The following is a 288,358-nucleotide window of genomic DNA, read 5'->3' on the forward strand; positions in this document are numbered from 1 at the left end:
ATAATATATATATATATATATCTATCTATCTATATATATATATATATTTGTGATGTTTCAAATAATGAAACTTGGGCTATAATAATAAGAAATCTCTAGGAACTTCTAGTTCCATTTTCAAAATTTGGTTCGTTATATTATAGAAGTTATACCCTATGGAAGTTAGGGTTTGTGAACAATCCTAGAATAAATTTTAAACAGATCATCTTTCATAGGTCCCTATAATACTAGTGTAGCCCCTTATTGTTATTGATGTGCCCATGTAGCCCCCATATTTTTATTTTTGTGCCCTATATAAGCCCAATATTGTTTTTGTGTGCCCTTACATTATTATTTTTATGTAGGCTTTGATTATATTCTGACCCATTAGACTCCTATATATATCAAGGAGGTTTTTCCATTTGTATAACCAAAGAATTGTTCATTTATATGATTTAAAGGAGGTTCCCCCTCAAAGAGGCTAATTTTCAAGTCATTGATCTATCATTTCTTCTGTTTTGTGATCTGGTTGCAGAACATTTGGTATCAGAGCTTTGGAATATAAGGTTTCGATGCTTCAAAGAGGCCATTGTGGCATTTTCGGTGTAAATTTTTTTCTATGAGCCTTTAGAAGCTGAAATTTTGAATACGTGGAGCCAAAATATTGCTTAACTTCTTGTAAGAATTTTAGGTCTTGGTTCACTATATTTTTTGAAATATGGTTCAAATAAGTTAGGGTTTCTATGCTCTAGAGTTTAGTCTCAAACAGGTGACTTAGGGAAAATCATCATAATTTTCTCTTGAAGCATTAGATTTGAATTTCAAAAAAAGTGACCAAAATCATACAAAATGCAGTTTCTCGTGTATCAATTTCACGGTTGAATGATGAAACAATGACACGTGGCATCCCATATAAGTTCGCTCTACTAAACCCGTCCATAATCAGGTCATCGTGGGAGTTGGAATAACTTTATCTTGAAGAATGTGATCTTGGTCTGACTTGTGGAACTAGAAAGAAGACTTAGAGGGCTACCACAGGGTGAAATTTTAGACCTTGGGAGATTGAAAAACAAAGATACAACAATGTCAAAATTGAGCTCATAAAAGAAAAAAAAGCTGTGTGTACTTTTTTAAAAATTTGCATAACTTTTGTTTCAAAAATTTGTTTGAAGTGTTTCAAAGGGCATAATGAAGCATATATATCATTGTTTGATTCCAAAATGCCTTGAAACAAAAAACTGGATACACCTAGTAAGCAACCATAAAACTGTACTATGATGCTTGAGTAAGAGGAAGAAATGCAACATGATATATCAAAATTACGAGACCAAATGCAACAAATTTCACTCTCGCAAAGAGTAACAAAAAATGAACTAGAAGCTAACATGGATGGTTTAGAAGAAAAAATAAAAGGCAACATGGAAGGTTTGAAATATTGTTTAAAAGCAGACATGGAACTTTTTAAAGTAGAGATGGGCGCAATGAATATCAAGTTGGAAGGGTTGACAAAATTGCTCCAAGAAAGGCTTCCTAGTGGGGACAAGGTAATCCATGAAAATCATGACGAGGACAAAAGGAATATGGATTATGATTTCAGAGACTTCAAAGTCAGGTTTATGACCCACTGCATTCCAAATATAGATATTAGGAAGTTTGATGGCAAGGATCTGGTAACATGCATACTACAAATGGATCAATTCTTTGATATACATTATGTGTCGCACACATAAAAGGTACGCATTGCATATTTATTTTTAGAAGAAAATCAGTTTGTGTGGTATCAATGGATTTTTCTCGTAAATCTATTGTCACTTTGACAATTTTTGTGGAAGAATTGGTAGCACAATATGAGCATACAAAGAGCAATATCTTCTTTAGCCAATTGATAAATCTCAAACAAAAGGGTCCAATGAAGGAGCACATCGAGGACTTCCAAAGATTGAATATCAAGGTAAATGATATTCTAGAGGAGCATAGGATTGATGTCTTCATAGAGACTTTAAAGGATAACATCCAACATGAGGTTCGCCTTTGGGGACCCAATTCATTGGAGAAGGCATTAAAGATGGCAAGAAAAGTTGAAAGCAAAATTATGGCAATAAGGAAGTCTACCACTCACAACTATAAAGATGGAAATGTTGTTGCTCCTAGCCTCCCACAACCTACAAGGTTGACACCACAACAACTGGAGGAAAAAAGAGCAAAAGGGCTTTGTTACAATTGTGATAGCAAATACACTAAGGGTCATAAATGTGTTGAGAAGAAAATATTTTACATAGATTGTGAAGAAGAGGCAGTAAAGGAACAAGAAACATAAAAAAAAGAGGATATACACCAAGAACCAACCGCATAGAAAAAAGAAATGAATTCGACCATGTCTTGTAATGCATTGGATGGAATCACCACTCCTAAAACTCTCAAGATAAAAGCATATATCAAGAAAAAAAGGTAATAGTGTTGATCGATTCTTGTAGTACCCATAATTTTGTTCATTGTAAGATAGCCAAGGAATTGAATTGGTTTTTATATCCAGCGCCAGAGTGTTAAGTGATGGTTGCAAATGGAGGAACTATGAATTGCTTAAGAAAGTGTCATAATATCAATCTAACCATGGGGGAAATATGTATTGAATAGTCCAATGTTTTCCATTTCAATGGGTGGTGCTGATTTTGTATTAGGATTAATGGTTACAATCTCTGAGGACAATAGATTTTAATTTTAAAAGACTTTTCTTGAAATCGTTATGGGAAGGAAAGGAAATTGAATTAAGGGGCATCACATGGAAAACAAGAAAGATAATCAACAAAGAAAGAACTTTGGCTAGGTTGAATTATCCCTGCCTCTAACATTTATGCAACCATACGTTCAATTTCACTCTTTTGGGCATAGGGATATTTGTAAGGTCTGATGTTTGGAGGAATGCTTCTTGAAATTAAGTGAATAACATGATCATGACCAAAAATAGGTGGAAGGCCTTTGCGAGTCTCAAATACGTTAGAATGATTGTCCAATATTTTTTGGAGATCTAGAGAAACAAATGATTTCGATGTTTGAACATCTAGTCAGCATAATTGTGCAATTATGCCTCGTTGTTCTTTCTTAAAAAGTTTTTTCATGCCATTAGATCTGAAAGAATGAATAGGATAATCTTAAATATGGTACATTCAATGATGTTCTTCAAAAATGTAAAGATGGTTCTTTGGGTTGATGTAGTTCTATGTGTTGTGTATATTAAGAATAGGTGCCCATATCATGCTCTAAAAACCAAGACTTCCTATGAAATGTGTTAGTATTTTTTTATGATATATTAATCTACAATAAGTCTTGGAAGGATCATGTTCAACATGTTGACAAGGTGCTCAAACTATTGGAGGATAAATAATTGTATGCAAAAACCTCCAAATGTTTCTTTGGGGTATAGGATGTGGAATATTTTGGTCATATTATATCTCATGAGGGTGTTAAGGCAGATCCTAACAAAATTAAAGCCACCAAGGAATGGAAAATCCCAACCACCCTAAAGCATCTTTGAGAATTTCTCAAGTTGACAAGGTATTATCGCAAGTTTGTTAAAAATTATGGCAAAATAGTAGCACCTCTAACAACATTACTGAAGAAAGATGCATTTTTTGGACTCTAGAAGCAACTAAGTCCTTTGGACATCTTAAAGAGGCAACATGTCAAGCTCTAGTTTTATCTACTCTAGACATCACAAAAACCTTTATGGTGGAACGTGATGCCTCAGGAAATGGATTTGGTGTTGTTTTAATGCGAGAAGGAAGACCCGTTGCTTTTGAAAGTTGTCCAATCAAGGGAAAATATTTACACAACCTATTTATGAGAGGGAAATGTTGGAAATACTACATGCTCGAAAGCAATGACGCCCTTACCAAATGGGAAGACACTTCAAGGTAAAAACATATCATGATAGTCGTAAATAATTTTTGGAACAAAGATTATCTTCAGAAAAGCAGCAAAAATGGGCCACTGAGATGGTGGGTTATGACTTTGAAATCATCTACAAAAAAAGGAGGCAAAATGTTGTTGCAGATGCACTCTCGAGAAGGGATGAGGATGTGGAAGCATTGCTCTATTGCATTTCTATTATCAAACCTAATTGGATAACTGAAGCAAGGGAAGAATGGAAAAATGATAAAGAGGTGTGGACACTCATTCAAAAGTTGCAACAAGATTCCATTACATTTAATGCATTTATCTGGAAAATGCCTCATTATGGTACAAAGATTGCTTATATCTATATAAGAATTCCCAACTCAAATAAAATATTCTTTTGGAATTACACACCTCTCCTTTAGGAGGGCACTTAGATTTTTTTAAAACATACCACAGGGTTAAGAAGGATTTTTTTTGGGATGGCTTTAAATCTCATATTCAGAAGTTTGTGGCAGAATGTTTGGTTTGGAAACAAAATAAATTTGAGACAATTAAGACCCCATGCCTGTTAGAAACTTTAGCCATTCTAAGTTAGCATTGGGAGGAGGTTTCAATAAATTTTATCACAAGTTTACCCAATTATGAAGGAAAGAGTGTCATCATGGTGGTAGTTGATAAACTTACCAAGTGTGCACACTTTTGTGCATTATCTTATCCCTTTAAAGCTAGTATAGTTGCTACTGCATTTATGTAAACAATTCAAAAGTTAAATGGAAACCCAAAGATTATTGTAAATGACAAAGATCCCATTTTCATTGGAAATTTTTGGACGAAATTATTTTCTTATCTTGGTACTCAGTTAGCTCATATCTCATCTTATCATTCTAAATTTAACGGGCAAACTAAGATAGTGAAGAAATGTTTGGAACGATATCTTCGCTACTTTTTATTTGATAAACAAACATAATGGGTCAAGTGGTTACCTCTGACTGGATGGTGGTATAACACTTCCTTCCATATTGCAGTAAAAATGACCCCATTTATGGCACTTTATGGATATCATCCACGTCCATCACATCATCTTTAAGTGAAAATTCTAAGGTTCAAGCAGTGGAAGATCACATCGAGCATCAACAACAAGTTCTCCAACTCTTAAAGGATAGCCTCACTTTGGCGCAAAATCAAATGAAATAACAAGCATATCAACATTGTAGTGAAAGAAGTTTTGACGTAGGAGTTTGGGTATTGTTACGGCTACAACCATACAAACAAATGTTCCTCAAGCAAGCTAAGAAGGATAATAAATTATCACCCAAGCACTATGGTCCTTACAAGGTGTTGCAAAAGATTGGTACTATGGAATGCAAACTGAAGTTACCTGAATCTTACTGAGTACACCCAATTTTCCATGTTTCATGCTTAAAGAAGGTTATTGGTGACAAGCTCCCAGTTGTTGGAACTTGACAAGGAAGGACAACTCATAGACAAGAAACTCGTGGTCCTTTTGATAATTATGTCTTAAGATCATGCCCCATATGCCATTTCCAAATAAACTCCTCCATAATGACTTCTGTAGTAACCCCCAACCAAATCTCCTCAGATTCAATATCCCCTAGCCATCCAGTCGTTTAGGAAGGGAGATATGGTCTAGCTTGACTAGGTGGAGTTTGTTACTATTAGTCGTACCAAACTAGATGTATTTGGCCATAATCTGATTCAGAATCTTAATAATGGTGTGAGGGAGATGATATATATGTGCCCAATATACTCCCAACTATGAGATCACCCATTGAGTCAATGTTATACGACCCCTAACGATAAACATCTGAATTCTCACCCAGTAATTTTTTTAATAAAAACGGTCCACAAGCCACATCCAATCATTTACCTTATAACTACAAGGCTTAATTTGATAGCCAAGATATTTCATGCCCCCCGACAACAAATCTAAAGCCACCCCAAAAATTCTATGTATATATGCAATAACCTCCATATCGCACGTGCCATGTAGAATGATAGATTTATGTAGATTCATGTATAGTCCTGTAACATTCCAAAATTTTGCAAAATTATGAAAAAATGTTAGCCATGCAAACCTATTGAGCATCCCCATGATGAGCATGTCATCAACAAAAAAAACTATGTGAAATTCTGATATCTCTTCCCAAGTTCAGTGCATGAAACTGTCCCTCTGCCACTGCTTTTTTGATATGTAAACTCAACCCATCCATTGCCAATATGAATAATAAAGGAGAGAGTGAACATCCTTGTCTGAGTCCCCTCCCGACCCTGAAGAAATATGTGGGATAACCATTAATAACAACATCATAACTAACATTTGAGACACAGGCCATGTTCCACTCGGTACATCTGGCCTGGACACCAATTCTATGAAGTACCAACCTCAGGTATCCCAAATCTAGGCAGTCATATGCCTTCTATAAGTCGACCTTCATAATAGAAACATTTATTTTTTTAGAATGGATCGAATGTATGAATTACTGGGCAATCGCCACAATATCGTGAATTTGTCTATTCTGCAAGAAACTAAACTGCTAAGGGGATATGTACTTTGATAGAGTATGCTTAATCATGTTAGCAATAGTTTTTGAGATAATCTTATATATAATATTACAAAGTCAAATGGGTCTATAATTCGAGAAAGAATCAGAGGGAGTCCTTTTTGGAATGAGAGCAATATATATATATATAGAATTTATATGCGGGTGTATATATCCCTTGGTCAGTGATTCGTCCACCATATCAAGAAGATCCTATTAAAAATGTCAAAGAAATGTGCAAAAATTTCAACCGTCCACCCATCAAGTCCCAGACTCTTGCCCCCTTTAAAAGATTTGAGCACCCCCAGGATTTCCTCCCCCGAGACATCTTTGTATAGATTTGAGTTTGCATCCTCATCGAACATGGAGGGATATAATTCCACCCCCAAAATTTGGTCATCAACACTGTCCAAGTCCCTATGACAGTAGGCCTTTTGAAAATGTAGTACAACAAATCTGCAAATGTCCTTCTGCGTCTGAGACCGATTACCAGCTACATCAGTGGTCTCCCGTATGGAGTTGATCTTTCTTCTATGATTAGAAAATCTATGAAAGAATTTATTATTCCTATCCCCTTCCTGAATCCATATGGACCTACTCTTTAGGCGCCAAGTAGACTCTTTAATAAGTAGTATATGTTTCTTTTTAAGTTCTAGAGCTTGAATACGATTCCTGATAGCAACCGGTAGATTATGCACAAGAATTTGCAGGCATATGACATCCAACTCCCCCAAAATATCATTTAACTCTATTTATTTGACTTCGTTTTCTCCTCTCCCATGCTTTTACCTCCCCCTTCAGAGCCCGAAGCTTATCTAGGATATGCTTCATGGGAGAGATGTCCCGTTCGTTGACTCAGTTCCAAACTTCCCGCACAAGATTGTTAAAATCCAGGTCTTCCAACCACACATGATTAAACTTAAATGGAATCCCACATCTGAGGTCCCCCCTCCTCCAGTGTAGGATAATGGGCTGATGGTCCAAGATATAATTATTCATAATATTTGATTGGACGGTCCCAAGTCTCTCAACTAACTATTCATGTAAGAGAAAGCGATCCAACCTCTTCGCCACATACCTATCCCCTGAACTTCCATTGTCCCAAGTTGGAACAATCGTAGATGGGCTTATATCTACAAAGGTGAAATCGATAATAATATCTTTGAACTATTCAGCCTTAGCATCAACCTTTTTGGACCTCCCCCATAACTCATCCAGACCAATGGTACAGTTCAGATCCCCTGCATTGACAAGAGACACAAGTCCCAAAATCTCCGATGCTATCAGGTTATTCCAAAAGTCTGCCCGATTTCTGTATGGGGCATATACATTTAAAATATGAATTCAAACCTTTAAACCTTTGATATGACCAACAAGAAGGATGCCAACAAAACATGAAAATTCCTTTACATTAACCCATCGAGGGTCCCATAAAGCCACCAGACCCCCCGAGAGACCTACAACATAAGTGGCTGCCATATTCCAATCAGGAAGCATCTTCCTAAAATATTTTATCACCTGTAGAGCCAAATTCATAGTTTCTTGTAGAAGGATGATATAGGGGCAAAGAGAAAGAAAAAGTTCCCTGAGGGCCAAATATTTTGGAGCAGGCCCTAGACACCGGATATTCAATGAAAGGATGAAAGTCATGTTAACTCAGGTGTGGGCATCTGTGCTCTAAGGGCCCAAGGAGAGGTAGTAGAAGTGATAGGAACATCAATGAGGGCATGTGGGTTGAATGGACTAAAAGGAAGAGGTCGAGCACATCCCCTGAAATGTCTGCTATCTCGATTTTTCTTTCGACGGACGATGATATTGCCCACCGAGGAAGGACTGATGTAGGGGGACGATGAGCCAAGTGGCTTGTGGACAGTGAGGGTTCGAAGATCCAAAGTCTTCTTCTTCTGGAGGAAGTGAAGGTCACTATCTATAGAGTTGGTAGGTGAATATAGGGGAAAAATATGCGACGTAGGACGGGTCCTAGACCCCGAGGATGGATGTGAGACATGTGAAAGGGACGACACGGGGATATACGTAATATGCGAGGAGGATGGCGCATCATATGTCGTCGTAGGGGGAGGTACAATATTTGGTTGTGGTGGTTCAATACTGGTGGGGGGGGGAATCCTATCCAGCGGGGACGGTGAGGTGTGATCAACCGAAGGAGCACTAGACCCTTTTGAAGTCTAGGGGGATGAAGGAACAATGAGAGGAGCAGAATCATTATGTTTTGCAGACTGAAAAACATTGGTATGTAAAGGATAGGAAAAAGGCAGAGTACTTGATGAATGCTATGCATCACACTAATGATTTGTCACCCCAGTTCTGTTACTAGGTATAACATATTTAGCAACAACCTTCTCCAATGAACCGAAATAATGCTGCCTATGTGCCATACGCCTGCCTCCTAGTCTACGAGGACACCATGCCAAAGGATGTCCAATATGGTGATAGTTAAGACACCGGAAAGGTACCCCAAAGAAATCCAGGTGCTGCACTAGGTGGTTGCCCTTCCATTGTAATTCAATGTGGTCCAGAAATCCAACTCTATACTCCTTTTCGATCAGAATCCATGTAATTCTCTTATCTTGTGCACCCAAACACCGCGGGTCGACATAAACAAACTTCCCAATAACATTTCCAATGTCCATAAAAACTTGCCGAGTCCAGAATTCAATGGGAAATCCAAGCAATTTTACCCAAATCAATTTTTTTTGTGGCGTCTCCTTCAAAGGATTAAAACCCACATACCAAGAATGCAAAGCTAGGAAACTCCTCCCTTTAATCCATGGAATAGCCTTAATTTTCATTAAGTCATCCTGGCTGAGGAAATGGAAACTGTACCAGCCGCTTAACAACCTCACCACCGTAGGCATGTAGCCTAGCAGAGACTTCCATTTAGTGTCAACCCAATTCCTCATATCAGCTTCACTCAATTCGGTGAAATGCCATTTACCAACAAGCGCCCGCTTCTGCAGGCTGGTAACACGGTCAATCAAAACATCATGGCTAAAACACAGTGCAGGCGCCGGAGAGGTATTTTTAATGGAAAGTTGTTGAAGCCGGGATCACCGTCTATTTTCCGCGTGATATACCCCATGCAATCTGGGAACCGCATGCTCACCATCTCGCATGTGCATCGAGGCTTACATCATGCGCCAAGTGTCCAGGTCATTTGGGGCCCCCATCCGCTCTGACTCGAAATATAAACGGCAATTCAATTCAACATCTAGCGTGGCACGTATGTAGGCCTCATGTGCTGATGTTTCCGACTCCAACAGATCCATAGTATCATAGAGCAGAAAGAAGAAAGGAGATACGGAGAATAAGAGAATGTATTGAAAACAGGCTAATAACTCGTCAGGGTGGTAGATCATAATTAAGAGTAGCCATAAGAAAATCTCTGCCAAAAATGTCTAGGGATATATAAAACACTAGCTACGAAGTCAGGACCTGCAGAGAATAATGCCCACATACCGCCAAAAGAGAGGTAACACCGTCGGTTCTCAATCCAAAAGGGGAAAGTACCGAGAGAATGGGAATAAAAAATGGAGTGCCCGATCTGGAGCATCAGCACGATGATCCCAATATATAGAATGTCAGAAGATGTATGTCAGAAAAAACAATGTGATGCAGACCCAAGTCATCTCAATGAGAAAAATCCAGACAACCACCAACTGAAAATTCAAATACGTCAGAAAACAGTTTCTTGACACTGAATAATCGAACCACCCCAGTGTCCAGATCCTTAGCAGAGTAATCCAAGAGATACAACATCCAACCAGAGCCAATGTAAATGAGAAGGATCTATGCGCCTTCACAACAACAACAACAACAACACCCCAAACAAGTCCACCACCTATTACAAAACTGGAAACCAAAAGCCTTGTAAGGCCTAGAAATGATGAAGGACTTAACCCACTGTTTCCAGAGAGGGAGAAAACTATTGGGACACAGACAAGATCCCTCCCCTTGGTTATAATGTGGACATATAAGATTGAGAATCTCAATCCAAATAGGAATTTGGATGTTGAAAGGGGGAAGGAATGTGGGTCTAAAGTATACAAATAAGAATGTATATCGCTATATAGAAAATCATCAGAATATGGAGGATTCTGATTGAAAAAGGAAGAGAAAGTCATCCAGGTACAAAATGGGCATTCTATATGCGATCCGTTAAAGGAAATCAACACGAATATACCCAAGGGTAAACCCCAACCTCCAAGGATGGTAATTAGTGCAGAGTGAGCGAAAAATAGTCAAGAGTAGATACCATGCGAATCAGACCCAACATTAGGAATAATACAAAAGAGGATGATCCAGTAACAAATAGTACCGCCACCCCAAGAGAGGAAAAAACACCCAAAAATAACCACCCCAGTTAGTGGCTATACAACTAAGTAGACCTGGAAAACTCAAAATAAATCAAATGGAGACATAAAACTATGACATATTAGTTCTAAAAACATGACGCGATGGATCAGAATGAACGCGGACTAGAAAAAATGAACCTGAAACCACAATGCCTAATTACAATAAGCCACTGCCAGTGACTACGTCCATTTGGAACCTTGAAATCCTTAGTGGAAACCCTCTTACTCTTAGTCCAGAAGAGATGGCTTCTAAGATCATACTATGCTTCTCTCACTCTCTGATCCCTTTTGTCTATTAGCCTCGTTCCATCTCCTACTCAAAGTAACTACGCTATGCTACACAATCCTATCGACGAAGGCTCATTGTGGTTTCCACCATATTTCCTCATGCGCAAAATATAATTGGATTAGTTGCGATAGTCAACTTGTTTCCCATCACCATTTGATAAAATTTAACTGAAGTTTAAAATTCTTTCCCATTACCCCTCGATAAAATTTAACTGAAGTTTAAAAGGCCAGACTGTTTTATGGGAATTTTTATTATTATATTATTTAAATTAATTTGGTTAATAAATACGTTTATTTTAGAATTTTAATTTAATTATTAATAATTATTAAACAGATAGTAAAGATTTAATTTATCTATAATATTTTAAGATATTTTTAATAATAGTTATAAACCAAAGGTTAAAATTTATTTCAAAAATAGTGATGTCTTTTTTATATCTTTAATTAGAGAGATCAATTTAAAAAAAATGTCATATGAACATGTCTCATGTCAACATGAATTATGGTTTTTTTGAATATGTAATATTAATAAGCCATGCTATAGTTTTTTATGGTTTTGTTTAATCTTGGCAATGTAATATGCATAGATGGTTAAGAATTTTGTAAATATCTTTAAAAATGTATATATGTTTACTCATACATCAATTTTTTTTATTAGAAATAATAATAAATTAAAATAAAATTATAGTTTAATTAATTTTTATAAAATTTTAGAGCTTGAAAGTGTAATTAAGCGGATATGTGTGTTTATTTTAGAATAGGGTTTTTAGAATTTTAATTTAATTATAAAAAATATTAAGTGGAGAGTTTTTTGGGCATGTGGTATTGATAAGCCATAATATTGTAGCAAAGCCAATTTACAAATTATAAATCTCCATAGTAAAGTGTGGATAAATATTTATTGTTAAAATTATTGTTCCATGTTTTTAAGATGTATATATGTTTAACTTATATGTTAATTCTTTTCATTATTTAATAATAATATAATAATTTAAAATAAAGTTATAATTTAGTGATTTTTTATGACTTTTTATAATAATTATTAGGTATATGGTAAATAGTTTCTAGAATATTGAACAAGTGTCATATGAAGTGAGTTATGACATTTCGGGTATGTGGTATTGATAAGCAATGGTATTGGTCCATAATATTTTAACAATGTCTACTTATAGATTAAGAATCTCCATAGTAAAATAAGATAAATGTTCATGATCAAAAATATATATACTCTATTATTTAATAATAATAATAATAATAGAAAATAAAAATATATTTAATTAATTTTTATTATTTTTACAATTTTATTAATAAAATGCATTATATAATCATGTAAAAAGTGTTGAGAGATATATTTAAATATTTACTAACTATTTAATTTATATAACTAAACTGTTATATCATTAACTAAATATTTTTGTATACTTAACTCATTATTTAATTTATGTAACTATAATTCAAAACTTTATACAACACTCATCTTCTTTTTTTTTAACTCTTTGATATTTCCAAGCACATTCTTGCTTAATTTATTTAATTATATAACTATAATTCAAAACTTTATACAACACTCGTCTATTTTGTTATTTTTTTTTCTTCTAAACTCTTTGATATTTCCAAGCACATTCTTGCTTAATTTATAAACACAGCTATTCCAATTGATAAGTGAATGTGGTTTCCAAAAATTTGGATACTGTTCAACAGCTGGCTTAGATTTCTATGCCAAATCTTCATTATTGCCATCGTTAAATGAGTTATATGCCTCTGCAGAAGTATATACAATCACAAAATTATTTTGTTTTAGTAACCATGATCGGCGCAGAAATGTGTCCATGCCGGACACCCGATAAACTAAATAAAGAACTAATTAGCATTTTCACTGGATATATGTCGTTGGCCTATATCCATAGCCTGAGTTTGAATAGATTACAAATTCCCGGAATATTTCAGGATCCAAGAGACCTGGGAAGGTTAATTATTTAACTTCGCTCATGTTTGTTGCTTGAATATTTCAAGAATCCGCAATCCACATACCGATGGCAATGCCCACACACGGCCACCACGCCTCTTATCGTGTGTTTGACTTGCAAAAACATGAAAAGAAATAAAACCGAGTCCTCTGTTTGCAGCTTCCCTTAAATTGCTACAGTGCCACGCAATCACCACCATAGAAATAAAGAAATAATAAAGTTTGTTTAGAAATTTTTTTTTTTTTTGGCGAAATCACATAATTGATCATTTGTCGACGCGTTTCGAACCAACTAGTGTGGTTCATCGTCAGGACAAGTTGAAGATACAGATCCAGTATAGCGAGTTAAATAGTCCAAGCAGAGACTCCAACGGCTAAAAAGACTAACGGCTATTTTTCAACTTAAGGACCCAGTCAAACTCCCTTTAACTAAATTAATATTAATATTCTTTATAATTATTATTATACTTCTAGAGCTAAGTAAACTGGGTAAAAATTAACCAGAGGTTATTAATCTATTTATATATTTAATATATAATTATATATAATAATATTTTTCAATACCTAATATAATACTATATTTAATATTTAGTTTTTAAATTATTTATATAATTTTTACTAAAAATTGAATTAGATCAATGGTTAGTTATCAAAACTAAACCATTTATTTATTTAAAATATTAATTATATATATATATATATATATATATATATATAAATTAATATATTACCATATCTAACATTCTAATAATATTATATTTAATGTTTAAATATATATATATATATATATATGTTTTTAATTATATATATATATATATAAATATATCAATTTAAAATTCTTTAATAACTAATCATTCTAATAAATTTTTATTTAAAGTTTAGATATTAAAATATTATATCAATTTATATCAATTATCAGCGAAACCTATATAATTATAAAACTTATTTAATTTTTTTTTTTTTTTTTTTTTTTTTTTTTTTTTTTTTTATCTTACACTATCTCTTAAGGTTAGTTCAATTAACTTAGAACTAACAAAAAATCAAAATTAATCAAATGAATAAATGAAAAGTAATATTGATTAGTTAAGAAAATGCATATTTTAATTATACACGTATTTATAGCATAAGGATGTTAAAAATATACGGCTAATAAAAAGTTAAATAATTACCTTACAATCTAAGGATAGTTCAATTATTCTTAATCATATATTATGCTAAATATTCCCAGGTTGCCAAATTTAATAATCTTCGAATATAAAGGGAAAAAGAGGGGACTAAATCAAGACCATAAGGGCGATAATTAAAAGAAGAACAAATCAAATCAAGAGAAAAGCAAGCAAATAAACCACAAACACAGAGGAAACAATTCTTAAAGAAAGGAAACAAGAAACACTGAGACCATACCAAGAAGGGACCGCGGAGGCTAGGAAGATAGGGCTGGGACCCAGCAGCTGCTGATCTTCCAGCCATCATCCCTATTAAGATTATTCGGCCTTTTTTCAATCTCCAGGGCCTCCCTAAACTTGCGATGGTGAAACTGAGCAACTCTAGCAATGACTTGAGCCTCTTCGATACATACATGATGCATCGTCTTCTCGGCATGCTCTGCCAAGGCTGAGGATTTGGTCCTACCATGCCTCAGGTCGGCTGAATGCTCGCTAATCCTTTGATTGATAGAGCGTCCTGTCTCACTAATATATGGAATCCCACAAGAACAAGGGATGACATAGACGCCCTTCATGTCTTTAGGGTCAATAGGATCTTTTACAGACCTGAGGGAGCTACGGATAGTATTAAGAGGTCTAAAAGTTGCGGGCACATCAAATTTTTTCAGAATCCTCGCAATCCTATCCGTGGTCCCTTGGATATAAGGAAGGTTAACTCCCATGACACGATCAATAGGATCCCTACGGATTGACGGCTCCTTTTTAGCCTTGAGGAAGGCCTTTTGACCCAGGTGCCTATCATAACCATTTTTCAAAAAGACATCTAAGAGATGAGCCTTCTCCTTTTCCAAGCTCTCTTCATCCGAGATTCTAATAGCACGGGTGGCAAGAGTGCTTAGAACACCTAACTTTTGAGCTGGGAAATGATGGGAAGAAGCATGCAAGTATTGCTTAGTATGCGTCTTCTTCCTAAACACTTGATGAGAAAAGGAACCATCCGCTTTCTTAGAGATGAGAACATCCAAGAACGGAAGACAACCATTGTCTTCTTTTTCCATCGTGAATTTTATGGCGGCGGACTGATTATTAAGATGATTGAAGAAATGATCAAGCTCATCAGGACCATGAGACCAGACAACACCAGTGTCATCAACGAACCTTTTCCAAAGCTTCGGAAGGAGACGAGACGAGGCCAAAGCCTTAGACTCAAAATCCTCCATAAAGAGATTGGCGACTACCGGGGACAAGGGGGAGCCCATGGCAACCCCACAAGTCTGCTCATAGAATTCTCCTTCGAAGCTGAAAAAGGTGGAGGTAAGGCAAAGCTCAACCAATTTCGCCGTATCATGGTCGGTGAGCTTATAAATCACCTTCATGGCCTCATTGATAGGAATACAGGTGTAAAGAGAGACCACGTCGAAACTTACCAGAATGTCCTCGGGCTCAAGCTTAATCCTTTTAAGATCATCAATAAAGGAAGCTGAGTCTTTGACGAAGGACTCAGTCTGACCAACCAAGGGCCTCAATTTAGCGGCAAGGAACTTGGCTAGGAGGTAAGTCGGACCACCTATGGTGTTGACAATGGGTCTCAAGGGGACCCCCTCCTTATGGACCTTTGGAAAGCCATAAATCCTAGGAGCAATGGGGTTTCCCTCAATAAGCTTCTGGGATAGAGGAATAGTGGAATTGCACGATTTGATCGCAAGAGTGACTGCTCTGGATACCTTCTTAAGGGGATTCTTCGACAACTTCTTGTAACTTCCACTATTACAGAGATGATCGAGCATCTTATTTCTGTAATCACTTCTATCCATAATGACGGCAGCCCCACCTTTATCAGCTTTCAAGACCACGATTTCACGATTCTTGTTCAAGGCCTTCAAAGCCTCAAACTCAGTCTTGCTGATATTGCTACGGGGAGGCTGAGCTCTCCTTAGGGCCACGGCACAATCTTGCCTGATCGTGTCTTTAATCTTATCCGGAAGGTTCTTAATGCCAAATTCTACATCACAAATGATGTCATCCACCGGGATTTTCCTGGGTGCTAAGGCAAAGTTAAGACCCCTTCCTAAGAGACTAAAGACCGCAGGCGGAAAAGAAAAACTAGACAGATTTAATACCTTATTACCCTGACTCGAAACACTTTCAGAACTACCCTTGTTTCCAATACTATCAATACGGCTACTATTCCCATTTGGCAACCTGGGAATATTTAGCATAATATATGATTAAGAATAATTGAACTATCCTTAGATTGTAAGGTAATTATTTAACTTTTTATTAGCCGTATATTTTTAACATCCTTATGCTATAAATACGTGTATAATTAAAATATGCATTTTCTTAACTAATCAATATTACTTTTCATTTATTCATTTGATTAATTTTGATTTTTTGTTGGTTCTAAGTTAATTGAACTAACCTTAAGAGATAGTGTAAGATAAAAAAAAAAAAATAAATAAATAAATAAAAATTTAAATAAGTTTTATAATTATATAGGTTTCGCTGATAATTGATATAATATTTTAATATCTAAACTTTAAATAAAAATTTATTAGAATGATTAGTTATTAAAGAATTTTAAATTGATATATTTATATATATATAATTAAAAACATATATATATATATATATATATATATATTTAAACATTAAATATAATATTATTAGAATGTTAGGTATGGTTATATATATATATATATATATATATATATAATATTTTAAATAAATAAATGGTTTAGTTTTGATAACTAACCATTGATCTAATTCAATTTTTAGTAAAAATTATATAAATAATTTAAAAACTAAATATTAAATACAGTATTATATTAGGTATTGAAAAATATAATTATATATAATTATATATTAAATATATAAATAGATTAATAACCTCTGATCTGGTTAATTTTTACCCAGTTTACTTAGCTCTAGAAGTATAATAATAATTATAAAGAATATTAATATTAATTTAGTTAAAGGGGGTTTGACTGGGTCCTTAAGTTGAAAAATAGCCGTTAGTCTTTTTAGCCGTTGGAGTCTCTGGTTGGACTATTTAACTCGCTATACTGGATCTGTATCTTCAACGCGTTGGTTCGAAACGCGTCGACAAATGATCAATTATGTGATTTCGCCAAAAAAAAAAAAAACAAAAAAATTCTAAACAAACGTTATGGATCACATAAGTCTAAATTCCTTAATAATAAAGTTGTTTGCAGTGAGTATTTACGAAGAGACAAAAGTACGTGAACCAGCGACAGACAACGGTATAGCGGTTCACAACTTCACGCCAGCAACGTAAAGCAATTTCAATCTTCTCTGTGCGACTTTGAGCCAGATAAAGCATTTCTCTCTCCTATATGCGAATTTAAGTGATGGCAGTTTTTCCAATACTGACTTGACTTCATTATTTGAATATATTTCCCAGTAGCGGCTTGAATTATACATATGCATCTTAAGCATACAAGACCAGTCACTCGATAATATAAATAAACATCTTCCTCATCATTATGTGCGATGATCATCCATATGGGGCCCGAGCAAATAGCGACGCAGCTCATTCCTAGAAATAATTTCAAGTTAAGCCATAATCGGAGACCCATCTCAACCTAATTTATTAAGTGTTTGCCAGCTCTAGAACGCAAATCTCCCTCAAAAAGTTTGGCAAGCTTCAGTAACGCACGCATTTGAAAATAACGAACAGATACTCCTGCGGAATAATTTCGAGTTAATCCCACATTTCACGCTAATCGGAAATAATTTCAAGTTAGTCCAAGATTTCACGCTAATTAGAAATCATTTAAAATTAATCCAATATTTCAAGATAATATGAAATAATTTCAAATTAATCCAATATTTCACCCAAATAATAATCAGAAGCCTCTTACAAACAGATCACTAAAAAATTTAGCAGGTTTAAGTCTTGCACGCATCTCAAAAGGATTAACACTGATTCTCTTGAACCAATAGAAAACTTACATCTGGGACAGCCTTCAAATTCGATCACATGGCTTATTAATGGTATTATAATGCACAGCAGGCGTCCAATCAAATCTGTTAACAGCCACTATCAGACAAAAGAAAAAAGCATAGTATAAATTTGATGGACTATCAAACTCATAGCTTCATAATTATTGAGTTGGAGTTCATTGAAAGTTTTTGTAAGTTCGGTGCCAGCCGGAGGTTCAGTGAATACTTTGATCAGTTTATTAGGAATGCCATCCGGTCCCAATGTGAACAAGATCTTTTGATTTTTTTCACAAATTTACGGTTAATTAACTTATTAAAAACGCCATACCACGCATATGCAGACACATCCTTCGGATTTACTTACATATTTATAATTAATTCAATGAGGGCTTTCGTAGTTTGAAGGGTAATTTTTTTTTAAATCATGGCGAATTTGTGATTTTTAAAGGTTTAATATTAAATATCAAATTTAGTGGTCACAGCTCTAATATCAAATTTAGAAATTTAGTAACTACAATTATATTAAGGGATATTTAATTGTGGTAATTTAAAGATATAAGAATTTATAACTTAACAAAAACAATATTTTTGATATCTAATCGGAATAATTTAAATATTTAAAAATTTATAACTTATCCAGAAACGAAACGCCGTATATAAATAGTTGCAAACACCGTCATAAATAGTTGCATTACCGGACACCGTACATAAATAGTTGCATTCCCGGCTTGTCAAGGTTCTTCCTATTTTACCTACGGTGCTGAGGTAATACTCGCCCAATCACGAAAACTTACAAAGCTTTTGCGTATCATTTGAACAATCATAGAATTAACGGAATCCAGCATGGAGTACTCATTTAGATAACTACGCGACAGCCATCTGCTCTATGATGTCATTCATTTTTATTATTTTTCTCTCCTATTGATTATGAGAGCTGTTACGGGACTCCAAGTTAGATTTCTGCATCATATATTTAGAGGGTAGGGGATTCACTCGTGTCAGCTTGTTTTTGAGATGTGCAGTACTTCGACAATCCAGCCTTTTAATATAGTTATCAGCAATGAAGCGCTGCGCAAAGTTTTTAGGATTTGGAATCAATTGGCGAGAAATAGTATACATAAGTTCAGTGCTGATTCTGATTCTGATTCTGATTCTATCCTCCGTAGAATCCTCCAGCTTCGGCGACAATTTCGATATTTCATGGGGAACCGTTCAATTGTTGAATAATGGCCGAACGGCGCAGCTCACTATGGATAAAGCCTCAGGTACAATATTTCCTTTTTATGGACATAAATGTATTGAATGCTGAGAATTGTAATAATAATTCTAGTTGTTCACCAGGTTCTGGTTTTCAGTCCAAAGCCGAATACCTCTTTGGCAGCTTGAGCATGAATATTAAGCTGGTGTCTGGAAACTCGGCGGGAACAGTCACTTCGTATTATGTAAGTAGCTATTTTGACACAAGAATGAAGATTCATTATCAATTTACAGTACTTGAACCCAATTTCCGACATAGATAATTAAAACTTCAATATATTAATGTTGGTATTTTTCATTCAGATGTCGTCCGACGCGGCTTCGCACGATGAACTTGACTACGAATTTCTGGGGAATCTGCCGGGAAATCCGTACACTCTACAAACCAACGTCTTTGCGAATGGCGTTGGGAATAGAGAACAAAGATTGAATCTGTGGTTTGATCCCACGGCGGACTTCCATAACTATTCGATTCTTTGGAACCACAATCAAATCGTGTATGTGCTTATTCCTTATAACTAAGAGATCATGAATTTATTTATAGTCTTTGTTTGTATTGTAATATATGTATATTTTGCATATTGTGAGCAGATTTTGGGTTGATTCTATCCCCATCAGGGTGTTCAAGAACAATGAAGAAACTGCGGGTATCCCATATCCGAATAGTCGACCCATGAGGATCCTCTCCACCCTTTGGAACGGGGAAAACTGGGCCACTGATGGAGGAAGAGTTAAAATAGATTGGAGTAAAGCTCCTTTTGTGGCCTCTTACCAATCATTTGAAGTGAATGCATGCAGCGCGCCATCTAATTCATCTCTTCCATGTGCCAACAATTGGTGGGAACAACCGGAATTTCAAAGCCTAGATGAATCTCAAGTGGGGAATCTTGATTGGGTTCGCAAAAATTACATGACCTACGATTACTGTCAAGACACATCGGGAAGGTTTTCTACAACTCCAGCTGAATGTGCATTTAATGCTTAAGCAATCAAACACGATTGATACTAATAAATGTTACACTCTGGTCCGCGCCTGAATGAATATACTAGGCGTACCAAACAACAAGTTTTTCTGTCGTCTCATGGTAGAAAAACGCTGTATCAATCTGAATACAATCTGTATTTACAATGTTGTATTTTGCGTAAATATTTTCTTTTTTAAATTTGATAAACCTTCTCTGCTCCAGTAAAAGAATCTGTTTCAATATTTATATATATGTTTTGCATCTGTTTATATATATAATATTATATATATGTGTGTAAAGAAGGCAGCTGTAACTGCATGTGGAGAAATGACCAAAGGAGAAGTTACGAAATTGGTATTTCTGAATTGGTTTCGCTCTGGATCTTGAATTTAGTTATTTTTTCGCTTAAAACAGGAATTGAAAACCGTTAAATTTTTTGCCGTCCTAACGGAAATAATAATTCATCCCCTAGTTCCCATAATGACACGTTACCTTCTCCAACGGATTTCAAATGTATTAAATAATCAAATAGTTAGTTCCCATAATGACACGTTACGTTCTCCAACAAATTTCAAATGTATTAAATAATCAAATAGTTGGTTCATAATGACACGTTACCTGGTTCCATAATGACACGTTACCTTCTCCAATAGTTGGTTCCCATAATGACACGTTATCTTCTCCAACGAATTTCAAATGTATTAAATAATCAAATAGTTAGTTCCCATAATGTAACGAGCAAGTCTTATGATATGGTATTCCATGAGTTACAACATTAGCTCCAATAGTCGTTCTTTGAGACAATTCATTCCTTCTTTAATTTTTCTTATTAATCTCCTACCCAACTGAAATACTTTGCATCAAGAAATTAGAATTATCGTGCCCCTTCCTTTTTCCAATTTGTGGAAAAGTATTAACAACGAACGAACTTTGGGGTTGTCGATGTTTTTGATAGAAATGGTAAGTATTTTTGTACGAGGAATTGGTTAAAATTAGAGACTCACTTAACTAAGCATTGAGTCGAGTGATGGATGAAGTTTAGAGTGTGAATTAACTGAGTTAAGGGTGTATGTATGTTAAAATATTTTAGGGAATTGTTAGTCGAAAATGTTTAGATACCTTTCACCGGGTTCATTGTAAGAATCAAGTTTTGTGTGATCAATAGAAGAGCCATAGCTCGTGTGTTTTGTTTTGTGAATTTATGTTGTCTCCTCTACTTTTCCAACAAATTGGTATAAGAACAAAGTTACAAAGAGGAAATTGAGTGATGGATGAAATGTTAAGTGCAGTCCATATTTAAAGCATGAGTTAACTAAGTTAAGTGTGTATGCATGTTAAGATATTTTAGGGGAATCGTTAGTCGAAAAGGTTTAAATACACCGGGTTCATTGTAAGAATCAAGTTTTGTGTGATCATTAGAAGAGCCATAGCTCGTGTGTTTTGTGTGTGAATTTATGTTTTGTCTCCTCTGCTTTTCCAACAAATTGATATAAGAATAAAGTTACAAAGAGAAAGTTGAGTGATGGATGAAGTGTTAAGTAGTCTATATTTAGAGTGTGAGTTAAATGAGTTAAGTGTGTATGCATGTTAAAATATTGTAAGGGAATCGTTAATCGAAACGGTTTAAGGGTTCATTGTAAGAATCAAGTTTTGTGTGATCAATAGAAGAGCCATAACTCGTGTGTTTTGTATGTGAATTTATGTTTTGTCTCCTCTGCTTTTTCAACAAATTAATATTAGAACAAAGTTACAATGAAGAAAAATTGATTAACAACCATCCGTGTGTGAGAAGAGAAAAATATATATTTTTTATAACACACCTCGTATATTGTATACGAAGCATTATAACGCAGACTAGTATCTGTAATCACCGCGTTACAAGATACACCATTCCGGCAGCACGCGGTTTCCTTTGAGGTGGGCAGCGTTATCTCACTAACGTAACCCTCTCATCACAATAGTCGCGGATAGAAAGCGTGGCCGCTGCATAGCATAAGTCACCAAAGAGTTGAATGTACAACCGTCGTGAACAACCCTTGCATGGTTGTGAGAACTCGCGTGAAAAGGTAAATGTCAAAGCTTAGTTTCAAGATGATTCAAAAGTGTTATGATGAAAGAATATTAAAGAGTATTTTTTAAAAGGTTCTGAAAATATTTATTATAAAAGGAAAAGCAAGTGTGAAAAAAGGCCTATGAAAATTTTAGAAGGCCTCGTTCTAAGTTTTTTGGGAAGGGTTTATTTCTAAAAGGATTTATTTAAAGTGGAAAGTTGGATGATAATTTTTTTATATTAAAAGGTGTATGGTGCATGGTATAAAGGTTTATAAAATAAATTTTTTTTCGAGAGATTTATTTTAGAGTCATTTAAAAGAATAAAAAAATATTTTAAAGTGATTATTTGATTTTTTTGTTAAAGAAAATTAAAAGGAGGGTTTTATTGGAATTGATTTTGTTTTATTTTCTCAAGAGAATAGAAAAAGGACAACGATTTTTATTGGCAAAGAATTTATGGTTCTGTAAAAGTCCCTTCATCTGCAATTTTTTTTGTTTTTTGTCAAGCATGACAGTGTTTTGGGTGAACATTGTGTTTTATGGGGGCATATATGGAAAATTATATTTTATTTATATGGAAAATAGCCTCATGCAATCAGGAAATACGGTAGTAATGGGTCACAAAGCGCAAGTGAAGCATATTAAGAAAAGAAATCGAAAAGAAGAGGCAAAGATCATTGCCATGGTTAGAGAGGTTCAGGCCGTAGCTGAGGAACTAAGAAGTCTAGCAGAAGACAAAGAAGAAATCAAGGGTGATTGGTGTAGCTTTAATCTACTACCACCTCCTATGTTTACAAGTGAATATTTTGATCATTGGGTTATCAGATGTTGACTTTTCTTAGAGCTAAAATGTTAATTGAGTATGGGTCTAATAACCCATATGATGAAGTATGTGATGCTTTAGCATTGAGTTTTATAAAACACGCATTGGATGAGAAGTGTTTGTGCAAGGTAGAAAAAGCTACAACTTCCAAGGAAGCATGGAAGTTCCTAGAAGAAGAGTTTGTTGCAAGGGGGAGCAACATGTAACATCGGGTTATGTCACAAGCAAAGAAATCAACCGTAGATCTGAGAGTATATGAGAAAGACTCTGAGAAGAAAACAGAGCTTGGAGAACCCCACTCAAAAGTGGATGATGGTTGTCAAGGCCATAAAATTGAAACCCATTATGCAAGCATGCATATGGATAAAGAAGATGCAGCAAAGATTGCAGAGAGAGAAGTTGAAGCTTTTGTGTGTGAAATAGAGCAAGAGAAAATAAATGCTCAAGGACTCCACTATAATGTGGATGATACAAATGATAATGAATCCCACTACGATGAGACACATGTGGATGATGACTGCAAAGTTATATGTGAATTGGTGCAAACAACCGCAATTGATGGATTTGGTGAAGTTGAAATTGTCAATGAGCACATGCATGCTCAAATATCCCACCATAGTGTGGATGAAAATTATGTTGATGATATGTGTGCTTTCTTTTTTGAAACAAGCATTGATTGTGGCAATATGGTAAGTGCAATGTTTGATGAAACATTGAAGGTTGAAGCTGCCACTATAGCAACAAGATATGAAGTAGTTGGAACTGCTCATGAAGCATTATTTCATCTAGCAACAGTTAATGATCAAGAATAGGATAAAGTGATTGAAGAGTTTTTTATGAGAATATCCACTAAAAACATAACAATGGAAGACAACCTCCATGCAATTGAAAAGAAGGCATATGTAGAGCAGGAAGCTCTCACTAAAGAGAGTCATATTAAAAATGTTTTTAACATTGTTTTTGAATATGTAGGTGTTCAAAATAGCATGGGAGAAGGAGTTGAAAGCAAGGTTGTCAATAAATTTAATGCAAATTTGAAGCTCATTGAAGAATGGATTCAAAAACCAATAAAACAAATTGATGCAAGTCTTAAAGTAGTAGCTGGAATAAAAGAATTGAATGAAATGGTGAATAATGATCTTGAGTGTGTAGATTACAAGAAAAAAAACAGTACGTGATGATGAAAGTGAAAAGAATGATATGGACATTTCTGAAGACAAAGATGAATGCATTGAAACCATTTTTTGGCAATGGAGTCAAGAAAAGATAAGATTCTGCTATCCAAAAATATGGCAGAAAGAAAGTAAGGAATATGAAACACAAGAAGCAAATCAAAGAAGACAATTTGAAGATGTACTGTTTTGGCAGCAGTCCATAGTTGAACGAATATTTGAAGAGGAAGTTGTAGAAGACATGATCCAATTTTTTTCAGAACAAGTTCAAGACAAGTCAAAGAAAAATTGCAACAACAACAAGTGAATAAAGCCTACAACAAGAAAGTTCAATAGAGAATGAAGCAATTTCGAGGATATATATCTTGGAAGAAGAGAAAAAGAAAATGAAAAATAGTAAAAGTTTTGAGTCATTGTAAACTAGCTGAGACATAGACCAGCACGCATGTTTCAATGATAATTGAGTCAATTTAAGTCATGTTTGAGTTATGTTGAGTCATACGATCGTAATTAAGGGGGAGTGTTGGAAATTGTAATTGCTCCCGCATGAGGAGTTGGCTAAAATTAGAGAGTCAGTTAACTAAGCATTGAGTCAAGTACAATGATGGATGAAGTGTTAGGTGAAGTCCATATTTAGAGTGTGAGTTAACTGATTTAAGTGTGTGTGCATGTTAATATATTTTAGGTGAGTTGCTAGTCGAAAAGGTTTAAATACCCTTCACTGGGTTCATTGTAAGAATCAAATTTTGTGTGATCAATAGAAGGGCCACAACTCATGTGTTTTGTGTGTGAATTTATGTTTTGTCTCCTCTGCCTTTCATCTAGGCTTTATTCACTTGTTGCTGCTGTAATTTTCCTTTGACTTGTCTTGAACTTGTTCTGAAAGACAATTGGATCATGTCTTCTACAACTTCCTCTTCAAATATTCGTTCAACTATGGATTGCTGCCAAAACATTGCATCTTCAAACTGTCTTCTTTGCTTTTCTTCTTGTGTTTCATATTTCTGCCATATTTCTGGATATCATAATCTTATTTCTTCTTGACTCCATTGCTGAAAAATGGTTTCAATGCATTCATATTTGTCTTTAGAAATATCCCTTGACACACTTGTGCTGTAGGTGTAAGATTTAGCAACAACAAAACCTATCACAAAGGTAGTGTCACCCCTCATTGTGCAGACCCATGGAATACACACATTGTCAACATCACTAGGTTCGACAAGGGTGACCACCGATTCATTTTCTTGTTCGTCAACCAACACCACTATATCCCAATCCCATACTCACGACCTCCAAAAATTATTAACAACTGTAGGTCATTTTTTTCACTCATATGAAGATATTATGGAGGCCACGATGGAACTAGATTGCCCTTGGGATGTTAAGCATCACCACTCTTTCTTCTTACCATAGAAAGAATTCTCACCTACTAAGGCACTAAGTCACAACATTTGCACAATAGAAACTAAAGACTTCCTAGATTAGTTCAAGAATTTCGTTCCTGCACTGGATGCATTTGAGGAAGGGAATATATCCAATATATCACCCACTGTCAAGGTAAATATTTCTATTAAACCAGACATATTCGAGGAAATCTTGTTGGGGTTATCATGCTCCCCAGACGAAGTGGCCTCATACGAGGCCCTCTTCCAAAAATATAGGGACATCTTTGCTTGGTCTTACTCAGAAATGCCCATTATCCCTGGTGCACAGGCTTTCCGCTACGGAAAAAAACAACTCTCGGACCTAACTTTGCACTCTAAGTTAGCATGTACAAATGAGGTGGCATATGGCTCATTTTTTACTATATATTGCCATATTTTTCATCTTCCAAAGCCCTGTTCAGGAGCTCACAACCTCCATTTTCAAAAATGTTAGTGACATAAGGATCAAGACGAAATCATCTTCATCATCGGGCCCTCCGTTCCATTTCAGCATTAGACTCATTTTTGGGCCCATTTTAGAGTACCCCTCCGGGTGTTCTTTTCCATGTTCTTTGATTCATATTATTCAACACATTTTTTCTTATAAATGATTTCATCAAGATTTTTTCACTTTGGGAGTTGGTTCTTGAAGTTGTAGGTCTCCCAGTAGTTTCTTAGCAGAATTAGTCCCCTGGTGACCGTCGAAAGTTAAGGTATCATTCTCCACTCAACATGATAGGCTTCCCACAAAGCTTTGCATACCCTGACATCATTTCTCTGAAATTTACCATAGGGTCCACCATCTTGAACACATTTACCACCATGTTCCCCTTGCACCTAGTAAACATCCATGTCGGTCGATAGCAACTACCCATGCATGGATAAGCTCATTCATAGAACATCCTTCACCATCAGGATCCATGACCATTCAATTTGGCCTGGGATCCATCTCATTTACATGTCTTGAAGATTAGCCTCATTCTCCTCTTCTTCACTTATTGCTTACCAACTCTACTCCCTCGCTGCCTCAATTTATTTATTTATTTATTTTTTCCAGATAAAGTTGAATACACTCCCGCATTCTACATTTGGCCTATCATCCCCCCATATGGAGTATCCCATTTGTATCACTTCATCTACCTCACCAACCGTGTTCCAAGACCAACCAATGGGGTCCTCGCCCTCAACAAAGAACCCTACCTGCATCATTACGTAGACGACCATTCTCTTGGGGCACTCGTCTCCGTGTTTGTACATCCTAAACCATTTTATCATTCTTTTGGCAAGTGTACATTTTTTTTTTATAAGGAAAATGACTCTCACCCATATTTTCATGTTAGTTACCCAACAACAGTCCCTAGTTTCTCGTGGTTTGAGATCGATTTCATCACCACACCATGATCCACTTTCATTCATCATTCATCACGCCAGTGAGAACATGCTTATACCCACCCTAGATGTCCTACCAACTTTGGGGGCATTTCCTCAGAATTTTTTTTTTTTACAAACATCACTCACATTACAACTCCAACCTTGGGAAGTTTACCCTATCCACCCATACTTTCAATCCTCATTATCATGACCCACCATACTACAATCATCTTTGTTCCTTCACCATGATTCCCTGAATCATCATTTCGGGTAATCAGGGATTCTTTCCTGTCGACTTCAACACTAACCTTTTGGGATTGAAGTTGTAACTTAGTTTCTCCCCCCCTTAAGGGACATCCTTGGGTGACATAGTTGGAATCACTATCACCGGCTGATGTCATCGGTCTCCCTGACATTCGACACCAACAAAGTTTATCATGTCAAGTTAGTACTGTACATTGTGACTATTGTAGTTCTCTCATGTAGCAGAAGACCCATACATCCTTTTGCACCTCATTAAATATTGCTTACATTTTGATGCATGAGAGGTATCTAGAGTCAAAGACCCATGCATCCTTTAGCACCTCATTCAACGTTGCTTTACTTTTGATGCGTGGGGGAACCAAGATTAGTCTATTCGTCAGAACCGCCCCTTAGGGCATAAAAAATTATCATCATCAACAATCAACACACCAGCCACATCAAAGATGACTTGGCAAGAACATTTCTTGTATGATCATTAGTTATCATAACGAGCATGGGACATGCCCATGTCATACAAACATTTTTTATTTCACTTTCTCTAGAGCATGGTTATCTTTAATTCTCAATCAATGATTTTCTCTATCCATATCCATAGTAAGTTACTTTATCTCTCAAGAAGTTGATCAGACTCTCAGACATAATAGGAAACTGTTAACATAGAAAAATCATACACACATTTGTACAATCCAGATGGCATCCATAATCATTCAACTGATCATGATAGTGAAGGTTTTCTAGTTGAAAGCATCATTAAATACAAAAATAAAAGTTTTCCAAAGGTTTTTAGTTATAAAGTCTACCCACGTGGTTCATCAAAAGGCCAAAATTAGCGATTGTTTCCTCGATAGCCGCAGATTGAGCAAAATTCCGAGTCAGCAGCTTAGGACCACTTCACACACTCTGAATTGGGATTCCCTGACATGTACCATTCAAGGAAATCCGATTTCGAGGTCGACTTAGAGATATGCAGCCCCCAAGGGATCCTCTTTTCATACTCATAAGTCATTTTCTAATTGATGGACCAAGAGAAGGAAGAAGAATTCAAAATTCTATATAAACAGGCCATTGGAAGACAAAAAACAAGAAGAAATAAAGCATTGTTATGTTGGAAAAATTGCTCCACAACAATCCAACATTTCATAGAGAAGAGGATTTCACCATTGAAAGAGTCTTCATACTTCTTTGAGAGAGAGAGGAAACTTGCAAGGATATTGAAGAAAAAAATACTTGTTGAGGAATTTCTTAGCACCATTGCTCAAACAATTCTCTCCAAGTGTTTGGAATTCATCTATTGTATCTCTTCTACTTTTAGCAGTCAATAAAGGGAGCCATTTTCCTAAATATTGTTGACTTGTTTACTTCATTAAGATTTGTTCTTTGTGTTATCTAGCATAGTTTTTCTTAGTTTATTTTTATGTATGCATTGCTTCCATTGTTTCAATGCTTTGTTATTTAAGTTGTCCACTAACAACAACCAACTGCTTCTTGACTCCTTGTAGGTAACAACCAATTCTAAGGGAATTTGTTTTGGTACTCCATACCAACAGAAACACAACAACAAAAATGTTATATGAATGAGTGTCATATGAAGTGAGTTATGGCTTTTTGGGTATGTAGTATTGATAAGAAATGGTGTTGGTCCATAGTATTGTAAGAATGCCTATTTATAGATTAAGAATCTCCTTGGTGAAATGATCTATCAAGCCCCGAGAGGGATCCAATCTCTCGAGGTGCAAACCTATTTTTTGAGTACGGAACTTGAGGAAAGGATTGCACCTTGAGAGATTTGATCCCTCTTGACGCTTGATAGATCCAGGGTTGAGATGGATCTAGGCTGGTTATATAATACTATATAATATCTATATTTGTATCTATGTGTCTCTTTCTTATTCCCTCTCTCTATCTCAACCCCTAAACATACAAATTCTCTCGTTATATCTATCTATCTCTCCCTCTCTCTCTTCCCCTTTTTTCTATCTCTCTCTTACCCTTTTCTTCCTTTCCCTCTTCCCTCCTAGTCTCCTCTCTCACTCTATCTCCATTGATCCCTTGTCACTCCCTCTCTCTCTCCACCTTTCTGCCTCTATGTATTTCTTCTTCCCTCCCTCTCTCTCCCCCTCCAACTCCAACTCCAACTCCCTCTCCTTCCCTTTCTTGAGTACTCTCTCCCTTTCTCTCCCACCTCGCTCCGTCTCCCCTCCCATCTCTCTCTCTCTCTCTCTCTCTTCCCTTCAACTCTGTCACTATCTCCCTCCCTCCCTCCTTCTCTCTCTCGCCTCCATATTTGTGTGTGTGTGTGTATCTCTCTCCAACTTTGTCACTATCTCTGTCACTCTCTCCATATTTCTCTCCCTTCCATCTTTGTGCCTACCTCTCCTGCTTCCCCTTCTCTCCCTATCTCTCTCCTCTCCTCTTATTTGTCTTCACCCCTTCCCCCTCTTCCTCATTCTCTCTCCATTTCTCCCTTGTCACTCTCTCTCTCTCTCTCCATCTTTATGTATCTATGTATTTTTTCTTTCCTCCTCTCTCTCTCAACCCTCGCTTCCCCTGCCGCTCTTAAATTTGATCCCATTGTCTTGTGTTTAGGAAAGTATCTAAACTAAAAAAAAAAAACTTAATTGATTGTAAAATATTGAACCTATATTTTGGATCAATCATGTCAACTAAAATACAATAATGAAATAATTTTAAAAAACATACATTCTCTTTCCTCTACTATCGTTAGTCACTTTTCTTTCTCTCGTTGCTTACTCATTTTTAGCTTTATTAAAATCTTAATTTAATTTCTATGAGAACATTTTTAGTCGGCATGAGGACATATCTCAAAAGTAATTATAACTTTTTCCTTTTAGATTCAATTAAAAAAATGTTATAAAATAAAATTTAAATACAATATTTTTATTGTGAAATAAGTTATGTTTGTTGGTCATATGGTATTGATAAACCATGGTATTGGCCCATGGTATTGTAACAAAACCTATTTACAAGTTAATAATATACATGGGTTGAGAATCTTGTCATATTGTTATAAAATATTTTGATTGTGAAATAAGTTTTGAGCTTTGGGCATATGGTATTGATAACCCATGGTATTGTAACAAAGCCTATTCACAAGTACCAATGGAAAAAATGGGGTTCAATATCTATGGATAAGAATCTTGTCATATTGTTCATACTGATATAAAATATTTTGATTGTGAAATAAGTTATGTGTTTTGAGCATGTGGTATTGGCCCATGGTATTGGAACAAATCCTATGTTAATAATATCCGCAGTAAAGTGGGGATGAATATCTATGGCTAAGAATCTGGGATTGTTATAAAATATTTTTGTTGTGAAATAGATTATGGTTTTTGGGCATGTGGTATTGATAAGCCATGGTATTGTAACAAAGATTATTGAAAAGTTAATAACAAAATCAAAATATAAAAAATTGAATTTTATTATTTTTATTACTTTATCTTTTTATTATTAATTGAGCCAACATTTACATGTTTATATTCATTCTGGATACTAGATTTATATTACTTTTAACTTTTAGTTCATTACCTTTAATTTCTTGTTTATTACTTTTAACTTTTTAATATTATTTGAGTCAACATTTAAATGTTTACACTCATCCCGATATCACTTTTAATTTTTAATTTTTATTTTTTAATTGAGTCGACATTTAAAATGGTTTACGTACCTACATTACATCTACACATCTAACCTATACTGAGTTGTAAAGAAGCAATAATAAAAAATAAAAATATATATAATTAATTATTATTATTATTTTTTAACTTTTACTAATTTGAAATACATTAAATAAAAAATGTTTATACTAAATGTCTATAAATATTTACAAACAGTTTAATTTAATTTATATAATTAAACTACTATGAATTATTAACTACTCATAACTCACCATTTAATTTATATAACTATAATTCAAAAATTTATAACCACCCTCATCTATTTGGTTTATTTTCCTCTAAACTCTTTGATGTTTCCAAGCAAATTCTTGCTTAATTTATAAACACTATTCCAATTGATAGGTGAATGTGGTTCCCAAAAATTTGGATGTTGTTCACAAGCTGGCTTAGATTTCTATGCCAAATCTGCATTATTGCCATTGTTAAATGAGTTATCTGCCTCTTGCAGAAGTATATACAATCATAAAAATATTTTTTTTTCACAACCGTGGTCGGGGCAGAAATGTGTCCATGCTGTACACCTGATAAACTAACTAAGGAGCTTGGCCGTTTGTATTTTTACAAGATATATGTTGGTTGGTGGCCAAAGTTTAAGTGGATTGTAAATTTTTGAAATATTTCACGATATAATTGCAGATTTTCGGAATATTTCAGAATTCTAAAGACATAAGGAGGTCAATTATTTAAGCTTGCAGATTTCTAAAATAGTGTAGGATATAGTTGCAGATTCTTGGAATATTTCAGGATCTTAGGGACACGAGAAAATCAATTATTTAAGATAACCCATGTCCATTGAAAATATTCCAAAAATCCACCATAGACACTTACAAGTGGCCACCACCTCTCTTTATCTTATGTTTGACTTGTTGAGTCTAAGAGACTTATTCTACAACTCAATATGATGTGTAAAAGTCTCTGTACATCATTAATTGAACTTCAAAAATTTATTTTACAACTCAATATGATGTGTAAATCTATCCTAATATAAAATAAAAAACCTAAACCAATTTTGATTTATTCTGTCGTCACGCAAATTAATTTTATTCTGTCGTCACGCAAATTAATTATATGGGGAGAGTCGCCTAAATAGCTACAGTGCCACGCAATCACCGTCATAGAAATAAAGAAATAACAAAGTTGTTTGCCGCGGGTATTTAGGAAGAGACAGCAGTACGTGAACCAGCCAGAGAAAACGGTACGGCGGTTCACAACTTCACACCACCAACGTAAAGCAATTTCAATCTTCTCTGTGCGACTTTGAGGCATGCGAATTAAGTGATGCAGTTTTTCCAATATTGACTTGACTTCATTATTTGTATATATTTTCCCACTAGCGGCTTGAGTTATGCATATGCATCTTATACATACAAGACCAGTCACTCGATAATATAAACACTTCATTATTTGTCTATATTTTCCAGTAGCGGCTTGAATTATTCACATGCATCTTACACGAGGTATGTAGTGAGGGGGAGGTTTATTCATCAGAATATCGAACTATTAATATGGGGCAATATATTTTCACCGTTGGATCATGTATTTGTTTCGATTTAACGATGGGCATATATTGCCCTGTGTATATATGGCTCAATAGTTTTAAATATATTGGTTGCCAGTAGTGAGTGTGTTAATATAAAAGATGATAAGATAGACATGTTTCTTAGGGGATCCAACGAGAAATCAAGGAGCTCCTCCTCATCCTCCATGATGCATTATGCAAATCCAAACCCTCCCTTCCAAGTGTATCCCCATACATATACATAAATTATTAAATCTTTTGTTTCTCAGCTTTTTAGTATTTTGAGTAACTTAGATAGGAAGTGTGTGCACTAATTTATGAGATAGATTAACTTACACAATTATTTATATATAGAATTAGTTTATATATATAAATTATTTTATATTAATTATTATAATAAAATTAATTTTTGTGGGTAGTTTAATTGGCAATGATCTTGAAAATGAAGTGTTATGTATTAGGAGGTTCAAAGTTTAAATTTTCTAGTGTCATGCGAGTAATAAACCGACTCACTTGCAAATTCTTCTATTAAAAAATTTGTTAAAATATGTTAACTCAAATAGTTTGATGAACAATTTGTTTTATGAGTTGAGCAGGTCCAACTCTATAGAAACATGTTTTTGTTTGTGGAATTTATGAAATAATTGTATTCAATGTAATAATGATAGCCGATCTTTGAAAATTCTAATTCTCTAGAAATTTTTATTCTAATTAAAAATAATTATACTTGTGTAATAAGGACAATCAATCTTTTAAATTTTTTTATTTTAACTAAAAAAATATTATAATAAAATTAAAAAACAAAAAACAAATCATTTTATTAACATTTTTATTATATTTTTATAAATTTCCATGATAATTATCAATATCACTTATGAATACAAATTATTATATCACAATGGTTAATTAATCCTTTACCATATTAATTTTCAATTTCACAATTAATAACAAAAATCCAAAACTCCAAAAACACCATGATATTTTTCAATTTCACAATTAATAACAAAATCCAAAACTCCAAAAACACCATGATATTTCATGGTATATCTTCTTCCCTAGCCTCAATTTCACAATTAATGACAAATCCAAAACTCCAAAAATGCCATGATATTTTATGGTGGATCTTCTGCCCTAGCCTCATCAATAGATGTGATCATTGTAGTTTAACTTCATATATAAATTAAATGTGGTTGTAAAACACTAAATTTATGTAATGTCATGGACATAGAAGATTTTGATTTTTTTGTTATCAAATCACATATTTGATATCGTGTGTTGTTTGTTTATTTATCTATGATTATTATGTTACGATTTTTTATAGGTAAAATTTGTGAAAGTATATATAAACTTTAGATGGAAGCAGGGTTGTTAATTTTTTTAAATTGAGGATCTAGATTGATTCTAAAGGAATATGCTCAATATATGATTCTTCTTAATGTTTATCAACGATTATGCATTACAAAATTTGTTAGGTTGCATTGACTTTTAATAAATTTAAAAATTAGATTTATGCCATGTGGGCCCCCACCCACTAATTTCCTAGGGATTTGAGATTATTCCAATTCTAATAAGCTCTTCCATGTTGAGATTATTCCAATTTTAATAATTTCCTCATTATTATTTATAACATTCATTTATATATAAACAAATTTTATTTAGAAAAATGGTCTATTGCTTTTAATAAATTTAAAAAATTAGTTTTGTGCTAACCACCAATTTCCTAGGGATTTGAGATAATTCCAATTCTAATAAGTTCCTCCATGTTGAGTTTATTCAAATTCTAATAAGTTCCTCATTATTATTTATAAAATTCATTTATATATAAGAAAATTTTATTTAGAAAAATGATCCATTACTTTTAATAAATTTAAAAAATTAGGTTCGTGCCACTTGGCTCCCACCCACCAATTTCCCAGGGATTTGACATTATTCCAATTCTAATAAGTTCCTCATCATTATTTATAGCATTCATTTATATATAACGAAAATTTATTTATCAAAATGGTTCATTACTTTTAATAAATTTAAAAATTATATTTGTGCCACGTGGCTCCCCACCCACCAATTTCCTAGGGATTTGAAATTATTCCAATTCTAATAAGTTCCTCATTATTATTTATAAAATTCATTTATATATAAGAAAATTTTATTTCGAAAAATGGTCCATTACTTTTAATAAATTAAAAAAATTAGATTCATGCCACTTGGCTCCCACCCACCAATTTCCTAGGGATTTAAGATTATTCCAATTCTAATAAGTTCCTCATTATTATTTATAATATTCATTTATATATAAGAAAATTTTCTTTATCAAAATGGTTCATTACTTTTAATAAATTTAAAAATTATATTTGTGCCACGTGGCTCCCCACCCACCAATTTCCCAGGGATTTGAGATTATTGCAATTCTAATAAGTTCCTCAATAGTATTTATAACATTCATTTATATATAAGAAAATTTTATTTAGCAAAATGGTCCATTAATTTTAATAAATTTAAAAAATTAGATTCGTGCTACGTGACTCCCCACCCACTAATTCCGAAGGGATTTGAGATTATCCCAATTCTAATAAGTTCCTCCATGTTGAGATTATTCCAATTCTAATAAGTTCTTGATTATTATTTATAACATTCATTTATATATAAGAAAATTTTATTGAGTGAAATGGTCCATTACTTTTAGAAAAATAAAAAAAATAGATTTGTGCCATGTGGCTCCCCACCCACCAATTTCCTAGGGATTTGAGATTATTCCAATTCTAATAAATTCATTCATGATAAGTTCCTCATTATTATTTGTAACATTCATTTATTTATAAGCAAATATATAACAAGGTATTTTCCTAAGTGTTCACTATGGTGCAAATAAATTCCATGCAGTCTGGTGTTAAGATGTCCCTCAACATGTTTGAAGATCATATTGTCCACTCCAATCTTCTGCTCACGCTAGAAGAATGTGGGTTACAAGTTGTGAATGCTACATCTTCTTCGGTTAATAACAAAGTTTTCCATACCTTATATAACACGTAATTTTCCTATAATCGTGGCAACAACTTACTTCCCTGTCTACTTTCATATATATATATATGTGGGTTACAAGTTGTGAATGCTACATCTTCTTCGGTTAATAACAAAGTTTCCATACCTTATATAACACGTAATTTTCCTATAATCGTGGCAACAACTTACTTCCTTGTCTACTTTACCAGTATATGAACATATATATATTTGTACGCACATGTGTGTGATAGTGGCAAATTTAACGTGGAAAACTTCTATGAGAAGTTTGGGCATTTGATATTAGATCACGAGGCCGACTTGTGGGACCTTGAATCTCGAGAGGAATATGTGTCTTCGCACAAATGAGGAGTATAAGGTTTGACTAGCTTATGCCACGAATCTCCACGAGATCAATTATGTGTTTGCTATAAATTTAGTAACTGAGTGTGGTTTAGATGTTAATGATTTGAAGGAGTGTTCTATGGAAGATTTCTTTAATTTTCAACTACAAATGTATAAAAGTAGCTCAACTATGAATTTTCAGTGTAGGATTAGTGAAGAATTAGGTAAATTAGCATGAATGAATTTGTGCTCTAAAATTAATTAGCAATTATTCAATAACAAATTTTCAAGTTGCAAGTTGATCTTATTAGTTTTTATTTAAAGATCAATATTGATCTATTTTAATCACAAATATAAGAAGTGTTTAGAGTGATATAATTTCTTCTTGTGTAATTTTTTTTTAAATGCAAAATTTGAAAAAAAATGTTTGCATCTCAAAGATAAAATTGACAAAAAAATATAGCCCAAATATAAAATAATAACATTACTTGAAATGCTTAAAACTGTTTTAACCATAATTTCTTTTTCATTGTAAATATTAGTTGACATTGAACTATTTTACTTAATATGGTATTGGAATATTTTACTCATGAAGTAAATTATTTATATTAATAAGTTCCATGATAAGTTGCTCCATGATTAATAAATTATGAAATTTAGAAATTATGGTTTATGTTTTGAAATGTATTTTTATTTTTAAAATTTGAAATGAATTAATTGTAAATTGATTATAAGTAAAATATAAACCAATTGTGTAAATTATAAATCAAACTTAATTTTTTTCTAAAAGCATTAAGAAATAGTTTAAATAGTTATGCAAACCAATAATAATGTGTTTGGAAAGATAAACTATGTGCCCTACTAAGTAATATATTTATAACATATGAAATATATTGCAAACTTGTTTAACTACCAAATGTAGTGTGGAACAATTTGTTTACCATATTGAACTTTGAATTTCTTTTATTTTGTATTTTACATTTTGTTGTACTTTACACTTTTATGATACTCATAAGATTCAATATCAGTCTAATTGTTTCCTCTTGCATTTACATTAGAATTCAGCTAACAAAATCTTCATAACTATCACATATTAACTTTTTTTAATAAAAATGATTAAAATCAAATTAATTATACATATGTATTCCATAAATTATAAAAATAAATCAATTATTACCTCTGGTATATTTTGAAATATGAATTCTAGAATTTAAATTTAATTATCAATAAGTAATAGATGTATTGTAGGTCTTTAATGTTATTTAATATATATAGAATATCCATATAAAATTTATGTAGATAAACATGTTTATTTTAAACTAGGGTTTCCAAAATTTTATTAGTAGGGATTTAACCTATATTATTTTTAATAGTATACACAATTCAAAGGTTGAGATTTATTTTCAAAGTGGTTAAGAATATCCATTGTAAAAATGAAAGTTAATCTTCATTGTAAAAAATCTTGTTTCTTGTATGTTTTCTTTTTAATGTATTAATTTATATATTAAATTAATACATTAATTTTTTTAATAATAATAATTTAAAATAAATTTATAATTTAGTTAATTTTTTTTGGCAATGTGAAATGGATCATAAGATAAATGTTTTGATGCCTATTCATATTTACTGACCATTTCGATAAATTTGAAAATATGTTGTAATAAGTTTATCATTTACTTTTTTAAATAAATAACAAATTAAATTACAAGTAAAATAAATAAAAAAAATCAAACTGTATAAAAATATATTATTTATATATATATATATATATATAAATTAAACCAATATTTAATAATAATAAATTTATATGAGTTATTATAATTTATAATATTTAAAAAAAATTAAAAATTTAAAATTAATTATCTAAATAAAATATTTCTCAACATATTATTTAATTGAGACTTTCTAACCAGTTAAATCTAAGTATTAAAAATATATGGAAAAGAGAAATTGTAAAAATGTAAATTTACCGAAGATGTTTCCACTTTAACCCACCAAAATCATCTTCCACTTTAACCCTTATAAATAATATCTCAAATAAAATAAATTTTTTTGATTGGTTATTTACATAGTTAATGTCTCATGATTAGAACTGACCTAGCTTTCCAACGACAATTGATTTATCTCCACTTTAACCCTTATAACTAATATCTCAAATAAAATAAATATTAATTTTTTTTGATTGGTTATTTACATAGTTAATGTCTCAAGATTAGAACTGACCTAACTTTCCAATGACAATTGATTTTACCTTGAGCCATGTTTCATTTCCATTATAGTTTTATGCCCTTATGAGTTCTCCATGCTCTTGCTCGATCCTTCCCCTTTTTCAATTAGAGGAAAGCTACCTAGCTACCTCTCGATCCTTTCCCCTTTTTCAATTAGAGGAAAGCTATCTAGCTACCTTTTTTGTATTTATTTCTAGATGCTCAAAATAAAGCCTGGGAAGTGAATGCTAAGTAAAGGACGCATAATCATTTATATTGGTTGTTGTTAAGTTTATGCAATGGTGAGTGATGTAATTTTGTAGTGTGTTTTATTGTTTTTTCATTATAATTTTTATTTAATTTTTGCCTTCTGATATTTAAGACATAGGAGTAGAATGGTAATCTCTTTGCATGGTTTAAGAATGAGGAGGTTGATTTAAGAATGAGGAGGTTGATGAGAATGTAAGGGCTTAATTTTAATACATAGATATAATTAATTGAGTGGAATGGGAATCTCTTTGCATGGTTTAAGAATGAGGAGGTTGATGAGAAGGTAAAGGTTTAATTTTAATACATAGATATAATTAATTTATTATTAAAGTTAATATTTAATTTTAAAAAGATAAAAATCAGTAATAAAATTTTTTCATGTAATTATTAAAATATTTAAAAAAAATAAATTTTGAAATATATATAATTTGAGTGGCTTAATGGTTAATATATATATTTTGAAATATATATATAATTTGTAAATTTAGTAGTCAAATCATTACCCTTGTCCCATAAATAAAAAAAATTAAATTAACTAAATGAAGTCTCACCAAACCGGAAGTCTTGGGTTCAAATCTTGGGCTACCCTTCCCCCGTAGAGGGGTACATAATGTACATGTAAATCGGAGAGTCCCACCCCAGCTTACAAAAAAAAAAAAAAAAACATTAAAAAAAACACCTTTAAAACATAATTTTTAATATATATATATTATAGCTTCGAAATATCTCTTCCCTCGTGTATACCATCTTTAAAATTAAAAACGGTTGTATATTTTTCTGCTTCGAAATATAAATTCCCAGTTCAGTTCGTGCGTAACATCTTTAAATTTCATAAATGCTGAAATTGATTTGGCTAAATATTTAACGATATAAAACACTCATTTATATATAATTATCGCTGAAATTACACTATTACTACAAGATGAGTCAGCCTTAAAATCTTCTCGCTTTCGTATCACCTTCACAATGGCAAGTCGGCAACTCTGCTGAAACTATTTGAGACGGCGGTGTTTACAGCGAAGAGTGTTCGGTTATCGAATCAATTCGACCAATAGAAAATAAAAAAGGAATACGACACCAGCGGAGCAAATGGGCGCCGAGTCAGAGGCAGATTGTGGGGCCCGCTGTTTCCTCCTGACACCAGACCTCAACCCTAGCAGCGCGCAGACAATAAAGTGCGAGCAAGTGGCATATGCCCATACGCTTCGGACAGACGACGAAACTCCTCTGAGCAACTCCCCCTTAAAATACACCGAAACTTCGGTGTAATAAACATCTTCTTCATCATTATGTGCACGCCTCTGTCCCAGTGAGATGATAATCCATATGGGTTCCCAGGAAATAGCGAGGTAGCTCATTCCTACAAATAATTTCAAGTTAAGCCAAGACTTCAAGAAAATCATAATGGGAGACCCAAGTGTTTGGCATGCTTCAGTCATGCACGCATTTGAAAATAACGAACAGATACTCGTCCGGAATAATTTCGAGTTAATCCCAGATTTCACGCTAATCGGAAATAATTTCAAGTTAGTCCAAATTTTCGCGCTATCAGAAATCATTTAAACTTAATACAATATTTCAAGATAATATGAAATAATTTCAAATTAATCCAATATTTCACCCAAATAATAATCAGAAGCCGCTTACAAACAAAATTATTATGTGTTTGTTTGCCAGCTCTGGAAGACAGATCACTCTAAAAAATTTAGCATGTTTAAGTCTTGCACGCATCTGAAAAGGATTAACATCGATTCTCTACGACCAATAGAAAATTTACATGTGGGACAGCCTTCAAATTCGATCAAATGGCTTATTAATGGTATTATAATGCACGGTAGGCGTCCAATCAAATCTGTTGATAGCCACATTTGATGGACTATCAAACTCATAGCTTCATAATTATTGAGTTGGAGTTCATTAAAAGTTTTTGTAAGTTCGGTGCCAGCCGAAGGTTCAATGCAAATTTCTATTTCGAGAATACTTTGATCAGTTTATTAGGAATGTCATCCGCTCTCAATGTGAACAAGATCTTTTGATTTTTTCACAAAGTTACGGTTAACTAACAAAGCTTACAAAGCTTTTGCGTATCATTTGAACAACCATAGAATTAACGGAATCCAACACGGAGTACTCATTTAGATAACAACGTGAAAGCCATCTGCTCTATGATGTCATTCATTTTGATTATTCTTCTCTCGTATTGATAATGAGGGCTGTTCAAGGACTCCAAGTTACATTTATGCATCATATATTTAGAGGGCACGGGATTCACTCGTGTCAGGTTGTTTGTCAGATGTGCAGTACCCTATTGCGAAAAAAGCAAGTAACTTCGACAATCCAGCCTTTTAATATCATCATCAGCAATGAAGCCTTTGAAACGGCGGTGTTTTGAGTCAATTCAACCAATAGAAAATAAAAAAGAGGAATACGACACCGGCGGGGCAAATGGGCGCCGAGTCAGAGGCAACCAACGTCTTTGCGAATGGCGTTGGGAATAGAGAACAAAGATTGAATCTGTGGTTTGATCCCACGGCCAGTTTCCATAACTATTCAATTCTTTGGAACCACAATCAAATCGTGTATGTGCTTATTCCTTATAACTGAAACAGATCATGAATTTATTTCTAGTCTTTGTTTGTATTGTAATATATGTATATTTTGCATATTGTGAGCAGATTTTGGGTTGATTCTATCCCCATCAGGGTGTTCAAGAACAATGAAGAAACTGCGGGTATCCCATATCCGAATAGTCGACCCATGAGGATTCTCGCCACCCTTTGGAACGGAGAAAACTGGGCCACTGATGGAGGAAAAGTTAAAATAGATTGGAGTAAAGCTCCGTTCGTCGCCTCTTACCAATCATTTGAAGTGAATGGATGCAGCGCGCCATCTAATTCATCTCTTCCATGTGCCAACAATTGGTGGGAACAGCCGGAATTTCAAAGCCTAGATGAATCTCAGGTGGGGAAACTTGATAGGGTTCGCAAAAATTACATGACTTACGATTACTGTCACGATTACGGCCGGAAGGTTTTCTACGACTCCAGCTGAATGTGCATTTAATGCTTAATCAATCAAACACGTTTCATAATAATAAATATTACACTATGGTCCGCGCCTGAATGAAGCCGTACCAAAGAACTAGTTTTTCTGTCGTCTCAGGGTGGAAAAACGCTGTATCAATCAGAGAACACAAATGGACTTCCAAATGGCAAAATTTTGTTTGTTTTTACTTATCATGTTGTCTTGGAAATGCCGCCCTCCAGGGGAGCCAATAAAAGGACCTCGCCTTTTGCAGTCATTATTTTCTTTTTTAAATCAGATAAAGCTTCCCTCCTCCTGTAAAATCAACTGTTTTCAAGATATATATATATATATATAAAGAAGGCCGTTGTAACTGCATGTGCAGAAAGGACGAAAGGAGAATTTACGAAATTGGTATTTCTGAATTGGTTTCGCTCTGAATTTTGATTTTGGTTCTTTTTTCGCTTTAAACAGAAATTGAAAACCGTTATATTTTTTTGCCCTCTTAACGCAAATAACATAGGTATTATTTCATCCGGTGGTTCCCATAATGAGAAGTTATCTTCTCCGAACCGTTTTAAAGGTATTAAATCATCAAATGGTTTTCATAATAATTAATTTCGGAAAAGTTTTTAAAAAGTTTTACTAAAGATAATTCGTTTTTTACTTTGTATTATGCCACAAGCTGTCCTGAGAGCATGACTATTCGCGAGTACATTCAAAGTAGAAATATGTTTAACGGGTAAAATTAAGATTAGTCTCATGAATTTAATAAAACTAGAAATATGTTTAACGGGTAAAATTAAGATTAGTCTCATGAATTTAATAAAACTAGAAATATGTTTAACGGGTAAAATTAAGATTAGCATCATGAATTTAATAAAACTTTTGCATTAGCATGATTATTCATATTCATGACATTTAAGGTAGCAATATGTTTAAGTGGTAAAAATATGATTAGTTTCATAAATTTAACAAGGGTTACATAGTAGCTAGTACTTGCCGTTTAGCTTAAATATAGCTTAACTAGCATTTGCACCAAATGTTGCAAAGATAATGCCATAAGGCAATAGAAAAGGAACTAGTAGCTTGAAGTGTCTTGTAAAATCGATGCAATCTCTACACATCATTATAATGTTTCAAAATCATATATTTACAATGTCCAAAATCATTCAATCAACATTTATTACCACGGCAAAGAGCAATATAAAGACCTGGAAAATAGGTCTTTAAAGGTCTTATTCATCTCTAATACATAACCAAAATCCACACACTAGAGTTAGAAATAAGAACATGGTCACAATTCCCCCTTAACCACAACATTGATCTGTTTCCCAATTCCTTCCTCTCCAATGCCCAAATGAGGATGGGGATGCAGTGTCAAACTTGGGTATGAGGTGCAGATCATCATATGATTTTCTCTTTTGTGGATGAGACAGAGTATCATAAGCCTGATTTATCTCAGAAAAAAGGTCAGTGGTTGTCTCAAGCTGGTGCAGAGGCATGACATCAGGGTGGTATTTCAGTGCCAGTCTTCTGTATGCAACCCTGATATCATTGCAGGAGGCGTGACAAGAGACACCCAAAAGAGCATAGTGATCCTTTTTCCTCCTGAAAGCAATATCCCTCTTTTCTTCTATTGCAAAACTGGCACTGATGGTTCTGCCATTGAAGCTATGAAGTATTTTCACAGCCCTTTTCCAGCAAAATATGCATTCTCAAATCTATAGTAATAAATTGTCTTAGTGATCCATCCATTGTTCCCCTGTTTTGAATAAATCAACCTTTCTCATTAATTCCCTTCACAAGAACATAATTGTGACAAAAATCCACCAATTGTATTATGCAGTTCACTGAAGCTTTGTGAGGATATTTGAAATCGAGGTTCCACGGATCTGCTAAGATGAAATAATGCTGAAGGAGAAATACCTTTAGAAATGTAAACTCCAGCATCACTTTTGTACCATGTTGATTTTGATTTTGACTACACCTTTAACCAATCTGCACACAGTCCAAGGTTGTTGCTGGGTATGCTTCTCCGTTTAGGGGATATTGCAGTGTATTGTTGTGTTGCTGAAGGATGAACACGTTTAGAGTAACAAAGGTAAAATTCTAACACTCACTCTTTGTAAGGAAAGTGTTATCCAAGGTATTATCTATTAAGTACCTCAATATATTTGAATATAAAATCACACACAAGATACAAAGAATCAGATAGGAAACCTTTACCTTTATTTGATTATAACAAAATACCCTTAAAGGGGGGGCATCACCTTACAATTGATCTTTTTTATGGAAGGAATATTTGAAATCGAGTCTAGGTAGTTCCATTTAGGCATTACTTATAGGTAGCATTCCATGTATTCAATGATGGGTGATTGGCTTTGCTCCATATCAATCAAAGAACCTTATCATCTCAAGCGTAGTAAAAGTGTCCCACAAGTCACAATAAATAGCAAGTACAATCCACAGGGTTTTCACATATTTCTGACAACAAAAACTTAGGTACAAAATTTTAATTTATAAAAACAATAACCACTCGTGATATACCAAAAGAATATAGTGTACAAAGAAAGACATGGTTAAATCGATGATATAGATACAAGGCTTCATCACAAATAATCAACTTGTAAACCTGGCAACCATGGAAAAAAACAAGTTGTCAGAGGAAAAACAAAAAATACTCATCAAATATCATGCATATCAAGCGACTATATGGAGTTGCTATCTTTTTAAACTAGTTCTAGAAAAATCCTCAAGTTGAATTCATCATACCTAGGAAGTCTGAAATTGAAATGAACATTGCAGATAAGAGCCTCCCTCCACTGGAAAAAGAATGAATGAATTGGATATGAACTACCCGCAAAAAAGAATAGGTTAATTTAGCAACAAAAATATGCGCCTTCAAAAATGAAGATGCTCAAATCATTGACAATTCCGTCCTTAAATGTGCTCTTCTCTTCCTCGAGTTCTGTAAATCTTCTTGACCCACTCCTTTTTATCATTAAATCCTGCTAAATGAATCATGAAGTCCCCTTTAGCATAAACACCAGACCAGAAACTCTAAGAATGTCAAAAACAAATACAAACAGCCCAGATAAAGAAATAGAAATTTTATAATACACATGAATCAGAGAGACATGGAACATAATAATGTGGACTCCTCTCAGGGACAACTGATTAAAAAAATGTTAACCTACAGGTAAAATAATTCCACCTAATAGTCTAGTTTTATTAACAATCCAGAGCATACATCTCCTGTGAAACAAAGCACTTTCTTAAGCTATATATACTATAATACACATGCATCAGAGAGACATAAAGGGAAAGTAAATATTTCCACTCACAGTCACCAGAGTCACCTGTGGGAGGTGGTGCTCATGCTCTCTGTTCAGGTCAGATTCAATAGTCAGGGATCCACACTCAAATATCTGAATTTTAGAGATTCCAATATCAGAACCGTTTCCTGTCAAATGATCGGGGATTTGCACCAGATTGTTTCCATCAAAGGTGGAATCATTTCCATTTGCCGGAAAAGGAATCCTGTCCCAACCAAAAAAACAAAACAAAACAACTCCTATTCTGGTGTATATTTAAAGTTTAATAAAACCTCTAGGTAAATGGTTCCACCCACAGTTACTAGAATCACCTATAGGAGGTGGAACTTATGCTCCACCTTCATGTTAGATTCAGGAAACAAGGATCCTCACCCAAATATTTGAATTTTGGTGATTCCAAAATCAGATCCATTTCCTGTCAAGGGATTGGGTTGGATTCTAGAATCAGGGGTCGGCACTCAACCCTTTCATGTGAAGGGATTGTGTTTGATTCCAGAAAAGGGGATTTGCACCTGACCATTTCCTTCCATGGGACCAGGTTACAACATATAGGTGGAACCATTTTCCTCTGCTGCAAAAATGATTCATGTCCAAACAAACAAACAAAGAGCACAACTCCTATTCTGGAATGGGTTTCCTCGAGTGCAGGATAGGTTTGGAGGGAAGAGAGGAAGGGCAAATGAGTTGCCCAAAAACCTTAGAAAATCACTAAAATCCTTTCCAGCATCAGCCTTCAATTGCTTTTGCACATTTGAGATTACAGTTAACCAGACACTATAAGGAGATGACTAAGCAGCAGGCACTGCTGTTAATGCTTGAGTGCATTAGAATTTCATGTTAATGTGAACTAAAAGTAATTTCAAAGTTGTTAGACTCATATCCTACCAATCATACAATAGTCCGTAAGAAACCGTAGCTTTGTAAGTTATTGTCTTTTAGTCTTGTTCCCAAGTATCTTCTTCCTTCATTAGTAGGATATGAGCATAAACCCATATAAACTAACTCTCCATTGTTTCAGCATGTTACTAATTAGTCCTTGAATGTAAAATCCATAATTCAACATTTTCCTACACCTAAAAGTTTTTCAAACTCAAGCTCATGCACATGCATGTTTTGATGCATATAGGAATTTTGTATTCATGCAGCTATAATTCAATTTCATACTAGAAGAACTGATACAAAAAAACTCATGGATATACTTGTTTGTAACCCATATAAACTAACTCTCCTTTGTTTCAGCATGTTACTAATTAGTCCTTGTATCTAAAATCCATAATTCAACATTTTCCTACACCTAAAAGTTTTTCCAACTCAAGCTCATGCACATGCATGTTTTGATGCATATGGGCATTTTTGCATTCATACAACTATAATTCAATTTCATACTAGAAGAACTGATACAAAAAAGCTCATGGATATACTTGTTTGTATGCATACGACCATTGTTTGCATTCATACAACTATAGTTCATTCCCAAACTTGAAGAAGTGATAAAAAAAACTTGCAACTACAAGTATAGAAACTTAGAATCGGTGTTGCGAACATCTCGATAATGTGACTCCCTATTTTATCTCGAAATCATGATTTCTTGGCCTAGTCGATGTAATGTCCCTATATTATCTCGAAATCATGATTTTTTGGCCTACGATTTTTTGGCCTACTCAATGTAATGTCCCTATTTTATATCGAAATCATGATTTTTTGGCTTATGATTTTTTTGCCTAGCCAATGTTTGCCGATATTTTTCCCGATATTTTTTGGTGGTATCTTGATTTTGCTGATGTCCGATTTTCCTGATTTTTTGGTTTTTCGGACCCTTGCTGATTTTATCCCAATGCCAATGTTCACAACATTGCTAGGAATACAACCTAGATTTCCCTTCACACAATCTGTGTTGTGGAAAATGCTACATGCTCTCGTAGATTGAACACGGTAAGAGATTTTATGTCACGAGAATGAATAAGATATATTTTCTTATAACATATCACATAACTGAAACTATGAATTAAGTCTATGAGAAAATTCTCAAGGTCTTGTGAATAAGGTAAGAAATTGTAATTGACAGAAATGAAAAAGAAATATTTATGGCTAAGCAAGTAAAAGAAGTGAAGCTATGCTTTTTTAGTCTACCTGGAGAGTTGATTTGACATGTTACCATCAGTGCAGAGATTGCTAGCACGTTCTTGATAACTCTTTAAGGTCTCTTGGCTTGAAGTAGATTGAGGTTTGCTAAATAGCTCATTCAATCATATAATAGAAGTGTATATGATTTAGTCCAAGTTATCTAGCAATCCTTGATCTATTCTTCAAGCAAAGGGACCTCAAAAAAACACCAAGAATGTCCTAGCAATCTTTGCACTGCTAGTAACTCGACAAAGGAAAAAGTACAAAGGCAACTCTCTGGATATACCAAAGATGCATAACTTCAATTCTTTTAAATGCTTGTGCAAGAATGTATTTCTCATGGAGTAGATCAATTCACTATCTAGCTTACCAATCAACATCTTGACCTATCTATGTCTAATTTACAAAACTTCCATTTATCTTAAAAATTGCAAGAATGAAGAGTAGGGTTGTCTAGCAATATCCACACTGCAGTATCACATCCAAGAAAGAAGAACAAGGGAATTTTCTATACTAAAAAAGCATGTATTCAATTCTTTTGCATGCATGTCGAAGAAAATATTGCTTATGGTGTAAATTAATTCACTTTATCTAGCAAATCAAGATCTCAATCTTAACCTCTCAATTATGGCCAAGCAAGTAAAAGAAGTGAAGCTATGCTTTTTTGGTCTACCTGGAGAGTTGCTTTTGACATGTTACTATCAGTGCAGAGATTACTAGCACATTCTTGATAACTCTTTAAGGTCTCTTGGATTGAAGTAGATCGAGGTTTGCTAAATAGCTCATTCAATCATATAATAGAAGTGTATATGATTTAGTCCAAGTTATCTAGCAATCCTCGATCTATTCTTCAAGCAAAGAGACCTAAAAAAAACACCAAGAATGTCCTAGCAATCTTTGCACTGCTAGTAACTCGACAAAGGAAAAAGTACAAAGGCAACTCTTTGGATAGACCAAAGATGCATAGCTTGAATTCTTTTAAATGCTTGTGCAAGAATGTATTTCTCACGGAGTAGATCAATTCACTATCTAGCTTACCAATCGACATCTCGACCTATCTGTGTCTAATTTACAAAACTTCCGTTTATCTTAAAAATTGCAAGAATGAAGAGCAGGGTTGTCTAGCAATATTTGCACTGCAGTATCACATCCAAGAAAGAAGAACAATGGAACTTTCTATACTAAAAAAGCATGTATTCAATTCTTTTGCATGCATGTCGAAGAAAATACTGCTTATGGTGTAAATTAATTTACTTTATCTAGCAAATCAAGATCTCAATCTTAACCTCTCTTTGTCAAATTCAGAAAATTTGTGCAGCTATACATTTTATTGCTTGTCATTTGTTAAACTCCTCTTCTAAAACACTTATTATTTCAGGGATTTTTTTCCTCCAAGTGAACACACAAAAATGTGTTGAATTATTAGACAAAATGAGGCATCGTGCAAATTTAATTTCATCTCGAGGGCATAGATAAGAAACAATATTGAAAAGCCTTGAAATATGGAAGCTTTTTTTCCTCGCCAAACAGTTTTACTTAAAGTCATTAAGCGGTGGCTGCTTTTCCACGATGGAGACCACATGTTTGAATTGAATACACATTGCATGGATGGAATGTGAACATGTTTCTTCTTCTCATCTTTAGGCATGGACTTAACTAAACCCTTCAACGCATCATTGTCGCCACTTTTACAATGGCTAAATGGAAGAATAAAACTGGTTTGATTCCACCACAAATCCAAAAATCGCATGCTCCACTCAGAATTACGGAAAAAGAACATCCCCATGTCCATATTCAAGAAGAAAGTTACTAAGCATTTAGCAAAACAAAATATCATTTCAATAGAAAAAAAAAATTGTAATAGCCAAGAAGATATTAGATGTTGACGCTTATGTCTATATGTTCAAAAATATCTCCTTTTACATGCAAGAAAGAAATAACTCATAAATCTGGCATTGATTTAGATAATGTTGATTTTCTCAACTATAAATTAGATATCATGGAACTCTTAAGATTTCTTAGAAAGAAAGCAAGCAGACAATAACAAAACACCTACCTACATTGACACCTGTAACATCCTCCGTCACAATGAAATCAGGCATGTCCTCGTAGTCCATGTTAGCAGTAATTGAATATAAAACATCTTCCTAAAGATAAAAGAATCCATGGTGAGATTCTGCTTGATTTCAGAAAGTGTTGGGAAAGGACTGACTAAACATTAACTTGAGATGCATCTGGACTTATAAATCCTTATTTAACCAAAATACAAATGCATAAGCAATATAAGAATATAAATGGAAGTTTGAAAACTTACTAAGGCAATGTTTGGATTCGTCACCAGTGAATCCTGCATCCAAACATGTATATTATTATTACCACTTCTGAAAGGACCTCATAAAAGCAAGAGATGCACAAAATTAGATGAGTGTCAAGGCAATTTATCATATTATAATATAAATGGTTTACCCGTTCCCAGCGGATTTGCACAAGGAGGGGTTCTAGATGATTTCGGAAAAATGGTGCTCCTCATCTTCAACAATAAATTGAACAACCTAAATGCCAAAACATTTATGCTATGTGTTTCTATTTTGGCAATATTATGTGTAATGCTTGGGCCCAAGAACAGGGTTCCAATGGCACATCTGAATGTTTGCAGAAGGAGGGGTTCTAGATGATTTTGGAAAAATGTTACTCTTCATCTTCAAAAATAAATTGAACAACCTAAATGCCAAAACATTTATGCTCTATGTTTCTATTTTGGAAATATTATGCATAATTCTTGGGCCCAAGTACATGGTTCTAATGGCACATCTGAATCTCCGAACAACGATCGTCCCTCTTACCACAATCCTTATTGCGAAAAAACTCAGTGTTGTGAGTCTGCTAAGCCAGTCAACTCCAGTGATTGGGGTGCAAATTCATTTTTGACCCCTAAACTTAAGGCATCTAAGGAAGTAAAGACAATATTTAACATGAATCAAGCTGCAGAACCTGAAGATGTGCATGGAGATTCTATTTATATTCCGGATGAGGAATGGGCAATGGCTGAAATGGGCATGGGGAATGGTTCATCTTTGGATAGACCAAATATGCATAGCTTCAAGTCTTTTAAATGCTTGTGCAAGAATGTATTGCTCATGGAGTAGATCAATTCACTATCTAAATTACCGATCGACATCTTGACCTCTCTATGTCTAATTTACAAAACTTCCGTTTATCTTAAAAATTGCAAGAATGAAGAGGAGAGTTGTCTAGCAATATCTGCATTGCAGTATCACATCCAAGAAGGAAGAACAAGGGAACTCTCTATACTAAAGAAGCATGGATTCAAGTATTTTGCATGCATGTGGAAGAAAAGATTTCTTATGGTGTAGATTAATTCACTTTATCTAGCAAATCAAGATCTCAATCTTAACCTCTCTTTGTCAAGTTCAACAAAGCTGTGCATCTATACATTTTATTGATTGTCATCTATTAAACTCCTCTTCTAAAACACATATTATTTCAGTGATTATTTTCCTCCAACAGTCAGCACGCAAAAATGTGTTGATTTATTAGACAAAATGAGGCATCCTGCAAATTTAATTTCATCTCCAGGGCATAAGATAATAAACAATATTGAAAAGCCTTGAGATATGGAAGCTTTTTTACCTCGCCAAACATTTTTACTTAAAGTCATTAAAAGGTGGCTTCTTTTCCATGATGGAGATCACATGTTTGAATTGAATACACATTGCATGCGTGGAATGCAAACATGCTGCTTCTTCTCATCTTTAGACATGGACTTAACTAAACCCTTCAACGCATCATTGTCCCCACTTTTACAATGGCCAAATGGAAGAATAAAACTGGTCTGTTTCCACAACAAATCCAAAAATCACATGCTCCACCCAGAATTACACTTTTACAATGGCCAAATGGAAGAATAAAACTGGTCTGTTTCCACAACAAATCCAAAAATCACATGCTCCACCCAGAATTACAGAAAAAGAACATCCCTGTGTCTATATTCAAGAAGAAATATACTAAGCATTTAGCAAAAAAAAATCATTTCACTAGAAAAAAAAGTAAATTGGAAATATTATGCGTAATGCTTGGGCCCAAGAACAAGGTTCTAATGGCGAATATGAATGTCCCAACAACAATCGGCCCTCTTACCACAATCCTTATTGCGAAATAACTCAGTGTTGTGAGTATGCTAAGCTAGTCAACTCCAGTGATTGGGGTGTAAATTCAAGTTTGACCTCTAAACTGAAGGCATCTAAGGAAGCAAAGACAAGATTTAACATGAATCAAGCTATAGAACCTGAAGATGCGCATGGAGATAAGGTTTCTGTTTTGGATGAGGAACGGACAATGAGTGAAATGGGCATGGGGAATGGTTCATATGCTGAGTTAGAATCACAAAGGGATCCAACAAATTCAAGTGATAATAATCAGACAATGGGTCTGCCTAAAATTTATCATGAAAATCATTCTAAAGCTACATTGCTAGAGGAAGCAACCAATAATAATGAATTTGGCATGCCCACTCGAAATGAGATGGAAGTTGTAACTTTTGATTGTTCACATCATGTAGTTATTGTCAGCATGTGAAAAGGGGATGATACATGGGTTTGAAATTTGAGAAACTTTCATGCAAATCCTAATGTTAACTCTGAAAATTGAGCTGTGAAACCAATCAAGGAAGTCCCAGTTGGTGAACCACAAATTGGCGGGTCAAGGAAGAGAGTATTAACCAGACATGGTGTACATGATTGTGAATGATTGTGACAGGAATGTGCCTGATGGCGTTCAGTTGTCCTCACCGGATTTAAGTGGTTCTTTGGTTCGCTTCACAAGGCCAGTGATTTTTGATTTTTGGAGTGCGATTGTTAAAGGTAAGATTGGTGCCCTCTTGCTATAGATATGTAGATACGTTTTGAGAACCACTAGACAACCTCTTCTTCTGACAGCTCTCGAGGACAAATTAATGAAGTATACATCAAAATAAAATGAGAAACCTCAACAATTTCCTATTTTCTGTCACGAAACTCTTGGAAATTTCCAGTTTTCTGTCACAGAACTCCTGGCAGTAAAAACCCAAAATCATTAACAAAAAATTATTAAAACTAAAAACGGTCGTTTCAAGACTACCCATTTCATTGTGAAAATTACCTGCACAGTGCCCAACAGATTCCATCCAAGATCTTGCATAAACTGAGAAACCTTAGCAATTTCTAGTTTTTTGTCATGGAACTCCTGGCAATTTCCAGTTTTCTGTCACAAAACTCTTCACAGTAAAAACCCAAAATCACTCCTAGCAGTAAAAACCCAAAAGCATTAAAAAAATATCATTAAAAATTAAAAACAATCATTTCGAGATTATCCACTCCATTTTGAAATTTACCTGCACAGTGTCCAACAAATTTCATTCAAGATCCTGCATAAAATGAGAAACCTCAGCGATTTCTAGTTTTCTGTCAAGGAACTCCCAGCAATTTCCAGTTTTCTGTCACAGAACTCCTCGCAGTAAAAACCCAAAATCATTAAAAACAAATCATTAAAAACTAAAAACAATGGTTTCCTCCGTGGGAGAGCCATCAGTTACTTGTAGTAGGATTCCATTGAGTTAGGGATTCAACAGCATGAGGACTCGTAATTCTCATTTGCAGTGTGACCTAACTCAAACGACTTGGCTTTGGTCCCCTCCCTTTGGCGTCTCCTCTACAGAGAGCAACTCGCATATAGAATTATTATTTATAGTCTATGGTCGCTCTATGTCTTTATGGTGATTACTTCCTAGAATGAGCTTAAGGGATCAAGCCTGGAAGGATGTCTGGTTCAGTGTAGAACAATGTTTCAGAAAATCTACGAAGTAGTTATTTATATGGTTTCAAGGAGGTACTATAGGTATAGTTTCAGTTATAACGAGAACTTTAATCTAATGGTCATAAACATTTTAATCTTTAATCTAATGGTCATAAACATTTTAATCGTCTAACATCAAATCAGACGGATCATAGTAATAAAGGTAAGGTAAGAGGGGAGTTGATTTCAAAGGAGAACGCCTAAAAAACAATAGACATAAAAATTTCATAACAAAAATAAAACAACTAATTATACACTATATCATTAAATGCCATCTCCAAAAATTAAAAAATGCTATTAACTAATATTGTTTATATTAACTTATAATACTTTTATATATATGTGTATCATATATATATATTTATGTATTTTATTTTATATTAATATATATAATTTTTTATAATTAAATATTATTGAAATATGTTTTTAATATAATAATAAATCATCTTAAATTCAAATATGGAGAAAAAAAAATAGAAGTCATGAAAATGGAATAATAGAAAATAGAAGAAAGTCAAAATAAAAAAGAAACTAAAAACAAAAAATTAGTAACTAATTCCTAGACAACCCATAATAACATCTCAATTAATTACATTACAAAAAAAAAAATTTAAATAATAATGAAAAAAATAAAAATATTTCAATATTAAACTATAGATAAGTGGCATAATTTTTTTATAAAAACAAATTAATACACCGTCAAAACAAAACTAAATACTTAACACTATACCTCACCAAATATAATAAAAAATTAAAACTACACTAGGAATTTGTAAAGCTAATAGCCATGTATTAGAATGGTTGTTGAAAAGCCATTTCAGGAACAATCTAATTTCCAAAGCAAGGGTAGACGATGTAACATTGTTGGTTTTAAGGAATCTGTGTTATTTATACATAAAAACAGGTGCAATCATTGGCTGTTGACGAGCCATTTCAGGAACAATCTAATTTCCAAGACAATCGAACACTATGTAACTTATTGTTGGTTTTAGGGAATCTGTGTTATTTATACTAAAAAAACAGGCGCAATAATTTTTAGAAAGATATTGCCTTGTAGAGCTGGCAAGCAGTTAATACTTTAGGTTGCGTTAGAATTCCGATTGTTGTTTGCGTGAAATCTTGGATTAACTTGTATTTATTTCCGAGGAAGGAATGAGCTAGATCACTTAGAAGTTTTGGTTGAGTGAGGTTTCTCATTATTGTTTGTAACGTTTTTATAGAATTTCTTATTTTTGTAAGTAGGTGAGTTAGAGCAATAGTAAATTATAGGTTCGATAGATTAATTTGGTTTTAGTGGACGTTAATCACCATCATCATCATTAAAATCTCAAATAAATCTTAGTTTTTTAAGATATTATTTGTTGATTTAATTAATAAAATTTAATATGGTGAATTTGTGATTCTAAAAGGTTTTATATCAAATTTAGTGGTTACAATTATATTAAGAAATATCTCATTGTCGAACTTATAATTTAGCATAATTTAGCAAGAGTAAAAAAAAAAAATTATATCAGAATTTATATTTTAACCAAAGCCATGCCAATGAAATGTGTATTACCACTAAAAAATGTTTGAAATTAAGGGTTGCATTGCCGGCTTGTCAAGCTTCTTCCTATTTTAGCTACCGTGCGGAGGTAATACCCGCCCAATCACCAAAACTTACAAAGCTTTTGCGTCTCATTTGAACAATCACAGGATTAAGGAATCCAGCATGGAGTACTCATTTAGATAACTGCGCGACAGCCGGCTGTTCTATGATGTCATTTATTTTGATACAGGGCTCCAAGTTAGATTTCTGCATCATATATTTAGAGGGCAGGGGATTCACTCGTGTCAGCTTGTTTGTCAGATGTTCAGTACACTGTTGCGAAAAAGCAAGTAACTTCGACAATCCATCGTCATCATCAGCAATGAAGCGCCGCGCAAAGCTTTTAGGATTTGGAATCAATTGGCGAAAAATAGTGTACATAAGTTCAGTCGTGAATCTGATTCTGTCCTCCGTAGAATCCTCCAGCTTCAACGACAATTTCGATATTTCATGGGGAACCGTTCAATTGTTGAATAATGGCCAAACAGCGCAGCTCACTATGGATAAAGCCTCAGGTACAATATTTCTTTTTTTATGGACATAAATGTATTGAATGCTGAGAATTGTAATAATAATTCTAGTTGTTCACCAGGTTCTGGTTTTCAGTCCAAAGACGAATACCTCTTCGGCAGCTTGAGCATGAGTATTAAGCTGGTGTCTGGAAACTCGGCAGGAACAGTCACTTCCTATTATGTAAGTAGCTATTTTGACACAAGAATGAAGATTCATTATCAATTTACACTACTTGAACCCAATTTCCGACATAGATAATTAAAACTTGAATATATTAATGTCGGTATTTTTCATTCAGATGTCGTCCGACGCGGCTTCGCACGATGAACTTGACTACGAATTTCTGGGGAATCTGCCGGGAAATCCGTACACTCTACAAACCAACGTCTTTGCGAATGGCGTTGGGAATCGAGAACAAAGATTGAATCTGTGGTTTGATCCCAAGGCCGGCTTCCATAACTATTCAATTCTTTGGAACCACAATCAAATCGTGTATGTGCTTATTCCTTATAACTGAAACAGATCATGAATTTATTTCTAGTCTTTGTTTGTATTGTAATATATGTATATTTTGCATATTGTGAGCAGATTTTGGGTTGATTCTATCCCCATCAGGGTGTTCAAGAACAATGAAGAAACTGCGGGTATCCCATATCCGAATAGTCGACCCATGAGGATTCTCGCCACCCTTTGGAACGGAGAAAACTGGGCCACTGATGGAGGAAGAGTTAAAATAGATTGGAGTAAAGCTCCTTTTGTGGCGTCTTACCAATCATTTGAAGTGAATGGATGCAGCGCGCCATCTAATTCATCTCTTCCATGTGCCAACAATTGGTGGGAACAGCCGGAATTTCAAAGCCTAGATGAATCTCAGCTGAGGAAACTTGATTGGGTTCGCAAAAATTACATGACTTACGATTACTGTCACGATACGTCCGGAAGGTTTTCTACCACTCCAGCTGAATGTGCATTTAATGCTTAATCAATCAAACACAATTGATACTAATAAATGTTACTTTATGGTCCGCGCCTGAATGAATATACTAGGCGTACCAAACAAGAAGTTTTTCTGTCGTCCCACGTAGAAAAACGTTGTATCAAAATATAATCTGTATTTACAATGTTGTATTAGAAAGGCCGTCCCCAACGGGAGCCAATAAAAACACCTGGCCTTTTGCGTAAATATTTTCTTTTTTAAATTTGATAAACCTTCCCTGCTCCAGTAAAAGAATCTGTTTCAATATTTATATAATATTATATATATGTGTGTAAAGAAGGCAGTTGTAACTGCATGTGGAGAAATGACCAAAGGAGAAGTTACGAAATTGGTATTTCTGAATTGGTTTCGCTCTGGATTTTGATTTTAATTATTTTTTCGCTTTAAACCGGAATTGAAAACCGTTAAATTTTTTGCCCTCGTAACGGAAATAATAATTCATCCCGTAGTTCCTATAATGACATGTTACCTTCTTCAACGAATTTCAAATGTATTAAATAATCAAATAGTTAGTTCCCATAATGACATGTTACCTTCTCCAACGAATTCCAAATGTATTAAATAATCAAATAGCTAGTTCCCATAATGAGACGTTATAGTTAGTTCCCATAATGTAACGAGCAAGTCTTATTATATGGTATTCCATGAGTTACAACACTAGCTCCAATAGTCGTTCCTTGAGACAATTCATTCATTCCTTAAATTTTCTTATTAATCTCCTACCCAACTGAAATACTTTGCATCAAGAAATTAGAATTCTTGTGCCCCTTCCCTCTCCCAATTTGTGGACGAGTATCAACAACAGAACTTTGTGCTATGGATATTGTTGATAAAAATTGTAAGTATTCTTATACGAGGAGTTGGTTAAAATTAGAGAGTGAGTGAACTAAGTGTTGAATTAAATTGAGTGATGGATGAAGTGTTAACAACAGTGCATATTTAGAGTGTGAGTTCACTGAGTTAAGTGTGTGTGCATGTTAAGATATTTTAGGCAAGTCGCTAGTCGAAAAGGTTTAAATACCCTTCACCGGGTTCATTGTAAGAATCAAGTTTTGTGTAATCAAAAGAAGAGCCAGGTCATGTGTTTTGTGTGTGAATTTATGTTTTCCCTGCTGTGCTTTTCCAACGAATTAGTATCAGAACAAGGTTACAAAGAGCCACAGAAAACGGATTAGCAGCAATCCATGTGAGAGGAGAAAAATATATTTTTCCACGTAATAATACTATAACGCACCTTGTAAATTGTATACCAAGCGTTATAACGCATGCTGTAATCACTGCGTTACAAAAAGAGTGCACTTACACCATTCCGACAGCACGCGGTTTCCTTTGAGGTGGGCAGCGTTATGTCACTAACGTGAGCAACCTTCAGGGCATTAACATGCAACCCTCCCACCACAAGAGTCGCAGATAGAAAGCGTGGTGGCCGCCGCAGAGCATAAGTCACCAAAGAGTTGAATGTACAACTGTCATGAACAACCCTTGCATGGTTGTGAGCACTGACGCGTGAAAAGGTAAATGTCAAAGCTTCATTTCAAAATGATTCAAAAGTGTTATGATGAAAGGTTTTACTCCACATGGTCTGGACATAAAGGTTTTTAGGATGGTTTCTAAACTGGATTATTGGTATCCTCCCCCTCAGGGTTTTCTGAAATTCAACATTGATGGGGCTTCCAAAGATAACTCGGGTATTGTTGGCTGTGGCAGGTACTTAGGGATGATAATGGCAGTATCCTTTGTATTTTTCATGGCCATTTGGGTAGAGCCACTAACAATATGGCAGAACTTATGGCTCTTGAGCAATGTTTAGAACTTCTGAAACAGGATAATCTACAGAACGTCATAGTCGAGGCGGACTCTGAGTTAATCATAAACTCAGTCAAAAGAATAAGCTATGGCATGGAGCCAGAAAAAGTCTCTAAACATTGGAGACTGCTCCAGGTCTTTCAGAGAATCCAACTTCATCTCCAGGGAGTCCCCACGGTGAGTTTCAACCATGTGAGAAGAACAGCTAACAAATTGGCAGATATTTTGGCTAATCAAGGAGTCCTCAGTACTAAAAGTAGGGTGGTGCTGAAATGGCCTGAGATGCCTCTGTCTAGATTGAAGACACAATGTCATGATCAGGCGGACAAGGATATAATGGTGTTTCGATACAATGACACGGGAGCGGTGTCTTGTTGATTCGGTTTATGTATGCAGTTTTGTAGCCAAAACAGGTTCATTATGGAGATGAAGGTTTTCGTCGGCCTCCCCGGCCTTCGACAGATTAGTCTTAGAAGAGTCAGATGGAGGCAGATGTGTAGATATAGTTCCACGGACGATGTGCCAAATAGCGAAGTTCCCCGATTCTTTCGTCAGCGGAGGAGGGTTGCTGAAAGGGACCGGATATCCTGCTTTCCTGGCAGCCTGTATTCCCCTGTTTTCCTTTCGGCGGTCTCAATTTAGCCCGGGAGGTGGTTTGACGTCCATCGCACACCCTTAGTGCAGGAAGCGGTTTTGTGGAGTTGGGAGCGATTCCACTCACTGCGCTACACGTGGCATGGTACGAGGTTGCAATACTGCCCTCATCACACATTATTCTTTAGAAGGTTAGGCCTGTGCGATATCGTCCTAGACCGTTGGATCTGGCAGGACAGATCCACGGTTAGAAATAAGCAGGCTCGTTTGTGGGTCCAGGGTGGCCACAGTATGTGTATCATGCGGGCTACTTGGCAAAACGATATTATCCTCCGCTATAGGATCTGGTAGGGAGGATCAACGGTCAAGGTTAGTTGCGCAGATCAGGACAAAATGTCTTCCGGGTAGGTTTTGTGTTTGGATGGAAATAGGTGGCATTTGTGTGCTCCTGATACTCGAGAGACTTCTCCTCTTTCCGGACCCAAAATCCGTTTTGGGGTTTCCCTATTTTCCTCTTCGGGTCTGTCTCCTAATTTCACGGGTTAATTTGTTTATTTTTTTGGGGAATTAGCAGTTTTGTGGACTGTACACTTTGGTTTAACCTTTAGCTCGGGGCCATCGGCTAGTAGAGGTTGGTTGTTCCATGGCCCACAGTTCCTTTTGGAAAGGTGTATACTATGTAAGATATTTCAAGTTTTAAAGAAATAGAAGGATCGACTCTTGCTTTAGCAAAAAAAAAAAAAAAGCTTATTAAAGAGTATTTTTCAAAAGGTTTTGAAAATATTTATTAAAAAAAGAAAAACACGTGTGAAAAAGGGTTTATGAAAATTTTTGAAGTTCTTTTCGAAAGGGCTTATTTCGAAAAATATTTCTTTAGAGTGAAAAGTTGGATGATAAAATCTTTTTATTAAAAAGTGTATGGTGCATGGTATAAAGGTTAATAAAAGATTTTGTTGGGGAGATTTTTTTAAAGTGATTTAAAAGAATAAACACAGAGTTTTTAAAGTGATTTTTTGATTTTTTTTTATTAAAAAATATTAAGAGGGTTTTATTGGAATTGATTTTGTTTTATTTTCTCAAGAGAATAAAAAAAGGAAAACGATTTTTATTGGTAAGAGAATTTAGGGTTCTGAAAAAGTTCGTCCATCTGCGATTTTTTTTTTGTCAAGCATGATAGTGTTTTGGGTGAACATTGTGCCTTATGGGGACATAAATGGAAAATTATATTTTCTTTCGAGGGCAATATGGAAGATAGCCTCATGCAATCAGGAAATACCGCAGTAATGGGTCACAAAGCACAATTGAATCATATTAAGAAAAGAAATCGAAAAGAAGAGGCAAAGATCATTGCCATGGTTAGAGAGGTTCAGGCTGTAGCCAAGGAACTAAGAAGTCTAGCAAAAGACAAAGAAGAAATCAAGGGTGATTGGTGTAGCTTTAATCTGCTATCACCTCCTATGTTTACAAGTGAATATTTTGATCATTGGGTTATCAAGATGTTGAATTTTCTTAGAGCTCAAGTGTTAATTGAGTATGGGTCTAATAACCCATATGATGGAGTATGTGATGCTTTAGCATTGAGTTTTATAAAACAAGTATTGGATGAGAAGTGTTTGTGCAAGGTAGCAAAAGCCGCAACTTCCAAGGAAGCATGGAAGTTCCTAGAAGAAGAGTTTGGTGCAAGGGGGAGTGACATGCAACATCAGGTTATGTCACAAGCAAAGAATTCAATCGTAGATACGAGAGTATATGAGAAAGACTCTGAGAGGAAAACAGAGCTTGGAGAACCCCACTCAAAAGTGGATGATGGATGTCAAGGCCATAAAATTGAAACCCATTATGCAAGCATGCATATGGATGAAGAAGATGCAACAAAGATTACAGAGAGAGAAGTTGAAGCTTCTCTGTGTGAAACAGAGCAAGAGAAAATAAATGCTCAAGGACTCCACTGTAATGTGGATGATACAAAGGACAATGAATCCCACTGCGATGAGACACATGTGGATGATGACTGCAAAGTTATATGTGAATTGGTGCAACCAACCGCAATTGATGGATTTGGTGAAGTTGAAATTGTCAATGAGCACATGCATGCTTAGATATCCCACCATAGTGTGGATGAAAATTATGTTGATGATATGTGTGCTTTCTTTTTTGAAACAAAGATTGATTGTGGCAATATGGTAAGTGCAATGTTTGATAAAACATTGAAGGTTGAAGCTGCCACTATAGCAGCAAGATATGAAGTAGTTAGAACTGCTCATGAAGAAGTATGTCATCTAGCAATAGTTAATGATCAAGAATAGGATAAAGTGATTGAAGAGTTTTTTATGAAAATATCCGCTAAAAACATAACAATGGAAGACAACCTCCATGCAGTTGAAAAGAAGGCATATGTAGAGAAGGAAGCTCTCACTAAAGAGAATCATATTAAAAATGGTTTTAACATTGTTTTTGAATATGTAGGTGTTCAAAATAGCATGGGAGAAGGAGTTGAAAGCAAGTTTGTCAATAAATTTAATGCAAATTTGAAGCTCATTGAAGAATGGATTCAGAAACCAATAAAACAAATTGATGCAAGTCTTAACGCAGTAGATGGAATAAAAGAATTGAATGAAAGGGTGAATAATGATCTTGAGTGTGCAGGTTACATGAAAAAAACAACAGTACCTAATGGTGAAAGTGAAAAGAATGATATGGACGTTTCTGAAGACAAAGATGAATGCATTGAAACTATTTTTCAGCAATGGAGTCAAGAAGAGATAAGATTCTGCTATCCAAAAATATGGAAAAAAGAAAGTAAGGAATATGAAACACAAGAAGCAAATCAAAGAAGACAATTTGAAGATGTAATGTTTTGGTAGTAGTCCATAGTTGAATGAAAATTTGAAGAGGAAGTTGTAGAAGACATGATCCAATTATTTTTCAGAACAAGTTCAAGACAAGTCAAAGAAAAATTGGAACAACAACAAGAGAATAAAGCCTACATCAAGAAAGTTCAACAGAGGATGAAGCAATTTCGAGGATATATATCTTGGAAGAAGAGAAAAAGAAAATGAAAAATAGTAAAAGTATTGAGTCATTGTAAGCCTAGCCGAGACATAGACCAGCACACATGCTTCAATGATAATTGAGTCAAGTTAAGTCATGTTTGAGTTATGTTGAGTCATACGGTCGTAATTAAGGGGAAGTGTTGGAAATTGTAATTACTCCCGCATGAGGAGTTGGCTAAAATTAGAGAGTCAATTAACTAAGTGTTGAGTCAAGTCAAGTGATGGATGAAGTGTTAGGTGAAGTCCATATTTAGAGTGTGAGTTAATTGAGTTAAGTGTGTGTGCATGTTAATATATTTTAGGCGAGTCGCTAGTCGACAAGGTTTAAATACCCTTCACCGGGTTCATTGTAAGAATCAAATTTTGTGTGTTCAATAGAAGAGCCACAACTCGTGTGTTTTGTGTGTGAATTTATGTTTTGTCTCCTTTGCCTTTCATCTAAGCTTGATTCACTTGTTGCTTCTGCAATTTTCCTCTGACTTGTATTGAACTTGTTCTCAAAGAAAATTGGATCATGTTTTCTACAACTTCCTCTTCAAATATTCGTTCAACTATGGACTGCTACCAAAACATTGCATCTTCAAACTGTCTTCTTTGATTTGCTTCTTGTGTTTCATATTCCTGACTTTATTTCTACCATATTTATGGATATCATAATCTTATTTCTTCTTGACTCCATTGCTGAAAAATGGTTTCAATGCATTCATCTTTGTCTTCAGAAACATCCCTTTCACTTTCATCATCAGGTACTGCTGCTTTTTTCCTGTATTCTGCACACTCAAGATCAATATTCACAATTTCATTCAATTCTTTTATTCCATCCACTTCTTTAAGACTTGCATCAATTTGTTTTATTGGTTTCTGAATCCATTCTTCAATGAGTTTCAAATCTGCATCAAATTTATTAACAACCTTGTTTTCAACTTTTTCGCCCATGCTATTTTGAACACCTGCATATTAAAAAAATGTTAAAAATATATTTATTATGCTCTGTAGTGAGAGATTCATGCTCTACCTCTTCCTTCTTTGTCTTCTTTTCAACTTCACTGAAACTATCTTCCACTATTATGTGGTTAGTGGATATTCTGATAAAAAACTCTTCAATCACTTTATCATGTTCTTGATCATGAACTGCTACTAGATCACATACTGCTTCATGGGCAGTTCCAATTGCTTCATATCTTGCTGATATAGTGGCAGCTTCAATGTTTAATTCTTCATCAAACATGACGCTTATCATATTGCCACAATCAATCCCTGTTTCAAAAAAGAAAGCACACATATCATCAACATAATGTTCATCCACACTATGGTGGGATATCCAAGCATGCATGTGCTCATTGTCAATTTCATTGACAATTTCAACTTCACCAAATCCATCAACTGTTGTTAGTTGCACCAATTCACATCTCACTTTGCTATCATCATCCATATTACAATGGATTCCTTGAGCATTTATATGCTCTTTCTCTGCTTCACATACAAAGGTTCCTGCTTCTCTCTCTTCAATCTTTGTTGCATCTTCTTCATCCATATGCATGCTTGCATAATGGGTTTCAATTTTATGGTCTTGACAACCATCATCCACTTTTGAGTGGGATTCTCCAAGCTTTGTTTTACTTTGAGATGCTTGCTCATCTACTCTCATATTTGTGGTTGACTTCTTTGCTTGTGACATAACCTTCTGCTGCATGTCACTCCCCCTTGCACCAAATTCTTCTTCATCTTTTGCTAGACTTCTCAGTTCCTCGGTTGCAGCCTGAACCTTTCTAAACATGACAACAATCTCTGCCTCTTCTTTTCGATTCCTTTTCTTAGTCTTATTTAGTCGCACTTTGCGACCCATGGCTATTGTCATTCCTTTTTTTATAGCTACTTTGCTGATTGCATGAGGTTGTCTTCCATATCACCCTCGAAAAAAAGCATGGATTGATGCCCCTGTAAGGCACAATCTTCACCCGAAATACTATCATGCTTGACAAAAACCAAATAATTTTGTAAACGGACAAACTTTTACAGAGCCCTAAATTCTCTTGCCAATAAAAACCCTTTTTTTTTTATTCTCTTGATGAAATAAAAAAATCAATTCCAATAAAACCTTCCTTTTAATTTTTTTAATAAAGAAATCAAAAAATCACTTTAAAAAATCTTCTATTTTTTAATCGCTTTAAAAAAATCTCCCAAAAAATCTTTTATAGACCTTTATACCAAGCACCATAGACCTTTTGATAAAAGTATTTTATCACCCAACTTTCCACTCTAAATAAATCTTTTTAGAAATAAACCCTTTGGAAAAGAACTTCAAACGAGGCCTTCTAAAATTTTCATAATCACTTTTTTCACACGAACTTTTCCTTTTCTAATAAATATTTTCAAACCCTTTTAAAAAAGATTCTTTAACCTGCCTTCATCATAACACTTTCAAACCCACTTTCCTTGTACTTATGATCAGGTATTCCATGAGTTATTACAACATTAGCTCCAATAGTCGTTCCTTGAGACAATTCATTCATTCCTTAAATTTTCTTACTAATCTCCTACCCAACTGAAATCCTTTGCATCAAGAAATTTGTGGACAAGTATCAACAGCAGAATTTTGGGCTCGTCGGTATTTTAAGAGAGTCCAATCAATATATAATCAAACTCTATTGAAGTTTTACTGATCTTATCATACCTTTTCTTTTTGGTTGCGGGTTTTAATCCCTTCCATGGAAACCTTCCTCTTAAGATGTACAACAACACATAGTATGAAGTTTCTAGATCATTTCTCCTGTTTTGCTCTATCCCCAGGTAGGTATTGATACTAGCATAGCAAGCAGTACTAGTGAGATTTTTGTTTTCCATATAGGAATCATGCATATGATTAGTAGCATTTCGATATTATTTTACAAGCCCAGAATCCATGATGTAGACCTGATTTTCTCTTCACCCAAGACCTGTGAGAAAACTCTCAGGCTTTACATATAATGAAGTTATTTAACATACATCCCCCATCCTGTAAATTAGTTGATCAACAAGCATTAACATGGGTTTGCAAGAGAATTTTTGATCACAAGAATGGAGTATTATAATTTCTTAGAATTTCTTTCCATTCCAATTATAATTTCTTTCCATTCCAGACCATCTTACATTTGTAATTCCAATTTTTCCTTGAACCTTGGCTTCATATAAGAAAATGCGGGTAATGAGTCTTTGCATTTTCCACGCAAGAATTTTTTTGTTGAATCGAGTAGCCTTTCGAATTCTGTTGGATCCATAATGGTACGAGGTAGAAGCCACAAAGTCTCCTGTGATGCATTTGTTGGACGGGTTGCAGATGGGAGGTTTGAAAAGTTTTGTTGTTGCACACTCCCATCAGATGAAGCCATCTCCAAACACGCCTTTCCACACATATTTTGTTTACTATGAAAAATACATCCTTCTCCGTGGAGCTTAATCATGATCTCTGGATTACCATGGGGCAACAACTTTCTCAAGAATGCAGCTTGACTAGACATAAACTTTGTTACAATGCATAGTTCAGGTGGTCTGATACAAGTCTCAATGAATTACTCTAAATGTTTATGATGGAATTTACTCAAAGCCAAAGCAGTGACTATTCCAGAACCCATAAAAGCATCTTTTAACTATGACAACTTTTCTAACTGGATCATGAATCAATATAGGTTCTTTGTCTATATAGGGTTTTTTTTATCTTCTTTTGTAGTTTCTTCGGTTAATAATTATTCTTTCATCTATTATGTTTTATCCTCTTGATTATCTTGAGCTCTTTTAATTATTTTTATTTTCTTTATGCATTTTTTCAGTTAGACTTTGTTTATTTATTCATTTTTCTCTGCTCCTTGATTTATTTGTAGTGCCTTAACCACTTAATTTATAGTTGACTTGTCTTTCTTATTTTGATTTTATTTTCTGAGTTTTTCATTATTAGAGTCTGGACTTGATTTATTTGTAGTGCCTTAACCACTTAATTTATAGTTGACTTGTCTTTCTTATTTTGATTTATTTTCTGAGTTTTTCATTATTAGAGTCTGGACTCTAGTTTTTAGGGTCTTGACTCCTTTGGTTATATTTTTTTGGCAGCTCCTTGGTTCTAATTGTTTCTTCTTAGTTCATATTTAATTTTCTCCTTAATCCATCTCTTGATTTAATTTAATATTATTGGGTACTATTAATTAATGCTATAAATTAAATAATTTTATTTTTAAACTAGTCGTTTTTTGGCTTTTTATATATTTTTGACTTGGCTCGTTGTTTGACTTTGACTATTTGTTATTTATTTCAAACTTTTACCTATTTCTTGATTCTATTTAATATAATTGATGCTATAAATTAAATAATATTCTTTTTTATAAACTAGTGGTTTATTATAGTTGTTATTTGAATGAAGGGTCTCTACATTGATCTCTATTTAAACGTGTGCCAAGATCCACTTCTTCATCTTGTCCTAACGATGAACCACACTGGATGGTTCGAAATGCGTCGGCAAAAATTCTTTGATGTGATTTCTACCGAAAAAATTGTTTTCTTAATTCAATATGGATCACAAAAGCCTTAATTCCAAGACCCTTAAGAGATGAGCATCAAGAAAAATAACATGTATGAGTCCTTTTGCTTCAGAAGTTATGGTAAAATCTTGGTATGCCTCCAACCTAATTCCTTAATAAATTTCTAGTGCTACAAGAAGGTCTTATTGAGCTACAACATCATCTACAAGTCCAACTTTAAGTGTCTCTTTGGAATCCAGTGCCTTTGAAGTTAGTAACATGTCAGTGACACATTGAAGTCCAAACAACTGAGGCAATTTTTGTGTTCGTGTACTGAAACCATCAATAAAAAATGTTCATTTGATACCAAACACTTCATTGCTGCTCCTAGACCCTTACACTCTTCATATTTTTGTTTTCAAGGCTTCTTGATCTTTAGCTACCTCCAAGTCTTCCTCATCAGTTTTTCTTGTTTTCTCAACTTTTGCTTCAAGATCTTGAGTTTTAAGCTTGTAATTTCTCCTTTCTTTATTTGATAATAGCCATTATTCATCTTGTTCTAAAATGTTTGTGAAGTCTTTGTCATAATCTTCAAATTTATGATTTGGAAGCATCTTAACTTCAGCTTTCAATTATAGTCCTTGAATTCCTCTCCACAATATCACCCACAACTAGCTAGATTAATGCTCTGATACCACTGTAATGAACCAGCCAAATCTTCTAGCAAATTTAAAAATTCTTCAAGCATATGTTTCCAAAAATACTTTAATTTTCTTTTACAACTTTCCACAAACATTTAAATAGAAAAATATGGAAGATACATTTAAGAAACCATACACCAATTTTGCCAACAATTTAGCACACTAATGGAAAGAGGCAAGTTTTGATCTTTATTTGAGCAATTTCTAGAGAATATAATTTGGAGAAGAACACCTAGGAGAACCCTCAACTTTGAAGATGAATACATGCTACCAATCAAATAATTCAGACCCTTTCAATTAATCAACTATTGAAGATGTGATTTTCAACCCAATGGTGTTGTTAGTGATGGAGCACAACAAGAGTTGGCACACGAAAATGATTGAACAACCTCTTCTGGAATTGAGACAGTGAGCTACAACCAACAAAATATTCAACCTCCATAAAGTTGAAGTACTGGAACCGATTATGAAGAAAATGCACCAGTGGTTCGAGCCTCCCCTATAGACAAAGATGAGAATGGGTGACTCAATCCCTTATCTGAAATAAGTAGTCTGCTCTAACAAATTTTGCAGCTCAATTTGGAAATCTATCTTCAAGTATTCAACCATCCTAAACTTGCAACAATTCGGCCTCAATAATCACTGCCAGCACACAAGAATTTTGGCCTCATGAATTACTAAGAAGGTACAAGTAATTTGGCTCAATACACCCACAACCAATGCATTAACAAACCGACCTTTCTACACAGTGGTAGCTCGATATTCTAGTTGATGGGAGTATGAAGAATTCGTGCCATGTAGCTTTAGAACCCTCACTCTTCCAGATGAAAAACCACAACTCCACGTGTTCACAAATAATCTCTATAGAAGCTCCCCGATCTGACTTGATGGATGAAAGAAGAGTGATTCCTGACCTCTTTATATTTACATTTCTCCCAATAGAATTCTCAACCTCTTTTTTTTTCTTGCAAATCGATACCCTTGTTCGCAATGTTCTTATCCTTGGAATTTCAATGCTATAATTTTGAAATCACTTCTTCAAGGGACAACTCCAAATGTTGGCACTTTCTCCTCCTGAAACAAGAATAGCCCTCAACCTTGAGAATGGGAAGACATACTTGCAATGCAAACTATGAATAAAATAATATTTTGCAAACTTATGATCAAATCTCTTAAATGAACAAGAATTAAATCCACTAGGGTGGTAGTGATGCCCACCCAAGATGGAAGCTGTGTAACTAGGGTGCCAAGGAAACCACCGAAGCTAAAGTGAGGGCTTGACTTGAAATCCTCAAAAGTGAACTCACCTGAGCTCTTCACCAATAGAAAATGATATGACTGAATAGAATGCTCAATCCTTGAGCTCCCTCCTTTTATAATGTTTCATTGAGACTTCTCCAAGCTTCTAGATATTCCTTTAATATTATTTTATTGAAGAAGTCACTTTCCTCCTCCTAAGTGATTTTTTCCCCTTTTTAAAATAAAATAATTTTTCCTCTATTTTATTATTATTTATTTAACCTTTTACTTAATAATAAAAAAAATTGGGTAAATTTCCCATGGATCTCCTACATAATTTTTCCTTATCGCTGGCCTAGGGATATAATTAGGTGAGTGTTAATGATATTTCCATGTTCACAAACATTAGGGCCATTACACACTCTCTCTACTTGTCACTCTTTTTCTTTGTATCTCTTTTTTTCCCTCACTATCCCTAACTATTTTCTCCATCTCTCTTCTTCCCCTCTCTCTTGCCTCCATCTATATCTCTATCTCACTCCCTCACTATATCTTTCCCTCTCTCCCCCATCACTCACTCTCTCTCTTCACCTCCACTATCTCTCTTTACATCTCTCCTCCTCCCTCTCTCTCCCCCCTCTAGCACTATCTATGTCCCTCCCTATCTTCTTATCTGTCTCTTTTTCTCCCCACTCCCCTCTCTCTCTCTCTCTCTCTCTCCATATTTACATGTCCCTCTCTCCATATTTACATGTTACTCTCTCCATATCTACCTCTATCTCTCTCCATCCCTCTTTTTCTCACTCTATGACTCTCTCTCCCCCTCTTTCCCCATAACCCCGTTCCCTCCCTCCCTTAGCCCCCTTTCTCTCTCTCTCTTTGTACCTATATATTCCCCTATAGCTCTTTTTATATCTCCATCCTCATCTCCTTCTCTCTCTCCCCACCACTCTCTCAACCCCTCTCTAACTCCATATCTATCTATATATCTCTTGCTCTATCTTCATCTCACTCTCCATCCTCTCTCTCTCTCTCTCTCTCCCTTCCTCTATTTCTCTCTCCCTCTCTCGTTGCTTGCAAACCATCATCATTGCTTGGAACACACCTAAGAGACCCGCTACTAATAGAGGCCCCCATTTGGCCCTAGTGTGCATGATGAGCTCGTCAAACACACCCCAACCCCAAGAATCATTTCCCGACATCCCTAGTGATGTGGTTACTAACTTAATGTTCCTACCCTACACTATCACTTAGGCACCCTTCTTATACCCTCCTCTTGGTTTTGTCTTGCACCAAGTCATGGCAACACTTACGTTGTTGGATATGGCTCTTGTGATACCTATCTAGTATCTAGCCCCACAGACCATGTCTGCACACTCAGGCATCACTTTGACAGGCATCATTCCTATAGCTCCCCCTCAAGAAAACACCCCAAATCGAGTTACACAGTAGGGGCTAGCAAGAGGGATAAAAACAAAGCAAGAAGGTTGAAGCCACAAAGTCTCCCTCACCTAGTGTACCACCACCCTATGATTTATGTGAAGTTGTAGGACACCCTACTAACTTATGCCCAAAGCTAGAAGAGTTAAAAGCCTTTCTTCATGCCCCAACATCGTCAATTTCCCCACCTTCGCCCTCAGGAGAAAAGGGCACCCCAATGCGAAATAAAGCATTACGCACTCACCATGCATGTACTATCTATGTGTAATACAAAAATTTTACTCACTATTGTCCTGAAATTCCTTGTTACTGAGATGCATTAGGAGCCCTCATTTTTACACAATATTTTGTCACAATCCCAACTCTATATTATATGTAAACATGCGTGGATGTCATTTGGAGCATCAATCTTCGACCTTCAAACAAGAAGTAAGGCGCAGTTCAAGAAGATACGAGGTGTAGGTTTAGTGTGTAGCCAGATGCGCCCAAGTCTTGGGCAAGGTTGCACGGGTTAAACGCACAGAGGTATCAGGTGAACGGTGTTGGGCGAGGAGCACCCGCAGGTCGAAGAGAAGGCGTGCATGGGTAAGCCATGGGTGCCCAGTTGTGCAAGGCATGAACAGGTGAAGGTGTGGATGACCCGGTTGTGCGGTTATGCAGTTGGGTGGTTGTGCACGAGTTCTTGGGCAGCTCGGGTGAGCGCCCACTCGTCGTGCAGAGGCAAACACGGAAGGTGTGCATGGTGGAATGAAGTGAAGTCGGTTGTGTGAAGGGGGTTTCTTGGTGACTTGGTGGAGCCACTCGCCCATCGTGCACGAAGACAAGGTTCGGTTGTGAAGTGCGAACGACAGCTCGTGTGAGGGCGCACTCGCCCGCCTTGGGCAAGGAAATCTTGGCTGTAAATTTGGCTAAGTATGAAATATGGAGTTTCCAAGTATACTTGTAAAGCATTGTAAACTTGTAAAGTTACATAATATATTATTTGGGTAGACTCATTGTTCAGGGAGTTGCCCCTCCCTTTATACTATGCAATTGTGTTCTTCGTTTATAATTGCTGATGATAATGAATGTGTATGAGTGTTCATTGGTATAAAGGAAACATTAATAATACTTGGTTGTGAAACACAAACTAAGTAGGATAAGTGGTTAGGCGTAGTCCACGAACATAAGTATTGGTGAAAAGAAAGTGTTCGGTGGTGCCGCACCTCGCCAAGTGCAGTTGAAAGACTACCGAGGCTCCAATGTCATGACAAAGTCCCTCCTATTACCTTTTACATGAAAATTGGAGTGCCGCAAACCCCTCACATATAACCTTACAAGCACTCCTCTATTTAAGATGTCCTAGGCACTGGTTTACAATCAACCAATAGGTTGTCTCTAGGGAGATTTCCTTGCCTCCTACTGCACTTGTGCTGCAGGTGCAAGATTTAGCGACAACATCTTTCTGCTTTGTTGCCAGGGAACAAATTAGAATATTTTCCCCTGGGTGAAACAAAACATTTCATTTCCTCTGTTAGGTGAGCACAAGAAGTGCGGGTTGAAGAGCTCTCCCCTTGGCAACTCCACTATTAATTTTATGGTAAACATCCTGGCGACTCCATTGTCCATATCTCTATTTTGATTATCTTGGATTTTAAGTAGCCCTATACTCACTTTGACGCTACATCAGCCAAAAAATTTCACTACCTTTGAACCTACAATCACTCATATAGGGAGGTTTTCGAGATGGCCATTCCTGCATTCCCGGCCAAAAAATTTGCCCCACTAGATTTCTCTTCTGTTTCTAGTTATCCCAATCATGACCGTTCATTTCATGAATGGAATACTTATTTTCCTAGATTTGGTGGAAGCACAACTAGAAGGGCTGATCAACACCTCAAAGAATTTCATGAATGCATGGAACAACAAGGCATTTCCCTTGAATATGTTCAAAGTGTTCATGTATTCTTTAGAGGAGGCTGCTAGAGTCTAGTACAAAACAATACCTCATGGTAGTATATCTTCCCTGAGATGTTTTCATATAGCATTCAATCACTATTTTAAAGAATTATATCCACTGAATGCTCTATTTGAAGATTGCTGCACACATTTTAATGATGAAGACATTCCTGAGGTCGAAGACCCGACTGAATATGTTTGTGGAGCTCCACTCCAAGAAAACATCCTCTCGCATCAAGAAGCAACACTCGCTGAGCTAGAAAGTGAAGAAAGAAATATCACCGAGTTGCCTACAAACCCTCAAGGGTCTGATTCAGATGAATGAGATGTTTCCCCTTCTTCTGATGAATACGACTCTCGTGAAGACTCAAGTGATGTGGTGCCACAACACTTCTAGTAAGGGGAAGGTATGTAAGAAGAGGAAGCCCATCAGGAAGTCAACGAAGAGCCTCCAGTTTGCAATGCTCATCCTTCGCCTAGAGAACAAGAAAAATACTCCCCTCCAATTTGTGATTCATATTATCTAGAGGAGGGAGAGATGGTCGTTGAGGTCCAGAAGGAGCTGTTTACTAGCAAGTGGGGAGAAGGCTCCCAACAACAACAAGTTTTTCCAGAAAAATCTAAAGTTGTGGAGCTAAGAAGTGTTTGTGGCTGCCCTGGCCAAGAGGATATTGGTCAGTAGATTTTTCATGAAAAAGAGGTAGCTGCAAACATTCCTTGTCTATTCCATGACCCTGTGGCTACGTACATGAGCCTATTCTTAAGTCAACAACATAGGTTATTTCTAGAGCATGTATCAGGATCCTTGTTTGAATATTTTTTATGGTGCATGCATGTTTTAATTTATCTTTTTCAGCACTATGAAGGCATGTCGTCCAATACTCTTATGTTGGCCTGGCTCTATTGGAGAGTTGAACATACTTATCTGAATTAACTACTGTGCATAAGTAGGATTGTACATAAATAAGCTCACCAGCTGAGCATTTACTTTTCAGTTGTTATAATTTTTATTTTCTGCATTTTAGATTCCGGAGGAAAGTCCCTTGGATATTTTGTTGATTACAAAGTTCATATATTACTGACTCCATGCCCAATGGTGAAGGATATTGGTCTACATGTTCTCAGCACCTTGCCAGCAAGGCACTATCCCCAGTAGGAGCCAATGTTGTCACTCACTGCTTTTTCAGTCACCAGTGGCTTCAGAAGCCAAATAGCAGTGATGTTTGATGCCAAATTTTGAGCCACATAAGCTATTTGAATGATATGGGATCCTCTCCATTGCGTAGTGCTTGGAAAGATATTTACGAGGGTATATAGAAGTCCAAAAAAGGGTTCCTAGATCAAAAGTTAGGGCATGTTGAAGAATCCCTCTAGAAAGCTCAGAAAACCCAAAAAATGGCTAAGTATGAGGGAAAGATCGCATATTGGTGTTGGTGGTTCTGGGTGCATCGTATATTGGAATCAGTGGGACCAGGACACAAAGAACATCGATGATTGTAGAAACTGCGATCTGCCAATAACCGATATCATATATCAGTGTCGGCAGGTCAGGGCACCACGTTTATCAGTATTGATAGGATTTAAGTCCTGAAGACTTCACCAGGAGGTCGATTGCGATATGATGTAATATCACCAGGGGGTCGATAAATTCATTAACAAAGAAAATGGTTAAAAAAATATGAGCAGGCCGCCCCCCTTCCCTCTCCTCCACGTGGCACACTCCCGCATCTTACATCACAACAGTCCTATAATCTAAAACTTCAAAAACCTTGTGGGGACCAATTGCGATACAATGTTGTATCGTCGGGAGGGGATGATTTTGAGTTACAAAGGAAATGGCTGCACCAAACAAGGGTCAGGCCTCTGTTGGGGCCTTCTTTTGGAACGGGGGAACCTCAAGGTCGAGAAGGTGCAACATAAATGGATGCTACTCTGCAAGCCATGATCGAGGCAAAAGAAGCACCCACACCGCAAGAAATGATCGAGGTAGAAGAAGTACTAGTATAGAAGACAATAGAACCAAGGCAGATAATAACGCAACCACCACCCGCAGAGCACATGGAAGTATGAGCACGATCGACATAGGTCGAAATGACTTGACTCGGGGATGAGTCAAGGAATTGTGGTCGGGGCCTGTTGGGGCCTTCATTTAATTTTGAAAAGGTTTTGACCAATTTTGGCTGACTGAAGGACGAGAAGGAAAAGGGTGGCAGCAACAGTTGGTTGGCAGAACAAGTAGTTGTGGAAGAGTTGTGGCAAGGTGGCAGTGGAAGGCAGAAGCAGCCGAGGGGAAGAATAACCGAGTAGTAATTGGCAGTTCAGTTAACAGAGAAGGATATAAAAGGAAAAGACCAGAAAAGAAGAGGGGTTGGATTAGCTAAGTTGAGGAGAGGAACAACAAATCCAGCCCCTCCTCAACTTTGCTAATCCAACCCCTCTTCTTTTCTGGTCTTTTCCTTTTATATCCTTCTCTGTTACCTGGATTGCCAGTTCCTGCTCGGCTATTCTTCCCCTCGGTTGCTTCTACCTTCCACTTCCACCTTGCCGCAACTCTTCCACAACTTCCTATTCCGCCAACTAACCATTGCTGCCACCCATTTCCTTCACATCCTTTGGTCAGCCAAAATTGGTTAAAACATTTTTAAAATTAAACGAAGGCCCCAACAGCCTCCCATTCTCTCTCCTCCATGTGGCATCGACGATCAATGGATCAGCGGGGTCACAAGTCTGAAACTGTAAGAAATCGTCAATATTGCGATATGGACGGAAATTAGCGGGGATGGACAATTTTCAAATACAAAGGAAAGAATGGAAAAATAGGGCTTGATGGGCCTCTTTATCTCTCCTCCAGGGGGCCATCTGGTGGCCTCTGATTGGTCAACCGAGCTGACATGGAAACTGACGTCATCAGTGATGTGGCATTACAGAGGGTGATGTGGCCATACGAGGGACACGTGTCACCAATTTTTAGCATTTTCAGGGTTGAGATGGGGCCATTTCTGAGTTCCACATGTCACTACTCACAGGGTGACACATGGCATTGGTGACGTCACCCCATAGATCGACGATCACAGTAGTTAAGGAGAAAAGCTAAAGAAGATGGAGTCAGCGATTGCGATATGCGAGACTCCTCCCTGCTTGCAATTGTGATAAGGAAGAAGCCCTCAAACATGATAAATTATTACGACAAGGTCTATAATATGTATGGACTGTCGGCTTGCTCCAAAAGAAAAAGGTAAAGAGTCCCCCTGATAGGAGCCTAAAGGCCTTAGCACCTGAGGGCTAAGCCCCTGATCGTAGCTCCCAGTCATATGATAAGAAAAGTAAAAAAGGGTCTGTGATAAGGGGGCTAAAGGGGAAATTAAAAGTGCTAGCCTATTCATTTGTTTTAAGCATTAAGGACCCGTGACTGTGGTGCTCTAATAATGTTCTGTAGCAGTTTCAAAGGACGTATGGGTCAGTAGCTCTGGTATTGAATGAAGCAGGGGGACAGTGCATAAATGATAATATGGGATGCCTTCATGGAGACTTAATGCCTAGGGATGGAGTCTCACTCCTTTTCACAATGCAACATTGCCCAGGAACACTCCATCACTTCTCCACAGAACAACTCACTCACACAATTAAGGCAAAATTGACAGAAGCTGACTAATATAGCAGTAAACCAACTCAATAGTAGAGAGAAGCATGAAAACAATAGGGACATGGCTCCATCCAAGACCTCCACTGAAGCAGCAAGGGGACATGTCCTCCTTACTCTCTCATCTTTCTTTCTCTGAGCATTTATTTCTGTATTCTTCCAAGAAAGGGATTCGATCCTTGTTGTAATCTTAGGTAGGTGGTAGCAGAGCCTGACAGAGGTGAGACAACTATTCTAGCATGAAAGCTAGGGCTCAGGCTCAAATATTTTTATTGTAATCCAAATCTCCCCCCCTCTTCTTATAAATAGGGGGATAAAACATAATACAAATGTTTCAGATTCTCCGAGGTTCTGGATTCTTAGACCCGTGAGGGCTAAACTATGTGTTGCCATTTCGGTTCAATATATTTTTATGGGACTTCACTGATATCATGACTGAGTGTATGGATTGGTTATTGGGCCCTTTGGGATAAATGGTGTTTCCTTGTTGATTCTAAGCATGATTAATGCGCAACAAGTTTCTCTTGGTAATCTCATTTCACCCATGTTTTTCTTTCTTTGAAATAGTGTAATGAACGCAGTTGGTTCCTCTTCAATCTATGGATTTATCTTAACTGCTTTGGCAGAGAACGATACCCATGTTATGTTTGATCCGAAACCTTCTTTTTCTCCTTTATCTATATCATCTCATTGGAAAACCATGGTTTAGATTCTGTCTTGCTTACAACCCTATCCATTGAATTCCCCTTTCTGCTGGAACATGCTTGCCTAGGATTCTGTTCGTTATAGCCCTATGCATCTTTTTGTCTCCCTCCTTTCCTCCTCTCCACCATCAATACAACTCTAGTTTAAGCTGTCTCATTTTCATGTGTCGGCCACCAGAAGGAGAATTCATTTCTCTTTGAGATTTCCCAAATACCCCCCAACATTTGGATCAATGAGTTGGCTTGAATCTTCCTCTTTGAAATATTATTGAACCAAGCCCCTCCTATTACCTTTTACATAAGAATTGGAGTGCCGCAAACCCCTCACATATAACCTTACAAGCACTCCTCTATTTAAGATGTCCTAGGCACTCATCTACAATCAACCCATAGGCTATCTCTAGGGAGCTTTCCTTGCCTCCTACCACACTTGTGCTGCAGGTGTAAGATTTAGCGACAACAACACCTATCACAAAGGTAGTGTCATCCCTCACTGTGCAGAACCATGGAATATACACATTGTCAACATCACTAGGTTCTACAAGGGCGATCATCGAATCATTTTCTTGTTCGTCAACCAACACGACTATATCCCAATCCCATACTCACAACCTCCAACGATTATTAACACTTGTAGGCCATTTTTTCACTCAGATGAAGATATTATGGAGGCCATGATGGAACTATATTTCCCTTGGGATGTTATGCAACACCACTCTTTCTTCTTACCGTAGAAAGCATTCTCACTTACTGACGCACCAAGTCACAACATTTGCACAGTAGAAACTAAAGACTTCCTACCCCTAGAACAAGTAGATTGGTTCAAGAATCTCATTTCTTCATTGGATGCATTTGAGGAAGGGAATATATCAAATATATCACCCACTGTCAAGGTAAATATTTCTGTTAAACCAGACATAGTCGAGGAAATCTTGTTTAGGGTATCATGCTCCCCAAATGAAGTGGCCTCATACGAGGCCCTCTTCCAAAAATATATGGACATATTTTCTTGGTCTTACTCATAAATGCCCATTATCCCTGGTGCATAGGCTGTCTGCTACGGCAAAAAAAAACTCTTGGACCTAGCTTTGCACTTCAAGTTAACATGTACAAATGAGGTGGAATATGGCCCAATTTTCCCTATATATGGCCATATTTTTCATCTTCTAAATCCTTGTTCAGGAGCTCACAACCTCTGTTTTCAAAAATCTCAGTGACACAAGGATCAAGACAAAATCATCTTCATCATCGGGCCCTCCATTCCATTTTGACATCAGACTCATTTTTGGGCCCATTTCAGAGTACCCCTTCGGGTTTGCTTTTCCATGTTCTTTGATTCATATTGTTCAACACATTTTTTCTTATATATGATTTCATCAAGATGTTTTCACTTTGGGTGTTGGTTCTCAAAGTTGCAAGTCTCCCAACAATTTCTCAGCAGAATTAGTCCCCCGGTGACCATCGAAAGTTAATGTATCATTCTCCACTCAACATGATAGGCTTCCCACAAAGCTTTGCATACCCTAACATCATTTCTTTGAAATTTACCATAGGGTCCACCATCTTGACCACGTTTACCATCACGTTCCCCTTGCACCTGGTAAACATCCATGTCGGTCGATAGCACCTACCCATGCATGGATAACCTCATTCATAGAGCATCCTTCACCATCAGGATCCATGACCATTCAATTTGGCCCGGGAGCCATCTCATTCACATGTCTTGAAGATTAGCCTCATTATCCTCTTCTTCACTTATTTCTTACCAACTCTACTCCCTGGTTGCCTTATATATATATATATATATATATATTTTTTTTTTTTTTTTAATTTTTTTTTATTATTTAATTTTTTTTTTTTTTTTTTAATTTTTATTTAATTTTATTTTTATTTTTATATATATATATATATATATATATATATATGTATATATGTATATGTATATATGTATATGTATATATGTATATATATATATGTATATATATATATATGTATATATATATATATATGTATATATATGTATATGTATATATATGTATATATATGTATATATATGTATATATATATATATATATATATATATATATATATATATATATATATATATATATATATATATATATATATATATATCGATAAAGTTGAATACACTCCCGCATTCTACATTTGGCCTATCACCCCCCCATAATGAGTATCCCATTTGTGTCACTTCATCTGCCTCACCAACCTTGTACCAAGACCAACCAATGGGGCCCCTGCCCTCAGCAAAGAACACTACCTACATCATTACGCATCCCACCATTCTCTTGGGGCACTTGTATTTGTGTTTGGACATCCCAAACCATTTTATCGTTCTTTTGGCAAGTGTACAATTTTTTTTTTATAAGGAAAATGAGTCTCACCCATATTTTCATGTTAGTTACCCAACTGTAGTCCCTAGTTTTAACACTAACCTTTCAGGACTGAATTTGTACCTTGGTTTCTCCCCCCTTTAAGGGACATCCTCGGGTGACACAGTTGGAATCACTATCACCCGCTGATGTCATCGGTATCCCTGACATTCGACACCAACAAAGTTTATCATGTTAGGTTAGTACTATACATTGTGACTGTTGCAGTTCTCTCATGTAGCAGAAGACCCATACATCCTTTTGCATCTCATTCAATAGTGATTACATTTTGATGCATGAGAGGTATCCAGAGTCGAAGACCCATGCATCCTTTAGCACCTCATTCAACAATGCTTTACTTTTGATGAATGGGGGAACCAAGTTTAATCTATTTGTCATAACCACCCCTGAGGGCATAAACAACTATCATCATCAACAATCAACACACCAACCACATCAAATATGACTTGGCAAGAACATTTCTTGTATGATCATTAGTTATCATAATGAGCATCGGACATGCCCACGTCATACAAACATTTTTTATTTCACTTCCTCTAGAGCATGGTTATCTTTAATTCTCAATCAAGGATTTTCTCTATCCATCTCCATAGTAAGTTACTTTATCTCTCAAGAAGTTGATTAGACTCTTAGACATAACATGCAACTTTTAACACAAAAAAATCATACATACATTTTTACAATCCAGATGGCATCCATAATCGTTTAACAAATAGTGAAAGTGAAGGTTTTCTAGTTGAAAACATCATTAAATACAAAAATCAAAGTTTTCTAAAGGTTTTGAGTTATAAAGTCTACCCGCGTGGCTCATCAAAAGCCCAAAATTAGCGACCATTTCCTCGATAGCCGCACAATTGTTATGAAACCAGCTCACAAAAAGATAGAAAAGATAGATCAACGCCTTAGAATTCAGCCTCTTCGAGGGGGCAACCTCCTTTACATTACATAAATGAACAATTCTGGGATGATTCAAATGACAAAACCTCCTTTCTACATATAGGAGTCTAAGGGGTCACAATATAACCAAGACGACCTAACAATAATAATATAAGGGCACAAAAATAACAATAGAGGGATTCTATGGGGCACAGTAATAACAATATGGGGATAATAGGGGCACAACAATATTAACAAGGGATACAACTACAATATTAAAGGGGGCATCACTAGTATTATAGGGACCTAACATGCCCCTCTCCTTCAAAAAAGTGTTGTCCTCAACGCTTGAGTAGTTCTGGATGCTTCTGTATAAAATTCTCATCCTCCCATGTGGAATCTTCAGCAGATAAGTTCTTCCACTTGATGAGATACTCTGAAATGGATTGATTTCGTAGTTGTCGAGTTCTTCTTTCTATGACTGCTTCCGGTTCCAATATAATTTTTCCTTCCTTGTCAAGTTCTGGCAATATTGTTTGAACTGGGAGCTTGTTGCCTATAACCTTATTTAAACATGAAACATGGAAAACTGGGTGCACTCGAGAAGCTGTAGGAAGCTCCAATTTGTATGCCATAGTACCAATCTTTTGCAACACCTTGTACGGACCATAATACTTTGGTGACAATTTGTTATCCTTCTTAGCTTACTTGAGGGACATTTGTTTATATAGTTGTAGCCGTAGGAATACCCAATCACCTACATCAAAACTTCTTTCACTGCGATGTTGATCTGCTTGTTGTTTCATTCTATTCTGCGCCAACACGAGGTTATCCTTTAAGAGTTGGAAAACTTGTTGTTGATGCTCGATGTGATGTTCCATTGCTTGAACCTTAGAATTTTCTCTTAAATATGATGTGATGGATGGTGGCTGATATCCATAAAGTGCCATAAATGGGTTCATTTTTGTTGCAGTATGGAAGGAAGTGTTATAACACCATTCAGCCAGAGGCAACCATTTGACCCATTGTGTCTGTTTATCAGATACAAAGCAATGAAGATATCCTTCCAAACATTTGTTTACTATCTCCGTTTGCCCATCAAATTGAGGATGATAAGATGAGCTATGAGCTAACTGAGTACCAAGACAAGAAAATAATTCTATCCAAAAATTTCCTGTAAAAATGGGATCTTTGTCACTTACAATAATTTTTGGGTTTCCATGTAGCTTTTGAATTGTTTCCATAAATGCCATAGAAACTGTACTGGCTTTAAATGGATGTGATAATGCACAAAAATGTGCATACTTGGTAAGTCTGTCAACTACCACCATGATGACACTCTTTCCGTCAGACTTGGGTAAACTTGTGATAAAATCCATTGAAACCTCCTCCCAACGTTGGCTTGGAATGGATAAAGGTTGTAATAGACCTGGTGTCTTAATTGTTTCAGCTTTATTTTGTTGGCATACCAAACATTCTGCCACAAACTTTTGAATATCCGATTTAAGGCCATCCCAAAAAAATTCCTTCTTAACCATGTGGTAAGTTTTTAAAAATCCTAAGTGCCCTCCTAAGGGAGAAACGTGCAATTCCAGAAGAATCTTTTGTTTGAGTTGGGAATTCTTACAAAGGCATAAGCGATCTTTGTACCATAATGAATCATTTTTCCAGCTAAATGTATCAGATGTTTTGGAATCTTGTTGTAAATTTCGAATAAGTTCCCAAACTTCTTCATCATTCTTCCATTCCTCCCTTGCTTCGTTTATCCAATCTGGTTGGATAATAGAAATGGCGCACAACAATTCTTCGACATCCTCATCCTTTCTTAAGAGTGCATCTGCCACAACATTTTGCTTCCCTTTTTTGTATATGATTTCAAAATCATAACCCAACATCTTTGTGATCCATTTTTGTTGTTCTTCAGAGGATAATCTTTGCTCTAAAAAGTATTTAAGGCTATCATGATTCATTTTTACCTTGAAGTGTCTTCCCATTAGGTAGGGTCGCAATTTCTTAAGTGCATGTAGTATTGCCAACATTTCCTTCTCATAAATAACTTTGTGTAAATACTTTCCCTTGATTGGACAACTTTCGAAAGCAATGGGTCTTTCATCTTGCATTAAAACAACACCAATTCCATTTCCAGAAGCATCACATTCCACAATAAAGGTTTTTGTGAAGTCTGGTGTAGCTAAGACCGGTGCTTGGCACATTGCCTCTTTAAGATCTTCGAAGGCCTTTGTTGCTTCTGGAGTCCATGAAAATGCATCTTTCTTCAACAATGTTGTTAGAGGTGCTGCTATTTTCCCATAATTCTTAACAAACTTGCGATAATACCCTGTCAACCCGAGAAATCCTCGCAAATGCTTTATGGATGTGGGGATTTCCCATTCCTTAATGGCTTTAATTTTGCTAGGGTCTACCTTAACTCCTTCATGAGATACAATATGACCCAGATATTCCACCTATTTTACTCCAAAGAAACATTTGGACCTTTTTGCATATAATTGTTTCTCCTCCAATAGTTGTAGCACCTTGTCAATGTGTTCAACATGATCCTTCCAAGACTTGCTGTAGATTAGTATATCATCAAAAAATACTAACACAAATTTTCTAAGAGTTTGAAAATGGAATTCATCAAACCTTGAAGTGTAGAAGGTGCATTGGTAAGACCAAAAGGCATGACCAAAAACTCATAGTGACCCTCATGAGTTCTAAATGCTGTTTTCGGAATGTCTTGAGTCTTCATTCTGATTTGATGATATCCTGAACAAAGATCTAACTTGGTGAAGTAAATTGATCCATGCAATTCATCCAATAATTCATCAATGATAGGAATGGGAAACTTATCTTTAATAGTGAGCTTGTTGAGCTCCCTACAATCCGAACACATGCGCCATGATCCATCCTTCTTGTGCACCAATACTACTGGAGCAGAGAAAGAACTTTGGCTAGGTTGAATTATACCAGCCTCAAGCATTTTTGCAACCATACGTTCAATTTCACTCTTTTGGGCATAGGGATATCTGTACGGCCTGATGTTTGGAGGAACACTTCCTGGAATCAAATGAATAGCATGATCATGATCACGAATAGGTGGGAGACCTTTAGGAGTCTCAAATACGTTGGAATGATTGTCCAAGACTTTTTGGAGATCTGGAGCAATAGATGAATTCAATGTGGAAACATCTAGCGAACATAATTGTGCAATTACACCTCGTTGTTACTTTTTTAGAAGCTTTGTCATATCGTTAGAGCTTATTAGATTTCTTGGTTTCCTTGCAATATCCCTTAATTCAACCTCCTTTCCTTCCACATAAAATTTCATGAAAGTTAAAAGCTATTGTACCAAAGGATTGTAGCCATTGGACTGCTAGTACAACATCAACACCTCCCATTGGAATGGAAAGCATTGGGATTTTCAATACATATTCTCCCATGGATAGCTTGATATTATGGCACTTTCTAGAGCAATTTATTGTTCCTCCATTTGCAACCATCACTTGACACTATCGTGCTGGATATAGGAAGCAATTCAATTCTTTTGCTATCTTACAATGAATAAAATTGTGGGTACTTCCTGAATCAATCAACACTATTACCTTTTTCTTCTTGATTTGTCCTTCTATCTTGATGGTTTGAGGAGTGGTAATTCTAGCCAATGCATTACAAGATATGGTCAGATTCATTTCTTCTTTATCTAAGCTTTGTTCCTAGAGTATATCCTCTCCTTTTGACCTTTCTTGCTCCTTTTCTTCTTCCTCTTCACAATCTATGTAAAATAATTTCTTCTCAGCACACTTATGACCTTTAGTGTATTTGCTATCACAACTGTAACAAAGCCCTTTTGCTCTTTTTTCTTCCAATTGTTGTGGTGTCAAACTTACAGGTCGTGGAAGGCTAGGGGCAACAACACTTCCATTTTTATAGTTGTGAGTGGTATGCTTCCTAGTTGCCATAATTTTGGTTTCCATTTTCCTTGCTAACCTGAATGCCTTCTCTAATGAATCAGGTTTCCAAAGGCGAACATCATGTTGGATATTATCCTTTAAAGTCCCTATGAACACATCAATCCTATGCTCCTCTGGAATATTTTTTACCCTTATGTTCAATTTTTGGAACTCCTCAATGTGCTCCATTATTGAACCCTTTTGTTTGAGACTTATCAATTGGCTAAAAGAAGTGTTGCTTTTTGTATCCTCATAATGTGCTGTCAATTCTTCCGTAAAAATTGCCCAAGTGATAATTTGTTTATGAGAGCAAAGCCATTGATACCATACAAACTGATTTGGTTCCAAATATAAAGTTGCAATATGTACCTTTTGTGTGTTTTGCACATTATTGTGTTGAAAATGCAACAAGATGATGGAGCTTAGTGAAAAGAAGTCCCCTTCACTAAGTGGGCCCGCAAGCTATTTTTGGCGCAAAGTCTATTTTTAGATATATGGTTCATGGTCTATGAGTTGTAGGATGCTATTTATGGATGATTGGTAATGTTGGTAAAAATAGATGGACTTCTTTTTTTAGACATATGGGCGGAGTCTATTTTTAGATTGCCAGTCTAAAAATAGAACAGTTGAATATTATTAGCTCTTAATAATATTTGGACTATAAACATTATCTTATCCTCTTGTAGCACTTCAATTCGAGCTACGGATGTGGCACATGCAACTGCCAGAAGGAAATACGCTTTTCCTATGGGTTAGTTGAACTATTACATGATGGACTTCAGTTAGAACTCAAGTGATTGAGTTTGGTGGAGTTGATTGAGGAGTTGATGGAGTTGTGTTCAGTTTGGCTTAGTTGAACTAGTTGTATTTAATCTAATTTCCAAATACACTAGTGATGAGTGATGTGAATTAATTATTAATTAATTCACTAATTATTAACTCATAAATCAACTAAAGAATACATCAGTTAACTCAGTGCATGGACAGTTCAGTGGAGACAAGTGTTAGAGGTGGGTGAAAGGGTGAGACTACTATCAGTTGTGACTATAGCTGTGCATGAGATTTGCACAATCATTGATTGAGATTTCCAATGAGGATTGCGCAGTACAAGCCAAGGGAATTCAAACTTGGATCTGATCTATTCTCAACTTGGATTGCACAGTAGAGGTAGGCAAACAGTGGAGGAGATTTGAACCTATGACTTGTTCGGATTTGAGCTAGTTTGTGTGTAGCAGGTGGAGATAGTACTGGGTACTTGTGAGGAGTATTGTACTATGTATTGTTACATGTTCTCTATCATTATAATATACAGATAGTTGGGGGTTTTCAGCTGTATGCTTTCCCCATTACATACTGTGTTGATATGTGTGATTGATGTTTCAATGTGCGCATGCGATTGTTTTTAATTCCGCAAATTGATGATAAATGGTAGAGGAGGTTATGTATTATGCATGCATTCCAAAAATAGTGTATAATCAAGATAATCTCTGTGAATAAGTGTTATATTATTCAAAATTTCTACATGGTATCAGAGCGAAGTTGATCATCAGATCTATTATTCAGAAAGTGATTACATTTTATTTCTTCAGGCAGAGTCTGTAATCGGGCCAGGTAGCCTCTGGATTCATCCTTCTTTTGGAAGGTGAGATATCCGGTAAATGCCCATACAGTCAATCTCTGTACGAGAAATACTTTGTTCTCACGAATTTTAGATCAGAAGCGGTTGAGTTTTGAGCTGGTGGAATTCGAATTTGCAGCAGTGTTTTCTTGGTGTCGAAGTTGAAATGTCTTTCAACGGATTGCGATTGGAGTATGCCCTTGAAGGTAGCTCGAATTATATTGCATGGAAAGACAAGATGGAGGTAGTGTTAGATGACAATGGGTTGAAGGAGTTCATAAAAGCTGAGGTCCCAAAGCCTACTGATGCTGCTCAAGTTGAGGCTTGGCAAAAGAAGACAGCAAAGTGTCGAAGGATTCTGTTGGAGGGTGTGAAGGATCACATTGTATCCAGCTTGCATGGAAAGGCTTCTCCATACTTGATGTGGAATGCATTGATAGATTTATTCCAAAGCAAGAGCGACCAGAGGAAGTTGGCGCTCAAGGATAAACTTAGAAACATTAAGTGTGAGAAAGGAGACAATATGCCCAAGTATCTCACGAAGTTCACCCAATGCCGGGATGAGATGGGAAGTGTGGGGCTGACTGTCGATGATGACGACTTGGTGAGCTTGGATCTCCTTGGTCTTCCGAAGAGTTGGCATTCCTATCAGGCTCTGTCAATGGTCGGGAGAAATTTCCAGGATGGGAGAGACTTTGGTCTGATCTTGTGCAAGAGGAGATCGAGCGGAATACCAGGGACGGATCTTCATCAAAGGCATCTGATGAAGAAAATTGCGCTTTGGCTGCCAAAGCAAAGAAGAGGAAGAATAAGAAAGCTTCTCATTCTGGTGCGAAAGGCAAGAAGCAGGACATGTCCAAGGTGAAGTGCTTTCACTTTCACCAGCATGGACATTATGCCACAAATTGTCCGTAGAAGAAGAAAAATAAGCAAGTTGCTGGATCTGCAGCGGGAGAGGCCTTAGCCTCGCAGTTTGAGCTGGATTTTTCGCTAATCGCATGCTTGGTATCAAGTGTGATGGGATCGGTATGGTTCTTGGATAGTGGTGCATCTTTTCACATGACAAGAGATCGAGATTTGTTTTTTGATCTGGATGAGAAAGATCTTGGAGTGCACATCGAGATAGGCGATGATGGTAGATACAGTGCGACCAGTATCGGTACCATTTCCTTTGAGAGGGAGTCTGGTAAACCCTTCGTATTGAAGGAAGTGATGCATGTTCCAGGATTGAAGAAGAATCTTATCTTTGTGGCGATGTTAGAAGACAAGGGATATGATGTTGTCTTTAGCGAGGGAAAGGCTTTCCTGCGCAGTAAGACAACTGGAGAAACCCGGAAGATAGGGGTTCGAGTCAAGAACCTTTATCAATTGCATGTAGATGGCTACGTAGCAATGACATGCAAGGTAGAAGGATTGGTGAGCTGGGATGATGGCGAGCTGTGGCACCGGAGATTGGGCAACCTTCACCATGTAGCCTTGAAGATACTGCAGCAGATTTCTACTGGGCTTCCTAAAGGCACTCTTGCGCAGTTAGATCAGTGCAAGGCGTGAACTTTGGGAAAGTTTGTGAAAGACACCTTTCACGAGAAGGATAGTCGCGCCACGACGATCCTTAAGATAATTCACACAGACGTGTGTAGACCTTTCTCAGTAGCTTCGACATCAAAGCACAAGTACTATGTGATCTTTGTTGATGATTTCTCTCGAATGTGCTGGATCTTCTTCATGTAGAAGAAGAGCGAGACATACTCAAAGTTCTATGAGTTCAAAGCACTGGTCGAGTAGGAATCGGGGAAGAAGGTGAAGGCTCTTAGGAGCGACAATGGTGGTGAATTCATCTTTGGCGAGTTCAAGGACTTCTGCAGCACAGAAGGGATTCGAAGAGAGCTCATAGCTCCCCATAACCCACAACAAAACGGGGTTGCTGAGCGGAAGAACATAACAATTGTGGGTGCTACACAGGCGATTTTGCATGATCAGGGCCTACCCCTTCACTTGTGGGCGGAGGCATGCAATACTACAGTATATGTGCAGAACCGTTGTCCTCACAAGATACTTGGCATGAGTACACTCGAGGAGGCTTATTCTAGTAAGAGGCCTGATATTTCCCATTTGAGGATTTTTGGTTCTCCTGTTTACATGCATGTGACGAAGGATGCCAAGAAGAAGTTGGAGCCGACCGCAGAGGTTGGGATATTTGTGGGGTACACTGATACGCCCCACAACTATTATGTGTATTTTCTAGACAGTCGCAAGAATGTTGTGTGATGGGATATCAAATTTCAGGAGGAGAAAGCCATGAAGTGTTCGCTTGAGAGGGAGCTACACTTGCATGCAGATGAGGAGCTATTAGTTCCTAAGGATGAGCTTCAGGATGTAGATCAACCACAAGAAGAAGTTCATGGAGTGGAAGAGACCACTCATGCAGTGCCAACAATCAGAGGGATAAAGCACACTACAGAAGCTGAGTGACTGGCTCAAGATGTAGAGAAGGTTGTAGGACCACCTATAGCACAGCGCAGACAGAGACAGTTACCTGATTGGTACATTGGATACGTGGCTCTTGTGAGCAAATGTGTCGTGACTGAGCCATCCTCTTTCGAGGAAGCTATGGAGGATCCCGCATGGGTAGATGCCATGGTGGAAGAGTATGATTCGATTGTCAGAAACAGTGCATGGGAGATTGTCCCAAGACCGGAGGGGAAATTAGTGGTGGGTTCGAGATGGATCTACAAAGTGAAGCAGGCAACTAACAGGAGTGTGGAGAAGTACAAGGCAATATTTTTTGCCCGAGGCTTCTCACAGATAGAGGGGATCGATTATGAGGAGACCTTTGCACCTGTCGCAAGGTATTCTTCCATACGGACGATTCTTGCTCTCTCAGCGTAGATGGGGTGGCACATCCATCAGATGGATGTGAAGAATGCGTTCCTCAACAGAGTCATTGAGGAGGAGGTGTACATAGATCAGCCTGAAGGTTTTGAGATCTTCAGCAGCGAGTCGCATGTGTGCAGGCTCAAGAGAGTGCTGTATGGGTTGAAACAAGCACCTCATGCTTGGTACACACGGATAGACAATTATTTCACCGGACTTGGATTCTCCAAGTGTGAGGTGGATCCTAACCTATACCAGATTGTGGTTGAGGGTAAGTTGCTGATCATTGTACTTTATGTAGATGATTTGATTTTGACGGGAGATGAGCTGTTGATACTTTCATGCAAGGAGGATCTTGCTAGAGAGTTTGAGATGAAGGACTTGGGCCTCCTTCATTATTTCCTGGGATTGGAAATTTGGCAGCACAGTGATGGACTATTTGTTTCTCAGGGTAAGTATGCCCGGGAGATACTGGAGAAGTCCAACATGCATGACTGCAAGCCTATTGATACTCCTCTTCTTGGAGGTTGGAGGAAGGAGGATGCTACTTTAGCGGAGGTAGTGGATGCCACTGTTTATCGAAAGTTGGTGGGGTCACTTATGTATCTGGTCAATACACGACCCGATATATGCTATGCTGTTAACCAACTTTCAAAAGCTATGGTTAAGCCAACCAAGCTCTTTTGGAAGGCAGGCAAGCATGTATTGCGTTATCTCAGAGGCACATTGGGATATGGATTGTGGTACAGACAGGAAGATGAGGTGAAGCTATGTGGCTTCACGGATGCAGATTGGGCAGGGAGCCCAACGGACAGAAAGAGCACATCTGGAGGGATCTTCAGTATCAGGTCGACAACAGTTTCTTGGTACAGCAGGAAGCAGAGATCCGTGGCACTCAGTTCAGCAGAGGCCGAGTATATGGCAGCAAGTTTGGCTACATGTGAGGCTATATGGATGAGGAAGATCCTGGTCAGGTTGTTCGGGTCACACTTGGAGCCTACTGTGATTTATTGTGATAACTAGAGTTGCATTAAACTCTCGGCTAATCCAGTATTTCATGATAGATCCAAGCACATCGACATCAGGTACCATCATATCAGAGATTGTGTGCAGCGGAGAATCATGTTACTTTCATACATTCCCACGGAGGATCAGGATGCTGATATCTTGACGAAGGTGCTCACCAGGAGAAAATTCGAATACCACAGAGGCAGGATAGGGGTTACAGATAATCCATATCTTGTTGAGAGGGAGTGTTGAAAATGCAACAAGATGATGGAGCTTAGTGAAAAGAAGTCGCCTTCACTAAGTGGGCCCACAGGCTATTTTTGGCGCAAAGTCTATTTTTAGACATATGGTTCATGGTCTATGAGTTGCAGGATGCTATTTATGGATGATTGGTCATGTTGGTAAAAATAGATAGACTTCTATTTTTAGACATATGGGCAGAGTCCATATTTAGACTGCCAGTCTAAAAATAGAACAGTCGAATATTATTAGCTCTTAATAATATTTGGACTATAAACATTATCTTATCCTCTTGCAACACTTCAGTTCGAGCTACGGATGTGGCACATGCAACTGCCAGAAGGAAATACGCTTTTCCTATGGGTTAGTTGAACTATTACATGATGGAATTCAGTTAGAACTCAAGTTATTGAGTTTGGTGGAGTTGATTGAGGAGTTGATGCTGTTGTGTTCAGTTTGACTTAGTTGAACTAGTTGTATTTAATCTAACTGCCAAATACACTAGTGATGAGTGATGTGAATTAATTATTAATTAATTCACTAATTATTAACTCATAAATCAACTAAAGAATACATCAGTTAACTCGGTGCATGGATAGTTCAGTGGAGACAAGTGTTAGAGGTGGGTGAAAGGGTGAGACTACTATCAGTTGTGACTATAGCTATGCATGAGATTTGCACAATCATTGATTGAGATTTCCAATGAGGATTGCACAGTACAAGCCAAGGGAATTCGAACTTGGATCTGATCTATTCTCAACTTGGATTGCACATTAGAGGTAGGAAAATAGTGGAGGAGATTTGAACCTGTGACTTGTTCGGATCTAAGCTAGTTTGTTTGTAGCAGGTGGAGATAGTACTGGGTACTTGTGATGAGTATTGTACTATGTATTGTTACATGTTCTCTATCATTATAATATACAGATAGTTGGGGGTTTTCAGCTGTATGTTTTCCCCATTACATACTGTGTTGATATGTGTGATTGATGTTTCAATGTGTGCATGCGATTGTTTTTAATTCCGCAAATTGATGATCAATGGTAGAGGAGGTTATGTATTATGCATGCATTCCACAAATAGTGTATAATCAGGATAATCTCTGTGAATAAGTGCTATATTATTCAAAATTTCTACATATTGAGATCGAAAAATTGATCCATTTGTAATATCCATGATGCGGGATCCTTGCCATCAAACTTCCTCATATCGATTTTTGGAATATGGTGGGTCTTCGATCCAACATTAGAGTCTATGGAATCATAATTAACATTTCTTTTGTTTTCATCACGAGTTTCCTTTACTACCCTTTCACCATTAGTGACCATTTCTTGTAGCAACTTATTCATATTTATCTTCAATTCTTCAATCTTATCATCCATGCCATCTATTTTAGCGTCCATGCTATTCATCTTAGCTTCCATGCCATCCATCTTAGCTTCTACGCCTTTCTTTAAACAATTCATCTTAGCTTCTACACCTTTCTTTAAACCATCCATCTTAGCTTCTACATCTTTCTTTAAACCATCCATCTTAGATTTTGTTACTTTTTGTGCAAGTGACACTTGTTGCACTTGGTCTCGTAATTTTGATATATCATGTTGCATTTCTTCATCTTCTTCATGAGTCATGCTAGAGCTTTTAGGTTGCTTACTAGGTGTTTGCATTTTCTTTCCTCGGAGCATCAATTACCAATAATAATGCTTTACTATGCCCTTTGAATTCCTTCAAACTAATTTTTCAAACCAAGCTTATGCAAAAATTTTAAAAAAACTACACACCTTTTTTCACTTTGTAGGAGCTTGATATTGAATTTGATGTATCTCTGTAATTTCGGATCATCCAGTTCTGAAATTGTGACCTGTAGTAGCCCTCTGCATTTTCTTTCCAATGCCACCAGTCTGATCCAAATCGGATTCTCCAAGGAAGAGTTATGGACAATCTCCCAATATGACCTGATTATAGACCTTTCCAGAAGAGCAAACTTGTATGAAGTTCCACGTGTCACTGTTTCAACCTTTGGCTCTAAAAAATATACACAAGAAACTACAGTTCGTCCTCTTTCTATACCTTACAAAATTTCAATTCGATGCTTAGAGAGAAAGTTATGACGATTTTCCCCAGGTCACCTGTTTGGAATGTAATTCAGGAATCTGCAAAAAGACCAACTTCCTCAGATCATATCTCCGCAAATATGGTGCGAAAAGCTCTGAAATTCGGACCCGAGGTTCAGTGCGATTTCATCTCAAATGGTTTTTTTTTTCGCTTTTGAAACGTTGCAGAAAAAAAGTTATAGCGAAAATGCCAAAATGACCTCTTTGGAGCAGCGAAACCCTAGAATCCAAAGCTCTGATACCAAATGTTATGAAACTAGCTCACAGAAAGATAGAAAATATAGATCAACACCTTAGAATTCAGCCTCTTTGAGGGGGCAACCTCCTTTACATTACATAAATGAACAATTCTTGGATGATTCAAATGAAAAAACCTCCTTTCTATATATAGGAGTCTAAGGGGTCACAATATAACCAAGCCAACCTAACAATAATAATATAAGGGCATAAAAATAACAATAAAGGGATTCTATGGGGCACAGTAATAACAATATGGGGACAATAGGGGCACAACAATATTAATAAGGGATACAACTACAATATTAATGGGGGCATCACTAGTATTATAGGGACCTAACAACAGTCGAACAAAATTCCGAGTGAGCAGCTCGGGACCAGTTCACACACTTTGAATTGGGATTCCTTGACATGTACAATTCAAGGACATCCGATTTCGAGGTTGACTTAGAGATATGCAACCCCCAAGGGATCCTCTTGTCCTACTCATAAGTCATTTTCTAATTAATGGAACAAGAGAGGGAAGAATAATTCAAAATTCTATATAAACATGCCATTGTAAGACCAAAAACAAGAAGAAATAAAGCATTGTTATGCTGAAAAAAATGCTCCACAATAATCCAACATTTCATAGAGAAGAGGATTTCACCATTGAAAGAGTCTTCATACTTCTTTGAGAGAGAGAGGAAACTTGCAAGGAGATTGAAGAAAAAAATCCTTGTTGAGGATTTTTTAGCACCATTGCTCAAACAATTCTTTCCAAGTGTTTGGAATTCATCTATTGTATCTCTTCTACTTTCAACAGTCAATAAAGGGAGCCCTTTTCCTAAATATTGTTGACTTGTTTGCTTCATTAAGCTTTGTTATTTGTGTTATCTAGCATAGTTTTTCTCGGTTTATTTTTATGTATGCATTGCTTCCATTGTTTCAATGCTTTGTTATTTAAGTTTTCCACTAACAACAACCATTTGCTTATTGAATCCTTGTAGGTAACAACCAATTCCAGGGGGAAGTTGTTTTGGTACTCCATAGCAACAGAAACACAACAACAAAAATGTTATATGAACTTGTTTCATATGAAGTGAGTTATGGATTTTTGGGTCTGTAGTATTGATAAGCAATGGTGTTGGTCCATAGTCTTGTAAGAATGTCTATTTATAGATTAAGAATCTCCTTGGTGAAATGGGATAAATCTCCATGATCAAGAATAGTATACCAAAATTCTTTAAATGTGTATATATACTTAACTTATATATATATATATATATATATATATATATATTAATTATTTTTATTATTTAATAATAACCAGCCTAGATCCATCTTAACCTCGGATCTATCAAGCACTGAGAAGGGATCTAATCTCTCGAGGTGCAAACCTATTTTTTGAGTACAAAACTTGAGGAAAGGATTGCACCTTGAGAGATTTGATCACTCTTGACGCTTGATAGATCCAGGGTTGAGATGGATCTAGGCTGGTTATATAATACTATATAATATCTAGATTTGTATTTATGTCTCTTTCTTATTCCCTCTCTCTATCTAAACCCCTAAACATACACATTCTCTCATTATATCTATCTATCTCTCCCTCTCTCTCTCTTACCCTTTTCTTCCTCTCTCTCTTCACTCCTACTCTCCTCTCTCACTCTCTCTCCATTGCTCCCTTGTCACTCCCTCTCTCTCCACCTTTCTCCCTCTATGTATTTCTTCTCTCCCCATCCAACTCCAACTCCCTCTCCTTCCCTCTCTTGAGTACTCTCTCCCTTTCTCTCCCACCTCTCTTTGTCTCCCTTCCCATCTCTCTCTCTCTCTCTCTTCCTTTCAACTCTGTCACTATCTCCCTCCCTCTCTCCTTCTCTCTCTTGCCTCCATCTTTGTGTCTCCCTCTCTCTCTCTGTCTCCAACTTTGTCACTGTCTCCGCCCCTCTCTCCACCTATCTCTCCCCTCCATCTTTGTGCCTCCCTCTCTTGCTTCCCCTTCTCTCCCTATCTCTCTCCTCTCCTCTTATTTGTCTTCCTCCCTCTCCCCTCTCCCTCATTCTCTCTCCATCTCTCCCTTGTCACTCTCTCTCTCTCTCTCTCACAAGCTCTATGCATCTATGTATTTGTTCTTTCCTCCTCTCTCTCTCACATCTCCCCTCTTCCCGATCCCACCCTCTTAAACTTGATCCCATTGTATTGTGTTTAGGAAAGTATCTAAATTAAAAAAAAAAAAACCTTAATTGGTTGTAAAATATTGAACCTATATTTTGGACAATCATGTCACCTAAAATACAATAATTAAATAATTAAAAAAATCAACATTCTCTTTCCTTTATTAATGTTAATCACTTTTCTTGCTCTCATTGCTTAGATCCTTAAATAGGATGGATCTATACTATTTTTTAATAATATTATTTATATTATATAAATTTCATGTCTTTATATATAAAAGCATTCTCATTGTTAACTTTCTTAAAATCTTAATTTAATTTCTATGGGAGCATTTTTAGTAGTCCTGAGGATATATCTCAAAAGTATTTATAACTTTTTCCTTTTAGATTCAATAAAAAAAAATGCTATAAAATAAAATTTAAATAAAATATTTTTATAAGTTATGTTTGTTGGGCATGTGGTATTGATAAACCATGGTATTGGCCCATGGTATTGTAACAAAACCTATTTACAAGTTAATAATATACATGGTTAAGAATCTTGTCATATTGTTATAAAATATTTTGATTGTGAAATAAGTTTTGATCTTTGGGCATATGGTATTGATAACCCATGGTATTGGCCCATGGTATTGTAACAAAGCCTATTCACAAGTATCAATGGAAAAAGTGGGGGTCAATATCTATGGATAAGAATCTTGTCATATTGTTATAAAATATTTTGATTGTAAAATAAGTTATATTTTTTGGGCATTTGATATTAATAAGCCATGGTATTGTAACAAATCCTATTTACAAGTTAATAATATTCATGGTAAGGTGGGGGTAAATATCCATGGTTAAGAATATTTTCATATTGTTATAAAATATTTTGATTGTGAAATAAGTTATTTTTTTAGGGCATGTGGTATTGATAACCGATGATATTAGCCCATGTTATTGTAACAAAGCATATTTGTAAGTTAATAATATCCATGGTAAAGTGGAAGTGAATATCCACCATTAAAAATATTTTCACACTCATATAAAATATTTTGATTGTGAAATAAGTTATGTGTTTTGAGCATGTGGTATTAATAAGCCATGATACTGGCCCATGGTATTGTAACAAATCCTATGTTAATAATATGCACGATAAAGTGAGGATGAATATCTATGGTTAAGAATTTGGTATTGTTATAAAATATTTTGGTTGTGAATTAGGTTATGGTTTTTGGGCATGTGGTATTGATAAGCCATGGTATTATGACACAACTTATTGAAAAGTCAATAACAAAATCAAAATATAAAAAAATGAATTTTATTATTTTATCTTTTTACTATTAATTGAGCCAACATTTACATGTTTACATTTATCCTCAATACTAGATTTATATTACTTTTAACTTTTTATTTATTACTTTTAATTTCTTGTTTATTACTTTTTAACATTTTTATTATTGTTTGAGTCAACATTCAAATGTTTACACTCATCGCGGATATCACTTTTAATTTTTAATTGAGCCTACATTTAAAATGGTTTACATACTTACATTACATCTACACATCTAACCTATACTAAATTGTAGAAACACAATAATAAAAAATAAAAAAATATATAATTAATTTTTATTAATTTTTAAATTTTTACTATGTTTAATACTAAATACCTTTAAATATTTAGAAAACCACTTAATTTAATTTATATAACTAAACTAATATAAATTATTAACGACTATTATAAATTATTAAATACTCCTCACTCACCATTTAATTTATATAACTACAACCCTCATCTATTTTCTTCTATTTGGTTTATTTTCCGTAAACTCTTTGATATCTCCAAGCAAATTCTTGCTTAATTTATAAACACAACTATTCCAATTGATCGGTGAATGTGGTTTCCAAAATTTTGGATGCTGTTCACAAGCTGGCTTAGATTTCTATGCCAAATATGCATTATTGCCATAGTTAAATGAGTTATATGCCTCCTGCAGAAGTATATACAATCATAAAATTATTTTGTTTTCACAACCGTGATGGGGAGAAATGTGTCCATACTGTACACCTGATAAAGTAACTAAGGAGCTTGGCATTTTTATTAAATATATGTTGGTGTCCATGGCCAAAGCTCAAGTAGATTGTAGATTTTTAAGAATATTTCACGACAGATTTTCTGAATATTTCAGAATTCTAAAGACATGAGGAGGTCAATTATTTAATCTTGCAGATTTCTAAAATATTTGAGGATATAATTGCAGATTCTCTGAGTATTTCAGGATCATAGGGACACGTGGAAATCAATTATTTAAGATAGCCCATGTTTATTGAAAATATTTCAAAAATCCACCATAGGTATTTATAAATTGCTACGGGCACCTTTTTTATAGTGTGTTTGATTTGTTGACCTTGAGAGTTTTATTTTACAACTCAGTGTGATGTCTGTACGTCATCAGTTGAGCCTGAGACTCTCATTCTACAACTCAGTATGATGTGTAAAGATATCTCTAAATCACTAAAATTAAGTCCGCAAAAATAAAAGTTAAAAAAAATTCACATGTGGAAAAATTAAATCTCTTTTAACTCATTTTAGATCTATTTTTAAGATAAATTTATATTAATATAAAATAAAAAAATATAAACCGATTTTGATTTATTCTGTCATCACACAAATTAATTATATGGGCAGAGTCCTCTGTTTTCAGTTTCCCTTAAATAGCTACAGTGCCACGCAATCACGATCATAGAAATAAAGAAATAACAAAGTTGTTTGGCGTGGGTATTTAGGAAGAGACAGCAGTACGTGAACCAGCAAGAGACAACGGTACGGCGGTTCACAACTTCACACCACCAACGTAAAGCAATTTCAATCTTCTCTTGCGACTTTGAGCCATGCGAATTAAGTGACGCAGTTTTTCCAATATTGACTTGACTTCATTATTTGTATATATTTTCCCGGTAGCGGTTTGAGTTATGCATATGCATCTTATGCATAACACTTCATTATTTGTCTATATTTTCCCGTAGCGGCTTGAATTATTCACATGCATCCTACACATACAACATTAGTCAATCATAATATAAACTAATATATTGAGCAGTGGGGAAGCAGTCCTCGTAATATAATCTCATATTGAGCAGTGGGGAAGCAGTCAATCATAATATAAACTAATATAATATACTGAGGAGTGGGAGTGGGAAAGAGACAGAGACAGGTATTCTCAAGAAGAAGTTAAATTTTAATTATAATTAATTTTTCTATGATATGTAATGTATTGAATGTTAAATTATCAATTTATTAAATTTTATTTATAGTTAAATTTTTTATGATAGGTAAATGTATTGAATGTAAAATTAACAATTCATTTAAAACAAGTATTACATATTAATATTTATCATTTAAAGTTAGAAATTATGTTCTAAAAAAAATTGCATAAAACATTATAAGTTGTAATGGTCAATGCTAAATTAACAATGGTTAATAGGAAAATTAAATTCAATAGTCTTGTTTTGGAAGGAACTAATAAATTGGGATGTCTACACGTTTACAATTTTATTCCCACATAAACATGGAATTTGAACTTGAGCAAATATCCACTATAAATATAAACCAATCGTGTAAATTATAAATCAAACTTAGTTTTTTTCTAAAAGCATTGAGAAATAGTTTAAATAGTTATGCAAACCAATAAGAATGTGTTTGGAAAGATAATCTAAGTGCCCTACTAAGTAATATATTTATAATATATGAAATATATTGCAAACTTGTTTACCTACCAATTGTAGTGTGGAACAATTTGTTTACCATATTGAACTTTGAATTTCTTTTATTTTGTATTTTATATTTTGTTGTACTTTACACTTTTATGATACTCATAAGATTCAATATCAATCTAATTGTTTCCTCTTGTTTCATTTACATTAGAATTTTGCTAACAAAATCTTCATAACTATCACATATTAACTTTTATTTTTAAATAAAAATGATTAAAATCAAATCAATTTTACATATGTACTCCATAAATTATAAAAATAAATCAATTATTACTTCTGGTATATTTTGAAATATGATTTTTAGAATTTAAATTTAATTATCAATAAGTAATAGATGTATTGTAGGTATTTAATGCTATTTAACACCTATAGAATATCCACATAAAATTTATGTAGATAGACATGTTTATTTTGAACTAAAGTTTCTAAAATTTTATTTATAATTTGGATGGTAGGGATTTAACCTATATTATTTTTAATAATATACACAAATCAAAGGTTAAGATTTATTTTCAAAGTGGTTAAGAATATCAATGGTAAAAATAAAGGTTAATCTTCATTGTCGAAAATATTGTTGCTTGTATGTTTTGTTTTAATGTATTAATTTATATATTAATTTTAATAATAATAATAATTTAAAATAAATTTAGAATTCAGTTAAGTTTTATGATTTGATTCTTTCTTCTTCTTCTTCTTCTTTTTTTTTTTTTAAATTTTGGCAATGTGAGATGGATCACAAGTTAAGTGTTTTGATGCATATTAGTATTCACCAACCATTTCGATAAATTTGAAAATAAGTTATAATAAGTTTATCATTTACTTCTTTTTTATAAATAAAAATTAAATTATAAATAAAATAGATTAAAAAAAATCAAATTGTATATATATATATATATATATTATTTTTGAGAAGATTTCTTCCAAGGAGATCACATTATAATCCTTTTGTTGACATGTTTTGAACCAACCAGTGTGGTTCATCTTTAGCACAAGTTTTATTGGCAAGAGAATTTAGGGCTTTGTAAAAGTCTGCCCATTTACAAAATTATTCGGTTTTTGTCAAGCATGACGGTGTTTTGGGTGAACATTGTGCCTTATGAGGACACATATGGAAAATTATATTTTCTTTCCCGGGCCATATGGAAGATAGCCTCATGCAACCAGGGAATACCGTAGTAATGGGTCACAAAGTGCAACTAAAGCATATTAAGAAAAGAAATCGAAAAGAAGAGGCAAAGATCATTGCCATGGTTAGAGAGGTTCACGCTGTAGAGAAGTCTAGCAGAAGACAAAGAAGAAATCAAGAGTGATTGGTGTAGCTTTAATCTGCTACCACCTCCTATGTTTACAGGTGAATATTTTGATCATTGGGTTATCAAGATGTTGACTTTTCTTAGAGCTAAAGTGTTAATTAAGTATAAGTCTAATAACCCATATGATGGAGCATGTGGTGCTTTAGCATTGAGTTTTATAGAACAAACATTGGATGAGAAGTGTTTGTGTAAGGTAGCAAAAGCTACAACTTCCAAGGAAGCATGGAAGTTCCTCGAAGAAGAGTTTGGTGCAAGGGGGAGAGACATGCAACATCAGGCTATGTCACAAGCAAAGAAGTCAACCGTAGATCTGAGAGTATATAAGAAAGACTCTGAGAGGAAAACAAAGCTTGGAGAACCCCACTAAAAAATGGATGATGGTTGTTAAGGCCATAAAATTGAAACCCATTATGCAAGCATGCATATGGATGAAGAAGATGCAACAAAGATTGCAGAGAGAGAAGTTGAAGCTTCTGTGTGTGAAATAGAGCAAGAGAAAATAAATGCTCAAGGACTCCACTGTAATGTGGATGATACAAATGATAATGAATCCCATTGCGATGAGACACATGTCGATAATGAAACATGTGTGCTGGTCTATGTCTCAGCTAGGCTTACAGTGACACAAAACTTTTACTATTTTTCATTTTTTTTTTCTCTTCTTCCAAGATATATATCCTCGAAATTGCTTCATTCTCTGTTGAACTTTCATGTTGTAGGCTTTATTCACTTGTTGTTGCTACAATTTTCCTTTGACTTGTCTTGAACTTGTTCTGAAAGACAATTGGATCGTGTCTTCTACAACCTCCTCTTCAAATATTCGTTCAACTATGGACTGCTGCCAAAACATTGCATCTTCTAACTATCTTTTTTTCTTTGCTTCTTATGTTTCATATTCCTGACTTTATTTCTGTCATATTTCTAGATATCATAATCTTATTTATTCTTGACTCCATTGCTGAAAAATGGTTTCAATGCATTCATCTTTGTCTTTAGAAACATCCCTTTTGCTTTCATCATCAGGTACTACTACTTTTTTCCTGTATTCTGCACACTCAAGATCAATATTCATAATTTCATTCAATTCTTTTATTCCATCTACTTCTTTAAGACTCACATCAATTTTTTCTATTGGTTTCTGAATCCATTCTTCAATGAGCTTCAAATCTGCATCAAATTTATTAACAACCTTGTTTTCAACTTTTTCGCCCATGTTATTTTGAACACATGCATATTAAAAAAAAAGGTTAAAAACATCTTTATTATGCTCTTTAGTGAGAGATTCCTGCTCTACCTCTTCCTTCTTTGCCTTCTTTTCAACTTCACTGAAACTATCTTCCACTATTATGTGGTTAGTGGATATTCTGATAAAAAACTCTCCAATCACTTTATCACGTTCTTGATCATGAACTACTGCTAGATCACATATTGCGTCATGGGCAATTCCAATTGCTTCATATCTTGATCTTTATTTGAGCAATTTCTAGAGAATATAATTTGGATAAGAACACCTAGGAGAACCCTCAACTTTGAAGATGAAAACATGCTACCAATCAAATAATTCAGACCCTTTCAATTAATCAACTATTGAAGATGTGATTTTCAACTTTGGTTGGAAGCAAGTGTGTGACCTTGCATCGAGCCAAGTGGGATGCATGGGGTTTCTAACACATAAAGAGGAAAAGGAAGTGTGTCCCTTAGAATCTTGTAATAGTACATAGACTGAAAGGTTTAAACACACGAGTGGAATGACATCACAAGATGGAATCAGAATAGTCCACAAACCAAAGTGACGGGTTAATCCTGCAACATGCCTTCAACAAGATTCATACAATTGCAAACAAAATAGTTCATAAGCAAATGCATAAGTTAAAAAACATACATTGCTAAAGTAACTAGAATAGTTGAACTACAATAACAACATATGCATGAAAATGCATTGGATCAGTTATATTATTATTAAGTGAAATTTCCATCCATACATACACCATTGACAACCACTAGCCCCAATAGTGGAAAATTATAGTCAACACTGCCTGCTCCTCCAAAAAAGTGTACTCACTCTATGCTGTGGAGAAGCCAAGGCTCGTCACAATAATCCCAAGCATTATCTAAGCCTAAGCCTAGCCAAAAGCTTGGCTCCCAAAAGCCTGTTCTATGAGATATGAGGTTCTATTTATAACAAAGGGTGGGGTGACCCTTGACATTCCCCTTTGACTCGTTGACTACCCTCATGACTCTTCAACTCCTTTACAAATAACTCTTTACATTACATAGTGATTGTTCATATTTCACTAATGACACTTGGAATTTCACTTGCAATATATTTAAAAATAATATACATTTTCCACATATACCCATGTGGGACAAAATAAGCTTCATTCAGCCTAACAAGAGAAAAACTATGACTCAAAATCTTGGGGAAAGGCCAACTTGACAATATCCTCTTGATGATCTTCGGCGATGAACTGAGACCAAGCTTGGTACAACGCTATGGTTTCCCCATATTGTTTGGTGATGTCTTTCTTGAAACAGACTCTTGCCTCCATTGCATCTGGGCATATGGTTCTAGAGCCTTTATCCAACTCATCTTGAATCACGTGCAACTATGTCTTGGGTGTGGATGGACCACCAATGTACTTCTGCATGTTTTATGTGCTCAACTGCAAGTCATCATTGGTGGCCTCTCGCATTAACTGCTCTATGTAGCTGTCAACCTCCAGCCGGACTTGACTCTTCTCATTGGCTTAGGTGAGGGAACCGATTGAAGGGATCCTATGTGTCCTCACCATGACATCCACACTCTTGAACAATCGTGCATAGGAAGCCTCAATGCTACTGATGGACAAAGGGAGTTGTTCATAGTTCCGGATCAACGTCCAGATCCTTGCTTTGTCTAGCTCTGCCTGCGGCTTCATTATCTTATGCAAGTAAAGTGGGGCTCCCTTGTATCCCATTGTCCATTCCTGTATGTGTGCAACAACAACATGTATGTCCTTGAGATTTTGGGCAATCTTTATGCACCATTGCTGAAAACCATACATATGGACAATTGCCTTGTGCAGGGTGACAAATTCGTCATAAAGTTTCCACATGGTGGTCTCAAGATTCGATACTTCAACAAGTATCGCTTTCCTCATTTCTACCATAGCAGATCCTTTGAATTGTTCTGCCCTCTTCTTGGTTGCTTGCAAGTCCTTTTCCATTTGATCATTTTATGCTAACAAGAATTTGACATTTGCACTAGTGGATTCTGAATAAGCCTTAGTGGCATCGACCATGACAACTGGATGATTTCTAACATCTGACACTATCACGCTTTCCTTCATAAATGCTGGTGATGCGTGATCATATGTGAAATTCTTTCTTCATGCCAGGACAATCTTTTGCTGCAACTCATCAAATGATATATTGTACACATCCATCACCGGATCATCATTAAGGAGGACAACCTCTCCTTACTCACTTAGGAATGGTTTTGATACTAGAGGCGATGGAGACTATGGAGCAACCTTAGATGCTCTCGGCATGAGGTTGGTATCTTGGTCCCATGGATCCTGTGCCAATTTTGTGTCCATATATTCAACCATTTTCTCAATCTGCTGAGCAAGTTCCTGATCCTGCAACTACTCACCCTCTTCTTAATCTGCTAGCTGTTCTGACTCTTCAACCTGTATTGGCGTAGTTTGCTCTATGATCATGCCTTGCCCTTCTTCTTATTCCAGTTTCTGATTCTCTTCCCTCTCTCTCCTTATCAAATCCCGCTCTTCTTTCAACTTCTTCTATTTTTCCTACAACTTCCCTTCGACTTCCTACAACCTTTTCTTTTCTCTCTTCCTTCACTCTGCTCTCTTTATGTGTTGTTGCCTCTTTGCCTCCATTGCAAAAGCTACTTTCTCAATGAGAGGATCTTCTTTGGACTTGTAGCTTTTCTCACCCTCTGGGTTCTCAGCAATCTTCCTCTTGCCTTTTCCTTGCACAAATTTTCTACTTGTTGTTGTTGTTGTTGTTGCTTCTTGTGGTGCTACTTCCTGTAGAGCAACTTTCCATTCTAAAGCCATGCTAATCAATTGATTGAGATTGGAGGAGTTGTAACAGTACCTCCAAGGATTTTCCTCTTCCCAATGAAATGTCACGTGGATCCATGGATAATACACCTTCGCACAATGGTTCTTGAGTATATTGTGGGGATCATACATATTGTAGTCTTTGGTGCCAAACTCAAAATTTTCTAAGTCCCTGGCCTCAAAATTTGCATCCTTCAAGCTCTTGATCTCGTACAATCCAATCCGCAAAGGAAGATCAGGTCATGGTGCCTTCTTCCTCCTATGCAACCTTGCTAATAACCCTATGGAGATGTGATATACAACCTCTTGCATGACCAACTTATCTGTGGCAAACCTTGGTAGCACATGCAAAGGATTCTCTCCTCCAAAAATCTTGATGACGGTGCCACCGAGTGAGGCATACCAATCTGCAATGTTAACTATTACCTCCATTTCTTATTGGGACATGCAAGGTCGATCTTGCTCAAAGATCAACTTGTAAACCAAGATGATGAAATGGTCAGATAGCCTCGCCATGACTCCTCAGTAGCTGCACTCAGAAAGAAACTTGCAATAAATATTCACAACAGTCTCTGATGGTGTCCATGTCCAACCCATGCCAAGAAATTGATGCTGGGCACAAATTGCATCAAGTAGGTATGCATACATATAGAATATTGCTTGCTCATCCTTGGGTGGATTTTGGGCATTAGTCACATGCACTTTCCACTGAAGAGCCAATAGATACAACCAATTGAATTTCCTTCCATCATTTGCCAACTAGTACAACACAATCGTCCAATTCTGCAGAAAGGTCTTCGTGCTCTCTTGACTATACAATCGAAATGCAAAGATGATCAAGAGTTGGTAGGCCTTTCTGAGTGACTTAGTCTTGTAAACATGATTAGGTGTCATTCTGAACTTCGATGACTCTTTCACCCAGTGCTTTATGATGTCTCTAGTTTTTACATTTTTTTAGGGGGCATAGAAAAGTGCATCCATGCGATTCACGACTGTGGTAAGTGATACATCTGATGATATTTTTCTGTCCTGAAGGTAGCAAGCTATGTACCACTAGCACTGATCAATGTCATTGTCTCAAGATCAGTATGTGAGACAATCTAGTGAATGATCTATGCACATGGGAAGGCGGGGTACCTACATGCAACCTTATATAAGCCTGACTGGTGGATGTTGACATAGACCTGCTGATCTTCTAGATATTCCTTGAATCTCCTTGCAAAGATATCTTTGATTTCCTGCATCTTCATGTCCTTCTCTATGAACAGATGTGTGTCTGCATAGACTAGAAAGTTCATTGACACCTGGTCAACTACATCCCCAATGATGCTCTCGACAATCCTTTGATGCAACTTTCTTGGAAGCCATGTTAGCTATACTATTGAAGAGCTTCTCAACAACTGTTGTACCTCGAGACAGAGGAGACACTCATGGCATGAAAATGTTAGCTTGAAATCAAAAGCACTTAAAGAATAGACCAAGCAACAAACTAGGAAACTACTGGGAAGGATTGCACAATTCTGGGTGTCAGAGGTGAGTCACTGTCAATTGGATCTACACATTTCACAATCCCAGATTCCAGTGGGGAGGTGATTCTGATTGCAACTACGTAATGCATAGTTCAGTCTGGCTTTTGCTGGCTGGGACTGCACATTACACAATCTCAGTGGCCAAGGCTTCAGGACTGGATCTTGGAACTGCGTAGTGCGTAGTTGGAGCTAGGCCTTGGTAGCCTCTGTGCAATTCTTGGAGCCAAGGCAGAGCCTTGAGATCCAAGGAAGCCCAGATCCTCCCAAGGGAAACATGAAAATGAGCAGGTTTGAAAGTGTAAGTGTTGGTTGATGTAGATCTGAGTGAATGACAATGCATGCAATCAAAAAAAGTGCATGAATTGATCAAACTGAAGAACAATGAAGCTTGTGGAGAGAGTCGCCACAACGACAATCGTTAGTGCAAAAACTGGGCTATGCATGTGGCACTTAGGAATGGCAATGAAATACTTAAAACAACACTTCTACAAGCTAAAAAAAATTTAAAATGATAGCGTTCGTTCAATAAAACGAGTAAAACAACACTCTCACAAGCCAAGGAAACAAAATCAACAAAAAAAGCAGTAAAAGACTAGAAAAGCAAGACTTACCTGGAAGAGATGTTATGAATGTGCAGAAGGTTCCTAGATATCCTCGGGAATTCCAGAGGTCCAACATCGAATGTGAAAACGAGCTTTGGCAGTGTCCATTAAATAGATTGGGTTGATCTAGGGTTTATCACGGAAGGGCCAAAAATCTAGTAAAAAGTGACACATGGAAGAAGTTTCCAAAAATAGCTCAAGTGTAACTCCAACTGCTAAAAATAGATCCCTATTTTTTAGGGATGCTTTTTTGATTTTTGTTTTTTCTTCTTTTTCGATCTATTCAAGATCCTTCATCTCAAATTCTTGTGATAACTTCATTTTTATATCTTTAATCAATTTATTAGCACTACCTATTATTATGAGATCATCAACATATATAGAGATTAATACTATATTTCCATTTCTATATGACTTGACATACAAATTAGGATCATTTTTTCTTTTGTTAAATCCTTGCCGGGAGAAGAATTTATCTATTTTCTCATACCGAGATCTGGGTGCCTGTTTTTGTCCATATACGACTTCTTTTAACTTGAAAACAAGATGTTCTTGTCCCTTCTTTATAAATCCTTCTAGTTGAACAAGATAAATCTCCTCTTTTAAGTCACCATTTAGAAAATCTAACTTCACATCTAATTGATGTATCTTTCAATCATATTTAGTGGCCAATCCTATCATTATTTTGATGGTGTTCATTTTTGCAACTAGAGCAAAGGTATCTTCATAATCTATACCTTCCTTTTGTGAGAAACCTTTTGCAACCAATCTTGCCTTATACTTGTTTATGCTACCATCTACATTAAATTTTGTCTTGTGCAACCATTTTGATCATATCGGGACTTTATTTTCAGGTAATTCTGTCAATTCCCAAGTTTCATTTTTCATTATAGAGTCATATTCTTGTTTCATAGATTTCATCCATTCTTTATGATTCATCAGGGAAATTTTGAGGTCTAAAATGCCCCCCTAAGAAAAATGTACAACCAAAATAAATTTTATAAGAACTAATAGGATTCAAGATGATGATGTCAACCATGGGGATGATTCACCATTTTTGGAGTAAAAAAGTAAAAATATTAAAAAACAATAAAATAATAAAACTACTTTTCTAACTCATATTTTCAACTTATCTCCATTATGTTTTACTCAAATTTCAAGCGGGATAAATCATTGGATGCAAAATTAATTCCTCATCCAAGGAGTACCCATGTTGCATACTTTCAATGCACCTTGCTACACAAAAAATGAGAAATACATGAAAAAACGTGAATGCAATCGTGTTTTTCATGTATTTCTCATTTTTCATGTAGCAGGGTCCATCGAAAGTATGGAACATGGGTACTCCTTGGATGAGGAATCAAATTTTCCATCAAACGAGTGTTTCCACTTGAAATTTAATTAAAACCATAGGAAGATAAGTTTAAAAAACGAGTTGAAAAAATAGTTTTTTTCTTTTTTCCCTCTAAAATTTGATGATGTAATCTAATCTTATTTTATTATTACCACTATTATTTTATAATTTCCTTAGGAGGCCCATTTTAGACCTCAAACTTCCCCCAATGTTTAGCTTTTTCATAAATTAAAGGCTAAAATATAGTGATTACTTGAGACATTAAAGCATATTCTTTATACCTGATAGGGGTTTGAATCTGTCATGTTTACATTCTTAGAGTTTCATTACACTGTGGAGTACCTTCTCCTCTTCTTCTTCTTCTCTGTGGAGTTCCTTCATCACTTGTTTGTGGACTTTGACTTCTTGAAATGTCTTTTGGAATGTCCATGCTTTCTTGAGCTTGAGATGATTCCACAACTTATTCTTCTTCTTTAATGTTTTCATGAGGATGATGCCATACATTATGTTCATCTTCTTTTATTTGCTTATCTCCATGTTCATTAAATATAACATATCTACTTTCAAAGACCTTGTGAGTACTTAGATCATACATTTTATATGCCTTTTAATCAGTACAATATCCAATAAAAATGCATTTGATAGCTTTGGCATCTAATTTTCTCCTATCCTCTTTAGGAATATGAGCAAAGGCCTTGCATCCAAATATCCTTAAATGACTAACCTTAGGTTTAAAATGATAAAATGCTTCAAATGGTGTTTTGTGCTCAAGATATTATGTAGGGCTTCTATTTTTGAGGTATACAGTTGTATTAATAGCTTCAACCCAAAAACTATTAGAAATTCCTTTACTTTTTAACATACTATGAGCACATTCAACTAATGTTCTATTCTTTTTCTCAGCTACTCCATTTTGCTGAGGTGTATGTCGTGTTGAAAATTGTTGCATAATTCCATTTTGCTGAGAGTATTTGACAAAAGCTCCTTAAGTGTACTTACCACCTTTATCTGATCGAAGAATTTGAATCCTCTTTCTTGTTTTCTTTTTAACCATACTCTTGAATTCTTTAAAGTATTCAAACACATCACTTTTATTTCTTATAAAACATAAGAAATTAATATGCTCTACCAAGTGACTTAGTTTGCATTGGACCACATACATCGGTATGCACTAATTCAAATATTTCATGTTTTCTTCTATTTTCATGCACAATAAATTATTCCCTATGTTGTTTTCCTAGTGCACAACCTTCATATTCAAAGTGTTCACCCTTAATATTTGAAAGGCCTTCTACCATCAATTTCTTTTGTAGTAACATTAGGTCATTATGATTTAGGTGTCCATACCTTTGATGCCAAAGCTTTTATATTTGTCATGCCTGTTTATGCCAAAGTTTGATGACCATTCTTCGTTACATCCAACTTGTATAGTCCTCCAACTCTCATTCCTTTTGAAAAAACTTTGTAGCTTTCTTGCATATCCTTTACCAAAAAATGTGATTTCACAAATCCAACTTTTAAATGTTGACCTGTAATAGTAGAGACTAAAATTAAGTTCTTATTTAATCCTGTAACATACACCACATTTTGAATTTGTTTTTCTTGTCCATTAGGCATCATACCACTTATAACACCATATCCTTTAAGTTCATGTGAACTATTATCTTAACTTCATGATGATTATCAAACCAATCCCTTTTGCATGACATGTGGATTGATGCACAAGAATCTATAAACCAAGAATTACCATCATCAGTTTCTACTAATAAAGAAGCATTGGACAGAAATAATTTAAGATTTCCAAAATCGTGATTGATTGCCTCATCTCTATAAAAATAATTTCCTATATGACTTCTTTTTTTAAATTTATTAGACTTTCTTTTTATGCAATTCTTAGCAAAATGACCAGGTTTTCCATAATAATAACATACATCATCTCTATTTGATTTGGAATTTGACCTTGGTGAAGGTGTACCTTGAAAGGATTTTACCTATGGCCTTTTTCCTTTATTTTTCTCCCATTGTGTTTGATTGCCTCATCTCTATCAACATAATTTCTTGTCTGCCTTCTTTATTTAAATTGATTAGACTTTCTTTTCAGGAAATTCTTAGCAAAATGACCAGGTTTTCTACAATAATAACATACATCATCTCTACTTGATTTGGCATTTGACCTTAGTGAAGGTGTACCTTGAAATTATTTTACCTGTGGCCTTTTCCATTTATTTTTGTCCCACTGTTTTCCTTTTAAGGACTGCTTCCATTTAGCCATCAATGCTAAATCTGAAGCGGGAGATTTCTGATTAAGATTTCTTCTCTGTTCATATTCCTACATAAGTATACCTACCAACTCATCAAACATAGGAGCCTTCTCTCTAGCTGAAAGACCAGTGATAAACATCTGATATTCATCAAGAATTTCATTTAATGTCACAGTAACCAAGTTTGTGCTAGATATTGTTTGACCAATGTCACCTAATTTAACTTTTAGATCCTCAATTCTAGAAATAAAATTATTGATACTTTCAATCTCTTCCATCTTAATTGATGGAAGCTTACTCTTTAAATAAAATATTTGATTTGTAGTCTTCATCTCATACAAAGTTTTGAGAGTGTCCGATGTCTCCTTGGATATTTTGCACTCTCTAATATGTGGAATAATTTTGTCCTTAACGAACATCCGCAAAAAGCAACTTCACTTTGTTTTCTCGTCACTCCCAATATTGAATTGCAACACTGTAGCTTGGGGGGGCACTGGCTTGACTTCAACTCCAGGCACAATTGTCCATATATTGTAGCCTTCCATCAAAGTCTGTAGCTTAAACTTCCAATTTGCACAGTTTTCACCGTCAGATAAATAATATTCCGCCAATACATTAGTAATGTTACTTATTTTCACCAAGTACCAACCACCAAAAAATACTAATTTTCACAAAGAATTTCGTCACACTAATAAACCCTCAAGCATAAGTCGTAAGATTTTATCCAATATTATTGGATAATATGGTTTCCCTCCTTTTTTTCAATAATCTATATATATATATATATATATATATATATATATATTTAATTTTTTATTATTTTTAATTTTTAATTTTTTATTTAGTGCATACAAACCAAACCTTGATTTCATCATTCCACAAGAATTATTTCCATGATTCATCTGTTCTTTAAAATCTTCAAAAAATCAAATTCCAATTAAAATCCCAATCAACTATCACAAACTACTTTTTACTTAGTTCGAAATCACCACAAATAAATCCAATATATAAAATATCTCGCTTCCAGAGTATCCCACTCTTAGAAAATCGGATCTTCAACTTAAAACCAAATAATTTTTTTTATTTATTTTCTTTTTAAAATACCAAATTTCACCAGGCATATCATAAGTTTTGGATTAAATATTGTGCAGTTGATTTATTAAAGTATTGAGAATATGGTTTTACCCTTATGTACAACCTATACCATGAAGGCTTCTTTAAGCTTGCAAACCGAAACACACTGTGATTAGCAGAAACTTGTTTAAGATTCAACACATGCCTCCTTCAGATCTTGCTTTCTCGAGACTCACTGGAACACAAACCTTGCCCTCCAGCTAGCGCACCCTCTCTTCTCATCACACTAGAAATTTTCTCCTTGTAGCACCACTTACAGCGAAAATCTCTCACACACAGTGATAAGCAATATGTTCCTTCAACAATTTCCCACGCTATCTGCACACAAAAACTTCTTTAAAACACACCAGTCTCCCAAACTCATACAACAGTTTCTCACACACTGACTGCACACAGGAAAAAACTCACACGCTCAACACTCAACCTCTGGCCAATACGCCCTCCACCAGAAGCTTAATGTGCTGCACATAGACACTCTGTAACACACCCTCAACGATATCTCACTCGATTGCTCAAATAGAACAAAGACTCATAGTGTCGAAGCTTAACCTAGCTCTGATACCAAAACATAGAACGTAGATAGCACAACAAACTTAGACTTTACATTTCCAGAGAATGTTTTATATACTTGGTGATTAAGCTTCTCGATTCTCTGGATTGTTGGTGACAATCGCTTCTTCAAGATGCTACTTGAACTCTAAGACATGAGAATTCCTCATGAACCCATCTATAGGACACTAGAATTCCTACCTAACTCTACCTAGCACATTTAATGCAAAAGGTCAGTTAGAATTAATGTTTTCCAACACATAAAGCAATATTATTCTCCTATGTGCGACACAACATTTAATGAGCTAGCTCATTCCTAGAACTAATTTCAATTTAAGCTGGTTCATTCCTAGAAATAATTTTAGGTTAATCCAAGGCTTCGACCAAATTATAATCACATAGCTAACTCAACTTAAATTATGAAGTGCTTACCAGCTCTAGAAGGCAGGTTTGGCATGTTTCAACATGCACACATTTGAAAATAACATAGATGCTCCTCCGAAATATTTTCGGGTTATTCCAAGGTATCACTCTAATAGGAAAATAACACACACAGATGCTCCTCCGCAATAATTTCAGGTTAATCTAAGATTCATGCTAATTAGAAATCATTTCAATTTAATCCAATATTTCACACTAATTATAAATAATTTGAATTATTTAATCCAATATTCCACACAAATAATAATGAGAAGCCTATCATAAACAAAATTTGTATGTGTTTGCCAGCTCTTGAAGAGAGATCACTCTAAAAAAATGAGCATGTTTAAGTCTCTTATGCATCTGAAAAGGATTAACACCAATAGAAAAGTTACATCTTGGACAACCTTTAACATTTTAACGAAAAAATTTAACATCGCCGATTTTTTTTTCTTTTTTTTAATGACAAAATTTAACATCGCCGCATCCAAAAAAATTCGTAACATCACCACCTCACCCTCTCTCGTCCGTATACAAATTACTTAGAATTGGGTTAAATTCGATCAAATTTCTTAAATTTCCACCATACTTCCTCATGTGAAAAATATAATTGATCAAACTGAAGAATAATGAAGCTTGTGGAGAGAGTCACCACAACGATGACTATTAGTGCAAAAATTGGGTTATGCATGCGACACTTAGGAAAAGCAATGAAAAACTTAAAACAACACTTATACAAGATAAAACAAATCAAAATGCTAGGTTGTTCAATAAAACGGGTAAAACAACACTTTCACAAGCCAAGGAAACAAAAGCGATACAAAAAGCAGTAAAAGACTAGAAAAGCAAGACTTACCGGGAAAAGCTATGACGAATGTGCTGAAGGTTCCTAGATATCTTCGGGAATGCCAGAGCTCCAAGATTGGATTTGCAAATGAGGTCTGGCAATGTCCATTAAATAGATTTGGTTGATCTAGGGTTTATGACGCAAAGACCAAAAATCTAGGAAAAAGCGACACATGGCAGCAATTTCCAAAAATAGCTCAAGTGTATCTCCAACTACTAAAAATAGATCCCTATTTTTAGGGATGCTTTTCTATTTTTTATTTGTTTCTTTTTCAATCTGTCCAAGGTCCTTCATCTCAAATTCTTGTGATAGCTTCCTTTTTATATCTTTAATCAATTTATTAACACTCCCTGCTATTATTAGATCATCAACATATATAGAGATTAATACTATATTTCCATTTCTATCTGACTTGATAGACAAATTAAGATCATTTTTTATTTTGTTAAATCCCTGCTGGAAGAAGAATTTATCTATTTTCTCATACCAAGATTGCAGTGCCTGTTTTAGCCCATATAAGGATTGTTTTTAACTTGTAGACAAGATGTTCTTGTCCCTTCTTTACAAATCTTTCTGGCTGAACAAGATAAATCTCCTCTTTTAAGTCACCATTTAGAAAAACTAACTTCACATCTAATTGATGTATCTCCCAATCATATTTAGGGGCCAATGCTATCATTATTTTGATTGTGTTCATTTTTGCAACTGGAGAAAAGGTATCTTCATAATCTATACCTTACTTTTGTGAGTAACCTTTTGCAACCAATCTTGCCTTATACTTGTTTATGCTACCATCTGCATTATATTTTGTCTTGTACAACCATTTTGATCCTACAGGAACTTTATTTTAAGATAATTCTGTTAATTCCCAAGTTTCATTTTTCATTATAGAGTCATATTCTTCTTTCATAGCTTCCATCCATTCTTTATGATTTTTAGCTTGTTCATAATTTAAAGGCTAAAAAATAATCCTTAATTGAGACATTAAAGGGGTTTGTATATGTTGTGTTGACCTTCTTAGAGGTTCATTACACTGTGGAGTACCTTCTCCTTTTCTTCTTCTTTGTGGAATGCTTTCATCACTTCTTTGTGGACTTTGGCTTCTTGAAATGTCTTTTGGAATGTCCATGCTTTCTTGAGCTTGAGATGATTCCACAAATTCTTCTTCTTCTTTAATATTGTCATAAGTACGTTTCCATACATTATGTTCATCTTCTTTTATTTTTTTATTTGAATGCTCATGAAATATAACATCTCTACTTTCGAAGACTTTCTGAGGACTTAGATCATACATTTTATATGTTTTTTTATCAGTACAATATCCAATAAAAATGCATTTGATAGCTTTGGCATCTAATTTTCTCCTATCCTATTTAGGAATATGAGCAAAGGCCTTGCATCCAAATATCCTTAAATGACTAACTTTAGGTTTAAAACCATAAAATGCTTTGAATGGTGTTTTGTGCTCAAGATATTTTGTAGGGCTTCTATTTTTGAGGTATACATCTATATTAATAGCTTCAACTGAAAAAATATTAGAAAGTCCTTTAGTTTTTAACATACTACGAGCACATTTAACTAATGTTCTATTCTTTCTCTCAGCTATATTTTGCTAAGGTGTATGTGGTTCTATAAATTATTGCATAATTCCATTTTGATTATAGTATTTGACAAAAGCTCCTTAAGTGTACTCACCACCTTTATATGATCGAATCATTTTAATGCTCTTTCCTATTTTCTTTTCAACCATACTCTTGAATTCTATAAAGTATTCAAACACATCACTTTTATTTGTTATAAAGTACACCTAGGTGTATCTAGTGCTATCATCAATAAATATAAGAAAGTAATCTGCTCCACCAAGTGACTTAGTTTGCATTGGACCACATACATCGGTATGCACTAGCTCAAGTATTTCATGCACAATAAATTCTTCCCTATGTTGTTTTCCTAGTGCACAACCTTCACATTCAAAGTGTCATTAGGTCATTATGATTTAGGTGTCCATACCTTTGATACCAAAGCTCTATATTTGTCATGCAAGTTGATGCCAAAGCTTGATGCCTATTCTTCGTTATATCCAACTTGTATTATCCTCCAACTCTCATTCATTTTGCCACAACCTTGTAGTTTTCCTGCATATCCTTTACCAAACAATGTGATTTCACAAATTCAACTTTTAAATGTCGATCTGTAATAGTAGAGACTGAAATTAAGTTCTTATTTAATCCTGGAACATACACCACATTTTGAATTTGTTTTTCTTGTCCATTAGGCATCATAAAACTTATATCACCAAGCATTATCATCATCAGTTTCTACTGATAAAGCAACATTGGACATAAATAATTTAAGGTTTCTAAAATTATGATTGGTTGCCTCATATCTATCAACATAATTTCCTGTATGCCTTATTTTGTTAAATTGATTAGACTTTATTTTTGTGCAATTCTTAGCAAAATGACCAAGTTTTCCACAATAATAACATACATCATCTCTACTTGATTTGGCATTTGACCTTGTTGAAGGTGTGCCTTGAAATGATCTTACTTGTGGCCTTTTCCCTTTATTTTTCTCACACTATTTTCCTTTGAAGGACTGCTTCCCTCTTCTTCCTGCATAAGTATACCTACCAACTCATCAAATGTAGGAGCCTTCTCTCTAGCTGAAAGACCAGTGATAAACATCTGGTATTCATTAAGCATTCCATTTAATGTCACAATAACCAAGTTTGTACTAGATATTGTTTCACCAATGTCACCTAATTTAACTTTTAGATCCTTAATTCTAGAAATAAAATTATTGGTACTTTCATTTTATTCCATTTTGATTGATGGAAGCTTACTCTTCAAATACAATATTTTATTTGTATTCTTTGTCTCATACAAATTTGTGAGAGTGTCTTATGTCTCCTTGGATGTTGTTCACTCTCTAATGTGTGGAATAATTGAATCCTTAATAAACATCCGCAAAAATCACCTTCCCTTTGTTTTCTTGTCACTCCCAATCTTGAATTGTAACATCTATGGCTTGGGGGAGCACTGGCTTGACTTCAGCAGCAGACACAATCATCCATATATTGTAGCCTTCCATCAAAGTTTGTAGCTTAAACTTCCAATTTGCATAGTTTTCACCGTTAGATAAATAAGATTCTGCCAATATATTAGTCACATTACTTATTTTCAGGAAGTGCCAACCACCAAAAATTACTAATTTTCATAAATAATTTCCTCACACATATAAACCCTCAAGCATAAGTCAAAAAATTTGATCCAATTTCATTGGATAATATGGCTTCCCTCCTTAAAAAAAAAAAAAAAAAAAAAAAATAAAATTAATTTATTTATTTTAACACATACAAACCAAACCTTGTTTTCACCATTCTATAAACATAATTGACCTTGATTTCACCTTTCCGCAAGCATCATTGCTACAATTCATCTCTTCTTTAAAATCTTCAAAAAAATCAAAATTCCAGTTAAAAACCGAATCAACGATCACAAACTACATTTTACTTAGTTCGAAATCACCATAAATAACTCCAATATATAAAATATCCCACTTCCAAAATATCCCACTTTTAGAAAATCGAATCTTCAACTTAAAACCAAATAAAAAACTTCATTTTTTTCTTTTCAAAATACCAAATTTATCACCAGGTATAGCATAAGTTTTGGATTAAATATTGTGTAGCCTATTTATAAAAATATTGAGAATGTGGTTTTACCCTTAAGCACAACCTATACCATGAAGGCTTCTTTGAGCTTGCAAACCGAAACAAACTATGATCATCAGAAACTTGTTCAAGATTCAACATAGGCCTCCTTCAGATCTTGCTTTCTCAAGACTCACTGGAACCCAAACCTCGCCCTCTGGCCAGCGCACCCTTTCTTATCAGCACACAAGTAAATTTCTCCTTGCAGCGACACTTACAACCAAAATCTCTCACACATAGTGATAAGAAATCTCTTCCTTCACCGATTTCCCATGCTATATGCACACAAAGACTTCTTTGAACACAATGGTCTCCGAAAATCACGCAACGTTTTCTCACACACTGGATGCACACAGGAAATAACTCCCACTCTCAACACTCAACCTCCAGCCAGTATTACTTCCACCATAACCTTAATGTGTTGCACACAGACACTCTGCAACACACCCTCAGTGATCTCTCACTCTGATCACTCACAGAGAACAAAGACTCACAACATCGAAGCTTAACCTTGATCTGATACCAAAACGGAGAACACAGATAGCACAACAAACTTAGAGTTTACATTACCAGAGAATAATTTTTATACTTGGTGATGAAGCTTCTTGATTCTCTAGATTATCGGTCACAATGGGTTCTTCAAGAAGTCATTTGAACTCTAAGACACAAGACTTCCTTTTAACTCTCTAAAAAACACTAGACTTCATACCTAACACATTTAATGCAAAAGGTCGGTTGGAATTAATGTTTTCCAACACATAAAGCAATCTCGTTCTCCTATCACAACATTTAACGAGCTAGCTCATTCCTATAACTAATTTTAATTTAAACTAGTTCATTCCTAGAACTAATTTCAATTTAAACTAGTTCATTCCTAAAAGTAATTTCAAGTTAATCCAAGGCTTCGACCAAATTATAATCACATAGCTAACTCAAATTAAATTATGAAGTGCTTGCTAGCTCTAGAAGGTAGGTTTGGCATGTTTCAGGATGCACACATCTGGAAATAACATAGATGCTCCTCTGAAATATTTTCAAGTTATTCCAAGTTTCACGACAATAGGAAAATATTACACACATATGCTCCTCTGCAATAATTTCGGGTTGATCTAAGATTTCACACTAATCAGAAATCATTTCAATTTAATACAATATTTCACGCTAATCAGAAATCATTTCAATTTAATCCAATATTTCACACTAATCAGAAATAACTTGAATTAGTTAATCTAATATTCCACGCAAATAATAACCAGAAGCCTGTCACAAACAAACTTTGTATGTGTTTGCCAGCTCTAGAAGACAGATTACTCTAAAAAAATGATCATGTTTAAATCTAACACACATCTGAAAAGGATTAAAACCAATAGAAAAGTTACATCTTAGGCAACCTTTAACATTTTAATGAAAAAATTTAACATCGTTGCATCAATTTTTATTGTAACATCACCACCTCACCCTCTTTCATCCATATACAAATTACTTAGAATTGGGTTAAATTTGACCAACTTTCAGTATGAAAAAAACATTATATATATCCAAATATATTTAGTACATATTGCATTGAATAATGCCAAAAGCCATCATAGTACTTCTAATACTGTATTCTTAAGATCCATCCCTACTTGTCATCACAAAATAATGCTGTTTAAATTTGTGACTATGTACCCAGTGGTATTAATACAAAGAAACAATTACAATCATATATCCATTTTGATCTAAATAGACAACAACCAAGTATCTGTGTGTAAAGTATGTTATGCACAAACAAAGAAAAGATATAAACAGTGTCAAAAAAAAACCACTGGAAAATATCAAAAAGCAGCATGTATCAGATGTGTTCTCCTCCAAAAAAGTTGATGCTATCCAGGAAAAGGAAGCACCCTGACATCTACTATGTTATCTCCCAACTTGATTTCAATGTGCATCCCATCCAAAACATCCTGAAGCCCCCTCTTAGACAGGCGATCAACATTTTTATTGAAGTCCCATCCAATATGCACAATCGTTGAGTCTCTAAAAGAGGCCCAAAGATTCTCGATTTGACTGAGCCATCCATGGAGAAATGGTTGGTTTACTTTTGCGCAACCCATAACATGGTCAATAATAATCCTTGAGTCTCCAAAAATGTGAATGGAAGAGATGTTAAGATAGCGTGAGAACCAGAGAAGACCCCATAGAGCCATCGCTTTAGCCTTCATATTCGTGCCTCTACCAGTGCCCCAATGGACCCAACATTCCTGCTCCTTTGATATAGCAATCCAAAAGCCACAACCACATCTGTTCCTTTGTGTCGCACCATCAAAAAATCTAGCTGGGTACTCCATCCTAGGGCCTGCATTTTGTGAATGATCTTCTTAGACCCTGTTTCGTGTTGTTTTCCAAATGTATACCATCTTATAATGCATTCCATCACTTGCATATCATTATCTCTGTAATTTTCAAAAATGATTTTGTTACGCCATGCCCAAATTTCCTAGAAGAGAACAAGGGGGATGTTCTGCCATGTAGGATTTTTTTTACTCCACCAACTGAAGCATACAATAATGTTGTCATATTGGTTATAGGGTAAACCAATGAAACCAACAAGATTACTCCAAACATGTACAATAATAGGACATTTAAGAAAAATATGGGTATTTTCCTCCTCTGCTTTCTTGCATAGTACACAAATCCCCGACCCTTGCCAATTCCTCTTTTGAAGGTTCTCCCATGTTAGATTTTTGTTTTTCCAAACCAGCCAAAGAAAAAGAATGATCTTAATGGGGATTTTAGATTTCCAGAATTTGTAGAACCAACATACCTCAGTGTTTTGGAGCTTCTGGTGACAGAGAGCGTTATATACATCAACGACCACAATGCCACCTTCCTTCATCTTGCCTATCCAGGCAATCTTGTCCCCATCTGCCTCACGACATACTCCTAAAAGCTTCATGCCAGTACTAATCTGCTCCCACTCCCGTTCCATATGCCCATCCAAGCCCAGTTCCCACGCTCGTTTCCATATTGGACATTGACCCTGCCATTCAGAAATGACCTGGTTCCAAAAGAATATCCCACGACTGTTGATGCAATGTATAAAGCCATCTGATATATGTCTGTCACATTATGTTCCTAGTATATGATCCATTCCAATAATAGTTCGATGTCTAGAACCTAGTTTCCAAGCGAGATTCTGTAAAAATACATTTATTGATTTTTATGAAACTGAGCCAAATGGTCGAGCCCGATGCCATCCCAATACGCCAAATGCACATCTAGACAAGAAACTCATGGTCCTTTTGATACTTATGTCTTAAAATCTTGCCCCATATGCCATTCCCAAATAAACCCCTCCATAATGACTTCTGCAGTAACGCCCAACCAAATCTCCTCAGATTCAATATCCCCTAGCCACCCAGTCATTTAGGAAGGGAGATATGGTCCAGCTTGACTAGGTGGAGTTTTTTATTATTAGTCGTATCAGACCAGATGTATTTGGCCATAATCTGATTCAAACTCTTAATAATGGTGTGAGGGAGATGATATAAATGTGCCCAATATACTCCCAACTGTGTGATCACCGATTGGGTCAATGTGATACGACCCCCCAAAGATAAACATCTGAATTCCCACCTAGTAATTTTTTTATAAAAACGGTCCACAAGCCACATCCAATCATTTACCTTATAACTACAAGGCTTAATATGATAGCCAAGATATTTCATGCCCCCCGACAATAAATCTGAATCCACCCCAAAAATTCTATGTATATATGCAATAACCTCCATATCGCACATGCCATGTAGAATGATAGATTTATGTAGATTCATGTATAGTCCTATAACATTCCCAAATTTTACAAAAATATGAAAAAGTGTCAGCCATGCAAACTTATTGAGCATCCCCATGATGAGCACATCATCAACAAAAAAACTATGTGAAATTCTGATATCTCTTCCCAAGTTCAGTGCATGAAACTGTCCCTCTGCCACCGCTTTTTTGATATGTAAACTTAGCCCATCCATTGCCAATATGAATAATAAAGGAGAGAATGAACATCCTTGTCTGAGTCCCCTCGTGTCCCTAAAGAAATATGTGGGATAAACATTAATAACAACATCATAACTAACATTTGAGACACATGCCATAATCCACTCAGCACATCTGGCCTTGACACCAATTCTATGAAGTACCAATCTCAGGTATCCCAACTCTAGGAAATTATATGCTTTTTGTAAGTTGACCTTCATAATAGAAACATTTATTTTTTTAGAATGGATCGAATGTATGAATTACTGGGCAATCACCACAACATCATGAATTTCTCTATTCTGTAAGAAACCAAACTGCTCAGGGGATATGTACTTTGATAGAGTATGCTTAATCCTGTTAGCAATAGTTTTTGAGATAATCTTATATATAATATTACAAAGTGAAATGGGTCTATAATCCAAGAATGAATCAAAGGGAGTCTTTTTTGGAACGAGAGCAATATATGTAGAATTTATATGCGGGTGTATATATCCCTTGGTCTATGATTCCTCCACCATATCAAGAAGATCCTACTTAAAAATGTTAAAGAAATGTGTAAAAAGTTCAACCGTCCACCCATCAAGTCCCAGACTCTTTCCCCCCTTAAAAGATTTAAGCACCCCCAGGATTTCCTCCCCCGAGATAGCTTTTTATAGATTTGAGTTTGCATCCTCATTGAACATGGAGGGATATAGTTCCACCCCCCAAATTTGGTCATCAACACTATCCAAGTCCCTATTACAGTAGGCCTTCTGAAAATGTAGTGCAATGTCTCTGTAAATGTCCTTTTGCGTTTGAGATCGATTACCAGCTGCATCAGTGGTCTCCCATATGGAGTTGATATTTCTTCTATGATTAGCAAATCTGTGAAAGAATTTATTATTCCTATCCCCTTCCTGAATCCATATGGCCCTACTCTTTAGTCGCCAAGTAGACTCTTTAATAAGTAGTATATGTTTCTTTTTAAGTTCTAGAGCTTGAATACGATTACTAATAACAACCGGTAGATTATGCACAAGCATTTTCCGGCATATGACATCCAACTCCCCCAAAATATCATTTAACTCTTTATTCATTTGACTTCATTTTCTCCTCTCCCATGATTTTACCTCCCCCTTAAGAGCTCGAAGCTTATCCAGGATATGCTTCATGGGAGAGATGTCCCATTACCTGACTCGGTTCCAGACTTCCCGCACAAGATTGTTAAAATCCGGGTCTTCCAACCACACACGATTAAACTTAAATGGCATCCCACATCTGAGGCCCCCACTCCTCCAGCGTAGGATAATGGGCCGATGATCCAAGATATAATTATTCACAATATGTGATTAGACGGTCCCAAGTCTCTCAACTAACTGTTCATGTAAGAGGAAGTGATCCAGCCTCCTCGCCACATACACATCCCCCGAACTTCCATTGTCCCAAGTTGGAACAATTGTAGATGGGTTTATATATACAAAGGTGAAATCGATAATAATATATTTGATCTATTCAGCCTTAGCATCAACCTTTCTAGACCTCCCCCATACCTCGTCCATACCAATGGTATAGTTCAGATCCCCTACAATGACAAGAGACACAAGTCCTAGAATCTCTGACACTATCAGGTTATTCCAAAAGTCTGCCCGGTCTCTGTATGGGGCATATACATTTAAAATATGAATTCAAACCTTTAAACCTTTGACATGACCAGCAAGAAGGATGCCTAGAAAACATGAAAATTCCTTTACATTAACCCATCGAGGATCCCATAGAGCCACTAGACCCCCCGAGAGACCTACAACACAAGTGGCTGCCATATTCCAATCAGGAAGCATCTTCCTGAAATATTTTGTCACTTGCAGAGCCGAATGCATAGTTTCATGCAGAAGGATGATATAGGGACGAAGAGAAAGAAAAAGTTCCCTAAGGGCTAGATATTTTGGAGTAGCCCCCAGACCTTAGATATTCAATGAAAGGATGAAAATCATGTTAACTCAGGTGCGAGCATCTGTGTTCTAAGGGCCCAAGGAGAGGTAGTAGAAGCGATAGGAACATAAGTGAGGGCATGTGGGTCAAATGGAATAAAAGGAAGAGGTTGAGCACATCCCCTGAAATGTCTGCTATCTCGATTTTTATTTTGACGGACGGTGATATTGCCCACCGAGGAAGGATTGATGCAGGGGGACGATGAGCCAGGTGGCTTGTGGACAGTGAGGGTTCGAAGATCCAAAGTCTTCTTCTGGAGGAGGAATTCAAGGTCACTATCTATAGAGTTGGTAGGTGAATATAGGGGAAAAATAGGCGACGTAGGACGGGTCCTAAACCCCGGGGATGGATGTGAGACACGTGAAGGGGACGACACGGGGATATACGTAATATGCGAGGAGGATGGCGCGTCATATGTCGTCGAAGGGGGAGGTACAATATTTGGTTGTGGCGGGTCAATACGAGTGGGGGGGCGGGAATCCTATCTAGCGGGGATGGTGAGGTGTCATCAACCGAAGGAGCACCAAACCCTTCTGAAGTCTAGGGGGATGAAGGAACAATGATAGGAGAAGAATCATTATGTTTCGCAGTCTGAAAAACATTGGGATGTAAAGGATAGAAAAAGGCAGAGTACTTAATGAACGCTATGCATCACGCCAATGATTTGTCACCCCAGTTCTGTTACTAGGTATAACATATGTAGCATCAACCTTCTCCAACGAACCAAAACAATGCCGCCTATGTGCCATATGCCTACCTCCCAGTTTGCGAGGACACCATGCCAAAGGATGTCCAGTATGGTGACAGTTAAGACACTGGAAAGGTACCCCCAAGAAATCCAGGTGGTTGCCCTTCCATTGTAATTCAATGTGGTCCAGAAATCCACCTCTATACTCCTTTCCGATCAGAATCCATGCAATTCTCTTATCTTCTGCACCCAAACACCGCATGTTGACATAAAAAAATTTCCCAATAACATTTCCAATGTCCATAAAAACTTGTCGAGTCCAGCATTCAATGGGCAATCCAGGCAATTTTACTCAAATCAATTTGTTTTGTGGCATCTCCTTCAAAGAATTAAAACCCACATACCAAGAATACAAAGCTAGGAAACTCCTCCCTTTAATCCATGGAATAGCCTTAATTTTCATTAAGTCACCCTGGCTGAGGAAATGGAAACTGTACCAGCCGCTGAACAACCTCACCATCGTAGACATGTAGCCTAGCAGAGACTTCCATTTAGTTTCAACCAGTTCCTCATATCAGCTTCACTCAATTCGGTGAAATTCCATTTACCAACAAGCATCCACTTCTGCAAGCTGGTAACACGGTCAATCAAAACATCATGGCCAAAACACAGTGCAAGCACCAAAGAGGTAATTTTAATGGAAAGTTGTTGACGCTGGGATCGCCATCCGTTTTCCGTGTCATATACCCCATGCAATCTAGGAACCGCATGCCCACCATCTCGCATGTGCATCAGGGCTTACACCATGCACCAAGTGTCCAGGTCATTTGGGCCCCCCATTTGCTCCGACCCGGAATATAAATGGTAATTCAATTCGGCATCCAGTGTGGCACGTATGTAGGCCTCATGTGCCGATGTTTCTGACTCCAACAGATCCTAAATATCATAGAGCTAAAAGAAGAAAGGAGATACGAAGAATAAGAGAATGTATTGAAAACAAACTTAATAACCCGTAAGGGTGGTAGATCATAATTAAGAGTAGCCATCATAAAATCTCTGCCAAAAATGGCTAGGGATCTACAAAACACCAACTATGAAGTCAGGACGCGCAGAGAATAATTGCCCACATACTGCCAAAAGAGAGGTATTGCCTTCGGTTCTCAATCCAAAAGGGGAAAGTACTGAGAGAATGGGAATAAAAAATGGAGTGCTCGATCCAGAGCATCAGCACGAGGATCACAATATCCAGACTGTCAGAAAAAACAATGTGATGCGGACCCAAGTCATCTCAATGAGAAAAATCCAAACAACCACCAACTAAAAATTCAAATACGTCAGAAAACAGTTTCCTGACACAGAATAATCGAACTACCCCAGTGTCCGGAACCTTGGCAGAGCAATCCAAGAGATACAACATCCAACCAAAGCCAATGTAAATGAGAAGGATCTATGCACCTTCACAACAACACCCTAAACAAGTCCACCACCTATTACAAAACTGGAAACCAAAAGCCTTGCAAGGCCTAAAAATGATGAAGGAGTTAACCCACCATTTCCAGAGAGGGAGAAAACTATTGGGACACATACAACGTCCATCCCCTTGGTTATAATGTGGACATATAATATTGAGAATCTCACTCCAGATAGGAATTTGGACGTCAAAAGGGGGAAGGAATGTGGGTCCGAAGAATACAAATAAGAATGTATATCGCTATATAGAAAATCATCAGAATATGGAGGATTTCTGATTGAAAAAAGGAGAAAGTCATCCAAGTAAAAAATGGGCATTCTATATGCGATCTGATAAAGGAAATCAACACGAATATACCTAAAGGTAAACCCCAACATCCAAGGATGGTAATGAGTGCAGAGTGAGCCAAAAATAGTCAAGAGAAGATACCATGGGAATCAGACCCAACATGAGGAATATACAAAAGAGGATGATCCAGTAAAAAATAGTACCACCACCCCAAGAGAGGAAAAAACACTCGAAAATAACCACCCCAGTTAGTGGCTATACAACTAAGTAGACTCAAAAAACTCAAAATAAATCAAATGGAGACATAAAACTATGACATATTAGTTCTAAAAACATGACGCGATGGATCAAAATGAACGCGGACCAGAAAAAATGAACCTGAAACCATAATGCCTAGTTACAATAAGCCACTGCTAGTGACTATGTCCATTTGGAACCTTGAAATCCTCAGTGGAAACCCTCTTACTCTTACTCTAGAAGAGGCGCCTTCTAGGATCATACTGTGCTTCTCTCGCTCTCTAATCCCTTTTGTCTATTAGCCTCGTTCCATCTCCTACTCAAAGTAACTACGCTACGCTACACAATCCTACCTATGAAGGCTCATTGTGGTTTTCACCATATTTCCTCATGTGCAAAATATAATTGGATTAGTAGCGATAGTCAAATTCTTTCCCATCACCATTTAATAAAATTTAAAAGTTTAAAATTCTTTCTCATTACCCCTATAAAATTTAATTGAACTTTAAAAGGCCAAACTGTTTTATGGGAATTTTTATTATTATATTATTTGAATTAATTTTGTTAATAGATACGCTTATTTTAGAATTTTAATTTAATTATTAAAGATCTAATTTATCTATAATATTTTAGGATATTTTTAATAATAATTATAAATCAAAGGTTAAAATTTATTTAAAAAATAATGATGTATTTTCTATTTTTTAATTAGAAAGATCAATTTAAAAAAAAGGCATATGAACATGTGTCATGTCAACATGAATTATGGTTTTTTTGAATATGTAATATTAATAAGTCATGCTATAGTTTTTTATGGTTTTGTTTAATCGTGGCAATGTAATATGCATAGATGGTTAAGAATTTTGTAAATATCTTTAAAAATGTATATATGTTTACTCATACATCAATTTTTTTATTAGTAATAATAATAAATTAAAATTAAAATATAGTTTAATTAATTTTTATATTTTTTTTAAAGCTTGAGACTGTAATTAAGCCGATATGTGTGTTTATTTTAGAATAGGGGTTTTACAATTTTAATTTAATTATAAAAAAATATTAAGTGGAGAGTTTTTTGGGCATGTGGTATTGATAAGCCATGATATTGTAACAAAGCGAATTTACAAATTATGAATCTCCATAGTAAAGTGTGGATAAATATTTATGGTTAAGAATATTGATCCATGTTTTTAAGATGTATATATGTTTAACTTATATGTTAATTCTTTTGATTATTTAATAATATGAATAATTTAAATTAAAGTTATAATTTAGTGATTTTTTATTACTTTTTTAATTTTAACAACCAAAGATGTATCACGTTGGAAGTGTTGGCAAATGTTTTGATGCATATTGATGTTACTAACCATTTGATTTATATGGTTGTGCTAATAATTTAGTGGTCAATACATGAATAACTAATAATTCTTAAATAACTTAATTATCAATAATTATTAGGTATATGGTAGATAGTTTTTAGAATATTGAACAAGGGTCATATGAAGTGAGTTATGACATTTTAGATATGTGGTATTGATAAGCAATAATATTGGTCCATAGTATTTTAACAATATCTACTTATAAATTAAGAATCTCCATAGTAAATTAAGATAAATCTTCATGATCAAAAATATATATATTCTTTATTATCTAATAATAATAATAATAGAAAATAAAAATATATTTAATTAATTTTTATTATTTTTAAAATTTTATTAATAAAATATATTATATAATTATGTAAAAAATGTAAAAAAATATATTTAAATATTTACTAACCATTTAATTTATATAAATAAAGTATTAAATCATTAACTAAATATTTTTATATACTTAACTCATTATTTAATTTATGTAACTATAATTCAAAACTTTATACAACACTTTTTTTTTTTTTTTAATAAATATTTGAAGAATCCGCAATCCACATATCGATGGCAATGCCCACACCTCTTATCGTGTGTTTGACTTGCAAAAAAAATGAAAAGACAAAACCGATCTTGATTTGTTCTGTCATCACACAAATTATATGGGCCGAGTCCTCTGTTTTCACCACCATAGAAATAAAGAAATAATAAAGTTGTTTGCAGTGGGTATTTAGGAAGAGACAAAAGTACGTGAACCAGCGACAGACAACGGTATGGCGGTTCACAACTTCACGCCAGCAACGTAAAGCAATTTCAATCTTCTCTGTGCGACTTTGAGCCAGATAAAGCATTTCTCTCTACTGTATGCGAATTAAGTGATGTCAGTTTTTCCAATACTGACTTGACTTCATTATTTGAATATATTTTCCCAGTAGCGGCTTGAATTTAGCATACAAGACTAGTCACTCGATAATATAAATAAACATCTTCCTCATCATTATGTGCACGCCTCTGTTCCAGTGAGATGATCATCCATATGGGGCCCGAGCAAATAGCGACGTAGCTCATTCCTAGAAATATTTCAAGTTAAGCCAAGACTTCAAGCAAAACATAATCGGAGACCCATCTCAACCTAAATTATTAAGTGTTTACCAGGTCTAGAACGCAAATCTCCCTCAAAAAGTTTGGCAAGCTTCAGTCTGTTGAAATCTAATTTCAACGCAGACCAAGAAAAACCGTGAACCAAGCCAGAAACCGTTCACCGGATTTTCTCGGAGCTATTTGCCGACGAAGGAATAATCCGGGAAGGAGCTCCGAGAAAATATGGAGCTGACGCGTGGTTGACCCCTGACGTAACGCAACGTAAGAATCTCGGAGGTTAACTTTCAGCACTTGTTGGTCTTCCGATATTGTTCTCCACCGTTGGATTTGCTCCCGTGTTCTCCGCCGTTGATCACCTGGAGCTGCATACGAACCCACATCAATTCAATGTTTTGCGTGGAGTAAAAGGTTTATGGTTGACCGCCGTAGGTAAAAGAATTTAATGATTGGTACAAGATTTTGGTGAGGCTCTTTTAATATGAGCATGGGCATGTTATAATATATGTTTTTATATATATTTATATACGGCATGTATTAAATAGGAAATCGTATGTAATAAGTTTAATGTTTTTTGTATTGACTTTTTAAAATTTTATGCATTGCACACGGGAGGTAAAAAAAAAGATGTATGGGTATTCACAGCAGTGAAAAAAAACGCTGATGGTGCGGTAAAAGAAGAAGAGAACCAGAGGATGTATGCACAGCAGTGCAATGTTTTGTGAAGTTTTTTTTATGTAGCGAAAACCATGTGTGGTTTTGCACGAAGTAAGTTTTTGTAAGTTTGTGTAAGTTCTGCTTTTACAGCTGTATGTAAAATTGTTTTACACCAGTAAATGTGAATGGAGGTTTTACAGCAGTAAATGTTAATGGGAATTTTTCCAGCAGTGTAAATTCTTATATGGAGACACAGTGAATGTTTTTTTTGTTTTAATGAATAGAAATATTTTATGGTGAAATCCTCTGTTTCTCAGTGAATTTTTTTAAGTCTTCTGTGTGCACAAAAGATCCTGGAGCAAAAGAAACAGAGCATTGCCTCTGTGTGTTTGAATATTTGGTTTTTGGTATTTTCCCCATCAAAAAGTCCCAACAGTGGTATCGGAGCAGGCTTAGGCTCTTTGAAGGAGACAAAGAAGCTGAAGGGAGAAGGTTGTTGCTGCAGCAAAACTTCTCAGGCAGACAGAAGACAGTCAACAAAAGATTCAGGTATTCCAAAAAGTTTTTTTGTGTTGCTGAAGAAGCAGTGATTTGTTTTAAACACATAGTCAAGGATTTAGAGGCATAGATCAGAATACAAGGAATGGCCAGCACAAGCACTGGTATGGGTTTGTTTAACACCCAGCTCCCACAGTTTAATGGGAAGAACTATGACTACTGGTCAATAACTATGACAGCTCTGCTTGCTTCCCAAGATTTATGGGAAATAGTTGAAGAAGGTTTTGAAGAACCAGCAGATGAAACTGAGTTCAATGCATTAACTCAAGGAGAGAAGGATCTGCTGAAGAACAATAGGAAGAAAGATTCAAAAGCCCGTGTGTTGTTGTATTTAGCAGTAGACCAGAGTATGTTTCCAAGGTTAGCAGCAGCTAAGACAGCCAATGAAGCATGGCAAACCTTCAAGACAGCCTATCAAGGCATGGAGAGAGTGAAGACAGCAAAGCTACAATTGCTGAGAAAGGATTTTGAGAACTTGAACATGAAGGAGTCAGATAACATTGACTCATTCTTCACTAATGTGATTAGTGTAATCACACAAATGAGAACTCATGGAGAAACCATTGAAGACAGAAGAATTGTGGAGAAAATATTGAGGGTCTTACCCTCAAGGTTTGATGCCATAGTCACCACCATCGAAGAGACAAAGGATCTCTCAAGTTATTCAGTTGATGAGCTACATGCATCACTGATAACACATGAGCAGAGGTTGAGTAGGAATGAAAACTCATCTCTTGAGCAAGCCTTCAAGACCCAGATGTCCTTTGGAAGAGGCAGAGGTCAAGGCAGAGGAAACAAAAGAGGAAGAGGCAGAAGCCAGAATAGAGGTGGAAGGAACAACTCATCAAATGCACAAGGAAGAGGCAGCAATCCAAATCAGAACCAAGGCCAAGGCAGCAGCCAACAAAGAGATCAACATCATGCTCAAGGACAAAGGTATGATAAATCTAATGTTCAATGCTATTATTGCAAAAAGTATGGACATTATGCTAGTGATTGCAGAAAGAAACAACATGATATGAACAACAGACAAAATGCAAATGTTACAAGAGAAAACAACAGTCAAGACAATGTTCTGTTAGCTTGTAACATGGCTGAAACACATAGTGAGGACATATGGTTTTTAGACTCAGGTTGCAGCAACCATATGACCGGAAATATAGCCTTCTTTTCTGCTCTAGATAAAAATGTGAAATCAGAAGTCACACTAGGAACTGATAGTAAAGTGTCTGTTATGGGAAAAGGAGAAATAAAAATACTTTCAAAGCAAGGAGAAAGGAAAACCATAGCAGATGTCTACTATGTCCCCGGAATGAGATGTAATCTCTTGAGTATTGGACAGCTTGTCCATAAGGGGTACAATGTTTTCTTTAAGAATGATGTATGCACCATCATGGATATACCACCCAGCAAAAGATGCATTGCTGAAGTGAGGATGACAAGGAACAGGATGTTCCCTCTCCGGATCAGGGCAGACATGAAAAACAAAAGGGAAATGGCAGCAGTCACCCAAGAGGCCTTCCAAAGCGTGCCAAAGGATGAGAACTGGTTATGGCACTTGAGATTTGGGCATCTCAATTTTGGAGGTCTAAACTTATTGAGCAGAAAAGGAATGGTAAGAGGATTACCATTGATAGAGAAACCGGACAGCCTATGTGAAGGCTGCATTTTGGGAAAACAACATAGAGAAAGTTTTCCATCAGGGAAGAGTATAAGGGCAAAGACACCCTTAGAGATTATCCACTCAGATTTGTGTGGACCAATGCAAGCTCCATCATTAGCAGGCAGCCTATATTTCTTGACATTCATTGATGATTTTACAAGAAAGACTTGGATATATTTCCTCAAGAACAAAAGTGAAGTCTTTGAGAAATTCCAAAACTTCAAAGCATTTGTTGAAAACCAAAGCGGGCTGCACATTAAAGTTTTGAGAACTGATAGAGGAGGTGAATATATCTCCAAGGAATTCCTAAGATTTTGTAGAGAAAATGGAATTCATAAACAGTTTACAACTCGGTACACCCCACAGCAAAATGGAGTTGCTGAAAGGAAGAACAGGACCATCATGGATATGGCGAGGAGTATGTTGAAGGCAAAGCATTTGCCGAATGAGTATTGGGCTGAAGCTGTACATTGTGCAGTTTATATATTGAACAGGTGTCCTACAAAAGCAGTCATGAACAAAGTGCCAGAAGAGGCATGGAGTGGGAGAAAGCAAGGAGTCACCCACATGAGAGTTTTTGGATGTGTGGCCTATGCACACATTCCAGATCAGCTAAGGAGGAAGTTGGACAGCAAAGGGGAGAAATGCATCTTCATTGGATACAGTGATGAATCCAAAGCCTACAGGCTGTACATTCCATCTACCAAGAAGTTTTTTGTAAGCAGGGATGTTCAATTCATAGAAGAGGAAGCTTGGGATGGAAGCATAGAGAAAACAGTCAATGTCAAGAACTGTTTGTCTCATGATGAAGATGAAGAGGAGGTGGCTGAAATGAATCCCCAAACAGCAGCGCCAACACAAGGACAGCAAGGTACACCATTGAGGATCAATGAGAGTGCTTCTCCAAGCACACCACAAGGAGGAAATTCAAGTGCATCTTCAAGCACTTGCACACCAAGTGAAAGAGGTAAGAAGTTTAGAAATCTAAGTGAAATTTATGAAGAAGGAATGAATTCCTTATTTGCCTTGTATTGTCATGTTGATGATCCTATTCATTTCGAAGATGCAATCAAAGATAGGAAATGGATAGAAGCTATGGATGAGGAGATGAATGCCATAGAGAGAAACAAAACATGGGATTTGGTTGAGCTACCGAAACGCAAAGAAGTCATTGGTGTGAAATGGGTCTATAAGACCAAGAGCAATGCTGAAGGCAAGATAGAAAGGCACAAGGCAAGGCTGGTTGTCAAAGGCTACAAGCAGCAGTATGGGAGAGATTATGAGGAGACTTTCGCCCCGGTTGCAAGAATGGAAACCGTGAGAGCAGTGTTGTCCATAGCAGCACAAAACAAATGGAAAGTCTACCAAATGGATGTGAAATCAGCATTCCTAAATGGAGTGTTAATGGAAGAGGTCTATGTGGAACAGCCTCTTGGATATGAGAAGAAAGGTGAAGAGCACAAAGTGTGCAAATTGAAGAAAGCTCTTTATGGGCTGAAGCAAGCGCCAAGAGCATGGTACAGCAGGATAGATTCATATCTATTGGATAATGAATTTGACAAATGTGAAGGAGAACCCACAGTCTACATCAAAGAAAAGGATGGTAAGATTTTGATTGTGGTCTTATATGTTGATGATGTTATTTTCACAGGTAATGATGATCAGCTCATTAAGAATTTTAAATCAGTCATGAAGGATGAATTTGAAATGACTGACATGGGTTTCTTGAGATACTTCTTAGGCATAGAAGTAGATCAAAATGAAAAAGGAATTTTTATATCTCAAGCAAGATATGTAAATCAAGTTTTGGACAGATTTAACATGCAAGAATGCAAGGCAGCCATCACTCCCACAGTAATGGGATTAAAACTCAGCAGAGCGGACAGCAGCAAGGATTTTGATCCTAGCTTGTATAAAAGTATTGTGGGCAGCCTTATGTATTTAACAGCAACTAGGCCTGATTTAATGTATGCAGTTAGTTTAATTTCCAGGTTCATGGAGAGGCCGAAGGAGGCACATTGGCAGGCAGCAAAGAGAATTTTGAGGTATGTCAAAGGTACCAAAATGTTTGGAATTTTATATCATGCCTCAGAACATTCAGATTTGGTTGGATACACAGACAGCGATTGGGCTGGAAGTGTAGATGATCGGAAGAGCACTTCCGGTTATGTTTTTAATATGGGTTCAGGAGCCATTTCATGGGCTTCTAAGAAGCAGTCCATTGTAGCATTGTCTACAGCAGAGGCTGAATATGTGGCAGCGACAGCAGCAGCTTGTCAGGCAGTGTGGATGAGAAGAATGTTGAGAAGCTTAAGCCAAGAGCAGGCAGAAGCGACAGTGATTTTTTTTGACAATAGCTCAGCTATTGCATTGTCAAAGAATTCAGTGTTTCATAAGAGAACGAAACACATTGATACAAGGTTTCACTACATCAGAGAATTGGTGAACAATGGAGAAATTGTCTTGGAACATTGCAGGACTCAAGAACAGGTTGCGGACATCTTGACAAAGCCGCTGGATCAGAAGAGCTTTGAATTTTTGAGAAAGTGTCTGGGTATGACTGAATGCCCAGCTGTTGAAATTAAAGGGGAGTGTTGAAATCTAATTTCAACGCAGACCAAGAAAAACCGTGAACCAAGCCAGAAACCGTTCACCGGATTTTCTCGGAGCTATTTGCCGACGAAGGAATAATCCGGGAAGGAGCTCCGAGAAAATATGGAGCTGACGCGTGGTTGACCCCTGACGTAACGCAACATAAGAATCTCGGAGGTTAACTTTCAGCACTTGTTGGTCTTCCGATATTGTTCTCCACCGTTGGATTTGCTCCCGTGTTCTCCGCCGTTGATCACCTGGAGCTGCATACGAACCCACATCAATTCAATGTTTTGCGTGGAGTAAAAGGTTTATGGTTGACCGCCGTAGGTAAAAGAATTTAATGATTGGTACAAGATTTTGGTGAGGCTCTTTTAATATGAGCATGGGCATGTTATAATATATGTTTTTATATATATTTATATACGGCATGTATTAAATAGGAAATCGTATGTCATAAGTTTAATGTTTTTTGTATTGACTTTTTAAAATTTTATGCATTGCACACGGGAGGTAAAAAAAAAGATGTATGGGTATTCACAGCAGTGAAAAAAAACGTTGATGGTGCGGTAAAAGAAGAAAAGAACCAGAGGATGTATGCACAGCAGTGCAATGTTTTGTGAAGTTTTTTTTATGTAGCGAAAACCATGTGTGGTTTTGCACGAAGTAAGTTTTTGTAAGTTTGTGTAAGTTCTGCTTTTACAGCTGTATGTAAAATTGTTTTACACCAGTAAATGTGAATGGAGGTTTTACAGCAGTAAATGTTAATGGGAATTTTTCCAGCAGTGTAAATTCTTATATGGAGACACAGTGAATGTTTTTTTTGTTTTAATGAATAGAAATATTTTATGGTGAAATCCTCTGTTTCTCAGTGAATTTTTTTAAGTCTTCTGTGTGCACAAAAGATCTTGGAGCAAAAGAAACAGAGCATTGCCTCTGTGTGTTTGAATATTTGGTTTTTGGTATTTTCCCCATTAAAAATACCCAACACAGTCATGCACGCATTGAAAATAACGAACAGATAATCCTGCGGAATAATTTCGAGTTAATCCTAGATTTCACGCCAATCGGAAATAGTTTCAAGTTAGTCCAAGATTTCACGCTAATTAGAAATCATTTAAAATTAATCCAATATTTCAAGATAATATGAAATAATTTCAAATTAATCCAATATTTCACCCAGAATTATTATGTGTTTGTTTGCCAGCTCTAGAAGACGGATCACTAAAAAATTTAGCAGGTTTAAGTCTTGCACGCATCTCAAAAGAATTAACACCAATTCTCTTAAACCAATAGAAAAGTTACATCTGGACAGCCTTCAAATTCGATCAAATGGCTTATCAATGGTATTATAATGCACAGCAGGCGTCCAATCAAATCTGTTAACAGCCACTATCAGACAAAAGAAAAAAGCATAGTATAAATTTGATGGACTATCAAACTCATAGCTTCATAATTATTGAGTTGGAGTTCATTGAAAGTTTTTGTAAGTTCGGTGCCAGCCGGAGGTTCAGTGAAATTTTCTGATTCGAGAATACTTTAATCAGTTTATTAGGAATGCCATCCGGTCCCAATGTGAACAAGATCTTTTGATTTTTTCACAAATTTACGGCTAATTAACTTATTAAAAACGCCATACCACGCATATGCAGACACATCCTTCGGATTTACTTACGTATTTATAATGAATTCAATGAGGGCTTTCGTAGTTTGAAGGGTATGTTTTCTTTTTTTTCATGGCGAATTTGTAATTTTTAAAAGTTTAATATTAAATATCAAATTTAGTGGTTACAGCTCTAATATCAAATTTAGAAATTTAGTAATTACAATTATATCAAGAGATATTTAATTGTGGTAATTTAAAGATATAAGAATTTATAATTTAACAAAAACAATATTTTTGATATCTAATTGGAATAATTTAAATATTTAAAAATTTATAACTTATCAAGAAACGAAACACCGTACATAAAAGTTGCAAACACCGTACATAAATAGTTGCATTACCGGCTTGTCAAGCTTCTTCCTATTTTACCTACGAAAACTTTCAAAGCTTTTGCGTATCATTTGAACAATCATAGAATTAACGGAATCCAGCATGGAGTACTCATTTAGATAACTACGCGACAGCCATCTGCTCTCTGATGTCATTCATTTTCATTATTCTCTCGTATTGATTATGAGAGCTATTACGGGACTCTTCTGCATCATATATTTAGAGGGTAGGGGATTCATTCGTGTCAGCTTGTTTTTCAGATGTGCAGTACTTCGACAATCCAGCCTTTTAATATAATTATCAGCAATGAAGCGCTGCGCAAAGTTTTTAGGATTTGGAATCAATTGGCGAGAAATTCTGATTCTGATTCTGATTCTGATTCTATCCTCCGTAGAATCCTCCAGCTTCGGCGACAATTTCGATATTTCATGGGGAACCGTTCAATTGTTGAATAATGGCCAAACGGCGCAGCTCACTATGGATAAAGCCTCAGGTACAATATTTCCTTTTCATGAACATAAATGTATTGCATGCTGAGAATTGTAATAATAATTTTAGTTGTTCATCTGGTTCTGGTTTTCAGTCCAAAAACGAATACCTCTTCGGCAGCTTGAGCATGAGTATTAAGCTGGTGTCTGGAAACTCGGCAGGAACAGTCACTTCGTATTATGTAAGTAGCTATTTTGACACAAGAATGAAGATTCATTATCAATTTACAGTACTTGAACCCAATTTCCGACATAGATAATTAAAACTTCAATATATTAATGTTGGTATTTTTCATTCAGATGTCGTCGGACGCGGCTTCACACGATGAACTTGACTACGAATTTCTGGGGAATCTGCCGGGAAATCCGTACACTCTACAAACCAACGTCTTTGCGAATGGCGTTGGGAATAGAGAACAAAGATTGAATCTGTGGCCACGGCCGGCTTCCATAACTATTCAATTCTTTGGAACCACAATCAAATCGTGTATGTGCTTATTCCTTATAACTGAAACAGATCATGAATTTATTTCTAGTCTTTGTTTGTATTGTAATATATGTATATCTGCATATTGTGAGCAGATTTTGGGTTGATTCTATCCCCATCAGGGTGTTCAAGAACAATGAAGAAACTGCGGGTATCCCATATCCGAATAGTCGACCGATGAGGATCCTCTCCACCCTTTGGAACGGGGAAAACTGGGCCACTGATGGAGGAAGAGTTAAAATAGATTGGAGTAAAGCTCCTTTTGTGGCCTCTTACCAATCATTTGAAGTGAATGCATGCAGCGCGCCATCTAATTCATCTCTTCCATGTGCCAACAATTGGTGGGAACAACCGGAATTTCAAAGCCTAGATGAATCTCAAGTGGGGAATCTTGATTGGGTTCGCAAAAATTACATGACCTACGATTACTGTCAAGACACGTCGGGAAGGTTTTCTACGACTCCAGCTGAATGTGCATTTAATGCTTTATCAATCAAACACGATTGATACTAATAAATGTTACACTCTGGTCCGCGCCTGAATGAATATACTAGGCGTACCAAACAACAAGTTTTTCCGTCGTCTCATGGTTGAAAAACGCTGTATCAATCTGAATACAATCTGTATTTACAATGTTGTATTAGAAAGGCCGCCCCCAACGGGAGCCAATAAAAACACCTGGCCTTTTGCGTAAATATTTTCTTTTTTAAATTTGATAAACCTTCTCTGCTCCAGTAAAAGAATCTGTTTCAATATTTATATACATGTTATGCATCTGTTTATATATATTATATTTTATATATGTGTGTAAAGAAGGCAGCTGTAACTGCATGTGGAGAAATGACCAAAGGAGAAGTTACGAAATTTGGTATTTCTGAATTGGGTTCGCTCTGGATTTTGATTTTAGTTATTTTTTCGCTTTAAACCGGAATTGAAAACCGTTAAATTTTTTGCCCTCGTAACGGAAATAATAATTCATTCCGTAGTTCCCATAATGACACGTTACCTTCTCCAACGAATTTCAAATGTATTAAATAATCAAATAGTTAGTTCCCATAATGACACGTTAAGTTCTTCAACGAATTTCAAATATATTAAATAATCAAATAGTTGGTTTCCATAATGACACGTTACCTTCTCCAACGAATTTCAAATGTACTAAGTAATCAAATAGTTAGCTCCCAATAATGAGACGTTACCTTCTCCAACGAATTTCAAATGTATTAAATAATCAAATAGCTAGTTCCCATAATGAGATGTTAGAGTTAGTTACCATAATGTAACGAGCAAGTCTTATGATATGGTGAATTACAACATTAGCTCCAGTAGTCGTTCCTGGAGATAATTCATTCATTCCTTAAATTTTCTTATTAATCTCCTACCCCATTGAAATACTTTGCATCAAGAAATTAGAATTCTCGGGCCTCTTCCCTTTGCCCTTTTGTGGACAAGTATCAACTATAGAATTTTGGGGTATGGATATTTTTATAGAAATTTTAAATATTTTTATAAGAGGAGTTGGTTAAAATTAGAGAGTCAGTTAATTAAGCGTTGAGTGAAGTTGAGTGATGAGTGATGGATGAAGTGTTAAGGGCAGTCTATATTTAGAGTGTAAGTTCACTGAGTTAAGTGTGTGTGCATATTAAGATATTTTAGACGAGTCCCTAGTTGAAAATGTTTAAATACCCCTCACCAGATTCATGGTAAGATTCAAATTTTGTGTGATCAATAGAAGACCCAGGTCATGTGTTTTGTGTGTGAATTTATGTTTTGTCTCTGCCTTTTTTACAAGGAGCTAGAGAAAACAAATTAGCAACAATCCGTAAAATTTTTCTCGTGATTAATACTATGACGTACATTGTAAATTGTATACAAAGCGTTACAGCGCAGGCTGGCGTCCGTAATCACCGCGTTCCAAAAGATGCACTTACACCATTCCGGCAGCATGCGGTTTCCTTTAAGGTGGGTTGCGTTATCTCACTAACATGAGCAACCTTCATGTAAAGGGTGCTAACATGCAACCCTCTCATCACAAGAGTCGCGGATAGAAACCCTGGTGTCCGTCGCAAAGCATAAGTTACCAAAGAGTTCAATGTACAGCCCCGTGAACAACCCTTGCATGGTTGTGAGAACTGACGCGTGAAAAGGAAAATGTCAAAGCTTTCAGGGTGATTTAAAAGTGTTATGATGAATGTTGGAAGATATTAATTCCAACCACCTTCCATTAATGCAGTTGCTAGACTGATTTTGAGGATTCGGCGGACGCATTGAGAAATGGATAGCTTCCTGGAGAAGGCACTGCCCCACCGAACTCCAGAAGCTTCCTTGCTGTGTATAAAAACCTATTCAAGCAATCAAATGAAGCAAGTTCTGAGTTTTGTGTGTTAAGTTCTGAGTTCCGCACTCTCTGATTTGGTATTAGAGCTCAGGTGAGGTGAGTTGTGTTGAGAGTTTGTTGCTGCAAGTGTTGCAGCTGTGAGAGTTCTTTTGCAGGTAGAGCTGGTGTGGACTTGCAGTCTGCCTGGAGAGGTTTGTTTGTGTGTAATTGCAGTAGTAGTGCAACTTATGCGAGGATCAAACACTGATTGAGTGTTGTTAATTGCAGATTGTGTGTAAGTTTGTTTTTGCTGCCATAAAGATTTTTGTTGCCGTAAAGTTGTGTAAGAACCCGTTGTTCTGAACTTGTGTGTAAGATTGTGCTGGTGCAGAGGAGTGGTTTGTTGGAGGGAGCCGAACTGCTGAAAACATATGTTCAAGTTGGGAAAGGTCGCCAATCTGTCAGGTCTATGAAAGGTCACCGATTTCAACGTGCCTATCTCTCCTAATGTTGATTGTTCCAAGGTTCATTAATGAAGCCTGATAATGATGGCTGGTGGTGTTTATTTTAGTGCTTTACTCTTAAAAGTAGCATGCTATTAATGATCATTTGTAGTGGCGATGGACTATTTGTGCCTATTGGAGTTGTTCATGTGAAAGCTTGTTATGTGAGTTTATATGATATAATACATTAAAATAAATAAAAATACTAGCAGTTTTAATTTTGTGTTTAAAGAAAAGAACGGTGGTTGTTAAGGAGTATGAATAGAAATCTCTAGAAGCTCTTAAGCCAAAGTTGAAGTCAAGCATTGAAAAGGGCATTGCTTTTGCAAACAAGTAAGCACCAGTTGGTAGTGCCATTTGAAGGCATTCCATTTAACTTGAATTATAGGACAAATAAGATGAGCAGCATGCACTACAGCTTTAGGGTGTTGTCGTTTTTTTGCAAATAGGCATAGATTTTGCATATTGATACCAGCGCTTTAAAAAAAAAAAAGGAAGAAAGAAGAAGGCAGCCATATCTGATAATATTGGATAAAATTTTTTACTTAAGGATTTAGAAGCTTATTGACAATGGCTAATATATTGGCAGAATCTTATTTATCTGACTCTAACAAGTTAGATGGTGAAAATTATGCAAATTGGAAGTTTAAGTTGCAGACTTTGATGGAAGGAAACAATACATGGGCAATTGTGTCTGGAGCTGAAGTTAAGCTAGTGTCCCCTCAAGCCATAGATGCTGCAATTCAAGATTGGGAGCGACGGGATAACAAAGCAAAGGTGTTATTACGGATGACGGTTAAGGACAACATTATTCCACACATTAGAGAGTGCAAAACATCCAAGGAGACATGGGACACTCTAAAAAATTTGTATGAGACGAAGACTACAAATCGAATATTGTATTTAAAGAGTAAGCTTCTTTCAATTAAGATGGAAGAAAATGAAAGTGTTAGTGATTTTATTTCAAGAATTAAAGATCTAAAGGATAAATTAGGTGACATTGGTGAATCAATATCTAGCACAGACTTGGTTACTGTGACATTAAATGGAATGCTTGATGAATATCAAATGTTTATAACTGGTCTTTCAGCTAGAGAGAAGGCTCCTACTTTTGATGAGTTGGCAGGTATACTTATGCAGGAAGAAGAGCGAAGAAGAAGCCTTAAACAGAAATCTCCCAATTCAGATTTGGCATTGATGGCCAAAGGGAAGCAGTCCTTCAAAGGCACACAATGGGAGAAAAATAAAGGCAAAAAGCCACAGGTAAAATCATTTCATGGTACACCTTTACCAAGGATAAATACCAAATCAAGTAGAGATGATGTGTGCTATTACTGTGGAAAACTTGGTCATTTTACTAACAATTGCATGAAAAGGAGGTCTGATCAATTTAAACAAAGAAGGTATTCAGGAAATTATGGTGATAGAGATGAAGCAATTAGTCAAGAGGTTAGCAATCTTAAATTGTTTGTGTCCAATGCTTCTTTATCAGCAGAAACTGATGATGATAATGCTTGGTTTATAGATTCTGGAGCATCAATCCATATGTCATGCAAAAAAGATTGGTTTGATACTTATCATGAGATTAATAATGGTGGACACATCTATTTAGGAGATAATAGATCACATGAAATTAAAGGATATGGTAATATAAGTGTTATGATGCCTAATGGACAAGAAAAACAAATTCAAAATGTGGTGTATGTTCCAGGATTAAAGAAAAACTTAATTTCAGTCTCTACTATCACAGATCAACATTTAAAAGTTGAATTTGTGAAATCACATTGTTTGGTAAAGGATGTGTAGGACAACTACAAGGTTGTTGCAAAAGGAATGAGAGTTGGAGGTTTATACAAGTTGGATGTAATGAAGAATGGGCATTAAGCTTTGGCATCAGGCATGTCAACTATAGAGCTTTGGAATCAAAGGTATGGACACTTAAATCATAATGACCTAATGTTACTACAAAAGAAACTGATGGTAGAAGGTCTTCCAATTATAAAGGGATAACACTTTGAATGTGAAGGTTGTGCACTAGGAAAACAACATAGGGAAGAATTTCCTGTGCATGAAAATAGAAGAAAACATGAAATACTTGAACTAGTGCATACTGATGTATGTGGTCCAATGCAAACTAAGTCACTTGGTGGAGCATATTATTTTCTTATATTTATTGATGATAGCACTAGATACACCTGAGTATACTTTATAAGAAACAAAAGTGACATGTTTGAATACTTTAAAGAATTCAAGAGTATGGTTGAAAAGCAAACAAGAAAGAGCATTAAAATTCTCTGATCAGATAAAGGTGGTGAATACACTTCAGGAGCTTTTATCAAATATTGCAAAGAAAATGGAATTATGCAACAATTTACAGTACCACATACACCTCAACAAAATGGAGTAGCTGAAAGAAAGAATAGAACATTAGTTGAATGTGCTCGAAGTATGTTAAAAAGTAAAGGACTTTCTAATAGTTTTTGGGCCGAAGCGATTAACACAACTGTATATCTTAAGAACAGAAGCCCTACTAAGTATCTTGAGCACAAAACACCATTTGAAGCATTTTATGGTTTTAAACCTAAAATTAGCCATTTAAGGACATTTGTATGCAAGGCCTTTGCTCATATTCCTAAAGAGGATAGGAGAAAATTAGATGCCAAAGCCATCAAATGTATTTTTATTGGATATTGCCACTGATAAAAAAACATATAAAATGTATGATCCAAGTACTCACAAGGTCTTTGCAAGTAGAGATGTTATATTTCATGGGCATGTAAATAAACAAATAAAAGAAGATGAACATAATACATGGCAGTCTTCTTATGAAAACTTTAAGGAAGAAGAAGAAGTTGTGGAATCAACTCAAGAACTAGAACACATGGACATTCCAAAAGACACATCAAGGAATCAAAGTCCACAAATAAATGAAGGCACTCCACAGAGAAGAAAAGAAGAAGGTACTCCACAAAGTAATGAACCTCTAAGAAGGTCAACACGACAGATTCAAGCCCCCATCAGGTATAAAGATTATGCTTTAATGTCTCAAGTAATGACTGTTTTTGAGCCCTTAAATTATGAACAAGCCAAAAATCATAAAGAATGGATGGAAGCTATGAAAGAAGAATATGATTCTATAATGAAAAATGAAACTTGGGAATTAACAGAATTACCTGAAAATAAAGTCCCTATAGGATCAAAATGGTTGTACAAGACAAAATTTAATGCAGATGGTAGCATAGACAAGTATAAGGCAAGATTGGTTGCAAAAGGTTATTCACAAAAAGAAGGAATAGATTATGAAGATAATTTTGCTCCGATTGCAAAAATGAATACAATTAGAATAATGATAGCATTGACAACTAAATATGATTGGAAGCTACATCAATTAGATCTAAAGTCAGCTTTTATAAATGGTGACTTAAAAGAAGAGATTTATCTTGTTCAACCAGAAGGATTTGTAAAGAAAGGTCAAGAACATCTTGTATGCAAGTTAAAAAAGGCCTTATATGGGCTAAAACAGGCCCCCAGATATTGATATGAGAAGATCGACAAATTCTTCTTTCAGCAAGGATTTAAAAGGAGTAAAAATGATCCTAATTTGTACGTCAAGAAAGACAGAAATGGGGATATAGTATTACTTTCTATATATGTTGATGATCTAATAATAACAGGGAGTGCTGATAAATTGATTATAGATATAAAAATGAAGTTATCACAGGAATTTGAGATGAAGGATCTTGGTGAGATGCACTATTGTCTAGGTCTTGAAGTATGGAGAGGTGATGGAAGAACCTTAATCACACAAAGAAAATATAAAAATGAAGAACTAAAGAGATTTCATATGAATGGATGTAAAGCACTGAGTACTCCATTGGAACAAAATGTCAAATTAAGAAGTGATGATGGAATAAAAGAGGTGAATGGAACATTGTATCGACAATTAGTGGGAAGTCTGAATTATCTCACTACCACTAAGCCAGACATTGCTTATGTAGTAAGCATACTTAGTCAATTCATGGCTAAGCCTCATGAAAGCCATTGGATAGCTGCAAAAAGCGTCCTTCGATACTTAAAGGGAACTATCAATTTTGGTATTAAATATACTAATGCCTGTAATGTTGAATTGATAGGTTATTCTGATTCTGACTGGGCTGGAAATCCAGATGACAGGAGATCCACCATTGGATACGTCTTCAACATAGGATCAGGAGCTATATCATGGAGCAGTAAGAAATGGGCAACAATTTCCTTGTTATCAACTGAAGCAGAATATAAATCATTATGTAGTGGCACCTGTGAAGCTATATGGCTCAGAAGAATACTTGAAGATGTTGGTGAAGGTTAACAAGAACCTACAGTGATCAGATGTGACAATCAAAGCACCATCAAATTGGGGAACAATCCTATATGTCATGCAAGCTCAAAACATATAGACACACAATATCATTTTGTAAGAGAAAAGGTCCAATCAAAAGAAATTGCTCTTATATACTGTAATACAAATGAGAATGTAGCTCACATATTCACTAAGCCTCTTGGGAAGGCAAAATTTGAGTTTTGTAGAAGTAAGTTATGTGTTGTAGAAAATCAAGACTATAATGTAAGCCTAGTTGAGACTTAGACCAACATGCATGACAATTAAGAGTATGTTTACAGTGTCTTGTATATTGTGCTATAGTATATTTGTCATATGGTTGGAATTAAGGGGGAGTGTTGGAAGATATTAATTCCAACCACCCGCCATTAATGTAGTTGCTAGATTGATCTGGAGGATTCGACAGACACATTGAGAAATGGATAGCTTCCTGGAGAAGCCACCGCCCCACCGAACTCCAGAAGCTTCCTTGCTGTGTATAAAATCCTGTTCAAGCAATCAAATGAAGCAAGTTCTGAGTTTTGCACTCTTTGATTATGAAAGCATATTGAAGTGTGTTTTTTAAAAGGTTTTGAAAATATTTATTAAAACAGGAAAAGCACGTGTGAGAAAGGGCTTATGAAAATTTTAGAAGATCTCATTTGAAGTTCTTTTCAAAAGGGCTTATTTCGAAAAAGCTATTTAGAGTGGGAAGTTGGATGATAAAGTTTTTTATTAAAAGGTGTATGGTGCATGCTATAAAGGTTTATAAAAGAATTTTTTTGGAGATTTTTTTTAAAGTGATTTAAAAGAATAAAAAAGATTTTTTAAAGTGATTTTTTGATTTTTTTTATTAAAAAAAATTAAAAATAGAATTTTATTGGAATTGATTTTGTTTTATTTTCTCAAGAGCATAAAAAAAGGAAAACTATTTTTATTGGCAAGAGAATTTAGGGCTCCGCAAAATTCTGTCCATCTGTAATTTTTTTGGTTTTTTTTGTCAAGCATGACAATGTTTTGGGTGGACATTGTGCCTTATGGGGACACATATGGAAAATTATATTTTTTTCAGGGGCGATATGGAAGATAGCCTCATGCAATCAGGAAATACCATAGTAATGGGTCACAAAGCACAACTGAAGCATATTAAGAAAAGAAATTGACAAGAAGAGGCAAAGATCATTGCCATGGTTAGAGAGGTTCAGGCTGTAGCTGAGGAACTAAGAAGTCTAGCAGAAGGCAAAGAAGAAATCAAAGGTGATTGGTGTAGCTTTAATTTGCTACCACCTCCTATGTTACAAGTGAATATTTTGATCATTGGATTATCAAGATGTTGACTTTTCTTAGAGCTAAAGTGTTAATTGAGTATGGGTCTAATAACCCATATAATGGAGTATGTGATGCTTTAGCGTTGATTTTGATAAAACAGGCATTGGATGAGAAGTGTTTGTGCAAGGTAGCAAAAGCTACAACTTCCAAGGAAGCATGGAAGTTCCTGGAGGAAGAGTTTGGTGCAAGGGGGAGCAACATGCAACATCAAGTTATGTCACAAGCAAAGAAGTCAACCATAGATCTGAGAGTACATGAGAAAGACTCTGAGAGGAAAACAGAGCTTGGAGAACCCCACTCAAAAGTGGATGATGGTTGTCAAGGCCATAAAATTGAAACCCATTGTGCAAGCATGCATATGGATGAAGAAGATGCAACAAATATTATAGAGAGAGAAATTGAAGCTTATGTGTGTGAAATAGAGTAAGAGAAAATAAATGCTCAAGGAATCCACTGTAATGTGGACGATACAAATGATAATGAATCCCATTGCAATGAGACACATGTGGATGATGACTACAAAGTGATATGCGAATTGGTGCAACCAACTGCAATTAATGGATTTGGTGAAGTTGAAATTGTCAATAAGCACATGCATGCTCAGATATCCCACCATAGTGTGGATGAAAATTATGTTGATGATATGTGTGCTTTATTTTTTGAAATAAATATTGATTGTGGCAATATGGTAAGTGCAATGTTTGATGAAACATTGAAGGTTGAAGCTTCCACTATAGCATCAAGATATGAAGTAGTTGGAACTTCTCATGAAGCAGTATGTCATCTAGCAACAGTTAATGATCAAGAATAAGATAAAGTGATTAAAGAGTTTTTTATGAGAATATCCACTAAAAACATAACAATGGAAGACAACCTCCATGCAGTTGAAAAAAAGACATATGAAGAGTAGGAAGCTCTCACTAAAGAGAGTCATATTAAAAATGTTTTTAACATTGTTTTTGAATATGTAGGTGTTCAAAATAGCATGGGAGAAGGAGTTGAAAGCAAGGTTGTCAATAAATTTAATGCAAATTTGAAGCTCATTGAAGAATGGATTCAGAAACCAATAAAACAAATTGATGTGAGTCTTAAAGCAATAGTTGGAATAAGAGAATTGAATGAAATGGTGCATAATGATCTTGAGTGTGCATATTACATGAGAAAAACAACAGTACCTAATGATGAAAGTGAAAAGAATGATATGGACATTTCTGAAGACAAATATGAATGCATTGAAACCATTTTTCAGCAATGGAGTCAAGAAGAGATAAGATTCTGGTATCCAAAAATATGGCATAAAGAAAGTAAGGAATATGAAACACAAGAAGCAAATCAAAGAAGACAATTTGAAGATGTAATGTTTTGGCAGCAGTCCATAGTTGAATGAATATTTGAAGAGGAAGTTGTAGAAGACAAGATCCAATTGTTTTTCAGAACAAGTTCAAGACAAGTCAAAGAAAAATTGCAACAACAAGAAGTGAATAAAGCCTACAACAAGAAATTTCAATAGAGAATGAAGCAATTTCGAGGATATATATCTTGTTGGAAGAGAAAAGGAAAATGAAAAATAGTAAAAGTTTTGAGTCACATAGACCAACACGCATGTTTCAATGATAATTGAGTCAAGTTAAATCATGTTTGAGTTATGTTGAGTCATATGGTCGTAATTAAGAGGGAGTGTTGGAAATTGTAATTACTTCCACATGAGGAGTTGGCTAAAATTAGAGAGTCAGTTAAGTAAGCTTTGAGTCAAGTCAAGTGATGGATGAAGTGTTAGGTGAAGTCCATATTTAGAGTGTGAGTTAATTGAGTTAAGTGTGTGTGCATGTTAAGATATTTTAGGTGAGTCGCTAGTCGAAAAGGTTTAAATACCCTTCACCGGGTTCATTATAAGAATCAAATTTTGTGTGATCAATAGAAGAGCCACAACTTGTGTTTTGTGTGTGAATTTATGTTTTGTCTCCTTTGCCTTTCATCTAGGATTTATTCACTTGTTGTTGCTGCACTTTTCCTTTGACTTGTCTTCAACTTGATCTGAAAGACAATTGGATCATGTCTTCTACAACTTCCTCTTCAAATATTCGTTCAACTATGAACTGCTGCCAAAACATTGCATCTTCAATCTTCTTTGATTTGCTTCTTGTGTTTCATATTCTTGACTTCATTTTTGCCATATTTCTGGATGTCATAATATTATTTCTTCTTGACTCCATTGCTGAAAAATGGATTCAATGCATTCATCTTTGTCTTCAGAAACATCCCTTTTACTTTCATCATCAGGTACTGCTGCTTTTTTCCTCTATTCTGCACACTCAAGATCAATATTCACAATTTTATTCAATTCTTTTATTCCATTTGCTTCTTTAAGACTCGCATCAATATTTTCTATTGGTTTCTGAATCCATTTTTCAATGAGCTTCAAATTTGCATCAAATTTATTAACAACTTTGTTTTCAACTTTTTCTCTCATGTTATTTTGAACACCTGCATATTAAAAAAAATGTTAAAAACATCTTTATTATGCTCTTTAGTGAGAGATGATCTACCTCTTCCTTCTTTTCCTTCTTTTCAACTTCACCGAAACTATCTTCCACTATTATGTGGTTAGTGGATATTCATGTTCTTGATCATGAACTGCTACTAGATCACATATTGGCTTCATGGGAAGTTCCAACTGCTTCATATCTTGCTGATATAGTGCCAGCGTCAACATTTAATTCATTAAACATGACGCTTATCATATTGCCACAATCAATCCCTATTTCAAAAAAGAAAAAATACATATCATCAACATAATGTTCATCCACACTATGATGGGATATCCAAACATGCATGTGCTCATTGTCAATTTCATTGACAATTTCAACTTCACCAAATCCATCAATTATTGTTGGTTGCACTAATTCACATCTCACTTTGCTATCATCATCCACATTACAATGGATTCCTTAAAAGTTAAGCAAGACTTCAAGCAAAACATAATCGGAGACCCATCTCAACCTAATTTATTAAGTGTTTGCCAGCTCTAGAACGCAAATCTCCCTCAAAAAGTTTGGCGAGCTTCAGTAATGCACGCATTTGAAAATAACGAACAGATACTTCTGCACGCATTTGAAAATAACGAACAGATACTTCTGCGGAATAATTTCGAGTTAATCCTAGATTTCACGCTAATCGGAAATAATTTCAAGTTAGTCGAAGATTTCACGCTAATTAGAAATCATTTAAAATTAATCCAATATTTCAAGATAATATGAAATAATTTCAAATTAATCCAATATTTCGCCCAAATAATAATCAGAAGCCTCTTACAAACAGAATTATTATGTGTTTTTTTGCCAGCTCTAGAAGACAGATCACTAAAAAATTTAGCAGGTTTAAGTCTTGCACTCATCTGAAAAATAACATCTGGACAGCCTTCAAATTCGATCAAATGGCTTATTAATGGTATTATAATGCACAGCAGGCGTCCAATCAAATCTGTTAACCGCCACTATCAGACAAAAGAAAAAATGATAGTATAAATTTGATGGACTATCAAACTCATAGCTTCATAATTATTGAGTTGGAGTTCATTGAAAGTTTTTGTAAGTTCGGTGCCAGCCGGAGGTTCAATGAAATTTTCTGATTCGAGAATACTTTGATCAGTTTATTAGGAATGCCATCCGGTCCCAATGTGAACAAGATCTTTTGATTTTTTCACAAATTTACGGTTAATTAACTTATTAAAAACGCCATACCACGCATATGCAGACACATCCTTCGGATTTACTTACATATTTATAATTAATTCAATGAGGGCTTTCATAGTTTGAAGGGTATTTTTTTTTAAATCATGGCGAATTTGTAATTTTTAAAGGTTTAATATTAAATATCAAATTTAGTGGTCACAGCTCTAATATCAAATTTAGAAATTTAGTAACTACAATTATAACAAGTCAGGCTGCGATGCAGCGAGTCCCTGCACTAAGTTGAGCTAGCTTATAGCTTAGATGCTGCGAGTGAGACTGAGTTTGAAACGGGCGCTTCAGCCAAGGTGGCTGCACAGCAGCAAGTCCCTGCCGAGCCAGTGAACTTTACCAATGGAATTAAGGCCGAGAGGAGCAGCGAAGTCAATACGAGCCATGGAGATTCCCAAGGCGTCTCAAGACCTGCAATTGCTTGCAATATTAGTCACTGCTTTTTTTAAAATTGCAGCCTCTCTTTTTGAGTTTGAGAGCTAGACACAGAATCTTCAATGCTAGAAGCCAATCCATATAAGTTCATTTAATGGCTTTAATTTCACGTGTCAATAGTGGAGAGCATGTAAAATAGAAAACCTAACACATACACAAAAATGTGTTCCACAACGAATAGATATCAAAGTTTGTTTGGTGTCACCCCATCACGAAGTTTTTGTTGGAGAATGTAATCTAACAATTTATGATTCTCCAACGACCTATAAGTGTCAAACTCGTTTTTTCAATTGTTTTAATTCAGCTTCATGTACTCCAGTTTAAGTAAAATCTAAATGAGTCATTTATTATTGAGCTTTCCAATGTAATTTTTTACGTGATTTATAACACTAAAAAATCAAAACTTTTGTTCTCTTCATAGCAATAAAAAGAGACAAGTTTGCATAAGAGTCTCGAGAACAACAATGTGAGCGCAGATAGCGTAAGACTCGTTGAGAACAGCGTTTCATACGTGTGTGCATTCACAACAAAAAAGCACTGACTCACTACAGAAATTGTAGCGAAGTGAAGCAGCTGTGAGACAAAGGTTGCTGCGAACTCTGCGTTGATTTTTTTTTGAAGATTAACGTTGTCTAGGAATCAAACCATACCATACTAATGCGGTGCAGCGAGACGACAAAAGCGTTAGTCACCTTTAGTTAGACCAATTTCGGCTTAACAGTGCGCTCCATGGAGCACTAACGTTGAACTACTGGTCGAGAAAAGAGTTCTATTGGAAAAGTAAAACTTCCCGAAAGGGAGTCGTTGGTATGTTACTTCACGGGTCTGTATGTTATGAATCTTTTTAAACACATGATTTAAAAGAAAGGAAGGTTGCCTTGTAATATTTTAAAAGGGAGTAAGCCCATTTTTAAGGAAAAGGGATTTTAAAGAATTACGAAAACGATTTAAAAACAAATATTGTTAAAGAGGTTGTGGAATCTTTTAATAAGGGATATTTTGAAGTTTATTTAAAAACGCGTAGAAATTTTCTTCCACATCCACCATTCTATTGGCGTTAAGGTACTAAAATTTCGCAGCCAAAGTTCCTACGCAAAATTCCACAGCCACCATTCTATTGGAAAAGTAAAACTTCACGAAAGGGAGTCGTTGGTATGTTACTTCAAGTAAAGTATGTTTGTCTGTTTATAATATTTAAGGAACTAAAAAAAACTGAATAGACACTAAAACCTCTTGAATGTGAAAGAATTTATTTGAACGAAAAATACTTCCGTTGATTTATTTGTTTAGTACCTTGATTGTTTACATGTCAATCTCCATGTTAAGTTAATGAACCTGAAATTAGATCGTTGCATACGATTCCAACCGTCGAAGAACTCCACGAAACGCCTGTTTCATGAAACAGATGTATGTACGCTATGACTATCACATGGGCATATACTTATTTGTCACATGATATAAATACTTCTGTTGATTTATTCGTTTAGTAATTTGATTGTTTACATGTCAATATCCATGTTAAGTTAATGAACGTGAAATTAATCACAAAAAATCAATTATATGTTACAATAAACCAATAATAATATCTTAAAGAACTCAGAGCGTTGCATACGATTCCAACGGTCGAGTGTTTCCAACGACAGGTGTTGGAAGGAGAGGCACAGTGCCCATGCAAAGAACGAAGGCTTCTCTTAACTGAGTGTTTCCAACGACAGGTGTTGGAAGGAGAGGCACAGTGTCCATGCAGAGAACGAAGGCTTCTCTTTTCTTGTATTCGTGTGTCAGCAGCTCCCATGGCTTCTGCAAGCAAACTCTTTCTCATATGTCTTCTGATGATGGTATTTGTTCAGGTAACGACCATGTAGTTTGGCTCTTGGAAGTCTTATTTTATATTTGTAGCTCATTACTGTTTCATGATGTATGTGCAAGCTGCCGACAGTGGAGCTTCAACCACAATTCTGGTGTTTCTCCTAAGTCTACTGATCGCCATCAGAAAATTTACAAAGAAACAAGCCTTCCAGCTCCAGTGCCTACTAAGGATAAAAAAGGTACGAAATGACCTTCCAGCTCCAGCGTAGAATAAAAAAGGTCATTTGTCTATTCTTTTCATGTCCAGTTCTGATATGAAACTCTGTAACGGATATATAGAGATTCAAGAACGTCACTGCTTAATAGCAATTTTGCAGACCTACTAAAAACTAAATTAATTTCATCAGTTATTATGGAAGTTCTGTTTTGCCCTTCATCACTCTTTGTACTCTCAGATTCCTACTAAATTGGCAATTAGTCCAAAAGGCAATATATACATACTACTCTAAGGGCTCTATTCTGAACAGAATCTGTAACTGATATTGACTATGAAGTCTAACAAAGCCGGTATTAAACAGAGTTCCCCCATATCAGTAGATTTGCAAACCATAGGAAAATCTAGAACTGCTGCAAGAGGACAAGAATAGATTTGATCTCAATAAATTTTCTTCTCGAACAAAATCTTAAATTATCGCATGTTGCATCTGGATTATAGCACAAAGGCATTAAATTATAACGAAATGCTCTGTAAATTCAAAATATCTTTCCAGAAATTCTGTAAATTATAACGGCATGATGTAAACCATACCATACTAATGCGGTGCAGCGAGACGACAAAAGCGTTAGTCACCTTTAGTTAGACCAATTTCGGCTTAACAGTGCGCTCCATGGAGCACTAACGTTGAACTACTGGTCGAGAAAAGAGTTCACACGCGGCATGCTGCCTCTGTTCATTACAAAGTGCGTTAAGGTACTAAAATTTCGCAGCCAAAGTTCCTACGCAAAATTCCACAGTCAATCTCTAGGCAGTTGAGCATAACCCAATGGTAGCGTACCTGTACCACGCAAAAAGGAAGAAGGGTAAATACAGTCTTTAACTTTGAAAATCAAATGAGGATTATTTAACCGGTTCTCGGTGGAAGAAATAGACAAGGAGGAGGAATTAACCTGAACCCTGCAACTGGCATAGAGAAAAATCTAGCACGCAAGATGAAGCTGCGAAAGGGAAATTCTCTTTATAACTGCACATTAAAAAAAAATTAAGTGGCAGCAGTATTGAATAGGTAAAACAAGAAAAGAATAAAGATAAAGTGGGGAAAACTATGAAGCTTCTGTAAACCCTTGATCTTTCATAGTGTGGTAAGAGGTTGGGCCACTGCATGGGAAAAATAGTAACCGGAAGATTGAAAACATTTAATGAAAACCTACAGATTTGGTAGCCTCGAAGGAATAGGCAAACTGAAGAATTTTTCTTACCTGATGGTTCAATCAGACCGTGTAGCGTTGACACGACTCCAGAGCTATGAACAATTGCCATGGCTGGACTGCAATAACCTTCAGAACTGGTAAACCCTCTTCAACAATAGGAAGCAAGATGCAGAGCAGGGAATGAGCAAATGAGACCCACCAGGAAGAGAGAAAGAGTCACCGACCTCCTTGCGGCAGAGGCACGAATGACCGGAGTGAAGCAAGGAAAAGGGCAATTGTTACCCTAACAAAGCGCTGGGAGATGGAGGGACTTTATTTGGGAGATTGCAACAGCCATTCAGTGGAGACATCGACACGTACACCACTTCATGCAGAACAGCTGCCAACCTGCAAACAAACCTGCTATACCAACCTGCAAACAACCCTACAAACAAATGTTAGCGAACTAATGCTAACATACCTGTAACATTAATATAAATATACGTAGACCGCCAGAGATAATAAACACGGTAAAGGCAAATAAACCTATGGTCCAGCCTCTTCCGCCTCGGGAAGAGGCCAAATAAGAAGGCAAAAATGGTCACTTTCGGAAACTTTGGTTACGCTGATCATGGTAAACACAGCAGCGTTCAAAAACTTTGGTTACCTTGCCATAAGCCGCTTAAAGTCGCCCCGAATTAATGCTACAGCATCGCGGATCGATTACTATAGTCCCTGCCGGATGCCAGATGGCAGGGACTAATAAGAGATATTTAATTGTGGTAATTTAAAGATATAAGAATTTATAACTTAACAAAAACAATATTTTTGATATCTAATGGGAATAATTTAAATATTTAAAAATTTATAACTTATGCAGAAACGAAACACCGTACATAAATAGTTGCATTACCCGACACCGTACATAAATAGTTGCATTACCGGCTTGTCAAGCTTCTTCCTATTTTAGCTACGGTGCTGAGGTAATACTTTCAAAGCTTTTGCGTATCATTTGAACAATCATAGAATTAACGGAATCCAGCATGGAGTACTCATTTAGATAACTACGCGACAGCCATCTGCTCTATGATGTCATTCATTTTTATTATTCTCTCGTATTGATTACGAGAGCTGTTACGGGACTCCAAGTTACATTTCTGCATCATATATTTAGAGGGTAGGGGATTCACTCGTGTCAGCTTGTTTTTCAGAGATATGCAGTACTTCGACAATCCCACCTTTTAATATAATTAGCAGCAATGAAGCGCTGCGCAAAGTGTTTAGGATTTGGAACCAATTGGCGAGAAATAGTATACGTAAGTTCAGTGCTGATTCTGATTCTGATTCTGATTCTATCCTCCATAGAATCCTCCAGCTTCGGCGACAATTTCGATATTTCATGGGGAACCGTTCAATTGTTGAATAATGGCCAAACGGCGCAGCTCACTATGGATAAAGCCTCAGGTACAATATTTCCTTTTTAGGGACATAAATGTATTGAATGCTGAGAATTGTAATAATAATTTTAGTTGTTCATCAGGTTCTGGTTTTCAGTCCAAAAACGAATACCTCTTCGGCAGCTTGAGCATAAGTATTAAGCTGGTGTCTGGAAACTCGGCAGGAACAGTCACTTCCTATTATGTAAGTAGCTATTTTGACACAGGAATGAAGATTCATTATCAATTTACAGTACTTGAACCCAATTTCCCACTTAGATAATTAAAACTTCAATATATTAATGTTGGTATTTTTCATTCAGATGTCGTCCGACGCGGCTTCGCACGATGAACTTGACTACGAATTTCTGGGGAATCTGCCGGGAAATCCGTACATTCTACAAACAAACGTCTTTGCGAATGGTGTTGGGAATAGAGAACAAAGATTGAATCTGTGGTTTGATCCCACGGCGGACTTCCATAACTATTCAATTCTTTGGAACCACAATCAAATCGTGTATGTGCTTATTCCTTATAACTGAAACAGACAATGTATTTATTTCTAGTCTTTGTTTGTATTGTAATATATGTATATTTTGCATATTGTGAGCAGATTTTGGGTTGATTCTATCCCCATCAGGGTGTTCAAGAACAATGAAGAAACTGCGGGTATCCCATATCCGAATAGTCGACCGATGAGGATCCTCTCCACCCTTTGGAACGGGGAAAACTGGGCCACTGATGGAGGAAGAGTTAAAATAGATTGGGGTAAAGCTCCTTTTGTGGCCTCTTACCAATCATTTGAAGTGAATGCATGCAGCGCGCCATCTAATTCATCTCTTCCAGGTGCCAACAATTGGTGGGAACAGCCGGAATTTCAAAGCCTAGATGAATCTCAGCTGGGGAAACTTGATTGGGTTCGCAAAAATTACATGACTTACGATTACTGTCACGATACGTCCGGGAGGTTTTCTACGACTCCAGCCGAATGTGCATTTAATGCTTAATCAATCAAACACGTTTCATAATAATAAATATTACACTATGGTCCGCGCCTGAATGAAGCCGTACCAAAGAACTAGTTTTTCTGTCGTCTGGACTTCCAAATGGCAAAATTTTGTTTGTTTTTACTTATCATGTTGACTTGGAAATGCCGCCCTCCACGGGAGCCAATAAAAGGACCTCGCCTTTTGCAGTGATTATTTTCTTTTTAAAATCAGATAAAGCTTCCCTCCTCCTGTAAAATCATCTGTTTTCAAGATTTATATAAAAAGGAAGGCCGTTGTAACTCTATGTGCAGAAAGGACGAAAGGAGAATTTACGAATTTTGATTTTGGTTCTTTTTTGGCTTTAAACAGAAATTGAAAACCGTTATATTTTTTGCCCTCTTAACGCAAATAACATAGGTATTATTTCATCCGGTGGTTCCATAATGAGAAGTTATCTTCTCCGAACCGTTTTAAAGGTATTAAATCATCAAACGGTTTTCATAATAATTAATTTCGGAAAAGTTTTTAAAAAGTTTTACTAAAGATAATTCGTTTTTTACTTTGTATTATGCCACAAAAAGCTGTCGTGAGAGCATGACTATTCATGAGTACATTCAAAGTAGAAATATGTTTAACGGGTAAAATTAGGATTACTCTCATGAATTTAATAAAACTAGAAATATGTTTAACGGGTAAAATTAAGATTAGTCTCATGAATTTAATAAATTTTTTACATTAGCATGATTATTTATATTCATGACATTTAAGGTAGCAATATATTTCACTGGTAAACATATGATTAATTTCATAAATTTAATAAGGGTTATATAGTAGCTAGTACTTTCCACTTATCTTAAATATAGCTTAACTAGCATTTGCACCAGATGTTGCAAAGGTAAAGCCGTAAGGCAATAGAAAAGGAACTAGTAGCTTGAAGTGTCTTGTAAAATCGATGCAATCTCCACACATCATTATAATGTTTCAAAATTATATATTTACAATGTCCAAGATCATTCAATCAACATTTATTACCACGACAAAGAACAATATAAAGACCTGGAAAATAGGTCTTTAAAGGTCTTATTCATCTCTAATACATAACCAAAATCCACACACTAGAGTTAGAAATAAGAACATGGTCACAATTCCCCCTCAACCACAACATTGATCTGTTTCCCAATTCCTTCCTCTCCAATGCCCAAATAAGGATGGGGATGTCGCAATCCTGGCAGTGCCAAACTTGGGGTATGAGGTGTAGATCATCATATGATTTTCTCTTTTATGGATGAGATAGAGTATCATAAGCCTGATTTACCTCAGAAAAAAGGTCAGTGGTTGTCTCAAGCTGGTGTAGAGGCATGACATCAGGGTGGTATTTCAGTGCCAGTCTTCTGTATGCAACCCTTATATCATTGCAGGAGGCGTGACAAGAGACACCCAAAAGAGCATAGTGACCCTTTTTCCTCCTGAAAGCAATATCCCTCTTTTCTTCTATTGCAAAACTGGCACTGATGGTTCTGCCATTGAAGCTATGAAGCATTTTCACAACCCTTTTCCAGCAAAACATGCATTCTCAAATCTATAGTAATAATTGTCTTAGTGATCCATCCATTGTTCCCCTGTTTTGAATAAGTCAACCTTTCTCATTAATTCCCTTCACAAGAACATAATTTTGACAAAAATCCACCAGTTGTATTATGCAGTTCACTGAAGCTTTGTGAGGATATACAAAATCAAGTCTATGTAGTTCCACGGATTTGCTGAGATGAAATAATGCTGAAGGAGAAATACCTTCAGAAATGTAAACTCCACCATCACTTTTGCACCATGTTGATTTTGATTTTGACTACACCTTTAACCAATCTGCACACGGTCCAAGGTTGTTGCTGGGTATGCTTCTCCGTTTAGGGGATATTGCAGTGTATTGTTGTGTCACTGAAGGATGAACACGTTTACAGTAACAAAGGTAAAATTCTAACACTCACTCTTTGTAAGGAAAGTGTTATCCAAGGTATTATCTATTAAGAACCTCAATATATTTGAATATAAAATCACACACAAGATACAAAGAATCAGATAGGAAACCTTTAAATTTATTTATTATAACAAAATACCCTTAAAGAGGGGGCATCACCTTACAATTGATCTTTTTTATGGAAGGAATATTTGAAATCAAGTCTAGGTAGTTCCATTTAGGCATTACTTATAGGTAGCATTCCATGTATTCAATGATGGGTGATTAGCTTTGCTCCATATCAATCAAAGAACCTTATCATCTCAAGCATAGTAAAAGTGTCCCACAAGTCACAATAAATAGCAAGTACAGTCCACAGGGTTTTCACATATTTCTAACAACAAAAAGTTAGGTACAAAATTTCAATTTATAAAAACAATAACCACACGTGATATACCAAAAGAATATATTGTACAAAGTAGGACATGGTTAAATCGATGATATAGATACAAGGCTTCATCACAAATAATCAACTTGTAAACCTGGAAACCATGGAAAAAAACAAACTGTCAGAGGAAAACCAAAAAAATACTCATCAAATAGCATGCATATCAAGCGAATATATGGAGTTGCTATCTTTTAAACTAGTTCTAGAAAAATCCTCAAGTTGAATTCATCATACCTAGGAAGTCTGAAATTGAAATGAACATCGCATATAAGAGCCTCTCTCCACTGGAAAAAGAATGAATGAATTGGATATGAACTACCCGCAAAAAAGAATAGGTTAATTTAGCAACAAAAATATGCGCCTTAAAAAATGAAGATGCTCAAATCATTTACAATTCCGTCCTTAAATGTGCTCTTCTCTTCCTCGAGTTCCTGTAGAATCTTCTTGACCACTCGTTTTTGTCATTCAATCCCGCTAAATGAATCATGAAGTCCCCTTTAGCATAAACACCCGCAGACCAGAAACTCTAATAATGTCAAAAACAAATACAAACAGACCAGATAAAGAAATAGAAATTTTATAATACACATGAATTAGAGAGACATGGAACATAATCATGTGGACTCCTCTCAGGGAAAACTGATTAAAAAAATGTTAATCTATAGGTAAAATAAGTCCACCTAATAGTCTAGTTTTATTAACAATCCACACCATACATCTCCTATGAAACAAAGCACTTTCTTAAGCTATATATACTATAATACACATGCATCAGAGAGACATAAAGGGAAAGTAAATAGTTCCACTCGCAGTCACCAAAGTCACCTGTGGGAGATGGTGCTCACGCTCTTTGTTCAGGTTAGATTCAATAGTCAGGGATCCACACTCAAATATCTGAATTTTAGAGATTCTAATATCAGAACCGTTTCTTGTCAAATGATCGGGGATATGCACCAGATTGTTTCCATCAAAGGTGGAATCATTTCCATTTTCCGGAAAAGGAATCCTTTCCCAACCAAAAAAACAAACAAAACAACTCCTATTCTGGTGTATATTTAAAGTTTAATAAAACCTCTAGGTAAATGGTTCCACCCACAATTACTAGAATCACCTATAGGAGGTGGAACTTATGCTCCACCTTCATGTTAGATTCAGGAAACAAGGATCCTCACCCAAATATTTGAATTTTGGTGATTCCAAAATCAGATCCATTTCCTGTCAAGGGATTGGGTTGGATTCTAGAATTAGGGGTCGACACTCAACCCTTTCATGTGAAGGGATTGTGTTTGATTCCAGAAAAGGGGATTTGCACCTAACCATTTCCTTCCATGGGACCAAGTTACAACATATAGGTGGAACCATTTTCCTCTGTTGCAAAAATGATTCATGTCCAAACAAACAAACAAAGAGCACAACTCCTATTCTGGAATGGGTTTCCTTGAGTGCAGGATAGGTTTGGAGGCAAGAGAGGAAGGGCAAATGAGTTGCCCAAAAACCTTATAAAATCATTAAAATCCTTTCCAGCATCAGCCTTCAATTGCTTTTGCACTTTTGAGATTACAGTTAACCGGACACTATAAGGAGATGACTAAGCAGCAGGCACTACTATTAATGCTTGAGTGCGTTAGAATTTCATGTTAATGTGAACTAAAAGTAATTTCAAAGTTGTTAGGCTCATATCCCACCAATCATACAATAGTCCGTAAGAAACCGTAGCTTTGTAAGTTATTGTCTTTTAGTCTTGTTCCCAAGTATCTTCTTCCTTCATCAGTAGGATATGAGCATAAACCCATATAAACTAACTCTCCATTGTTTCAGCATGTTACTAATTAGTTCTTGAATGTAAAATCCATAATTCAACATTTTCCTACACCTAAATTTTTTTCAAACTCAAGCTCATGCACATGCATGTTTTGATGCATATGGGCATTTTGCATTCATGCAGCTATAATTCAATTTCATACTAGAAGAACTGATACAAAAATGCTCATGGATATACTTGTTTGTAACCCATATAAACTAACTCTCCATTGTTTCAGCATGTTACTAATTAGTCCTTGTATCTAAAATCCATAATTCAACATTTTCCTACACCTAAAAGTTTTTTGTAGTTTCATGTTCCGGATTATCCACAGTTTCTAGTTCAGTCTGTCGACGTTTCAAACCCCAACGGGGGTCCATCATCAGGACAATTCAGAAAGATAGAAATGAAATGAATGAAAGATGATGAGAGAAGCAGCTAGGCACCTGGATATAAATACACAAAGGAACCCTAATATGAGAGTCGACACATGATTTTACATTCTTGTTATTATTTCTTGTTATTTATTTATAATTGTATTTATTAATTATTAATTTTTATATTAAATATTTAATTTATTTTATTATTTTTAGCCTTAATAAATCAACCATAAATTAATTAATTAATTAATCAATTAAATAAAATTAAATTTTTCTTCCCTTTCTTAATTTAATGAAACCCCACACCATAGGTTAATTAGAAATTTATAAATAATCAATTTCAATTGTTCATTTTTATTTTATCTTATTATTATTATTTATATTAGATTAATAAAATAAATCAAGTTAATTAATTTATTTTTACTTTCATTTTGGATTAAACCACCCCTTTTTTATTAATACCTTATTCCCTATTCTATTTTACTTTTTATTAATTAAATTTTATTTAAATTGATATTTTTATATTAATTTAATTAAGCCTTTTTATATTATATTAATTAATTATCTTATATTAATTATATTAATTAATTTTAATACCATATTCCCCTATTTTATTTTACTTTTGTTAATTATATTATATTTTTATTTTTCTATATAAATTAATATTTTTATATTAATTTAATTTAGCCCTTAATTTAATTTCAATTTAATTAATTAAGCCCTTAATTTAATTTAATTTAATTAATATAATTAATTAAATTAAATTAAATTAATATAATTAATTAAATAAAATTAAATTAATATAATCAATTAAATAAAATAAAATTAAATATATTAATATAAGATAATTAATATAATTAATTTAATTAAGCCTTTTTATATTAATTTAATTAAGCCTTTTTATATTATATTAATTAATTAAATTAAATATCTTATATTAATTAATTTTAAAACCATATTCCCCTATTTTATTTTACTTTTGTTAATTATATTTTATTTTTATTTTTTATATAAATTAATATTTTTAATTTAGCCCTTAATTTAATTTCAATTTAATTAATTAAGCCCTTAATTTAATTTAATTTAATTAATATAATTAATATAATTAAATTAAATTAATATAATTAATTAAATTAAATTAAATTAATATAATTAATTAAATAAAATAAAATTAATTGATTAATTAATTAATTAATAAATAAACCTTCTGACTGGAAGGTCTATTGATCTTGAGCTTCCAAGGGCCTCGAGGGGTTTATTTGCCTGATCAGGGGAAACCAGCTTCCACTGATTTCACTTCCATTGTCCCTGTTGAGGTTCTGCGGGAATTTCATAATTTCAATGGCCTCTCTGATTTTTCTTTTATGATAATTGTCCTCCCTTGCAATTACCTTGGCGTTTTCCAAACACATATGATGTTTGGTCTTGGATGAGTGTTCTGCAAGGGCCGACGTACGAGATCTATCATTCCTTATGTCAGCTGCGTGTTCCTTAAGCCTTGTTTTCAGAGATCGACCTGTTTCCCCAATATAACTCTTACCACATGAGCAATCAATCTTGTACACTCCCTTGAGTTGTTGATGATCGATGTTATCCTTAACTGACCTCATCATCTGCCTTATCGTTCCACATGTTGTAAATTGAGTATCTATGCTTTTCTTTTTTAATATTTTAGCAATCCTGTCGGTAACCCCTTGGATGTATGGAAGGTAAACCCTCCCCTGATTTTCTTTGTCCTCAGGGGTACGCTTAGAGAGGGCCTTGTCTTGAGCCCTTTTTATAGCTTTCTTGATACTCCATTCTTTGTACCTAAAAGTTTTTCAAACTCAAGCTCATGCACATGCATGTTTTGATGCATATGGTCATTTTACATTCAGACAACTATAATTCAATTTCATACTAGAAGAACTGATACAAAAAAGCTCATGGATATACTTGTTTGTATGCATAAGACCATTGTTTGCATTCATACAACTATAGTTCATTCCCAAACTTGAAGAAGTGATAAAAAAAACTTGCAACTACAAGTATAGAAACATAGAATCAGTGTTGCGAACATCTCGATAATGTCCCTATTTTATCTCGAAATCATGATTTTTTGGCCCAGTCGATGTAATGTCCCTATATTATCTCGAAATCATGATTTTTTGGCCTACGATTTTTTGGCCTACTCGATGTAATGTCCATATTTTATCTCGAAATCATGATCTTTTGGCCTACGATTTTTTTGCCTAGCCAATGTTTGCCAATATTTTTCCCGATATTTTGATGGTATCTTGATTTTGTCGATGTTAGATTTTAACGATTTTTTGGTTTTTCGGACCCTTGCCGGATGCCAATGTTCGCAACATTGCTAGGAATACAACCTAGATTTCCCTTCACACAATCTGTGTTGTGGAAAATGCTACATGCTCTCGTAGATTGAACACGGTAAGAGATTTTATGTCACGAGAATGAATAAGATATATTTTCTTATAACATATCACAGAACTGAAACTATGAATTAAGTCTATGAGAAAAGTCTCAAGGTCTTGTGAATAAGGTAAGAAATTGTAATTGACAGAAATGAAAAAGGAATATTTATCGCCAAGCAAGTAAAAGAAGTGAAGTTATGCTTTTTTGGTCTACCTAGAGAGTTTCTTTTGACATGTTACTATCAATGCAGAAATTGCTAGCACATTCTTGATAACTCTTTAAGGTCTCTGGGCTTGAAGTAGATCGAGGTTTACTAAATAGCTCATTCAATCATATAATAGAAGTGTATATGATTTAGTCCAAGTTATCTAGCAATCCTCAATCTATTCTTCAAGCAAATAGACCTCAAAGAAATACCAAGAATGTCCTAGCAATTTCTGCACTGCTAGTAACTCGACAAAGGAAAAAGTACAAAGGAAACTCTCTGGATAGATCAAAGATGCATAGCTTCAATTCTTTTAAATGCTTGTGCAAGAATGTATTTCTCATGGAGTAGATCAATTCACTATCTAGCTTACCAATCGACATCTCGACCTATCTATGTCTAATTTACAAAACTTCCATTTATCCTAAAAATTGCAACAATGAAGAGCAGGGTTGTCTAGCAATATCTGCACTGCAGTATCACATCCAAGAAAGAAGAACAAGGGAACTCTCTATACTAAAAAAGCATGTATTCAATTCTTTTGCATGCATGTCGAAGAAAATATTGCTTATGGTGTAAATTAATTCACTTTATCTAGCAAATCAAGATCTCAATCTCAACCTTTCTTTGTCAAATTCAGAAAAGTTGTGCAACTATACATTTTATTGGTTGTCATTTGTTAAACTCCTCTTCTAAAACACTTATTATTTCAGGGATTCTTTTCCTCCAAGTCAACACACAAAAATGTGTTGAATTATTAGACAAAATGAGGCATCCTGCAAATTTAATTTCATCTTGAGGGCATAGATAATAAACAATATTGAAAAGCCTTGAAATATGGAAGCTTTTTTCCTCGCCAAACAGTTTTACTTAAAGTTATTAAGCGGTGGCTGCTTTTCCACGATGAAGAGCACATGTTTGAATTGAATACACATTGTATGCGTGGAATGCGAACATGTTTCTTCTTCTCATCTTTAGGCATGGACTTAACTAAACCCTTCAACACATCATTGTTGCCACTTTTACAATGGCTAAATGGAAGAATAAAACTGGTTTGATTCCACCACAAATCCAAAAATCACATGCTCCACTCAGAATTACAGAAAAAGAACATCCCCATGTCCATATTCAAGAAGAGAGTTACTAAGCATTTAGCAAAACAAAAAATCATTTCAATAGAAAAAAAGTAAAATTGTAATAGCCAAGAAGATATCAAATGTTGACGCTTATGTCTATATGTTCAAAAATATCTCTTTTTACATGCAAGAAAGAAATAACTCATAAATCTGGAATCGATTTAGATAATGTTGATTTTATCAACTATAAATTAGATGTCATGGAACTCTTAAGATTTCTTAGAAAGAAAGCAAGCAGACAATAACAAAACGCCTACCTGCATTGACACCTGTAACATCCTCCGTCACAATGAAATCAGGCATGTCCTCGTAGTCCATGTTAGCAGTAATTGAATATAAAACATCTTCCTAAAGATAAAAGAATCCATGGTGACATTCTGCTTGATTTTAGAAAGTGTTGGGAAAGGACTGACTAAACATTAACTTGAGATGCTAAACATTAACTTGAGATGCATCTGGACTTATAAATCCTTATTGAACCAAAATACAAATGCATAAGCAATATAAGAATATAATTGGAAGTTTGAAAACTTACTAAGGCAATGTTTGGATTCGTCACCAGTGAATCCTGCATCCAAACATGTATATTATTATTACCACTTCTGAAAGGACCTCATAAAAGCAAGAGATGCAAAAAATTAGATGAGTGTCAAGGCAATTTATCATATTATAATATAAATGGTTTACCCGTTCCCAGCGGATTTGCACAAGGAGGGGTTCTAGATGATTTTGGAAAAATGGTGCTCCTCATCTTCAAAAATAAATTGACCAACCTAAATGCCAAAACATTTATGCTATGTGTTTCTATTTTGGCAATATTATGCGTAATGCTTGGGCCCAAGAACAGGGTTCCAATGGCACATCTGAATGTTTGCAAAAGGAGGGGTTCTAGATGATTTTGGAAAAATGTTGCTCTTCATCTTCAAAAATAAATTGACCAACCTAAATGCCAAAACATTTATGCTCTATGTTTCTATTTTGGAAATATTATGCGTAATTCTCGGGCCCAAGAACAGGGTTCTAATGGCACATCTAAATCTCCGAACAACGATTGACCCTCTTACCAGAATCCTTATTGCGAAAAACTCAGTGTTGTGGTAAATTCAATTTTGACCCCTAAACTGAAGGCATCTAAGGAAGCAAAGACAATATTTAACATGAATCAAGCTGCAGAACCTGAAGATGTGCATGGAGATTCTGTTTATATTCTGGATGAGGAATGGGAAATGGCTAAAATGGGCATGGGGAATGGTTCATCTCTGGATAGACCAAATATGCATAGCTTCAATTCTTTTAAATGCTTGTGCAAGAATGTATTGCTCATGGAGTAGATCAATTCACTATCTAGCTAGATCAATTCACTATCTAGCTTACTGATCGACATCTTGACCTCTCTATGTCTAATTTACAAAACTTCCATTTATCTTAAAAATTGCAAGAATGAAGAGGAGAGTTGTCTAGAAATATCTGCATTGCAGTATCACATCCAAGAAGGAAGAACAAGGGAACTCTCTATACTAAAGAAGCATGGATTCAATTATTTTGCATGCATGTGGAAGAAAAGATTGCTTATGGTGTAGATTAATTCACTTTATCTAGCAAATCAAGATCTCAATCTCAACCTCTCTTTGTCAAATTAAACAAAGCTGTGCAACTATACATTTTACTGGTTGTAATCTATTAAAATCCTCTTCTAAAACACATATTATTTCAGTGATTATTTTCCTCCAACATTCAACACACAAAAATGTGTTGAATTATTAGACAAAATGAGGCATCCTGCAAATTTAATTTCATCTCCAGGGCATAGATAATAAACAATATTGAAAAGCCTGGAGATATGGAAGCTTTTTTACCTCGCCAAACAGTTTTACTTAAAGTCATTAAGCGGTGGTTTCTTTTCCATGATGGAGATCACATGTTTGAATTGAATACACATTGCATGCGTGGAATGCAAACATGTTGCTTCTTCTCATCTTTAGACATGGACTTAACTAAACCCTTCAACGCCTCATTGTCGCCACTTTTACAATGGCCAAATGGAAGAATAAAACTGGTCTGTTTCCACAACAAATCCAAAAATCACATGCTCCACCCAAAATTACAGAAAAAGAACATCCCTGTGTCCATATTCAAGAAGAAAGATACTAAGCATTTAGCAAAAAAAAATCATTTCACTAGAAAAAAAAGTAAATTGGAAATATTATGCATAATGCTTGGGCCCAAGAACAGGGTTCTAATGGCACATATGAATGTCCCAACAATGATCGGCCCTCTTACCACAAATCTTATTGCGAAATAATTCAGTGTTGTGAGTCTGGTAAGCGAGTCAACTCTAGTGATTGGGGTATAAATTCAAGTTTGACCTCTAAACTGAAGGCATCTAAGGAAGCGAAGACAAGATTTAACATGAATCAAGCTATAGAACCTGAAGAAGCGCATGGAGATAAGGTTTCTGTTCTGGATGAAGAACGGGCAATGACTGAAATGGGCATGGGGAATGGTTCACATGCTCAGTTAGAATCACAAAGGGATCCAACAAATTCAAGTGATAATAATTAGACAATGGGTCTGCCTAAAATTTATCATGAAAATCATTCTAAAGCTACATTGTTAGAGGAAGCAACCAATAATAATGAATTCGGCATGCCCACTCGAAATGAGATGGAAGTTGTAACTTTTGATTGTTCACATCATGTAGTTATTGTCAGCATGTGAAAAGGGGATGATACATGGGTTTGAAATTTGAGAAACTTTCATGCAAATCCTAATGTTAACTCTGAAAATTGAGCTGTGAAACCAATCAAGGAAGTCCCAGTTGGTGAACCACAAACTGGCGGGTCAAGGAAGAGAGTATTAACCAGACATGGTGTACATGATTGTGACAGGAATGTGCCTGATGGTGTTCAGTTGTCCTCACCGGATTTAAGTGGTTCTTTGGTTCGCTTCACAAGGCCAGTGATTTCTAATTTTTGGAGTGCGATTGTTAAAGGTAAGATTGGTGCCCTCTTGCTACAGATATGTAGATACGTTTTGAGAACCACCAGACAACCTCTTATTCTGACAGCTCTCAAGGACAAATTAATGAAGTATACATGAAAATAAACTGAGAAACCTCAACAATTTCCTATTTTCTGTCATGGAACTCTTGGAAATTTCTAGTTTTCTGTCACGGAACTCCTGGCAGTAAAAACCAAAAATCATTAAAAAAAATTATTAAAAACTAAATATAGTCGTTTCAAGACTACCAATTCCATTTTGAAAATTACCTGCACAGTGCCCAACAGATTTCATCCAAGATCTTGCATAAATTGAGAAACCTTAGCAATTTCTAGTTTTTTGTCATGGAACTCCTGGCAATTTCCAGTTTTTTGTCACAGAACTCTTCACAGTAAAAACCCAAAATCACTCCTAGCAGTAAAAATCCAAAAGCATTAAAAAAATATCATTAAAAATTAAAAACAATTGTTTCGAGATTACCCACTCCATTTTGAAATTTACCTGCACAGTGCCCAACAAATTTCATTCAAGATCTTGCATAAAATGAGAAACCACAGCGATTTCCAGTTTTCTATCAAGGAACTCCCAACAAACTCCCAACAATTTCCAGTTCACGGAACTCCTCGCAGTAAAAACCCAAAATCATTAAAAAAAAAAATCATTAAAAACTAAAAACAATGGTTTCCTTATCAAAATTATCAAAATTTAGAATAAATCTTAGTTTGGTTTTCACTTATCTCTTTCTATGTTTAAGATATTATTTGCTTTTTTTTCTAGGCTAAGACTAAACTAAGTACCCACGGGGAATTGAACCAGTGACCTATGCAAGGAGTGCCTTAACAACGCACCCATTCACCGTCAATCCAAAGCCCCGTGGGCATTTAAGATATTATTTGTTAATTTAATTAATAAAATTTAATATGAAAATATTAAATTATGATGAATTTGTAATTCCAAAAGGTTTTATATCAAATTTAGTGGTTACAATTATATTAAGAAATATCTCATTGTCGAATTTATAATTTAGCATAATTAAAAAAAAAAAATTATATCAGAATTTATAACTTATTGCCAATGAAATGTGTATTTTTTTTTTTTGAGTCTAGCATAATGGGTAACTGGTGAGAGTTATGCCAATAAAATGTATATTACCACTAAAAAATGTTTGAAATTAAGGGTTGCATTGTCGGCTTGTCAAGCTTGGCAAGGGCTAACCAGCCATATATTGAGTCATAAATGCCCTTGCCATCTATGTATGTGGTGCATGTCAGTGGGATGGCATACATAACTCCGGCGGGCGACCTCGCGTTTCCGGTGACATACGCGGGACCCACCAACGAGGGCCCGCCTGCCCCGTCTCGTTTTTGACTCCGGCGGCCAGCATGTGTTTCCGGTGGAGTATGCGGAGGAGTAGTCGGAGAATGTGTTTCAGGCCGCGTGGGGATGAGCATTGACGCAGATAATTAATTACGTACATTTCTCCGCAGTCCGTCGTTTTACTCGCTGCTCCCAACCCCAATCATGAAACCGCGCGATTCACCGATTTGAATTTGAATTGATTTATCGCGCCAATTTCATTTTCATTTGCAGTCAATATCCGAGGATTGAATCGTGGAGTTTGGGTTGTTTTGTTACAGTGTTGTGGAATCGAGTCTGTTTGAGGTTAAGGAATGGGATGCAATGGACAAAACCTTTATGGGGCACCAGGGCTCTTCTTCCTCAATCACTTTGGATGGGTATGAAGGGTAATTCACATGTTGGAAGTTGCTTGAGATGGTTGGATTGCCAAGCTCCTTATTGCAGGTGCCTCAGATGTTGTGATGAAGGGTTTGATCTTATTTAATAATGGAAGAGTTTGTATCAACAAATGTGGGTAGGATATTGCAGAGGCGTATTCAAAGTAATCTAACAATGATCTCAACGTTCTCATAAAGTGCAGAGCTCGGGAGATGGCCGCAAGAAGCATGCTCTGTATGATGGGGAGGCCAGACACTTGGCCTCCTGCAAACAAGTCTCTGTGGGAGGAGAATTTTGTGGCCAGACTTTGAAGATGCATGAGATGAATTGGTGACACAGGGAAGATGACAAAAAATAAGTCTTAAATTCTTATCAAATCATTTATAGTTAACAATGTGGACTGAGAATGAAAATATTAATGGTATTAATCTTTTGGTGTTGTGATATCGATTGCAGGGGATTATTGGAAGAGATTTGAGAGACTTTTAAAATATTCCATGGTATTTTCCGAATGCAGATGAGCTTAGAAAAACGGTAAATAAGTGTGGATCTTTTGAGATTGAGAGTTTAAAGTGTGCGAGAGGGTGCCGAGTATGCGTGAGGAAGATTTTGAAGAGTATATTAAGAACCCAAAAATGTTTAGTTGTGTGAAATCCAATTTATTCAAGAGCTTTGTGTGTAGTTTGGTTGAAGCCCACATTGGCAAGGAATCTACAGAGATTTTTTCAGGTTTTTTCCTGAGAAGGCCTTAGCACTTCCACTGTGCAATCCACCTTCTAGTCTGTCCCATACATTGTCGCTTAACTTATAAGAAAGTAGTCGACAATGTCTACAAAATCATTTGAATTTTTATATGAGAAGGAATAAATTTACGTGAGAGGTAATCCTTTTGATCAAGATATTTATGTGGATTTGTAATATTATTTAGTATTCTTATTATTAAAACGACGGGGCCAATCTGTTATAACAAGTGATAAAATTTGAGATTTTTTTTTTAATTGTATATTTAAAATGCAAATAAAATAGTCCAATTTCATTCTTGTCAATTCAATTAGGAAATATTTTGAAATTTATAATTGAGTTACCCTCAAGTCAAAGTTAGTAAATTCGGACTTAAAGGGAAGCCAATAATTAAACCTGCTGATTTTGAAAGTTCTGCTAATTTTGTAAGCCTCTCCATGAATTGTTTTTTATTTTTAAATTAGTGGTTTGTTTGGTACATTTCACTGTTTTAAAATTTTATTTGAGGTATAAAAAGCTAACAATTAGTTGTTTTTTATTTTATTCTAAAATAGGTGGCTTTTATATATATATATATATATATATATATATATATATATATTTTGGGAAATAAAAAACTAACCATCATATTTAATTTAATTTTTAATTATGTTTTGTGGAGATGATAAAGTGGATTCATAGTAAATTATAAAATTATTTTATGTAAATGATATTATTTTAATTATAAAAATAAAATTAATAAAAATTATTATTATTATTATTTAATAGTTTGTTTTATTTTTTATTTTTAAATTGTAGATAAACATTTGTATTTATTTTATTTTAATTTTTCAAAAATTTTAAATAATAATTGATTAATTTTGTATTAGTAAATAGTTTTAGTAAAAATGAACTATACTTTTATAAGTGATGTTATAAGGAATTTTTAATTATAAGTTACTTTATAAGGAAATTTTAATTAAAATTTAAATATCTAATTTAAATTTAATCTAATAAATGTAATTGATCAAGAGGACTCTTTTAAGTGATGTGATTGAGAGGATTGGAAGGTTCAATATTGATGCAACCCCATAGCAATCACTGAAGAAACCTAGACCATCTCAAAAAGGTCCCCCAAAATGGCTCACCAAAACACTTGAAAGTATTCATTTTGATGATGTCGAAAAGAGAGGAACCATATTAGGTATTTAAATTTTAATTAGAAATTAGTTATCATATTATATATTGATTGAACATGCTTAGATTTTATTAGCATTTTTTGATGAGTAAGGTTTCATTATGTTAAATATATATTGGCTTCATTGGCTTGTTATATTTGGCTTGATTCTCATAGATATCATAGTTACGTTTGAAGAGCTACGTGATAATTCCAGTGCATCAATGAATTTATATTTTTGCATAGCCATAGATTTCAGTATCATTTTTTATTTTTTATTATTATATGCGAGCTGTTGTTTGAAAATTAGCCTAATTGATAAAAGTAATCAAGGCAGTGAGAGTGCCATTCACCAATTTTCTAAGAGAAGAAGGCCCCAACCTCTTGAAAATTGTCTTTTTACCTTAAACCTTTCAAACACCATAGTTCTTTGCTTTCATTTACTTCTCTTCTAGAATAGAATGATGATTCAAGTACATGCTAGTTAAAGAGATGAGTAGAAGACTATGAGCAACCACTCATCTTCACTCTCATAGATGAGGAAGGTTGTAGTGCATTCTCATCCCTATAACTAGTATTGGCTCTATATTAACTAAGTTGAGTAAAAGATTGTCAGAATGTCCACTTGCCTCCACCAAGAAGGAAGGCCCTAGTGCATTAGCTATCCTTTTTGATTGAAAACCCCTTTGATCATTTTCCCATCATTTGAGTGAAAACTTGGAATTTTTGAGATGATTGCATAGAGAAGTTGGATTTGTGTGAGAGATCATAGTATATGCCTAGTTTGAAGTATTCTTAAATCAAGTAAGAGTGATTTCATTACAAGCTTGTGTGAATATGTTAAGAGTTTTGTTTCATGATTCTTGAATTGAGTTGTTAGTTTTGATTTAGAAGTGACAAATAATCTAACTTAACTCATATTACATACTTTAGTGTGCTTCAAAGTTTACAAACACTAAATTGATATAAAATCATGTCGACTCACAAACACCCCTTCAAATTAGGGGGGGGGGGGGGGGGGGGGGGGGGGAATGTTATACACCTAATCCTTTGGGATTGGTTAGATAACTTGTAAATATGTAAATAAAAGGAAATATGAGTAGTTATAAAAGGAATCGACCTTGGAAGATGAAATAAAGGGTCACTCTTGTATGTTATATAAGTCTATTTTCATCAATGCAATATCAATATGATTCACGACTCATATTCCTTGGCTCGACAAATTGAAACACGAAAAACCATATAATTCTTCTCTTGAATCAGAAATCGTTGATCTTAGATGAGTCATTAGTGATTTGGCTAAGCAAAGGCAGAATGATGTTCATTCCATGGCTCCACCCTCATCTTCTATATTGGATTATTTAATTATGTCAATTTAAGCTTGTCAAATCATTGACATAATAGCCCCAATAAATATGCTAGAGTCTAAATGATATTCATGGTAGAAAACACAAGTTTTTTGGCCTTATTAATCAACTTTTGTTATAAATTTTAAAGTCTTAAATTTTCTCCCTTGTAACAGGTGCACAATGGCAAAACCTCCCCTCCCGCTTTGCTGATGTGTTAATGCGTCAAATTTAAAGCATCGACATGAAAAACATCTAGCAGACGATCAGTTGGTTGGTCACCTCATAGGTGTGGCTAGATATGCAATCTAAGTTATGGAAGAATGTTAAGTATCGATTTGGTACACTATTGAACGAATTAAGTTTATGTCAGATGGTGGAAGCATAGATCTGATGAATGCCAATATGATGGAACCCAATAATTATTTGAACACAGTGATTCATTTCTTATGGGAAGAAAAAATTATGAGAATTCCTGGCTATGGGTTTGATGGAACACTAAAACATCATACCCATAGCTATGGGTTTAATGCTTTGCATGCAGAGCATTAAATGGGGATGCTACATTATGCTTGGAGGTGGTTATGCTTTGGATGCTACATTTTACTATATAACCCCTTTTATACCCCCAAACATATACACCCATCGATGCCCTATATCACTCCCCAATACCTATAGACCCCTTAATTCTCTACATCACCCTCCAATATCTATACACCCCTCGATACCCTACATCAACCTCTAATATCTATACACCCCTTGATACCCTACATCACCCCCCAATACCATTATGTTGACTTTATTTTTCGCAATTTTAAATGTCCCTTTAATAAGGTATTGCTCCACAATATGAATCGCTCCAAGTAAAAATACCCCTTATTTTTACTAGAGATGCTCTTTTATTCTGCCAATACCAATAACCACCCCGCCTCCTCTCCCCCCCCCAACACCCCCCAAACCCAATACCCTACACCCCCTTCCCAATACTTACAATTCATTGACTTTATTTTCACAATTTTAAATGCTCCTTTATGGATGAATGTAATAAGATATTGATCCACAGAGGGAAGCCCTCTTAGAAGGCGAGCGATCAAAGTCCTTAAAAAGATCCATTTTCGTATTTAAATAAGATGTAATAGTTTCATGATGCATTTTTGTTCCACTAATGGAGCAATAGCTACAACCCCCTTGAGGAGGAAAGTCCTCTATATATATCTTCAACTTTATCACTCAAGAAAGAAGTGGATTCCCCAATAATTTACCTCATTTTGACTAAAGCTAATATCTAAATTCAATTCATTTAGACAAAATTATCTCTTTGATTTTGATTTGGTTTCTTTTTTTCCTAATAAAAAATTATCTAAAACATAGCATCAAGCAAATTATAAATATCCTAAAAAATATCATTTGTTACACTTAAATGTTATGTTCTCATAATCCAAAGAATATCTTTAAAAAAAAAAAAACATATAACTATATTTTATACCAATTACGATTATCTCCAACTTTACATATATTTTCACATAAAAAACAATACCCTTGTTATATTAAATTTAATTAATTTAAGAAAAAAAATGAAGTCCTCACCACATATTCCTAATTGATTGTAAAAAAATATCAAACTCGCACAATCATTTGTTATACTCTATAATGAATTTCCAAATTCCCATCTTGCCAAATTTTGTGGCACTGTCCTTCTCAGTCAGAATCTATTTTGAAGTTGCTAAATTGATTTATAGAAGCAATATGGACTGACCATGCAATGATGTCCTGTCAAAGGTACATTGAAGAATTAAGAGCAATAGAAGATAGTCTCATCCTTATCATTGATGAAGCTTCTGAGGGTTATCTCACGGAGAATACAAAGGATAGACTTGTTCAGCTGGAATCTAGAATTTTTTTTTTTTTGTATGAACAAGAAGCTACTTGGAGACTTAAGAGTAGTATTGTTTGGCTTATGGCAAGAGATAACAATACAAAAAAAATTCATAATGTTGCAAAAGGCAAGAAATCTACAAATACTATATGGGAACTACATGACCTAGAAGGTAATAGAGCCTCTTTGTTTGAAGATCTTGCAAATATGGGAAAGTCTCATTTTGAATCCTTGTTTAAATAACCTCGATAAGCAATGATAACAGAAGTTGTGTGATTGCCTTATTTTTTCCTAGTTTTTCAAATAATGTAAAGAATGCGCCTATAATGGAGGAAATGACATCTGAAGAATTAAAAGAGGTGTTCTCAATTTTTCAAAAGGACAAGAGTCTTGGTCTTGACAAGTGGTGAGTGAAAATTTTCATTGCTTTTTATGAACTAATTGGAGATGATATTCTTTGTGTTGTGGAAAAATTATGAACTACAGGGTTGGTTCTATATTCATTTAATAGTACTTTTATCGCTTAAATTCCAAAAGTAGACAACCCTACTACTTTTGACGAGTTTCAACACATATCTCTATGTGATTGTGTATATAAGGTCATTGCCCATCATTTAAAGCCAATCTTATCTAAAGCGATATCAAAAGAGTAGTTTAGCTTCCTTGAAGGGTGTCAGATCCATGAAGCTATTGGAGTAGCCGAGGAAGGACTACATAGTCTAAAATTAAGGAATATCAAAGGTGCAATTCTAAAGATTTACCTTTCAAAAGTATATGATCGAGTAAGTTGGATCTATATTTGTCTCTTACTTACACATCTGGGGTTTAGTATTCCAATTGTAAACTGGATTATGAGCTACATAACCTTTATTTCCTTCATTGTTCTGATAAATTGATCAACCCATGATCAACCTCACCTTTCTTTCATGCTCAAAGAGGTCTTTCGGCAAGTTTGATGTCAATTATCACCTCTTCTATTTTTATTGGTCACTAAAGGATTAAGTCAAATTCTTGGGAGGCTAAAAGAAGTGGTTCTTTGAAAGGATTATTGTTGGCATTGTGATGCATGCGTTGTACTTGATGGCAACCCTCTCATAGACGAACATCTCACTTATATATGCCAAAGAAGCAGTTATCGGGAGGAATCGGGCCTATATAACCCTTGGATGCATGGTTTAACTCTATCGGGAGTTGTTCGGGCGATCAAATCCCATATATGCATTCATTAATACTATCGGGAGGTGTTTGGGCACTTAAAACCCATATATATATATATATGTATATGTATATGTATATGTATATGTATGTATGTATTACATAATAATCAATAGCATGTATGCATTGGACCCGACGACATATCGCTTTTGGTTTATAATAATATTGCATCCGCAGTATATCGCAATGCATAAAGGGTTGCCCACCCCAATCCTCCGATTGCGATAAGAGGTGGCGGACCCGATGGAAGCATTAAAGGCAGCATATATTAACATCGCATTCGTGGTAATCCATTGCGATAACATATGGACCCGATGGCATTTCAAATGTGGTTTATAATAATATCGCATTCGCAGAATGTCGCAATGTATATAGGGTCGTCCACCCCAATCCTCCGATTGCGATAAGAGGTGGCGGACCCGATGGAAGCTTTAAAGGGATTTTATAATAACATCGCATCCGCGGTGATCGCACAGTTTATAAAAGCCTTCCACTTCAAATTTCCGATAGCGATGAAAACAGCGGACCCGATATATATATAAAGGCTGGTTAATGGGCATGTCGCATCCGATCCATCGGATCGGACGTCGGGAATAGGCCATGATATGGGCATGCGCTGGTAGCGATGAGAAGCGGACCCGATATAGTATTATTATGGGTTCATTCAGTTTAAAGTCCGCCTTTTTTTGTTTGGACCGTTTTCATCGTTTTCCCGCTTAAGCCTTTTTCTTAAGAGATCGGTCAAAACAGTTGCGCCACAGGATTTCGGATCCTCTGGTTTCGACTCATGGTTTTATCAAAATCATGACTATATAAGAAGAAAAGAGATCCTTTGGCAACGCATTGATTATGAATTGAAGATCTTAAGGGAGAATTGATTGGCATTCTTGTGATCGGTTAAGGAGCAATTACTGATCAAGGAGAATGCGCGTAGAACAGAGCAAAGGATCGCAGGCTTGAAGTTCAGACATTTCTTCGAGAGAAATCGCATTGCTTCAGGTGTATTGCAGTTCAGGTTCTGGGTGCGCATATTGGGTTTGTCTTGTGCCTAGCCTCCGGGTGCACTGTTATATGTATATCTTCTGCATTGTGTTCTGATTTCGGCATAAACAACCTCTGTTTTAATGGGTGACCAGATCGAGCATTTATTTATATTTTGATATAGTGCTTGGGTTGGCGCTTGGGTGATTTTGAAAGATATGTTGTATAAAGAAAATATATATTGATCTAATGCCTGGGTAATTCTGAAGATTTGTTTATACTTGATGACCATTTGATCTTCTTGGATCCAGTCTGAAAATTAATGAAACGTGGTCCTTGAACGAAGTAGGGGGTTGTAGCTCCTTCCAGGAGAGACTGGAAAACGAGAGAGGGTTGTAGCCCTCTGCAGGTTGCAGCCTGCGTACTGGTAAAGGACTGCACCAGTAAAAATTCATTGTAAAAGAAATTCTATTTGAAAGAAGACAGAGACATATTGCAGCAGGTGGTTTTCACCCACATTGGGTTTCCACCTTATATCAGGTGTTCCGTTGTGTGACAATCTGTTTTTAACTGTTCTTGTTCATCATTTTATGGTACTGACATACAAGTTAATTATCAATTTTGGAAGAATAATTTAAAGCATAAATCTGGATAATTTATTGAAAAGAAATTAATAATACTGATTCACCCCCCCCTCTCAGTATTATTTCCAACAATTATGTGTATTTTTTGGGCTTCTCACTTCAAATTTACTATTTGTAGATAACATTCTCATCTTTTGTGATGTTACAAGAAGATATTCTACAACCATCAAATATGCACTTGCTCTTTTGAAGTTGTTAAAGGTATTAAGATTAACATAACAAAATCTACTTTATCTATTTGTGGGTTGAATGTTGAAGATATGGATTTTTATCAAGGTATGTTTCCCTTTGTCACAGATGAGATTGTTGTGGGATTGAAATATTTTGGATTTAAGTTAAAACCTAACTCATATAAATTTGCAGAAGGATTTTGGTTAATAGAAAAAATTGAAAAAAGGCTTAAAAATTGGAGCTTAAGATGGCTTTCTAGAGCTGGAAGACTTTTTCTTATTAAATCAGTCCTTGAGGCAATATTAGTTTCTTGGATGTGGCTTTCCTGGATTCCAAAAGGCATATTAAACAAGATAAAAAAAACGTTGTAATCTTTTATGGTCAGGTTTATCAGATCAATCTATTCTTCCATGGGTAATCCAGATAATAATAGTTGCTCCTAAAGATTTTGGAGGTTAGGGTTTAAAGGACTTACATTTTTTTTCAAAAGCTTTAGCAACTAAAGTTGGTTGGAAATTACTAAAAACTCACTCTCATTGGACGAAAGTGGTGTATATCTAATATATACACCCTATGCAGTGAGAGGACTAGATTTGCTTACCCAATAAATTGAAAAGCAATGTTTTTATCATTTGGAAAGTTGTTCTCTCGTAATTTTTATTGATTGATTCAAGCCTAGCTTGGAAAGTGGGTGATGGATCACATTTAAAGGTTGATCAATCCTTGGATTGGAATTCATATTGATCACAGACTTCTTGAACATTTGATTGAATATCTACATGGTATTGACCTCGCTTACTTGAGTCAAATTGTAGATCTAGCACAAAAAAATCTATGGAATCGAGGTTGGGTTTTGAAAGATCATTTAGGCATACCCATGCATCTTCATCATTTCTAGATTAGATACATTGGCAGTTTACCTGCAACACATCTCATATTAGCTCAAGAGGAGGATGAGTTGGTTTGGTCCCATGATTCCTAAGGGGTTTATACGCTAAAATTTGGATATGCTTTTCTTATATTTGATAGATTGTAGGATGTTCATGAGGACTGGTGGGAACTTTTATGGAAAATTAAAGTTCCCAACTTGGGAGAATTTAACAAGGAGATGTTTTCAAGGCCCAAACAAATGTGTCCTATGCAAAGTTGATGATTCAAGAATCTCTCAATCATTTATTCTTACTGTGTCCTTATTTTAAAGGTGTTTGGAAATATGTTATGAAAAAGTTCATATTTGCAGGTATTTGGTTAGGTGAAGAGTTAATGGAGGTATGTATTCAGTGGACTCATTGAGGGAGAACAAATTGTATCAAGTATTGCCTCTTTTAATAGTTTGGGGAGTTTGGCTTGCAAGAAATAGAGCTATCTTTGAAGATGACATCTTTCCCATTGAAGTTTTTGCGACACAAATTTTAGTTGTTTATGACCTTCTCTTGAAGGACCAAAGAGATAATAACAATAGAATCCTAAATCCAACAGTCGTTGATAGATCTCATCCTTGGGAATTCTTTGATGGGACTTCGCAAGGAGACACTTTTGGATGTGGGGGAGGATTTGTATTACATATTTTGGAAACTCATTTATTTTCTCTAAAAATGGGTTTGGGAGCAAGTTCCAACAAACTATGCACAACTCTTATCCTCAAAATTGTTGTTTATGTTTACAATTGAGAATAGAGTAGATAGTCTTTCTAAAAAAAATTATGATTGGATTTTGGGACCTCATAGATCAAAAAACAACAACAAAATGATCAGCTCTATCAATTTTATCATAAACCATTCATTAATAAAACTGATTAAATATAACAATTTGCTTTAAGTTCACATACTTCAACAACATTTTGTAAGACTTTTTAGTATATCTCCATTTATTCATACTTATCTCATATAACAATTACACGTACCAACATTGTTTTGATATTTATATTTAGTTTTATTATAGTTATTTTGGAAAACGATGACTATATAACCTCTCTTTCTAGAATCCTAATAAATCATCATATTTAAATGCATATATATATATATATCTATATATATATATATATATATATATATATATATAGATATATATATATATATATAAAATTACACCTTTTTCCTACCAAAAAAACTATATAACATTGCTGATGACTAATGATGAAAGATACCAGTGAAGTTTGGCTTTTACTAGCCATCAGGGTTTACTAAATTTTATAATAATTCATAATTACGTCACATTGCATGCGTGTAAATATTTTCATATCGATGCAGAATTAAATGAAAATTAAATATTTTTTGAATTACAGAAAACGAAAGAGTAACCATGTACGTCCAGTCCTACAAATGTCAATTTGTATATTTACAAATATTAAATAAATTCGATTAATTTACAACCAATAACTGTAAGCGCAACAGCAATATCCTCATCTTTGAGGACATACAGTATGATCTTCTGTATGATATACAAATTGTCCCCGTCTATGCCGGTGGATTAAAATATACATATATAAATATCTTATGCTACAGGCGACTTCTGCAAATTTGAAATCTCTTAAGCTGCAGGCGGTGCAGGCATTAAGTTGGGATTTGTTGCCGTCGCAGCAGCAAAGAATGAATTAGCAGCCACTCGTTGCAGATCATTTGATTTTCCATCCAACTCTGAAATTGGATCTGGAATTATGTCGCATGATCCCGAGTGATCCAACGAGGGGTCATTGTATATGTCCCACCATTTCTGCACCAGCGTCTTTATATCTTCCCTCTCCATATTTTCCTCCTCCCCACTGTACCTCCACGGCTTCGATCCCTGCACATCCACATTCATCCATTAATATAACCCTGTACGCTCAGAACACCTATCTCGTCTTTCATATATAAATCATATTGTTTCTATCGAACCCAAATTTGCAGTGAAAAGAAAGCTTACAGCAGCACAGTAGTGAACAACTTTGACAGTGTCCAAGTCCACGTTCTCGGGATGCCGCCACATCATGGCTAGAACCAGATTGTACACCAGAGGAATGGGCTTGTATATCTTCTCAAAATACATATTCAAGAAATCCTACAAAACATATACCACAATTTAGTCAAAATTAGATCTGGTAAACCAAACAAAAATGTGCATGATCCTCACTGAAATGAGAACAGATCCAGACCTGTTCTGCGAAGGGCGTTGGCACAGTAGCCATCAGAGTTTCCAAAAGGCAGTCGAATGTCAGCTGACTCGGCTCAAAAACAAACATTCCAGCGTTGAAGTATGGAGAGGGCCGTTGCCCTAATTCCACGGGCCATGACACCTTCTCTGGACACTGCTGGCAGTATCCGATCTTGTACTGCGGAGTGTGGCTCCATGTCTTCTCGCAGAAGCAATCCATAACCGCGTAGAAATATCCATGGGGAATTACCCTTCATACCCATCCAAAGTGATTGAGGAAGAAGAGCCCTGGTGCCCCATAAAGGTTTTGTCCATTGCATCCCATTCCTTAACCTCAAACAAACTCGATTCCACAACACTGTAACAAAACAACCCAAACTCCACGAAAATGAATTGGCGCGATAAATCAATTCAAATTCAAATCGGTGAATCGCGCGGCTTCATGATTGGTGTTGGGAGCAGCGAGTAAAACGATGGACTGCGGAGAAATGTACGTAATTAATTATCTGCGTCAATGCTCATCCCCACGCGGCATGAAACACATTCTCCGACTACTCCTCCGCATACTCCACCGGAAACACATGCTGGTCGACGGAGTAAAAAATGAGACGGGGCGGGCGGGCCCTCGTTGGTGGGTCCCGCGTATGTCACCGGAAACGCGAGGTCGCCCGCCGGAGTTATGTATGCCATCCCACTGACATGCACCACATACATAGATGGCAAGGGCATTTATGACTCAATATATGGCTGGTTAGCCCTCAAGCTTCTTCCTATTTTAGCTACCGTGCGGAGGTAATACCCGCCGAATCACCAAAACTTACAAAGCTTTTGCGTCTCATTTGAACAATCACAGGAGTACTCATTTAGATAACTGCGCGACAGCCGGAGGTAATACCCGCCGAATCACCAAAACTTACAAAGCTTTTGCGTCTCATTTGAACAATCACAGGAGTACTCATTTAGATAACTGCGCGACAGCCGGCTGTTCTATGATGTCATTTATTTTGATAATTGTTCTCTCGTATTGATTATGAGAGCTGTCACAGGGCTCCAAGTTAGATTTCTGCATCATATATTTAGAGGGCAGGGGATTCACTCGTGTCAGCTTGTTTGTCAGATGTGCAGTACACTGTTGCGAAAAAGCAAGTAACTTCGACAATCCAACCTCTTAATATCGTCATCATCAGCAATGAAGCGCCGCGCAAAGCTTTTAGGATTTGGAATCAAATGGCGAAAAATAGTGTACATAAGTTCAGTCGTGAATCTGATTCTGTCCTCCGTAGAATCCTCCAGCTTCAACGACAATTTCGATATTTCATGGGGAACCGTTCGATTGTTGAATAATGGCCAAACAGCGCAGCTCACTATGGATAAAGCCTCAGGTACAATATTTTTATTTTTATTTTATTTTTTATTTATGGACATAAATGTATTGAATGCTGAGAATTGAAATAATTCTAGTTGTTCACCAGGTTCTGGTTTTCAGTCCAAAGCCGAATACCTCTTCGGCAGCTTGAGCATGAGTATTAAGCTGGTGTCTGGAAACTCGGCAGGAACAGTCACTTCGTATCATGTAAGTAGCTATTTTGACACAAGAATGAAGATTCATTATCAATTTACAGTACTTGAACCCAATTTCCGACATAGATAATTAAAACTTCAATATATTAATGTTGGTATTTTTCATTCAGATGTCGTCCGACGCGGCTTCGCACGATGAACTTGACTACGAATTTCTGGGGAATCTGCCGGGAAATCCGTACACTCTACAAACAAACGTCTTTGCGAATGGCGTTGGGAATAGAGAACAAAGATTGAATCTGTGGTTTGATCCCACCGCGGACTTCCATAACTATTCAATTCTTTGGAACCACAATCAAATCGTGTATGATTCCTTATAATTGAAACAGATCATGAATTTATTTGTAGTCTTTGTTTGTATTGTAATATATGTATATTTTGCATATTGTGAGCAGATTTTGGGTTGATTCTATCCCTATCAGGGTGTTCAAGAACAATGAAGAAACTGCGGGTATCCCATATCCGAATAGTCGACCGATGAGGATCCTCTCCACCCTTTGGAACGGGGAAAACTGGGCCACTGATGGAGGAAGAGTTAAAATAGATTGGAGTAAAGCTCCTTTTGTGGCCTCTTACCAATCATTTGAAGTGAATGGATGCAGCGCGCCATCTAATTCATCTCTTCCCTGTGCCAACAATTGGTGGGAACAACCGGAATTCCAAAGCCTAGATGATTGATTGGGTTCGCAAAAATTACATCACTTACGATTACTGTCACGATACGTCCGGAAGGTTTTCTACGACTCCAGCAGAATGTGCATAATGCTTAATCAATCAAACACGATTGATACTAATAAATGTTACACTATGGTGCGCGCCTGAATGAATATGCTAGGCGTAACCAAACAAGAAGTTTTTCTATGAATATACTAGGCGTACCAAACAAGAAGTTTTTCTATGAATATACTAGGCGTACCAAACAAGAAGTTTTTCTGTCGTCTCACGGTAGAAAAACGCTGTATCAAATACAATCTGTATTTACACTGTTGTATTTAGAAAGGCCGTCCCCAACGGGAGCCAATAAAAACACCTGGCCTTTTGCGTAAATATTTTCTTTTTAAAATTTGATAAACCTTCCCTGCTCCAGTAAAAGAATCTGTTTCAATATTTATATATATGTTTTGCATCTGTTTATATATATAATATTATATATATGTGTGTAAAGAAGGCAGTTGTAACTGCATGTGGAGAAATGACCAAAGGAGAAGTTACGAAATTGGTATTTCTGAATTGGTTTCGCTCTGGATCTTGATTTTAATTATTTTTTCGCTTTAAACGGTAACTGAAAACCGTTAAATTTTTTGCCCTCGTAACGGAAATGATAATTGATCCCGTAGTTGCCATAATGACATGTTACCTTCTCCAACGAATTTCAAATGTATTAAATAATCAAATAGTTAGTTCCCATAATGACATGTTACCTTCTCAACGAATTCCAAATGTATTAAATAATCAAATAGCTAGTTCCCATAATGAGACGTTATAGTTAGTTCCCATAATGTAACGAGCTAGTCTTATGATATGGTATTCCATGAGTTACAACACTAGCTCCAATAGTCGTTCCTTGAGACAATCCATTCATTCCTTAAATTTTCTTATTAATCTCCTACCCAATTGAAATACTTTGCATCAAGAAATTAGAATTCTTTTGACCCTTCCCTCTCCCAATTTGTGGAGGAGTATCAACAATAGAACTTTGCGCTACGTATATTTTTGATAAAATTTGTAATTATTCTTATACGGGGAGTTGGTTAAAATTAGAGAGTGAGTGAACTAAGTATTGAGTTAAATTGAGTGATCGATGAAGTGTTAACCACAGTCCATATTTAGAGTGTGAGTTCACTGAGTTAAGTGTGTGTGCATGTTAAGATATTTTAGGCAAGTGGTTAGTCGAAAAGGTTTAAATACCCTTCACCGGGTTCATTGTAAGGATCAAGTTTTGTGTAATCAAAAGAAGAGCTAGGTCGTGTGTTTTGTGTGTGAATTTATGTTTTCCCGGTTGTGCTTTTACAATGAATTAGTATCAGAACAAGGTTACAAAGAGCCACAGAAAATGGATTAGCAGCAATCCATGTGAGAGGAGAGGAATATATTTTTCCACATAATAATACTATAATGCAACTTGTAAATTGTATACCAAGCGTTATAACGCACGCTGTAATCACCGTGTTACAAAAAGAGTGCACTTACACCATTCCGGCAACACGCGGTTTCCTTGGAGGTGGGCAGCGTTATGTCACTAATGTGAGCAACCTTCAGGGCGTTAACATGCAACTCTCCCATCACAAGAGTCGCGGATAGAAAGCGTGGTGGCCGCCGCAGAGCATAAGTCACCAAAGAGTTGAATGTACAATCGTCGTGAACAACCCTTGCATGGTTGTGAGCATTGATGCGTGAAAAGGTAAATGTCAAAGCTTCGTTTCAAAATGATTCAAAAGTGTTATGATGAAAGGTTTTACTCCACAAGGCCTGGACATAAAGGTTTTGAGGATGGTTTCTAAACTAGATTATTGGTATCCTCCCCCTTAGGGTTTTCTGAATTTCAACATTGATGGGGCTTCCAAAGATAACCCGGGTATTGCTGGTTGTGGCAGGGTACTTAAGGATGATAATGGCAGTATCCTTTGTATTTTTCATGGCCATTTGGGTAGAGCCATTAACAATATGGTGGAACTTATGGCTCTTGAGCAATGTTTAGAACTTCTAAAAAAGGATAATCTACAGAACGTCATAGTCGAGGTGGACTCTGAGTTAATCATAAACTCAGTCAAAAGAATAAGCTATGGCACGGAGCCGGAAAAAGTCTCTAAACATTGGAGATTGCTCCAGGTCTTTCAGAGAATCCAGCTTCATCTCCAGGGAGTCCGCATAGTGAGTTTCAACCATGTGAGAAGAACAGCTAACAAATTGGCAGATATTTTGGCTAATCAAGGAGTCCTCAGTACTAAAAGTAGGGTGGTGCTGAAATGGCCTGAGATGCATCTGTATAGATTGAAGATGTAATGTCACAATCAGGGGGATGAGAATATAATGGTGTTTCGATACAATGACATGAGAGCGATGTCTTTTTGATTCGGTTTATGTATGCAGTTTTGTAGCTGAAACAGGTTCATTATGGAGATGAAGGTTTTTGTCGGCTTCCCTAGCCTTTGACAGATTAGTCTCAGAAGAGTCAGATGGAGGCAAATGTGCAGATGCAGTTCCGCGGACGATGTGCCAAATAGCGTAGTTCCCCAATTCTTTTGTCAGCGGAGGAGGGTTGCTAAAAGGGACCAGATATCCTACTTTCCCGGCAGCCTGTATTCCCTTGTTTTCCTTTCGGCAGTCTCAATTCAGCTCGGGAGGTGGTTTGACGTCAATCGCACACCCTTAGCGGAGGAAGTGGTTTTGTGGAGTTGGGAGCGATTCCACTCATCGCGCTACACGTGGCATGGTACGAGGTTGCAATACTACCCTCATCGCACATTATTCTTCGGAAGGTTAGGCCCGTGCGATATAGTCCTGGATCGTTGGATCTGGCATGACAGATCCACGGTCAGAAATAAGCGGGCTTGTTTGTGGGTCCAAGGTGGCCACAGTATGCATATCCTGCGGGCTACTTGGCAAAGCAATATTATCCTCCGTCGTAGGATCTAGCAGGGAGGATCAACGGTCAAGGTTAGTTGTGCAGATCAGGACAAAATGTCTTCCGGAGAGGTTTTGTGTTTGGATGGAAATAGGCGGCGTTCGCGCGCTGCTGATACTCGAGAGACTTCTCCCCCTTCCGGACCCGAAATCCGTTTTGGGGTTTCCCTGTTTTCCTCTCCGAGTCCGTCTCCTAATTTCATAGGTTAATTTGTTTACTTTTTTGGGGAAGTAGCAGTTTTGTGGACTTTGTAGTTTGGTTTAACCTTTAGCTCGGGGTCATCGGTTAGTAGAGTTTGGTTGTTCCATGGCCCACAGTTTCTTTTGGAAAGGTGTATAATATGTAAGATATTTCAAGTTTTAAAGAAATAGAAGGATCGACTCTTGCTTTAGCAAAAATAAAAGACAGCATATTAAAGAGTATTTTTTAAAAGGTTTTGAAAATATTTATTAAAAAAAGAAAAGCACGTGTGAAAAAGGGTTTATGAAAATTTTAGAAGGCCTAAGAAAATTTTAGAAGGTCTCGTTTGAAGTTCTTTTCGAAAGGGCTTATTTTGAAAAATATTTATTTAGAGTGAAAAGTTGGATGATAAAATCTTTTTATTAAAAAGTGTATGGTGCATGGTATAAAGATTAATAAAAGATTTTGTTGGGGAGATTTTTTTTAAGTGATTTAAAAGAATAAACACATATTTTTTGAAGTGATTTTTTGATTTTTTTTATTAAAAAAAAATTAAAAGGAGTGTTTTATTGGAATTGATTTTGTTTTATTTTCTCAAGAGAATAAAAAAAGGAAAACGATTTTTATTGGTAAGAGAATTTAGGGTTCTGCAAAAGTTCATCCATCTGCGATTTGTTTTGTTTTGTTTTTGTCAAGCATGACAGTGTTTTGGGTGAACATTGTGCCTTATGGGGACACAAATGGAAAATTATATTTTCTTTCGAGGGCAATATGGAAGATAACCTCATGTAATCAGGAAATACCATAGTAATGGGTCACAAAGCGCAACTGAAGCATATTAAGAAAAGAAATCGAAAAGAAGAGGCAAAGATCATTGCCATGGTTAGAGAGGTTCAAGTTGTAGCCAAGGAACTAAGAAGTCTAGCAGAAGACGAAGAAGAAATCAAGGGTGATTGGTGTAGCTTTAATCTGCTACCACCTCCTATGTTTACAGGTGAATATTTTGATCATTGGGTTATCAAGATGTTGAATTTTCTTAGAGCTAAAGTGTTAATTGAGTACGGGTCTAATACCCCATATGATGGAGTATATGATGCTTTAGCATTGAGTTTTATAAAACAAACATTGGATGAGAAGTGTTTGTGCAAGGTAGAAAAAGCTGCAACTTCCAAGGAAGCATGGAAGTTCCTAGAAAAAAGAGTTTGGTGCAAGGGGGAGTAACATGCAACATCAGGTTATGTCACGAGCAAAGAATTCAATTGTACATCTGAGAGTATATGAGAAAGACTCTGAGAGGAAAACAGAGCTTGGAGAACCCCACTCAAAAGTGGATGATGGATGTCAAGGCCATAAAATTGAAACCCATTATGCAAGCATGCATATGGTTGAAGAAGATGCAACAAAGATTGCAGAGAGAGAAGTTGAAGCTTTTGTGTGTGAAACAGAGCAAGAGAAAATAAATGCTCAAGGACTCTACTGTAATGTGGATGATACAAAGGACAATGAATCCCACTGTGATGAGACACATGTGGATGATGACTGCAAAGTTATATGTGAATTGGTGCAACCAACCGCAATTGATGGATTTGGTGAAGTTGAAATTGTCAATGAAATTGACAATGAGCACATGTATGCTCAGATATCCCACCATAGTGTAGATGAAAATTATGTTGATGATATGTGTGCTTTCTTTTTTGAAACAAAGATTGATTGTGGCAATATGGTAAGTGCAATGTTTGATGAAACATTGAAGGTTGAAGCTGCCACTATAGCAGCAAGATATGAAGTAGTTGGAACTGCTCATGAAGCAGTATGTCATCTAGCAACAGTTAATGATCAAGAATAGGATAAAGTGATTGAAGAGTTTTTTATGAAAATATCCACTAAAAACATAACAATGGAAGACAAACTCCATGTAGTTGAAAAGAAGGCATATGTAGAGCAGGAAGCTCTCACTAAAGAGAATCATATTAAAAATGTTTTTAACATTGTTTTTGAATATGTAGGTGTTCAAAATAGCATGGGATAAGGAGTTGAAAGCAAGGTTGTCAATAAATTTAATGCAAATTTGAAGCTCATTGAAGAATGGATTGAGAAACCAATAAAACAAATTGATGAGAGTCTTAAAGCAGTAGCTGGAATAAAGGAATTGAATGAAATGGTGAATAATGATCTTGAGTGTGCATATTACATGAAAAAAAGAACAGTACCTGATGATGAAAGTGAAAAGAATGATATGGACGTTTCTGAAGACAAAGATGAATGCATTGAAACCATTTTTCAGCAATGGAGTCAAGAAGAGATAAGATTCTGCTATCCAAAAATATGGCAGAAAGAAAGTAAGGAATATGAAACATAAGAAGCAAATCAAAGAAGACAATTTGAAGATGTAATGTTTTGGCAACAGTCCATAGTTGAACGAAAATTTGAAGAGGAAGTTGTAGAAGACATGATCCAATTATTTTTCAGAACAAGTTCAAGACAAGTCAAAGAAAAATTGGAACATCAACAAGTGAATAAAGCCTACATCAAGAAAGTTCAACAGAGTATGAAGCAATTTTGAGGATATATATCTTGGAAGAAGAGAAAAAGAAAATGAAAAATAGTAAAAGTTTTGAGTCATTGTAAGCCTAGCTGAGACATAGACCAACACACATGTTTCAATGATAATTGAGTCAAGTTAAGTCATGTTTGAGTTATGTTGAGTCATACGATCGTAATTAAGGGGAAGTGTTGGAAATTGTAATTACTCCCGCATGAGGAGTTGGCTAAAATTAGAGAGTCAGTTAACTAAGCGTTGAGTCAAGTCAAGTGATGGATGAAGTGTTAGGTGAAGTCCATATTTAGAGTGTGATTTAACTGAGTTAAGTGTGTGTGCATGTTAAGATATTTTAGGCGAGTTGCTAGTCGAAAAGGTTTAAATACCATTCACTAGGTTCATTATAAGAATCAAATTTTGTGTGATCAATAGAAAAGCCACAACTCGTGTGTTTTGTGTGTGAACTTATGTTTTGTCTCCTTTGCCTTTCATCTAGGCTTTATTCACTTGTTGCTTCTGTAATTTTCCTTTGACTTGTATTGAACTTGTTCTGAAAGAAAATTGGATCATGTTTTCTACAACTTCCTCTTCAAATATTCGTCAAACTATGGATTACTGCCAAAACATTGCATCTTCAAAGTGTCTTCTTTGCTTTTCTTCTTGTGTTTCATATTCCTAACTTTATTTCTACCATATTTATGGATATCATAATCTTATTTCTTCTTGACTCCATTGCTGAAAAATGGTTTCAATGCATTCATCTTTGTCTCCAGAAACATCCCTTTCACTTTCATCATTAGGTAATGCTGTTTTTTTCCTGTATTCTGCACACTCAAGATCAATATTCACAATTTTATTCAATTCTTTTATTCCATCCACTTCTTTAAGACTTGCATCAATTTGTTTTATTGGTTTCTAAATCCATTCTTCAATGAGCTTCAAATCTACATCAAATTTATTAACAACCTTGTTTTCAACTTTTTTCGCCCATGTTATTTTGAACACCTGCATATTAAAAAAAAATGTTAAAAATATATTTATTATGCTCTTTAGTGAGAGATTCATGCTCTACCTCTTCCTTCTTTGTCTTCTTTTCAACTTCACTGAAACTATTTTCCACTATTATGTGGTTAGTGGATATTCTGATAAAAAAATCTTCAATCACTTTATCATGTTCTTGATCATGAATTGTTGCTAGATCACATACTGCTTCATGGGCAGTTCCAACTGCTTCATATCTTGCTGATATAGTGGCAGCTTCAACGTTTAATTCTTCATCAAACATGTCGCTTATCATATTGCCACAATCAATTTGTGTTTCAAAAAAGAAAGCACACATATATCAAACATAATGTTCATCAACACTATGGTGGGATATCCAAGCATGCATGTGCTCATTGTCAATTTCATTGACAATTTCAGCTTCACCAAATCCATCAACTGTTGTTAGTTGCACCAATTCACATCTCACTTTGCTGTCATCATCCATATTACAATGGATTCCTTGAGCATTTATATGCTCTTTCTCTACTTCACATACAAAGATTCCTGCTTCTCTCTCTTCAATCTTTGTTGCATATTCTTCATCCATATGCATGCTTGCATAATGGGTTTCAATTTTATGGCCTTGAAAACCATCATCCACTTTTAAGTGGGATTCTCCAAGCTTTGTTTTACTTTGAGATGCTTGCTCATCTACTCTCATATCTGCGGTTGACTTCTTTGCTTGTGACATAACTTTCTGCTTCATGTCACTCCCCCTTGCACCAAATTCTTCTTCATCTTTTGCTAGACTTATCAGTTCCTTGGTTGCAACCTGAACCTTTCTAAACACGACAACAATCTCTGGCTCTTCTTTTCGATTCCTTTTCTTAGTCTTCTTTAGTCGCGCTTTGTGACCCATGGCTGCTGTCATTCCTTTTTTATAGCTACTTTGCTGATTGCATGAGGTTGTCTTCCATATCACCCCCGAAGAAAAATATGATTTTCAATATGTGCCCCCTATAAGGCACAATCTTCACCCGAAATACTGCCATGCTTGACGAAAACCAAATAATTTTGTAAACAGAAATTTTTTTACAGAGCCCTAAATTCTCTTGCCAATAAAAACCCTTTTCTTTTTTTTTTATTCTCTTGATAAAATAAAAAAATCAATTCCAATAAAACCTTCCTTTTAATTTTTTTAATAAAAAAATAAAAAAATCACTTTAAAAAATCTTCTATTTTTTAATCACTTCAAAAAAATCTCCCCAAAAAACTTTTATAGACCTTTATACCAAGCACCATAGACCTTTTGATAAAAGTATTTTATCGCCCAACTTTCCACTCTAAATAAATCTTTTTAGAAATAAACCCTTTGGAAAAGAACTTCAAACGAGGCCTCCCAAAATTTTCATAATCACTTTTTCACACGAACTTTTCCTTTTCTAATAAATATTTTCAAACCCTTTTAAAAAAGACCCTTTAACATGCCTTCATCATAGCACTTTCAAATCATCTGCATCTATTTTGTATGTGACCCACTTTCCTTGTACTTATGATCAGGTATTCCATGAGTTATTACAACATTAGCTCCAATAGTCGTTCCTTGAGACAATTCATTCATTCCTTAAATTTTCTTACTAATCTCCTACCCAACTGAAATCCTTTGCATCAAGAAATTAGCGTTCTCGTGCCCCTTCCCTCTTCCAATTTGTGGACAAGTATCAACAGCAGAATTTTGGGCTCGTCGGTATTCTAAGAGAGTCCAATCAAATATATAATCAAACTCTATTGAAGTTTTACTGATCTTATCATACCTTTTCTTAAGATGGATAGCTTCCTCTTAAGATGTACAACAACACATAGTATGAAGTTTTTAGATCATTTCCCCTGTTTTGCTCTATCCCCAGGTAGGTATTGATACTAGCATAGCAAGCAATACTAGTGAGATTTTTGTTTTCCATATAGGAATCATGCATATGATTAGTGGCATTTCGATATTATTTTACAAGCCCAGAATCCATGATGTAGACCTGATTTTCTCTTCACCCAAGACCTGTGAGAAAATTCTTAGGCTTTACATACAATGAAGTTATTTAACATACATCCCCCATCCTGTTAATTAGTTGATCAACAAGCATTAACATGGGTTTGCAAGAGAAATTTTTTATCACAAGAATGGAATAAGTATTTAATATTTGGTTCAACAAGGTGGAGAACAAACACATTATAATTTCTTTTCATTCCAGACCATCTTACATTTGTAATTCCAATTTTTCCTTGAACATTGGCTTCATATAAAAAAATGCGGGTAACGAGTCTTTGCATTTTCCACGCAAGATTTTTTTGTTGAATCGAGTAGCTTTTCGACTTCTGTTGGATAATGGTACGAGGTAGAAGCCACAAAGTCTCCTGTGATGCATTTGTTGGACGGGTTGCAGATGGAAGGTTTGAAAAGTTTTGTCGTTGCACATTCCCATTAGATGAAGCCATCTCCAAACATGCCTTTCCACACATATTTTGTTTACTATGAAAAATACATCCTTCTCCCTAGAGCTTAATCATGAACTCTGGATTACCATGGGACAACAACTTTCTCAAGAATGCAGCTGACTAGACATAAACTTTGTTACAATGCATAATTCAGGTGGTATGATACAAGTCTCAATGAATTACTCAAAGCCAAAGCAGTGACTATTCCAGAACCCATAAAAGCATCTTTAACTATGAATCAATATAGGTTCTTTGTCTATATAGGTTTTTTTATCTTCTTTTGTAGTTTGTTTGGTCAATAATTATTTTTTCATCTATTATGTTTTATCCTTTTGATTATTCTGAACTCTTTTAATTATTTTTGTTTTCTTTATGTATTTTTTTTGGTTAGATTTTGTTTATTTTATTCATTTTTCTTGGCTCCTTGATTTTATTTATAACCCCTTAATTTATAGTTGACTTGTCTTTTTTATTTTGATTTTATTTTTTGAGTTTTTCATTATTTTATTTTTTGTTGATTTTATTTGTAACCCCTTAATTTATAGTTGACTTGTCTTTCTTATTTTGATTTTATTTTCTGAGTTTTTCATTATTTTATTTTTTGATTAATAGGGTCTTGACTCTTTTGGTTATATTTTTTGGCAGCGCTCCTTGGTTCTAATTGTTTCTTCTTAGTCCATATTTAATTTGCTCCTTAATCTATCTCTTGATTTTATTTAATATTATTGGGTACTATTAATTAATGCTATAAATTAAATAATTTTATTCTTAAACTAGCTGTTTTTTGGCTTGTTATATATTTTTGACCTCGCTCCTTGTTTGACTTTGAATATTTGTTATTTATTTCAAACTTTTACCTATTTTTTGATTTTATTTAATATAATTGATGCTATAAATTATATATATATATATATATATAAACTAGCCGTTTATTATAGCCGTTATTTGAATGAAGGGTCTCTACATTGATCTCTATTTAAACGTGTGCCAAGATCTAATTCTTCATCTCGTCCTGACGATGAACCACACTAGATGGTTTGAAACGTGTAGGCAAAAATTCTTTGATGTGATTTTCACTGAAAAATTGTTTTCTTAATTCAATATGGATCACAAAAGCTTTAATTCCAAGACCCTTAAGAGATGAGCATAAAACAAAAATAACATGTATGAGTCCTTTTGTTTTAGAAGTTATGATAAAATCTTGGTATGCCTCCAACCTAATTCCTTAATAAATTTCTAGTGCTACAAGAAGGTCTTATTGAGTTGCAACATCATCTACAAATCCAACTTTAAGTGCCTCTTTGGAATCCAGTGCCTTTGAAGTTAGTAACATCTTAGTCACACGTTGAAGTCCAAACCACTGAGGCAATTTTTGTGTTTGTGTACTGAAACCATCAATAAAAAATGTTCATTTGATACCAAACACTTTATTGCTGCTCCTAGACCCTTGCACTCTTCATATTTTTGTTTTCATGGCTTCTTGATCTTTAGTTGCCTCCAAGTCTTCCTCTTCAGTTTTTCTTGTTTTCTCAACTTTTGCTTCAGGATCTTGAGTTTTAGGCTTGTAATTTCTCTTTTATTTCTTTGATAATAGCCATTATTCCACTTGTTCTAACATGTTTGCAAAGTCTTGGTCATAATCTTCAAATTTATGATTTGGAAGCATCTTACCTTCAACTTTCAATTCTAGTCCTTGAATTCCTCTCCTCAATATCACCCACAATTGGCTAGATTCATGCTCTGATACCACTGTAATGAACCAGCCAAATCTTCTAGCAAATTTAAAAATTCTTCAAGCAAATATTTCCAAAAATACTTTTAATTTTCTTTTACAACTTTCCACAAACATTTAAAGAGAAAAATATGGAAGATACATATAAGAAACCATACACAAAAAATACTTTTAATTTTCTTTTACAACTTTCCACAAACATTTAAAGAGAAAAATATGGAAGATACATATAAGAAACCATACACGAATTTTGCTAGCAATTTAGCACACTAATGGAAAGAGGCAAGTTTTGATCTTTATTTGAGAAATTTCTAGAGAATATAATTTGGAGAAGAACACCTAGGAGAACCCTCAACTTTGAAGATGAATACATGCTACCAATCAAATAATTCAGACCCTTTCAATTAATCAACTATTGAAGATGTGATTTTCAGCCCAATGGTGTTGTTAGTGATGGAGCACAACAAGAGTTGGCACACGACAATGATTGAACAACCTCTTATGGAATTGAGACAGTGAGCTACAACCAACAGAATATTCAACCTCCATAAAGTTGAAGTACTGGAACCGATTATGAAGAAAATGCACCAGTGGTTTCAGCCTCCCCTATAGACAAGATGAGAATGGGTGACTGAATCCCTTATCTGAAATAAGTAGTCTGCTCTAAAAAAATTTTCAGCTCAATTTGGAAATCTATCTTCAAGTATTCAACCATCCTAAACTTGCAACAATTCAGCCTCAATAATCGCTGCTAGCACACAAGAATTTTGGCCTCATGAATTACTAAGAAGGTACAAGTAATTTGGCTCGATACAACCACAACCAATGCATTAACAAACCGGCCTTTCTACACAGTGATAGCTCGATATTCTAGTTGATGGGAGTCTAAAGAATTCGTGCCATGTAGCTTTAGAACCCTCACTCTTCCAGATGAAAAACCACGACTCCACGTGTTCACAAATAATCTCTATAGAAGCTCCCCAATCTGACTTGATGGATGGAAGAAGATTGATTCCTGACCTCTCTATATTTACATTTCTCCCAATAGAATTATCAACCTCTTTTTTTTTCTTGAAAATCGATACCCTTGTTCACAATGTTCTCATCCTTGGAATTTCAATGCTATAATTTTGAAATCACTGCTTCAAGGGACAACTCCAAACGTTGGCACTTTCTCCTCCTGAAACAAGAATAGCCCTCGACCTTGAGAATGGGAAGACATACTTGCAATGCAAACTATGAATAAAATAATATTTTTCAAACTTATGATCAAATCTCTTAAATGAACAAGAAGTAAATCCACTAGGGTGGTAGTGATGCCCACCCAAGATGGAAGCTATCTAACTAGGGTGCCAAGGAAACCACCAAAGCTAAAGTGAGGGCCTGACTTGAAATCCTCAAAAGTGAACTCACCTGAGCTCTTCACCAATAGAAAATGATATGACTGAATAGAATGCTCAATCCTTGAGCTCGCTCCTTTTATAATGTTTCATTGAGACTTCTCCAAGCTTCTAGATATTCCTTTAATATTATTTTATTGAAGAAGTCACTTTCCTCCTCCTCAGTGATTTTTTCCCCTTTATAAAATAAAATAATTTTTCCTCTATTTTATTATTATTTATTTAACCTTTTACTTAATAATAAAAAAAATTGGGTAAATTTCCCATGGATCTCCTATATAATTTTTCCTTATCGCTGGCCTAGGGATATAATTAGGTAAGTGTTAATGATATTTCCATGTTCACAAACATTAGGGCCATTACACACTCTCTCTACGTGTCACTCTTTTTCTTTGTATCTCTTTTTTTCCCTCACTATCCCTAACTATTTTCTCCATCTCTCTTCTTCCCCTCTCTCTTGCCTCCATATATATCTCTATCTCACTCCCTCACTATATCTTTCCCTCTCTCTCCCATCACTCACTCTCTCTCTTCACCTCCACTATCTCTCTTTACATCTCTCCTCCTCCCCCTCTCTCCCCCCTCTAGCACTATCTATGTCCCTCCCTATCTTCTTATCTGTCTCTTTTTCTCACCACTCCCCTCTCTCTCTCTCTCCATATTTACATGTCCCTCTCTCCATATTTACATGTTACTCTCTCCATATCTACCTATATCTCTCTCCATCCCTCTTTTTCTCACTCTATGACTCTCTCTCCCCCTCTTTCCCCATAACCCCATTCCCTCCCTCCCTTAGCCCCCTTCTCTCTCTCTCTTTGTACCTATATATTCCCCTATAGCTCTTTTTCTATCTCCATCCTCATCTCCTTCTCTCTCTCCCCACCACTCTCTCAACCCCTCTCTATCTCCATATCTATCTATATATCTCTCGCTCTATCTTCATCTCACTCTCCATCCTCTCTCTCTCTCTCTCCCTCCCCATCACTTAGTCTATGCTTCAAAAAAACTCTCTCTCTCTCTCTCTCTCTCTCTCTCTCTCTCTCTCTCTCTCCCTTCCTCTATTTCTCTCTCCCTCTCTCGTTGCTTGCAAACCATCATCATTGCTTGGAACACACCTAAGAGACCCGCTGTTAATAGAGGCCCCCCTTTGGCCCTAGTGTGCATGATGAGCTCGTCAAACACACCCCAACCCCAAGAATCTTTTCCTGACATCCCTAGTGATGTGGTTACTGACTTAATTTTCCTACCCTACACTATCACTTAGGCACCCTTCTTATACCCTCCTCTTGGTTTTGTCTTGCACCAAGTCATGGCAACACTTACGTTGTTGGATATGGCTCTTGTGATACTTGTCTAGTATTTAGCCCCACAGACCATGTCTGCACACTCAGGCATCACTTTGATATGCATCATTCCTATAGCTCCCCCTCAAGAAACCACCCCAAATCGAGTTACACAGTAGGGGCTAGCAAGAAGGATAAAAAAAAAGCAAGAAGGTTGAAGCCACAAAGTTTCCCTCACCTAGTGTACCACCACCCTATGATTTATGTGAAGTTGTAGGACATCCTACTAACTTATGCCCAAAGCTAGAAGAGTTAAAAGCCTTTCTTCATGCCCCAACATTGTCAATTTCCCTATCTTCACCCTTAGGAGAAAAGGCCACCCCAATGCAAAATAAAGCATTACACACTCACCATGCATGTACTATATATGTGTAATACAAAAATTTTACTCACCATTGTCCTGAAATTCCTCGTTACTGAGATGCATTAGGAGCCCTCATTTTTACACAATATTTTGTCACATTCCCAACTCTATACCTGAAGTGTTGTCCTTTGTGCCACTATCGTAACAAATGTGATAAAGCGACAAAAGCTGTGTAAACTCATTCACCATGAATTATATTCTCAATACATCCTTGAAGAGATGGAGAACTAATGTCTTGAAGCAATTTTAGAAAAACTTGTGAAAACCCCTAATTTGCAAGACCATTGCTACTTTTAGTAAGAAAATCCGTGTTGGTAACATTTTGTTTAAGTAGTCACTAGCACTGGTCACCCAGTTTCAGCATTTTCAGGGGTAGCATGGGGCCATTTCTGGGTACCTTATGTCAGCTCTCACAAGGTGACAGGTGGCAGTGGCGACGTCACCCCACAAATTGGCGATCACAGCTGTTAAGGGTAAAAGATAAAGACGATGCAACCAACAATTGTGATATGCGAGACTCCTCCCTAGCTGTGCTTTTGATAAGGAAGTAGCCCCTGGATGTGATAAATTATTACGACAAGGTTTATAAAGATCTTGCGTCCGGACTGTCAGCCCACTCCAAAAGAAAAAGGTAAAGAGTACCCCCCCTCTTTGTAGTTGCGATTGCGATATCTTATAGCAGTTTTGACCCTGCAAATCGACGATCTTAAGGATAAAGTGGCGCCACAGAAAAAACACAATAAGACGTCAAAGTGCGGGATTTCATAATAAAAAAGGAAAGAAGCCCCTAGACAGGAGCCTGAAGGCCTTAGCGCCTGAGGGCTAAGCCCTTGGTTGTAGCCCCCGGTCATATGATAAGAAAATTACAAAAGGGGCTAGATAAAGGGGGGCTAAAGGAAAAATTAAAAGTTCCCTCTTGTTCATTTGTTTTAAACATTAAGGACTCGTGACCGTGGTGCTCTGATAGTTCTTTGCAATAGTTTCATAGGACGTATGGGTCGGTAGCTCTGGTATTGAATGAAGCAGTGGGCAATACATAAATGACAGTATGGGAGGCCTCTATGGAGACTTAATTCCTTGGTATGGAGTCTCGCTCCTTTTCACAGTGCAGTAATGCCCAAGAAAACTCCATCACTTCTCCACGGAACAACTCACTCAAGCAGTTAAGGCAGAATTGACAGAAGTCAGGCGATGTAGTAGTAAACCGCCTCAACAACAGAGAGAAACATGACAACAATAGGGACATGGCTCCATCCAAGGCCTCCACTGAAGCAGCAAGGGGACACCTCCTCCTTCCTCTCTCGACTTTCTTTCTCTAAGCATTTATTTCTATATTCTTCCAAGAAAGGGATTCGATCCCTATTGTAATCTTAGTTAGGTGGTAACCAAGCCTGATAGAGCTGAGACAACTAGTCTAGCATGAAAGCTGGGGCTCAGGCTCATATATTTTGATTGTAATTCAAATCCCCCCCCTTCTTCTTATAAATAGGAGGATGAAACATAATACAAAGGTTCTGGATTCTCAGACCCGAGATGGATGAACTCTGTGTTGCCATTTCAGTTCAATATATTTTTATGGGACTTCATTGATATCATGGCTGAGTGTATGGACTGTTTATTGGGCCCTTTGGGATAAATGGTGTTTCTTTGTTGATTCCAAGCATGATTAATGTGCAACAAGTTTCTCTTAGTAATCTCATTTCATGTGTGTTCTTCTTTCTTTGAAATAGTGTAATGAACGCAGTTGGTTCCTCTTCAATCTATGGATTTATCTTAGTTGCTTTGGCAGAGAAAGATACCCATGTTATTTTGGATCTGAAACCTTCTTTTTCTCCTCTATTTCTATCATCTCATTGGAAAACCATGGTTTAGGATTTTGTCTTGCTTACAGCCCTATCCATTGAATTCTCCTTTCTGCTGGAACATGTTTTCCTAGGATTCTGTTCATTACAACCCTATGCATCTTTTTCTCTCCTTCCTTTCCTCCTCTCCACCATCAATACAAATTCAGTTTAAGTTGTCTCATTTTCATGCATTGGCCACAAGAAGGAGAAGCCATTTCTCTTTAAGATTTCCCAAATACCCCCCAACATTTGAATCCATGAGTTGGCCCAAATCTTCCTCTTTGAAAGATTATTGAACCAAGCCCTCCTATTACTTTTTACGTGAAAATTGGAGTGCCACAAACCCCTCACATATAACCTTACAAGAAATCCTCTATTTAAGATGTCCTAGGCACTAGTGCGGGTTGAAGAGATCTCACCTTGGCGACTCCACTATCAATTTTATGGTAAACATCCTGGCGACTCCATTGTCCATATCTCTATTTTGATCATATTGGATTTTAATTAGCCCTATACTCACTTTGATGCTATAGCAGTCAAAAACTTTCCCTACTTTGAACTTGCAATCACTCATATAGGAAGGTTTTCAAGATGGCCATTCCTGCATTCTTGGCCAACAAATTTTCCCCCCTAGATTTATCTTCTATTTCTAGTTATCCCAATCATGTCCCTTCATTTCATGAATGGAATACTTATTTGCCTTGATTCGATGGAAGCACAACTAGAAGGCCTGACTAGCACCTTAAAAAATTTCATGAATGCATGGAACAATAGGGAATTTCCTTTGAAGATGTACAAATGAAATTTTTCATGTATTCTTGAGAGGAGGGTGCTAGAGTCTGGTACATAACAATACCTCATGGAAATATATCTTCCCTGAGATTTTTTCATATAGCATTCAATCACTATTGTAAAGAATTATATCCACCAAATGCTCTATTTGAAGATTTATGCATGCATTTTAACGATGAAGACATTCCTGAGGTCGAGGACCCGAATGAAGATGTTTGTGGAGCTCCACTCCAAGAAAACATCCTCTCGCATCAAGAAGCATCACCCACTGAGCTAGAAAAAGAAATATCATCAAGCTGCCTACAAACCCTCAGGGGTTTGATTCAGACGAATGCGATGTTTCCCCTTCTTATGATGAATACGACTCTGGTGAAGAGTCAAGTGATGCAGAGCCACAACGCTTCCAGTCAGGGGAAGTTGCACAAGAAGAGGAAGCCCATCAAGAAGTCAGTGAAGAGCCTCTAGTTTGCAATGTTCATCCTTTGCCTGGAGAACAAGATCAAGATCCCCCTCCAACTTGTGATTCATATTATCCAGAGGAGGGAGAGATGGTTGCTAAGGTCCAGAAGGATCCGTTTACCAGCAAGTGGGGAGAAGGCTCCCAGTAGCAACAAGATTTTCTAAAAAGTCTAAAGTTGTGGAGCTGAGAAGTTTTTGTGGCTGCCCTGGCCAAGAGGATATTGGTTAGTAGATTGTTCATGAAAAAGAGGTAGCTGCAAACATTCCTTATCTATTCCATGACCCTGTGGCTATGTACATGAGCCTATTCTTAAGTCAACAACATAGATTATTTCTAGAGCATGTATCAGGATCCTTGTTTGAAGATTTTTTATGGTGCATGCCTCTTTTAATTTCTCTTTTTCAGCAATATGAAGGCATGTGGTCCAATACTCTTATGTTGGCTTGGATATATTGGATAGTTGAACATACTTAGCTGAATTAAGTACTGTGCATAAGTAGGATTGTACATAAATAAGCTCACCAACTGAGAATTTACTTTTCAGTTGTTAGAATTTTTATTTTCTGCATTTTAGATTCCAGAGGAAAGTCCCTTGGAGATTTTTTTGATTACAAAGTTCATATATTACTCACTCCATGCTCAATGGTGAAGGATACCGGTTTGCAGGTTCTCATCACCTTTCCAGCAAGACACTATCCCTAGTAGGAGCCAATGTTGTCACTCACTGCTTTTTCAGTCACTAGTGGCATCCAAAGCCAAATAGCAGTGATGTTTGATGCCAAATTTTGAGCCACAGAAGCTATCCGAATGAGATGGGATCCTATCCAGTGGGTAGTGCTTGGAAAGAGATTTATGGGGGTATATATAAATCCAAAAAAGGGTTCTTGGATCAGAAGTTAGGGCATGTTGAAGAATCCCTCTAGAAAGCTCAGAAAACCCAAAAAATGGCTAAGTATGAGGGAAAAATCGCATATCGGTGTTGGCGGGTCTGGGTGCATCGCATATCGGCATCGGAGGGGTTAGGAGGAAAAGAACATCGGTGATTGTAGAAACTATGATCCGTTGATCGCCAATATCATATATCAATGTCAGCTAGTCAGGGCACCACGTTTATTAGTATCGGTGGGATTTAAGTCTTGAATACTGCCCTAAGGGGCCGATTGCGATAAGATGTAATATCACGAGGGGGTCGAGAAATTCATTAACAAAGAAAATGGTTAAAAAAATTAGGAGCGGGCTGCCCCCCTTCCCTCTCCTCCAAATGGCACAATCCTGCATCTCGCATCCGGCATCACAATAGTCCCATAATCTAAAACTTCAAAGACCTTGTGGGGACCGATTGCGATATAGTGTTGTACCATTGGGAGGGGACGATTCCGAGTTACAAAGGAAATGGCTGCACCAACCAAGGGCCAAACCTCCCCTTCTCTCTCCTCCATGTGGCATCAATGATCGACGGATCAACGGGGTCACAGGTATGAAACTATAAGAAATCACCAATATTGCGATATGGACGAAAATCGCCGGGGAGGGCAAATTTTTAAATACAAAGGGAAGAATGGAAAAACAAAGCTTGGCGGGCCTCTTTCTATCTCCTCCAAGGGTAACATTTGGTGCCTATGATTGGTCCACCGAGCTTACATGGCATTTGACATCATCAGTGACGTGGTAGTACAGAGGGTGATGTGGCCATACGGGGGACACATGTCACCCATTTTCAGCATTTTCAGGGTTGAGATGGGGCCATTTTTGGGTGCCACATGTCACCACTCACAGGGTCACACGTGGCATTGGTGACGTCACCCCATAGATTGATGATCGTCGCAGTTAAGGGGAAAAGCTAAAGATGATGGAGCCAACGATTGTGATATGTGGGACTCCTCCCCGCACGCGATTGTGATAAGGAAGAAGCTCTCGGATGCGATAAATTGTTATGGCAAGGTCTATAAATATCTCGCGTCTTGACTGTTGGCCTACTCCAAAAGAAAAAGGTAAAGAGTCCCTCCCTCTCTACGGTTGCGATTGCGATATCTTTTGGCGGGCTCGACCCCGCAGATTGGCAATCACAAGGATAAAGGGAAGCGCCATAGGGAAAAGACAATAACACGTTGAAGTGCAAGATTTCATAATAACAAATGAAAGAAGCCCCTGGACAGGAGCCTGAAGGCCTTAGCACCCGAGGGCTAAACCCTTGATCATAGACCCCAGTCATATGATAAGAAAAGTACAAAAGGGGCTGTGATAAGGGGGCAAAAGGAAAATTAAAAGTGCCTGCTTGTTCATTTGATCTAAATATTAAGGACTTGCGGCCATGGTTCTCTAATAGTGTTCTGCAATGGTTTCAAAGGACGTATGGGTTGGCAGCTCTGGTATTGAATGAAGTAGGGGGGCAGTGCATAAATGACAGTATGGGATACCTCTACAAAGAATTAATGCCTCGACATGGAGTCTCGCTCCTTTGCACAGTACAACACTGCCCAAGAACACTCCATCACTTCTCCACGGAACAACTCACTTAGGTAGTTAAGTCAGAATTGACAGAAGCTGACCGATGTAGCAGTAAACCAACTCAATAGCAATGAGAAGAATGAAAACAATAGGGATGTGGCTCCATCCAAGGACTTCATTGAAGTAGCAAGGGGACACCTCCTCCTTACTTTCTTGTTTTTCTTTCTCTGAGAATTTATTTCTATATTCTTCCAAGAACGGGATTTGATCCCTGTTGTAATCTTAGGTAGGTGGTAGCAGAGCCTGACAGAGTCGAGACAGCTAGTCTAGCATGACAACTGGTGCTTCGGATCAGATATTTTGATTGTAATTCAAAGCTCTCCCCCCTCTTCTTATAAGTAGGGGGATGAAACATAATACAAAGGTTCCAGATTCTTAGAGGTTTTGGATTCTCAGACCCGCGAGGGCTAAACTTTGTGTTCCCATTTCGGTTCAATATATTTTTATGGGACTTCACTGATATCATGGTTGAGTTTATGGACTGGTTATTGGGCCCTTTGGGATAAATGGTGTTTCCCTGTTGATTCCAAGCATGATTAATGTGCAACAAGTTTCTCTTGGTAATCTCATTTCACCTGTGTTTTTCTTTCTTTGAAATAGTGTAATGAACGCAGTTGGTTCCTCTTCAATCTATGGATTTATCTTAGCTTTTTTGGCAGAGAACGATACCCATGTTATGTTTGATATGAAACCTTCTTTTGCTCTTCTATTTCTATCATCTCATTGGAAAACCATGGTTTAGTATTCTATCTTTCTTACAGCCCTATCCATTGAATTCCCCTTTTTGCTGGAACATGGTTGCCCAAGATTTTGTTCGTTACAAACCTATGCATATTTTGTTGGCATTATGTTTCTGGTATGGCTATATGTTACAGATGTTGTACTTGATGGCAACTCCCATGACAAGGCTCTCAATTTATTGAAAAATTAAGAAGGACGCAGGAAATCAGTTCAGAAGGTGCGTACCCGCAGGTACACCATGCAGGGACCGCGTCCAGAGTCGCAGGCCAGCCGTTCAGGAGGTGCGTCCACCCAGTGCACACATTTCAAGGCAGAGAAAAGCACACGTGGGGGTTTCTTGTGATTTACTCTTGGTATCTAGCCGACGGTATTGTGTTATTAAGGTGTCGGCTCGTGGTATTGTTCCATGATTTGAGGAGGAGCTTGCCTATATAAAGCAAAGGAGATCATTTGGCTTAGGTATGTCTTTGGTTGAATATCTTATGGGGCTAGATCTGGTCTAGATCTAAAGAAGGCGAATCTTCTGAAAGACTGAGATCTCTTTGGCGCATGATCAGATCTGTAGATCTGACTGTTTGGGTTACACTTAAAGTCTTGAAATCATTCATACCCGAAGGTACGCAGGTACAGTGAAAGGCAAGTGCGCCGGGACGCAGTTCAGTAGGAAGAGACCTGCGTGGGGACGCAGGGCAGAGTAAGATTCAGGTGCGTCGGGGACGCAGCACAGTAACAGGCGCACTGCGTGGGGACGCAGAGGATAATAAGGATCAGGTGCGTCTCTGAGAAAAAAGGCGCGGCGCGATAGTGTCTCTGGGTGCGTCTTTGCAGCAACAGGACGCGGCGCGATAGTGTTCTTGGGTGCGTCCCTGCAGCAAAAGGACGCAGTACAGTTGAAGGAACAATGCGTGGGCACGCAGCGCAGCAGAAGGATCTCTGCGTGTGGACGCAGGGGAGCAGAAGGTTAACTGCGTCTGGTCGCAGGCCACAGAAGGGAAAACTGCGTCTCTGTCTTAAGATGTTCTGTTGATTGAATTTTTCTGTTGATAAGGTGTTCTGGGTTAGTTCTGTTATTGCTGATCTGATATCTGTAGTGGACTGTAACTGTTATGTACTTGTTGATCATTTGATGCTTTATGAAAAGAAGTAGGGGGTTGTAGCTCCCTTCTAGGAGTAGACTGGAAAACGAGAGAGAGAGAGAGTTGTAGCTCTCTGCAGGTTGCAGCCTGCGTACTGGTAAAGGACTGCACCAGTACAAAATAATTGTAAAAGGAGTTTCTAATTTGAAAGAAGATAGAGACATATTGCAGCAGGTGGTTTTCACCCACATTGGGTTTCCACCTTACATCTTGTGTTCTTGGTGTGACTATCTGTTTTCTTTATTCATGCTCATTATTTTATGGTACTGACATGCAAAAATAATTCAAAGATCAAATAAGGAAGATTTATTATCATTGCTAGATAATACTGATTCACCCCCCCTCTCAGTATTATTTCCAACATATTTTCTCTCCCTCCTTTCCTCCTCTCCACCATCAATACGACTTTAGTTTAAGCTATCTCATTTTCATGTGTGAGCCACCAAAAGGAGAAGTCATTTCTCTTTGAGATTGCCCAAATACCCGCCAATATTTGGATCCATGAGTTGGCCCGAATCTTCGTCTTTGAAAGATTATTGAACCAATCCCCTCCTATTACCTTTTACGTGGCAATTGGAGTGTCACAAACTCCTCACATATAACCTTACAAGCACTCCTCTATTTAAGATTTCCTAGGCACTGGTCTACAATCAACCCATAGGTTGTCTCTAGGGAGCTTTCTTTGCCTCCTACCTCACTTGTACTGTAGGTGCAAGATTTAGTGACAACAACACCTATCACAAAGGTAGTGTCACCCCTCACTATGCAGACCCATGGAATATACACATTGTCAACATCACTAGGTTCTACAAGGGCGACCACTGATTCATTTTCTTGTTCTTCAACCAACACCACTATATCCCAATCCCATACTCACAACCTCCAACAATTATTAACACTTGTAGGCCATTTTTTTCACTCATATGAAGATATTATGGAGGCCATGATGGAACTAGATTTCCCCTACGACGTTATGAATCAACACTCTTTCTTCTTACTAGAGAAAGAATTCTCACATACTAAGGCACCAAGTCACAACATTTGCACCATAGAAACTAAAGACTTCCTTGATCTGGATTTAAACAGGAACGCAAAAAATTACAGAGATAACCATATACACAAAGATGCAGCGGAAATAATACTTCATTTCATTAATGGAAAATACTGAAATATGCTTACAACCAGAAATGGAAATAAACCAGCTAGGGCGATGGTAGCTTATCTCTGAGAAGAGATGTGATGGCTACATGCCTCTGAACTGTGTTACAATGAGGCTCGAAGGCCTATTTATTGTTGAGAAACAATGGAAAACCCTTAACATTCCAAAACCTAACCCTAGGAGATGAAACGCCAAACTGTGGGCCCCGTTTGGGGTAAATTGGTACATCAACTTCCCGGGGTCGTAACTTTGGCATATGATCTCCATTTGACGCATACAATAGCTCGTTAGAAAGATCTATCCGAGCACTACCATTGTTGGCATGGGCAACATGGTCCATTCCATGGACCCATGTTTCCCCCGGATTCCCCAAAAAACGTCATTTAGGGCCTCAAAACGGCTCCGAAAGTTCAGGACCCAAAAAACTGCTAAAAATAGTAAGTTGTGCTACAATTAAGGAAACTGAAAATGCTGAGAAAGACAATGGTGTGGGTCCAAGTGGACTTGGCAGGTGGCCACCAATATCCACCTGGATCATTCCTCCCCCCTTAGGAAGCAATGGTCCCCATTGCGTTGAGCTCCTCCATGAGATGAGGAAAATTTTGCTGAACTTGTTCCCTGGTGAGCCACTTGCCCTGCTGAAGGAGTTGGCCTGCTTTGACAACTCAATATAGTTGGATATTCTGTTGGCGAGTGTTCTTGATCTGTGTGTCCATGATCCGATCAGTTGCAGCTTGTTCCATGCAATCTGGATTTAATTCTGTGGGTTTGAGCTGTTCTGCAATGTCGGATGTGTCTAGCAATGGTGGAAAGTATGGCCGAAGGCGGTCTACATTGAACACTGGGTGCAGGCCAAGGAATGGGGGAATGCTGAGCTCAAATGCATTGTCTCCCATAGCCTTAGTAATGGTGTAAGGACCATATCGGAGTGGTCTCAATTTCCGATAGGCTCCAGTAAGGCGTTCCTTTTGCAAATGCAACCAGACTTTGTCACCCACCTGAAACTTGTGTGGCACCCGATGTTGATCATGTCGTTGCTTGTACTTGGCATTTGATTTCTCAAGAATGTCATGGACCTGTTGGCGAATATGTTGGATGCGCTCAATGAAGTTGGTGGCCTTATCTGTTTCGGACTGGACATGAGTTGAATTTATGTGAGTAGCTGCAAGTGGCATGGCCACATCAATGGGGCATAGTGGCTGGAATCCCAAACCCACCTGAAAAGGGCTATGGCCAGTGGAGCTGTGAAGAGCTCGGTTGTAGCTGTGCTGAACATAGGGGAGGCTCTCGTCCCATGTGCGTGGATGCTTTGAGTTATACATGCGCAGAATGTGCAAAATCATGCTATTGACAACCTCTGTCTGGCCATCAGTTTGAGGATGGAAGGCCGTGGACTTCGTGAGCTTGGTGTCCAGCATTGACCAGAGACTGGACCAAAATGTGCTGAGAAACCGACTGTCCCGATCTGAGATGATAGACTGTGGGATCCCAAAGTGCACCCACACTCGTTCAAAGAAGAGTTTAGCAGTGGCTTCTGCTGTGATATTCTTCTTGCAGGCCACCATAACGACCATCTTCGAGAACCCGTCGACGACCAAAAAAACACAGTCATTTCCATGCTTAGTGGAAGGAAGGCCTAACATGTAATCCATGGAGATGGATTCCCAAGGTCGACTAGGGTTAGGCAACGGGGTATAGAGGCCGTGCTTCTTAATGGTCGGTTTGGCAATGGCACAGGCAGTACATGATCTGATGTACTTCCCAACATCCTGTCGAAGATTCGGCCAATAGAAATAATTTTGCAGTACTGCCACTGTTTTCTCGACCCCGAAATGCCCAGCAGCCCGACTGTAGTGTGCTTCCAAAATCATCTTGGCACGCTCGCTTGAAGGAACACAAAGGTGACCGAGGTGGCATAATAGGGCATCCTGGAGGTGAAAATCTGCAACATGCCGACCCTCCAAGAGTGTTTGGTATGTGTGGCCAAATTCTGGGTCGCTTTTGTAGAGACGTGGCCAATCAGAAGTCTCGTGCCCACAAGAGTTGAGCACGGTGGTTAACGCCATGATCGGTGGTCGACTGAGGCAATCTGCAACATTATTGGTGCTACCCTTCTTATACTTGATATTCAAGTGGAACTGTTGCAGGTATGTAGACCACTTCTGATGGCGATCATTCTGCAATTTCCCTTGGGTCTGTATGAACTGCAGGGGTTGGTGGTCTGTGTGGATGACCGTTTCCTTCCCCAAAATGTAATGCTTCCATTGTCGGAAGGCATGTACAATGGAATACATCTCTTTATCATAAGTGGGGTACTTCCGGACTGTGTCTGAAAGTGTTTCACTGTGATATGCCACTGGATGTCCATGTTGAGTAAGGACTGCCCCAATAGCATAGTCAGAGGCATCTGTCTCAACCTCAAATGGTTGTTGTAAATCTGGTAACGCGAGCACTGGTGCCGTGTAGAGGCGATCCTTCAACTCCATGAATGCCTTCTGTTGAGATTCAGACCAAAAGAATTTTGCTTTCGCCCCTCCCTTGGTGACTTGACTCAAGGGCCAAGAAATATGAGAAAACCCCAACACAAACCTGCGGTAGAAGTTGGCAAGACCTAGAAAGCTGCGGAGCTCTGTTAGAGTGGTTGGAAGGGCCAATCCTGAATGACTTGGATCTTGGCTAGATCGACATGCACCCCCTGTTCATCAATGATGTATCCCAGATATTGAACCTGGGTCATGCCAAAAGTGCATTTCTCCAAATTGGCACATAGCTTGTGTTGCCGCAGTGTTTGGAGAACCTGTCGGATGTGGTGGAGGTGCTCTTCCCAACTCTGGCTGAAGATCAGAATATCATCCAAGTATACTACTACAAAGGAGTTGGTGAATGGCCGCAAGATGTCATCCATTAGCCTCATAAAGGTTGCAGGAGCATTCGTCAATCCGAAAGGCATAACCAACCATTCGAAGAGGCCCTCCTTGGATTTGAAGGCAGTCTTCCACACATCAGAGGGTTCGATTGGTACCTGGTGATATCCTGACTTTAGATCGATCTTGCTGAAATATTTCGCCCCCTTTAGTTGGTCTAGGAGGTCATCAATCCACGGGATCGGGTACCTATTACGGAAAATGATCTTGTTCAGCGCCCGATAGTCAATACAGAGTCTCCACGTCCCATCCTTCTTCTGTACCAACATGATCGGGCTCCCACAGGGTGATGAACTCGGACGGATGTGACCTTTCTGTAGGAGCTCCTGAATCTGCCTCTTGATTTCATTGTTCTCCAGAACGGAGCGCCGATAAATTGGTCCATTGGGTAGCGGCGCACCTGGGGTCAGATCGATGGAGTGCTTGACTTGACAGTGCAGAGGAACCCCTGTCGGGGAGGTGAAGATGTCCTTGTACTCCTCCACAATCTTGTCGATCTGTAGTTGTCGTGCAGAGGGACCCCGTCTGGAGGCCGCGACCACTGTCTTCTTCTTTCCTTGAGGGCGTATCATCAGGAAAACAAATTTCCTGGTTTTGGAAATGATCTTACTGCATTGTTTTGCAGTAATCAAAGAGATGGTGGTAGGTGGTGCTACCTCTGGTATCCTGAACAACTTATTTCCCAATGTAATAATAACAACACGGGGCCTTGATTCATACACAACATGTCGCTTCCACATGTATGGTTGTCCTAGTAATACATCACAAACTTCAAGGGGAGCAATGTCACACAATACCTCATCCGTGAAGGGCTTGATGTTGTATGGAAGGCGACACTGCTGGCTCACGCGAAGATCTTGTCCTTGGTGAAGCCACCCAATGGTGTATGGTTGTGGATGTGCTGTGGTTGGTAAGCCCAACCGCTTCACGACCTCTGCCGAAATGAGGTTCTTTTGACTCCCGCTATCAACAATGAACTGTATCGGGGAGCCCTTTACCCACATCTAGTAGTGGAAGAGATGCTCCTCCTCCTCTGGATCTTCGGGTTCATTTTTCTGGATCTTTGCGGTAGCAACAGTGGCGCTGGGATCCACATCAATGATCTGCTTCCCTTTTTCATACCCCTTATCAGGTTCTGACTCAGAGTCGGAACATGCATCTGATTCTGAAACCTTTAGCTCAGCCACCAGTGACTGCTTGGCCCGACACTCACTTGTGTTGTGAGTGGAGCTCTTATGGAACTCGCACCATTTTCCAGTGTCCTTTCTCGGCTTCGCGGCGCTGTTCTTTGCTTGCAGCTTCGGCTGGTTGTCTTGGGCTGTCCTGCCTTGGCTTTGTCCTTTGTTCTGTGGTTTAGGGGCACCTTTCCCCTGCTTTGGATTCGCAGATCCAAAGTCTCGCTTCTTTTGTTTAAACTTCTGCTCGACCTTGATGGCATATCGGTATGCTGCGTCGAGCGAGGGGATGTTTAGGAATTGTATTTCTTCCTGGATGTACTTGTGCAGGCAGCCACAGTATTTGAGTATCAAATGTTGCTCCAATCCTTGATACCCAACTTTGTGCAAAGGGTATGGAAAATATTGGTGAACTCCGGCACGTCTTGGTCCCTTCCCTGCCACAGCGTGGTCCACTTTATGTATTCATCCTCATAGCTTCCAACAGGGTAGTACTGCTCCTTGATGGCATCCCGGAACGAATCCCAGGTGGGTGCGGCTGAAAATAGTGAGCCAGTACTTTCATCCTTCTGCTCGCAGTAGGTTTCCCACCAGTCCTTGACGTGGGGGGTTGCTTTGAGAAGAGCAAAAACAATCTTTTCCCGACTCGAAAATTCATGAACAGAAAAATAACCCTCTAGCAGATTTAACCATTTATCTACGGCATCTGCGTCTATCTGACCCTCGAATATGGGGATTTCAAAATTAACTTGTACCTTAAAGGGTGTGGCGTTTCCAGAGTAGCTGCTGGAAGCCGATGCGTCGCTTCTGGGTAGCCGCTGAAGGATCTGGGCAAATCTGTCCATCATCGCGTTCCATTGTCGCTCGAGGGCTTCTTCGAGCAAGATTTTGATGGGATCTCCTGCCCCCTCGTCTTTCTTCTCATCCGCCATGGGAGGCTGTCGGGATTTGCGAGGCTGGTCTTGCAAAGGTTCAACCAGTTCAAGCCCTAACTCCTTATATCCCGACCTTGTTGGGGACATGCAAAGAAAAACAGAGAAAAAGCAGACCGCCTCTGATACCACTGATCCCGATTTAAACAGGAATGGAACAAATTACAGAGATAACCATATACATAAAGATGCAGCGGAAATAATACTTCATTTCATTAATGGAAAATACTAAAATATGCTTACAACCAGAAATTGAAATTGAAATTGAAATAGGGTCCACCATCTTGACCACATTTACCACCACGTTCCCCTTGCACCTAGTAAACATCCATGTCGGTCGATAGCACCTACCCATGCATGGATAAGCTCATTCATAGAACATCCTTCACCATCAGGATCCATGACCATTCACTTTGGCTCGGGAGCCATCTCATTTACATGTCTTGAAGATTAGACTCATTCTCCTCTTCTTCACTTATTGTTTAACAACTCTACTCCCTCGCTGCCTCATTTTATTTATTTATTTATTTTTGTTTTTGTTTTGTTTTTGTCTTTTTTGTTTTCGTTTTTTTGTTTTTGTTTGTTTTTTTGTTTTTGTTTGTTTTTAATTGTTTTTTTTGTTTTTGTTTTGTTTTGTTTTTTTGTTTTTTGTTTTGTTTTTTTTGTTTTGTTTGTTTTTTTCCAAATAAGTTGAATACACTCCCGCATTCTAAATTTTGCCTATCATCCTCCCATATAGAGTATCCCATTTGTGTCACTTCATCTGCCTCACCAACCCTGTACCAAGACCAACCAATGGGGTCCTCACCCTCAAAAAAGAACCCTACCTGCATCATTACACAAACCACCATTCTCTTGGGGCACTTGTCTCTGTGTTGGTACATCCTAAACCATTTTATGATTCTTTTGGCAAGTGTACAATTTTTTTATAAAGGAAAATGACTCTCACCCATATTTTCATGTTAGTTACCCAACAATAGTCCCTAATTTCCCGTGGTTTGAGATCGATTTCATCACCACATCATGATCCACTTTCATTCATCATTCATCACGCTAGTGAGAACATGCTTATACCCACCCTAGATGTCCTACCAACTCTGGGGGCATTTCCTTAGAATCATTTTTTTGACAAACGCCACTCACATTACAACTCCAACCTTGGCGAATTTTATCCTATCCACCCATACCTTCAATCCTCATTATCATGACCCACCATACTACGATCATCTTTGTTCCTTCACCATGATTCCTTGAATCATCATTTCGAGTAATTAGGGATTCTTTCCTGTCACCTTCAACACTAACCTTTCAGGATTGAAGTTGTACCTTGGTTTCTCCCCCTCTTATGGGACATCCTCGGGTGACAAAGTTGGAATCACTATCACCCACTGATGTCATCGGTCTCCCTGACATTCGACACCAACAAAGTTTATCATGTCTGGTTAGTACTGTACATTGTGACTCTTGTAGTTCTCTCATGTAGCAGAAGACCCATACATCCTTTTGCACCTCATTCAATAATGCTTACATTTTGATGCATGAGAGGTATCTAGAGTTGAAGACCCATGCATCCTTTAGCACCTCATTCAACAATGCTTTAGTTTTGATGCATGGGGGAACCAAGTTTAGTCTATTCTTCAGAACCGCCCCTAAGGGCATAAACAATTATCATCATCAACGATCAACATGCCAACCACATCAAATATGACTTGGCAGGAACATTTCTTTTATGATCATTAGTTATCATAATGAGCATGGGACATGCCCACGTCATACAAACATTTTTTATTTCACTTTCTCTAGAGCATGGTTATCTTTAATTCTCAGTCAAGGATTTTCTCTATCCATCTCCATAGTAAGTTACTTTATCTCTCAAGAAGTTGATTAGACTCAGACATAACAGGCAACTGTTAACATGGAAAAATTGTACACACATTTGTACAATCCAGATGGCATCCATAATTGTTCAACAGATCATGAAAGTGAAGGTTTTCTAGTTGAAAGTATCATTAAATACAAAAATCAAAGTTTTCCAAAGGTTTTGAGTTATAAAGTCTACCCGCATGGCTCATTAAAAGGCCAAAATTAGCGATTGTTTCCTCGATAGCTACATGATCGAACAAAATTCTGAGTCAGCAGCTCAGGACCACTTCACACACTCTGAATTGGGATTCCCTCTCATGTACCATTCAAGGAAATCCGATTTCGAGGTCGACTTAGAGATATGCAGCCCCAAGGGATCCTCTTGTCCTACTCATAAATCATTTTCTCATTAATGGACCAAGAGAAGGAAGAGGAATTCAAAATTCTATATAAACAACCCATTGGAAGACCAAAAACAAGAAGAAGTAAAGCATTGTTATGCTGGAAAAATTGCTCCACAACAATCCAACATTTCATAGAGAAGAGGATTTCACCATTGAGAGAGTCTTCATACTTATTTGAGAGAGAGAGAGGAAGCTTGCAAGGATATTGAAGAAAGAAAAATCCTTGTTGAGGATTTTTTAGCACCATTGCTCAAACAATTCTCTCCAAGTGTTTGGAATTCATCTATTGTATCTCTTCTACTTTTAGCAGTCAATAAAGGGAGCCCTTTTCCTAAATATTGTTGACTTGTTTGCTTCATTAAGCTTTGTTCTTTGTGTTATCTAGCATAGTTTTTCTTAGTTTATGTTTATGTATGCATTGCTTCCATTGTTTCAATGCTTTGTTATTTAAGTTGTCCACTAACAACAACCAACTGCTTATTGACTCCTTGTAGGTAACAACCAATTCCAAGGGAACTTGTTTTGGTACTCCATATCGACAGAAACACAACAACAAAAATGTTATATGAACGAGTGTCATATGAAGTGAGTTATGGATTTTTGGGTATGTAGTATTGATAAGAAATGGTGTTGGTCCATAGTATTGTAAGAATGTCTAGTTATAGATTAAGAATCTCCTTGGTGAAATGGGGTAAATCTCCATGATCAAGAATAGTATACCAAAATTCTATAAATGGATATATATATATATATATATATATATATATATAGATATTCATTCTCTTTATTATTTAATAATAACCAGCCTAGATCCATCTTAACCCCAGATCTATCAAGCCCTAAGAGGGATCTAATCTCTTGAGGTGAAAACCTATTTTTTGAGTATGGAACTTGAGGAAAGGATTGCACCTTGAGAGATTTGATCCCTCTTGACGCTTGATAGATCCGGGGTTGAGATGGATCTAGGCTAGTTATATAATACTATATAATATCTATATTTGTATCTATGTGTCTATTTCTTATTCGCTCTCTCTATCTCAACCCCTAAACATACAAATTCTCTCGTTATATCTATATATCTCTCCCTCTCTCTCTTCCCCTTTTGTCTATCTCTCTCTTATGCTTTTCTTCCTCTATCTCCCCTCCTAGTATTCTTTCTCACTCTCTCTCCATTGATCCCTTGTCACTCCCTCTCTCTCTCCACCTTTCTCCCTCTATGTATTTCTTCTTCTCTCCCTCTCTCTCCCCCTCCAACTCCAACTCCCTCTCCTTCCCTCTCTTGAGTACTCTCTCCCTTTCTCTCCCACCTCGCTCTGTCTCCCCTCCCATCTCTCTCTCTCTCTCTCTCTTCCCTTCAACTTTGTCACTATCTCCCTCCCTCTCTCCTTCTCTCTCTCGCCTCCATATTTGTGTCTCCCTCTCTCTCTCCAAATTTTTTACTATCTCCATCCCTCTCTCCATCTCTCCCCCCTTTCCATCTTTGTGACTCCCCCTCTCACTTCCCCTTATCTCCCTATCTCTCTCCTCTCCTCTTATTTGTCTTCCCCCTTCCCCCTCTCCCTCTTTCTCTCTCCATCTCTCCCTTGTCATTCTCTCTCTCTCCAGCTTTATGTATCTATGTTTTTTTTTCTTTCCTCCTTCTCTCTCTCTCAACCCCCTCTCGCCTCCCCCTCCCCCGCCCCCACCCTTTCCCCCTGCTCTTAAATTTGATCCCACCCTCTTGAACTTGATCCCATTGTATTGTGTTTAGGAAAGTATCTAAATTAAAAAAAAATTAATTGATTGTAAAATATTGAACCTATATTTTGGATCAATCATGTCAACTAAAATACAATAATGAAATACTTTAAAAAATCATACATTCTCTTTCCTCTATTATCATTAGTCACTTTTCTTGCTCTCATTGCTTAATCATTTTTAGCTTTATTAAAATCTTAATTTAATTTATATGAGAACATTTTTAGTAGTTGTGAGGATATATCTCAAAAGTAATTATAACTTTTTCCTTTTAGATTCAATTAAAAAAATGTTATTGTTGACCTAGATTGTCATTGATGTCAATATGGCAATATTCTAGGATACTAAATGATGATATGAAGCCAAGGAGAAGCGGAATAGATCCATGAAGAAACAAGAGCAAGAAGCCAAGGAGCAAGGCCATCAGGAAAGCTAAGCCATGAGTCAGAGTCTGTTAATGGAGGAGTTAACAAAGGAGGCATATCAAAGCTATCGCTTATGCTTAAGAGTATTGTAGAGTATTAGAGGAGTTAACACATCAGAGGAGTATTGCAGAATATCAAAGCAAGAGAGGCATATCGGAAAAGATATCAGAAGCCATCAAGGTATGAAGGTATCAAAGAATTTCATTGAAAGACATTGCAAAGCCAAAGGAAGACCTATTAGAGCAAGAGGAGCCATATCGGGAGTATCGCATGTATTATATGCCCAAGAAGTCCTGCAAAGAGGAAGAAGTCATCAAAAGAGAAGGAACAAAGAGGAACACGCATCAGGAGGAGAAGCCAGTGGAAGAGCAATGAACAAAGGAGCCATATCATGAGATAGAGGAGGAATATCAGAGAAGAGCTATTGGAGCAGCGTATCGGAAGCCATCGTGGAGCCATATCAGACTAGAGAAGAACGGAAGGAGCTATTGGAGCGGAGAGTTGTTACTCTGTGTATCCGCGTTCAACAGCTATAAGTGGGTTTGTAATAGTGGCAGTGGTTTTCGGGTGGATGCTAGGTTGTAAGTGGTATTTAGAGGAGAGCGCCCGATTCCATTCAATGGGTGACATGTAGCACTCGGGTGGAGAGAGAAAACCACTTTTTTGGGTGGTTATTTCCCTTGCAAATTGCTCACCCAAAATTCATGCAGGTCATTGGATCCAATGCGGGTTGATCGATGGTGAAGGATCAACGGATGGTTTTGGGTTGATTGGGTTAAGTGTTGACCGTTGGATCGTGAGTAGAGCAACGGTGGAGGATCGCTAAGGAATACTGCTTAATATCATATCATAAGTTATAAAGGGATGGTACATTAAATATGTGATTACGATATATATATATATATATATATATATATATATATATATAGATGTGATAATACACGAACCCGAACAGGTTATAACAAAGAGTAGAGGAGTATATAATATATAGATGCGATATATATATATATATATATATCTATATATATATATATATATATATATATATATATATATATATATATATATATATATATATATATATGCGGACCTGTTGCACCATTATAAACTGCCCTATTGTTATATCGCATCCGCTTATTGGAACTCTCATAGCGCAAGTTATAAAGGGTTGTCACCCCCGAACCACTGATTGCGATATGTATGCGGACCCACTGCAACATTATAATACGACCTATTGAAATATCGCATCTGTTGAATCACAATGTTCAAAAGAATTGACACCACCGGACTGCCGATTGCGAAATCTATACGGACCTGACTAGACCATTGCAATATGATTTAATATATTATCGCATCTGTCGTATATCGCAAGCCTCTTGTAAAGCCTTGCCACATTGAAAGTGCCGATTGTGATATATATATATATATATATATATGGACCCGACGGAGTTATTAAAAACAGTTTATAATAATATCGCGTCCAGGTATCGCGGAATTGGCTATGTTATGTGCAAATTTGCTGATTGTGATAAAGTTGTGAAGGAGCGGACCCGATGAAGTTATAGATGTAGGCGTAATGCATTTGAAGTTCGGCCTTATGTGTTCGGAGGGTGTATTTTCCGTGTATTTCCTGTGCATCCTTGTATTCCGATATATCGTATGGTCCCGGGTTTAAAGGCTTAAGGCCTTGTCATATTAAAGAAACGATTACGATAAAAGGATGGTGTGGCATGTGGGACCTCTATATGGCTATAGTCTCTCTTATATGGTTTCTGTGAATAATCAAGTCTATGGATGAAAAACTCTTCAATATGTTTTCTAATATGAAAGTCGACCTCTTTCCAATAAACGTGTCTTTCTGGTCATTGGTGAAACCCATATGTGATTATGAAAAGAAGACGAAAGGACAAGCGAGCGTAGATTGGGAAGCCGAAGACCAAGTGATCAAGAGGGGATATGAAAGGTCGAGCGAGCATTGAGTAAACCAAAGCTTAAGTGAGCAAGGAGGAAGCCAAAAGGTCAGGCATATCAGGCTTCTATAACAGTGAACAAGGAAGGTTCAAATGAGGTTGGCGAACTAGAAGAAAGGAGTAAGCCTTACGTCAAGTAGAACAAAAAAGGGCCGAAGGTCCAGCAGGACAGAAGGAAGATGAAGGTCCAGCAGGACAGGAGGCAGTCGAAGGACGAGCAACTCTGTTGATCATGTTACCCTATGAATGACTCAGACCTGTGATGAATTAATCAGGTACATAATGCATTCTGAAGAACAATTATGTGATGTAATAAATAAAGTTTTATCTGACATTGTTTGAAGGGAGAAGTAGCAAGCAGAGAAGCAGTCATGCCTGAAGAATTTACTATGACAGTTAGAACAGAGGCTTGAAACAGAGAGTTGGTTCTTATGCAGAGCTTAGTGCAACTAATAGCAGACTCATTAAAGCTGTGTAGAGACATTATCAAAGATCATGATGGCTATTTGATATCATCATGAGATAGCTTTTGCAGACTCTGTGTGGACAGTATGAAGAGTTGTATAGACTTCTTCATAAGAAGACTGGTTGCCATTGATGCTGTAGCATGGAGACTACAATGAAGCTATAAACAGACAAAATTTAGTAAAGAAGAGTTTTGGGAGCATAACATTACTATCAAACATGCCTTGACAAGATTGGGTCGGAGCCCTTGGGGTTGGTGCCTCGGAAGTTAGAAGGATTGGTGTCCTTAGAGTTGGTGCTCCTATATCCAAGGTTGGTGCCTTGATAGCAGAGGGTTTGAGCCCTTGAGGTTGGTGCCTTAGAATTGGAAGGATTGGTGTCCTGGGAATTGGTGCTCCTAAGTCCAAGGTTGGTGCCTTGACAAAACAAAGTTGGTGCTCTAGTTGGAGCCTCACAAAAGTCCAAGTAGGTGCTTGGCAACAGATTGGAACCATCTATATATATATATATATATATATATATATATTGTATCTACTTTATTGCAAAGATTATATTAATAAAATCATTTGTTCTTGTTGTTCATCTTGTGTTCTGAATATAAATGTTTTGACTGGAAAAAATAACAATTGAAAATAAATAATGATTCACCCCTCCTCTCAGTATTTCCAACAATTGGTATCAGAGCCAGTACCTTCACTCAAAGCCTAAGCAGCTTGAAGGTTGATCTTTAGAACACAAATGGTGAAGTCAAGGAAGAAAGTTTCCAATCCTCCTAAAGATGTGTCTCCCTCTACCATTGAAATAGAAGACAATCAATTTGAGAAGGATCCATGTTTCAATGGAAAATTTAATATATGGGAAACAAGAATGAGGAATTTCTTAAAGAATCAAGGCATTGAAATCTGGAAATCAATGATTGTTGATAGCATGATGGATGGAGAATCCAAGGAGTACAATGCAAAAGCAATAAAGGCAATCTTGAATGGGCTACTGATTCTATAAAGAACAATTTAGGAAAATGTTCATCAGCAAAGGGTATATGGGACAAACTTCATGACCTTCACTCAAAAGGAGCATTGACCATGATCATTAGTCAAGAAGATGATGGAAATCAAGAAGAAAATCCAAAACCCATCATAGAAGCTGAAAATGAAAATGATGACATCAAGGCTAAAGAAGACCTAGAAGATGAAGAGAATGAAAAAGATTTTGTAGATGATCTCCTCGCTCAAATTATAGATGCCATGGAAGAGATTATCAATTTGAAAAAGGAAAACAAGGAACTTAAGAAGAAAGCACTAACTGGTGAACAAGACCAAGCAAGGGAGAAAGTTGACCTTGTCTAGCTTCAAACACAGGAAAGGGATGAAGAGCTTGCCAAGATTAAGAAGGAATTTCATCAAAACAAAAGAAAGCATCATGAAGAAGTCATATCCATGACAAATCAATTGGATAAAGCAAAGAAATAGGAAGATACCTTGTCAAGACAACTACAAGAAGCAAGAAAGTTAGAACAAGGAGCTAAGAAGACAATGGAAGCATTAGCAATCATAGAAGAACAAGTCGATGAAGCAGAAAAGGAGAGAAACACCATGATATGTCAACTAAAAGAAAAGGATGAAGAAATCTTCAAATTAAAATCTAACATCAAACTTCTCAAGGTTGAAACATGTAAAACTACAAGGATCAAGGAAGAAACAGAGAGCAGTCTAGCAAAGGAAAATGAAGAAATCTTGAAAATGAATTCAGATATCATCTCCCTTAAAATAGAAGCAAATGAAGCTGCTCATATCAAGGAAGAAACTGAGAAACAACTTGCTAAGAAGAAATATGAGTGTGAAAGATTGGAAGAAGAGATTGTCTTCCTCAGGAAAAAGGTTGAAGGGATGAACAAAACCATGAAGAGCTCTCAAGCCTTAGATGACATGCTCAGCCATCAAAGATGTCCATTTGATAAATCAGGTCTCGGGTATGTAGGTGAATCCTCAAACAAGAATGATAATGCTTCAAACAAAAGGGATGTGAAGAAGCCAGAAAGAAATGGTGATGCTCCCAGTTCTAGCAAAGGCAAGGAGAAAAATCAAGGCAACAATGGAAGAAATCCTACTCCAAGAAGAAATGTAGATAATGTCAAGGATGCTAGAAGCAATGGTTATCATTAAAGGATCTCAAGACAAAAAGACTTCATAAGTACATCAAGGAAATCTCCATCTCCCAGGTACCAAAGTTTATTTCTTGGTTATTGTTATTCTTGTACAAACTTTGGTCACATGGAAAAAGATTGTAAAGCATATCATAAAGATAGATGTTATGGTCCCCAACCATATCATAAAGATAGATATTACGGTCCCCAACAATCTCCAAGGAACAATTCTGCAGGAAGAAATCATGAATTTTTATTCATGAACAAGGTAGAATGCTTAAAGTGTCATAATATTGGTCATATGGCACGTGATTGTAACTTAACTTGGGATATTACACAAGCTAGAACCATGCAAAAGAAGAAAGTTACACAAGTATGGAGAAGGAAGCTAATGCAATCCGAAAATCCCTTAAAATCTCCAGCCAGCAACACATGTTGTTGACATGATCTTTGACAATCTGAGCATTTGATGGGAAGACTCTGCCAAAAGAGATGATGCATACAATTAGGGGGAGCCTGTGATTCTTGATCATTATTGCAGAAGCTATTCATGAGAGGGTCCTTATAAAATCCTTGTTGAGCTATATTAACTATCATTCTTTGATAAAGATCATTTCTCATGAGTACTCCATTGAAGAACATGATCTTGTAACCATTCTTTAGACTATTGTTGAAGTTGCTTTCCACTAGATCACTAAGCAGAAATTGGAGTAGTAGAGAAGGCCATCTAATGCTAGAGAAATAGGGGAAATAACTATGTTGTTGATATTACAGATGTTAAATGTTTCGATTCAGGGATTTGATGTGAGAATAGGTAGATTATGGACACAAATAGAGGCAACCTTCAAACAAAAAGATACATCTGGGAATCAAGCATGAAGCAAGAGCAGTTGGCAACATCTAACAAAACTGAAGCATTGAAAAAAGATGCCAATCAGTAAAAAGAATTTAAAAGATAGTCACAGATTGGATATCAAAATATGCTCGTGGAGATAATTTGCAGAGATCTTTTTCCAAGAACACAAGGAAAAGATGGCTCATCAAAGGACTATAGAAAGGAGAATGTTGTGCAGTTGAATATAGCTCAGTAACTTAAGGAGAAGCACAGAAATACAAAGGAACTCTGATCTAAAGAGAGATAGCAAGAAAGACAATTTCAGTGGCATTTTCTCTTGATTCGGACTATGAAGGCCCCTTAATTCTAACTGTGGAGACAACAAAATATGGATTGAAGCATAAAAATTTGGACTTGAACATTTGGTGTGTGGCTATTTGAAATTTGTTTAGAAGCATTGAAGTGAAGAATCTCTAAGCATTGTTGAAGCCATGATAAAGTAGTTCTAAGACATGAATATGGGATAATGTGCTAGTTGCAGCAATCCTTCTATCTTGAGTAAAAAGAAGAGCACTATTATAGGGGGAGTAACGTACCCATGAAGATCAACTATTCATAAAGAACAAAAGCAGTTTGATAGGGGGAGTCCCAAAGCACTCCTTTGCCATTGATGTCAAAGGGGGAGAGAAGAAGAATATTGCCATCAATAAAAAAGGGGGAGATTGTTGACCTAGATTGTCATTGATGTCAATATGGAAATATTCTAGGATACTAAATGATGATATGAAGCCAAGGAGAAGCAGAGTAGATCCATGAAGAAACATGAGCAAGAAGCCAAGGATCAAGGCCATCAAGAAAGCTAAGCCATGAGTAAGAGTCTGTTAATGGAGGAGTTAACAAAGGAGGCATATCAAAGCTATCACTTATGCTTAAGAGTATTGCAGAGTATCAGAGGAGTTAACACATCAGAGGAGTATTGCAGAATATTAGAGCAAGAGAGGCATATCAGAAAAGATATCAGAAGCCATCAAGGTATGAAGGTATCATAGAAGTTCATTGAAAGACATTGCAAAGCCAAAGGAAGACCTATTGGAGCAAGAGGAGCCATATCGGGAGTATCGCATGTATTATATGCCCAAGAAGTCCCGCAAAGAGGAAGAAGTCATCAAAAGAGAAGGAACAAAGAGGAACACGCATTAGGAGGAGAAGCTAGCAAAAGAGCAGTGAACAAAGGAGCCATATCATGAGATAGAGGAGGAATATCAGAGAAGAGTTATTGGAGAAATGTATCGGAAGCCATCGTGGAGCCATATCAAACCAGAGAAGAGCGAAAAGAGCTATTGGGGCGAAGAGTCGTTACTTTGTGTATTCGCGTTCAACAACTATAAGCAGGTTTATAATAGTGGCAATGGTTTTTGGGTGGACGCTAGGCTGTAAGTGGTATTTAGATGAAAGCGCCTAATTCCATTCAATGGGCAACACGTAGCACTTGGGTGGAGAGAGAAAACCACTTTTTCGGGTGGTTATTTCCTTTGCAAATTGCTCACCCGAAATTCATGCAGGCTGTTGGATCCAGCGCGGGTTGATCAAATGCGAAGGATCAACGGACGGTTTTGGGTTGATTGGGTTAAGTGTTGATTGTCGGATCATGAACAGATTAACGGTGGAGGATCGCTAAGGAATACCGCTTAATATCATATCATAAGTTATAAAGGGATGGCACATTAAATATGCGATATATATATATATATATATATATATATATATATATATATATATATATATATATATATATATATATATATATATATATGCGATAATACACGGACCCGAACAGGTTATAGCAAAGAGCAGAAGAGTATATAATATATAGATGTGATATATATATGCGGACCCGCTGCACCATTATAAATTGCCCTATTGTTATATCGCATCTTCCTATTGGAACTCTCATAGCGCAAGTTATAAAGGGATGTCACCCCCGAACCACCGATTGCGATATGTATGCAGACCCGCTGTAGCATTATAATACGACCTATTGAAATATCACTTCCATTGAATCGAAATGTTCAAAAGAATTGACACCACTTGACTGCCAATTGTGATATGTATACAGACCCGATTGGACCATTGCAATATGAGTTAATATATTATCACATTCATCACATATCGCAAGCCTCTTGTAAATCCTTGCCACATTGAAAGCGACAATTGCGATATATATATATGGACCTGACAGAGTTATTAAAAACAGTTTATAATAATATCACGTCTGGGTATCGGGGAATTGGCTATGTTATGTGTAAATCTGCCGATTGCAATAAAGTTGTGAAGGAGCGGACCCAATGAAGTTATAGATGCAGGCGTAATGCATTTGAAGTCCGACCTTATGTGTTCGGAGGGTGTATTTTCCATGTATTTCCTGTGCATCCTTGTATTCCGATATATTGTATGGTCCCGAGTTTAAAGGCTTAAGGCCTTGTCATATTAAAGTGGTGATTGCGATAAAAGGATGACGTGGCATGTGGGACCTCTATATGGCTATAGTATCTCTTATATGATTTCCATGAATAATCAAGTCTATGGACAAAAAACTTTTCAATATGTTTTCTAATATGCAAGTCGGCCTGTTTCCAATAAACGTGTCTCTCCAGTCATTGGTGAAACCCATATGTGATTATGAAAAGAAGACGGAAGGATGAGCAAGCGTAGATAAGCAATCAAGAGGGGATGCGAAAGGTCGAGCAAGTGTTGAGGAAGCCAAAGCTCAAGTGAGCAAGGAGGAAGCCAAAAGGTCAGGCGTATTAGGCTTCTATAACAGTGAACAAGGAAGGTTCAAATGAGGTTGGCGAACTGGAAGAAAAGAGTAAGCCGTAGGTCCAACAGAATAGAAAAGGGTCGAAAGTCCAGCAGGACAGAAGGAAGACAAAGGTCCAGTAGGACAGGAGGTAGTCGAAGGACGGGAAACTCTGTTGATTGTGTTAACCTGTGAAAGACTCAGACCTGTGATGAATTAATCAGGTACATAATGCATTCTGAAGAACAATTATGTGATGTAATAAATAAAGTTTTATCTGACATTGTTTGAATGGATAAGTAGCCAGTAGAGAAGCAGTCACGCCTGAAGCATTTACTGTGATAGTTAGAACATAGTCTTGAAACAGAGAGTTGGTTCTTGTGCAGAGCTTAGTGCAGCTAATAGTAGACTCACTAAAGCTGTGTAGAGACATTATCAGAGATCATGATGGTTATTTGATATCATCATGAGATAACTTTTGCAGACTCTATGTGGACAGTATGAAGAGTTGTATAGACTTCTTCATAAGAAGATTGGTTTCCATTGATGCTGTAGCATGGAGACTACAGTGAAGCTGTAAACAGACAAAATTCAGTAAAGAAGAGTTTTGAGTGCAGAACATTACTATCAAACATGCCTTGACAAGATTGGGTTGGAGCCCTTGGGGTTGGTGCCTCAGAAGTTGGAAGGATTAGTGTCCTTGGAGTTGGTGCTCCTATATTCAAAGTTGGTGCCTTGATAGTAGAGGGTTAGAGCCCTTGAAGTTGGTGCCTCAGAACTAGAAGGATTGGTGTCCTGGGAATTGGTGCTCCTAAGTCTAAAGTTGGTGCCTTGACAAAACAAAGTTAATGCTCTGGAGGTTGGAACCTCACAAAAGTCCAAGTAGGTGCTTGGCAACATATTGGAACCATATATATATATATATATATATATATATATATATATATTGTATCCATTTTATTGCAAAGATTATATTAATAAAAACATTTATTCTTGTTGTTCATCTTGTGTTCAGAATATAAATGTTTTGACTGGAAAAAATAACAATTGAAAAGAAATACTGATTCACACCCCCTCTTAATATTGTTATAAAATAAAATTTAAATAAAATATTTTTATTATGAAATAAGTTATGTTTGTTGGTCATGTGGTATTGATAAACCATGGTATTGGCCCATGGTATTGTAACAAAACCTATTTACAAGTTATTAATATACATGGTTAAGAATCTTGTCATATTGTTATAAAATATTTTGATTGTGAAATAAGTTTTGAGCTTTGGGCATATGGTATTGATAACCTATGCTATTGTAACAAAGCCTATTCACAAGTATCAATGGAAAAAGTGGGGTTCAATATCTATGGATAAGAATCTTGTCATATTGTTATAAAATATTTTGATTGTGAAATAAGTTATAGTTTTTGGGCATTTGGTATCAATAAGCCATGGTATTGTAACAAATCCTATTTACAAGTTAATAATATTCATGGTAAGGTGGTAAATATCCATGGTTAAGAATATTTTCATATTGGTATAATATATTTTGATTGTGAAATAAGTTATTTTTTTAAGGCATGTGATATTGATAAACCATGATATTAACCCATGGTATTGTAACAAATCATATTTGCAAGTTAATAATATCCATGGTAATTTGCAAGTTAATAATATCCATGGTAAAGTGGAAGTGAATATCCACGATTAAGAATATTTTCATACTCATATAAAATATTTTGATTGTGAAATAAGTTAAGTGTTTTTAGCATGTGGTATTGGCCCATGGTATTGTAACAAATCCTATGTTAATAATATCTACCGTAAAGTGGGCATGAATATCTATGGTTAAGAATTTGGTATTGTGATAAAATATTTTGGTTGTGAAATAAGTTATGGTTTTTGGGCATGTGGTATTGATAAGACATGGTATTGTAACAAAGCTTAATGAAAAGTTGATAACAAAATCAAAATATAAAAAAATGAATTTTATTATTTTTATTACTTTATCTTTTTATTATTAACTCAGCCAACATTTACATGTTTACATTCATCCTCGATATTAGATTTATATTACCTTTAACTTTTTATTTATTACTTTTAATATCTTGTTTATTACTTTTAACTTTTTATTATTATTTGAGTCAACATTTACACTCAACCTGATATCACTTTTAATTTTATTTTTTATTTTTTAATTGAGCCGACATTTAAAATGGTTTACATACCTACATTACATGTACACATCTAACCTATACTGAATTGTAAAGACGCAATAATAAAAAAATAAAATAATATTTAATTAATTTTTTATTTTTATTTTTTTTAATTTTTACTAATTTAAAATACATTAACTAAAAATTAATGTAACACTACAGACAGACAGAAGTAAATTTTTTTTTTTTCCTTTAAAAATAATAAAACATAGTAATAAGAATTCGGATGCAATTTAATCGATTGTTTTATATCATTTACATAACATAGGAATTGTATTATTTGTTTGTAAAGTTACATCTACACTGAACCATAGCACGTAACATCGATAATCTAATTCTGTTTTCAATCTCGAGAACCAACATTCGCATTTGCAATGGTAATCCATACTTACGGTGCAATGGATTGAATATAAAGTGGTCGTTTGTACCACGGAATGAGTGGCCATTTATTAATTTCCTATTGGAGTTAAATGTTATTCGCCTAAATATCCGGCCCGGAAAAGAGCGTTGCCGAGAATTGCTCTGGCAACTGGCGCTCGGCAAGCTGGTCTTCCCCACATCGTCCATCTGGCACGATGAACGATCGACATGCAAGTACCATGTGATACAACGTGCTGGATTAAACGCTCAGGACTCCAGGATTTAATGCTTCTGATACAAATCTCGAGTAAACCATACGACGACTACTTCTTGGGTTTCTATGCCCATTCCTACGGTGGAGATGAGACCATCCAGATCGACGGTCGAAGTCAATCCAGGTGTGGGTGGTATGACTTGAAAGCTTTTCAATACGTTTTGGAAATTCTTTGCAGTTCATTGTTATGGTAACTTCTGTCGTCCACAGGTCTTTGGCGTTTTTGCATTCTCGTACAAGAAACATCTCCAACATGTGGTCTGTGGTGGAAAATGAACTTTGCCTCCCATCCTCAGTCATGGTAAATCGGTGCTCCCTCACCCTGGGTGAATGTCACCTTGTTTTTACAGTTCATTTTTTTTTTCTTACCCTTATTTCCTTTTCACAGATCTGATTCTTATTCCGTTTTTTTTTTGGATGACCCCTTTGTCTCAGGTGCGGAGTCTCGGTGCCGTGGCCAGCGCTCGATGGAGGACCAGCTCGGTCTTCCCTACTCACTCCACGTTCCGGGTAAGAGACGTTTATTCCCGTGGGTTAAAATTTAGGAAGAGACCCTGGGTAACGGACTGAGCCGTTGTCCTTCTTGGCAGGCTACCTGAACTGTGCTTGAGCATGGGAGTCTATCACTGTTTTGTGGGTTTTCCATCAATGTGGAAAATTAAACAGCTTCCCTGCCTCTGTTACTTTGTAAATTATTTGGGTTCTGCGCAGAGCAGATTAGGCGAAAACCCTAGTTGGGTTGCGCTTAATACCTGTCCATTACTGTATAAATTGTTTCAGAGCCGAGGGTTACACCCTACGGCGAATAATTGTATAATGTTTCAGTTATTACTGTTAATTGAATTTTGGGCTGGATAATGAATTGTGTGCTTCTCCATAGAATCGTTTTACGGTTCAATACTTTTTAAAGATTGTTGGTTTACCATGGACAGATTCTCGCCTGAGTTTGAAGTTTTCATTATTTGCTGTGTACATTGGATACGCTTATCTCTTCCGAAGATTTTCCTGTAAATTTCAATTAAGAGAAAAATATCTCTAAGGTTTTGTTTACTGTTGCTATTTCTATTTGAGGAATATGGGTTGCCGGCTTCGACTTCGGAAGCCCTCGCTGGCTACCCGATCATATTCACACAGGTTACGGCCGTTTTCTTTTTTTACAGGCTCGTTCCTTGATTTTTGGAATGTCTGTTATCGTTAAATTATGTTTATGATGTGGGCGCTAACCTTCCTTTGTTTCTCAAGTACTGGGGTGTTTTCATTACTGTATTATTCATTCTTAGACTACATTGTTAAGATGGAGATCCTGCGATCTTTGATTGGTTGTTTAGTCTAGAGAATACACGCATTGACTCATTTTTGACCTGTTACAGTTTTCTTTATTTTCTTCAGTAGCGTTCTTGGAATCTTTGTATGCATATATATATATATATATATATATATATATTGTTTCAATTTATCTGCGTAGGCTGAAATAAATATACACAGTATTCTGTTTCCATTTAACTGTCACTTATGCTACAGGATTTGTTCTGGTATGGAAATCTATGAACTTTAATTAAATCTAGTTTAATCGTTTCTTTCTTCCGTCAGTTGCACAGGAATTCGTTCTTAAATTTCATCAATGTGTTTACATTTTCCATGTCTACCAATGCCTGCACAATTACAGAAATTCTTCCAATGCCATACACAATTCTAGGCATGTCATAGACCCTAATTAATTTCACAGTATACATAAACCATTAATAACCATTATGTTTCTCAGTTAATCTATACCTGAATAGAGGCAAACCTCTCTATTGTGCTTGTCAACCTCCGGACCTTAGGAGGATCCTCCTCGACCTTCCACCCCCAAGCACTTCTGTAGATTTTTGCTGTCTGCAAACCCTCTGGCTCTACCAGAGTCACACTATCTGGTCCTTACCAGACGTAGCGGTTCAGGAAAGCTTCCGCCTTCCAGACATATGCCATCTGATCTTTACCAGACATAGCATTTTTCACAGAAAGAGCAACTCTCTTTTCTTTCTTTTTGTTTTTCTCCCTTCTCCTGCTATCTGGTCTCTACCAGACTTAGCATAACTTTCCCTCCTTTCCTATGAGGTCTCAACCGTCTCATGAAGGTAGTTAGGTTTTCTTTTCCAACCACCTCAATAGCTACTAACAACAATTAATCAACATAATTAATTAAACAGTAGTAGCAACAATTAATCAACATAATTAATTAAACAGCAGTAGCAAATTTCACCAAACATAACCTTAGTCAACAGTTAAATTTTACTGCCTTACTTAAAACACTATCGATTTACTAGGGGCATTACATCTCCCCCTCCTGAAGTTCAACATCGTCCCGATGTTGTTCACCCAGAAACAATTCGGGATAGGCTTCTTTCATGCTTTGCTCATCTTCCCAGGTGGCCTCATCTGGCCCAAAGTGCTGCCATTGCACTTTAACCTGGGTGATGACTCGTTTCCGCAGCTCGACCCTTCTCCGATCTAGTATGTTCACTGGCTCGACCAGGAATTCTCCTTCCGGTTCCACCTGAAACACATAATATTCAGATTAGCAGTTTCTTAACAATCAATTTTCGATTTATGTTGTCTTACAATATCTTCTTACCTGTATGTCCTGCCAACTTATTATGTGTCTAGGGTCATAAACATATTTCTTTAAAACGGACACGTGGAAGACATTATGGACCCGGATGTGGCTAGGTAGGGCTAGCTGATAAGCTACCGGCCCCACTCGTGCTAAAATCTGGAAGGGTCCACAAAAGCGGGGTGCCAATTTGGCACAACCATTCCATTGTAGAGTACTTCTCCTTGCCCGAATTCTGACATATACATGTTCACCCACTTGGTACTCCCTAAAGGTCCTTTTCCGATCTGCAAAACTTTTTTGTCTGTCCTGAGCTACTTTTAAATTAGCCCGCACTCTCTTAACCATTGCTTCCATCTCTTTTAACATTTCAGGACCCAGCATGAGTCTGTCCTCTGGTCCACCCCAGCTGGATGGCGTGCGGAATTTTCGGCCGTAAAGTACTTCGAATGGGCTCATCTGCAAGGATGCATGATATCCATTGTTATAGGCAAACTCCACAAGATGTAAATACTCTTCCCATCGAGTGGGTTGTTGCATCACATATGACCTCAGCATGTCCTCCACCACTTGATTCACCCGCTCAGTCTGTCCGTCAGTCTGCGGATGATATGCGGTGCTAAAATTCAATTGAGTTCCCAGACCTTCAAACAAGGTCTTCCAGAAGGCTGATGTGAATTTAACATCGCGATCAGATATTATAGTTTTTGGTAGCCCATGGAGCTTAAATATGTTCTGCATAAAAACATTTGCAATTTGTGCTGCACGATACGTAGATTGAACTGGTATGAAGTGGGCTGACTTACTGAGTTTGTCCACTACAACCATAATAGAGTCATTATTCCTCTTGGACTTCGGTAACCCTGTAATAAAGTCCATGGTGATAATCTCCCACTTCCATTCTGGTATAGGTAATGGTTGTAGCAACCCCGTAGGGTGTTGATGTTCAGCCTTAATCTGTTGACATTCTATGCATCGTGCCAGATATTCTATTACATCTCTTTTCATGCCTGGCTAGTAATATTCCCTCCGAAGCGAGGTGATTAACTTTTGATAACCCGGGTGTCCCGCATAAGGACTTTTATGATATTCATCCAGAATCTTTTCCTTAATGTCGCCCTGACTGGGTACATATATTCTTTTCTTGTAGCATAAAATGCCTGCTGCGTCCAATTCATAACCTTGTTGCATTATGTGGATGTTTAAGTTCTGTACTTGTTGTTTCTTTTGCTGATAGATTTGATCTTGCTCAGCAGCCCCTTTAATTTCTTTGCTAAGGGTAGACCGTCCTTCACTAAGGCCAATTTCATAGAGACAATGCACCTTTCGGCTTAGAGCATCCACCACCCGATTTTCTTTTCCTTTTAGGTGTTTGATTTCAAAATCAAAACTGCCCAAAAAGTCCACCCATCAATAAAAATTTTCTTCCCACCAAATAATGGCGCCACATTTTTAGTGCATGTACTACAGCAGTTAGTTCCAGATCATAGGCAGAATACTTCTGCTCATGTTCTTTCAATTTTCTGGATTCGTACGCGATCACCTTCCCTTCTTGCATCAGCACCCCTCCTACACCCTCTTTGCTTGCATCTGTGCAGACTACGTAATCTTTTTCTGGGTCCGCAATGCTCAGCACAGGTGCAGTGGTGAGCAGATATTTGAGCTGTTCAAAGCTCCGTTGACACTCCGCTGTCCACTTAAATATTTTTCCTTTCTTCTGCAAGGAGGTGATAGGGTATGCAACCCTGGAAAAACCTTCCACGAACCGCCTATAATATCCAGCCAGCCCCATGAAAGATCTGATATCTGCCACGTCCTTTGGTGTTGGCCATTCCATTATGGTTTTAATCTTTTCAGGGTCCACAACAATGCCTTCCTTGGTGATGATATGCCCCAAATACTGGATCTGCTCTTTATAGAAGTCGCATTTGCTAAATTTACCATATAGCTGATGTTCCCGTAGTGTCTGTAACACGAGTCTGAGGTGCTCCTCATGCTCTTTAATATTCTGGGAGTATATAAGTATATCATCAATAAAAATTAATACGAATTTGTCCAAGTACTGATGAAATACACTATTCATCAGGCACATAAATGTCGCAGGTGCATTGGTCAACCCGAAAGGCAGTACCACAAACTCATAATGCCCATAACGGGTTCGAAAGGCTGTTTTGGCTATGTCCTCCTCCTTAATTCTGATTTGATGATAACCAGACCTCAAATCGATCTTTGAAAATATCGTCGCCCCTTTCACCTGATCAAACAGTTCATCGATGCGGGGTAGTGGATATTTATTTTTAACTGTCAATTTATTCAGCTGTCTATAATCTATGCACATACGGAGGGTTCCGTCCTTTTTCCTAACAAACAGTACAGGGGCTCCCCAAGGGGATACGCTGGGACGGATATACTTCTTGTCCAACAGCTCTTGCAGCTGCATTTTTAATTCTGTTAATTCCGGCACACTCATCCGGTATGGTGCTCGGGACACTGGGGCTGCACCGGGTACCAATTCTATGGTAAAATCTAAATCTCTTTTGGGTGGCAGCCCTGGTACTTCTTCGGGAAATACATCTGTAAATTCTCGCACTACTGGTATGCTTCCCATAGCAGCAATTTTATCTTCAGATTTGGCATAACCCACTTGAACTGCATATATTTGACATTTTTTCCTGATGCTTTTAGCTAGCTGTGAGGCAGTAATTGGCCGGATCTGCACTGGTTTCAGGATACCCTGAATTTCCTGTTCATTTCCCAGTTCATCCCGATAAGAAATTGTTTTTGTCTTGCAGTTTATTATGGACCACCGCCTTTCCAGCCAGTCCATCCCGATCAGTACATCATACGAACCGAGAGGGAGTACATTCAATTCTGTCATCACTGTCTGACCGGCTATCCTCAATGGGCAGTTGCTGACCTTAGCCAGCACCCGTCTTTTTGCCCCGGTTGCTAGCTGTACTAACCATGGACTCTTAAACTTAATGGATTGCAAATTACAATTTTCCACAACTTTGGGACTAACATAGCTTAATGTAGCTCCTGGGTCTACTAAAATGGAAACAGTTCGATCAAAAATCTTACCTTCAAACTCTACCATCGTTGGCTGGTAATCAGCTTGACGATCCTCGAGGGCAGCATTTATTCTGGGTATGGACCGAGCCACGTCTCCCACTGTGGAGGCTTCATAAACCTGGGACACCTGATCACTTCCCTTTCGGTGAGGGCAATTTTTAATATAGTGTGGCCCGCCACAACCCCAACACTGCACTGGTGGCCTAGCTGATCCCTCATTATCAACTCTACCCGGCTGCTCACTGTATTTAGATTCATTAGGTGGCTTTAATCTGAGCTGATTTCTGGACTGGTTTCTATTGCTGGCCCCTTTGGAGAATCCCTTGTTGAAATTGCTGCGAGCTCCCTTAACTCCCATAGTTATTCTGCTGCCTTTTCTATCTGCCCAACGCTTCCCAGAATTTTCTCCTTTTTGTTTATTCTGCTGATAACATATTCTAGCTTTCCGTATCGCTTCGTCCATGGTCTTCGGATTATCAAATTCGATCCTTTCCCGCATTGTCTGGGGTAGGCTGCTAACGAACCGCTGCACCTTTGCCTTTTCCTCCCGAATATACGGTACATAGCGAAGCAGAGATGTAAATTTAGTAATGAATTCATCCATGGTCTGCTGCCCAAGCCGCAGATCATGAAATTCCTGTGCTTTTTCATCGTAGAAGCGTTCAGTCAAGTATTTCTCCTTGAAGTATCTTTGAAAAGTTTCCCAAGTTACATCTTGCTCACTCACCCCCCACACCATCTTGACTTCCTCCCACCATAATGTGGCTTTAGCCTGCAGCTGGAAAATAGCCAGCCGTGCCTTAAGATGGTGATCATACTCATAGACTTGAAAATATTTGTTCATGTTAATTAACCAAGCTTCCGTGGCCTGCTCGGACTCCCCGTCAAAATGTGGTGGTTTGATCTTCCGAAACTCCCCTTGCAGTTCTATCCGCTGTCTTTTTGGGGTTTGATGTTCAGAGGCGTTATCAGATTTCTCTCCTCGAACCTCCGCTCTTTCCTCTGTTTCTTCCTGTTCGGTATGATAGCCCTGTTCATCTGATACTCGCGTTTGCTCAGGACTAGGATGAGGCTGGTGCTGGTTTTGTTTATCTGATAAACTTTTCATGATCCTTTCTTGTTCCATGGTTAATCTGGCGTTGTCCTCACGCAAACGGGCCATCTCGTTCTTCAGTTCCTGGACTGTCTCCAATATAGTCAAATTGGTGTTGCGTGCTTCCTCCCCCAGCTGTACCCATATCTCAGGATTTCCCTGAGGGTGGGTAACGTTGTCTGGTCGATTCATATTTCCATGAGGAGCGCTGCTCGTTCTCCTCATTCTGCTGTCACCTGATCAGGAGATTAGTTCATTTCAACAGATATGATGTGCAATATATTGGAATAACCCCTGCTTGCTTGTTAATTTGGTTATTTATGTATTGTTGTCTCTGTTATGATTAACCCGAGGTCACAGAGTTGTAACCTGGGCTCTGATACCACTTGTAACACTACAGAACAGGAGTAATTTTTTTTTTCCTTTAAAAATAATAAAACATAGTAATAAGAATTCAGATGCAATTTAATCGATTGTTTTATTTCATTTACATATCATAGGAATCGTATTATTTATTTGTAAAGTTACATCTACACTGAACCATAGCATGTAACATCGATAATCTAATTCTGTTTTCAATCTCGAGAACCAACATTCGGATTTGCAATGGTAATCCATACTTACGGTGCAATGGATTGAATATAAAGTGGTCGTTTGTACCACGGAATGAGTGGCCATTTATTAATTTCCTATTTGAGTTAAATGTTATTCGCCTAAATATCCGGCCTGGAAAAGAGCGTTGCCGAGAATTGCTCTGGCAACTGGCGCTCGGCAAGCTGGTCTTCCCCACACCGTCCATCTGGCACGATGAACGATCGACCTGCCAGTACCATGTGATACAGCGTGCTGGATTAAACGCTCAGGACTCCAGGATTTAATGCTTCTGATACAAATCTCGAGTAAACCATACGACGGCTACTTCCTGGGTTTCTATGCCCATTCCTACGGTGGAGATGAGACCATCCAGATCGACGGTCGAAGTCAATCCAGGTGTGGGTGGTATGACTTGAAAGCTTTTCAATACGTTTGGAAATTCTTAGCAGTTCATTGTTAGTGTAACTTCTGTCGTCCACAGGTCTCTGGCGCTTTTGCATTTTCGCACAGGAAACCTCTCCAACATGCGGTCCATGGTGTAAAATGAACTCTGCCTCCCGTCCTCGGTCATGGTAAACCGGTGCTCCCTCACCCTGGTGAATGTCACCTTGTTTTTACAGTTCGTTTTTTTTTTTTCTTAATTTCTTTTTCACAGATCTGATTCTTATTCCGTTTTCTTTGAATGACCCCTTTGTCTCAGGTGCGGAGTCTCGGTGCCGTGGCCAGCGCTCGATGGAGGACCTGTTCGGTCTTCCTTACTCACTCCACGTTCCGGGTAAGAGACGTTTATTCCCGTGGGTTAAAATTTAGGAAGAGACCCTGGGTAACGGACTGAGCCGTTGTCCTTCTTGGCAGGCTATCTGAGCTGTGCTTGAGCATGGGAGTCTATCACTGTTTCGTGGGTTTTCCTTCAATGTGGAAAATTAACGGCTTCCCCGCCTCTGTTACTTTGTAAATTATTTGGGTTCTGCGCAAAGCAGATCAGGCGGAAACCCTAGTTGGGTTGCGCTTAATACCTGTCCATTACTGTATAATTTGTTTCAGAGCCGAGGGTTACACCCTACAGCGAATAATTGTATAAAGTTTCAGTTATTACTGTTAATTGAACTTTGGCTGGATAATGAATTGTGTGCTTCTCCATAGAATCGTTTTACGGTTCAATATTTTTTTTAAAGATTGTTGGTTTACCATGGACAGATTCTCGCCTGAGTTTGAAGTTTTCATTATTTGCTGTGTACACTGGATACGCTTATCTCTTCAGAGGATTTTCCTGTAAATTTCAATTAAGAGAAAAATATCTCTATGGTTTTGTTTACTGTTATTATTTCCTGTTTGAAGAATATGGGTTGCCGGTTTCGACTTCGGAAGCCCTCGCTGGCTACCCGATCATATTCACACAGGTTACGACCGTTTTCTTTTTTTACAGGCTCGTTCCTTGATTTTTGGAATGTCTGTTATCGTTAAATTATGTTTATGATGTGGGCGCTAACCTTCCTTTGTTTTTCAAGTACTGGAGTGTTTTTCGTTACCGTATTATTCATTCTTAAACTACATTGTTAAGATGGAGATCCTGCGATCTTCGATTGGTTGTTTAGTCTAGAGAGTTCACGCATTGACTCATTTTTTGACCTGTTACAGTTTTCTTTATTTTCTTCAGTAGCGTTCTTGGAATCTTTGTATGCAAATATATATATATATATATATATATATATATATATATATATATATATATATATTGTTTCAATTTATCTGCGTAGGCTGAAATAAATATATACAATATTCTGTTTCCATTTAACTGTCACTTATGCTACAGGATTTGTTCCAGTATGGAAATCTATGAACTTTAATTAAATCTAGTTTAATCGTTTCTTTCTTCCGTCAGTTGCACAGGAATTCGTTCTTAAATGTCATCAATGTGTTTACATTTTCCATGTCTACCAATGCCTGCACAATTACAGAAATTCTTCCAATGCCATACACAGTTCTAGGCCTGTCATAGACCCTAATTAATTTCACAGTATACATAAACCATTAATAACCATTAAGTTTCTCAGTTAAAATCCATACCTGAACAGAGGCAAACCTCTCTATTGCGCTTGTCAACCTCCCGACCTTAGGAAGATCCTCCTCGACCTTCCACCCCCAAGCACTTCTGCAGATTTTTGCTGTCTGCAAACCCTCTGGCTCTACCAGAGTCACGCTATCTGGTCCTTACCAGACGTAGCGGTTCAGGAAAGCTTCCGCCTTCCAGACATATGCCATCTGATCTTTACCAGACATAGCATTTTTCACAGAAAGAGCAACTCTCTTTTCTTTCTTTTTGATTTTCTCCCTTCTCCTACTATTTGGTCTCTACCAGACTTAGCATAACTTTCCCCCTTTTCCTATGAGGTCTCAACCGTCTCATGAAGGTAGTTAGGTTTTCTTTTCCAACCACCTCAATAGCTACTAACAACAATTAATCAACATAATTAATTAAACAGTAGTAGCAACAATTAATCAACATAATTAATTAAACAACAGTAGCAAATTTCACCAAACATAACCTTAGTCAACAGTTAAATTTTACTACCTTACTTAAAACACTATCGATTTACTAGGAGCATTACAATTAACTAAAAATATTTAATACTGAATGTTTTAAATATTTACAAATCGTTTAATTTAATTTATATAACTAAACTACAATAAATTATTAACTACCCATAACTCACCATTTAATTTAGACGTAGTCTTTAACGCGACTTTTTGAAAGCCTTTCCGGCGATTTTTTCCGGTGAAAATCCGGCAGTGATTTATTGGAATCCAAGTTTGATAGCTAATTTCTGCACAATGAAACCGTCCCAGGGGTTTTTCAGGGTGCTGAATCTGAATATGCACTTAAAAAACCATTTTAACTGCAACAAATCATGATTTCATCTCAATTTCTTCCGCCGGATTCCGTCACCGGAATCTCAAAAAGTCGCATTATAGACAACTCCTTTAATTTATATAAGTATAATTCAAAACTTTATACAACCCTCATCTATTTTGTTTATTTTCCCTAAACTCTTTGATATTTCGAAGGAAATTCTTGCTTAATTTATAAACTCAACTATTCCAATTGATCGGTGAATGTTGTTTCCAAAAATTTGGATGCTGTTCACAAGCTGGGTTAGATTTCTATGCCAACTCGGCATTATTGCCATTGTTAAATGAGTTATCTGCCTCCTGTAGAAGTATATACAATCATAAAAATATTTTGTTTTCACAACCGTGATCGGGGCAGAAATGTGTCTATGCTGTACACCTGATAAACTAACCAAGGAGCTATGCAGTTTGCATTTTTATTAGATATATGTTGGTCTGTGGTCAAAGTTTAAGTAGATTATAAATTTGTGGAATATTTCACGATATAATTGTAGATTTTTGAAATATTTCAGAATTCTAAAAGACATAAGGAGGTCAATTATTTAAGTTTGTAAATTTCTAAAATATTCCAGAATATAATTGCAGATTCTCGAAATATTTCAGGATCTTAGAGACACGAGAACGTCAATTATTTAAGATAGCTTATGTCTCTTGAAAATATTCCAAGAATCTACCAAGAATTTACCATGGACAACTACAAGTGGCCACCACACTTTTTTTATAGAGTGTTTGACTTATGGAGCTTGAGAGACTCATTCTACAACTCAATATGATGGGTAAAAATGTCTGTACATCATTAATTGAACTTGAGAAGCTCATTCTACAACTCTGTACAACATTAAAATTGAAAGTCCACTAAAATAAAAATTAAAAAAAATTATACCCGAAAAAATTACATCCCTTTCCACTCATTTTAAATCTGTATTTAAAATAAATGTACGCTAATATAAAATAAAAGACATAAACCAATTTTGATTTATTCTGTCGTCACACAAATTAATTATATGGGCAGAGTCCTCTGTTTTCAGTTTCCCTTGAATAGCTACAGTGCCACGGAATTATCATCATAGAAATAAAGAAATAACAAAGTTGTTTGCCGCGGGTATTTAGGAAGCGACAGCAGTACGTGAACCAGCCAGAGAAAACGGTACGGCGGTTCACAACTTCACACCACCAACGTAAAGCAATTTCAATCTTCACTGTGCGACTTTGAGCTATGCGAATTAAGTGATGCAGTTTTTCCAATATTGACTTGACTTCATTATTTGTATATATTTTCCCACTAGCGACTTGAGTTGTGCATATGCATCTTACACATACAAGACCAGTCACTCGATAATATAAACACTTCATTATTTGTCTATATTTTCCAGTAGCGGCTTGAATTATTCACATGCATCTTACACACACTATTAGTCCATCATAATGGACACTAACATACTCAGCAGTCAATCATAATATAAACTAACATACTCAGCAGTGGGAAGGGCAGGGAAGGAAGAGGAAGGGGAAGAGAAGGAGAAAGCAACATCGAAGAAGAAGCGAAGGGAACAATGAAGGTTAAATTTTAATTATAATTATAATTTTTTTTTTTTTTTTATGATATTTAAATATATTGAATGTAAAATTATCAATTTATTAAATTTTAATTATAGTTAAATTTTTGATGATATGTAAATGTTTTGAATGTAAAATTAATATTTTTTTAAAATAAGTACTGTAAATTAGTATGTATTATTTAAAGTTAAAAATTATGTTTTAAAAAGATTACATAAAATATTATAAGTTGGATTGATCAATGCTAACAATGGTTAATAAGAAAATTGAATTTAATAGTCTTGTTTTGACAGGAACTAATAAATTGGAATGTCTACACATTTACAATTTTATTCTTACATGAACATGGAATTTGAACTTGAGAAAATGTTATTTCTTTCATGATCTATGAGAACTTTTAAGTTTACATTTTTATAGGTGCATATCTTCCCATAAGTCATAACCCATTTTCAGTTTGAGGGAGAGAAAAAATTATCATCCATAGAGGAATATGTTTCCCCACAAGAATAGGTTTCCCCATAAGAATTTACGGGAGAAGAAGCTGTTATAGAATCCATTACTTCGTAGTCCAATGGTTGAACATACGAGGTGTTCCCCAATTCAGACTCTAATTATCGTCCGCCAAAGCCCGCGAGAGATTGAGGCTGACGAGGATTCGGTCCATAGTCATATAGCCAGTCGTTTGAAAACTAAAATCCCCTTCTTACTATAACCCTAATGAATTTCCAATAACCTGAAGGATTTCCATTGACCATAGATGTATCGACAGACTTGGAAGATGAACTAAAATAGGGAAAATTTCTAACTTCTCAGACCCGGGATTGAAATCGACCCAATAGGCTTTTAGAAAAAGTCCTTAGCAGCCCACGAACCAACGTTTATTTAGAAGGGTATGATCATCTGCATGGGAGGAGGTGGCCTAGGCGAGCCATCCCTTGGCGAGGAGGAAGCAACACGGGGAATAACCAAAGAGCGGGAAGAAAGTTCTTGTCTTTGTAGGCACGAAGAGGAGGCATGGAGACCCTCTGACCAGGCCTGGAATTTCAAATTCTTTTTGCCTGTCAAATTAAAATTTAATGACGTTTTTGTATTTTTTACCCTTCGTTTTACGTTTTAACTAAATATATGAGTGTCACTAAACTTTATTTTAACAATTTTTGTAAATTTATTCCACAGCACACAATAAGTCATCAAATGGAGGCTGATAATCACTGTTGTTTATAATGATTCTTGTTAGATTGAAATTGCAGATTTGCAGTCTATCAGATTTATAGCTCAAATTTATGGTGGGGCCATTTAAACAATAAAATCTTTACAAAAACTTACAATCCATGGACTATAAATAAATTATCTAGTGAGATTATAAATAAATCTTGGACCCATACCTGCAACCAAACCTGAGATCTGCATAGTGACCATGGCAGGAGAAAGGGGTAATGAATCTCAACTTGCTTAAGAAACCTCTTCCCCTATTATAGTTTAAAAATTCAAATCTCCGGGCCATGCCTGCAACTGACCTAATAAACAAAAGAAATCACGCGGTAGGTGTTTGATCTCCGTGTTCTGTGTGACAGGACAAGATTCTAACATTGATACTTGAATATATCTCTATATCGCAGACCGTCTCTCATTCCAAGAACCCTCTAATAGGGTTTAACTGTATGCCTTACCTCAGTGTGGCATAATCATGGTTTTGGAAAATTCTAATTGCTTCTGGTTTCCACATCTCATGGATGAATGCATGCCAACCGAGGTCAGTTGCTTCCTTGCATGGGATAACGCATTTTAGTTTAATTCCATTATAAATTCTGGAATATTTCAAAAAACACTAATGCATATAAGTTAATTAAATAGTTTTTTTTTTCAAATAACATTCTTATACACCAAAAAAAATCTATATAAATTTATATATCAGTTTCAATGCATATTTATGAGTATTAAATCACATCATATTTATTGGAATGGGTGGTTTAATTAATAGATAAAATGGTTTTTTTCTAAATATTTTTTTAATTTTGTTCAAATTTTAAAGATATTTTTTAAAATTATAAGTGGCATTTTTTTAAATATTTTTTTAATTTTGTCTATAATTTGGAAGAGATTTTTAAAAATTATAAGTTCAAGTTGTTTAAGCAGTAGAGTTAGAGTGTTTCACTAGTTTTTTAGAACACTGAATCCATTTATGCATAGAAAAATGCATTTTAAACAATAAAAAGTAACAATTCTACTTAAAATTATATTACCCAAAAACACCATTTCAACGATGACTTAAAATTCATCATTTTATTAATATCCTTTATATTTATATTTTCAAAATATTCTAAAATCTATAATAATATTAAAAAAACCTAGAATATTTTAAGATTTACCACCCAATTAAAAAAAAATAACGGATAAAAAATCAGAGTTTTTTTTTCTCTCCATTTTAATTCAATTATATTTATAATTCCATAGAGTTAGAGAATTTTTAGTGGCAGAACTCTCTTTGAGATGTTTGATCCTCTACCAAGCACACAAAAATTTAAAAATTGAGTGAATCCGTTAAAGCTTACCACAAAGTCTTAACTGAGTAATTCAATTTCGACTAAAATTTCATACGTTTAGAAAAAGTTTCACCTCAAAGTCCTAATTGATTAATTCAATTTTTTCTCTCCATTTTAATTCAATTATATTTATAATTCCATAGAGTTAGAGAATTTTTAGTGGCAGAACTCTCTTTGAGATGTTAGATCCTCTACCAAGCACACAAAAATTTAAAAATTGAGTGAATCCGTTAAAGCTTACCACAAAGTCTTAACTGAGTAATTCAATTTCGACTAAAATTTCATACGCTTAGAAAAAGTTTCACCTCAAAGTCCTAATTGATTAATTCAATTTGGACTAAAGTTTCAGTATGCTGAATTTTTCTTTTGATGGTGGGAGTCGGGACTCTGTTGGAATGTTCAGCCCTATTTTCAAAAGCAATCAAAATTTTAGAATTTTAATATTAGGAGTTATTTTTATTTTGAAATAATTTTAAAATGTGATATAAAGCAGCCCAATCAAACAATTAATTTTATTATTATCATTAAGATTCCAAAAATAATTAAAATCAAATCAAATTCAAATTCCAAAAATATTCCGAAATCAAATCAAAACAAAACAAGAGTGAAAACTTTAATTAAGTTCATCGAAACTTCCCAGATGATGTTTAAAACCTAACTTATTAAGAATTAGACGAAACCCATCTGATTCAAAATAAGAAGTTTGAACGATCCTTTCATCAAAATGCTGTAGGCTTGTTTAACACACCAATATAGTGCACGAAAAATCAATTTCACAGCGCAGTACTCACTGTTGGAACTTGGAGCGCTTTCAGAAAGAACTGAACAAAACAATTTGACAACGTACTACTCATGGGTCCGTGGGGAAACTGAACAATGCTGTTAAAAAATGACGATATTACCGATACACAAGAAAATCGATACGCAGTCTATCAGAGAATAAGATGAAACGCGGATTCTCCAACATTAGAGAAGTATTTAGAACTGGTAGAAATAAATCTTAACCTCAAAATCTATTAGGCGTGAAGTGGATATATGAACTTTGTCAAGGGATCCTATGAACTTTTCTAAATACAACTAAAAGCACTACAAATACATCCATTCAAATTCTTGTTATTAAAAAAATATCAACCTGGATATATCATTTTCACTATTTGAAATACCAAGGGACATTAATTTCAGATCGTAGCTGTCGTTACATGTGATATTGTGAAAAAATGAAAAAATCGCTTTTAGTACTTACCCTATTTGTTGGTTCTTTGTTTATAGCTTGACATCCATGATCTACGTCTGAACTCCAGTAAACCCTCCGAGATTAGAACTTGAGCTTCACTGGAGCCTGGAGGAATACGCACTGCAGAGCCTGGAAGAATACACACTGCAGTCTGCGGCAGCGGCACTAGTGACTAGCAGTAGCAGATTGCAATTTGCAAGTCTCGTTTTAATTTTGAGTGGCTATGAGCGGCACCGGGCAGATGGTAGCTAGATTATTCAATGGTAAGTACCCTGTAGTACGCAGTGGGAGGTGATGCAGTTAAAGCCTTTTATTTTAAACTGTGTGTAGCTGTCAGCTTAACGCGTTGTGTACCAGGGCTACTGCAACACATCTGGTCCGATGGTGACGTGGTCCAGACTCCATATTCCCGGTGGTGACGTGGTCCCAGACTCCCATTACAGACATTATAGATTTTTACGTTTTCTTTATGAAACTAAACGTCAAAATGACGGGTTAGAAAAATATACCGCACGTCTAACTTGACGTGGAAGATTTTTTGCCTGCCGTCAAATACGTTCTGAAATCAAAAATATGTCCTGTGGGACGTCAAATTCCAGGCCTGTCTCCGATTGGAAAAGTGTCTGACAACGGTCATTTCTTCCATGAAGGTGATGTTTTCTAATTTGAGAAACTAACCCCAGAGAGGTTGAGGGTAGAAACAGAATGCATGTAAGACACTTCTTTGATATTTGAGTGGGAGCCTATTCAATTATTGCCAAGGAAATCTCATAGATTAGGACGGGCAGTTACTGATTCACTAGGTAGTTTAAAAATAAAAAACTATTGCCAAAAAAATAATAGAGGAAGGCCACACGAAACCAACATATCTACAATCAAATATGGAACAAAGATAGGACTTGATCGTCGCAGAACAAAGATGGGACGTGATCGTGGCAGAGACATTATTGGATGGGACGTGATGGACGTGGGGTATTGGGGAGAGATTGGAGGAGAAGAGGTATGTAGTGAGGGTAATATATTTTTATTGTTGGTTAATGTACTTGTTTCGATTTAATGATGAGCATATATTGCCCTGCGTATATATGGTTCAATAGTCTTAGATATATTGGTTGCCAGTGAATATGCTAATATAAAAGAAGATAAGATAGACATGCCTTTGAGGGGATCCGAGGAGAAATCAAGGAACTCCTCATCCTCCATGATGCATTTTGCAAATCCAAACCCTCCCTTCCAAGTGTGTCTCCACACATATACATAAATTATTAAATCTTTTGTGTTTCAACTTTTTAGTATTCTCAGTGACTTGGATAGGAAGTGTGTGCACTAATTTATTGAGATAGATTATAAATTATTTTATATTAATAATAAAATTTTATTTTTGTGGGCATTTTAATTGGTGATGATCTTGAAAATGAAGTGTTATGTATTAGGAGGTTTAAGGTTGAAATCCCCTAGTGTCATGCCAGTAATAAACCGGCCCACTTGCAAATTCTTCTACTAAAAAAATTGTTAAAATATCTTAACTCAAATAGTTTGGTGAACAATTTGTTTTATGAGTTGAGTAGATCCAACTCTCTTGAAACATGCTGTAATTGACTTGTTTGTAGCATTATGAAATACTTGTATTCAATACTTTGAAAATTTTGATTCTTTAACAATTTTCATTCTAATTAAAAATAATTATACTTGTGTAATAATGGCAATCAATCTTTTCAAATTATCAATTTTCTAAAAATTCTTATTCTAATTAAAAAATATTATAATAAAATTTTAAAACAAAAAATAACTCATTTTATTAACATTTTTATTATATTTTTATAAATTTCTAAGATAATTATCAATATCACTCATGAATACAAATTATTATATTTAAAACTTTAAAAACAAAACTTATATACCACATGTCTCTCATCAATACAAATTATTAGATTTAAACTTTGGAAAACAAAACTTATATATCACAATGGTTTATTAATCCCTTACCATAATAATTTTCAATTTCACAATTAATAACAACAATCCAAAACTCCAAAAACACCATGATATTTTAGGGTATATCTTCTTCCCTAGCCTCAATTTCACAATTAATGACAAATCCAAAACTCCAAAAAGACCATGATATTTTATGGTATATCTTCTGCCCTAGCCTCATCAATACATATGATCATTGTAGTTTAACTTCACATCTAAATTAAATGTTGTAGTAAAGCACTAAATTTATGTAATGTCATGGACAGAAAATTTTGATCTCTTCTTTGTATCAAATCACATATTTGATATCGTGCGATATTTGATATCGTGGGTTGTTTGTTTATTTATTTATTATTATTATTATGTATTATGTTACGATTTTTTATATGTAAAATTTGTAAGAGTATATATATAAATTTTAGATGGAAGAAGAGTTCTCGATTTTTTTAATTAAAGATCTAGATTTATTCTGAAAGGAATATACTCAATATATGCTTCTTCTTAATGTTTATCAACGGTTGTAGTGTATTACAAAGTTTGTTAGGTTGCACTGACTTTTAATAAATTTAAAATTAGATTTATGCCACGTGGCCCCCCACCCACCAATTTTTTAGGGATTTGAGATTATTTCAATTCTAATAAGTTCTTCCATGTTGATATTATTCCAATTCTAATAATTTCCTCATTATTATTTATAACTTTCATTTATATATAAACAAATTTTATTTAGAAAAATGGTCTATTGCTTTTAATAAATTTAAAAAATTAGATTTGTGCCACGTGGCTCCCCAACCACCAATTTCCTAGGGATTTGAGATAATTCTAATTCTAATAAGTTCCTCCATGTTGAGATTATCCCAATTCTAATAAGTTCCTCATTATTATTTATAAAATTCATTTATATATAAGAAAATTTTATTTAGAAAAATGATTCATTACTTTTAATAAATTTAAAAAATTAGATTCATGCCACTTGGCTCCCACCCACCAATTTCCTAGGGATTTGAGATTATTCCAATTCTAATAAGTTCCTCATTATTATTTATAGCATTCATTTATATATAAGAAAATTTTATTTATCAAAATGGTTCATTACTTTTAATAAATTTAAAAATTATATTTGTGCCACCTGGCTCCCCACCCACCAATTTCCTAGGGATTTGAAATTATTCCAATTCTAATTAGCTCCTCATTATTATTTATAAAATTCATTTATATATAAGAAAATTTTATTTAGAAAAATGGTCCATTACTTTTAATAAATTAAAAAAATTAGATTCATGCCATCTCGCTCCCACCCACCAATTTCCAAGGGATTTGAGAATATTCCAATTCTAATAAGTTCCTCATTATTATTTATAATATTCATTTATATATACGAAAAATTTCTTTATCAAAATGGTTCATTAATTTTAATAAATTTAAAAATTTATTTGTGCCACCTGGCTCCCCACCCACCAATTTCTCAGGGATTTGAAATTATTCCAATTCTAATACGTTCCTCCATGTTGAGATTATTCCAATTCTAATAAGTTCCTCATTATTATTTATAAAATTCATTTATATATAAGAAAATTTTATTTAGAAAATGATTCATTACTTTTAATAAATTTAAAAAATTAGATTCGTGCCACTTGGCTCCCATCCACCAATTTCGTAGGGATTTGAGATTATTCCAATTCTAATAAGTTCCTCCATGTCGAAATTATTCCAATTCTAATAAGTTCCTCATTATTATTTATAACATTCATTTATATATAAGAAAATTTTATTCAACGAAATGGTCCATTACTTTTAGAAAATTTTAAAAAATAGATTCGTGCCATGTGGATCCCCACCCACCAATTTCCTAGGGATTTGAGATTATTCCAATTCTAAAAAATTCATCCATGATAATTTCTTCATTATTATTTATAACATTCATTTATTTATAAGAAAATATATAACAAGGTATTTTCCTAAGTGTTCACTATGGTGCAAATAAATTCCATGCAGTGTTAAGATGTCCCTCAACATGTTTGAAGGTCATATCATCCACTCCAATCTTCTGCTCATGCTAGAAGAATGTGGGTTACAAGTTGTGAATGCTACATCTTCTTCGGTTAATAAAAAATTTTTCCGTACCTTATATAACAAGCAATTTTCCTATAATCGTGGCAACAACTTACTTCCCTGTCTACTTTACCAATATCTGAACATATATATATTTGTACACTGCCACTTGTGTTTGATAGTGGCAAATTTAAAATGGAAAACCTCTATGAGAAGTTTTGGCATTTGATATTGGATCACGAGGCTGACTTATGGGACCTTGAATCTCGAGAGGAATATGCGCCTTCGGACTTATGGGACCTTGAATCTCTAGAGGAATATGTGTCTTGCGACTTATGGGACCTTGAATCTCGAGAGGAATATGTATCTCCTCACAAATGAGGAGTATAAGGTTTGACTAGCTTATGCCACCAATCTCCATGAGATCAATTATGTGTCTGCTATAAATTTAGTAACTAAGTGTGCTTTAGATGTTAATGATTTGAAGGAGTGTTCTATGGAAGATTTCTTTAATTTTCAACTACAAATGTATAAAAGTAGCTCAACTATGAATTTGCAATGTGGGATGAGTGAAGAATTAGGTAAAGTAGCATGAATGAATTTGTGCTCTAAAATTAATTAGCAATTATTTAATAACAATTTTTCAAGTTGCAAGAGTAATTGAGTGTGGTTTAGATGTTAATGATTTGAAAGAGTGTTCTATGGAAGATTTCTTTAATTTTCAACTACAAATGTATAAAAGTAGCTCAACTATGAATTTTCAATTTAGGATGAGTGAAGAATTAGGTAAAGTAGCATGAATGAATTTGTGCTCTAAAATTAATTAGCAATTATTTAATAACAAATTTTCAAGTTGCAAGTTGATCTTATTAGTTTTTTCTTTAAAGATCAGTATTGATCTATTTTAATCACAAATATAAGAAGTGTTTAGAGTGATATAATTTGTTCTTGTGTAATTTTTTTTTAAATACAAAATTTGAAAAAAAACATGTTTGCATCTCAAAGATAAAATTGACAAAAAAAATATAGCCCAAATATAAAATAATAACATTACTTGAAATGCTTAAAAATGTTTGAACCATGATTTTTTTTCATTGTAAATATTAGTTGACATTGAAATATTTTACTTAATATGGCATTGAAATATTTTACTTATGAAGTACATTATTTATATTAATAAGTTCCATGATAAGTTGCTCCATGATTAATAAATTATGAAATTTAGAAATTATGGTTGATGTTTTGAAATGTATTTTTATTTTTAAAATTTGAAACGAATTAATTGTAAATTGATTATAAGTAAAATATAAATCAATTGTGTAAATTATAAATCAAACTTAATTTTTTTCTAAAAGCGTTAAGAAATAGTTTAAATAGTTATGCAAACCAATAACAATGTGTTTGGAAAGATAAACTATGTGCTCTACTAAGTAATATATTTACGCCGTAAGGCGTTTCCCTCTAAAATCAACCCTCCTCTAATCTTACCTGTCTTATTATAACCTGTCTGATCTGATGTTAGACGATTAAAACATTTTCCACTGTTAATCACAAATATAGTTATAACTGAAATAATAACAGTCTAGACTTCATCTTTTTCTTGCAGCAGCGAACCTTCATCTTTTTCTTCTGAACCCTAGAGGGAGACGGCCATGACTTGTCCAGAGTGAAGGTAGACGACCATGGGTTGCAACTGGCTTGTGTTGCAGAATGAAGTTAGACGACCATGGCTTGCAACGGGCTTGTGTTGTAGAATGAAGGTAGACAGAAGGTAGACAACCATGGCAGAAACCCTCCTCTCATTTGCATTTCTATCTAGCAAGTTTCCTGATTGCTTATCGCTTCTAGATTCCTGATTTCTTGTCACTTCCAGAGAGGGTTTCAGGTTGAGGAAATGTCTCATTCAACACCTCCACCATGTTATTCCATTCATTTAGCTGGCATTTCCCTGTGCTCATCTCATCTCGGTTCCCCATTTTAGAATAGAAAATAGGACACCCAGTTCCATATTTGGTTCCGTTGTAACGAGTTTCTATTTTGTGGCAAGATCCTTGGAGCTCTGGCCTAGTTGTTCGGCCTGTGATAGGTGTGCAAAAGAAGTTTGGTGCTCAGTTAGAGTGTTGCTTCACTTGAATCAAAATTGTCTTTGTGGGAATGCCTTTTATGCTATATGGTTTTTAATCTAGGTAATTGATGTTACTGAGATCCTCACACACAGAAACTAATTTTAAATAGTGAATGTGGCCTCTGGACATCAAATGCACTGAAGGAAAACACATTAAAACTCATCGCCTTACTTCAAAACTTGACCGAGAGATTTCCAGTTATAGGAACGAGCCGAGCAAACTTAGAGGAGATATTTCCAGTTATAGGAACGAGTCGAGCAAACTTAGAGGAGGTTGTAGATCATGCTTGTAAACTTGGAATTTTTATTTCCCTTTATCTTGCCCTTCCATTTGCCAACAGTACCATTATTGCATTGAGATCTGGGTGCTAAATCAAACCTCATGTTATTATGTTACTAAACGTGGCAAAATGTCAATGAGGTAGGCTTTGAAAGCTCACTTGTATCACCCTTTGCACATCAACCCTGCTAACTGTAATAGTTTGGAAAGTAGCTTAAGAGCAGAGTTATGATCTGCTTTCAATCAGACCCTGCTTCCTGAAATTACTGCAGAACATCTGAGATATAGTGTCCATAATCACTCATGGGTTTTTATGATTCAACCAAGGAAATGGATCCACTAGTCATCGCTCTACCAAAAGACCCTTTGCAAATTTATGAGACCGAAACCCTGTTTCTTGTCTGTGGTGTTTAAGCCTCAAGGATCTCGCTTCTTGGCCCATTCAGACTTATTGCAGCAAAAAATTGTCGCTAGTTTGACCCAACAGAAGTCATGCTATTTTGCTGGTGGGAAAGATTCCTGATGCGCTCAACAAATGTGTCAATATTAGTTTGTGAGGAACCACCGGGCGTAACTGCCTTGATTGCAGCTTCCCTGAGTTTGGCAACATTCTTCCTTAATTCCCTCCCTTCATATCCTTGCATGAGCCTTCTCACCACTTTCTCTATCTCAATAGACTTTACCAAACCATTTTCATCAGCTTTACCCTCTAAATCCATGCCTACTTTCCATATATCCCTTGAAAACCTGTAGTTGAGAAATTGTTCTAATCAGTAGGGCCACCCAATCATGGGAACACCCATGTTGATGCTTTCAATGGTGGAGTTCTAACCATTGTGGGTTAAGAATCCCCCCACAGATGGATGAGACAACACTTTCAGCTGAGGTGCCCAAGTCTTACTCTAGCGTGTGATTGCTAGCAAGACAAGTTTAACTGAAGAGGTTGCAAATTTTTAAAAGGGTTCTCCAAGACAGATCTGAAGGCCATTATTTGTGGTTCCTTTCTGCGGCATATAGAATAGATTTGGTGTAACCCTAACTAATGATCCAAAAATAAACTCAGGACACTTATCCGATGTAAGATTTGTGACAATTAACTCTCTCTCCTTGCATTATCATATACTCAGATCTGATCTTGAAGCAAGCCCTATGACCTTGTGTTTTAAACAAAATTCAGAGAAGCATCTTTGGCCTCAATCGTTTAGCTTGGTCTCACCCTAATTATAGTTCAAATTTTTCTCTTCAAGTTTATTACATTATAATTTAAACCCTACGAAATGATTTAACCTTTCTTCTGAGTTTGTGGTAGCTGTTGGTCTTGTTTGCTGAGGTTTAACGACTGTAGACACAGGTCTAGAAGTTTATTGTATGCACACCATTGACTTGTGTTACGTAATTTGAGCTTTGAAGATAATCAAAATTGTAGTCTCATCTGAGAAGTAGCTTCAGTTGATAAGATATATAAGACCAAAACCAAAATCCAAGATACTTCTAGATAGTCCAAAATAATTTCTCTTGATACAAATCTGATCAAAGCACTATTTTACTCCTTGTAAAGCGCATTGATCTATGGTCATTGATTGTTGGAACTATTGAATGTATGATTTGATGAAGAATATTCAAATTTACAATTGATATTTTGTATTGAAATTTAAATACTATCACATCTTATCAATTCTAGTCCAAAATTTGAAGTCTATAGCAGAAATGAATTAACAAGATTCAATTGTTTGAGACTAAAAAACTTAATTCACTGTTTGGAAGTCAGTTTGAACCTAGAAGCATCTTCAGGAACACATGAGTCTTTGAAGCAACACATCTTTGATGAATATTCATTGTGCTTATAGACTATTCATATATCATACATCTTCAGCAGACTAGAAAAGGCATCTTCAGATCTGTCTACAATAAGTTGAAAGCAAAAGGTACTTGATTTGTTTACAGTTTTAAGGCTTGAGGTACAAATTTGTTCAATTTCACGGTCACTTCTTTTAAAGAAGCCTACCTATAGAAGTCCTTGGGATAGTGTATGTCCCCCAACACAAACCATAATGGTTAGTCTGAAGAAAGAAGAATGAAATCAGTCATTATGAATTTAGAGTTGGGAATTCTGGGTTATGTCTGCTTTCCAGTCTATCACAGGAATTCAACTTACTTTTTTCCTATTAAGTACCCATGTTCTTACTGTAGCGTGTGATTGCTAGCAAGGCAAGTTTAACTGAAGAGGTTGCATTTACACAAATTCTACTCTGTTATAGTCTTCAGCAAATCATTAAAGAAACTTCAACTGATTACTTTATTTTTTATCTTCTTCCATCTTTTCTTCGCATTGAGCAAAGCAATTAGTGTTAACAACCTTAAAATCATAGAAATTTTCATTTAAATGGAAAATAAATATTGTCAATCTTAGCAGAGAAGTCCTAGACAAATGATTTATCTATACATATTACAGGTTCAATACACAATGTAAACAAATTGTTCCAAAGGCTACAACAGATTTATTGCAGCAAAAAATCGTGGCTAGTTTGACCCAGCAGAAGTCATGCTATTTTGCTGGTGGGAAAGATTCCTGACTCTGGATTTCGCTTTCATAAACTTGTGTATGAAATATGAGATCAGAAGAGTATTCCTCTCGATAAAAAGAACGAAGATCTTTTGGCAAGAGTGGCAGGATACCTGGTAGACAAGTTCCTCTCGATAAAAAGAACGAAGATCTTTTGGCAAGAGTGGCAGGATACCTGGTAGACAAGTGATGAACTTGGTGGGATTTTTTACATCCTCTGCTGCAAAAAGAAACAGGAGGTAATCAGTGATGCTGAGATTGGAATTGGGGAAGATTTGGAGAGTTTCTAAGGCTTGATCAATGCACTAGGGTTAGCGTGGAATAATTTCAGTAGATGATTTAATATAATATCAAATGTCTAGTTTGTTTGCCAACATTTAAATTAAGCAGTGTGGATATGGCAAAGACAATCAAAATTGTAGTCTCATCTGAGAAGTAGCTTCGGTTGATAAGATATATAAGACCAAAACCAAAATCCAAGATACTTCTAGATAGTCCAAAATAATTTCTCTTGATACAAATCTGATCAAAGCACTATTTTACTCCTTGTAAAGCACATTGATCTATGGTCATTGATTGTTAGAACTGTTGAATGTATGATTTGATGAAGAATATTCAAATGTACAATTGATATTCTGTATTGAAATTTAAATACTATCACATCTTATCAATTCTAGTCCAAAATTTGAAGTCTGTAGCAAAAAAAAAAAAGATTCAATTGTTTGAGACTAAAAAACTTAATTCACTGTTTGGAAGTCAGTTTGAACCTAGAAGCATCTTCAGGAACACATGAGTCTCTGAAGCAGCATGTCTTCGATGAATATTCATTGTGCTTATAGACTATTCATATATCATACATCTTCAACAGACTAGGAAAGACATCTTCAGATCTGTCTACAATAAGTTTAAAGCAAAAGGTAAACATTGGTAGAGCCTGTTTCACTTACAGCGCCTAAACAAAACAAACTATGATCTTTATAAAGCATATTGAGGAATTCACTCTCAACCAAATCATCATCATCTCTATTAGAAGCCTTTTCCAAATTGCTGTGTCTTTCTTGTTTATGCTCATGAGACACTTGAGCGTCACCATTCTTCTCCAAACAGGAATCAACAGAAACTGATTGTTGAACCTGTGAGACACTTGTGCCATTCTCCATCCTACTGTCCTCTTCTCTAGATGTCAAACTATTCACTTCACAACTCTTATTTCCATCCAGTAATTCTGACAGATTGCCACCGCTCATCTCCACCCCCTTCTCAACAACTGTGAACTCAATATCATCCTCTAGACTAACAACTTTATTATCATTCTTCGAAGCAGCCTCTCTAAAAATACAACTAGATCGATCCCGATGACTGACTGCTGCTTTTTGCTTCAAGAGAAAACAAGGATGCCAAACTGGACCCCTTCACATCTTCTGACGGTTGAACTTGCATGCTAGTTGTAGAAGGGCTCTCATTAACAGGGTCTTCTAGGCTCAAATCAGTTATATGTTCATGATTTGTCCTGGGTGCAGATATGGAGTCAGATACATGACCTCCTAATGCACATATTGATGGACTTATAGATTGCTTTGATAATCTGTCACGAAAATGTACATCACCAGCACTTTTTGGCAATTGCCACAACTCCTTGTTCAGGATCATATAACGGAATGTCACAATTAAAGTTCCTCCTTTAACCTTACCCGCAAGCTTAAAACTTGTAGTCCAGCTTCTGGGCTTTGCATTCTCTCTATCATCGGCTATAAATTCTGGAAGCCATTTGCTGAGATCAAGTCGATGCTTCCCAAAATCTAAGCCCTCGACATCCAATGCAGTCACAAAAAGAGTGAAATTTTTCGAACTATAATGCATACCTTAATCGGGTTTTTTGTTGCCAAATATGGTGGAGAGTTTCTTCAAATTCTGCAGTTCCTTGAGAAATAGTAGCAGGGTTTGTCTGTACCTCTCTATTTCTTCTCCTCCAACAGATAGAAACACGAGAGCCATTCATGCTTTGTAGAAGTCCCTCTCTATTCGGTGTAATTAACAATTTTTGGACCTTGGTAATTCTTACTTGCCTCATCTCTTTCTCAAATTATAATCTCTTTCCCCTTCTTTTGATGACATTGGAAGAAAAGTGCCCAAATTTTTGACACTTGAAGCACTTGATGTGGCTCAAGTCCTTCTTTCCCTGGTTACAAGAACCTGGCTTCTCTTTCTTCCCTTTTTAACCCTTCGTAGTTCCTCTTTTCTTGTTTCCCTTATTCATCTTACTAACGAGGACAACATTCTTCTCCTCAATACCTGCAATAGTATCCAATATTGTCTCCTTCTAGTTGAAGTCATTCCATAGCCTGCTAAAAATGAGAAGTTTTTTTTGGCCAGATGTCATAGCCAAAATGTTTCAAAAAGAACAAGACCTATTTAATGCAATGAGCATTGGGTACTAGCTCTTTACCCTTCACCTACTAATTTTCATCTTCAATGATTCTTTATAGGTCACAATGCTTCTCGAATTTATGCCTTACGACGTTTCCTTTGCAACATCTGGTGCAAATGCTAGTTATAACATATGAAATATATTGCAAACTTGTTTAACTATCAAATGTAGTGTGGAACAATTTGTTTACCATGTTGAACTTTGAATTTCTTTTATTTTGTATTTTACATTTTGTTGTACTTTACACTTTTATGATACTCATAAGATTCAATATCAATCTAATTGTTTCCTCTTGCATTTACATTAGAATTCAACTAACAAAATCTTCATAACTATCATATATTAAATTTTATAAATAAAAATGATTAAAATCAAATCAATTATATATATGTATTCCATAAATTATAAAAACAAATCAGTTATTACCTCTGGTATATTTTGAAATATGGATTCTAGAATTTAAATTTAATTATCAATAAGTAATAGATGGATTGTAGGTATTTAATGCTATTTAACATTTATAGAATATCCACATAATATTTATGTTATAGGCATGTTTATTTTGAACTAGGGCTTCCAAAATTTTATTTATAATTTGGATGGTAGAGATTTAACCTATATTATTTTTAATAGTATACACAAATCAAAGGTTGAGATTTATTTTTAAAATGATTGAGAATATCTATTATAAAAATAAAAGTTAATCTTCAATGTAAAAAAATTTGTTGCTTATATATATATATATATTTTAATGTATTAATTTATATATATATTTTTAGTTGTAATAAATTTATCATTTACTTTTTTAATAAATAAAAGATTAAATTATAAATAAAATAAATGGAAAAAATCAAATTGTATAAAAAATATTATTTTATATATATTATTTTTATTTATATAATTTTATATGTTTTTTAGTTAAACCAGTATTTAATAATAATTAATTTATATAGGTTATTATAATTTATAATATTTAAAAAAAATAAAAAATAAAAAATTAATTATCTAAATAAAATATTTCTCAACATATTGTTAGATTGAGACTTTCTAACCGGTTAAATTTAAGTATTAAAATATATAAAAAGAAATTGTAAAAATTGTAAATTTACGGAAAACGTTTCCACTTTAATCAACCAATATCATCCTCCACTTTAACCATTACAACTAATATCTATATATATAATAATATAGTTATTTACATAGTTAATGTCTCAAGATTAGAGACGACCTAACTTTCCAACGACAATTGATTTTACCTCGAGCCATGTTTCATTTCCATTGTATGGTTTTATGCCCTTATGAGATCCCCATGCTCTTGCTCGATCCTTTCGAGGAAAGCCACCTAGCTACCTTTTTTGTATTTATTTCTAGATGCTCAAAATAGAGCATGGGAAGTGAATGCTCAATAAAGGACGCATAATCAATTATATTGGTTGTTGTTAAGTTTATGCAATGAGTGATATAATTTTGTAGTGTGTTTTATTTATTGTCTTCTCGGTATAGTTTTTATTAAATTTTTTATTTTTGATATTTAACACATAGGAGTAGAATGGTAATCTCTTTGCATGGTTTAAGAATGAGGAGGTTGATGGGAATGTGAAGGTTTAATTTTAATATATAGATATAATTAATTTATTATTAAAATTAATATTAAAATTAATATTAATAAATTTTTTTTTTCTAGGTTAAGACTAAACTAAGTACCCACGGGGAATTGAACCAGTGACCTATCGTAAGGAGTGCCTTAACAACGCATCCATTCACCATCAATCCAAAGCCCCGTGGACAATATTAATATTAATATTATTTTTATTTTTTTTAATTCATATGTATAAAACTTGAGTGGGCTTAATGGTGAGTATGTATTTCATTTAAATAAATCACAGATTCAAAAAAAAAAACCAAAAGAATAAAATAAATATACTTTTGTAAATTTAATAATCAGATCATTATCTTTATCTGATAAACAAAAGAAATTAAATTAACTAAATATCTAATAACATAAAAAAAACACCTTGAAAACATAATTTAATTTTTAATATATATATTATAGCTTCGAAATATCTCTTCCCTCGTGTATACCATCTTTAAAATTAAAAACGGTTGTATATTTTTCTGCTTCGAAATATAAATTCCCAGTTCAGTTCATGCATAACATCTTTAAAATTAATAGATGCTGAAATTGATTTGGCTAAATATTTATATATAATTATCGCTGAAATTACACTATTACTACAAGATGAGTCAGCCTTAAAATCTTCTTGCTTTCTTATCACCTTCACAATGGCAAGTCGGCAACTCTGCTGAAACTATTTGAGACGGCGGTGTTTACAGCGAAGAATGTTCGGTTTTCGAATCAATTCGACCAATAGAAAATAAAAAAGGAATACGACACCAGCGGGGCAAATGGGCGCCGAGTCGGAGGCAGATTGTGGGGCCCGCTGTCGGGCGCGCAGACAATAAAGTGCGAGGAAGTGGCATATGCCCATAGGCTTCGGACAGACGACGAAACTCCTCCGAGCAACTCCCCCTTAAAATACACCGAAACTTCGGTGTAATAAACATCTTCTTCATCATTATGTGCACGCCTCTGTCCCCGTGAGATGATAATCCATATGGGTTCCCAGGAAATAGCGAGGTAGCTCATTCCTACAAATAATTTCAAGTTAACCCAAGACTTCAAGAAAATCATAATGCGAGACCCATCTCAGTGTTTGCCAGCTCTAGAACGCAAATCTCCCTCAAAAAGTTTGGCATGCTTCAGTCATGCACGCATTTGAAAATAACGAACAGATACTCCTCCGTAATAATTTCGAGTTAATCCCACATTTCACGCTAATCGGAAATAATTTCAAGTTAGTCCAAATTTTCGCGCTAATCAAAAATCATTTAAACTTAATACAATATTTCAAGATAATATGAAATAATTTCAAATTAATCCAATATTTCACCCAAATAATAATCAGAAGCCTCTTACAAACAAAATTATTATGTGTTTGTTTGCCAGCTCTAGAAGACGGATCACTCTAAAAAATTTAGCATGTTTAAGTCTTGCACGCATCTGAAAAGGATTAACATCGATTCTCTACGACCAATAGAAAATTTACATCTGGAACAGCCTTCAAATTCGATCAATTGGCTTATTAATGGTATTATAATGCACAGTAGGCGTCCAATCAAATCTGTTGAGAGCCACATTTGATGGACTATCAAACTCATAGCTTCATAATTATTGACTTGAAGTTCATTAAAAGTTTTTGTGAGTTCGGTGCCAACCGAAGGGTCAATGAAATCTTCTAATTGGAGAATACTTTGATCAGTTTATTAGGAATGTCATCCGCTCTCAATGTGAACAAGATCTTTTGATTTTTTCACAAAGTTACGGTTAACTAACAAAGCTTACAAAGCTTTTGCGTATCATTTGAACAATCATAGAATTAACGGAATCAGCATGAAGTACTCATTTAGATAACAACGTGAAAGCCATCTGCTCTATGACGTCATTCATTTTGATTATTCTTCTCTCGTATTGATAATGAGGGCTGTTCAAGGACTCCAGGTTACATTTATGCATCATATATTTAGAGCATAGCTACCAAATTCTCGTCCGTATCAGACAAAAAAATACGGAAATTCGGGAATTCGATTCGTTCATCGAATAATTCGGTCAAAATTCGATTCGGTTCATGTAGCTTCGCTTATATTTGGTTCACTTAGTTTATGGCATGGATTTATTAATTTATGTCTGAGAATAGTAAGTGCAATGATTCCTGAGTACAAAATAGATAGTGCTGAATCTCATGTAAGAAATAGAAAGGTTGTCGGATTGAGAAAAATTCTGAGTTTTAAAATTTAGTGTGGTTTCAAAGAGATTAAAAAGCTGAGTTTTAAAATTTAGTGTGGTTTCAAAGAGATTAAAAAGCTGAGAAAACAAGGAAATAAATAATTTGAGTAAAATCTTGAAAATATAATGGTAGGGTCACATGTAAGAAATAGAAAAGTCGCCAAAGTGAGAAAATTTCTTAGTTTTAAGTTTCAGTGTTATCTAATAGAGTTTAAAAAGCTGAGATAACAAGTAAAGAAATAATAGAAAACAGAACAAGGAAAGAAATAATTAATTGAAGAATAATTTTATAATAATTAATCGATTTTTTAAATATTATAAAAATAAATTTTGAATATTTAATTTATAAATATCTATTAATTATAAAAGATTTTAGATGAAATTTGAAATTTAAGAGATAGTTTTGAGTTTTGAATATTTAATTTTTAAATAAATATTAATTATAAAAAGATTTTAGATTAGATTTGAAAGTAAAAAGGAATTTTGAATTTTGAATTTTGAAAAGAGAGATTTTAGAAATAAGACAAGTGTGGTTGTGATTTTATTAAATAAATAGTGATTTTAAAATTGTTTATATTAATTAAAATTATTAAAAATTATTTAAATTTAAATGTTTAAGATATATACTTTAGAATTTTTTCCGAATTAAAAATTCCTTATCCGAATTTTTATCGTATCGTATCGTATTCGAATTCGGTAAACTATGATTTAGAGGGCACGCGATTCACCCGTGTCAGGTTATTTGTCAGATGTGCAGTACCCTATTGCGAAAAAAGCAAGTAACTTCGGCCATCCAGCCTTTTAATATCATCATCAGCAATGAAGCGCTGCGCAAAGCTTTTAGGATTTGGAATCAATTGGCGAGAAATAGTACATATAAGTTCAGTGCTGATTCTGATTCTATCGTCCGTAGAATCCTCCAGCTTCGGCGACAATTTCGATATTTCATGGGGAACCGTTCAATTGTTGAATAATGGCCAAACGGCGCAGCTCACTATGGATAAAGCCTCAGGTACACTATTTCCTTTTTATGGACATAAATGTATTGAATGCTGAGAATTGTAATAATAATTTTACTTGTTCATCAGGTTCTGGTTTTCAGTCCAAAAACGAATACCTCTTCGGCAGCTTGAGCATGAGTATTAAGCTGGTGTCTGGAAACTCGGCAGGAACAGTCACTTCGTATTATGTAAGTAGCTATTTTTACGCAAGAATGAAGATTCATTATCAATTTACAGTACTTGAACCCAATTTCCGACATAGATAATTAAAACTTCAATATATTAATGTTGGTATTTTCCATTCAGATGTCGTCCGACGCGGCTTCGCACGATGAACTTGACTACGAATTTCTGGGAAATCTGCCGGGAAAGCCGTACACTCTACAAACCAACGTCTTTGCGAATGGCGTTGGGAATAGAGAACAAAGATTGAATCTGTGGTTTGATCCCACCACGGCGGACTTCCATAACTATTCAATTCTTTGGAACCACAATCAAATCGTGTATGTGCTTATTCCTTATAGCTGAAACAGATCATGAATTTATTTCTAGTCTTTGTTTGTACTGTAATATATGTATATTTTGCATATTGTGAGCAGATTTTGGGTTGATTCTATCCCTATCAGGGTATTCAAGAACAATGAAGAAACTGCGGGTATCCTTGATTGGGTTCGCAAAAATTACATCACTTACGATTACTGTCACGATACGTCGGGAAGGTTTTCTACGACTCCAGCTGAATTTGCATTTAATGCTTAATCTATCAAACACGTTTCATAATAATAAATATTACACTATGGTCCGCGGTTGAATGAAGGGTACCAAAGAACAAGTTTTTCTGTCGTCTCAGGGTGGAAAAACGCTGTACCAATCTGAATACAATGGGACTTCCAAATGGCAAAATTTTGTTTGTTTTTATTTACCATGTTATCTTGGAAATGCCGCCCCCACGGGAGCCAATAGAAGCACCTCGCCTTTTGCAGTAATTATTTTCTTTTTTAAATCAAATACACATTCCATCCTCCGGTAAAAGCATCTGTTTTCAAGAATTTACGAAATTGGTATTTCTGAATTGGTTTCGCTCTGAATTTTGGTTTTGGTTCTTTTTTCGCTTTAAACAGAAATTGAAAACCTTTAAATATTTTGCCGTCTTAACGCATAACATATGTATTAATTCATCCGGTGGTTCCCATAATGAGAAGTTATCTTTTCCAACCAATTTTAGATGTGTCTTAAATCATCAAAGGGTTCTCATAACGATTAACTTTAAAAAAGTCTCACTAAACAATTTCAAAAGTGTCTTAAATCATCCAGGGTTTTCACACGATTAATTTCAATTTTTTTTTAAAAAGTTTCACTAAAGACAATTAATTTTTTTACTTTGCATTAGTATGTTACTTTTTTTTTAAAGCAACAAAAACTATCATGAGAGCCATTTGCATTAGCATGACTATTCATGAATACATTTAAAGTAGCAATATGTTTAACTTGTAGAATTATGATTAGTCTCATGAATTTAACTAGGGCTATATGGTAGCTTGTAATTGGAATTTAGCTTAAATATAGCTTAATTAAACTAGAAAACAATAACTATAAAAATTTCATAACAAAAATAAAACAACTAATTAAACACTGTATATAATTTCTTATAATTAAATATTATTGAAATAAGTTTTTAATATAATAATAGATCATCTTAAATTTAAATATGGAGAAAAAAATAAAAGTCATGAAGATGGAATAATAGAAAAAAAGAAGAAAGTCAAAATCAAAAAGTTATATAAAAAGGAAATAAAACTAAAAACATAAAAGTAGTAACTAATAGAAATGGAAGTTACTAAACAACCCATAATAACATGTCAACAAATTACATTACAAATAAATAGAATTAAATAATAATTACAAAAACAAAAAAATATTTCTCAATATTAAACTCTGGAATGTGGCAAGAACTTGGCTTCTCTTTCTTCCCTTTTTAACCCTTAGTAGTTCCTCTTTTTTTGTTTCCCTTATTCATCTTACTAACGAGGACAACATTCTGCTCCTCAATACCTGCAATAGTATCCAATATTGTCTCCTTCTAGTTGAAGTCATTCCATAGCCTGCTAAAAATGAGAAGTTTTTTTTGGCCAGATGTCATAGCCAAAATATTTCAAAAAGAACAAGACCTATTTAATGAAATGAGCATTGGGTACTAGCTCTTTACCCTTCACCTACTAACTTTCATCTTCAATGATTCTTTATAGGTCACAATGCTTCTTGAATTTATGCCTTACGGCCTTTCCTTTGCAACATCTGGTGGAAATGCTAGTTATAACATATGAAATATATTGCAAACTTGTTTAACTACCAAATGTAGTGTGGAACAATTTGTTTACCATGTTGAACTTTGACTTTCTTTTATTTTGTATTTTACATTTTGTTGTACTTTACACTTTTATGATACTCATAACATTCAATATCAATCCAATTGTTTCCTCTTGCATTTACATTGGAATTCAACTAACAAAATCTTCATAACTATCACATATTAACTTTTTTTAATAAAAATGATTAAAATCAAATCAATTATATATATGTGTTCCATAAATTATAAAAATAAATCAATTTTTTTTTCTTCTAAATAAAACTACTCTATTCACAATAAAGCGGTAAAATTACATCTTGACCGAAGTCTAAAACCACTGCCCAGAAGGAGAGGCGGATAGAAATAGAAAAACTGCCCAAGACATAGAACTTAGACGAGACCCTGTAATCCAATCCCACGCAGGGGAACAAGTGATGACCTTCTTGACATTACAAAGCTTACAGAGATTCCAAAAAAACTTGCATTTTGAACCATAGTTTGTAGAGAAGAACCCACTTATCAGCGGTAACAAAAATTTGCCCTCTATTATGGGCAGCATGACCTGAAACAAAGGCAGCAGAGAATGAACTAAGCATCTGGAGGCTCTTCCATGATTCTACACTAGCCAAAGTCAAGCAGGTCCCGTGCACGAGCAGCTAGAACCTCCGGAGCCTGCACAGAATGCGGATTCGGCGCAGAGACCGAACCAGGGCCCTCCTGATGAGAGCTAGACTCTCCCACCTCCTGGGCTTCCTCGTGAAAGAACACCGAAACATGAGCAGTAATCCTGGGACGATTCAGGGAGCAATTGAAGGTGAAAATCGCAGAGCCGAATGTGGGAGAGGACGTGGAGTCTGGAGGACGAGGCTCAGGGTAATGGTTGGGCAGATGAAGACGCCCTCTCCCACTACGAGTGCGAGGGTAATGGCCTGTTATGAAATCGCTGGAGAGGGCGGGCACCCGCCGAGGGGTGTCCCTACGACATCTCAATCTATGGTGGAGACAGGGCATATTGAAAGTAGCAGTGGCGCTGTGAGAACAAGACCGAGCAACCACAGAAGCAGAACACGGGAAATTCAAACGATCATCCAAACGAGGGCCTGATGCCTTAGAGAGAACCCAGGGAACTGACGGAGTCAGCTCCGCAGGACTACCAAAGCAAAAACCCAGCTTAGTCGCCCCTTTCAAACCGCTAGAGCCAGCATCATACAGGCCATAACCAGGCCAACAAAACAACAGAGGCTCCAGAGCGATCCCATGGCTGAGCCTAGATTTATCACCCTCAGTCCTGCCTCGAATTGCACCCGCCATTACTATGGCATTCAAGAGAGCCGAGGTCCAGTGCAGTCCAGAGCGTGCGGAGGTGAAAAACATATCGGAGGACAGGCTGGGAGTATCAGAGTCACCTGCGGTGAAGCCATTAAACGCTGCGATACCCAAATGCCGAGGTTCATCCGTCGACTGGCTATAATCTTTGTTGTACAGGGCAGGCAGGTGGCGTCCCTTCTCGCCCCACTCCTGTCCCATCGCATTAACGAACTGGCTGAGACACCCGCATCCGGGGAAAATAAATCAATTATTACCTCTGGTATATTTTGAAATATGAATTCTAGAATTTAAATTTAATTATCAATAAGAAATAGATGTATTGTAGTTATTTAATGCTATTTAAAATCTATAGAATATCCACATAAAATTTATGTAGATAGACATGTTTATTTTAAACTAGGGCTTCCAAAATTTTATTTATAATTTGGATGGTAGGGATTTAACCTATATTATTTTTAATAGTATACACAAATCAAAGGTTGAGATTTATTTTCAAAGTGGTTAAGAATATCCATTGTAAAAATAAAAGTTAATCTTCATTATAAAAAATAGTGTTGCTTATATGTTTTTTTTAATGTATTAATTTATATATTAGTTTTTTTTAATAATAATAATAATAATAATTTAAAATAAATTTATAATTCAATTAATTTTTATAATTTTTTTCGTTCTAATAAATTTACATTTACTTCTTTTTAATAAATAAAATATTAAATTATAAATAAAATAAATGAAAAAAATCAAACTATATAAAAAAAAATATTATTTTATATATATTATTTTTATTTATATAATTTTTTTCGTTCTAATAAATTTACATTTACTTCTTTTTAATAAATAAAATATTAAATTATAAATAAAATAAATGAAAAAAATCAAACTATATAAAAAAAATTTATTTTATATATATTATTTTTATTTATATAATTTTCTATGTTTTTTTAAGTTAAACCAGTATTTAATAATAATAAATTTATATAGGTTATTATAATTTATAATATTTAAAATAAATAAAAATAAAATATTAATTATCTAAATAAAATATGTTGAGAGGTTATTATAATTTATAATATTTAAAATAAATAAAAAATAAAATATTAATTATCTAAATAAAATATTTCTCAACATATTGTTAGATTGAGACTTTCTAGCCAGTTAAATCTAAGTATTAAAAATATATAAAAAACGAAATTGTAAAAATGTAAATTTACGGAAAATATTTCCACTTTGATCAACCAATATCATCCTCCACTTTAACCATTACAACTAATATCTCAATTAAAAAATATATATATTTTTTAATAGAGTTATTTACATAGTTAATGTCTCAAGATTAGACACGACCTAACTTTCCAACGACAATTGATTTTACCTCGAGCCATGTTTCATTTCCATTGGATAGTTTTATGCTCTTATGAGATCTCCATGCTCTTGCTTGATCCTTTCCCATTTTTCAATTCGAGGAAAGCCACTTAGCTGCCTTTTTTGTATTTATTTCTAGATGCTCAAAATAGAGCCTGGGAAGTCAATGCTCAGTGAAGGACGCATAATCAATTATATTGGTTGTTGTTAAGTTTATGCAATGAGTGATATAATTTTGTAGTGTGTTTTATTTATTGTCTTCTCATTATAGTTTTTATTAATTTTTTATTTTTGATATTTAAGAAATAGGAGTAGAATGGTAATCTCTTTGCATGGTTTAAGAATGGGGAGGTTGATGGGAATGTGAAGGTTTAATTTTAATATATATAGATATAATTAATTTATTATTAAAGTTAATATTTAATTTTAAAAAAATAAGAATTAATATTTATAAAAAATAAATTTTAATATATATATATAAACAAGAGTATGTAATTTATTTAAATAAATTACAGATTCAAAACCAAAAAAAATAAATATATATACTTTTGTAAATTTAATAATCAAATCATTATCCGTATTCTAACTAAATATCTAATAACATAAAAAAAACCTTTAAAACATAATTTTTAATATATATATATTATAGCTTCGAAATATCTCTTCCCTCGTGGATACCATCTTTTTTTCTGCTTCGAAATATAAATTCCCAGTTCAGTTCATGCAGAACATCTTTAAAATTAATAAATGCTGAAATTGATTTGGCTAAATATTTATATATAATTATCGCTGAAATTACACTATTACTACAAGATGAGTCAGCCTTAAAATCTTCTCGCTTTCTTATCACCTTCACAATGGCAAGTCGGCAACTCTGCTGAAACTATTTTGAGACGGCGGTGTTTACAGCGAAGAGTGTTCGGTTTTCGAATCAATTCGACCAATAGAAAATTAAAAAGGAATACGACAACAGCGGGGCAAATGGGCGCCGAGTCAGAGGCAGATTGTGGGGCCCGCTGTCGGGCGCGCAGACAATAAAGTGCGAGGAAGTGGCATATGCCCATAGGCTTCGGACAGACGACGAAACTCCCCGAGCAACTCCCCCTTAAAATACACCGAAACTTCGGTGTAATAAACATCTTCTTCATCATTATGTGCACGCCTCTGTCCCAGTGAGATGATAATCCATATGGGTTCCCAGGAAATAACGAGGTAGCTCATTCCTAGAAATAATTTCAAGTTAAGCCAAGACTTCAAGCAAAATCATAATGGGAGACCCAACCCAAGTGTTTGCCAGGTCTAGAACGCAAATGTCCCTCAAAAAGTTTGGCATGCTTCAGTCATGCACGCATTTGAAAATAACGAACAGATACTCCTCCGGAATAATTTCGAGTTAATCCCACATTTCACGCTAATCGGAAATAATTTCAAGTTAGTGCAAATTTTCACGCTAATCAGAAATCATTTAAACTTAATACAATATTTCAAGATAATATGAAATAATTTCAAATTAGTCCAATATTTCACCCAAATAATAATCAGAACCCTCTTACAAACAAAATTGTTATGTGTTTGTTTGCCAGCTCTAGAAGACAGATCACTCTAAAAAATTTAGCATGTTTAAGTCTTGCACGCATCTGAAAAGGATTAACATCGATTCTCTACGACCAATAGAAAATTTACATCTGGGACAGCCTTCAAATTCGATCAAATGGCTTATTAATGGTATTATAATGCACAGTAGGCGTCCAATCAAATCTGTTGAGAGCCACATTTGATGGACTATCAAATTCATAGCTTCATAATTATTGAGTTGGAATTCATTAAAAGTTTTTGTAAGTTCGGTGCCAGCCGAAGGTTCAATGAAAATTTCTATTTCGAGAATACTTTGATCAGTTTATTAGAAATGTCATCCGCTCTCAACGTGAACAAGATCTTTTGATTTTTTCACAAAGTTACGGTTAACTAACAAAGGTTACAAAGTTACGGTTAACTAACAAAGCTTACAAAGCTTTTGCGTATCAATTGAACAATCATAGAATTAACGGAATCCAGCATGGAGTACTCATTCAGATAACAACGTGAAAGCCATCTGCTCTATGATGTCATTCATTTTGATTATTCTTCTCTCGTATTGATAATGAGGGCTTGTTCAAGGACTCCAAGTTACATTTTTGCATCATATATTTAGAGGGAACGGGATTCACTCGTGTCAGGTTGTTTGTCAGATGTGCAGTACCCTATTGCGAAAAAAGCAAGTAACTTCGACAATCCAGCCTTTTAATATCATCATCAGCAATGAAGCGCCGCGCAAAGCTTTTAGGATTTGGAATCAATTGGCGAGAAATAGTATACATAAGTTCAGTGCTGATTCTGATTCTGATTCTATCCTCCGCAGAATCCTCCAGCTTCGGCGACAATTTCGATATTTCATGGGGAACCGTTCAATTGTTGAATAATGGCCAAACGGCGCAGCTCACTATTGTTGAAATCTAATTTCAACGCAGACCAAGAAAAACCGTGAACCAAGCCACAAACCGTTCACCGGATTTTCTCGGAGCTATTTGCCGACGAAGGAATAATCCGGGAAGGAGCTCCGAGAAAATATGGAGCTGACGCGTGGTTGACCCCTGACGTAACGCAACGTAAGAATCTCGGAGGTTAACTTTCAGCACTTGTTGGTCTTCCGATATTGTTCTCCACCGTTGGATTTGCTCCCGTGTTCTCCGCCGTTGATCACCTGGAGCTGCATACGAACCCACATCAATTCAATGTTTTGCGTGGAGTAAAAGGTTTATGGTTGACCGCCGTAGGTAAAAGAATTTAATGATTGGTACAAGATTTTGGTGAGGCTCTTTTAATATGAGCATGGGCATGTTATAATATATGTTTTTATATATATTTATATACGGCATGTATTAAATAGGAAATCGTATGTAATAAGTTTAATGTTTTTTTTGTTTTGACTTTTAAAAAAAATGTTATGTATTGCACACGGGAGGAACAAAAATATTATTCTTCACAGCAGTGAAAAAGAATGATGGAGCAGAAAAAGAAAATCACACAGCAGTGTGTAAAATGAGAAGAACCAGGTGATGTAATTTTTGGAATAGCAAAAACCATGTGTGGTTTTGCACAGCAGTGCAGAAAGGAAATGGTGGAGCGATTTTTGTAACTCTGTGTAAATTTCTTTTCACAGCAGTAAACTTATGTAAATCTTTTTATTACAGCAGTAAGTTGTTTTTGACACCAGTGAATATAAAAAGGGATTTTACAGTGGTAAATCTTTGCATCAGGTTTTAATGAATAGAATGCTTTAATGGTGTTGAAATACTCTGTCTCTCAGTGAAATTTCTTTTAAGTCTTCTGTGTGCACAAAAGATCTTGGAGCAAAAGAAACAGAGCATTGTCTCTGTGTGTTTGTTTATTAGGTTTTTGGTATTTTTCCCATTAAAAAATACCCAACAGTGGTATCAGAGCAGGCTTAGACTCTTTGAAGGAGACAAAGAAGCTGAAGGGAGAAGGTTGTTGCAGCAGCAAAACTTCTCAGGCAGACAGAAGACTCAGACATCAAAGGATTCAGGTATTTCAAAAGTTTTTTTTGTGTTGCTGAAGAAACAGTCAGCTGTTTTAAACACACAGTCAAGGATTTAGAGACATAAATCAGAATACAAGGAATGGCTAGCACAAGCACTGGTATGGGTTTGTTTAACACCCAGCTCCCACAGTTTAATGGGAAGAACTATGACTACTGGTCAATAACTATGACAGCTCTGCTTGCTTCCCAAGATTTATGGGAAATAGTTGAAGAAGGCTTTGAAGAACCAGCAGATGAAACTGAGTTCAATGCATTAACTCAAGGAGAGAAGGATCTGCTGAAGAACAATAGGAAGAAGGACTCAAAAGCCCGTGTGTTGTTGTATCTAGCAGTAGACCAGAGTATGTTTCCAAGGTTAGCAGCAGCTAAGACAGCCAATGAAGCATGGCAAACCCTCAAGACAGCCTATCAAGGCATGGAGAGAGTGAAGACAGCAAAACTACAATTGCTGAGAAAGGACTTTGAGAATCTGTGCATGAAGGAGTCAGATAACATTGACTCATTCTTCACTCATGTGATTGGTGTAATCACACAAATGAGAACTCATGGAGAAACCATTGATGATAGAAGAATTGTGGAGAAAATATTGAGGGTCTTGCCCTCAAGGTTTGATGCCATAGTCACCACCATTGAAGAGACAAAGGATCTCTCAAGCTATTCAGTTGATGAGCTGCATGCATCACTGATAACACATGAGCAGAGGTTGAGTAGGAATGAAAACTCATCTCTTGAGCAAGCCTTCAAGACCCAGATGTCCTTTGGAAGAGGCAGAGGTCAAGGCAGAGGAAACAAAAGAGGAAGAGGCAGAAGCCAGAACAGAGGTGGAAGGAACAGCTCATCAAATGCACAAGGAAGATGCAACAATCCAAATCAGAACCAAGGCCAAGGCAGCAGCCAACAAGGAGGACAACATCATGCTCAAGGACAAAGGTATGATAAATCTAATGTTCAATGCTATTATTGCAAAAAGTATGGACATTATGCAAGTGATTGTAGAAAGAAACAGCATGATATGAACAACAGACAAAATGCAAATGTTACAAGAGAAAACAGCAGTCAAGAAAATGTCCTGTTAGCTTGTAACATGGCTGAAACACATAGTGAGGACATATGGTTTTTAGACTCAGGTTGCAGCAATCATATGACCGGAAACATAGCCTTCTTTTCTGCCCTAGATAAAAATGTGAAATCAGAAGTCACACTAGGAACTGATAGTAAAGTGTCTGTTATGGGAAGAGGAGAAATAAAAATACTTTCAAAGCAAGGAGAAAGGAAAACCATAGCAGATGTATACTATGTCCCCGGAATGAGATGTAATCTCTTGAGTATTGGACAGCTTGTCCATAAGGGGTACAATGTTTTCTTTAAAAATGATGTGTGCACCATCATGGATATACCACCCAGCAAAAGATGCATTGCTGAAGTGAAGATGACAAGGAACAGGATGTTCCCTCTCCGGATCAGGGCAGACATGAAGAACAAAAGGGAAATGGCAGCAGTCACCGAAGAGGCCTTCCAAAGTGTGCCAAAGGATGAGAACTGGTTATGGCACTTGAGATTCGGGCATCTAAATTTTGGAGGTCTGAATTTGTTGAGTAGGAAAGGAATGGTAAGAGGATTACCATTGATAGAGAAACCGGACAGCCTATGTGAAGGCTGCATTTTGGGAAAACAACATAGAGAAAGTTTTCCATCAGGGAAGAGTATAAGGGCAAAGACACCCTTAGAGATTATCCACTCAGATTTGTGTGGACCAATGCAAGCTCCATCATTAGCAGGCAGCCTATATTTCTTGACATTTATTGATGATTTTACAAGAAAGACTTGGATATATTTCCTTAAAAACAAAAGTGAAGTGTTTGAGAAATTCCAAAACTTCAAAGCATTTGTTGAAAACCAAAGCGGGCTGCACATTAAAGTTTTGAGAACTGATAGAGGAGGTGAATATATCTCCAAGGAATTCCTAAGATTTTGTAGAGAAAATGGAATACATAAACAGTTTACAGCAAGGTACACTCCACAGCAAAATGGAGTTGCTGAAAGGAAGAACAGAACCATCATGGAGATGGCAAGGAGCATGTTGAAGGCAAAGCATTTGCCAAATGAGTATTGGGCTGAAGCTGTACATTGTGCAGTTTATATATTGAACAGGTGTCCTACAAAAGCAGTCATGAACAAAGTGCCAGAAGAGGCATGGAGTGGGAGAAAGCAAGGAGTCACCCACATGAGAGTTTTTGGGTGTGTGGCCTATGCACACATTCCAGATCAGCTAAGGAGGAAGTTGGACAGCAAAGGGGAGAAATGCATCTTCATTGGATACAGTGATGAATCCAAAGCCTACAGGCTGTACATTCCATCTACCAAGAAGTTCTTTGTCAGCAGGGATGTTCAATTCATTGAAGAGGAAGCTTGGGATGGAAGCATAGAGAAAACAGTCAATGTCAAGAACTGTTTGTCTTATGATGAAGATGAAGAGGAGGTGGCTGAAATGAATCCCCAAACAACAGCGCCAACACAAGGACAGCAAGGTACACCATTGAGGATCAATGAGAGTGCTTCTCCAAGCACACCACAAGGAGGAAATTCAAGTGCATCTTCAAGCACTTGCACACCAAGTGAACGAGGTAAGAAGTTTAGAAATCTAAGTGAAATTTATGAAGAAGGAATGAATTCCTTATTTGCCTTGTATTGTCATGTTGATGATCCTATTCATTTTGAAGAAGCAATTAAAGATAGGAAATGGATAGAAGCTATGGATGAGGAGATGAATGCCATAGAGAGAAACAAAACATGGGATTTGGTTGAGTTACCAGAAGGCAAAGAAGTCATTGGTGTGAAATGGGTCTACAAGACCAAGAGCAATGCTGAAGGCAAGATTGAAAGGCACAAGGCAAGGCTGGTTGTCAAAGGCTACAAGCAGCAGTATGGGAGAGATTATGAGGAGACTTTCGCCCCGGTTGCAAGAATGGAAACCGTGAGAGCAGTGCTGTCCATGGCAGCACAAAACAAATGGAAAGTCTACCAAATGGACGTGAAGTCAGCATTCCTAAATGGAGTGTTAATGGAAGAGGTCTATGTGGAACAACCTCTTGGATATGAGAAGAAAGGTGAAGAGCACAAAGTGTGCAAATTGAAGAAAGCTCTTTATGGGCTGAAGCAAGCGCCAAGAGCATGGTACAGCAGGATAGATTCATATCTATTGGATAATGAATTTGACAAATGTGAAGGAGAACCCACAGTCTACATCAAAGAAAAGGATGGTAAGATTTTGATTGTGGTCTTATATGTTGATGATGTTATTTTCACAGGTAATGATGATCAGCTCATTAAAAATTTTAAATCAGTCATGAAGGATGAATTTGAAATGACTGACATGGGTTTCTTGAGATACTTCTTAGGCATAGAAGTAGATCAAAATGAAAAAGGAATTTTTATATCTCAAGCAAGATATGTAAATCAAGTTTTGGACAGATTTAACATGCAAGAATGCAAGGCAGCCATCACTCCCACAGTAATGGGATTAAAACTCAGCAGAGAGGACAGCAGCAAGGATTTTGATCCTAGTTTGTACAAGAGTATTGTAGGCAGCCTCATGTACTTAACAGCTACTAGGCCTGATTTAATGTATGCTGTTAGTTTAATTTCCAGGTTCATGGAGAGGCCGAAGGAGGCACATTGGCAGGCAGCAAAGAGAATTTTGAGGTATGTCAAAGGTACCAAAATGTTTGGAATTTTATATCATGCCTCAGAACATTCAGATTTGGTTGGATACACAGACAGCGATTGGGCTGGAAGTGTAGATGATCGGAAGAGCACTTCCGGTTATGTTTTTCATATGGGTTCAGGAGTCATTTCATGGGCTTCTAAGAAGCAGTCCATTGTAGCATTGTCTACAGCAGAGGCTGAATATGTGGCAGCTACAGCAGCAGCATGTCAAGCAGTGTGGATGAGAAGAATGTTGAGAAGCTTAGGCCAAGAGCAGGCAAAAGCGACAGTGATCTTTTGTGACAATAGCTCAGCTATTGCATTGTCAAAGAATTCAGTGTTTCATAAGAGAACGAAACACATTGATACCAGGTTTCACTACATCAGAGAATTGGTGAACAATGGAGAAATTGTCCTAGAACATTGCAGGACTCAAGAACAGGTAGCAGACATCTTGACAAAGCCACTTGATCAGAAGAGCTTTGAATTTTTGAGAAAGTGTCTGGGTATGACTGAATGCCCAGCTGTTGAAATTAAAGGGGAGTGTTGAAATCTAATTTCAACGCAGACCAAGAAAAACCGTGAACCAAGCCACAAACCGTTCACCGGATTTTCTCGGAGCTATTTGCCGACGAAGGAATAATCCGGGAAGGAGCTCCGAGAAAATATGGAGCTGACGCGTGGTTGACCCCTGACGTAACGCAACGTAAGAATCTCGGAGGTTAACTTTCAGCACTTGTTGGTCTTCCGATATTGTTCTCCACCGTTGGATTTGCTCCCGTGTTCTCCGCCGTTGATCACCTGGAGCTGCATACGAACCCACATCAATTCAATGTTTTGCGTGGAGTAAAAGGTTTATGGTTGACCGCCGTAGGTAAAAGAATTTAATGATTGGTACAAGATTTTGGTGAGGCTCTTTTAATATGAGCATGGGCATGTTATAATATATGTTTTTATATATATTTATATACGGCATGTATTAAATAGGAAATCGTATGTAATAAGTTTAATGTTTTTTTTGTTTTGACTTTTAAAAAAAATGTTATGTATTGCACACGGGAGGAACAAAAATATTATTCTTCACAGCAGTGAAAAAGAATGATGGAGCAGAAAAAGAAAATCACACAGCAGTGTGTAAAATGAGAAGAACCAGGTGATGTAATTTTTGGAATAGCAAAAACCATGTGTGGTTTTGCACAGCAGTGCAGAAAGGAAATGGTGGAGCGATTTTTGTAACTCTGTGTAAATTTCTTTTCACAGCAGTAAACTTATGTAAATCTTTTTATTACAGCAGTAAGTTGTTTTTGACACCAGTGAATATAAAAAGGGATTTTACAGTGGTAAATCTTTGCATCAGGTTTTAATGAATAGAATGCTTTAATGGTGTTGAAATACTCTGTCTCTAAGTGAAATTTCTTTTAAGTCTTCTGTGTGCACAAAAGATCTTGGAGCAAAAGAAACAGAGCATTGTCTCTGTGTGTTTGTTTATTAGGTTTTTGGTATTTTTCCCATTAAAAAATACCCAACAACTATGGATAAAGCCTCAGGTACAATATTTCCTTGTTATGGACGTAAATGTATTGAATCTGAGAATTGTAATAATAATTTTACTTGTTCATCAGGTTCTGGTTTTCAGTCCAAAAACGAATACCTCTTCGGCAGCTTGAGCATGAGCATTAAGCTGGTGTCTGGAAACTCGGCAGGAACAGTCACTTCCTATTATGTAAGTAGCTATTTTGACACAAGAATGAAGATTCATTATCAATTTACACTACTTGAACCCAATTTCCGACATAGATAATTAAAACTAATGTTGGTATTTTTCATTCAGATGTCGTCCGACGCGGCTTCGCACGATGAACTTGACTACGAATTTCTGGGGAATCTGCCGGGAAATCCGTACACTCTACAAACCAACGTCTTTGCGAATGGCGTTGGGAATCGAGAACAAAGATTGAATCTGTGGCCACGGCCGGCTTCCATAACTATTCAATTCTTTGGAACCACAATCAAATCGTGTATGTGCTTATTCCTTATAACGGAAACAGACATGAATTTATTTATAGTCTTTGTTTGTATTGTAATATATGTATATTTTGCATATTGTGAGCAGATTTTGGGTTGATTCTATCCCCATCAGGGTGTTCAAGAACAATGAAGAAACTGCGGGTATCCCATATCCGAATAGTCGACCCATGAGGATTCTCGCCAGCCTTTGGAACGGAGAAAACTGGGCCACTGATGGAGGAAGAGTTAAAATAGATTGGAGTAAAGCTCCGTTTGTGGCCTCTTACCAATCATTTGAAGTGAATGGATGCAGCGCGTCATCTAATTCATCTCTTCCATGTGCCAACAATTGGTGGGAACAGCCGGAATTTCAAAGCCTAGATGAATCTCAGCTGGGGAAACTTGATTGGGTTCGCAAAAATTACATGACTTATGATTACTGTCACGATACGTCCGGAAGGTTTTCTACGACTCCAGCTGAATGTGCATTTAATGCTTAGTCAATCAAACACGTTTCATAATAATAAATATTACACTATGGTCCGCGCTTGAATGAAAGGTACCAAAGAACACCAAAGAACAAGCTTTTCTGTCGTCTCAGGGTGGAAAAACGCTGTATCAATCTGAATACAATGGGACTTCCAAATGGCAAAATTTTGTTTGTTTTTATTTACCATGTTGTCTTGGAAATGCCGCCCTCCACGGGAGCCAAAAAGCACCTCGCCTTTTGCAGTAATTATTTTCTTTTTTAAATCAGATAAACATTCCCTCCTCCTGTAAAAGCATCTGTTTTCAAGAATTTACGAAATTGGTATTTCTGAATTGGTTTCGCTCTGAATTTTGATTTTGGTAAATTGAAAACCGTTAAATATTTTGCCGTCTTAACGCATAACATATGTATTAATTCATCCGGTTGTTCCCATAATTAGAAGTTATCTTTTCCAACCAATTTCAAATGGGGCTTAAATCAACAAAGCGTTCTCATAACGATTAATTTCAAAAAACTTTAAAAAAGTCTCACTAAACACTAAACAATTTGAAATGTGTCTTAAATTATAAAAGATTCTTATAACAATTAATTTCAAGAAACTTTTAAAAAGTCTCACCAAAGATAATTAGTTTTTTACTTTGCATTAGTAGGTTTTTTTATAAAGCAGCAAAAAGCTATCATGAGAGCCATTTGCATTAGCATGACTATTCATGAATACATTTAAATGTTTAAGTTGTAGAATTATGATTAGTCTCATGAATTTAGTTAGTAATTGCAGTTTAGCTTAAATATAGCTTAATTAAACTAGAAAACAATAACTATAAAAATTTCATAACAAAAATAAAACAACTAATTAAACACGTTAAATGCCATGACCGAAAATTAAAAAATTCTATTAACTAATATAGTTTATATTAACTTATATACACTTTAATATATATATGTGTTTTATTTTATATTAATGTATATAATTTCTTATAATTAAATATTATTGAAATATGTTTTTAATATAATAATAGATCATCTTAAATTTAAATATGGAGAAAAAAATAAAAGTCATGAAAATATTTCTCAATATTAAACTATGAATGTGACATAAATTTTTGGTAAAAAACAAAAGACACGCTAAAAACTAATAACAAAAGACACAATAAAAGCTAATAGCCATGTATTAGAATGGTGGTTGAAAAGCCATTTTCAGGAACAATCTAATTTCCCAAGCAATGGTAGACGATGTAACATTGTTGGTTTTAAGGAATCTGTGTTATTTATACACAAAAACAGGTGCAATCATTGGTTGTTGACGACCCATTTCAGGAACAATCTAATTTCCAAGGCAATCGTACACTTTTTTACCAGAACCAATAAGTGGGCCGGAGTGAGACAACTCGCCGGTACACTACATTCTTATACAAAATGGAATTTCTTCATTCGGTAAGTATGTGAGTTAGAGTAATGTTAAAATCTCGAAAAAAATTAGTTTGCTTCCCTTATCTCTTTATATTGTTAAGACATTATTTATTAATCTAATTAATAAAATTTAATATGATAATATTATCATAAAATTAATCATTAGTGAAAATATAATTAATAATAATTGTAATATTAATTAATTTAATTATTTATCATTTTAAATAGAAAGTAATTTTCAAAAAAAATTATTGCTAATAATATATATGTGAGATATATCCACATATCATGTATTATATTGGCAAATTATTTCAATAATTTTATTTCTAAAAAAAAATATTCTATGTATATCAGTTTAATTTGATAAGGGAAATTTTCATTTTAGGTAAATCTGATTACAACGGAAAGATGTGGCTTTTGAATTTTTTAATTTCTAAAGACTCATATTAATTCGATCACCATTTTTTATTTTTAAATCATCTCTAATTTATATTTTAATTTTATTAATATTATTCTGCAACTAAATATTATATATTATAAATTATATTTAATAATTATACAAATTATTTTTCGAAAAAAAATCATAACAAAATAATAAAAAAATTATAATTTTGAATTTTCCGTCCCATCTCATTTAAATTATAACCCACCAAATTTTATTAAAATAATAATTTCTACATTTACATTGAAACTTACATTCCAACTCCATTATAATGATGGTTTTTGGGAAAACTCTTTAATATAATCACACGCATAAATGTAAATGCAACGAAATAATTCCCACATCTTCTTCGATTATTCACGGGAGAAATAAATACAATTTGTTCTTGTAGAACAAGCTTTTTCCAATAATAGAGCAAGAGCTGTTGCAAACAACTAGTCCGTGTAAGGCAGGAAATTGTAGTTTGCCATCTTGAAAGGATTTATTGAGCTGTTGCAAACAACTAGTCCGTGTAAGGCAGGAAATTGTGGTTTGCCATCTTGAAAGGATTTATTGTGGTTATTAATTTGGTTTATGTTTCGCTGCATTTATTTTTTGTTATGTTATTATCAAGGCTAGAAAGCCATATATTAATATATTAAATTGTTAATTATATTAATATATTAAATTGTTATTTTTTGTTATGTTATTATCAAGGCTAGAAAGCCATATATTAATATATTAAATTGTTACTTAATTGTGAGTGATTAGAAGTGGAAACATGATTAATTAAAAGAAATTGTTTACTACAATTACAAAAAACAATTAACAAGAAAGAGTTATGTCATTGCCTTGGAAAATGGAAATATAGGGGAAAAAGATTAAAACAATTAACAAGAAAGAGTTATGTCATTGCCTTGGAAAATGGAAATATAGGGGAAAAAGATAAAAGAGAAAATTATCTTAGAGTTGGAAAAAAGGTAACTAATGGGAAGTTGCTAATAAACAGTCAAATTAAGTGTAAGACTAGAGGCTGGGCAGTGGAGTCTAGAGGGCCAAGGCACTCATTGTAAGTGGAAATTATTCCAGTAGAGAAAGTGCTTGGGGGAGGACTTGGACTTAATTGACTTGGACTTAATTACCAGGTTCGTGGCTAGGAGGAGAGACATTCTAGAATTATAGGAAACTGCAGGTGGAATAGATAAGTATTATAGTCAAAGAAAGAGCTAATGCTAGAATGTGAAGATTAACATTTAATGGCAGAGTAAAATTTATTATGCTTGAATTGTCATAGAATAAATTCTGGAATAACAAATTATATTTAAAAGTCTAAGGAAAAGTGTAACTACATGATATAGAAGCATCTTTTCTTTTATCATATTTTAGACAATGTATATTAATAACTATAAAATTACTATATGACACAACAAAAAGGAAAGAGAATGCTTATACAGTAATTATGGTTACTGTTCATGATTATCATTATCAAAATCAAACTAGTAAGATATAGAAACAAATCATTTACAATGTACTTTATTAGAAAATCGGTAGAATGACACGTGAAATTTTCCACACTCTGTTACTAAGGACAAAAATAGAAAGACAGTAATATACAGCCGTTGAACACAGATTTAGAATGTAAATACGGTCATTACGTAACTGTAGAACGTAGATTTCAAATATAAAAACCAAAAGATTCATATAACTGTTTGAATGTAGGTATAGTATCATATCTTGACTAGGCAATCACGAAATTACAACACAGTTATTGTTAAAACCCTAATAATATCTTGAATGAAAATTTGATCGAATTCCGTTGGAATTGATCCATCAACCTAGTAAATACTTGCATGAATTAAAGAAGGGTCCTCTTGGCCGGGATGCAAGAACGATGTCAAATAACTTAATTCATTGCCATTATCAAATATATGAACAGATAGGATAAAGTTCTGTAGAAGCTAATGTATAATTTAAGCGTTCTATATAAACGGAATATAAGTCGGTTCACTTAAGTGGCCTCATAATAAAATAATAAATTCTTTCGCAGAAAAGAGCTTAAAACCCTCAGTCGACTACAGAGCAGAAGTATTCTCCCCAAAACTACAAAAAAACCTACACAGAGTTCCTTTAACCATCTATGCGTATTTAAATAATTACAGAATCAACAGAGCCATAAACAACACGAGACTGAGTCTCTATCTTTGACCATGTGAGTAATGTTCCCATAACTTAATTCATGCTAGAGGTAAGAATCCAACGTGGAAGGGCCAACAGTGTCATCATGAGCAATTTAAGTTCTGAAGAGGGACGACCTTTACCAATACAAATGCCATTAAGCACTGTGTATTTACCTATCAGCGACAACCAAAACGTTAAGTTAGAAAAACCCTTATGCGAAAAATTGTACAGACCAAGAAAATAGACAAATGGGAAGATTTCTTACCTGGAAGTGGGTGGTTTCCTCATGAGGCAGTTTCCCTGTTCACCAATGAGCAAATAACATGAGTAATGTTAAGAAAACCGAAGGATAAAAACCAGTCAAGTTCAGAAGCGTTTAGTAGTTACCTTCCGCAGTTATGTCCTGAAGTCGATTGTCCCGTGGAGCGATGAAAGTGCCATGGGGTTTTCCTATGTAATGAAGGCAAAGTATTAATGCGACGCCAAAACACAACCCACCTTTACAACAAATCTCATTATACAGTCCAAAAAGACCACAGAGCAACGACCTGATGGGTTTACCTGGTCCTGTTTTAGCAACTTCCACCGCCTTCGTCATTCTCAGAGGATGCATAGACAGAAAGGATACCTGATCAGGGCAACAAACCCTCGCAGAGCAACAACCCCTCACGAAGCAGCAAGAAACCACAAGAGCAGCGACAACAATGAGCCACACAGAGGCCAAGGACGAGCAGTTAGTTAGGGATTGAAACCCTAAGGTTTCTCTATCGTCAGATCGCGAGAACCAGATCAACGGCTATAGTACCAAACAGATGGCATGAGCAGCATGACCCATCTGGCCAGTGCACATAGCCTCCCACTATGTCTCCCTGCGGCGTGGCTCCAGGTACAGAGGACAAGTCAACACAGGAGTAAGGACGGGAATATCACATTGTGAATCATACACACTTAAACCTAATCCTTTCAACTTTAATACAATCTGTGTGATTCATTAGACCTCGGTAAATGTCAAGTCTACGGACTTACTAATTAATATAATCAAATTAATCTGATTGCATATAATGAACCAAATGCCAAAGTCCAGGATGGACATAATTCCAAAGTAATCAATTTTTTTAATTTATTTATATGTAAGTGGTAAGTTAACTTTAGATGTTACAAGTGGTATCAAAGCTCAGGTTCGTACACTGAGACTCTTTGGGATAGATAATTATATGAATGTGCATGTAATAACTTGATTTTTTTCTTAAAAATCTAACTAAATAAAACTCATATGTGAACACAGAGACAATCTCCATACAAAAGACAGAATGCAGAGAAGTTCAAGACCGCCCAATACCCTGGAACCAGCTTATGTAAATTCCAACCCTGACATTTGGATACAGCTGGGAGAGGAGACTCATCAGGCTAATGCAGTTTTACTGGAAACTGTTCAATAGTTATGTGCTGAGATGACCAATTTAAGAATGGATAATGAACGACTACACCTGGAACATGAAAGGATCCTCAGAAGTCTGTTTAATTGACAGAATCAAAGACACCCAGACCCCAGTGTTGAGGACAAAGAAAAGACCCCAACAGCCCAACATGGTGAGGAGAATGCTGAGTCAGCTGAGAGACACAGGGAGGACGATGAAGGACGCTCAGATAATGTATCTGACCAACACAAAGAAAAAAGAAAAAAATCGAAACTACAAGGAGAATTCAAAAAGATTAAACCATCACTTTTTGAAGGGGAATCCGAAGAGGAAGCAGAGGCTTGGTTAATCGATATGGGTAAGTATTTTAAGATTTACGAATAAACAAAAAGGTTGAAGGCGTGATTGGTAGTCTACCAGTTAAGAGGGAAGACAACCCTGTGGTGGGAAGAAATCAAAACAATAAGAAAAATTGACGAGGAACAAGTGACATGGAATGAATTCCAAAAACATTTTAAAGATAAATATCTAACTGAGCATTACTATGATGAAAAATAAAAGGAATTTCATGAATTAAGACTAGGGGCCTTGACTATGGATGAGTATGTAACTTGATTCACCTCCCTTCTGCGCTATGTGCCTTATATGCAGGAAGAGAAAGCCAATATTCAGTGTTTCATCAGTAGCTTACCCAATTTCATGAAGGAGAAACTTGAGTTTGACTACCCCAAAACAATGGATGATGCAGTGCGGAAAGCCCACATATGTTACCAGCAAATGAAACAAAAAAATGAAGGGTCTAGAGGAGGGATGATTAAGAAGGGAAGGAATCTGATTCCAAGTAAACACCCAAAATTTGCTAATAACATAAATTTACAGCAAAAGTCTCTCCATAAACTTCCGGCAAGGAACCAACCCAAGGCTGTCTATTCTGAAAATCGACAATGAGAAGGAGTTAATAAATTCAGTAATGAACAATAGTCAAAACCGTCGTTACAATGCTGGGGATGCGGAGAACCCCATTACTACAAAAACTGTTCGCACAAGGCAAGGACGAAATAACTTGCAAACCTGCAGGAAGCATCTACTATTGGAGAAGTGGCGAGAAATATACCTAGAATTAACGTTGCCTTGGATGATCATCAAGCAGAATATCAACCCACCATGATTGAATGTGAAGGTACGATTGCTAAGCAACCTGTTTTGGTTTTATTTGATCCTGGTGCTAGTTTAAGTTATGTTAGTCCTAAAGTGGTAGAAAAGTGTCAACTACAGACCAGTAAATTCCCAAAATCTTGGCTAGTTCAGCTAGCCACTAGGGCAAAAAGAAAGGTAGTCGCCAAAATAGATCAGTGTCCCATAATCATTTCCGGACAACCCATTCACGTAAACCTCAACATTCTTCCTTTGGGCTCATATGATGTTTTAATCGGAATGGACTGGTTGGAAAAATGTTGGTCTTTGGTTGATTGCAAGCAGAAAACCATTAGTTTTATTTCTGAATCAGGACAAAGGAGGGAACTGCAAGGAATTAAGTCTAACACCAAGTTGCGCCCCATTACTGCCAGTCAACTAGGAAGGTGTATTAGGAAGGGTTGTCATCGGTTCAAGTGGGATTTACCAACTCCAAGAATAAAATGACCTCCTTGGAAAATATTCCTGTCATTCAGGAATTTGCGGACGTATTTCTCGAATCTATCCCTGGTTTACCACCCAAGAGGGATATTGACTTCACCATTGAACTTATCCTGGGTGCAGCTCCGGTGTCTAAAGCCCCTTACCGCATGAGCATACCTGAGTTGATAGAACTCAAAATGCAACTTCAGGAGCTTTTGGATAAAAAGTATATCCGCCCCAGTGTGTCCCCTTGGGGAGCTCCCGTCCTATTTGTATGAAAGAAAGATGGAACTTTGAGATTGTGCATCGATTATCGTCAGTTAAACAAACTAACCATCAAGAATAAATATCCCTTGCCACATATTGATGATCTATTCGATCAAGTGCAGGGAGCCAAGGTTTTCTCAAAAATCGATTTAAGATCTGGCTATCACCAGATAAGGATAAAGGAGGAGGACATCTATAAAATGACATTCTGAACTCGTTATGGTCATTACGAGTTCGTAGTATTGCCATTTGGCCTCACAAATGCCCCAGCCACCTTTATGAGTTTGATGCATGGTATTTTCCAGCCCTATCTTGATAAGTTTGTGTTAATTTTTATTGATGACATTTTGATATACTCTAAAAATTAGGAGGAACACGAAGAACATTTGAGGATTGTACTGCAAACATTACGAGAGAACCAATTATATGCTAAATTTAGTAAATGTGACTTTTTCAAAGATCAGATCCAATACTTGGGACACGTTATATCAGCCGAAGGGATAGCGGTAGACCTAGAGAAGATTAAAACCATTATGGAATGGACCGCTCCCAAGAATGTCGCTGATATTAGATCCTTTCTGGGTTTAGCTAGATACTACCGTCAGTTCATTGAAGGATTTTCAAAAATTGCCTTTCCAATGACTTCTTTACAAAAGAAGGGACGCACCTTCCAATGGACAACAGAATGCCAACAAAGCTTTGAGAAATTAAAACACCTACTTACCACTGCACCCGTGCTAAAAGTGGCAGATCCGGAAAAATCCTTTGTAGTATGCACGGATGCAAGTAAGGAAGGTGTTGGCAGAGTACTGACACAAGAAGGTAAAGTTATAGCTTACGAATCATGAAAATTGAAGGAATATGAGCAACGATACTTTGCTTATGACCTTGAATTAACAACAGTGGTACATGCACTCAAAATGTGGTGACATTACCTACTGGGGAAGAAATTTTTGCTACTAACAGATCATAACAGCCTTACCAATTTCTTCAACCAGTCCGGCCTTAATGCCAGACAGGCTAGATGGACAACATTTTTAAGTGAGTTCAATTTTGACATGAAGCATTTAAAAGGGAAAGAAAATCGGGTGGTTGATGCACTAAGTAGGAAGGTACATTGCATCTATGAGGTTCAGATCAGTCAAGCATGCTCAAACATTCCAGTAATTATAAAGGAAGCATCGGTCAAGGATCCAGAATATACTTTTCTTTGGCAGCAAACAAAAGAAGCTTTGTTAAGAGGAGAAAAATCAGATTTCGACATAGGTCTGGATGACATCCTTACATTTAAAAATAGAATTTATGTTCCTAATCAAAGTGTTGTTAAACAATTAATAATGGATGAATTTCATCGGAAACCTTGTGCAGGCCATCCAGGTTACCAGAAATTATTAACAACTATTAAGAAAGGGTATTTTTGGCCTAGATTAAGGAAGGATGTCACGGAATATTTATCCAAATGTTTGGAGTGTCAGTTGGTTAAGGCAGAGCATCAACATCCCGTTGGTTTGTTACAACCACTGCCCATTCCAGAATGGAAATGGGAGACCATATCATTGGACTTCATCACAGGTTTACCCCGCACCAGGAAACAACATGATTCAATTATGGTTGTAGTAGATAAATTGAGCAAAACCACACATTTTATACATGTGAACTCCACATACAAAATTGTGGAAATTGCGAAAATATTTATGAAGGAAATATTTTGACTGCAAGATACACCCAAGGTGGTAATTTCAGACAGGGATGCGAAATTCACATCCACATTCTGGAAAGCGCTCTTTTCGAGATTGGGTACCCAGATCCAATTTAGCACAACTTACCATCCCAAAACATATGGACAAACTGAATGGGTGAATCAAGTAATAGAAGACATGCTACGTATGTTTGTAGTGCAACAACCACATAAGTGGGAGGATTACCTCCACCTCATGGAATTTGCATACAACAATGGACATCATGAATCACTGGACATGAGCCCTTTTGAGGTACTGTATGGAAGAAAGTGTAGGGTTCCTATGGAATGGAATAACCCTGTGAATAAGTTAGCATTGGGTCCAGACATGCTAGTAGAAATGGAGGAAGCCATTAAGAAAGTTCGACAGAATCTAAAGGCTGCCCAAGATAGGCAAAAAATGTATGCAGATAAGAAAAGGACGTACAAATAATTTCAGCCAGGAGATCATGTTTATCTAAGAGTTAAGCCCTGAAAAAGTTCCTTACAGTGGAGGGGTTGTGCTAAATTAGCACCCCGATATTGTGGACCCTTTCAGGTCTTGGAACGAATTAGACCTGTAGCCTATAAACTTGTGTTGCCAAGCCACATTCGGGTCCACAATGTTTTCCATGTTTTGTTGTTAAAGAAATATGTGTACAACCCACAACACATAATAAACTAGGAAAATATTCAGGTAACAAGTTAAAAGGTTATATATATTTTTCCAACTATTTTGAAGGAATATGACTATGATTATTGTATGTGAAGGTCGAACCGGAAGGAGAGTTTCTAGCAGAACCTCTTCGTATTCTCGATCGGAGAGAAACCACCTTACGGAGGCAAGTCATCACCCAGGTTAAAGTGCAATGGAAGCACTTTGGCCCGGATGAGGCAACCTGGGAAGAGGAAGAATTTATGCGAGAAGCTTACCCGACATTATTTTCTTAAAATAGAAGGAACACCAGGGACGATGTTCCACACATGGGGGGAGACGTAACACCCCTGGCTCCTTGAAAAGATTTACTGTGGTTATTAATTTGGTTTATGTTTTACTGCATTTATTTTATGTTATGTTATTACCAAGGCTGGAAAGCCAGATATTAAATTGTTACCTAATTGTGAGTGATTAGAAGTGGAAACATGATTAATTAAAAGAAATTGTTTACTACAATTACAAGAAATAGTTAACAAGAAACAATTATGCCCCTGCCCTGGAAAAGGGAAATATAGGGGAAAAAGATAAAGGAGAAAACTTTCCCATAACTAGAAAAAAGGTAACCAGTGGGAAGTTGCTCATGAACAGTCAAATTAAGTGCAGGACTTGAGGCTGGACAGTGGAGTCCAGAGGCCCAAGGCACTGATTGTAAGTGGAAATTATTCCAGCAGAGAAAGTGCTCGGGGGAGGACCTGGACGTAATTGCCAGGTTCGTGGCTGGGAGGAGAGACTTTCTAGAATTATTGGAAACTATAGGTGGAATAGATAAGTATTATAGTCAGTTTCTTTCTAGAACTAATGCTAGAATGTGGAGATTAACATTTAATGATAGAGTAAAATTTGTTATGCTTGAACTGTCATAGAATAAGTTTTGGAATAGTAAACTATATTTAGAAGGACAATTATTGTAAGGAAAAGTATAATTATAGGATATAGAAGTATCTTTTCTTTTATCATATTTTAGACAGTATATACTAATAACTATAGAATTACTATATGACACAACAAAAAGGAAAGAGAATGCTCATTCAGTAATTATGGTTCACTGTTCATGATTATCAAAGTCAAACTGATAAGATATAGAAGCAAATCATTTACAATGTACTTTATCCGAGAATCTGTAGAATGACTTGTGTAATTTTACACACTCTGTTACTAATGACAAAAATAGAAAGACAGTAATTATACAGTTGTTGAATGCAGATTCATAATATAAATACAGTCATTATGTAACTGTTGAACGTAGATTTAAAATATAAAGACTACAAGATTCATATAACTGTTTGAATGCAGGTACAATATCATATCTTGACTACACAATCACGAAATTACAACAGAGTAATTGTTAAAACCCTAGCATTATCTTGAATTAAAATTAAATCGAATTCCGTTGGAAATGATCAATCAACCTAATAAATACTTGCATGAATAAGAGAAGGGTCCTCTCGGCCTGGAATGCAACAACAATGTCAAATAACTTAATTCATTGCCATTCCCAAATATATAAACAGATAGGATAAAGTCTTGTAGAAGCTAATGTATAATTTAATCATTCTATATAACGAAATATAAGCCGGTTCACTTAAGTGGCCGCATAACAAAATAATAAATTCTTCCACAGGAAAGAGCTTAAAACCCTCCGTCGACTACAGAGCGGGAGTATTCTCCCCAAAACTACAAAAAAACCTACACAGAGTTCCTTAAACCATCTATGCATATTTAAATAATTACAGAATCAACAGAGCCATAAAACTTGAGCCAGCTAGATGCTCAACACGAGACTGAGTCTCTATCTTTGACCATGCGAGTAATGTTCCCATAACTTAATTCATGCCAGAGGTAAGAATCCAACCTGGAAGGGCCAATAGTGTCGCCGTGAGAAATTTAATTTCTGAAGAGGGATGACCTTTACTAATACAAATACCAATAAGCACTGTGAATTTACCTGTCATGGACATCTGAAACCTTAGATTAGTAAAACCCTTATGGGAAAAAGTGTACAGACCAAGAAAATAGACAAATGGGAATATTTCTTACTTGGAAGTGGGTGGTTTCCATGCGAGGCAGCTTCCCTATTCACCAGTGAGCAAATAGCATGAGTAATGTTAAGAAAACCAAAGGATAAAAAACATTCAAGTTCAGAAGCGTTTAGTAGTTACCTTCCGCAGCTAAGTCCTGAAGTTGATTGTCACTTGGAGCGATGAAAGTGCCATGGGGCTTTCCTATGTAGCGAAGGCAAAGTATTAACGTGGTGCCAAACCACAACCCAAATTTATAGCAAATCTCTCTATACAGTCCAAAAAGACCATAGAGCAACAGTTTGATGGATTTACCTGGTCCCGTTTTAGTAACTGCCACTGTCTTCTTCATTCTAAGAGGATGCATAGACATAAAGGAACCTTGACTAGGGCAACAAACCCTCGCAGAGAAACAAACCATGGCAAAGTAGCAAGAAACCACAAGAGCAACGACAATAATGAGCCACATGGAGGTCGAGGACAAGTAGTTAGTTAGGGATTGAAATCCTAAGCATTCTCTACCATTAGATCGCAAGATCCATATCAACGACTACAGTACCAAACAGATGGCGTGAGTAGCATGACCCATCTGGCCAGTGCATACAACCTCCCACCATGTCTCCCTGATGCATGGCTCCAGGTACAGAGGACATCAAGTCAACACAGGAGTAAGGACGGGAATATCACAATCCTTTCAACTTTAATACAATCTGTGTGATTCATTAGTCCCCGGCAGATGTCAAGTCTACAAACTTACTAATTAATATAATCAAATTAATATGATTGCATATAATGAAACAAATGCCAAAGTCCAGGATGGACATAATTCTAAAGTAATCAAAATTGATTTTATTTATATGTAACTGGTAAGTTAACTTTAGATGTTACACTTTTCAAAGTGAACATAACATGATTAGAAAAGCCACAAATGACTCACAGTAAAATCACTCATAAGATCTATGGTTTAGGAGCTCTTGAATTTTTTGCGCTTACTTTATTACTTGGAATGTCCAACAGAACTAATTGACGTATTCACAACCAAAACGTCTTGTCAGGTGACTGTATAAATCACCAACTTTCATTGATGATAGTGGAACTGCTTCAACATCCACTGATTATGCCACAAAAACAATTGCTTCTTGTTGGGAATTTTCTGTTTAATTCCAAAACAAAATAACTTGAACAAAATAGAGAAAATGCTATGTTTTAACCACAGGATCAAAAATTTGTTTTCTGAAGAAGAACAGAGTTTTCCACACACATAAAAACTTTGTATTCATTAACCAGAATGCTGATACAAAAGGATCTTCCTCTTAACAGAGGGATTAAACCAGGAACACTTCAGTTCCAAAAAAAAACCTTCACTGTCTCTCAAAAAAAATTACTCTGTTTCAGCTGCAAATTTTTACACTACTGTGTGTAAAAATAAAACTTACATTTACTGCTGTAAAAATCTCTTACATTCGCTTGCTGATTCTATTGCATTTCATATGCAACTACAAAAAAAAAAATTACCTTACAATTGCGCTACTGCGCATTCTCTTTTGTTTCAACGAACAACACAAAAATCCCATTTACACTGCTGCGTCTATTTTTCATTACATTGCATATATGTTCTCTCAACAAAACATTTCCCTTACCTTCACACTATTGTGTGCATTACATCCAACCTGCTGGAAAAATTCTCCTTTCACCTTCGTTGCTGCGAGTTTCACGTTTTATTTCATATGCAATGAACAACCACTTACATTTCCTTAACCAAAAAAAAATAACCCACGAGCTTTTACACTTCTACATATTACATTGCATATTTTTTAACAATAAAAAAATGACCATATGTTTCTTTTAATTTTGCCATACTTCAGTGCATAATTAAAAAAACATTAAAATTGAAACTTCTACCTACATTAACGAATCACATTAAACGTCATTAATTACTTTTACTGGCGGTCAAAATCAAAAGACTTTCACTTCACGCAATGTCATTTGCTACAGGCACGAATGCAGCTTTGGTTTCAATCGACGGTGGACAGCACTGACCTCAATCGAACGGCTATCACTCAGTCAAACCACACGAACATTATGCTCCGATGAAAACCTCTTTTGCAAAACTGCTGTGCACGTGTCAGAGCTGGGTTTTATCGCTGCCGTTTGAGAAAATACCACCAACTTGTGAAAAGCGGTGCGATAAAGATAAGCAGTTTTCCTGGAGTAATTACGCGGCAGGTGAAATTACAATTTCAACACTCCCCTTTAATTTCAACTGCTGGGTTATCAGTCATACCCAGACATTTCCTCAAAAACTCAAAACTTTTCTGCCCCAATGGTTTGGTTAGAATATCTGCAACTTGCTCCTGAGTCTTGCAATGTTTTAAAACAATTTCTCCATTGCTTACCAATTCCCTGATGTAGTGAAACTTTGTGTCAATGTGTTTCGTTCTCTTATGAAACACAACATTCTTGGATAATGCAATAGCTGAGCTATTGTCACAAAAAATCACAGTTCCTTTTGCTTGCTCTTGGCATAAACTCCTTAACATCCTTCTCATCCAAACTGCTTGACATGCTGCTGCTGTAGCTGCCACATATTCTGCCTCTGCTGTAGACAATGCTACAATAGGCTGTTTTTTAGAAGCCCATGAAATGGCTCCTGAACCCATGTGAAAAACATAACCGGATGTGCTTTTCTGATCATCTACACTTCCAGCCCAATCACTATCAGTGTATCCAACTAAATCTGAACATTCTGAAGTAGTATATAAAATGCCAAACCTTTTAGTACCTTTAACATACCTCAGAATCCTTTTTGCTGCTTCTTTTGGCCTCTCCATGAATCTGGAAATTAAACTAACAGCATACATTATATCTGGCCTAGTTGCAGTCAAATACATGAGGCTGCCAACTATGCTCTTGTACAAACTAGGATCAAAATCCTTGCTGTTGTCCTCTTTGCTGAGTTTTAATCCCATCACTGTGGGAGTGATTGCTACTTTGCTCTCCTGCATATTAAATCTTTCCAACACTTCATTAACATATTTCGCCTGTGAGATAAAAATCCCATTTCCATTTTGTTCTACTTCTATTCCTAAGAAGTATCTCAGCAAACCCATGTCAGTCATTTCAAATTCCTCTTTCATGAATGTTTTGAAATTTTCAATAAGATAATCATCATTACCTATGAAAATAACATCATCAACATATAACACAACAATTAGTAATTTACCATCATTTTCTTCAATGTAGAGGGTGGGTTCTCCCTCACATTTTTCAAATCCATTTTCCAGTAGATAGGAATCTATCCTACTGTACCATGCTCTTGGTGCTTGCTTCAGCCCATAAAGCGCTTTCTTCAATCTGCACACTTTGTGTTCTTGGCCTTTCTTTTCATAGGCTAGAGGTTGTTCAATGTAAACCTCTTCCTTTAACACTCCATTTAGGAATACTGACTTCACATCCATTTGGTAAACTTTCCACTTGTTTTGTGCTGCTATGGACAACACTACTCTCATGGTTTCCATTCTTGCAACTGGTGCAAAAGTTTCCTCATAGTCTCTCCCATACTGCTGCTTGTATCCTTTGACAACCAGTCTTGCCTTGTGTCTTTCTATTTTGCCTTCAACGTTACTCTTGGTCTTGTAGACCCATTTAACTCCAATGACTTCTTTTCCTTTTGGTAGTTCAACTAAATCCCATGTCTTGTTTCTTTCTATGGCATTGATCTCCTCATCCATAGCTTCTATCGATTTCCTATCCTTAGTTGCTTCTTCGAAATGAACAGGGTCATCAACATGACAATATAATGCAAACAAAGAATTCATACCTTCATTTGCTGCCTCTTGTTCATAAATATCACTTAAATTTCTGAACTTCTTACCTCTTTCATTTGGTGTGCAAGTGCTTGAATAAGAACTTGAATTTCCTCCTTGTGGTGTGCTTGTAGAAGCACTTTCATTTCTCCTAAGGGTGTCCCTTGCTGCCCTTGTGTTGGTGCCGTTGTTTGGTGATGTATTTCAGCCATCTCCTCATCATTTTCATCATGAGACATAGAGTTTTTAACATTCACTGTTTTCTCTATGCTTCCATCCCAAGCTTCCTCTTCAATGAACTGAAAATCTCTACTCACAATACGCTTCTTGGTGGATGGGTTATACAACTTGTAAGCTTTGGATTCCTCACTGTATCCAATGAAAATACATTTCTCCCCTTCGCTGTCCAACTTCTTCCTTAGCTGATCTGGAATGTGTGCATAAGCCACACATCGAAAAACTTTCATGTGGGTGACCCCTTGCTTTCTCCCACTCCATGCTTCTTCCGACACTCTGTTCATGACTGCTTTTGTAGGGAATCTATTCAAAATGTACGCTGCACAGTGTACAGCTTCAGCCCAATAATCATTTGGCAAATGTTTTCCTTTTAACATGCTCCTCGCCATATCCATGATTGTCCTGTTCTTCCTTTCGGCAACTCCATTTTGCTGCGGGGTGTACCTAGTGGTAAACTACTTATGAATTCCATTTTCTCTACAAAACGTAGAAATTCCTTGGAGATATACTCACCTCCTCTATTAGTTCTTAGAACTTTGATATGCAGCCTACTTTGGTTTTCTACAAGTGCTTTGAAATTGCAAAATCTTTCAAACACTTCACTTTTGTTCTTTAGGAAATAAACCCAAGTTTTTCTAGTAAAATCATCAATAAATGTTAGTATATAGTGGCTGCCTGCAAGTGATGGAGTTTGCATCGGTCCACATAAATCTGAGTGGACAATCTATAAGGGTGCTTTTGCCCTTATACTTTTCCCTGATGGAAAACTTTCTATGTGTTGTTTCCCCAAGATACAACCTTCACAAAGGCTGTCTGGTTTCTCTATCAATGGCAATCCTCTTACCATTCCTTTTCTATTCAACAAATTAAGACCTCCAAAGTTGAGATGTCCAAATCTCAAGTGCCACAACCAATTTTCATCCTTTGGTTCGCTTTGGAAAGCCTCTTGAGTCACTGCTGCAATTACTTCTTTATTTTTCAAATCTGCCTTCATTCTGAGAGGGAACATCCTATTCCTTGTCATCTTCACTTCAACAATACATTGCTTGCTGGGTGCTCTATCCATGATGGTGCATACATCATCTGCAAAGAAAACATTGTAACCCTTTTGAACAAGTTGTCCAATACTTAGGAGGTTACATTTCATTCCAGGAATATAATAGACATCTGCTATGGTTTTCTTTTCACCTTTCTTTGTTAAGACATTCACTTCACCTTTTCCCATAACAGAAACTTTGTTATCAGTCCCTAGTGTGACTTGTGACTTCATATTCTGATCTAACATAGAAAACAGGGTTATGTTTCCTGTCATATGGTTGCTGCAACCGGAGTCTAGAAACCATATATCTTCACTCTTTTCTTCAGCCATATTACAAGCTAAAAACAAATTATTTTGGCTAATATTTTCTGTAGTGAAATTTGCACTAGTTCTATTACTCATATCATGCTGCTTCTTCCTACATTCATTTGCATAATGCCCATATTTTTTACAATAATAACATTGGACATTGGATTTTTCATACCTTTGTCCTTGAGCATGATGTTGTCCACTTTGTTGGCTACTGCCTTGGCCTTGGTTCTGATTTGGATTGCTGCCTCTTCCTTGAGCATTTGCTGGACTGATTCTTCCACCTCTATTTTGGCTTCTGCCTCTTGCTCTCTTGTTTCCTCTGCCTTGACCTCTTCCTCTTCCAAAGGACATCTAGGTCTTGAAGGCATGCTCTAGAGATGAGTTTTCATTTCTACTCAATCTTTGCTCATGTGTTATCAGTGATGCATGTAGTTCATCAACTGTGAAATTTGTGAGATCCTTTCTCTCTTCTATGGTGGTGACAATCACATCGAACTTTGAGGGTAGGACCCTCAACAGTTTCTCCACAATCCTCCTCTCTTCAAGAATCTCCCCATGAGACCTTATCTGTGGGACCAGACCGATCACATATGTGAAGAATGAGTCAATATTATCTGACTCCTTCATGAAAAGATTCTCAAAATCTCTCCTCAGCAACGATAGTTTTGCTGTCATCACTTTATCCATGCCTTGATAGGCTATCTTGAGAGTTTGCCATGCTTCTTTGGATGTCTTGGCTGCTGCTATCCTTGGAAACACATTCTCCTGCATTGCTTGATACAAAAAACAGAGGGTTTTAGAATCCTTCTTCTTATAGCTCTTCAATAGATCTTTCTCTGCCTGAGTTAACCTATTAAACTCATTTTCATCTGCTGGTTCTTCAAAACCATCTTCAACAAATTCCCATAAGTCTTGTGAGGCAAGCAAAGCTCTCATGGTTATTGCCCAATAGTCATAGTTTTTCCCATTAAACTGTGGGATCTGAGTATTAAAGATACCCATGCTAGTGTTGGCTCCAACCATTCTTGCACTCTTCAAAATACTTGACTGTGTGTTTAAAATCACTGGTTGTCCTCAACAGTAACACAAAAATTAGCTTGAGAAATACCTTGGATTTTTCTTGACTGAGTCTTCACTTTGCTGGAGAAGCTGCTGCAGCAAGAAGTCCTTCCTTCAGCTTCTTTGACACCTTCAAAGAGCCTGGACAAGCTTTGATACCACTGTTGGGAATTTTCTATTTAATTCCAAAACAAAATAACTTGAACAGAACAGAGAAAATGCTCTGTTTTAACCACAGGATCAAAAATTTGTTTGCTGAAGAAGAACAGAGTTTTCCACACACATAAAAACCTTTGTATTCATTAACCAGAATGCTGATACAAAAGGATCTTCCTCTTAACAGAGGGATTAAACCAGGAACACTTCAGTTCCAAAAAAAACCTTCACTGTCTCTAAAAAAAATTACTCTGTTTCAGCTGCAAATTTTTACACTACTGTGTGTAAAAATAAAACTTACATTTACTGCTGTAAAAATCTCTTACATTTGCTTGCTGATTCTATTGCATTTCATATGCAACTACAAAAAAAATAATTACCTTACAATTGCGCTACTGCACATTCTCTTTTGTTTCAACGAACAACACAAAAATCCCATTTACGCTGTTGCGTCTATTTTTCATTACATTGCATATATGTTCTCTCAACAAAACATTTCCCTTACCTTCACACTGCTGTGTGCATTACATCCAACCTGCTGGAAAAATTCTCCTTTCACCTTCGCTGCTGCGAGTTTCACGTTTTATTTCATATGCAATGAACAACCACTTACATTTCCTTAACCAAAAAAAATAACCCACGAGCTTTTACACTTCTACATATTACATTGCGTATTTTTTAACAATAAAAAAAATGACCATACGTTTCTTTTAATTTTGCCATACTTCCGTGCATAATAAAAAAACATTAAAATTGAAACTTCTACCTACATTTACGAATCACATTAAACTTCATTAATTACTTTTACTGGCGGTCAAAATCAAAAGACTTTCACTTCACGCAATGTCATTTGCTGCAGGCCTGAACGCAGCTTTGGTTTCAATCGACGGTGGACAACCTTGATTTCAATCGAACGGCTATCGCTCGGTCAATCCACACGAACATTACGCTCCGATGAAAACCTTTTTTGCAAAACTACTGTGCACGTGTCAGCGCTGGGTTTTATCGCTGTTGTTTGAGAAAATACCACCAACTTGTGAA

The 288,358-nt window shown here is 36.1% G+C and overlaps 5 protein-coding genes, 2 long non-coding RNA genes and 3 pseudogenes across 8 annotated transcripts; 7 read left to right on the forward strand and 3 right to left on the reverse strand.

Moving 5' to 3' along the window:
• The first annotated feature begins 19,217 nt into the window (after positions 1-19,217).
• Positions 19,218-20,538, forward strand: LOC149247281 (xyloglucan endotransglucosylase protein 6-like). The gene is made up of 4 exons (XM_089455856.1): positions 19,218-19,458; positions 19,535-19,635; positions 19,754-19,947; positions 20,042-20,538. Exons 1-4 carry the CDS (start codon positions 19,254-19,256, stop codon positions 20,433-20,435), a joined length of 894 nt encoding a protein of 297 aa, XP_089311982.1. The 5' UTR covers positions 19,218-19,253; the 3' UTR covers positions 20,436-20,538.
• A 20,464-nt stretch (positions 20,539-41,002) lies between these two features.
• LOC149247282 (putative xyloglucan endotransglucosylase/hydrolase protein 5 pseudogene) lies at positions 41,003-41,608 on the forward strand (annotated as a pseudogene).
• A 7,489-nt stretch (positions 41,609-49,097) lies between these two features.
• On the reverse strand, positions 49,098-162,961 carry LOC149247283 (uncharacterized). Its single transcript, XR_016265621.1, has 4 exons — positions 162,708-162,961; positions 161,387-161,419; positions 49,358-49,390; positions 49,098-49,190 (listed from the first exon to the last, which is right to left on the reverse strand). It is a non-coding gene; the product is annotated as an uncharacterized LOC149247283 (long non-coding RNA).
• On the forward strand, positions 54,804-56,020 carry LOC149247284 (xyloglucan endotransglucosylase/hydrolase protein 24-like). The gene is made up of 4 exons (XM_089455857.1): positions 54,804-54,996; positions 55,074-55,174; positions 55,293-55,486; positions 55,583-56,020. The coding sequence occupies exons 1-4, from the start codon at positions 54,804-54,806 to the stop codon at positions 55,974-55,976; spliced, it is 882 nt and encodes a 293-aa protein (XP_089311983.1). The 3' UTR covers positions 55,977-56,020.
• Positions 133,522-134,909, forward strand: LOC149247285 (xyloglucan endotransglucosylase protein 6-like; annotated as a pseudogene). The gene is made up of 4 exons (XR_016266488.1): positions 133,522-133,661; positions 133,774-133,885; positions 134,004-134,190; positions 134,286-134,909. The product of XR_016266488.1 is annotated as a xyloglucan endotransglucosylase protein 6-like (transcript).
• On the reverse strand, positions 149,704-150,515 carry LOC149247286 (uncharacterized). The gene is made up of 3 exons (XR_016265620.1): positions 150,157-150,515; positions 149,848-149,921; positions 149,704-149,735 (listed from the first exon to the last, which is right to left on the reverse strand). It is a non-coding gene; the product is annotated as an uncharacterized LOC149247286 (long non-coding RNA).
• On the forward strand, positions 151,347-152,536 carry LOC149247287 (xyloglucan endotransglucosylase/hydrolase protein 9-like). The gene is made up of 4 exons (XM_089455858.1): positions 151,347-151,551; positions 151,628-151,728; positions 151,847-152,040; positions 152,137-152,536. Exons 1-4 carry the CDS (start codon positions 151,347-151,349, stop codon positions 152,528-152,530), a joined length of 894 nt encoding a protein of 297 aa, XP_089311984.1. The 3' UTR covers positions 152,531-152,536.
• A 13,066-nt stretch (positions 162,962-176,027) lies between the features above and the next one.
• Positions 176,028-177,091, reverse strand: LOC149247288 (galactinol synthase 2-like). The gene is made up of 3 exons (XM_089455859.1): positions 176,852-177,091; positions 176,623-176,757; positions 176,028-176,502 (listed from the first exon to the last, which is right to left on the reverse strand). The coding sequence occupies exons 1-3, from the start codon at positions 177,068-177,070 to the stop codon at positions 176,248-176,250; spliced, it is 609 nt and encodes a 202-aa protein (XP_089311985.1). The 5' UTR covers positions 177,071-177,091; the 3' UTR covers positions 176,028-176,247.
• A 948-nt stretch (positions 177,092-178,039) lies between these two features.
• On the forward strand, positions 178,040-179,194 carry LOC149247289 (xyloglucan endotransglucosylase protein 6-like; annotated as a pseudogene).
• Positions 179,195-253,924: 74,730 nt separating this feature from the next.
• On the forward strand, positions 253,925-268,954 carry LOC149247290 (putative xyloglucan endotransglucosylase/hydrolase protein 5). The gene is made up of 4 exons (XM_089443788.1): positions 253,925-254,117; positions 254,194-254,294; positions 254,413-254,609; positions 268,561-268,954. Exons 1-4 carry the CDS (start codon positions 253,925-253,927, stop codon positions 268,952-268,954), a joined length of 885 nt encoding a protein of 294 aa, XP_089299914.1.
• The last annotated feature ends 19,404 nt before the right edge of the window (positions 268,955-288,358 follow it).

Source organism: Pinus tabuliformis, chromosome 7, assembly GCF_031772625.1.
Source record: "Pinus tabuliformis cultivar Carrire ecotype Pingquan chromosome 7, CPIR1, whole genome shotgun sequence".
NCBI classification, from domain to species: Eukaryota; Viridiplantae; Streptophyta; class Pinopsida; order Pinales; family Pinaceae; genus Pinus; species Pinus tabuliformis.

Excerpts from the sequence above, each read along its gene's own strand:
- LOC149247281 (XM_089455856.1), top strand. The coding sequence starts at position 19,254 with ATGAAGCGCTGCGCAAAGTTTTTAGGATTTGGAATCAATTGGCGAGAA. Across the intron at positions 19,459-19,534 it reads CACTATGGATAAAGCCTCAG|GTTCTGGTTTTCAGTCCAAA; the intron begins GTACAATATTTC and ends GTTGTTCACCAG. Across the intron at positions 19,636-19,753 it reads GAACAGTCACTTCGTATTAT|ATGTCGTCCGACGCGGCTTC; the intron begins GTAAGTAGCTAT and ends TTTTTCATTCAG.
- LOC149247284 (XM_089455857.1), top strand. The coding sequence starts at position 54,804 with ATGAAGCGCCGCGCAAAGCTTTTAGGATTTGGAATCAATTGGCGAAAA. Across the intron at positions 54,997-55,073 it reads CACTATGGATAAAGCCTCAG|GTTCTGGTTTTCAGTCCAAA; the intron begins GTACAATATTTC and ends GTTGTTCACCAG. Across the intron at positions 55,487-55,582 it reads TGGAACCACAATCAAATCGT|ATTTTGGGTTGATTCTATCC; the intron begins GTATGTGCTTAT and ends TATTGTGAGCAG.
- LOC149247287 (XM_089455858.1), top strand. The coding sequence starts at position 151,347 with ATGAAGCGCTGCGCAAAGTGTTTAGGATTTGGAACCAATTGGCGAGAA. Across the intron at positions 151,552-151,627 it reads CACTATGGATAAAGCCTCAG|GTTCTGGTTTTCAGTCCAAA; the intron begins GTACAATATTTC and ends GTTGTTCATCAG. Across the intron at positions 151,729-151,846 it reads GAACAGTCACTTCCTATTAT|ATGTCGTCCGACGCGGCTTC; the intron begins GTAAGTAGCTAT and ends TTTTTCATTCAG.
- LOC149247288 (XM_089455859.1), bottom strand. The coding sequence starts at position 177,070 with ATGGATTGCTTCTGCGAGAAGACATGGAGCCACACTCCGCAGTACAAG. Across the intron at positions 176,758-176,851 it reads CAACGCCCTTCGCAGAACAG|GATTTCTTGAATATGTATTT; the intron begins GTCTGGATCTGT and ends TATGTTTTGTAG. Across the intron at positions 176,503-176,622 it reads TTGTTCACTACTGTGCTGCT|GGATCGAAGCCGTGGAGGTA; the intron begins GTAAGCTTTCTT and ends GTGGATGTGCAG.
- LOC149247290 (XM_089443788.1), top strand. The coding sequence starts at position 253,925 with ATGAAGCGCTGCGCAAAGCTTTTAGGATTTGGAATCAATTGGCGAGAA. Across the intron at positions 254,295-254,412 it reads GAACAGTCACTTCGTATTAT|ATGTCGTCCGACGCGGCTTC; the intron begins GTAAGTAGCTAT and ends TTTTCCATTCAG. Across the intron at positions 254,610-268,560 it reads TGGAACCACAATCAAATCGT|ATTTTGGGTTGATTCTATCC; the intron begins GTATGTGCTTAT and ends TATTGTGAGCAG.